At 40.8% G+C, this 271495-nt stretch overlaps 12 protein-coding genes and 3 long non-coding RNA genes across 29 annotated transcripts in view; 4 read left to right on the top strand and 11 right to left on the bottom strand.

The window, feature by feature from the left end:
• Positions 1–4024: 4024 nt before the first annotated feature.
• On the bottom strand, positions 4025–12782 carry LOC311034992 (P2Y purinoceptor 3-like). Of its 3 annotated transcripts, none has more exons than XM_084043042.1 (4): positions 12547–12782; positions 8245–8686; positions 7309–7700; positions 4025–6796 (listed from the first exon to the last, which is right to left on the bottom strand). In XM_084043042.1, the coding sequence occupies exons 2-4, from the start codon at positions 8506–8508 to the stop codon at positions 5977–5979; spliced, it is 1476 nt and encodes a 491-aa protein (XP_083899168.1). In that variant the 5' UTR covers positions 8509–8686; positions 12547–12782; the 3' UTR covers positions 4025–5976. The 3 variants fall into 3 exon arrangements, with proteins under 3 accessions (XP_083899168.1, XP_083899167.1, XP_083899169.1); XM_084043041.1 differs by lacking the exon at positions 12547–12782 and adding an exon at positions 12087–12186; XM_084043043.1 differs by lacking the exon at positions 12547–12782 and adding an exon at positions 10670–10745.
• A 1429-nt stretch (positions 12783–14211) lies between these two features.
• On the bottom strand, positions 14212–21675 carry LOC311035252 (uncharacterized protein). 4 transcript variants are annotated; one of them, XM_084043348.1, is made up of 13 exons: positions 21590–21675; positions 19807–19963; positions 19566–19701; positions 18836–18949; positions 18647–18729; positions 18068–18148; positions 17666–17740; positions 17426–17473; positions 17190–17286; positions 16923–17051; positions 16525–16616; positions 16098–16298; positions 14212–14931 (listed from the first exon to the last, which is right to left on the bottom strand). In XM_084043348.1, exons 9-11 carry the CDS (start codon positions 17266–17268, stop codon positions 16567–16569), a joined length of 258 nt encoding a protein of 85 aa, XP_083899474.1. In that variant the 5' UTR covers positions 17269–17286; positions 17426–17473; positions 17666–17740; positions 18068–18148; positions 18647–18729; positions 18836–18949; positions 19566–19701; positions 19807–19963; positions 21590–21675; the 3' UTR covers positions 14212–14931; positions 16098–16298; positions 16525–16566. The 4 variants fall into 4 exon arrangements, with proteins under 4 accessions (XP_083899474.1, XP_083899473.1, XP_083899471.1 ...); XM_084043347.1 differs by lacking the exons at positions 18068–18148; positions 18647–18729; XM_084043345.1 differs by lacking the exons at positions 18647–18729; positions 18836–18949; positions 19566–19701; positions 19807–19963; positions 21590–21675 and having other exon boundaries at positions 18068–18397.
• A 6667-nt stretch (positions 21676–28342) lies between these two features.
• Positions 28343–43308, bottom strand: LOC311035522 (schwannomin-interacting protein 1-like). Of its 3 annotated transcripts, none has more exons than XM_084043792.1 (7): positions 42952–43308; positions 39633–39906; positions 35465–35613; positions 33424–33511; positions 32239–32382; positions 30842–30962; positions 28343–30637 (listed from the first exon to the last, which is right to left on the bottom strand). In XM_084043792.1, the coding sequence occupies exons 2-7, from the start codon at positions 39870–39872 to the stop codon at positions 30537–30539; spliced, it is 843 nt and encodes a 280-aa protein (XP_083899918.1). In that variant the 5' UTR covers positions 39873–39906; positions 42952–43308; the 3' UTR covers positions 28343–30536. The 3 variants fall into 3 exon arrangements, with proteins under 3 accessions (XP_083899918.1, XP_083899920.1, XP_083899919.1); XM_084043794.1 differs by having other exon boundaries at positions 32239–32379; XM_084043793.1 differs by having other exon boundaries at positions 39633–39903.
• Positions 43309–46650: 3342 nt separating this feature from the next.
• On the top strand, positions 46651–51473 carry LOC311035525 (ribonuclease kappa-B-like). Its single transcript, XM_084043798.1, has 4 exons — positions 46651–46897; positions 48376–48458; positions 49398–49524; positions 50386–51473. Exons 1-4 carry the CDS (start codon positions 46826–46828, stop codon positions 50401–50403), a joined length of 300 nt encoding a protein of 99 aa, XP_083899924.1. The 5' UTR covers positions 46651–46825; the 3' UTR covers positions 50404–51473.
• A 1533-nt stretch (positions 51474–53006) lies between these two features.
• On the bottom strand, positions 53007–55917 carry LOC311035530. The gene is made up of 5 exons (XR_014599733.1): positions 55817–55917; positions 55365–55415; positions 55200–55253; positions 55036–55100; positions 53007–53782 (listed from the first exon to the last, which is right to left on the bottom strand). It is a non-coding gene; the product is annotated as an uncharacterized lncRNA (long non-coding RNA).
• Positions 55918–66892: 10975 nt separating this feature from the next.
• LOC311035527 (ribonuclease kappa-B-like) lies at positions 66893–73736 on the top strand. The gene is made up of 4 exons (XM_084043800.1): positions 66893–67088; positions 71074–71153; positions 72890–73007; positions 73543–73736. The coding sequence occupies exons 1-4, from the start codon at positions 67017–67019 to the stop codon at positions 73558–73560; spliced, it is 288 nt and encodes a 95-aa protein (XP_083899926.1). The 5' UTR covers positions 66893–67016; the 3' UTR covers positions 73561–73736.
• Positions 73737–76005: 2269 nt separating this feature from the next.
• Positions 76006–77517, bottom strand: LOC311035529. The gene is made up of 5 exons (XR_014599732.1): positions 77417–77517; positions 76983–77033; positions 76800–76853; positions 76637–76701; positions 76006–76192 (listed from the first exon to the last, which is right to left on the bottom strand). It is a non-coding gene; the product is annotated as an uncharacterized lncRNA (long non-coding RNA).
• A 166-nt stretch (positions 77518–77683) lies between these two features.
• Positions 77684–82171, bottom strand: LOC311034352 (uncharacterized protein; the record flags this gene model as incomplete). The annotated part of the gene is made up of 9 exons (XM_084042232.1): positions 77684–77817; positions 78104–78157; positions 78395–78445; positions 78827–78918; positions 79020–79035; positions 79169–79306; positions 79681–79923; positions 80172–80441; positions 81850–82171. The coding sequence occupies 9 exons, from the start codon at positions 82169–82171 to the stop codon at positions 77684–77686; spliced, it is 1320 nt and encodes a 439-aa protein (XP_083898358.1).
• Positions 82172–87967: 5796 nt separating this feature from the next.
• On the bottom strand, positions 87968–90011 carry LOC311035524 (cell division control protein 42 homolog). 2 transcript variants are annotated; one of them, XM_084043796.1, is made up of 3 exons: positions 89875–90011; positions 88664–89344; positions 87968–88268 (listed from the first exon to the last, which is right to left on the bottom strand). In XM_084043796.1, the coding sequence occupies exon 2, from the start codon at positions 89251–89253 to the stop codon at positions 88684–88686; it is 570 nt and encodes a 189-aa protein (XP_083899922.1). In that variant the 5' UTR covers positions 89254–89344; positions 89875–90011; the 3' UTR covers positions 87968–88268; positions 88664–88683. The 2 variants fall into 2 exon arrangements, with proteins under 2 accessions (XP_083899922.1, XP_083899923.1); XM_084043797.1 differs by having other exon boundaries at positions 89956–90002.
• Positions 90012–91229: 1218 nt separating this feature from the next.
• LOC311034351 (cell division control protein 42 homolog) lies at positions 91230–91823 on the bottom strand (the record flags this gene model as incomplete). Its single annotated transcript, XM_084042231.1, has 1 exon — positions 91230–91823. One exon carries the CDS (start codon positions 91821–91823, stop codon positions 91230–91232), a length of 594 nt encoding a protein of 197 aa, XP_083898357.1.
• A 12701-nt stretch (positions 91824–104524) lies between these two features.
• Positions 104525–123262, top strand: LOC311035520 (phosphatidylcholine:ceramide cholinephosphotransferase 2-like). 3 transcript variants are annotated; one of them, XM_084043788.1, is made up of 8 exons: positions 104525–104620; positions 116166–117215; positions 117780–117897; positions 118591–118648; positions 118819–118914; positions 119643–119809; positions 121036–122551; positions 122652–123262. In XM_084043788.1, exons 2-7 carry the CDS (start codon positions 116647–116649, stop codon positions 121207–121209), a joined length of 1182 nt encoding a protein of 393 aa, XP_083899914.1. In that variant the 5' UTR covers positions 104525–104620; positions 116166–116646; the 3' UTR covers positions 121210–122551; positions 122652–123262. The 3 variants fall into 3 exon arrangements, with proteins under 3 accessions (XP_083899914.1, XP_083899916.1, XP_083899915.1); XM_084043790.1 differs by having other exon boundaries at positions 121036–122576; XM_084043789.1 differs by having other exon boundaries at positions 121036–122614.
• A 9298-nt stretch (positions 123263–132560) lies between these two features.
• Positions 132561–134776, bottom strand: LOC311035519 (nucleoporin 88-like; the record flags this gene model as incomplete). The annotated part of the gene is made up of 1 exon (XM_084043787.1): positions 132561–134776. The coding sequence occupies one exon, from the start codon at positions 134774–134776 to the stop codon at positions 132599–132601; it is 2178 nt and encodes a 725-aa protein (XP_083899913.1). The 3' UTR covers positions 132561–132598.
• Positions 134777–142672: 7896 nt separating this feature from the next.
• Positions 142673–208120, bottom strand: LOC311035517 (uncharacterized protein). Its single transcript, XM_084043785.1, has 20 exons — positions 207988–208120; positions 203317–203661; positions 198491–198601; positions 197488–197514; positions 197180–197221; positions 196342–196383; positions 194548–194589; positions 191334–191396; positions 190953–190994; positions 187728–187790; positions 187346–187387; positions 185880–185909; positions 175854–175903; positions 175545–175650; positions 173985–174492; positions 171922–172067; positions 156010–156041; positions 155816–155930; positions 152325–152832; positions 142673–146791 (listed from the first exon to the last, which is right to left on the bottom strand). Exons 1-20 carry the CDS (start codon positions 208046–208048, stop codon positions 146596–146598), a joined length of 2571 nt encoding a protein of 856 aa, XP_083899911.1. The 5' UTR covers positions 208049–208120; the 3' UTR covers positions 142673–146595.
• A 16230-nt stretch (positions 208121–224350) lies between these two features.
• LOC311035528 lies at positions 224351–229316 on the bottom strand. The gene is made up of 6 exons (XR_014599731.1): positions 229160–229316; positions 228522–228647; positions 227239–227367; positions 226872–226981; positions 226680–226763; positions 224351–224636 (listed from the first exon to the last, which is right to left on the bottom strand). It is a non-coding gene; the product is annotated as an uncharacterized lncRNA (long non-coding RNA).
• Positions 229317–259884: 30568 nt separating this feature from the next.
• The window catches only part of phka1a (phosphorylase kinase, alpha 1a (muscle)), a 42325-nt gene continuing 30714 nt past the window's right edge, over positions 259885–271495 (top strand). For 3 of the 5 annotated variants that reach the window (XM_084043783.1, XM_084043782.1, XM_084043780.1), the window contains exons 1-6: positions 259886–260168; positions 264767–264925; positions 265815–265862; positions 266168–266336; positions 266854–266936; positions 267579–267659. In XM_084043783.1, the coding sequence (XP_083899909.1) occupies positions 260091–260168; positions 264767–264925; positions 265815–265862; positions 266168–266336; positions 266854–266936; positions 267579–267659 (618 nt within the window). In that variant the 5' untranslated portion in view covers positions 259886–260090. Of the gene's footprint in view, positions 260169–263849; positions 263947–264766; positions 264926–265814; positions 265863–266167; positions 266337–266853; positions 266937–267578; positions 267660–271495 lie in introns of all 5 variants that reach the window. The other 2 variants (XM_084043781.1, XM_084043784.1) reach the window with 2 other exon arrangements.

The raw sequence follows: 271495 nt of genomic DNA, 5'->3' as shown, positions 1-271495 counted from the left end.
AAAATAGCTGATCTACAAGCTCTACAAGCTTGTAGGTCGTATATATTTCGATGATTGACAACATTGCTAAAAAAGATAAAATAGGGAAAACTCTAACCCAAACCCCTAAACCTGAAATTTAAATGCCTTGTCATCCCTAACCCTAACTCCAATTTAGCAAAATGTCTCAATCATTTAATAATTTATTTCTATAATAGCCAAAATAGCAATATAACAAGCAGCGCTTATAGATCTGCTGTTTTCAGTCTTTGTCATAAGATGAAGTATATAGGGCTTAATTAATACTTCCAAGTCGGCCATCATCCCACCCACGACCCAAAATTGCATTATAAAACAAAATGCCAGACACCAGAGGATGCGGTCAAGAATATGCCCCACAAATCAAACCCTGATAAAATACTAACCCTACACACTATATCCTGGATCATTTGAATATAAACAGATAAAACCCATAAAAGTCACATGAAAAGTAATTATTTTATTTTATTTGTTTATTTTCCATTTTTCATCAAGTGTTGCAGTTGCAGGGCGGAAGTCAGTTTGCTACTCCAGTGGTTTTGGTGATTTGTCTAGAGTAGCGGTCTACATCATTACACAACTGACATGAATCATTTACAATATGAAGATGAAACACTCAGAGCACAACAACAACATGCCAGAGGTCTCTACGGTTCACTGAGTACATGCTCATCATCACAACTAACTAACGGAAGGACAAAGTATGTCTCTCTCTCTCACTCTCTCACTCTACATCAGGGGTTTGTGGTCCATCCATGGACCATGTGGTCCATGACCATGTATTCAGTAAGGTAGTCTTTTTGTTTTCCTTATTTTTTTATTATGATTAGGCCTATCTTTAATTTAAAAAAACAGTGTGGCACAAAGTATTATAAAGTGGTTAAAATGATTGTGATGTATTAACTACTTTTGCTGGGGACAGCCTGGAACCCCCCCCCAAGGACCCCTGGGGGTCCCCAGACCTCACTTTGAGAACCACTGCCTTTGACCACAACTGTTATTTGTGTGATATGAGGACGGTGGAATTAAAGACATTATCATTGTCTGTCATGATCACGGCCTCTGTCTGTGTACAGTGTCCCTGACATGACTGTTTGCGACACTGGGTGTGCCTCTGCCCCTCTAGTCTGGTTTAAACCCTAGCCTGGCAGATTAATATTACTAGGGCTATTTTTTCTTTTTTTGGCACTGGCATATTTGTCTGGTTTCCATCTTCTTTTTTACAGTCTATGGTTTCCATGCTACCTCTCCTTTCCTCCCCCCTCTCCCTGAGGCCAAGAGTCTGATTGGCCCTAAGTGCAGTCACCTGTGAGGACCAGCTGAGCCTGGTTGTGTGATGAGCTCCTCAGACTATAAAGACTGTGTTCTTATGTTGGGTGTCCAGACAGTGCTGACTAGAGACGGGGGAAAAGCCGTTATAGATCAGAAGGAGACAGCTTATGGCAATGGCAATGTCTTGGGCACATATAAGGGGGCATGACAATATACAACCGGTGATGCGGCCATGTGGGGAACATGGAAGGGCCTGGAAGTTTAACTTTGCCTGGGTGGGGGAATGAAATAGCAGAAACGATGGGAGTGAATTAAGCAGAGTTTAGTCCAACAATAATGATCCCTGAAGTGGCTCCATGATGGCTCCATGGCTACATGCGGCATAAAAATTAGATTGTTATATTATAGATGTCAAAAGGAGGGAAAGGGGTGAAGTCGATTTAGGGAATGCTTTTAATAACTATGTTGAACGAGAACACAGTGATTGTATACAGGTCTCCACAGATGGATCATTAAGTCCCCAGATACAGGAAGGACAGGGACAGCCTTTGTAGTTCTTGGGAACAACTGTGCAGTATATAAACGTGCATCAGAGTAGTTTAGTCTGGGGGTGTATACAATGGAAATGTATGCAGTGTTAATGGTATTACAGTGGGTGGAGGAGGCACTCCAAAGCTTTCCTTTTGCTCAAAATGTAGGGATGCTTTACTGTATAATGTGCTTCAGCCAGGTGCATAAAAACATAATCCAAAGGGGAACTGAAATACAGTTTGTGTGGGTTCCAGCTCATGTGGGGATTGAGGGAAATGAAGCAGTGGATGTGTTAGCCACGGAGGTGCCAGCAAGTGAGGAGCTGCAGGTCCATATGAGCAAAGCAGAGGCGAAATCTATAATATGGAAGAATGTGTTGGCAGAATGGGTGTTCACTCTCCATTCCGACATCTCACCACTCCGACTAGTGGCTTCCGCGTGCGGTTAGGGTTAGGGTTAGGTATAGGGTTCGTCAACGTCGGAAAGGCGACATGTCGGAAAGGAGAAATGCACCCGGCAGAATGGCAGCAAAGTTGGGATGGAGAAGGAAAAGCAAGGCATCTTTATCAAATTCAAAGTAAAGTCTGTGAAAACATAGTACAGTAAGGGAAGTAGGAGAGAGGAAGTCATAGCAAGATTAAGACTGGGACAAATTGCATTAAAAAAAGCATTGCATTTAATGGGTAAACTTCACCCTATAGGTTTAAGTGATCACTGCCAGGAGGAGGATTCTGGAGCATGCTATATGAACTGTAGTCGCTATCAAAGGGAAAGAGAGAGCGCATGGTGGAAGAGCTGTGGGAGTTGAAGAGATTACTTTTAAAAGATAATTAGAGCTGCAGAGGATAACACAGGGAGAGGCACAGTTTTTAGATTTATCAAAGAAACCCTTTTGCGGGATAGATTGTTAGTAAGATCACTGAGATAAACAGATGGGGTCTGTAATGCAACTAATAAGGAAGCCAACCGCCATAAAACTGTGTGTTGTTCAGTGCTGGTGTACAATGATGCAAAAAGGATGACACAAAAATACCTGAGGGCTTGTTTCCATTGTGGTCCAAAGCCAAACAAAACTAAGTTTTACTCTTATGTACCTGTACACAAGATGTAACGATAAAGTAGAACCTTGAACCTTGAACCTTGGTCCTATGTATTCAATTAATCAAGACGTTTAAAGACATACAAGGCCCTTATTGTAGATTGCTTCCATGCATTTTCAGGTTGTCTTGCAGCCTGTTGAGATCCGTAATTGAGGATCACTGGCTGGCCCAAATTAGTACTGGGAAATGCAGTAAATACTGAAACTTGAGCACACGGATCCATGCTGTGAGTGAGCACTACTGCACTACGTCCCAGCTAAAGCCACCTGTTCTGTTGTCACTACAGTCATGGATGGTTGTATTCTACTATGTGTGCTTGTGCTGCTATGTTGTGAATGTAAACTGTGGGTGTTTGTGTTAGTTAAGTGTATTGCAGTTACTAGTAAAGCCTGTCAACTGCATCATTGTTGTATCCTGGGTTTATTGGTTTGAGTTCTTGAGTCATGGCGCATTATGGGCTTGTAGATCAGTTATTTTTGAAAAGCTTTAAATGGGGCTCAAGTGTTTAATGTTCTTGTGACATGATGGATTGCTCTGTAAAATATATGTAAATTAATTTCACAGAAAAATATTTTCTCATGTTTTATATTCAGCACAGTCTGGCCATAATTTTATTACACAGTCAAATGAAGAGTTAATTTGTCTTTGAAAAGGTACAAACAGATGTTCAGGTGTATAAATATGCAGATAAACAGGACAACATTGCAGAGATTCCAGGACATACAGTATTCCAGTTTACATTCATTATGTTCTTTTGCAAATCTGGTAACAAATTCCTTTGCAAGAAATGTCTTCACCAATGTCTTTGTATAGTAAGTAACACAATTACTAAAAGGTGAAATTCAAGTCCTCTAGAGGAACCTGTGAAAGCTGCTGAAAGTAGTAAAAATGAAAATGTGTAATTCTGCCCTAAATAGCTTGAGCGGTTAAACTAGGGTTTTTTGTGATTCTGAATGCATTGCCAGCATTTGTTTTGCCATGTCCACTTTACCAGCTTGTTGGAAACCCATTGTTCATGTGAAAATAAATATTGCGTCAGACCATAGAGTATATCATTTTTGTCAAGAACTCAGACACTGTCAGAGAGATACAGACAGACAGAAATTCTCCACTTAGATCAGTTTATTGAAAACATTTCCAGAAACCTTGTATTTTTTGCCAGAAAAGGCAGATGCTGACAGAAAAAAAGGCCATACAAATAAATATAGCTTTGTAGGATTTGACATTTTTTACACAAACTAAAATCCTTGCTGCCAAAAGAAGCAGCTATGGTTAGTTAAAATGCACCAGTCATTTTACCTATTTCCTTCCTATTAAAATACTTAGTGTAAATATCTACTGTATAGCACTTTAGTAAATAAAGTAGCTCCCACCGCAATGTTTGCATTAACAGTTTCAAGAGTACTACTTTACCAAAATCAGAAATGACATTACATTTAGATGTCTATAACAAGTGTGAAACGTACCGTGCATCAAAGTGGGGTCCGGGGACCCCCAGGGGGGGTTCCAGGGGGTCTCCAGCAAAGGTAGTTAATATAGCATCACAATCATTTTAACCAATTTAACCATATTTTATACTTTGGCTATTCAAAAATATGAAATCCTTTTTTATACAAATATATTTCATGTTGATTTTTAAAATAAAACAAAGAATAGTTGACAGTATTTAATCAAAGGGCCTATACATTCTACACACGCACGCACGCACAAACGCACGCACGCACGCACACACACACACACACACACACACACACACACACACACACACACACACACACACACGCTGTCTTGGAGCAGAATTGCTGATTTATTTTTAGACCCATCGGATCATAATCACATTCAACTTTGGGAACAATTCTACTTTGTTTTATTTTTTCGTATTTTATCTATTTGCCTTCCCTTTATTCACCCTTAGCTTAGTATAGATACTCCAGGTCAAATATTACTACAAGTGAGAGTTGGTCTGTCAAATCTTTACTCAAGATAAAGTACTGGAGTGCTTGCTTTAAAAATACTCAAAGTACATTTTATTTCAGAATCGTGAAAATAACAGATCTGCAAGTGCAGAAAGTGTCACACTGTGACTTAGTTACTGTCCATCACTGCTTTATAATGAATGAAAGTGTTGTTTAGTGACATTTGATAAATACAGACCGTGGCATGACACGGCATATAAAACACATTTCCATCTTGGTAATGTGGTTTCAGTTTGTCCTTCCTGAATAACAGTCCAACGTCAATGTCCTGACAAACCACATATTCACTGTGATTCTTCACCTGATCACAGCTGTTTGCAGGAAATAAACAAGGGCCTAGCAGAGGAGCACTTCAGTTCAGGTTTTAGAACTGTCCACAACCCACCAATGAGAAACAGAGTGAGTACACAGAAATGGTGCCATCTTATAATGAGCATTAGTGAGGACCAATTATGAAGATAAGTTTGAAAATGGGTGAAGTGTTATCTTCGTCTGGAAACTCCTTCCACGCAGTCTGACATCACTCGTTCCTTTGCTCAGTCTTTCAGTCATTGACTCGCTCTACTACACCAAAGCTCTTCCCTGCTAATAGCAGATGTACAAGCTCATAGCGCAGCTTGTACATCTGCTGTTTTCGGCAAATGTTCGCCTTAGAATAGGGACGCTAGAGTTCAAGTGGTTCCGCTTCTTTCTTTTCTTCTGGAAACTCATTCGACCCTATGGAGCCCCAGAGGTGAAATAGTGTTTTGTTTTGTCGTAGGAACGTCATATTTATGTCATGGAGACAATTTAACGTGTGTGCATGTTGTGCCCACTGCCCATAACTTAACAACATGGGAACGTTATCTGTATGTTGAGGCCACGACTTAATGAAGGTGTGCTCACAAGATCCGTATGTACCCCCAAGATAGATCCGTATGTACATTCATTAAGTCCTGGCCACAACATACAGATCTCGTTACCTCAGGTTATTAACTCATGGCTAATGTTCCCATGACTTAAAAAATAACAAAAAAATGATTTAACTTACGGGGCTCATTCATTCATTTGTTCATTCAGTCATTCAGTCATTGACTCGTTCAATCCGCTGCATATCGTACTTTGGTCATTCCTCTGTGAATGTACACCAGAGTCCTGTTCACTTCCTTATCCTCCTTGTCGTTCACTCCTTCCCCCATCCCTCCTTCCTCCTCGTCCGCAGCCTTTCCCATCATCCTCAGCGGCCACAGCAGCGTGCCTCCACCGCCGTGTTGCGGGTGTCGGACGTCGTCGTGGCAACATGGAGCCCCAGCCTTCTCCTTGGTGAGGAAGTAAAGCAGAGCGTTGAGCCAGGCGTTGAACGACGCGAGCGGCCGGGTGATCTTATAACACATGGACACCATGGTCATGGTGTGGCACGGCACGCCACGCGTCACCTTGAGCACCAGGAAGATGGTCCGGGTGACGTGGAAGGGGAAGAAGCAGAGGGCGAAGAGCAGCGTGATGGTGATGATGGTCCTGATGGATTTGCGACGCCGGTGTGCGTACGGCGAGTGGGCGCCCAGGTAGATGGCGGTCCCCGCGTTTCTCCCGGGCAACCTCGCTCCTCCTCCCGCGTTAGGTGTACCCCTTCCTCCTCCTCCTCTTCGCACTCCCCTTCCACCGACTACGGACCTCCCGCCTCCGTTCTCTCCTTGGTTTCGTGAGTGCAGCGTGCGGAATATGGTGAGAACCACGTGAGAGTAGCACCAGGCGATGATGGTGAAAGGCACGAAGAAGCCCAGCAGGTGGAGTATGATCCCGTACGGCACGTAATCGGAGAACTCCTTATCGATGGCGTCGTCCCAACAGTTCTGGTATAGTTCCACGCCCTCGTCCAGGGTGTCGTTACTGCCATTCATCCACGTTGGCCCGCCGACACTGTTGGATCAGAAGCAGAATCAGAATCAACCTTAATGTGACATAACAGGTGTACTGGTTCACAGGAAAAAGGAGCAGTTATGTACATGAGGTTAGACATACTGTAAGGTGCAGGTTAAAAAAAGATAGCAGCAGGATTGTCTCGCGTAGCCAGACAACTATTCCACAATCTCCGAATGCTATATAGAGTCTGGAACTACACCTCCCGAAATCCAAGAGAGGAAACTGGCACTTCCGTTCACGAAAATATATTTTAAAATATCTTTACATTTTACATCTCTGCTAAGCAGCAAGCTAAATATGTTTATATGATTTTAATTGATATTAGGATAAATTTGTGCGAAACGGAAGTGGGGAGGAGGCTTCACGTCCGGTTTGTATTTTAATCATGATCAGAGCTTCCGAGTCCCAGACTGTATGACCGGAAGCATTTGAAAATTGTGGGAGGCAACAGTCTGGCTACGCGAGACTAGCAGCAGGATCCTTAGAACGGTATAGACTTAAAGTCTTACCTGCTGGTGACATAGCTGCTGTTGTTCGACATTCGCCCGAGACCCGGTCCGCCGGTCGCATCGTTTCCGCCCCGCGTTACGTGGCCGGTCTGCGCGAAGCGGAAGATGGGGCAGGTCAAGGCGAACACCACCCCCCACACCAGCACGCACGTCCACTTGACCGCCCGCTTGCTCTCCAAGGTGATGGTCCTCATGGGGTGGCAGATGCCCAGGTAACGGTGGACGGAGATGCAGGTGAGGAAGAAGATGGAGCAGTAGAGGTTGAAGTAGAACAGGAAGCGAACCAGGCGGCACATGAAGTCTCCGAACACCCAGCGGTCACGCATGATGTAGCTGGCCACCAGGAAGGGCAGCGACAGGCCGTACATGAAGTCTGTGGACGCCAGGTTCACCTGTTATGGAAGTTATGAATAAGAACGTATAAATGTTATTAGGACTGTAACTATCGATTATTTTGATTGCGATTATTCGAGAAGCATATTTTTTAAAATCATTTCTATGTTAATCGATAATTGATGTTTGTTTTGATCGTTTTTTTTGTTTGAAAATTTGAATAGATTTTCTTATCTGAACTGAGCAGTCTGAATAACCACTTGCCCTGTTTAATACTTCATCATACAGCAGTGTTGTACAAAAAAAACGAAAATAGCAGATCCAATTTCATCCCATCGCAACACGTGAGCTTGTAGTCGATCTGCTATTTTCACTATTCAATTGTTTCAAGTGATATTCAAATTTTCACCAAAGTCAATTATTTTAGAATAGAGTAGGCATCACCAATTAAAAGCACCCAAAATGGATTAAACACAAGAAAGCAGATGCTTGTTTCCATTATCCATTACAAAAGACACACAACAGAGACTATACAGTACAAGCAACCATACAAAAACACAATTGGTTAAGATCAATTAACTGTTGCTCCACTAATTCACAGACCATGTAGATGAGGGAGGCGTTCCAGCGTTTGGTGCGTCTGAAGGATCGGTACAGAACCACTGAGTTGAGACTGATGCTGAAGACGAAGGTGAAGGAGTAGCAGATGGGGAGGAAGATGTACTTGTAGGACTCATCTATGCTGCAGGAGGAGGCTGGAGGAGGAACGGAGGAGGGAGGAGATGAAGATGAAGATGAGGAGTTGAGGAGAACGTGTAGGATGGTGTCCAGGTGGTTTGGAGGAGCCGGTGCGTCTATGGGAGCCATGGCGAGAGGGATTCAGAGGTTCTCACAGGCTTGGGATTTTCCACGGATGGTGTCGTGGTGAACTTCCTGTTTCATCTTGCCCTCACATGGCGTCTCGTTGATCTGCGATCTGTTCTGAATGACCTGGAATCCTCGATTGGTGGATTTATGATGGACACCTCTGCTAGAGTATATTCATCTGGAGAGAGAGAGAGAGAGAGAGAGAGAGAGAGAGAGAGATTTATAATCATTATTTTACTTTGTGTTTTTTTATGTGAGTGAAGATTTGATCTTGATAAATTGTCCTGCAAAAGCAGATTGTTTTGGAAATGTCAGGCCACATCAAAACTCAATCATTGGGTCCGATGCCGATCGCGATTTTGGAGAGTTCTTAACCACCAGGTTAACCATGTCACGGGGGTAACAGTTCAACAGTTTAAGAGATGAAGTGGGGCCTGGCAGACAGATGCGAGTGCACCACCTGTGCCCTGTACAGTATAGACCACCATCGGATGCTGGTCTCTTTGGTGTGGGACCTGTGACAACGGCGTGGCTGCACGACATTGAGCTGGACATCTGATGATGATACACGAAACATAGCCACTTCATCCTCCTGGGAGATCCAGAGGCGTTCCAAAGGCCAGAGTGGAGATATAATCCCCCGATCTGGCTCTTGGTCTGCCCTGCATGGGGTCTCCTTCCAGTGGGACCTCCCTAGGGAGACGCTCATGAAGATGCCCGAACCACCTAAACTGGTTCCTTTCCATGTAAAGGAGAAGAAGTACTCCAAGTCTATCCCGGGTGATTGAACTTCTCACCCTATCTCTAAGGGAGATGCCAGCCACACATCTGAGAAACCTAATTTTGGCCGCTTGTATCCACGATCTTATTCTTTCAGTCATTACCCACATGTCCTGACCATGGTCATTTTTGTACACTCGTAGAGTTAAATCAAGGTTCAGGATTGTTCAGGGTAAAAGGGCCCTGACCCGCCCTCTTCCTGTCTCTCTGACCATTAACTGCCACCTTGCACAACCTCCCAGTGTGTGTGTGTGTGTGTGTGTGTGTGTGTGTGTGTGTGTGTGTGTGTGTGTGTGTCTGTGCATGCGTCTATCTGTGTGTGTGTGGATGTATGTGCGACTGTGTGTGCGCATGTGTATGTGCGTTCATGTGTGCGTTCATGTGTGCGTGCGTTCGTGCGCGTGTGTCCCAGGTTGTGTACAGGTGTATAGTGCTGAATCAGGTTGTTCTCACATCATTAACCCAGCAATAAGTAACCACACTTCCCCTGATGACTCTTCATCATCTGTTCCTGTGTCTACAACATCATTGCTTAGGCCACGCCTCCGACCCCCACGCCATGGGAATTCTGGGAACTCAGCACACTTCACCAAACAAGCCCATCTATCACCTCATTGAGAAACATTCGAGAGCAACTGCACATTTTGTAGCTAGTAGATAGGACCCCAGCCGCAGTCCAAAGGTACAGCCTTTAAAGCTGTCCTACCTACTATTGTGTTTATGAGCTTCAGACAGTACTACTTGTCATCCAGTAGGTGTCGTACCAGGGTCTGAATGTTTCAATAGATGAGTAGGGAGACTACCTCCAACCACAGTAGTTATATCACATTTAGAGCTTGGGCCGATACGCGGCCCTCACACCTACACCGCTATAAACACCTATCATCTCTGTCGGGTGGAAACCTCATATGTCCAAAACTGTTACTTTTCAGGATTCAAGCTTGCAGATCTGCTACTGTTGATGCGTTTGTGTGACGCTGTAGTATTATCAAGTAGGGCATTAAAAAAACACATAAAGTTATAATATGGAGGTTTCTGCCTGACAGTAACGATATGACAAACACTCAAGTGTTTGTTCAGTAACAGGGGTCAATATGTGATCAATATGTACTGTATGATCCAGCTAAAATGTTTTCCTCTCATTTATTTTGTCATAACTTCCAATTTAGTTTATTATGAGTTCTCTCTCTTGATAAGATGACATTGGTATCTTGACCCAAAATTGTATTCTCTGTTTGCAAAAGAGCTGGAGAGACGGGGAGACCCTATTGAAGGGTTAGACTCTGATTACTATTGGAATATAAGAGCTATTTGACACTAATTCTAACAAAATTAAGTAAGTAAGTAAGTAAATACATAAATAAATAATCACCTACTGCACCTTTAATTGAGCATTTATAAATGTGAACATGCTTCTCTCATGTTAATCATGTGTGATGTCATTCAGGCTGGTTGTTGACACAGTGACAGCAGGTGGCTTTTCCAGGGACATGGGTATGTATGTCATCTGCCTGGAAGGAGCAGGCTACTCACAGCTACACATGCATCAATGTGGAAATAGCTACTCTGTTCTACAAGTACAACTCATTGCATTCAGAATGTGAGTGTAAGCACAAAAGTATTTGGATCTAAATAAAGCAGAAAAAGTAAAAGTACTCAGTGTGCAGAGGGCCCTATACTTCAGAATAATACATATTATCTTATTGTGTTGCATGCATGAATGTTGCAGCCGGTACAGTGGGCTGATTTTAATGACTTTATATACACTTACTGTAACTATTATAATACATCCTAGTGTTTGCAGATGGCACAACAACAAGTCCTTTATTCCATACATTTATCATTGCCTTATTGTACAAGACGTTGTTTTACTGTTATGTTGGCCCGTGTTTGATAGTGTCTGACTGTGTGTTTACAGTACACAGTCTACAGCTAAATATGGTAACACTTTCTACGAATTCCATGTCTATAATGCAAACATACTTACACTGCCTTATAATTACACTGCAATCATCATGTATTGTAAAATTGTAAATTATTATAATGCACTACAACTATGATAATTATTATACACTATGATCCCATGGCCAAAAGAATAAGTCTGTGAGTGATCAGTAATTATGAAGTATTACACATATGGGACATTACAAGTTATTATTGTTTTAAAGCATTGGGAATATTTATATTATTGTGCTTATAGTTATTATTATACATTATAATGCATTATATGTTTACAATGCATTATATACATGGGATGCATACCCAAAAAGGTTCACATTTGTAGATATAGACTGCTTTTCCTCACACATTTATAGTCAATAAACCTTCCATTTTACAAATTACTGACAACTATTTTGGTTCTCTAGAGTCTATGTCTCTATGGGATCAAAAATAAATACATGTATATATCTATAAATACCTAGATCTTCCAAATGTTCATAAAACATTGAAAATATTTATTTTCGTCATTGGAGGTATTAGTTTTCAACATAAGTTCATCATAGAACACTTTACCTAAAAACCTCGATCTAACACAGTAAAATCCTCAGTCCTCATTTATCCATTTGTAACTTATTGGTCTGTAACTCCCAGAGTGTACAATGTAACCTTAAGGGTCCATTTGGTTACATTTGCACACTCTGGAAGTTAAGGATCACATTATGAACCACTACAATAACAGGGTAATGTTGATAGAAAAAGCTTTTAATCAAAACAGCATGCAGAGGCTGTCAGACGTGTGCTGTAAATGTATCCAGGCAGTAAATGCACCTGTATCTATAAATAAAACTCATAAATACCTCAATCACTGTAGTCTGCTGGTGCTGCTGATACACTGGACTGTACCTGGACATGTAAACAGCCTCCTGTCTCTCTCTGTTTCTGTCTCTCTGTGTGTGTGTGTGTGTGTGTGTGTGTGTGTGTGTGTGTGTGTGTGTGTGTGTGTGTCTCTCTCTCTCTCTGTGTCTGTCTCTCTCTATCTGTCTCTCTCCATCTCTTCCTCGGTCTATGTCTCTCTGTCTCTCTCTTTCTCTCTCTCTGTCTCCGTCTGTCTGTCTGTCTGTCTGTCTGTCTGTCTGTCTGTCTGTCTGTCTGTCTCTGTCTCTCTCTCAGACAAACCTAGACAAACATCTTTAAGAAGAGGAAACTCTTCTTAACTTGACTCTGATGAAGATGTATTGACCTGGAAAACACCAGTCTTGAGTTTTTGTACTTAGCACCTTTAATTAAAAACAATACTTTCAAACTATTCATTCTTACCTGTAGAAGACAGCAGAAGTCAACTTTTTCCAGCTTGAAGAAGAGTTGATGTTGAAGTTGAAGACAAATCAATCAGATGATATGGGTGATCGATGAGGTTTGTTCGACCTTGGGAAACGGCGTGCCCATGAGTTGGGGATTGATCATGGATGACCTTGAGCGTACGCGTGATCAGAAGATCTGTAGCGGTGTGGAGGCGACCGCCGCGTCCTCAACCATCCAACCGAAGCCTGTGGTTTCCATGGTGATGACACCCCCACCCCCCTGTCTCTCCATGTGGGTCATCTGCTTTCTCTCTGTCACCTCCCTCATCTGTGTGAGTCACCTCCCAACTCCCAGCGCTGTTATATGTTTTACTTTAAGTAAAAGTAGCCAGAGCATAATATAATACATTTTCTGTTACAAGTAAAAGTCCTATATTCAACATTTTACTTGAGTAACAGTATAAAAGTATGGCATCAACCTAAAGTACCAAAAGTACAAAAAAAAGAACATATATAACGAAACAAAAAAAGCAGATCAACAAACTCACAATGTAACTCATTGTGAGCTTATAGATCTGCTATTTTTGAATAGACTGTTCGTCCTGATGAAGGTTCAGACAGTGTGTGAGGCCTTTTTCTTTGATTTGATATCATAGACCCCTTTCTGAACAAATAGACTAAGTTTAAAGTAGGGCTAAATTGGTTCATGCATGTTTTAATAATATTCTAAATCTACAAAGCAACTTGTAACAAAAGTATTTTTTTCTTCATGTACTGTAGCCATGCATGATGTGCAAAAAAGTGTCCTTGTGCATGTCCAAGCACCCCCATCTGAAGATTTGTTATACCAGGGACCCCCAGAAGAGAAGATTTATGTCAAATAAATTCAAAATTATTCAAAACAAAGTGACTACTTTAACCTATACTAATGCATCATAGTTTGTCACTTAATTATCTAAATCTGCTACTTACTAGTTTACTTTGCAATTTAAGACTGTCAAGATAAAAAGTAAAATATTTGCCTTTGTGTGATGTAGTGGAATAGAAGTATAAAGTATGACAAAAAATAGGAATACTCAAGTGAAGTAAACAAACCTCAAATTTGAGTAAATGCACTTCATTTTCCACAAAGACGAATGCATCACAGGAAAACGACAGCTGTCGTAGTATGCAGGAATACACATGCAAAACAGAATATACACACACCCAGAGGAAAAATCTGCTTCTCATTTTAATCTCAGATGCTTCTCTTGAGCAACCAGCTTTTATTTCTCATTTGAAGATCACTTAAAGATCACCTATGGATTTTATGGCTCCTAACTTGAATACTAGGATCCGTAAGCGAGACATAGGGGGAGACAGCGGTATATACATTAGAGCTGTATTTGAGAGATAGATGAGGAATAGACAAGATACAATAAGAGCTGTATTTGGGAGATAAATGAGACATGGGCGAGATACATTAAAAGCTGTATTTGAGAGATACATGAGACATAGGCGAGATACATTAAGAGCTGTATTTGAGTGATAAATGAGGCATAGGTGAGATCTCCCTATTGGCTTTGTTAAGTCTCTTTAGCTTCTCATTGAGACATACATTAGCAATAATTGAGATTTAATTTCCCATTTCTCATTGAGGTATAAATGAGTGAACATGCTAATAAATATTTAAAAAACAGCATTAATTGTGGCAAAAACACATTTATTGAAGTATCCACAAACAGCAGGCAGCTTTAACATATATTTATATGTACAAAAACAAAAATGTATTGGCATCAATTTACATAAAAGTTGAAACTTAGGTATACTGGGAGTGGGGAGACTAAAACTAAGACGAAAAATGTTCTACCTTTTTCCACTGACAAACTAAATGGAAACTAAATAAAAGCTATGATGACTAAATATACTGACAATTTCGTCAACAAATAACTAGACTAAAATGTTAGGAAGGGACTAGTGGACAAGCGATCTAGTATATGTCATCTTACAATTAGTTGCATGCTGAAAATTGCAGATCTACAAGCTCACGTGTCGCGGTGCAACGTGTTGTGAGCTTGTAGAGCTATTTTCAGCAAGTGTAAAAACAGTCATTACGACGGCATCAAGGCCCGACAAAATACATTTTTAGTCGACTAAATCAACTGTAGATTTAGTCGACTAAAATCTTATGACATTTAGTTGACTAAAACTAGACTAACACTAAAACATTCCAGGTGACTAAACTAAGTGAAAACTATTCAAGAGACTAATGACTAAAACTAAAATCTGCTGCCAAAAACACTGGGGAGTACATAGTCCTTTGCAGCACGGCTTCGGCACTTGTTGGTCATGGCTTTCTTCAAGCCCTCTTCACTGAAACCATTGGTCCATGATGCCAGAGAGGAACACCGCAAGACGTAGTCTGCAGACAGAGAAGATGACATGACACAAGTCAGTCAACATGGGTTTCCCCCGGTTAAATATATACATTTTAAAGACTATATGACTCTACAGACTGAGCACAGCATAGCCACAGACGAGGCCAACCTGGTTCAGAGTGTACTGTACGTCCCACCAGCGCAACATGTTGGAACATGCATTTTTTTTTACTGCACAAAGGCAGCCAAATTGCCCAATGATAATGTATTGGTGACATCATAAATTGAGAATATAATTTACAAAACCAAGATTTGTCAAGGATCAAGTATATTTATATGTCCCAAGCTGGGCCTTTCACAGCAGATAATAAACGCCCTAAAACACAATACAGTAAGACAGACATGTGTATATTGTCACAAGATACCCCCAACAATCTTTTTAGCCCTCTTAAAAGGAGAATTCCATGCTAGAATGCTTTCTTACCTTTCTTTGTAGTTGTTACGTCCCCACCAAAGAGGTCCAGGTGTTTATTTTGTGCAAAAACTCCTTATTGCCTATTTCCCCTACCGTAGGCCCTCAATGAATTGCATTGAATGGAATGGGAATTGAATGGGGCTATGGGGTGTTGTGCTAATTCGCTTATTTCCATCGAAATAAGTAGTAAAGTGTGCCGCTTGGGATATTATTTACATTATGGAAAGAGGATATATACAAAAATAATAATAATTTTGAGCAAAAGAAATAAGCGAATTAGCACAACACCCCATAGCCCCATTCAATGCAATTCATTTAGGGCTCATGGTAGGGGAAATAAGGCCAATAAGGAGCTTTTGCACAAAATAACACCTGGACCTCTTTGGTGTGTACTTAACAACTACAAAGAAAGGTAAGAAAGCCTTTTAGTATGGAATTCTCCTTTAAGGGCATTTTTCTGTCTAATACCTAGATTATCATACCAGCAAATAGCAGCAAAGTATATGACAGATTCAATGAAGGCTCTATATCATTGATTTGTTTACCTGAAACCTGGCTAACTTCCTTAAACAGAAAAGGCACTGCTGGCCTTTCTTGCAAACAATTTCAGTATTGGAATCGAATTTCAGACGATTGTCGATTATGGTCCCAAGATATCTATAAGTGGTTACCAACTCCACTGACTGGCCATCTATAACACTACTCTGAGGAACTAGTGGTGTGACAAATACTTACTGAACAGTGCATCCCTCTTCGCCTCATCCAGTTTGTTCTTCCCCTCTGGGATGACACCATGCTTTCCGCATATGACGGCATTGCGGCACTCCTCATGGGTGAAGAACACCTCGAACAACGCGTGGAATAGCCTCTTGCAGTCCTTCCTGGCACGCTGGTGTATGGCTGCCAGCTGCACAGAGGAAATCAACTGTCCACAGCCTGTGAATAGAGAGCGAGCAATTAACCAACTGCATTTTAAGACATCAGTTTTGCACTTGTAAGGCTCAGCTACATTGACCCCTTTCTGCGCTCAGTGCACCATGAAAACAGACAACTGTGACCTTCTGAAAACTTCACTATCTAGTTGCAGCTCACAACACGGATCACTCGCTACCAAGAACGTCAGGTTCAGTGTGAAATGTATGGCAAACGTAAACATCCATACCTGGATATAGCTCCTGCTGCCCGAGACTGGACACTCCAGACTCTAGGTCACCAGGGTGATAAAGCCCTTCAGTGCGTCTAGTTGCTCAGAGCCTAGAACAAAGACAAAAAAATCTGAGTCTACTGAGTGTATTTGTAAAACAATAAGATTGAGTACTGTTCTATATAGCTCTACAGTATATTCTGATAGCAGTCATTGATGAGTATTTGTTCAGTAGCAGGGGTCGATCTCCCCTGCTCTTCAGTAAACAGAAAATGTAGGGATATTTTGGGATACCAAAGTTTTCCAGTCATGTCAGAGAACTCACAAAAGAGGTACAGGATAAAGTAAAGTTTAAAGTGAGACAAAGACATTAGCAGACAACTGAAAACTGCAACATTACAGGCAATAAAACTTACTGATACTGGAGAGCACAGTGGTTATCCTCCTCAACTGGAGCTGGAGCTTCTCCACCTCAAACCGACAAGAGTCGCAAGGCTGCCACCCTTGACCCTCTGGTATGTTCTGGTCCGATGGATTTGGTTGACCTGGAAAGATTGAAAGCACGTCAAAAACTGTAAAGAAAAGTAAAAAAAAAAAAAAGTAGAATGCAAAACTCATCTATGAATCCTGAATTTGAAGGACAACAGTGCCAAGTCTGCTGACACTTAGCTGAGGAACCACACCTTCTACTGGAGCATCACTGGACGGAGATGGAGGTTGCAGTACACTGGGTGTTTCTTGGTTCCACTGATCCAAGTCCATATATGTAGCTGCATACGGCTGTGCAGAAAAGAGAAAAGGCCCTTAATTGTACTTGGTCAAAAATCATCAAAACTATAGGCTACTATACAAGCTCATAGCGCAGCACCGAGTGCTGTGCTCCGAGCTTGTAGGTCTAAATGGGTTAAGAAAGACATACCTCATCAACAGGTCGGCAGGCCTGTGTAGAAGAGGCTGGAGGGTATGGCTGTAGATCGGGGTAAAAGGTATCACAAGGTTGCAGAGACATAGAAAAGTAACCTTAGTTTGTAGTCTGTCAAAGATCTTTAAAAAATAGCTATGCCTTTATGCAATGCATTGTGGATTTTAGATAGACCAATCAAAAGCAATGTGGAATGTAATACAAGTCACAAATAAATTCAATCTAAAGAAAACATACCTCTTCAACAGGTCGACAGGCCTGTGTAGAGGCCGGAGGGCATGGCTGTAGACCATAGTTAAATGGGTCATAAGGCTGAGAGACCGAAAAATGACATTAGTTTGTAGTCTGTCAAAGATCAGTACAAATACATTTACTAAATGAAGTTGTGTTCAATGGAGTGTTGTGTTCATCACATAACATTCACCACAGTATAAATACACCCGAGATCAGTTGACTCAAATGAATTCCCCCCTCCTCCCCAACAAACCTTCTCATCCACAGCTTTGCCCTGCGATACTGTTAAATTTGAGCAGAAGGTGTGGTCTCTTACTACTAGTGAACCCAACACTTACAGTATATCTGAAATGTTACAAAGTCACAACTTAAATGTAGACATTAAATGTATTGAAAACATTTTACCGTGTCAAGAGCTGGGCAGAGGGCCTGGGGAAAGACCGGTGTGGCCCAAGGGCTAGCCCCACTTGAAAACGGATCATAAAGCTGGAGACATAGCAAAATAACATTAGCGGTAGTTTGTAGTCTGTCAAATTGAAAATCTACAGCCAATTGTAGATTAACTAACCAACACTTACGACATTTTTATCTTTAACCCATTTTGTACGGGACGCCTTTTGGTGTTTTAAGCATTATGTTATACTTTAGCTATTGAAAAATAGCAGATCTACAATTTCATAGCCCGGCACTTTTTGAAAAAACGTGAAAATGTAGTGCAAATCTTTGGATATTTTTTTTCAGAGCGTTTTTAACTGAAATCTTTGCTTCAGGGGGGTCCCTGGAACAACATATTTTCAGATGGTGGTCGGCGGCCAATTACATATAATCTTGGGGGTCCTTGACATAAAATTTTTTGAGAATGACTGACATAGAAACAGGTTTTTTTCAGAAAACTGTCAGGATTTAGAAGACATTTGTAGAATCGATCCCAGGTCTAAATGGGTTAAGTAAAGACGTTACATAGTATTGAAAAGAACATTGTACCGTGTCAGGAATCTGTGGACAGAAGCCCTGGGTGTGATGGCCTTAGGGCTTGCTAGCTGTGGTGCAGACCATTGAGCAGAAGGCTGGAGAGACATGAAATCTAACATTAGAAAAAAATATCTGAAAATAAACCAAAACAAAAAAGAGAAAAAGGGCGTGGAACCAAAACTCTTGAGGCATAAAACTCACACGGCAAACAAGTCCGTTAAGGAGATGTCAAAAGTCCATTCAGGCAGGATGTCTAAACCAGCAGGCATCCACCGGGGTGAGGAACTCATGGTTGGAAATCAGTGACATGACAATCTGGAAGGGCACAAAAAAGAACAATATAAGTATTGAAAGCTGATTATGAGGTGTAGGTGGGAAGACAAGCAGAGAAGGTCAGGTATCTACAGGGCTGAGAATTGGGGACAGTTGTCATGTGATACAGGTGATGAGGAAAGGTGTGTGGACAGTTAGAAGATGGCAGGTCTGGGGAGGTGAGGGGCAATCCAGAAACTGCCCTGTGATCCTTTCTTCTTACATTAGTTGACTTTCCCTTTTCTGAACAACACCTAATAGGTAAAGTCCTTTTGCACACCTACTTACAAAGGACATGCAGTTACACAGGAGATGACAGCCAACGTAGAGAAGAAAATAAGTGGTCCTGCACACCATATTCAATTACTTAAGATTTATTTGCTTAACTACCTAATGAAGGTCAGCTAATCGAAACGTTCTTACAAATAGATAAATAAAATGTAACTTAAGACAGTGTTCTGACCACTTCTTTACTTCTGAACAACTCCTAAAATCAGAGCCTGAGATAGAGATCTAAAAAAAACTAATTAAGTAATAAAACTCTACTAAAATATGACCATGACAATGTCATTCATATAGTGGGGAAGAGAATGGTCCAAATGTTTTGCACATAACTTACACTCAAAGCCAATCGAAGTCCATCAATTGCTTCAGGAGGGAGGAGACAGGAGGACAAACCCACTTTTCTGGCTGAGCAGCTTTGTTGTTTGGTGCCACCGCCAAATTGCGCCAATGGGTTGATCCCAACGAAACATCTGAAATCACAAAACACATATGGAAAAGGTGCACTCACAGCTGTTCTACAAGAGAGCACATCTTTTGAGTTACACATGATGGTTCTACTTCAAGCAGAAAGTTACCTTTGAATGAATTCCAGTGTGTAACAGGCGTGCTCCTCCTGGTACACCAAAGTTGTAATAACTGGAAAACTGCCATTCCAGCCAGGAAGTTGATCTGTGGAGCCACAACGACCGACCTCAATGCTCAGCATCCATTGTGTAGCTGTGAGAACTTCACCTAAAGATAATTTGACATATATGGTTTGCATGTTAACAGTGTTTGTCTGTTGCTTTCCACATAACAATAGACTGTTAAACTAAAACATGACCTCCATATAGTCTCCGTATTTGCAATGCTTTAAAACAGATTAGAAAAAAACAGTAAAAAGTGTGCAGACTAAACTCAGTGTTAATTTAACTGTCTTAAGCAGGGGTCTTCAACAGGGGGTCCGGGACCCCTAGGGGGTCCTCAGAATAACTACAAGGGGTCAGAATTACTACAGGGGGTCCACCAAATCTTTGTGTGATATGATTATGTTAATTTAACTGTCTTAAGCAGGGGTCTTCAACAGGGGGTCCGGGACCCCTAGGGGGTCCTCAGAATTACTACAGGGGGTCCGCCAAATCTTTGTGTGATATGATTATTTATTTTACCTTAACCAATTGAACCTTAGCATCCCTTTTGTGAGGAGAACTTTAGCCAAAAATAGCAGATCTACAAGCTCACAACGCCTCACGCTGCAAGCTTGTAGATCAGCTATTTTTGGCAAAGAGGGAAAAAGAGCAGACCAAGTAAACAAAAAAAGTTGAATCTGAAACACAATTTTATACAATATAGAGGGGGTCCCTGCCTCATCTCTCTCTCAGCTAGGGGGTCCATGGCCTGAAAACGTTGAAGACCCCTGGTCTTAAGGATCCATTCATTCCATTGGTACATTTGTACTCTCTTTCCCTAAATTAAATGATTTTACTTTGTACTGTAGGTTCAAAACAAAATTCATAGATGTAATAATAATAATAATAATAATAATAATAATGAATTACAGTCAAAACAAATGAGGCCAACATTAGCTCTCACTGATGTGGTCTGATTTATACCTGAAATAAACAATGACATCATGCACCACATGGAAATTAATATGCTAATGCCATGTCTAAGACTGTGTTGCACGCCCCAAAAAAACTGATTTGAAAGCTCACAATGCGTCGCTGTGAGCTTGTAGATCAGTGATGTTTGGGCATGCGTGAGTCTGTATAACCCCCTGTATTATGACAGTCATGACGAAACTTCAACCTGGTGTTTGCACGTTCTCCATGTAATGCCCTACATCTACATTAACGTTCAGATTTCAAATATAAAGTGCTTACCCCATGGCCACGGATGTTACAATCCACTTCGGGTCGGTGTAAGTACCCGTATATTCCGGATTGTTAAAAAAAAAGCATTTTAATCCGATCGGTGGCCATTTTGTCATAGAGTTATAATGTAACAGAGTGCAGTACTCCTCCCAACCGATAGGGTCAAGTAGTTGAAAGCGTACAGAAATACGGAGAAAATGGCCATCGATCGAATTAAAATGCTTTTTATTGAACAATACAGACGATACGGGTACTGCCGAGTGCCCGAGTAGACTTGTAACATCCGTGACCATAGATTGAGCACTTTATATTTAAAATCTGAACGTTTATGCAGATGTACAGGTTGTAAATGTAGAAAGTGCAAAAAACTGGTTGAAGTTCGGCCGTGACGCTCGTGATGGACGAGCGTCGTGTGATCCATAGCTAATACACGACAAATGCACGACGTTTACGATACTAACAAGTTGGATAACACACTTTAATTCCATAAAGTAATTAATCTTACCTGTTATCTAGTAGAGTAGAAGCACGGAAGCAACTGGTTTGTAAATAAATGTTCTCTTAGCCGACGGTTAGTTTCTCTGGCTGAACCCGCACCGGTTCAAAACTGATAAGCTCCGCCTTGAACAGCTGCGTGACGTAATGACGTAATGTCGCACTGTAGGTCTGGTCAGGTTCTCAACCTGTGGGTCGGGACCCCCAGGGGATCCCCACCTGATTGGGGGGGATCTGTAGGTGGCAGTGACAGTGAAGTGACAATTTAAGTAACCCTTTTAATACCTTAAAAAAAAAAAAAAAAATACTGCATCAAAAGTAATCAACAAACTATATTTAAAAAAATGGTCGAAGAAAAAAAAGAAAATAGCTGATCTGCAATAAGAAGTTATAGATTTTTGAAATAGTTCAAAGTTAAGCTTTTCTCACATTTTTCAAAAATATTTTTTTTAAATTAAAAAACATGTTTTCAGACTCAAAAGAGGACGCTGAATCAAATAGGCTAGGTCTCGATTTTGTATGACCCTTATAAAGTGGTTTAAACAAGCGTTAAAATTTCATAAACTTGGAAGCTTTTTTCACAAACATATTTTTATTATTATTATTTTATTTTGACCCTTCCACCCTCTTATTTAGATCATTTTGAGTCGAATGGTAGGTTACACAATAGTCTAGTATTGTTTAATAGGGAAGTTATAGATTTTTGAAATAGTTCAAAGTTTATCTTTTCTCACATTTTTTAAAAATATTTTATTTTTAAATTTAAAAACACTTTTTCTGACTCAGAAAAGGACGCTGAATTGAATGGAATAGGTCTCGATTTTCTAGGACCTTGGGAAATACAAAAGCTCACCAAAAAGATTGGACGTTGACTTTTGTCACAAAAGTTATCACAAAATCTGGAACTAATCGCTCCAGATATTTTTTAAAAATCTAAAACTTCTCTCCATCCATATTGAGAGTAAGCCGGATATTTTGGCACCAGCCCTGATTTTTTTTGACACTGATAAAGCTCAAAGTTCAGCGAAAAGACTGCAAAGGTCAACTCTTGCTAAAAGAAGAAAGAAATTATATTTTTCTTCGAGACTCTGGTTTTAGACAAATATGATGACACTGATTCCAAATATTTACGTTTTATTTTTCTCGGAAAACAGGAAGTGCCTCAAAAGGCCACTTCCTGGTTGGTTTTAGGGTGTTCCAGGCCCGTGATTTCCCCGATATATTTTTTTCCTAAATCTACACGTAAAATAATGCCAAAAGTCGAGATGATCAAACACTGATATCAAATCATGATTTAATTATCCTTTAATTGGCTATGGTTACGGCTTCGCTATCTTGCTCAATATCTCGAATACGATAAGGACTTAGGGTCCACTTTTTGGATATGTTGTAGAACTGGCTAAGACGCACGCATGGATGTCTTGTTTGTCCCGTTACGGCACTTTTTTTTTTGACTTTGTCCTTTGGTATGGTCTTAAGGTTTAAGACTCTATGAGCCTTCCAAAAGTATAGAAGGTCAACTTAGGAGTGTCGTACCGTGACAAACAAGACGTGTGCGCCTTAGCGAGTTGTACAACATATCCAAAAGGCAGATTCTAAAGATGTATGGTTATTGAGATATATCACTTTATTGCACGTATTAACTTGACATTGGACCCTAGCCAATTCTCTCGTAGAAGCGCTGCTGCGCTGAAAATAGCAGATCTACAAGCTCACAACGCGTTGCGATGCGACCTGTTGTGAGCTTGTAGATCTGCTATTTTCAAATAGCCAATGCAGCCATACAGATCTGCAAGCTTAACCGAATGACTGTTAAAGAAGTTTGTTTAAATTAGTTTATAAAATGATATATTTTCACAGCGATTATTTATTAGTGTAGATATACATTTATGAGTGGATTATGTGTCCAGATGCCTCTCAGTCAAACAATGCTTGCTCCGCAGGTCTAGGATGGAATAAACGGGTGCAGCCAACGTCAACAACTGGTCTCGACCAGACGTGAGATTTCAGCCTACCGTAGGATAAAGCCCACGTCAGGATATATTGATAAATGCCGAAAGGTGCGGTGATCTCGCCGTACGCCCATTATTTGGGCTGCACCGCGTTGATAAATGAGGGCCAAGGTGTGGGCCAACATGCATGCTGTTCAGTTTGTCTTTCAGAAGGGGGGGGGCTGTATGGTGTTAAAGGCGCTTCGAAAATCAAAAAATAATATCCTCACAGCACCACTTTCCTTGTCCAGGTATGTAATGTAGTCGAAGCTATTGAGGTCAGAATTAAAATCCCTGTATAAGGTTGCAGGTACCCCAACTTTAAGCTGGTTCCCTAGGCCTAGTAGAGCCTAGGGAAGTTGAATCGCATTCATTTTAATTGTTTATGATACTAGTCACCTATTTCTTGGATTATGAACGTTGTCCCAAACGTTCATAATCTATCACGTGGTTTCCCAGTTTTTGTTGCCAGACCCAGGGGGTCGGCCTACATGAGGCTTTGTCCGTCCCCCTTTCGTCCATACATGGGCATAACTCGGTCCCTTTCGTCCTTACATAGGCATAACACGGTCTGTCCCCCTTTCGTCCATACATGGGCGTAAAAGTCTGTCCCCCTTTCGTCCATACATGGGCATAAAAGGGAATTTATTCTGGGTCTGGCAGAACCAGGTCTCCTGGTCTTGTTGTATTTGTATTTCATAGTAAGTCCCAGAAATAATGAATTAATTCCTTATTGGTGTCAAATGAGATATCCTGAAGGCTTTAACAAATTGTTAATAATAACTGAAATTAAATCACTGATACTGGACATTTTGTCTTGTGGAAAAAGGAGAAATGTCCAATTACATTGGACTTTTTTAGATTTGAACATAAATGGTAAATGGTGCATTTATATAGCGCCTTTATCAAAGGCACTTTACATAGATTGTGCATCAATTCACCCATTCACACACCGATGGCGGCGGAAACCATGCAATGCACCAACCAGCACATCAGGAGCAATATACTGTAGAGGTTCAGTGAAACCGGGTTTGAACTGGCAACCTTGTGGTTACCATCCAGCCACAGTGAGCCACTCTACCCCTGAGCCACTGCCACCCATAAACATGAATAAATATGCTTATAATGACTTAACTATTATATAATTGATATGTGCTAATTGGATCACCAAAATGATTTGTCTATGATGAATAATAAATTAAGGAGTCTTTTGAGTCATTTCTAGTGGTCAGACTTTGGTAGACTTTTGATATGTTATGAATAATTAAGGTCTGGTGCCTATCTGAGTCTTATGGGATTTGATCGATCTCAGTATTAAAGAGCTCTAAATGAGATTATGTTGAGCTCTCACTCTGAGCTATATTTGAGAAGCAACAATTCTGCTATACTGAGCAACATTTAAGCCATTTTTGATATCTCCTGTATAGCTCAACAGAGCTCCATCTGAGACATACTGAGTCTATTTCTCAGGAGAAAACAATGAGAAACATACATTTGAGATGCAACAATGCTGCTACATTGAGCAACATTTAAGCCATTTTTTGAGATATCCTGTATGGCTCATCAGAGGTTCCATCTGAGACATACTGAGTTTATTTCTCAGGAGAAAACGATGAGAAACAGGAGCCATAAACTGAAATCTCCTTTTTGCCTCACATTTATCTCATTTATGGCTTAAGAAACAAATGAGCCAGAGATGAGAGCTCAAACTTGGATTATGCTTTCCTCTGGGCATGCACGCACACATACACGCACGCACGCACGTCATAGTAACAGTAACAACAGGTTAGCTGCATGCATACATAATACAGCATAGAGACAGATATTGTTGACAAGTTGTGTATTCATGGATGCGTTCATAGTGGACTATATGACGTCAATCTGTTGCTCAATCAATACTGATGACGCATGGACACACCCCCTGTTTCTGTTACTTCAAACTCACTGGTGGAAGAAGTCACCTGTTGACCAGAGTCCCTCAGTTCTTTTCTTTTACAGTCTTTGTACAAGTGTAGACTCGGAGAATGTACACATTTGTACACTCTCTCAGAGTTAAATTGTGTGTTTATGAGACTGTATTGAAAGAGAATATGTTTACTGTGTGTAAAGTTAGGTGTAGAAAAACTTGTATGGATCCACCTTTAGTCAATGCTACACCATGCCTGATGCTTCATCACCAGAAAGCACTTGTTGACACATTATTGCCGTATGCAATCCATAACTTATTTTAATGAATAAAACATAATTAGATCCAATCTGCATCACAGAGTAATATAACTCGTAGGCCTACATCTGCAGTGGTTGGAGGTGGTCTCCCAACTCTTCCATTGAGACATTTTAAAAGACCCTGGTGCCTGGTAGGACACCTACTGGTTGACAGGCAGCACTGCATGAAACTCATGAGCCCATTACCTCCTGGGGAATATACCTCTTGCCTGAGCGGTTGAAATAATAAGGTCACCTTCAAATCCTGGAAGGACAAATTACGGGTTGCAGTTTTAAATGTGAACTAAAATGGAGGGTCTTAAAAAAAAACATTCTGGAATGTTACAAAGAGAAATGTGTCGACTCAAACTATTCAAAAATGGAAGGAAGTCATTGTAACAAATAAAATAAAACACAGAACAAAACTCCTAATGCTTGAAGCTTTAAAAATGTAATCTTTTGCAGACACAACTTGCCAAAACGTAAACCTACTGTAGCTCACCTCTGTTTCTCTTAAATACTGTATATGGAAGACATTTGAGAACTCTACACTCGTAAGATCATGGACATACATGGAGGTGGACAGTGACAAAGTACATTAACTTGAGTAAATTATTTGATCTATACTTTACTCAAGTATTTGCTTTGGCAATGTAAACATATGTTTTCTCATGCCAATAAAGCTCCTTTGAATTGAATTGAGTATTTGTATTTTTTGTATTATAATGACTTTCACTCAATTTCTCATTTCAAAGCCAGATACTGTACTTTTGACTCCACTACATTTCTAAGAAGGGAAAAGGGAAATTATGATAATAGCAGATCTACAAGCTCACAGCACTTCACGATGCAACAAGTTGTGAGCTTGTAGATGTTATAAAAAAAAAAATCAATACAGCAATAGATTGATATTAAAAGATAAGAAATTACTTTGTAATTGAACTCTTGTACTTTAACTCAAGTACACATGTGACAGAGCAACTTTCACTTGTAGTTGAGTAATACTTTGACTCAAGTACTGGTGTTGAGTACTTTGTCCACCACTGGTCTCATGGGTGAAAACGTGTAGTTTGTAACTTGAAGGTGTCAGTGCTGTGAAAACAGTGTCCCACCCCGCATCGCCACGCATGTGTTCACTAGAAACACCCCCATCAGCTCCTCTCGCTAACCTTCTGAGCTCTGAAATTATACAATAAGTTTTGTCTTACCCTTATTTATTTATTTATTCTGTCTGCTATTGTCTGCTATGGGATCAATTTAATGTCTATGTGAAAGTTTTTTCAATATTTAGATATTTGATTGATATTCATTTAATGTCAGACACACACCCCTCCTATATAACATTAAACCATGTTAAAATGAAAACACAAATGAAAATAAAACATTGCTGCTTCTGGTGACTGATACTGTGTCGAGACATGTCTGTATCCCTGTTGCGTTTTCTTGTGTTCCTTGTTTCTTACTTTTTAGTCAGGGTTTTACTTTACACATGTCTACCTTTACTTTGATGTTTAGTCCTACTCTTTGCCGTCTTCCCTAGTAGCTGTTGCCTGTCTTGTCTCACCAGTCCCATCGTTAGCAAATGTTGTTCATCCGTGTTGTTAGTCTTTAGCCTATCCCAGTGTTGATTACCTATTGTGTTCACCTGTGACCAGTAATCTTGGGTGTATTTATACCCCGTTCCTCTCTGTGTTCTGTTTGTCTCCTGTTTTCCCTGCGAGTGCTTCCCATCTGTTTCTCAGTGTATTCCTAGGATCTCCTCATGTTCCCCGTTTCTGAACCTGCCCTTTACCCTCCAGGCTCCATTTGGGTTCTACCCTCTCCTGACTCACATGTGTCCAAATGAAAGTTAGACTCTGCTTCTGGTTAGGCCCTGCTTCTGGTGGCTGATATCGTCCTTGCAACGATTTTTAAGACTAATTGAAAACACACGTCCCTGCTTCTGGTAACTGATATTGTCCTTCTAATGTGTGAGGGGACCGCCATTTATCAATGCATGGACTTACAGGACTCATTAATGAAATAGCACATTACAGAACATATTAACATATTGAAATAACTACCATTCATTAGAAGGACAATATCGGTCACCAGAACCAGGGATGTGTTTCTAATGAGTATATTAGGAGCTGATCCAATTTCAAAGTATTGAGTGATCTAAATGAATATCACATATGTACATGTTGAACTAAGGAACTTATAAATTGTCTGGGGTGAACACAAAAGCCTGCTTAGACATGAAAATGACCCCAGAAGTGAAAACAGTAGCGTCTACGTGAACTCTAGCGGGCCTGGGGTCAAGGCTAGCGCTGATTGGCTGGCAAGGATGTGTGAACCCAGCCTGTATCTCTTTTGATTTGTTCACGGATGACTTTGTTTTGCAAACACAGAGATGTAAATAAACGTTGGGACCGATTTCTTTCTAAGAAAAACGTTACGAATACCAGCTCTGAGGGCAGGTGTTCTTGTTTGTCCACACACCGGTCCCAGGACCCCACTTTTAGAACCACTGATATACGGTAGTAATTGTACCCAGAAGAGTGAGACTGTTATCTCTGACAAAAAAAAGAAAACAAGACACAAGTCCTCCAGATTTCTGTTATTACATGTGGCTGAACAGAAACAGTTCAAACTTATATTCCATAAAGAGTTTAACCACTTTCATACTGTTATCATAGTGGGGGCAAAAAATAAATATTCGTAATTGTAAAAATGTTTTCAAATCATTTCAATAAAAAATAAATAGCAAAAATTGCTGATTTACAAGCTCACAACGCGTTTTGATGCAAGCATATAATATATTCATATCAACATATTTATGATACGCAAGCTTGATCAGCTGTTTTTGCTACATTTCTAAAAGATTATCGGACTTATCGTGGTTTTAAGATCGTTTGTGGGGGTTGAAAAAAGATTGGTATCCTAGAGTAGACTGACCTCAGGAGAGCTCAGAAAACACTTAATTGTTAACACGACCACATATTTATCATAATTGATCATATTCAGGGAATTAATATCATCACATCATGTACCGAGACTGTACGGAACAGGACACTATCGTCCTTTATATAAAAAAAACTAGAATCTAACTTACAAGCTTACATCCTACACACAGAGACATGTAGTGTATGTACAAACAACACAACAGGAAATACTTTCATTACATTTGAAATCAAAATGGACACTAACATTATAGAGTTAAGATTGTCCAAATGGCGGCTGTTAGCAGCATGGTTACAATCCCTTTATGTCGCTGCCGTTGGGTCCAAAACCCTTCCTTTTTTATTATTTTAAAAACATTTTAAAATAGTGAAAATAGCCGATTTACAAGCTCACAATTGGATGCGTTGTGACTTTGTAGATCTGCTTATTTCACTACTTTTGCACGACACTTGTATGATGAAGTAGGGCATTAATTTAAGAAAATATGTACACAGTTGAAATGTAAAGATGCAAGGTTTCTGCCCTACAGCGACAACATCATAATAATAAGCCAGTTTTACCCCAGTCACAATTTAAGTCACACACCGAGGGCGTGGTGAATAAACGATTCCAAAATGGCCGGTATTTCACATCAAAACTATACATGTAGTTGATGCCTCATTTATACAGGTTGATGCTTTTATTTGTGGAAAAAAAAGACCTTGTTCCGGATAAAAGTGTCATCGCTTTACCACCACGAGAAATGTGAGTTCTGTGTGTGTGTATTCATGACACAAACGACAGTTCCGAAAAATATATTTCCGGGTGAATTAATTGGACGAAAGAAATGAATAAAAAGGACCTTAAAAAGGTAGTGTAAGTTATATTTTTGTGGTTAAAACAATATGTTTTTGATAAAACGTATTGCTATCTCTAGAGTGTTTTTTAAGTAACAGGGATCTCCCTGTCTCTCCATCTCTGAACAGAAAATACATTTTCAAGCGGGATACCAATCAGGAGAACCCATTCATCAGTGTCCTATTTTCAATTTTGTCTGCTCATTAATTTGAGTCATCACTCCCAATTTCACTTGTTTATCCTGTATGAGTTCTCTCTCCTGATTTGATGAAATTGGTATCCCGACCTGAAAATGTATTTTGTGTTCATTCAAGAGCTGGAGAAACAGGGAGTTAGATCCCTGTTACTGAATAAACACTCTATAGCAATGGTTACCATCACCACTTATTTTAACAAAACAATATCACTTAACACTGCCTTTAACAGATGCCGCTAATACATTAGAAAAAAGGTACATTTGAAAAAGGACAATGACGAGGACTAAAATCAAACATGTGCAATAGGATCATTGTCTTATGGAGGAGTGAGGAGTGTTGATGGAGTGTCTATATACCGCTTTGTCACGTGATTCCATGTCCCCGACCGTTCCCGTCTTCTTCGCCGGGGTGGGACTGCGATGTCATCAGTGTACGCGATTGTGTCGTTGACGCGGCACAAAGCCAAATGCGCCGCCGCGGCACAGACAGGGGACCTTGTTACGATGGCGTCACATTGTAACCCAAAAGGCGTCCTGCTTTTTTTGGGATGACAATCACAGTTCAAGAGTGACGTCTCACTGCGACTTAAAGGCATCCTGCTTGTTTGAATGACATCACTGAACAAGGATGATGAATCCCTCAGACGTGCGTCGGTGGCACAGGGTTCTCGTTGGTGCGGTGACGTCATCAGTCAAAGAGTGATGTCACATCACATGTCCCAGACGTGTCATCATCGTTGGTGGGGGCGGGGTTGGTGTTGTTGTCGTTTCCGTGGTGACGTTGGTCAAAGTGATGTCAGGTCCTGGACCTCCACCAGCATGGCGTCCTGTTCTGTTCTCAACTGATCCCTGGTCTGTAGACGCCCCACCAACTCTGTACTGAGCTCTGTAAGGAACACACACACACACACACACACACACTCATGTCACTTTTCTATTCCATAGTACACAAAGGTATGTGTGTGTGTGTGTGTGTGTGTGTGTGTGTGTGTGTGTGTGTGTGTGTGTGTGTGTGTGTGTGTGTGTGTGTGTGTGTGTGTGTGTGTGTGTGTGTGTGTGTGTGTGTGTGTGTGTGTGTGTGTGTGTGTACCTTGTATAGCCTGGCTGAGAGAGCCACACAGAGCATTTAGCTCCTTTATACTGAATGTCACCAAGTCACCACGCTCCAATGTCCTCCTGGTCACCGCACTGTCACCACCAACTACCGGCACCTGAGTGGAACAAGGACAGGATATTTACATTTACAATTTACCATTTACCATTTAGGCATTTAGCAGACGCCCTTTTCAATAATAGACAGTGTAGTGCCTCAAGGTGGGTTCTCAATGTCGGGTCTGGGGACAAATGGTCTAACTCAGAGTGTACAAATGGAACCAAAAGGACCCTTATGGGTCTGTAACATTGTTTCCGAGAGGGCCCTACTGACTTCAATAAAGTGAGCGAAGGGCCACACATTGGAAAATTGAACTGAAACTTGAAACACAGTGCTGAATGCTGTTAACCACTGCTGTTAACGCGTTTTGAGCATGTAGATCGGAAAAACGATTCATCGTCAAGTAAAGTTTCATGATCATAAGAACTCTAGTGAGGTGGGGCACCACACTGGGTTCATTGGGTCCAGCTGAAGTGGCTAACAGAGAGAGGTATGAGTAGCAACAGGGGACAGATCAGATTAGACACACACACACACACACACACACACACACACACACACACACACACACACACACACACACACACACACACACACACACACACACACACACACACACACACACACACACACACACACACAGCAGCAGCAGCAGACAGAACATGGTTCTAACCAAGACAAAATGTGTGTGAACCTGCTGTCCCCAAACAGGAAGTACCGATGACTCACTGCTCGGTGTAGCGTGGCACCAGCCTGTCCCAGTCAACTCTAACTGTATTAGTCTGAAACAACCTGTGTTCTTATCCATCCAATTTAATGAAGTCACATCAACACAGATCCATCACGCTCTGTGTGCCAACACGGGACCAGTGGTGGAAGAAGTAGTCTGATGTTTTACTTAATTAAAAGTAGCAACACCACAATGTAGAAATACTCTGTTTTACTCAAGTAAAGGGCCTACATTTAAAGTTTTACTTGATGACTATTATAAGTACAGAAGGTATTGCGGGCCTACAATACCAAATGTAAGAGTACTCTCCAAAAATATATTAGGCTTTTTGGTCATCAGGCAGAGGTTCTGAGCCATTCTGCCACACCACACACACACACACACACACACACACACACACACACACACACACACACACACACACACACACACACACACACACACACACACACACACACACACACACACAGCTCTCCATTTGTTGTCAGTTACAGCATTGATAAATGTTGATGTTCTGTCTGTCTGTCTGAGCTAGTAGTTAAGCTGAGACAATTAGACTTTCATCCTGGCAGATATGTCACCCCTGCCTGTCCGTCCGTCTCACCTGCTGCTTGTGGTCAGTCCTCAGTTTGTCTCGTAGGGACCTCAGAGCGTTCTTGAAGCTCCTGGATGGTTTGGTTCTCTCTGCTACAGCGGGAGCAGTCTGGGGTGGATGAGGAACCTGCACTGTACCTCTCTTCACTGCCTTCTGTGGATAAACACATGGAACGATGATGCTTCAAGTCATTTCAGATCAACGGGGTTGTTGCCTCATTACTGTTAATTCCCATTAGGCTGTCACTTATTATTATTACTTTATTCTTGTACACATTGTATATGACGGACCGACAGATAGACTGCTATTGATCCCTGTGGTAGGCTGGACAACAAAACTATTAAGTCAGTAGTATAAGGGTAAGGCACACACATAACGGTGTGTGAATATGAATGCTGATAACCTGGGCCCAAGTAAAAACTTTAAATCCCTATCCCAGTCAATCAGATTTAGATTTTGGGTGTTAAACACTATATGATTTGATTAATCAAACATATTTCTTATTTACAATGTTTGCTGAGATATTTCTCTGATCACAGATCAGATATAAAAATATGGTAGCGTTCTTAATTTTATTTTTTTTGCCACATTTCTTGTACAACTTGAATGAATGAATAGTTTATTTTCGGTCTCAAAACATCAAAACACACTTGTATGGGCTTACAACAAGAAAATCATCACAAATGCACATATCCAACCAACTCACACACAAAATGTAATTAAATGACCGAAAAAAGGAATAGGCTGAAGCACAATGCTGCTGGCTTATTATTTGCCTACCCTTTACAATCCTTAAAATACTTTAAATATTGAAAACACTTAAAATATGCTGCATAATAACAACGAAGCACAGCGGTAATTTATGAAAAGAAGAAAAACATAAAAAGTTGAAATGTGTAGATACAAGTTTTCTGACCGACAGTGATGATATGTAATCAAAACAATAATTATGTTTTTTTATAGTGATAACAAGTGACCTCATGCTGTTGATCATACTCATCTGATCCCTGTTCATATTACATCACCATCACACCTATCATTAGTGGTAGAACAAGTACTCAGACGTTTGTTTTTTTACTTCAGTAAGACGTAGAAATACTGTTACAATTAAAAGTGTGTGTGTGTGTGTGTGTGTGTGTGTGTGTGTGTGTGTGTGTGTGTGTGTGTGTGTGTGTGTGTGCACGAGAGTGTAACCTTTTTGTTGTTGTCTTCGTCTTCCTCGTCCTCCTCACTCTCACTGTTGTTGATGAAGCACAGCTGCAGGTTCATGTGAGTCTGCAGACTGAACACAACAAACACACGCAGGTTACACACACATGAACATAACAAACACATGCAGGTTACACACACAAGAACATAACAAACATGTGCAGGTTACACACACGAGCACATCTGAGCACACACACCCTGGTTTTGAACCAACATACAGGCTTGTCCCAGTTATTGGCTCATGTCTCTTCCAAACTAACGCTGCTTTTCACTCTGCTGACAGAATGAACCCGTTGAGACCTGAGGCCTACAATGCCTTCTAAATCAGTAATTCTCAAACTTTTTCTTAATTCAAAATTATTCAACATTTTTTAAAACACTTTCAAGATTTTTCGAAAATGTTCAAAAATAGCAGACTTTTGAATAGCCAACGCTCAAATCTAAAATGTCACAGGTGCTTTCCCGGTTTAACCCATTAAGACCTGAGGCCGATTCAAAAAAAAATATCTAAATCCTAAGAGTTTTTTGAAAATAATGTAAAAAAAAAAAATTCACGATTTTTCAAAAATAGCAGATCTACAAGCTCATAGCGCGGCACTCGGTGCCGCGCTATGAGCTTGTATATCTGCTATTTTTGAATAGCCAAAGAAATCTAAAGTGACACAGATGCGTTCCAGGTCTCAATGGGTTGTTAATGGATTAACTTGAAGCTGTGCTGAATGCGGAAACAATGCACAACGTCTGACCAATCACTGTGGCCGAACCAGTCCGGGTTGTCACAGCATCTCGGAGGCGCCCAACAACCCCAAATTAGTTCTGACCCCGCCCACCCGAACCCCTGTATGACATCATATTGTAGTCTGTAGCCAGCCGAACCCAACACATTTAGTCTGTTCTGGTGTAGTTATGCATTAGGCTTTAACAAGCAGCCTGTTTTGAAGGCGGTGTCAACCAACGGGCAACGTTGGTAACCGTAACTACACCAAACCCGCTATTAACTATAATCTTAGTAAAAGGTTTCAACCCTTACCCACACCAAACCCATGTCTAAATTTAACCGTACTAATGTCGCATTTCCACTGCATAGTTCTAGGTCGGCACGCCTAGAACTACCCTGTTGCCTTTCCATTACTTAGAGGTACTTTTCTTTTGTGCTCAAGTTCCAGCAGGGGCCAAGCAACGGAGCTGAGGTTTTGCTTTCGATTCTTGTAAATAATGTCACTGTGTAGCAAAAAATCTAACATTTTCTTGCACTTATTTCATTCTATCTCTGTTTGTGTTGCTCTTCAACAATTAATCCTGTAACCCCCCAATCCCTTCCGTTTTGTCTTTGTGGCCTCCAAGTTAGCCGAACTCTAAATCAAATTGGTCAAAGCATATCTATCTTTGCTGCTTAAGCAGACATGGTGAATTCAATTAAGTCCTTACATATCGCCGTTGTTGGGCAGACACGTCTCATCTCCATATTCTAACCGTTTGTGTTTTTTTTTTGTAAATTAGCGCCCTACTTGATCATACTACTACAGCGTCACACAAAAGCATCAAACGTAGCAGATCTGCAAGCTTGAAACGCGGCGTGAAACGCGGCACGAAGCGACGCTTTTCGAGCTTGTAGGGCCGCTACCAGTGTTGCCAGATTATGTGAGAGAAACAAGCAACCAGGTCTAGGAAAACCAGCCCAAAAGCAGCAACTATGGGCCACATGAGCACTTTAACATATACGTCAGCTATTTGAAAATAGCAGATCTACAAGCTCACAACGCGTCGCGATGCGACGCGTTGTGAGCTTGTAGATCGGCTATTTTCAAATAAAATCTTGCGGGGAAATTATAATAAGCAGATCTGGCAACCCTGGCCGCTACTATTTTATTTGAATCCTGAAAAGTAACAGTTTTGGACATAATGTGAGGTTTCCACCCCGTCAAGAGACGATATAATCTTTGACAGTGTAGAGAGGTGAACAACATGCAGTGTGTGTGTGTGTGTGTGTGTGTGTGTGTGTGTGTGTGTGTGTGTGTGTGTGTACCGTGAGGTGAGTGCCGTCACTCTGCTGTTGCAGTCGTCTTCAGAGTCCTCCCAGCGGGCCTCCCTCAGGCTGTGACTGCGTCCTCTGTCTCTGTCCTCCGTCCAGCTGACCGGCGTCCTGCCTCGCTCCAGACAGCTGCTGCTGTGCTGCTATACGATCAAAACACACACAACAACATAGATTTATGTTTTATTATTATTTCAAAAGATTTTCAAAAAATAAAAAACACAGTGGTCTATTTTTTTTTTATGACAAAAAAAAAAAGAGTAGTGAAAGCTGATCTTCAAGCTCAAAACATGTCACACAATTAGCGGTAATATGTTGTGTCTCAAGGTGAAAAAGTCTGTAGGAGCCCCTACAGCAGGGGTCTTCAACGTTTTCAGGCCAAAGACCCCTAGCTGAGAGAGAGATGAAGCAGGGACCCCCTACTCTATATTGTATAAAATTGTGTTTCAGATGATTTTTTACTTAGTCTGCTATTTTTTCCCTCTACACCTATAGCCTCTTTGCCAAAAATAGCAGATCTACAAGCTCTCAACGCCTCGCAGCTTGTAGATCGGCTATTTTCGGCTAATGTTCCCCTCAGAGAATGAATTCTAGGGTTCAAGTGGTTAATATAAAAAAAACGAAATCCTATCACACAAAGATTTGGCGGACCCCCTATAGTAGCTCTGAGGACCCCCTAGGGGTCCCGGACCCCCTGTTGAAGACCCCTGACCTACAGTAAATGACCCGATAGAGGAGCCCACACAAACCCTACCGTAAAATGATCTGCTAGCCGATTACAACCAGGAAAGCATCCATGTCATTTTAGATTTTTGCGTTCAAAAACAGCTTGTACATCTGCTATTTTGTTAGAAAGTGTGAGAACTACTGATTTAGAAGGCATTCGTAGAATCGGCCTCAGGTCTTAATGGGCTAGAGGAGACCTCACAAACCCTACCGTATACAGTAAATGATCTGATATAGGAGACCATGCCATAAACCCTACCATAAATGACCTGTAATTCTCTGAAACCACCAAATACAATACATTGACTTGCTTGTCGAACCAGTATGCCCTCAAACACAAAGCCTATAGAAACTAATGCAAATCATCGGCATTGAAATGCAATCAAATCAACAAAAAAAGGACAGCCATTGTCCTTTTAATGTAACCCCACCCACCCAGTTACATAATGACAAAGTAACTACACAACCCAAACCTCTACCTAAAAAGTGTCATTGCACTTTAAATTCAGAAGTTGTATCCCCCCTCCCCCCTCCCCCTGGTAGATCAATCCAGCTGTTCGAAAAAGCCTTTCACAGTTAACAGTAAAGGCTGTGTTTAACTTGAGTGACAGGATGATTACAGCTACAGTGTAGGTAGATGAATGTCCTACATACCTCTAGCTGTACATATGCCATTCAGCTATGCATCTGTCACCGTTACCATCAAATGCTGTGTGAGCTTTATACAGATAGTTGAGGAGTGGGTAGTGCAGTCATTCTCATTTTAACCTGATTTTAAGACCTGAAGCCGATTCTACAAATGTCTTCTAAATCCCAACAGTTTTCTGAAAAACGTATGTTTCTATATTAGTGGTTCTCAAACTTTCATGTCAAGGACCCCCAAAATGATATGTATTTGGCCGCCGACCCCCATCTCAAAATATGTTGTTCCAGGGACCCCCAGAAGCAAAGATTTGAGTTAAAAATGTTTGCTTTAAAATAATATATATTCAAAGATTTGCACACATTTTCACGATTTTTCAAAAATAGCAGATCTACAAGCTCATAGCGCGGCACTCGGTGCCGCGCTATGAGCTTGTATATCTGCTATTTTTGAATAGCCAAAGTGTAAAATAATGCTTTTTAGCTCAAATCAAGAAATGACACAGATGCGTTCCAGGGTTAAAAGGACCCCAGTTTGATACGCATTAAGCCACTCTGAAAGTGCACCTTATGGGTTCATTTGGCTCCATTTGCACACTCTCAAGAGTTACAGACATTGAGTCCATTGACTCATTCATCCATCACTCTATTTAGATGGGGACCCCCTGGAACCTCCTCGAGGACCCCTTTGGGAGTTCCTGAACCCCACGTTGAGAACCAGTGGGGTACTGTGTGAATGGTTTCCTCCTGTGAGGAACACAGCAAGTGGCCACTCGCATTTTAGAAAAGAAAAGCAAATTCCACAGCTGACTTCAAAGCTATGTTTACACGTAACAAAAACATTACTAGAAATGCAGTGGAGTCAGTGCTACAATATTATACTTTGAAATGTAGTGGAGTGAAAGTCTTCAGCAAAAGCACAGATACTCCAAAATGGACTCAAGTAAATGTACTTTGTTACTGTCCACCACTGGTACTGTTATTATCATGTGTACTAGACCAGGGGTCTTCAACGTTTTCAGGCTAGGACCCCCTAGCTGAGAGAGAGATGAAGCAGGGACTCCCTACTCTATATTGTATAAAATGGTGTTTCAGATTAAAGTTGTTTTTACTTAGTCTGCTCTTTTTTCCCTCTACACCTATAGCCTCTTTGCCAAAAATAGCAGATCTACAAGCTCACAACGCCTCGCGCTGCGAGGCGTTGTGAGCTTGTAGATCTGCTATTTTCGGCTAATGTTCCCCTCAGAAAAGGAATTCTAGGGTTCAAGTGGTTAATGTAAAAAAAAAAATCCTATCACACAAAGATTTGGCGGACCCCCTGTAGTAGTTCTGAGGACCCCCTAGGGGTCCCGGACCCCCTGTTGAAGACCCCTGTACTAGACTTTATCTAATGACAGACAGTGTGTCATTCAGCCTTGGTCTCATGATGATCTCAGATATTGACCTGCTGCCTATACTGTGTATAAGATATGTATTGTTATAAGAACTGCTTGTGACTGAGACATAACATTCCTCTCATAATTCATATCTATGTTTTACCATGGTTACACAAATCTTCAAAATAAACAAACGTTAATATAAAATACCATAAATAGCAGATCTACAAGCTCAGTGTTGTAGTGTTGTGGCGTGAAATGTTGTGAGCAGCTTGAAGGTTTCTGTAAAAACCTTTGCATTCTTTGGGGAAATGTCTACATTTTAATACAGCAATTCATTGACATCAAAGTAGGTAGCAATTTATTTTGTACTTTTGAATATTCAAGTATTTGTAAACGCCAAGCACTCCAGTACTTTAACTCAAGTACAAATGACAGAGCTGCTTTCACTGCAAGTGAAAGCAGCTCTGTCATTTGTACTCGAGTTAAAATACTGGAGTGCTTGGCTCAATATTTGACCAGGAGTATCAACTTACTCAACCTTCAGTACTTTGAATCAAGTACTGTGGGTTGAGTACTTTGTCCACCACGGTGTCCTGCCGAACCCCAGCCTGTCCCCGAGTTGAGTCATTGAGTTCACCTGTGTCTAGTTTGTCCTTGTCTCTATTTATACCCTCAGTGCTCCCTTTGCCTGCTGTCACCTATAATAACAACACACCCAAAATAATACAGACACAGCAGGTTGAAAGTGGTTCATCTGTAAGTCAGCCCTTCCAACAAAAAGTGTAACTCCTATTACCCTCCTTCAAAACCGCCATAAAAGAGCACCTGTCTGCAATTTGTAACCGACCCTAGAAAAGTCCTCTGAGCTTAACAACAGACAGCCACACACACACACACACACACACACACACACACACACACACACACACACACACACACACACACACACACACACACACACACACACACACACACACACACACACACACACACACACACACACACACAATATTGACGTTGATGAAGAGACACACATGAAGAGACACACTCTGGCAGAATTCTATACATATTTAGTAATGTAATGTAAGTATTACATGACTCAGGACTGGGTCAGTTTCATCCTACAGTGTCACACACTGAGCAGTCACCAGTGACCTCACTGCTTATGTGACCCAGTCACCCTGTGGTCCCCACGCTGTCAAACAGCTCAGTACAACGAGTGCCGCGCTATGAGCTTGTAGATCTGCTATTTTTGGAAAAAAAAAACGTTTTAGAAAACATTTTTAAGATTCGCCTCAGGTCTTAATGGGTTAATTAAATCAAACTAATCTTTCACGTCTCCTATCCAAACCATGTCAGAGGTTGAACGTTCTCTACTTTCAGACACACATAACGACGCCACCGTGACCCCTGACCTTGGCGTTCTTCTTCTTCTCCTCCTCCTGTTTCTCCAGCTCGGCGATGCGCAGGCTGAGCGCCTCCCAGTGCATGATGGGAAGGCCCAGCTCGTCCGTGTCCTGCTGGCCCTCCTGCCACACCAGAGCGGCCCCCTCCGGGTCCTCCTCCTCATCTTGATCCTCCTCGTACTCCTCCTCTGCCTCGTCGCTCTCCTTCTCCTCTCTCTGCTCCCTCTCCCTCTCTTTCTCTCCCTCCATCCTGTGTCTGCTTCAGAGGAGACAGCGCGCCCTGCTGGACGATGGGGATAACATTGATTATCAACCTTTTTATTTTATTCTATGGACCCCCACTTGGATATGCATTAGATTACACCAAGGACACCCATTTGATTTATATAACTCTTAGTGTACAAATGGTACGCTCTCAGAGTTACAGACCTGTAAGGGTCCATTTCTCAGAATTACAGACCTGTAATGGTCCATTTCTCAGAGTTACAGACCTGTAAGGGTCCATTTGTACACTCTCAGAGTTACAGACCTGCTGTAAGGGTCCATTTCTCAGAGTTACAGACCTGTAAGGGTCCATTTGGACACAGTTACAGACCCATAAGGGTCCATTTGGTTCCTAACAATCAGTTATTTTGCTGGGGAACCCATGTGATTCCCTCAAGCCAAGGAGCCCTGGATATCCCCTGACCACATGTTGAGAAGCACTGTGGTACAATTCACATTTAGACCAGTTTAACAGTAAAAGCTCTGCAATTTTATAGTTTCTAACATGATTCATAATTTTTTTTTTAAGCCTGTCTGGTGTAAATTGACTCGATTATCAAGTATACGTATTTTTACTTTAATTTACTTGAGTATTTACAACTTGCTGCAAAAAAGCACAGTCATGACTCAAGGCTTTTCTCCGTGACATGGCTGTCCTTGTGTTTGTTTTGTTTTTTCACTCTACTCATATCATATCAGGAACATATAAATATTTGACCTGTTTCCATCCTTGTTTTCCTTGCTCTTATTATTTCTATCTCTGTTCTTCTTCCCTTTCCTGAAGACTAATTGCTCTGAAAACAACAGTTCCGTACTATGGACACTATCTGACATGCTTACTGTGCCTTCTCTTTTCAATTCATTTCATTGGTCCTGCAGTGCACTATGCAAACACTGTTGAGGGTGTATAGTGTTGTAAATGTGTCAATTATTGATGGTGTTGCGTTGAATGTGAATGTCGCTTTGCCCTTCTTTAGCCTTGGATCAAGACTATCATAGATGTATTTTATCAAGTGACTGACTTTTACTTTTGTATCTATGATATTTGCAAATGTCAAAATCGATAAAATACATCTATGATAATCTTGATCCAAGGCTAACCCTGCTGTATCTACAGTACTTTTTTCTTCTCCTGTAATCTGTATCTTAACTGTGCTGCCTATGGCGTCTGAATTTCCCTTGCAGGATCAATAAAGGTCTTATCTTATGATAAAACTATAAATGATGGAACTTGCAGGAAAATGTATTTGACTTCTTAACACCTGTAAAAATGTGACAATAAAGCTGATTCTGGGCCCTGAATGAGGACATGGTTGAAAAAAGAAAAACAACGCCTTGCGTTGTGAGGCATTGTGAGCTTGTAGATCGGCTATTTTCAAAATGTTGAGAACCACTGGAATAGACCACTGGTGGTTCTCAAACTGTGTCATGTCAAGCACACCAAATTAATATGTATTTGGTCACAGACATTAGTTTTTTTTTGGGGGGGGGGGGGGGGGGGGGGAATAGCAGTTCTCTGCTATTTTCAAATAGCCAATGTATAGGGTTTAAGTGGTTAAACTTAACTAATTTAGTTGGGGACCCGCTGAAACCCCCTTAAGGACCCCTGGACCCCACTTTATGAGAACCAGTGGCATAGAATAGTGAGTGTGGTAGCCTTTTGAATGGCTTCTATTTATTACAACATTAAAGCGACTAACACATTAATGCATTATTAATTACAATCCAAGGATTGTAAAATGTATAGTACCTTTGCTATACTGTAAGTAGGCTATATTTTGATGGCAATACCTTTGTACCTTTAGTCAATTGATTAGTTCTAGTTTGATTTGATGATGAAAGTTCCTGCAATGGCTGCCAGGCACTGTTTAGCCTTGAATTGTGTCTGTAAAGGCATGCTATGCTTAGCATAACAATCAGTGGTGGAAAGAAACTAAGTACATTTACTCAAGTACTGTACTTAAGTACAATTTTGAGGTATTTTTTTGCTTTACTGGAGTATTCCAATTTTCAATACTTTTACTTCTTCTCCACTACATTTCAAAGGCAAATATTATAATTTTTACTCCACTCCAATTATTTGAAAACTGTAGTTACTAGTTAGTTACTTGTAGATTTTGATTATTTCAAAACATTAACCACTTCAGCCCTTCAGCCCTATTTTCGACCATTTGAAAATAGCAGATCTTCAAGCTCACAAAGATTGTGAACTTGTAGATCTGCTATTTTCAAAAGATTTGTATACATTTAAAAACGTGTGAAACAGGATATTCTGCATAATGAGTACTTTCTACTTTTGGTACTTTAAGTACATTTTGATGCCAATACTTTTGTACTTTTACTCAAGTACATTTTGAATTCCGGACCTTTACTCGTAACTAGTATTCCTACATTGCAGTATCGATACTTTTACTTTACTTTTTCCACCACTGTTGAAACGTGCCTTAAGGACGCTTCAAGGCAAAGCTCATCGTGCAACGTAGACACCAACAAGTAGCCCGTTATTTCACTAAATAAACAAATATACACATGAAAGTTTCAGTGTTTTAAACAAAAGGTACATTGTTTCCTTGCAGTCTTTATTTTATATGATTCTGCTTTGAAAATAAGTTACTTTGTTTCCTTGACAGTGTTGCCATATCGTGTGAGAGAAATAAGCAGCCAAAGTCTAGGAAAACAAGCAACTTTAAACATGTATGCGTCGGTTATTTGAAAATAGCAGATCTACAAGCTCACACCGCGATGCGACGCGTTGTGAGCTTGTAGATCTGAGATCAAAAAACTCTTGCAACAAAATGTGGATTTAGGAATATTTTTTTTGAAACATTCTAACACAAATGCTCTTTATTTATACATATTTCAGAACCACTGGTTTAAATAATTATTAAAACATGTGGAAGCAAGGCCTAAATAAGCAAAGAAACAAGCTTCCAAAAAACGCTACACGTCTGTGCATTCGTCTATACGCAATTTACAGAAAAAGAAGCCCAAAGTCGCTTATAATAAGCGGACGTGGCAACGCTGATCATGACGCAAAGACGAAGGATTAAACAGTTATTCTTACCAGATCTCCCAGTTTACAAAGCTCCTTGAAAAGGAGTATTTCTCCACATTACTTTCACTCTTATTGCGTCCTTATAAATTCGTCCTTGAATAATCCTCCTTCCTCCTCTTCTTGTAGTGTTTGTCCTGCTATAGGAATGTATGCACACACCCCGCTGCTTTTCACACTAACTTTTCAATTTATAAACTTCTCAGCAAACACAGTTTTAGATGTTTTTTAACCGCGCTGGTGATCTGGGCCGTTGTTAAAGTAGCCTGGTGTTGGTGTGGTTGATTTGGTTTGTTTGCTGTTGATCATGTATAAAATCCATTCGTTCCAGGTCTAGAGGAGAAGACTGGGTGAACAAAAGAGTGAAGCTCTTGAGGAATGTAACACTCACTGAGAGACGAGGAGACAAGGGGAGGAGACGAGTGGAGGAGACGAGGGACCAGAGGGGAGGAGATAAAAGAAGGAACTAGAAAAAAGTGCTCCTCGGAGCACAGGTCTCCGCCAGGTCAGGTAGGTCATTGTGGGCCAGCCAGCAATGTTCGGAATTCGCCAATGAATCATGATGTAATATGAAAAGGCAAACAGAGACGTCTTGATCAGATGAGATCACATACCGATTTGCGTGAAGGAGTAATATTAAATCAATTGTTTTACATAAGTCGGCCTCCTGGTGGCGCTGTAAAAGGACGATGTGAAAAAAGGTTTTTCCTTGGCCTCGGAGTGCGCATACAAAGTTTTGCACAGATCGGTGGCGGTGCAGTTATAGGTAAAAACAAGAATCAGCCTGTTATAGCGCCACCATGAGGCTGATTTGAAAATTTCCAAGTGGCATTTCTTCCTCGGCCTAGTGGGAATGTACGTGCAAAATTTCATGGAAATCGCACGCTGTGTTCATGATTTGAGGCATTTTGTTCAAAACGGAGCACTCCTGCAAACTTTGGAAGCAATTCTTAGCCAATCAGGATGGAATATGAAACATCTGAAAGACACGTTTAGTTCAATGACTATAGAGATACTGTGTACCGATTTGCGTGATGTTTGGACAAAATCTGTAGGAGTACTGCCTCCTGGTGGCGCTGTAACAGGCCCATGTGGGGCAGAGGTTCTGCTCGGGCATCCAGGGAGTGTGTGCACAGTTTCGCTGCGATGGGGTCAACGGTGCCGGAGATTTGCTGAGCACAGACAGAACTACGGACAGATGGACAGGGTGCAAAACATAGTCTCGGCCATGCCTTTCGGCCTGATGGAGACAATGAGCGAGAGAAGTAGGGGGTTGTCCTATTTGACTGTGTGTGTGTGTGTGTGTGTGTGTGTGTGTGTGTGTGTGTGTGTGTGTGTGTGTGTGTGTGTGTGTGTGTGTGTGTGTGTGTGTGTGTGTGTGTGTGTGTGTGTGTCATATCATATAAGTGTCTACTCTGCAGTGATGGCTTGCAGTTATGATGGAAAGTATGAGACAATAATAATCAGTGGTGGAAAGTATTAAGTACATTTACTCAAGTACTATACTAACATTTTGAGGTAGGCATACTTGAGTGTTTCCATTATTCAATACTTTGTATTTCTGCTCTACATCTCAGAGGTATCTTAAATATTGTACTTTTTACTCCACTACAATGATTTGACTTGTTTCTAAAGCTGTAATCATAGTAGTTGTAGGCATGTCCAAAGTCCGGCCCAATAGTAGCTTGGCTTCCTTCCTAAAATGTATTATTTATGGCCCACCAGTATAGTCATGTGAAATCCATACGCTGTTTATTTTCTTTGTACCTGTGCTATTTCTTAGTAGACTCTGTAAGGATTCCTAACTGCTTGTTTTTTGTGTGGTCTCATTCTCAAGATGTGAAAGAAAGGCTATTTATATAATAACATTTTTTGGAGAGACCTTTTCACACCTGGTTACATTTGGCTGCACTGCCAGCAAAAAATCTATTGTTATTGCACTGTAGTTAAATACAATTGTGATGGGATATATTTGTTTGTGACTTTGTGATGGTCCAACGGTACAGTATGACAGGAGATGCAGTCGGTCCTAAGGTAGCCTATTTTAATATTTTCAAATATGGCCCCCTTTGAAAACGTTTGGACACCCATGTCCTAGACTTTAATCCCTCCTGGCTCGCAAACTGTGGAATAACCCCCCCCCCCCCCCTTGCAGTCAGAACTGCAGACTCACTCCCAGTGGTGTAAAGTAACTAAGTATTGTGAGCTTGTAGATATGCTATTTTCAAAGCATTTTTATACATTTGGAAACTTGTGAAATGGGACATTCTGCAAAATGAGTAGCCTACTTACTTTCAGTACTTAAGTATACTTTAATGCGAATACCTTTGTACTTTTACTTAAGTACAAAATGTGTGTACTTCTTCCACCACATGCTCACTCCGTTTTCCCCTGCAGTCTATTCTGAAAAGAAAAGTCACCTCTTCAGACTCCACCTCACCCCCTAGCACTTCTTCCTTGTATCCCCTCTTGTCACCCTTTTGACACATAGAGCACATAGATGCTAATTGTACTTGTTCTGTTTTGTTATAACTTATTACTAGCAGTAGTAGTAGTACCATATACATATACCATTTATATCAACAGAGAGCTCTTTACTAGACTGATGTCATATTCAACTGGGATTTGTTATGACTGTTTAATAATAATCCCAAGGCAGTTGACAAAACACATGTGAAAACATGAGCATAGCAATACATTATATAATTAAATATGGCAAACCATCCATCCATCAATTACCTACCTACCTACTACCTATCTAGTACTTTTATGGAACTACCCAAAGTAAATAAAGTATAATTATTTTAGATACAACCGTGACCTTTTCTTTGACTATAGCCCCTTTAATATTAGGCTACTTTAATAGCCTATGACTTTAAAACAAGACATTTAGAAACTAAACAAACAATAATTAATAAATTACTAAATACAAAATAACTGAATAAAAAAATAAGAAATTAGAAATAACTAAACAAACAACATTAATAAATAAATACAAAATAAGAAATAAGAAATAACTAAACACACAACCAAACAAACAAACAAACAAACAAACAAACACAACACGTTGCTTCCTTGAACACACCGTGATCTGTGGAGTTTGCAACCTGACATGACCCTTATGGCGTTCCGTAGTCACTCGTCCAAAAAGATCTGATATTTTTGTTACAGCGACACCTCTGGTCCAACATCCCAACTGCACTTTCAATAGTTGCCATGTCCGCTTATTATAAGTGACTCTGGGCTTGTTTTTCTGCTTGTAAATTGCTTGGTAGTTACTAGGGGGTTGCGGTTTTTTGGGCTTGTTTCTAAAAGTGTAGTTGATTATTTGGCCTTGTTTCCTAATGTTGTTTAAATCAGTGGTTCTCAAATATTTTTCATATGTCAGGGACCCCCATCTGAAAATGTTTTGTGCCAGGGGTAGCGTCATATCAGATTTGTGTTTCAAAAATCTCCCAAATATTCAAAATTTTAACTGGAAATAGCAGATCTACAAGCTCACAACGCGTTGCATCACGCCCTGTTGTGAGCTTGTAGATCGGCTATTTCCAAATAGCCGACGTATACACAATATATATAGGTTTAAGTTTAACAGTATTTTTAACAGTATTTTAACACTTCTCTTGGGCTTGTTTTCCTAGACCTGGTTGTTTGTTTCTCTCGCAAACCCTGGCAACACTGGCACTTCCCCGTTGCAGTTAATGAGCAGAAGTCAGCTGACTCTTTAAAGTGTGACACAAAGTTTGATCGAGAAAAAACTCAACTCCGACCAGTTTTTCTTACTTAATACTTAATGTAATACTTTATCTAACACTTCAACAACCTGAAAACCACGGGCGATCATTAATCTAGTCGTTTACAACGTCGTCACGGTGTTTAAACAGCCATGGTGTTGGTTTGTGGACCCAAAATAGCTACTTGTGGCATTGTGATCAGTATCTGGGCAGTAGTTATGTTGGTAAGTACTTTACTGTATGTTGTAATAGTTATTACTGTATGGACTTTAGTTAGTAGCTTTGCTTCTGTCTGTTTGTGAAATTTACAAATAAATATATATAGCACTTTACTTAGATCATTATTCTTAAAATCCTTCATACTTTAAGCACTGCAGTGGTTCTCAAACTTTTTCATGTCAAGGACCCCCAAATTGACACTTATTAGCCCGCGGACCCCCATTTCAAAAGATATGCCAGGGACCCCCATAAGAGAAGATTTTTTACGGCTCTAGCAGTGATTCTCAATCATTTTAATTTCAAGGATCCCCCAGTTTGACATGCATTAGGCTACGGACCCCATTCAATGGAATTTCTATCTCTGGGACGCAAATTTATATTGTAAAATCAATGTCCATTTAACTCCGAGAGTGTACAAGCTTCCATTTGTACACTCTCAGAGTTACAGACCCATCCATTTGGTGCCTAATCTATCATTTAGCTGTGCACCCCCTGGAACTCCCTCAAGGACCCCTGGGCGTCCCCGGACCCCACTTTGAGAACCAATGCTTTAGTAGGTCTGTGTATATTAAACCCAGTGGTGATAATTACTGTAGCCTACATTTACTCAAGCACTGTATTTAAGTACAGTTTTTAGAGGGACTTGTACTTTACTTGAGTATTTCCATTTGTACTGTGAATTTTTAGTATTGTGAATTTGTACTTCCATGTACTGTTGTTCTCATGTCTTACTAAATAAAGTACATCAATCAATCAATCAATCAATCAATCCAGTTTTTGATACTTCTACTCCATATCACTCAGAGGTAGCCTTGGATCAAGTCTATCATACAGATGTATTTTGTCGAGTCTGCAAATGTCAAAATCGATAAAATACATATAAATTATGATAGTCCTGATCCAAGGCTAACTCAGAGGCAAATATAAAATAACCTGTATGACTATTAGTTTAAAAAAGTAACTAATTGTATTTACTCAGGTACTGTAGTTAAGTCAAATTAAAAGTTATTTGTACTTAAATACTTAAATTCCATATGCTACATTATATGTATTTATTCCACTACATCTCAGAGGTAAATATTGTACTTTTTAATCCACTATTACCATTATTTTACAGCTTTAGTTACCAGCTAATTTGCAGATTTAGACTATTATTATGAAATCTACATTAAGTGATACAGTATGATGTGTTATTATTAAAGTGATACAGTGACACATTAATGCGTTACTAATTACAATACAATTGTGGTATTGCTACTTTTAAATAAAACTGATTAGGCTACATTATATATTGTTGCTGTTGGGTGGAAACCTTGTCCAAAAGCATTACCTTTCAGGAAAAAAAACCTGTGATCCAATGTAGTTATCATTTAGTCGCAAGCTCTTAATACATTTATAAAAACATGTGAATAGTTACGAACTTGTAGATCAGTTTTTTTCGCTGTTTTATTAAAATATATTATTTCCATCTCTCCACCTGCAGGCCATGCTTGGAATCTTCTTTAAGACTCATTCTGCGGTGCTGATCGAAGACGTTCCTCTGACAGAAGCAGACATCAGTGGAGAGTGAGTTGCAATGCTCATTTGAGCCTGTCCAGAGACCTGTTGAAATTGAAAGGGATGGTTCACCCCAAAAATGACTAACCCATAAAGCCTTGAAGACAAGGAGAATTATTGTTTTTCTCGCATAATCCAAAAACTAGGAGAATTCTTGATGAATTAAAGTTAATAGGCTTAGCGTCCAACATTAACAGCAGCAAAACTATATATCAAAAATCTGTTTATATGCTCCAAAACAATGCTCAGAGTTTAATCCAAAGTGTCTTGTATTTAGTCGTATGTCAGTGCTTCCAAAACATCGCTTTAAGCACACAAAAAAAACCTACTTTTTCATTCACTTTCAGACTAAATCGTATCAAAAACATAAGTACATTACTCAAATAAATGTACTTGGTATACTGTTCCTTCCTATACTGTTGTTATACACTCTCTGGGTTAGATTAAGACTGAGGATTTTACAGAGGGGTCGGGTTTGTGTCCTGTTATTTCAGGGTGTTGGAGAAATGTAATAATGTAAGTTCCCTGCTAAAGAAAAACCCACATTGTCACAGTGTGTGTCTGTGTGAGTCACAGTTCAAGAATAGCTTCAGTGATGCCACGTGTATGGCGGACACACACACACACACACACACACACACACACACACACACACACACACACACACACACACACACACACACACACACACACACACACACACACACACACACACACACACACACACACACACACACACACACACACACACACACACACACACACACACGTTTTATTATTATACTCTAATATTGATATCCTAATATGAGGCAGGACTGGTCTGGTATTTTGTTTATTGTAATATTATGATATGTGTTTTGTTTTCCTGGTTTTAATCACTTAAGCCCTATTTTAATAATGATGTAGTTGCAGCCCTACTCATTGACATATCCCCACCCCCGTCCACAGTAAAAACCCTCCCACCACGGTGTATGGTCTATTTGACCAGGTGAGCTACAACTGTTTCATAGCAGCGGGGGTCTACGTAGTGGTGGGAGCCTTCTCCTTCTGCCAGATCAAACTCAACAAGCGCAAGGTGAGCACTAGCATATAATTATTCATATTGTTAATTTATATTCATTTATATTTTATGTATTTATAATGCACATTTCACACACTAGAATAGGGCAGCCACTATTATTTTCACTATTATTTTCTTGGTTATTATTCTATTTATAATTGACGCAGAAAAAGTTTAATCGTTTTTTAAAAATAATTGACTACAACGATTAGTCTTTCAAACACTTCTGGGATCATTTTAACGTCTACTCTGGCTTTTGTGTGCACCGCAGACAGTTTTGATTCAATATTTAGATATTTGATATGCATTTGACCCTCCTACTGTATAAACCTATTCAACTTCAAGTTCAAACTCCATGTTAGACTCATTGAAAAGTGAAAACATATGTCCCTCTTTCTGGTGATTGTCCTTCTAATGCATGATCGGGACTTGTGACTTAACACGGGTATGGGTTTGTGATAAATAAATTCTACGTGGGGATAATAATCAATATTTATCTACCTACCGCCCCTGTTGGGGCGGCAGTGGCTCAGGGGTAGAGTGGCCGGGTAGAGTGAACTGGAAACCGCAAGGTTCCCAGTTCGATCCCGGGCTGGGGCGCTCCCCTTGAGTTAGTGTCGAAGTGTCCTTGAGCAAGACTCTGAACCCCTAATTGCTCCCGATGAGCAGGTTGGTGCCTTGCATGGTTTCCTCCGCCATCGGTGTATGAATGTGTGTGTGAATGGGTTAATGGCACAATCAATGTAAAGCGCTTCGGATAGAAGCGCTATATAAATGCACCATTTACCATTTACCTAGAAAATAATTAAGTAAATGCTGAATTATTCCTGTGATTTTTTACAAATCATTCTCCATATTTTGTCTTAATGTCTACAGGAGTATTTGGTGCACTAGTGATGAAGACCACCACTCAACACCTCACAGCGAAGACGAAGGCTGTGTCTTAAAGATACAGACACACATTCCTTCAGTCTTTTCAACGTTTCCATTAGAACATTATGCCCGATTTATACTTCATTGTATGACGGTGTTGCGTGCCTAACATAGCAGATCTACAAGCCCACAGCGTGTCGCAGATGCGGCACGTTTTGGTCTTGTAGATCGGCTATGTTCAACGCACCGTCGTATAAAGAAGTATAAATTGGGCTTCACGTTGTCACAGCATTGTGTGATAAGCGATGGTTGCTCTGAAGAGCAAAATGCCAATACTGGTCCTCCACTGATTTCACACAGGGGCTATTATGATGTCTGAATGTTTGCGTATTTAACTAGGAAATCATTTTCTTAAAGGATAAGTTTATCCAAAAAATTACTTATCTTCTGTCAATTACACACTCCATGAAGCCTTGAATTCATGGAAACTACCGGAGACTCCCCCGGTCATCAAATTATTGGCATCTCCAAAACATCTCCATGAATTCAAGGCTTCATGGTGTGTGTAGTATATAGAAAATAAGTAATGTGTTGGGTGAACTACTCCTTAAAAGCACTAATGCCTTTACTCTTAACTCTAGTGCCAAACTAATTTCACTCCAACTTGTATTGTCTGAACTAAACAAATTATCGTTCTGTTGTTATCTGTGTTGTGTAAAAAAGAGTAAATATGGTTGCTGTTGGGTGGAAAACCTTGTATGTCCAACACCCTTACTTGTCAGGAAATCTTCAATGTAGTTATGAGATTTATATAGATTATAAATATGTAGATTGTTTTTAATTGGTTAAATATTTGTAAAACCTACAGACAGACACATGTAAAAGGTGACCAATAGCATTGATTTATATTTAAAAAAAAGAATAATACAAAATTTATATTATGGAGATGCAAGGTTTCGAGCCAACAGCAACAATGGTCTGCCAATGAACCACAGACTGCTATGCCAACTGTCTCCAGCAGAGGGCAGCGTGTCAATGCTTTAACAGTTTAGTGTTGCTTTGCTTCAATAAAAACAGCACTGCTTCCTGTACATGTGTTTGTATCTGACATTGGTTAAAATAATGTTTTATTAATTAAAGGTCCAGTAAGTGTTCTTAAAATAAGTGTTGAGTAGCTCTATATTGTGATAGTAGTCATTACTGTATAGACTATGTCGATTACACTCTAGTACAGTGGTTCCCAAACATTTCAGGCCGCGACCCCCCAAAAGAATCTTTTGAACTGGGAGAACCCCCCACCCTGACAAGCACTATTGTAGGCATTACATTTAGTTTGACTCGGTTATTATTATTAAATATTGTGAAAACGCAGAACTACAAGTTCACAACGCCTGGCAGTAGATCGGCTATTTTCACAACATTTGCCTCTTTCTTACGTAATATTTGGTATCAAAAAAGGTCTTAAAAGTCATTAAATTGCAACTTTAGAAATGTGCAAATACCCTGTATATACTTAATGTTGGTTTGTTTTCTGTTGAGTGAGAAAACAATGTTGCACATTAAGCTAATCATCTGGGAGGGGACACCCCTGGGGTCTGCTATTTTCAAATAGCCTAAGTATATACCGTATAGGGCTGAAGTAGTTAATTTATGTTTTGTAATAGTAATGAAAATACAATACAAACTACAAAGTAACTAGTTGCTAAAGTTTTCAAAGTGTTATAGTGGAGTAAATAATATAGTAAATAATTCACCCACAAAAGAACAATGTTATGTTTATATCTTTAAAAAAATATGTTTTCTTTATTTTCCACGTTTATGATACAAAAAAAACAATATCATATGATATAAAACAAAGAGACAATGGTAATGCTGTAGTTGTGTGGAACAGCTACAACAGGTCAGGTGACCAGAGCTTCCCTCCTTGGGGACCAGCCTCCTTGCAGAGAGTGAACAATACATTTCTTTAAACTATTTGAAAGCATATTTTACAATGAAACAAAAAACATTTTAATTTTCAGGACAAAAGATGAAAAACTGAAATAAAAACATAAAACAAACACATTGCGGATGGCCGTGTCACTCAAATAATTACATATATACAATAATAAAAGCAATCACATATATACAATAATAAAAGCAATCACATCTCAAGCAAACTAACCGGTGTTAAACCCAGGGTCCCCACACATTTTTAGCAATGAATTTCCAAAACTTTTCCAAAACTTTTCCAGAATATTTAGCCCAATTTCCAGGCCTATATAACAATCATTCGGCGCAATAATGTGTCTCTTACTCCTATGTAGAATGCCCAAAGATAGGCAGTGTAGCAAAAATAAAGTTTGAGACATACATTAGGCTGCCGTCACACAGCCCGTTCGGCGAAAAACTACTTATGTTACATTATTTCGTGTAATATTATTCATGTTTATGAAAATGTTTTGTTTTAACAAAATCAATAGCCAAAAACAATGCATAGCCAAATATTTTTCCAGGACCCTTGATAAATTCCAGGACCTTTGATGATGTTTGATCAATTTCAAACCTTTTCCAGTACTGGATTTTTTAAAATTTTATTTCAAAATATTTCCAGGAATTTCATGACCGTGGGGACCCTGTAAACCCATTGTGTCTTGATTATTATTACCTCATCAGAACACAGATATCAAATAGGCTATATTCACATGCATACATGGTCATATACTATACATGCAACATAACTATTCAGGGTGTTATACACCAACATACTGTATATACAGTCATTACAATCATGGTCTTGTGGACCAACAACCTGCATTATGTATGATCATTTAAAAGTATCACATACACATGTATACATACACTGTGTACATGAAGTAAAAATAAAACAAAGCAAAAGATAGGAACTCGGTTAAAACAAAACAGGCACTCCTATTCTCCTCTGGCTATCATTATTAATGTGCATCTTAATTTATTACAATTTCCACAACGTTTTGTTCAAAACTGACATGATTAGACAATGTGCTCGGTGATCTTGAAGAACCAATGCTGCTTGGTTACCAAATAAAAAATCATCTTTAGCCATTTGTCTATATTGAAAGTTTGATTTCCTGTTTCACTGAGAGAATTGTTCATCCAATCAATTGTTGTAAATATTTTGAGGTTATTATCTTACTTAGTTCTAACAGTGGGCTGTTAGACATAATGGGACATTTATGTCCAATATCTTTCTCAAAAAGCTTTCATATTCACCCAAAATCCTTTACTTCTGGGCAGTGCTGCAGTTGATGTATAAAAGTGCCAGTTATCCCACAGCCATGCCAGCACATATAAACATACTCTATACATTTATTTCTCTGTCGGGTTGACATTTTCAACAATCTGTCATGTTGGGTTGTCCTACACGTCTCCATCCAAGCACCTGAAACAAAGTTACAGTATGAATGTACAGGCCAGCTAGACTATCATTGAACACGCAGTACATTGTTGTCTACCATTTTATCTACTGCAGTAACACTTCTAATTAACTGTTTATGTCTTAAAGCAATGGTTCTCAACCTGTGGGCCCAAATTATTCAGTAATGTTTTCCCACACAAACCAACATACAGTACAAGTGTATATGGTGTATCTGTACATTTCTAAAGTGGCGATTTAAGGAGTTTTAAGACCTTTTTAATAGCATGAAACAGAGAGGTCCTCTGTTACTTATCATTTGCACATGTACTGTACATTGTAACCTTTATAGATTGATTGATTAATTGCATAGCATATGGTCACTTTGGTATTTGCACAGCGTAATTTGCACAGAAAGGAATGCAGTCATGATTTTATTGTTGATTACATTTAACTGAACAGTTGAGTTGTGTCCTGTCCAGCTGAGCTGGTCACTCAGCTATCTAGTCCACCGGTGGAGACAGCATGTTTGGTGATAATGTGGCAAGTGCAATATGTGTTTATGAGTGCAATAGAGACTAAGTGAAATGTGTGAGAGGTGTAATATGGGTAATGCTAAGCAATGATTGAAAGCTTAGCATGTACGAAGTTGGGCTGTTCTGTTTGGCAGTGCAATTGGGCTGGACTAAGTCAGAGGGGCAGTGGGGGGGTATGTATTTGGAATTGCTAGGGATATTGTGTAATATGGTAGTATGAGAATCATTATTGGTGTAGTTCATGGAGTTTTAAGATATTTTATGAGAGTTCATGTTATAAGTATTTATGTATTTGTTGATCTACCCTTAACATGGTGGAGTTCAAGTCCAGACTAATTGCTCTAGCTGAGTATAAAATACTGCCAGTAACAAGGCTATTCAGCTAGTGGTAGGATGAGAGCCAGGCACCACCATGTCACCTGTGTTAGAGCTCCTGTGTTGTCTTTTGTATTTTTCACGGTGAATAAATACACCTTTTGGGTGCACTTTACACATATAGCACTAAAACAAACATTGCCCAAATTGTCAAATATCAGAGGCAAACATTTAGAAAATACAAGCTCACAACGCCTTGCAACGCCAGTTCAAATATGATTATGTTGGCGGATCCTCAGTTCAAATATGAATACTTTGGGGGGTCCCCAGTTCAAATATGATTATGTTGGGAGGTCGTGACCTGAAAACTTTGAGGATCACTGTCTTAAAGAACAGGATAAACATAATTATGTTGATGCACAGCATTACCTCCACATGCATGATCAGAGATCAAAGGGTTTCGTCTTACGTAGACTCATTCCTTCCTTGTGATTCTGTGAGTGAAATATGAGTTGAAAGGCAGTTAGAAGCTTTGCAGAATGTGCATGAGTAATATTTTAATATTTTACTAATGAATATGTTGGTGCATTCACCTCTCAGTTGGTTGCCAGAGTTTTGTCGTTCACCCAGTTCAATTCCCATTCGATCTTAATAAAATCACATAGATAACTCTGCTTAATGGACATTTAGTCAGTTGCCTCAAAATATGAATAACTCTGGGCAACAGTATATGACATGAGAAGACTTAAACAGTATACCATTTTCATAGTCATTAGATTGCGTGATTACTTCATAGATACTTGTGTTGCCTAAAAGGAAAAAGAAAAAATAAGATTGATGGAAAACGGTTTATTTTCTTTCTTCTGCTGCTTTAATTGTGTTAATCATTTTGCTAATTAATTTAGCAGGAAAAACAAATGCATCTAAACTGATGGGCTTAATGCACTTATGTTAAGCTACAGTATAACATTAAAAATGGATAGTTGTCCTTGTCAGAAGTGTCCTTAACCACTGTGATTTGGTTCAGGTTTTATAGAGAATATTATGCTAATTCAGTCAGACCTAGTGCATGGCTAGGGTCAGACGTCTAATCTCTACCTAATCTGAGTTTAAAACTGTCTGTCTGTCTGTCTGTCTGTCTGTTTGTACAGTATGTATGTATGTATGTCTGTCTGTCTGTCTTTGATCAATCAGTCAATCAAATACTGACGGTGCAGCAGTGGGCAGTACACATGATCAGGAGCCCCACTTTGATTGGCCTCCTCCTCAGCAGCTGAGTCCTGATTGATTCCATGAGACTGAACAGGTCTGTAATTAAAAGATACATATTTATCATGAATGTTAGAGTAGAAAACAAGATGGAATCTACTGCTGTCAGAGATCAATACTGTACTCACCTGACACCCCATACATCTGTAAATTAAAAACAATAAGTTACCATAAATATTTGAACCTTTAAATTGTTATGCCATGGTACTCAGTGTGATTTATGAAGGAGTTGCTCAGTGATTATAATCTGACTACAGACATAAGATAAGATAAGATAATAACCTTCATTCATTCCAGATGGGGAATTGGTTGACACAACAGCAGCAGCCGTTCCAGGTATACCAACTAGATAAAATAGCATATGGCAAAAAAGATAAACGACAATTATAAAATACAAGTGAAAGCCTGTGAACAAGGTGGTGACACTGCCATGCAGTGAACAAAACTGTCTGGTGACAGAGCAGTTGACAGTGGGTGAACCCCCCCTACCACTGAGAACAAGTGATACTTCTGAACCTGAACAAATTATACTCCTAACCTTAAGATTCTACAATAAAACCAAATGTAATTTGATTGAGTATACTACACCATCTTCATAGTCATCATCAGCGTGCTGGATTACTTCATTGGCGCTTGTGTCGCCTGAAGGTAAACAAATAAGCATGAATTATTATAAGTATGATGCTAATTAGGAAAAACCCAGAAAAAAACAATGTACTTCCAAAAAGGATAGTCATTGTTTGACGAATGACATTTATTTTGTACAAAAGTTATACACTAATTTAGATTCAAAAATAGAATCAGAAACATTAATGTTCCACAATAAAACCAAATCTATTTAAATAATTGGATTTGATCTTTAAACATTATATACTGTACCGTTTTCATAGTCATCAGAGTGTTGGATTACTCCATAGATACTGCTGTCGCCTAAAAGTAAACATAATAAGCATGACCACTTAAAGGGTCCCCCAGGGGTCTGTACATGGCCCGCTCTTTGCCGAAAATAGCAGATCAGAGATTTTTCATCTCCATGAATTCAATGCTCCATGGGGTGTGTAATTGATAGAAAATAAGACATTTTTTCGGTGAACTACTCCTTTAATCAACACGATTGGTTCAAAGACTGACCATGCTGCAGTGAGTAGTACACATCATCAGCTGCACTTTGATTGGTTCTCTGGTCTGTAGCTGAGTCCTGATGATTGGTCTGAACGCCGGGACTGTATTTAAAGCATAAAAAAATGATTGAAATCATGAAATCATAAATTATGTAGAAAACATAATGTAATCTACTGCTGTCATGTTGATCAATAGACAGAAATCTATATTGTACTTACCTGGCACAACATCGATCTGTAAAGAAAAAAAAGCCATACATCTTTGAACCTTAAAATTACTACAGTATGCCATAGTAGTCAGTATGTTTTAAGTAGAGTTGCTTAGTGATTATAATTTAAATGTAATCCATCTAAAGTTGTAGTTCTGACCTTTGGAACTTCTGTATCGACACAGCAGGACCAGAACGATGGTCAGTAGAATCACAACAAGAAGTCCTACAATCAGTGCCACTGTAAGTGGAGAAATGGGTTCCATGGGCCCAGGCACTGAAGGTTGAGTCTCCATGACTATAATGGAAACAGCATTTGAAATACATATGTTTTAACAGATTAAACATTTTAGCATTCAGGCTGTAGTGCCCCAAAACATGTTTCTAGTACTGTTATAAGTTATAACGTGGGAGACATCTCTGTCTGTCATGTATGTTATTCTGTAATCATTTACAAACAAAGCTGTAAAATGTATTCATTCTTTCATATAATTGAGAAACCAATGAGTGACTCTTAACTCTTATTCTGCCTAGATTTGCTTGAAGTTAGTACTAAGCACAATTCTTTGTTTTCCAAATAATTACCATACATACAGAATTATGACAAAGTAAAGCAATACCGCTTACATTTACATAATATTGTTACCTGTCACTGCCATCCAGCTCTGTGGTGACTCTCCTCCAGAATATTTACACTTGTAGAAGCCCTCATCAGACTTAGATACAGCAGGAATGATCATCTCTCCATTGGATTTAGTTTGGACCAGTCTTTCGTTTCTATAAAAGTCCACGTTTGAGAGCGACGGGTCTGTTCTGTGTTTGCAGTGAAGAGTGACAGAACGTCCCTCAGTCACAGGGTGAACAGGACTCACCAGGATGACAGAACCATCTGTAAAACAGTTAAAGAGGTGGTGCCATGGTTTTGCACTTTTTCTGTTTTTCATGTGTCTATGAGGTTGATAAAACTTCATTAAGGCCCCCGCTGGTGGTTTTATGGTGTTTCATGTCTTCTCTGACTATGTGGAGTTTTTTCCTGGAGGCTGAAACCTTGAGAGTCAAACGTGCCAATCCAAAAACAGGGGCATAGTGACATCACAGAGCCCCCAAAAAACATACCCTCCCCCTCATTATCATAACACAACAGGTGTGGGCATGAGGAGGAGGAGGGACTAGGACAGGTGGGTGGTGCTAAGGTGGTGGAGGAGGTGCTAAGGTGAGAACTAGGTATACTTAATGAACTGGAGGCGTGTCCACATAAAAACATTTTTTTAAACAATTTCTGTACACTTTTTTTTTTTGAAAAAAATCCTTACATAATAATAATACCTTATGATCAGGTTTTAGGGTTGAAAAATATCATGGCACTCCATCTTTAAAAACAGTCCACATGGTAGCATTCACACTGAACAAATACAAAAACCTTTAATGATAGTTAATGGCATGCTGTATTTTAGGTAGTGAATTAAGTAACTGGACTCACTGTGTACTGTGATGTTGACAGCATTGCTGTACTCTCCCAATCCAGACTCACACCAGAACACACCACTTTTAGGTTTATAGTCGCTGACATTGCATGTATATCTGGTAACTGACACGCTGCTAGATAGACACTGTGGCCAGGATCCTCGCTTAAAAATGAACCTCTTCATTTTCCATTCAGTAGAGTCTCCCTCACAGCTCAGCGAGACAGACTCATAGGTGAAGAGCTGAGTTCTGTTAGAACTCACTGTGAGAGAAGCTGAAGAATGAAGATCTAAAACACAGGATCAGAGGTCAAACAAAGAGCGCTGTTACAATGACAGAGTGAAATAATGTCAAGAAGTGAGAACAAGATCAGATAATATGAAAGAAATAGAAAATGGGGGAAGTGAGATAGAGTGAGAGAGTGAGTCAGTCAGTCAGTCAGTCAGTCACTGGGTCTGTCCTGAAGGTGGTTAACAAACCAATTATTAATAATGATGAATTATGAGTCACACTCACCACCAGACCACACAAACTGAGGTTCACTGTATCTAGTGTAATAAAGTGGGTCTCCTCTCCCAGCTCTACACACATATCGTCCTGTGCCTTTACTAGGACCATGAATGATGTAGGAACCCTCTACAGTCCCATTGTGGCTACCAGGTAAGAGCTCATAAGTGTAGGGGGTGTGTGATGGTTTAGGAACAGGCTCAGCCTTGTACCAATAGAACCTCCAGCCTTCAGATGATTCTTTAACGTCACAGCTCAGAGTCACTGAGTCTCCAGGACTCAACCACTGGGGAGACAAACTCAGAACAGACTGGGGTTTTGCTGTTGGAAAGCACATTTATCTTTTAAATGTATTCATCATTTATGATTAAAACATGTTATTATATTTCATGCAGTTGTATTAAAGTTCCCTCTCCAATTAACAATAATTTCCCCTTCACATTTTCTAAATATGCCTAAATGAGATATTCTGACTTACATGACACAGTCAATGTAACAGCATCACTCCACCCTGTTGAAGCCTGCGGGTCATTTTTGGGACGAGCCTTACACATGTAGTTTCCACTGTGATACACGTTGATTCTGAATTCAGCCTGATTCGTTTTGTCCAAAGATAAGCTGCTTGTGAACCATTCATAACTCCAGTCCGTGTCACTTCTATCCTGTATCTCACACCTGAGAGTGATCGCCTCTCCGCTGAATATGTGAGACCAACTGGACTGCAGGATCACAACAGACCTGCCGACTGTTTAAGAATGAGGAATTAGCACACAAAATGACTGCATAGTGCATATAGAACTGTCTGTTTGTCTAGAAGTTTGATTCTGAACAGAACAAAACAACACATGACACAATCTTAAACACAATCTTTAGGTAACAATAGCACGTTATTAGGTGTGCAGTTCTTGCACTGTTGCACAAAGTGTTAAGTGGCAATTTCTGGCAACCCCATTCTCTACATGAAAAATCCAGATGACATCGTCCTAACATTAATGAACTGGCCGCTTGTGAACAAGCCAGCTGGTGTGGTGACTGTCTAGTCTCCTACGGCCACATGGGAATCTTTATGAATAGATACCTATAAATGCACCTTGAACTAGAACAATGTAACATTACATAATCTGGATGGATCTAACATAAGAAAATTGCCAATATAGAATAGATTAATAGATAATGGATTATCAACTAAAATACAACTTCCACTCTCCTCATGAGTTTTATGTTGTCATTTCCTATACCTCCTGAGTTCAGTTAATAATTGTTCTATTGTATGTTATACCACAAAGTGGTGCTGTGTGCATGAAAATAGGCAGGAAGTGGCTAAGGTCTTGGCTGTAAATCCGTGCCTGTACTTGCTACTGTTATTAAAATCAGTAATTATCCTACCTGATCCTGACTTATTCTACTTATAAACAATACAAAATACTTCTCAGTCGGTTGCTTAGGCTTCAGCCATGCTGTAAAAATGAAACATTTTAACCCACTGTAAAAAAAAAAATAGTTTTAGTCTTTAATAACATCAAATGACTCACCAGTTCTGTCTATGGTGACTGCATCACTGTATTCTGTGTAGTAAATTGGTTCTCCTCTCCCTGCTCTGCACTCGTAGATTCCAGCTTCAGACACACTGATTGGTCCAGTGTCCAATACTCCAGTGGAGTATTGGACACCATTTTGGTACCAGTAGTATTTCCATCCAGAAGAGCCCTCCACAGAGCAGCTCAGTGTAACACTGCTCCCTACAGGTATGTTTGTTTGGTCAGCTTTCAGTATGGCCTTTGGTTTATCTGTTGATCACATTAGGAAAGAAACAACAACAATAAAAAAATAATAATTGAGAAACTAATGAAAGCTACACTGAGTAGCTTCTGGATACACATACAGCAATGGTTACTTTCAAGACCACCGCCTAATGTGAGACTGTCAAGAACAAGATCAGAAGAGCTTTTCACCTAATTGAATTTGGACTATGACAGACTAATTAAGTTCAGCACGATTATTAGCAAAGATTAGCCCATGCAGTGTTGCGCTTCATTTTGTAGGCGCAATTTAGAAATGTGAATGAATTTGTTCTTTTTTTGCTTCTTTGTAATAAACAAACAAAAACATAATGTTCAGTGATGATAAAGTATGATGATATGACTTACCTGATACCATCAAAGACACTTTATTGCTTTGCTTTCGAACCCGTTCATCCTTTCTAAGAACACCAGTACACTGGTATTCACCACTGAAGTCTGGCGATGCTTGAAATGTATGTTTATTCTCATTCAATTCACCACCATCTTTGCCAAATGTGTAATACCAGTCAGTCTCCCCGCCTTCTCCCATGTCACATATGAGTGTAACAGACTCTCCAGTAAATATCGGGGACAGGCTGGGCTCCAGGGTCAGAACAGCTTGTTGTCTCTCACTCACTACACAAACACATTGAGCACAAACACACAAGTAGAATAAAACCAAATTCTAGAAACAGCCTTGTCTTTCAATAAATCTGCACTAACAAGCAAGTTGAGTCGATGCACAAAACATGACATAACACATAATGGTAAACTGATAGAAATGCATGTTATAATTGAGAGGATGGTGGAAATATGAGTGAATAAAGATAGATAGTATAGATAGAAAATAAATCTTCACCTTGACTCTGTCCACGGGGGAGGAAGATACTCAGCACTGAAACATATTTGATGAAACAATATCAAGCTAAACATAATTATCTGCATTTTATTTATTCCTAATTAACACAACACCAGCATAGACAGCTACCTTTGACTCAAGTTTAATATGAACAAATAAAAACAATAATATGTTTTGTTAATATCAATGGCTAATGATGCTTGACCAACATACTGTAGACAGGAATGCTGAGCAATATTATGTTATTCAGAAAGTGTGTGGACAGTGGCTTTGTAAATGTTGAAAACGTATCAAAACAATTAACATTAGATTCAGGCATGATATTAGTAACATTCTTATATCCAACAAATATGTTATGGCTTGTAGGTAGCTATACTTGTAATTTGTTTGTTTGGTGTGTAAACAAATTAATAAATGAATAAACGGTGATATAACACAGGATAGGAGCAGATACTACATGCTGTCTCTGTACTGTATACAGTCATCATTGTTGTACTTTGGTCTGTTATTATGGTTGTTATATCTAACTGTAAATTAAATATTGTTGAAATGATAAATCAACAGCAAGGTGAAAAAATGTATATTACCATTGCCTTTACTGTAGTCAAACTCAGCAGCTTCACTGAGGCCAATTCTAAAAACACCCTCTAAACCTCTAAAAAGTTTTTTGAAAAAAAATTCACTCAAAAAACTAAAAGAGAACAACTAATATGACACAGATGCTGTCTTGGATTGAAAGGTATAACAACGTATAGGTGTAACAGGTCTAACAAAATTAACAAAACGGGTTAACAAAATGTTGTTGAAGTACAACCATGTATTCCTTCATTGACATAGTTCAAATACTAGATTCAATAGACCTACTGGTATTATTAGTGATATACTCACAGAGGAGTGCGCAGGCCAAGATGTGCCCCATCCTTTCCAATGATGGACACCTCCGACCTCTCTAGTTGCCAGTGAACAAATATCTACTGCTGTGAGGGCAGGTGGAGGTGGAGGAGGATGTGAGAACGGTGAAATGAGCTCATATGTATTTTTGACTAAAGTCAGGTCTGCTCTTCCTTCCTATTGTTTACAAGCGAGGCTGAGATAAAGATGTGATCTCATTCACTGCAGATCTAAATAGATTTTGTCCTATAATGCATGGTTTAGAAGAATAAATATCTTGCATCAAAATTGTTTCTATGTACTCTATGGTCATTCTGATTCGCAAATTAAACTAAGAAATACCTGAAACTCCTTAGATAGACTGACATTTTGACTGAACTGTACTCTGACTTTGACCTTTGACCCTTCTAACCCCCATATATTCGGGGCAGCATAGTGATCATTCCCACAAAGTGTCATGATAATCCGTCCTTCCATTCTTGATTTTGACCGTGACCGCGATTATCACTTTGGCCTTTGAGGCCCAAACGGTAACACTGGGGCAGCCCGCTGACCAGTCATCACTTATTCTGTTCAAAGACAAATTAACACCAGTCCTAATGGAAACTGGGTGAAGAGGTGAAAATACATACTCACCTGCTTCGGCAGAACTCAGGATTTTCCGTGAGATTTAAGTTGATGAGACCGGCGAGGCGGTACACTTGGCCCATCGAGGCAGAACACTTGGCCAGCTTGGTGTGAACAGACTACAGACCTAAATATTAAGTTAGGAACTATAGTCAGACGGAGGCGCGCCATCTGAAGCGGACTTGAGCCATGAGAGGCACAGGCGAGCGAGCCGTTAGGCAAAAGTGTCACCGTGCCGAACGTTGTAAAGTACGCTTCAGCCGACTCAGCGCCGTTCGAGTTAAGTCCCGATAGGTACAGAATCGTAAATCATCGCCCCCCCACCCCATCAAAACATTCGCCGTCTTGGGAGTGAGAATATGTTGTATACCCGGGGCCGAGTAGGTTCTAATACCCAGAAATACCTGGTGCAGAGTAGATTTTGGTACTGACTGATGGTGCGGAGCCCCCTCAGCCAAAAGTACACCCTGCGTATGTCACTGATCACATGACCTCAATCAATTATCCAGTTCTAGGCAACATAGAGGGGGGGGGGGGGTTCTTATTTCCACACAACAGCTCTAAGGCGTATTAAAGACATAGTTCAATGTTGAAAATGAGTGGTCTTTCCCTCAACGTCTGTTACAGTATTGTGTGGGTGTGTGTTTGAGTGGAAACTATGATCTGTTGTGTGTGTGGGACTTGCTGGGGTTGTTGGTGACCCCCGGGTCGGTTGACGTTTCCATCTGATAGCTATTTTGAGTTTGTGTGTTTGTGTGTGTTTATGCAGGTATGTGTATCTTTCAAAGAAAGGTTATTCAAGTTTGCCCTTTTTTAAGGCTTAGTTTCAGTTTACTTTTAATCAGGGGTGAGATTCAACAAAGCCAAAGACTAAAACTAAGGACATTTGTTCTATGATGTTAGTTAGTGTTGTTAGTTTATTTCGTATAGACACACAACAGCTTCAGTTAGATTTTGATTTTGATTTCAGATAACTGAAACATTTTTCCAATACAGTTTTAGTTATTTCAATAGTTTTAGTTAACTATAATAGCCTTGCCTCAGAGTGGGACAATGCAGTGAAAAGACTAACTTGTAAACGTAGTTGAGTGCAGGTATTACTCACCAAAAATAGGGGATTTACAATCTCACAACAATGTGTTGCCATGCATCGTGTGCGTAATAACCACAGACCACAAAGGTCACAACATTGAATGACAGGAAGACAGACATCTCTGTGCAACAAAACTTTTTAACACATTTATATTTCAATCATAAATCCCCTATAAAGTTCACAGAAATATTGCCAAATTGTCTAAACGTTAGTTTTGAATGATTGATTGAATACTTTATTAACAAGATTGTTAACAGTGCAGGAAACTTCTTAAAGAGTATTTCTCCTAAGCACTGTAATGTCAGTTAACTGATATTTCATTTATTAGTCTTCTCAGATGGCAGCAATATCCAGGTAGTGAGTTGATATCTATGTGTAGCAGTATGGGCGTTGTCTCCCACTCTGCCCAGGGCCCATCCTCCTCCCACTAATCAGTGGGCTGATTACCTGCATAAGCAGCACACACACCTGCCCTGGTTAGTTGCTGTCTCTCATTTGTGTGCGTGTCCTCACTGACCGGGTTCTAATGCTGGCCTGTTGGGTTTCAGTACCGTTGCCACGCTTGTCACCGGTGTGTGTGTGTGTCCTCACTGACCGTGTATCTTCCACAAACAAAGCTGGCCTGTTGGGCTTCGGTATTGTTTGTTTGTCCACTATGCATCAGCACAGGTATGTTTCTTGTTTAGCGAGTGCCAGTGTGTTTTGATTTAGTTATGTTATGGTCATGAACTTGACCGGTTGTTTTATGTCATTTTAGTCTGTGTGCAACTGTCTTGAGTGTCTGTCTCTTTGTCTACCCCTGGCTGTGTAGGTGCGACTACACCACGCAAAATGTGTCCACAGGCACTAACTGTGCAGTACGTTTAAATCTCCCCCTCTACTATTGCGTCACTGATTTTAAGCACTATTTATGGTAGGCTAACACACTGCTGCTTGTGTTTCCAGTGCTCGGTGAGGAGGAAACACAGTGCTGCTGCTTTGCCAAGTGTATTTCACCCTGCCCTTCAACCCTGTTGTTGGGCTTAATTTTATTGATTAAGTTGCGTGAAACCCCCGGTCATACACTGTATATGGTGAAATGTATTTTAACTAACAATGTATTATACTGGTCCTCACTATTGTTCCCTCTTTGCCTAGGGTTCTGGTGCTGAGGCCCCAAGTCCGGCCCCAAGTCCAGAGGTGGTGGTATCCCCATTCCTTTGTGTGTGCTTTTAGATTATTTTACCCTTTTCATTTTTGTGTGCTGTGGCTTGGGGTGCCACTGCCCTGGGCTGGTTAGCCAGTCCCCCCTGTCCCTTGGTAAGCCTCGGCACTGAGCCCTGTAGAAGTACATTGATCTTCCTGAACTACAGTGATACCTAATTACGCATAATTACGCATTAGGAGAATATGCCAGAATTTGCATAACTTTCCAGAATCAACATTGGAACATTGGACAAAGCCAGAGTCAACATTCTTATTTCATTTTGTTAAGATGTTGGAGTCAAAGGTTTTTAATGAGGGAATATTCAATATCTGGCTCAATTTTTGGGGCTCTGGCTCATGGACTAAATGCCAAATTTGCATATTTAAATATACAATTTCAGAAAACTTGTAATACGCTAAATCATTGTCTTCATGTAAGTATTCAACTGGGGAAGTTTCATTGTGATAACTATTTTTTTAATTGTCATTTTTTCACCTGTCATGTACGAATGGGGAAAATAACAATAATGTGTGATAAATATTAAAAAGCTGCTCCTGTGGAAAGGTTATCATAAATGTATTTACTCATATTGACCCTATAAACAATTTAATATAGGTATGTTTTTGCCCACTCTTTCGATAATCATTGCTCAATTTTGGGGCTCTGGCTCATGGACTAACTGGGTTCTGGGGGCTTGGTATCAGCATATCAAATTGACAGGAAGTGATGCCCACAACGCCCTAGGAAACTTGTGGATAGGTTTAACAGTATTTTTTTTAACACTTAAGACTTTAACACAGTGGTTTTCAACCCTTTTCATATCAAGGTCCATTTATTTGGCATTTGAACCACGGACCACCGTTTGATGAGATTTAGACTCTCAGACCCAAAACTTAGAATATTTTGTTATCGTTGGATAAGATTGTGTCCACAATTCCATGGCCATGCTGTATTGATGTGGTACCATAGGAGAGATAACAGGCAGACGTTGATCAATATAACAATTATTATTTAAGTAATGCAGATGTTTAACAATAATTTAACTCTTGAGCATAAAATGAAACCATTTGGTTTCCAACTGTCCATTTAGCTGGGGACCACCAGGAACCCCCTCAAGGACCACTGGTGGTCCCCGGACCACTGGTGGGGAACCACTGCTTTAACAGGTTGAAGTCGCTTCTTTTGGGCTTGTTTTCCTTGTGGTTGCTTGTTTCTCTCGCAAACCCTGGCAACACTGGCACTTTCATTTCCCGTTGCAGTTAATGAGCAGACAATACACCGAGCAGTTTTTCTTATTTAATACTTAATGTATGTAGTACTTTATCTAACACTTCAACAACCTGAAAACCACGGGCAATCTTTAATCTAGTCGTTTACAACGTCTTCACGGTGTTTAAACAGCCATGGTGTTGGTTTGTGGACCCAAAGTAGCTACTTGTGGCATTGTGATCAGTATCTGGGCAGTAGTTATGTTGGTAAGTAGGCTACTTTACTGTGTATATATATATTTTAATAGTTATTACCAGGGCCGGCCATAGAGGTATAATATAACGGGTCTTCGTGGTGCCTTATGGCAGCGGTGGCCTAGTGGTTAAAGGGGCGGCCTTGATACCGGATGGTCCTTAGTTCGATTCCCCAATTCATCACATCAATCATGAATCACCGCTGAATAGCCCTTGAGCAAGGCTTCCATGTAGGGTCCGGCTGGAAACAAGTTTCGTACTTAGTCCGACACCCTGGGTAAACAATAAACTTTGCTTTGCTTTGCTTCCTTCGGGGGGGGGGAGGGGGGGCAGCGCAGAAGAAAAAAAAGCTTCACCGGCGCGTTTCAGTGTTTTAGCGCTCCTTCAGCAGCATCTTAATTTGTACTTCCATGTACTGTTCTCATGTCTTACTAAATAAAGTACATCAATCAATCAATCAATCAACTGCTTCTAAATTTCTGCGCTTTTTGGCGATAGTTCTGTCTTAAACTTTCTCCACGCCGTTGATGCCCCCCTAAGGTTGGTGCCCTGTGCTTCAGCACCTGAAGCCCTTCCGTTGTGCCCTTTCCTTACATGTACATAAACGTTCAAATATAAAGTGCTGACTCCCATGCCACGGACGTAGCAAGTTGAGCCGGCAAAGGTCTAAGTACCTGTATTTTCCGTATTGTTCAATAAAAAACGTTTTAATCCGATTGCCAGCCATTTCTCTGAATTTTCTCCTATGCTTTCAACTATGTGACACTACTGGTTGGGAGGTGTATTGCACTCTGATGCACAACAAAAAAATAAATAATAAAATGGAAAATGGCTGCTGATCGGATTAAAATGCTTTTTATTGAACACTACGGGAAATACGGGTGCTTATCGCGTGGGCCGGCTCAACTTGTAACATCCGTGGCTCGGGGGTAAGCACTTTATATTTGAAATCTGAACGTCTTTGTACATGTGAGGGTTGTAAATGTCAAAAAATCAAAAACCAGGAACAAGTGGGTCCATGACTGTCATGGTCTGACAGTCCATGTTTCAGGGCTATTACTGTATGGACTTTTGTTAGTAGTTTTGCTACTGTCTGTTTGTGAACTTTACAAATAAACAGTGGTTTATTTTTTTTAATTTTTCACTTAAGTAAAAGTATCAATAATACTGCAATAAAAGTCTGAATTCGGAATTATAAATTTAATTGAGTAAAAGTACAAAATTACGGATATCAAAATGTACCAAAAGTAGAAAGTACTCATTATGCAGAATGCCCTCATTTCACAAGTTTTAAAATGTATAAAAAAAAACTTTTGAAAATAGCAGATCTACAAGCTCACCGTGACACATTGTGAGCTTGTAGATCTGCTATTTTCAAATGGCCGAAATGTATATAGGGCTGAAGTGGTTCATGTATGTTTTGTAATAATAATTAAAAGTAACTAGTAACTAAAGTTTTCAAATAATTGTCAATATTAAATATTTTAGGCTACTTTTTACTCCACTACAATTATTTTACAGCTTTAGCTACATTGCAGATTTAGACTATTATTATGAAATCTACATTAAGTGTAGATACATTATGATGTATTATTATAGGTTAAAAACATGAAGTCATTCAAATCAGCACCTTAGCCAGCTGCAACATTAAAGTGATGAACACATTAATGCAGGGGTTTTCAACTGATTATGAACCAGGGACCACCTGACTGAGAATCAACCTGGGGACCACTGTTGTGTTGGGAGGGGTGATATGGGGGGAAAAGCTTAACATTAAATAATGACTTTTAAGGACTTAATTTAATTTGTTAATTCGAGGTGAATTAAATCAAGCTCTTAGCAGTTATTATTTAACTGAGATATGCTAGTGGTCCAGAGCTCAAAAACTCATGTTAACCTATTCATTGCAACTTATGTATGAGCGAGCTGACAAATGCGATTGATTGTGGCCACATTTCCTAATAATGGTGACTCAACCAGGCAATCCGGTACAGTTTCCCTCCCAATCCCTTCAGATTCTAACTCCCATTTCTGTGGAAGTTCTTGACATCCGACTTCCCAGTAACTGACAACATTGATGCGTCATCATACTGTTTCTCAACTAGTAGTGGTCGATAAAATAGAATAAAATACAAATCTTCACTTTCCTACATAACTAAATGCATGGTCAGGGACCACATGAATACCTTCACGGACCATCAGTGGTCCATGGACCACCAGTTGAAAACCCACGCATTAATGCATTACTAATTACAATACAATTATGATTGTGAAATGGACACTTCTGCATAAGCATTACTTTTACCTACTTCAATCAAGTATATTTGTATCACAATGCTTTTATAGTTGTATTCAAATACAATGTTGAATGCAGGACCCTTTCCTTGTAAAAGAGTATTTCTACAGGGTTAGATTTTTTTAATAAAACTGATTTGGCTACACAATATAATTGTTGCTGTTGGGTGGAAACCTTGTCCAAAAGCATGACTTTTCAGGACATTTCAGGAAAAAACTGTGATCCAATAGACCAATTATTTGTTTACTAACGTTGAGACTGGAAGCACAGGTGATTGTTTCACGCAATCAATTCCCAACCTGTTGTTTTGGGGGCGCTGGTTTCAGCACACCCCAACCCCCTCTTGTGTGTTGGCTAGTGAGGCGCGTCCTAGCGAGACCTGACAGAATGGGTTTCATTGAGTTTTCATTGATCGATGAGCTCACAAATGCCGCTATGTGACACGTTTTGAGCTTGTAGGTCGGCTATTCTTGCTACTTTTGCGCAACACTGCTGTATGGCAATGTCAATGTAGAGCATTCATTTACAAAAGAAAATAGTTTAAATATGGAGATGCAAGGTTTCTGCCCGACCCCAACGATATAATCTGCAAAATAATGTCAAATGTACAGCATAGAACTATTTAACACATTAGTTGTCATTACGTATGTGGCTACAGGGATGAGACCTGTATTTGTGCCTAAACAAGAACTAAACGTATAGTTACATTTTTGTATATCAATAAATAGATGTAAATTATTTAGATTTTTTTCCATACTCGCCTAAATTGATTAGTCTGATCACTGGACGACTGGGAGCCCTATTTCATACTTTGTCATACAACAGTGTCATTTTTTTTCTCTAAGTTTTATCCCACGATTTTGTAACCCATATTTTTTCACCCAGTGCCAATTGCCTATGTAATCCTGGGCGCTACTCTCCCTCTGCCAGCCTAGGGAGAGCCCAAGCTGTCCTACAACAGTGTCATGCAAAAATATTGAAAATAGCAGATCTACAAGATCACAATCATGTGTCACACGTGAAGAGTTATGAAATGAAGCATAGCGTTAGTTCATGGAGGACACGGAAGTCTTGCACGGCAAAGCTATAATCAGCTGTCAGTCAGCTCAGTCTTGATGTCAAGTTCAGTCCTGTGTATTGTTTTCATTTGTTTTGGGCCAGAATGAATGTCTTGTCTTGTATTTATTGGAAAAAGAAAAGATAAAAAAATACATTTTAAAGAAACTACACTCTTGTCCTGGTGTCTCTCTTGCCGACCAACTCTGGTCCCTTACAATTACACATTCATACTCCAATCACAACTGACGCATTAGCAAGGGGTTCCTTTAAATACAGCTTTGTATTCACTAGGTCTTTCTTGGTTGCTGACCAATGCATTCCGCTAGCTCCTCCTCCACCTTTTGATTAGAGTCTGGCATAGGCTCAAATACTTGTGATTATCATTTATTTCTGCTTTGTTTAGAGTCTGGCATAGGCTGAAATACTTGTGCTTATCATGTATATCTGCTAATTCAAACTAATGGGGGATTTTCTTAGCATTCGCAGAATATATGCTTAGCAGGCTGCTTCGACAAAATTCAGGGAATATCTCCAAGAGTGGAGCCTTTAACGCCAAGCTTAACTGTATTCCATTTGTTGCAATAAATGGCTATTTTTGCTGTTTTATTAAACTATGTTATATCCATCTCTGTCCACCTGCAGGCCATGCTTGGAATCTTCTTTCAGACTCGTTCTGCGATGCTGATCGAAGACGTTCCTCTGAAAGGAGCAGACGTCGAAGAGTAAGTGTTACAATGCTCCTTTGAGCCTGTCCAAAGACCTGTTGAAAGGAACGGTTCACCTAAAAAATGATTAACCCTATTGTTTTTGTTGCATTCCTTTATGGTGAATGGAGAATCCAAAAACGAAGAGAAGTCTTGATGTCTTAAAGGGACTCTGTAGGTAACTTTAAGCTAAAAAAAAAAAAAAAAATATATATATATATATATATATATATATATATATATATATATATATATATATATATATATATATATATATATATATATAAACCGCTCACAAAATGTAAGGAAACTTGAATGCTCCAAGCAGCAACACTGCCCCCATGGAAAGATGCCACGTTGTCCCTTCAGGATAAGGCCCGTGCAATAGGGCAAGTGAAGCTGGTGTTCCGTTACGCAGATTACGCATTATTTGATGTCAGCCCTGGTAGCATTTGCAGGCCGGTGTTGCCAGTCAAAGGTGTGTGTCTGGCACCTGAGCATGGGCCCTGCAACTTTGACATCTGTCTTTGGTACCGTTGTGCAAATCTTGCCTGTAAATCTATGGTTTCTCAGTGAAGCAAGGGGTCTGGGTTGTTGTCTTCCTTGTTGACTTCACCAGTCTCACAGAACTTAGTCCTAAGTTTGGAAATGGTACCAGGGCTAACACCAAATAATGCTGTCACTCTGCATAACGGAACACCAGCTTCACTTGCCCTGTTACATGGGCCTTATCCTGACAAAAGTGGCATCTTTCCATGGGGGCAGTGTTGCTGCTTGGTGCATACACAAACTCAACAAAGTTGCAGAACCCATGTTCAGGTGCCAGTCACTCACCTGTGAGACAGTCACACACCTGTGACTGGCACACACCTGAATGAATGTGTGTGCCACACCTGAATGAATGTGTATGTCAGCAGAAAAGTCTAACAGGCCATTTTGGCACATTTTTGCTCGGCGCTACCCACACGTTTGCCTGTGTTGCTCATTCCATGAATGCCCGTTGCTTACAAGCTGTACCTCGTTGTAAAGGAGACTAATCAACGATAAAAATGATATATAACACTTTACTGATTGGTATTAGTAAAGGGGAGAAATATTGGCCCAAATTCAAGTTTCCTTACATTTTGTGAGCGGTTTATATATATATATATATATATATATATATATATATATATATATATATATATATATATATATATATATATACATACACGTAAATGAAACGCACGCATGTGCGCGTCCGGCGAGTTCGAGTGAAACCGAATGGAACCTAGTGCAGCCGACAAAAATGGAACGGCAGCCATTGTTTTCTCTGCTTTGTTTTTACTTTCGGTTTTAAAACTTTAAAACGATCTCAAACTTCTTTTTTGAGGCACAGAATTTACTTTTAAGACAGCGTTTGGATAGAATTTAGTTGTTTAACCTCATATATGTGGTCAATTAATCATGACAGAGCCTATTTAAAAATGGACGGAGAGACACTTCCTGGTTCAGAGATGTTTTTACTGAACAGCGACTCTAGCGTTGCAGAGCCGAATAACACCCAATGAGACGTTATCTCAAGGTGTAATGCGGTCCTCTGACCTGTGATATGAGGCAGATATGGTCTGAGATATGGTCTGGTATTTTTGATTCTTGTAATATTATGATATGACGTAAGTGTTGTGTTTTCCTGGTTTTAATCACTTAAGCCCTATTTTAATAATAATGTAGTTGCAGCCCTACTCATTAACATATCTCCTCACCCTCCACAGTCTCGCCAAGGTGTATGATCGATTTGACCATGTGAGCTACAACTGTTTCATAGCAGCGGGGGTCTACGTGGTGGTGGGAGCCTTCTCCTTCTGCCAGTTCAAACTCAACAAGCGCAATGTGAGCACTAGCATTTCATTATTCATATTGTTCATTTATATTTTATGTATTTAATGCTAATTTCGCACACGAGAATAAGGCCGCCACTATTATTTTCTCTTATTATTCTATTAATAATCTTTTCGATTAATTGAATAAATGTATTTAATATACATTTTAGACATCAATGAATCGACGCAGAAAATGGGGTCATTTTAACGTCTACTCTGGCTTTTGTGTGCACCCCAGACAGTTTTTAAGTTGTTAGATTCAATATTTTGATATTTCATATGCATTTGACCCTCCTACTATAAACCTATTCAAGTTCAAACTCCATGTTAGACTCATTGAAAAGTGAAAACATATGCCCCTGCTTCTGGTTTGTCCTTCTAATGCATGATCGGGACTTAACACGTCTATGGGTTTGTGATAAACAAATTATACGTGGGGATAATAATCAATATTTATCTACCTAGAAAATAATTAAGTAAATGCTGAATTATTCCTGTGATTTTTGCAAATCATTCTCCATATCTTTTTGTCTTAATGTCTACAGGAGTATTTGGTGCACTAGTGATGAAGACCTCCCACCAGTCAACACCTCACAGCAAAGACGAAGGTTGTGCCTTACAGATACAGACACACATTCCTTCAGTCTTTTCAACGTCTCCTTTGGAGCATTATGCCCGATTTATACTTCATTGTACGACGTGTTGCGTGCCTAACATAGCCGATCTACAAGCCCACAGCGCGTCGAATTTGCCTTGAATTCATGGAAACTACCGGAGACTCCGCCGGTCATCAAATTATTGTCTCTAATGCGACAAAAACAAAATAAATCTCCATGAATTCAAGGCTTCATGGCGTGTGTAATTGATGGAAAATTATTCCTTAAAGCACTAATGCCTTTACTCTTAACTCTAGTGCCAAACTAATTTCACTCCAACTTGTGTTGTCTGATCTAAACAAATTATCGTTCTGTTGTTATCTGTGTTGTGTAAAAAGAGTAAATATCGTTGCTGTTGGGTGGAAAACATTTCCAACACCCTTACTTCAGGAAATTACAAATAAAAACAATTATCAATTATTTTGATTGCTTTTAATTGATTAAATATTTGTAAAATCTACAGACAGACACATGTAAAGGGTGACCACTAGCATTGATTTATATTTAAAAAAAAAGAAGAAACAAAAAAAAAATATATATATATATATATATATATGGAGATTCAAGGTTTCCAGCCAACAGCAACAATGGTCTGCCAATGAACCACAGGCTGCTATGCCAACTGCCTCCAGCAGAGGGCAGCGTGTCAATGCTTTAACAGCTTAGTGTTGCTTTGCTTCAATAAAAACAGCACTGCTTCCTGTACATGTGTTTGTATCTGAGATTGGTTAAAATAACGGTTTTATTAATTAAAGGTCCAGTAAGTGTTGTTAAAATAAGTGTTGAGTATCTCTATATCGTGATAGTAATCATTGCTGTATAGACTATAGCGATTACACTCTAGTACAGTGGTTCCCAAACATTTCAGTTTGTGACCCCCAAAATAATCTTCTGAACTGGGGCACCCTCACAAGCACTTGGAATTGTAGGCATTACATTTTGTTTGACTCAGTTCCACAGATAAATATTGTGAAAATAGCAGAACTACAAGCTCACAACGTTTGCCTCTTTCTTGTGTAATATTTGGTATTAAAAAGGTCTTAAAAGTCATTAAATTCTAACTTCAGAAATGTGCAGATACCCTATATATATATATATATATATATATATATATATATATATATATATATATATATATATATATATATATATATATATATATATATATATATATATATATATACTTAATGTTGGTTTGTTTACTGTTGAGTGAGAAAACAATTGTTGCACATCTGGGCACCCCCCTGAGGTCTGCTATTTTCCAATAGCCTATGTATATACCGTATAGGGCTGAAGTAATGTATGTTTTGATCAAAATCTACAAAGTAACTAGTAGCTTAAGTTTTCAAATAATCATAGTGAAGTAAAAGGGTAAAAAATATAGTAAACAATTCACCCATAAAAGAACAATGTTATGTTTATATCTTCTTTATTTTCCACGTTTATGATACAAAAAAAACACAAAACAATATGATATAAAAAAAGACAATATGTTGGCTATGTTGCAATTGTGTGAAACAGCTACAACAACAGGTCAGGTGACCAGAGCTTCTCCTCTTAGGGACCAGCCTCCTTTCAGAGAGTGAACAATACACTTAAACTTAAAACTATTTAAAAGCATATTTTACTGTAAAACAAAAAACTTTTTTATTTTCAGGACAAGAAAAGAAATACAAATAAAACAAACACACAGCGGATGGCAGTGTCACCCTCAAATAGTTACATGAACAATAATAAAAGCAATCATATCTCAAGCAAACTAACATTTATTACCTCATCAGAACACGATAGGCTATATATATACACACACATGCATACATGGTCATATACTATACATGCGACATAACTCTATGGGGTGTTATACACCAACATACTGTATATATACAGTCATTACAATCATGGTCTTGTGGACCAGCAACCTGCATTACGTATGATCATTTAAAAGTATCACATACACATGTATACATACACTGTGTACATGAAGTAAAAACAAAACAAAGCAAAAGATTGGAACACGGTGAAAACAAAACAGGGACTCCTATTCTCCTCTGGCTAACATTATTAATGTGCATCCTAATTTATTACAATTTCCTCTGCACTTTTGGTAAAAATTGTCATAAGATGATGTGCTCGGTGTTCAGAATAGATCTTGAAGAACCATTGCTGCTTGGTTAACAAAAAATAAAATCATCTTTAGCCACTTGTCTATATTGAAAGTTTGATTTCCTCAGCTTCCACAATTAATTACGTTTTTTCTGTTTCACTGAGAGAAATGTTCATCCAATCAAGTGCCATAATTATTTTTTAGGTTATTATCTTTACTTAGTACACCCCCTATTCATTTTTTTTTTATCAAAAAGCTTTCATATTCACCCCAAATACTTCTAGGCAGTGCTACAGTTTATGTATAAAAGTGCCAGTCATCTCACAGCCATGCCAGCACATATAAACATAGGTCTACTCTATACATTTATTTCTCTGTTGAGTTGACATTTTTAACAATCTGTCATGTTGGGTTGTCCTGTCTCCATCCAAGGACCTGAAACAAAGTTACAGTATGAATGTACAGGCTAGACTGTCATTGAACACGCAGTACAATGTAGTCTGCCATTTTATCTACTGCGGTAACATTTCTAATTAACTGTTTGTATGTCTTAAAGCAATGGTTCTCAACCTGTGGGTCGGGTCCCCAAAATATTTTGGGGTATCCTCAGATAGTCCCCCCCCCGCAGTTCAAATATGATTATGTTGCCGGATCCTCAGTTCAAATATGATTATTTTGGGGGGTCCCCAGTTCAAATATGATTATCTTTGGGGGTCCCCAGTTCAAATATGATTGTTTTGGGGGTCCCCAGTTCAAATATGATTGTTTTGGGGGTCCCCAGTTCAAGTGTGATTATTTTGGGGGTCGCGACCTGAAAACTTTGAGGATCACTGTCTTAAAGAACAGGATAATCACAATTATGTTGATGCACAGCATTACCTCCACATGCATGATCAGAGATCAAAGGGTTTCACCTTACGTAGACTCATTCCTTCCTTGTGATTCTGTGAGTGAAATATGAGTTGAAAGGCAGTTAGAATTTTGCAGAATGTGCATGTGTAATATTTTAATAGTTTAATAATGAATATGTTGGTGCATTCACCTCTCAGTTGGTTGCCAGAGTTTTGTCGTTCACCCAGTTCAATTCCCATTCCATCTTAATAAAATCAATATAGATAACTCTGCTTAATGGATATTTAGTCAACAACCAGTTGGCCTCAAAACATGAATAACTCTGGACAACAGACAGTCAATGACATGAGAAGATTTAAACAGTATACTCTACCATTTTCATAGTCATTATATTGTGTGATTACTTCATAGATACTTGTGTTGCCTAAAAGTAAAAAGAAAAAATAAGATTTCTTTTTTTTCTTCTGTTGCTTGAATTGTGTTAAGTATTCTGCTAATTAATTCAGCAGGAAAAAACAAATGCATCTAAACTGATGGACTTAATGCACTTATGTTAAGCTACAGTATAACGTTATAAATGAATAGTTGACCTTGTCAGAAGTGTCCTTAACCACTGTGATTTGGTTCAGGTTTTATAGAATAGACCAAGAATAGACTAGTCAGACCTAGTGCACATGGCTAGGGTCAGACATCTAATCTCTACCTAATCTGAGTTTAATACTGTCTGTCTGTCTGTCTGTCTGTCTGTACAGTATGTCTGTCTGTCTGTCTGTCTGTCTTTGATCAATCAGTCAATCAAATACTGACGGTGCAGCAGTGGGCAGTACACATGATCAGGAGCCCCACTTTGATTGGCCTCCTCCTCTGCAGCTGAGTCCTGATTGATTCCATGAGACTGAACAGGTCTGTAATTAAAATATAAATATTTATCATGAATGTTAGAGTAGAAAACAAGATGGAATCTACTGCTGTCAGAGATCAATACTGTACTCACCTGACACCCCATACATCTGTAAATTAAAAACAATAAGTTACCATAAATATTTGAACCTTTAAATTGTTATGCCATAGTACTCAGTGGGATTTATGAAGGAGTTGCTCAGGGATTATAATCTGACTACAGACATAAAATAAGATAAGATAAGATTCATTAATTCCAGATGGGGAATTGGTTGACACAACAGCAGCAGCCGTTCCAGGTATACCAACTAGATAAAATAGCATATGGCAAAAAAGATAAACGACAATGATAAAATACAAGTGAAAGCCTGTGAACAAGGTGGTGACACTGCCATGCAGTGAACAAAACTGTCTGGTGACAGAGCAGTTGACAGTGGACCCCCCTACCCACTGAGAACTTACTGTACTCAGCAGGGTGCGTTAAAACACCTTGAAGAAATCAAGTGATACTTTTGAACCTGAACAAATTATACTCCTAGCCTTAAGATTCTACAATAAAACCATATGTAATTTGATTGAAAAAGTATACTGCACCATCTTCATAGTCATCATCAGCGTGCTGGATTACTTCATTGACGCTTGTGTCGCCTGAAGGTAAACAAATAAGCATGAATTATTATAATTCTGATGTTGATTAGGAAAAATACAGGAAAAAAAACAATGTACTTCCAAAAAGCATAGTCATTGTTTGACGAATGACATTTATTTTGTGCAAAAGTTATACACTAATTTAGATTCAAAAATAGAATCCGAAACATTAATGTTCCACAACAAAACCAAATATATTTAAATAATTGGATTTGATCTTTAAACATTATACTGTACCGTTTTCGTAGTCATCAGAGTGTTGGATTACTCCATAGATACTGCTGTCACCTAAAAGTAAACATAATATAAGCATGAACCACTTAAAGAGTCCCCCAGGGGTCTTTACATGGCCCGCTCTTTGCCGAAAATAGCAGATCACACACGCATTGAATTCATGGAGATTTTTTTGTTTTTGATGCATTCCTAAGCCAATAATTTGATGACTGGTGATCTCTACGGTAGGAGACTCAAAGAGCCTTTGAGTCTCCTACTGGAGACATTAGCAATTTAGCATCTTTCCGCCAGTCATCAAATTATTGGCTTAGGAATGCGTCAAAAACAAAAAATCTCTACGAATTCAATGCTCCATGGGGTGTGTAATTGATAGAAAATAAGACATTTTTTGGGTGAACTACTCCTTTAATCAACACGATTGGTTCAAAGACTGACCGTGCTGCAGTGAGTAGTACACATCATCAGGAGCCGCACTTTGATTGGTTCTCTGGTCTGTAGCTGAGTCCTGATGATTGGTCTGAACGGGACTGTATTTAAAGCATAAGAAATGTATCATAAATTAAGTAGAAAACGATGCAATCTACCGCTGTCAGGTTGATCAATAGACAGAAATCAATACTGTACTTACCTGGCACAACATCGATCTGTAAAGAAAAAAAAAAGCCATACATCTTTGAACCTTAAAATTACTATGTCATAGTAGTGTAGGCATGTTTTAAGTAGAGTTGCTTAGTGATTATAATTTAAATGTAATCCATCTTAAGTAGTAGTTCTGACCTTTGGAACTTCTGTATCGACACAGCAGGACCAGAACAATGGTCAGTAGAATCACAACAAGAAGTCCTACAATCAGTGCCACTGTAAGTGGAGAAATCGGTTCTATGGGCCCAGGCACTGAAGGTTGAGTCTCCATGACTATAATGGAAACAGCATTTGAAATACATATGTTTTAACAGATTAAACGGCAGTTTAAACAACTCATTTTAGCATTCAGGCTGTATGGTGCCCCAAAACATGTTTAAGTACTGTTATAAGTTATAACCTGGGAGACATCTCTGTCTGTCATGTATGTTATTCTGTAATCATTTACAAACAAAGCTGTAAAATGTATTCATTCTTTCATATAATTGAGAAACTTTTAATGGGTGACTCTTAACTCTTATTCTGCCTAGATTTGCTTGAAGTTAGTACTAAGCACAATTCTGTTTTCCAAATAATTACCATACATACAGAATTATGACAGTAAGTAAAGTAAAGCAATACCGCTTACATTTACATAATATTGTTACCTGTCACTGCCATCCAGCTCTGTGGTGACTCTCCCCCAGAATATTTACACTTGTAGAAGCCCTCATCAGACTTAGATACAGCAGGTATGATCATCTCTCCATTGGATTTAGTTTGGACCAGTTCTTCATTTCTATAAAAGTCCACGTTTGAGAGCGACGGATCTGTTCTGTGTTTGCACTCAAGAATGACAGAACGTCCCTCAGTCACAGGGTGAACAGGACTCACCAGGATGACAGAACCATCTGTAAAACAGTTAAAAACAGTCCACATGGTAGCATTCACACTGAACAAATACAAAAACATAGGAGCAGGATTTTAGCTGCGGCGGACCCGGGATGGAGTTATGACATTTTTCTACTGTGCCACTCGTTCTAGGATAACATAACATCATAAAAAAGCTAAGAAAAACGTCAGGTGGAATTCTCCTTTAACTTTTAATGAGTTAATGGAGTGATGTATTTTAGGTTGTGAATTAAGTAACTGGACTCACTGTGTACTGTGATGTTGACAGCATTGCTGTACTCTCCCAATCCAGACTCACACCAAAACACACCACTTTTCGGTTTAAGGCTGCCAACATTGCATGTATATCTAGTAATTGACAAGCTGCTAGATGGACACTGTGACCAGGAGGATCCTCGCTTAGAAGTGAACCTCTTCATTTCCCATTTAGTAGTAGAGTTTCCCTCACAGCTCAGCCTCAGTGGGGCAGATTCAGAGATGAAGTGCTGAGTTCTGTTAGAACTCACTGTGAGAGAAGCTGAAGAATGAAGATCTAAAACACAACACAGGATCAGATGTCAAACAAATAGCAGTGTTACAATGACAGAGTGAAATAATGTCAAGAAGTGAGAACAAGATCAGACTAGAAAAAGTGCTCCTCGGAGCACAGGTCTCCGCCAGGTCAGGTAGGCTGTTGTGGCCTCCTGGTGGCGCTATAATAGGCCAACGTGAAAAGGGTGTCATTTCTTCTTAGGCCTTGCACGACAATCGGACACTGCATTCATAATTTGAGGCATTTTGTTAAAAACATGTGTTTCGCTAAATTAGACCTGTTGGTGGCGCTATAACAGGCCAATGTTAAAAGGGTGGCATTTGTTCCTCAACATAATGTGAATATGCGTGCAAAGTTTGAGCGCAATTGGACGGTGCGTTCATGATTTGCGGAATTTTGTTCAAAACAAGCCAATAATGCAAACTTTAGATGTCAATCTTAGCCAATCAGTATGGAATATGAAAAATCAAACACATCCGTCGTGATCACATGACTATAGAGATCATGTGTACCGATTTGTGTGAAATTTGGATAAAATTGGAAGGTATAAAAAAAAATGTTTTACATAAGTTGGCCTCCTGGTGGCGCTATAAAAGGCAGATGTGAAAAATGCAGGGAAAAGGTTTTTCCTTGACCTCTAGGGAGTGTGCATACAAAGTTTTACACAGATCGGTGCAGTTATCGGCCTGTTATATCGCCACCATGAGGCGGATTTGAAAGTTTTCAAATGGTAGTTCTTCCTCGGCCTAATGGGAATGTGCGTGCAAAATTTCACGGAAATTGCATGCTGTCTTCATGATTTGAGGCATTTTGTTCAAAACGGAGCACTCCTGCAAACTTTGGAAGACATTTTTAGCCAATCAGGATGGAATATGAGAAATCTGAAAGACCCGTTTCGTTTAATGACTATAGAGATGCTGTGTACCGATTAGCAGGATTTTTGGACAAAATCTGTAGGAGTACTGTCAAAAAATGGGTTTTGCACAAATCGGCCTCCTGGTGGCGCTATAAAAGGCCCATGAGAAAAAATTGGGGCAAAGGGTCTGAATTGGCATCCAGGGAGTGTGTGTGCACAGTGGCGCTGTGATCAAGCCAACGGTGGCAGAGATGAGCTGACGGACGGACGGACGGACGGACGGGGTGGAAAACATACTCTCTCGCCATGCCTTTCGGCCTGGCGGAGACAATAATATGAAAGAAATAGAACATGGGGGAAGACTGACTGACTGACTGACTCATTCTAACTCACTTGAAGTGAGTTAGAATGAGTCAGTCAGTCAGTCAGTCTTTGAGTAAATGAGTTAGTCGGTGAGTCAGTCAGTCAGTCAGTCAGTCAGTCAGTTAGTTACTGGGTCTGTCCTGAAGGTTATGAAGAATTATGAGTCACACTCACCACCAGACCACATAAACTGAGGTTCACTGTATCTAGTGTAATAAAGTGGGTCTCCTCTCCCAGCTCTACACACATATCCTCCTGTGCCTTTACTAGGACCATGAATGATGTAGGAACCCTCTACAGTCCCATGCTGGCTACCAGGTAAGAGCTCATAAGTGTAGGGTGTGTGTGATGGTTTAGGAACAGCCCTGTACCAGTAGAACCTCCAGCCTTCAGATGATTCTTTAACGTCACAGCTCAGAGTCACTGAGCCTACAGGACTCAACCACGGAGAAGACAAACTCAGAACAGACTGGGGTTTGGCTGTTGGAAAGCACATTGCTCTTGATTAAAAACATCGTTTTCTATGCGACATGATATTTGTCTGAAGATATTGATATGTCATTCAATGCACTAATCAAGGCACACGGTGATTGAGCAGAGCAGTCAACAAGTTGCATCGCACATTAATGAACACACAGATGTTGCACACTCACAGACATTAACATAAACTAGAACCACTAAGAACATGTTTGATTTTCTCTGCACAAAATGTGAGAGTGATGAGAATGTATGATGAATGATATGTCTTACCTGATACAATCAAAGGCACTTTATTAGTTTGTTTTTTAACCTTGTTATCTGTTTTAAGAAGTCCAGTACACTGGTATTCACAACTGTACTGGACCACCAGTTGAAGTCTATTATAAGTATTGAAATTGACAAGTTGGCGGTTTTTGTTTAATCTGTACAACCAGTCAGCCTGCTGTCCTTCTCTCATGTCACATATGAGTGTAACAGACTCTCCAGTAAACATCTGGGACAAGTTGGGCTCCAGGGTCAGAACAGCTTCTGGTCTCTCTACAACACACACACACACACACACACACACACACACACACACACACACACACACACACACACACACACACACACACACACACACACACACACACACACACACACACACACACACACACACACACACACACACACACACACACACACACACACACACACACACACACACACACACACACACACACACACACACACACACACACACACACACACACACACACACACACACACACACGCACACCGAACACAAACACACACACACACACACCGAACACAAACACACAAGTAAAATAAAACCAAATTCTCTGTCACTAAATCCCAGTAGCAAGCAAAGTAATTAAACTGACATAAATATGTATCATACAACTGAGACGATTGAGAAATTGAGAAATAAAGAAGATCACAAAGAGAATAGATAGAAAATCTGTCTTCACCTTGACTGTGTCCATAGAAGAGCAAGCTACTCAGCACTGAAACATATTTAATGTGACAATATCAAACTAAGCATATATCATATATGTGCATGTTAATTATTCATAATCAACATGACACCAACATAGACAGTTATAGTTAACTCAAGTTCAATAAGAACAAATAACAAGCCACAATATCTTGTCCATTCTGTTGATGTTTTATGAATATCAAAGGCTAAAGATAATTTGCCAAAATAGACAGGATTCCTGGAATATTGTGTTAATCAGAAAATGTATTAGCACGTTGGTTCTCAAAGTGGGGTCTGGGAACCCCCAGGTCCTTGAGGAGGTTCCAGGGGGTCCCCAGCAAAAGTAGTTAATACAGCAGCACAATCATTCTAACCACTGTATATACAAACGCGTCACTTTGCTTGTACATCTGCTATTTCTGACATTTTTTAAAAAGAAAATTGAATAATTTTGATTTTTTTAACACAAACATCTTCTCTTCTGGGGGTCCCTGGCACAAAACATTTTCAGATGTGGGTCCGCGGCCAAATATATATCAATTTGGGGGTCCTTACTGAAACCACTGAATTAGCACCCTCTCGCATTCTGCTTTTATTTGTGTGTGGACAGTGGTTTGAAGAAAATGCTAAAAAGGGTTATGGTTTCATAAAGTAGGACACAAGCTCACAATCTGAGGCTACACACACCAACGCTAGTTTCAGGCCTGACGTGGTATAGAATGGATGTACAAATTATTTGCAATAATATTCTGATATCCAACAAATGTGCAGCTTGTAGGTAGCTATAATCAAACCATAATATTTGTCAATGCGTAAATGAATAAATAAATGAACTGTATACTATAGGAGGTGACATTAGAGACTGTCTCTATATTCTGTATAGTTGCATCATCACTGTTGTATTTTTCACAACTACAGCACTGATTCCATTGACATGGTTTTAATGTATTCAAACTCAGCCCTTTAACAATAATAAAACAAACCCTAAAAGTTGTGTGAACTTGACCAGAGTCAGCTCTGTACTTGGTCTGCACTCCCCCCCCCCTCTATGCCAAATCTCGTCGTCAAAAATAGTCAATATTAGTTCAATTGACCCACTAGTAATAATAGTAATACAGTATACTCACAGAGGAGCACGCAGGGCAAGATGTGCCCCATCCTGTCCTGTGATGAACGCCTCTGAAAACCCTTTCTATTTCTTGTTCACAGTGAACTAATATCTACTGCTGTGAGAGAAGATGGAGGTGGAGGAGGATGTTTGAACGATGCAATGAGCTCATATGTATTTTTGACTAAAGTCAGGTCTGCTCTTCCTTCCTATTGTTTGCAAGAGAGGCTGAGATAAAGATGTGATCTCATTCACTGCAGGTCTAAATAGATTTTGTGTTATTATGCATTGTTTTGAAGTGAAATTAATATCTTGCATAAAAGTTGTATCTTCCATGATGAGACACATGGTCACTCCGTGGTCATTCACAAATTAAAACAAAAAAACATGTACCAACTTGTTTTATTCTACATTCTCCATTCCTGAGATATGAGCCATTATGCAATTTTGACCGTGACCTGCATTCTGACCTTGACCGTTGACCCTTCTAACCCCCATATATTCAGGGCAGCATAGTGTTCATTCCCACAACGTTTCATGAGAATTTGCACTTTGTTAGTCGCTCTGGATAGGCTGTTAACTGCTTAAATTGTAATTGTAATCATTCCACTCCTGATATTATATACGATGCAAGGGACTGATTGCCACCCTCCACTCCATCCTATCCAGCATCAGGTTCTGGAGATCTGCAGTGCTGCTTGTGCCGCTGTCACACAGCAGTATGGATGGATGGACACAATTCCACTGCCTGGCACAGTACAAGGCTGGTCAGTATGCGTATCGTACTAGAATGCAACAGTGGTTTCCAAGTGTTACACTAAAGGCTGTAATTGTCACAGTCAGACCTAGGAGTGGGTCTGGGTGTGTCTGGATCTGGTGCCTGCCAGTGTGACCACCTGCATTCACTCACCTGCAATCATGCACACAGTATTTAAAGCTCAGCCTCTCTCTAGTCCCTTACCAGATTGTCTTGTTTGTAAGCTCTCAAGCATTGTTCTAAAGCCAAGTTTCTAAGCCAAGTTTTGCCGTTACTGATCTCTGTTTTGTTCCCTAGACTTTGTTTTTGCCCAGCCCCTGCCGGTACCTCTGGAAAAAAACAACAACAGAAAACAGCTGACAAATGTAGAATATTGGGTAGTCTTCCTACATCCTACATCTGCCTATCTGTTTGGCATGTTGAACAGTAGTAATCAACATGCACTCAACACACACTGTGTGGGTGTGTGTTTGAGTGGAAACTATGATCTGTTGTGTGTGGGACTTGCTGGGTTTGTTGGTGACCCCCTGAATATGTGTCCCATGAGCTGGAGAAATGGATTTGATTCATCATTCATCTACAGACTGCAGAGTAGACATGACTTTAAACAAGCAAGATACAGTAAGGAATGTTGTAAGACTTCAGTTCACTGAAGCATGCACCTGTGCTACTGGGTTCTCTCTACCGACGCCATGGAGGAAAGGTTTTTATTCACACTCTGAGAGAGCATTTATCTGTTCACTCATTAATGTCTAATCTGTTTTAAGATACATTGAACAGCAATGTGAGTGAAAACAGGCTATAACCTAAACCTACATTAATCACTGAAGACTAGGTTGGTATTGTCCTCACCATCCACAAAGGAAACAGCCTGTTTGTGAAAGTTGAAACCACGGTCACACATACAACCTCCATCACAGTGGCGGTTCAGCGTTTGATGTTTCCATCTGCTATTTTGAGTTTGTGTGTGTGTTTATGCGGGCATGTGTTTCTGTGCGCTTGCATTGGTATGCATGTGTGTTCATGCATGCTCTTTCAGAACAAGGTTATTAATGTTTGCTCGTTTCCTTTTTTAAGGCTTAGATATATATTTTTTTTTATTCGTTTTTGTGTTAGTTTTAGTTTTTTTGTAATATGGATTAATCAGGGGTGAGATTCAACAAAGCCAAAGACTAAAACTAAGGACATTTGTTCTATGATGTTAGTGTTGTTAGTTAATTTCGTACAGCCACACAAAACAGCTGCAGTTAGATTTTTATTTTTATTTCAGTTAACTGAAATGTTTTTCCAATTCTAGTTTTAGTTATTTCAATAGTTTTAGTTAACTATACTAGCCTTGCCTCAAGTGGGACAATGCAGTGGAAAGACTAACGCCTGAAGTAAACGTAGTTGACTGCAGGTATTACTCACCAAAAATAGTGAGTAATACCATTGTTGTGAGATTTACAATCTCACAACAATGTGTTGCCATGCATCGTGTGCGTAATAACCACAGACCACAAAGGTCACAACATTGAATGACAGGAAGACCGACATCTCTGTGCAACAACACTTTTAAACACATTTATATTTCAATTATAAATCCCCTATAAAGTTCACAGAAATATTGCCAAACTGTTTAAATGTTAGTTTTGATTGATTGATTGATTGATTGATTGATTGAATACTTTATTAACAAGATTGTTAACAGTGCAGGAAACGTCTTAAAGAGTATTTCTCCTAAGCGCTGCAATGTCAGTTAACTGATATTTCATTTATTAGTCTTCTCAGATGGTAGCAATATCCAGGTAGAAAGTTGATATCTATGGTATGGTACAGTGTATGTGCTCTTTCACAGCAAGGACCCATTCTACAGCGGCGGTGAATCAGCACCTGTATTGTTGTACAAAGAAAGTCGTTTGTGTGGCAAACACAAAAACCGAACATATTTGTTAATATGGGGAAGTTGCACACACTATGGACAGATGATAAATATCGATGTACGGTAAGCCTATTGAAAGGGTTTAATCTTCCTTAAAGGGATAGTTCACCCAAAAAAGAAAATCTTCTATTGATTAGTCACCCCATGAAGACTTGAATTCATGGATATTTTTTAGTTTTTGTGGCATTCCTAAGCCAATAACTTGATGACCAGCGGACCGGTAGGCAGCGGTTCTGGTAGGAGACACAAAGGAGACTCTTTGTGTCTCCTAACAGAACCGCTGCCGGTCATCAAATGATTGGCTTAGGAACAAAAAAATATCTATGAATTCAAGTGAATTAAAAAAAAGTAATTTTGGGGGTGAACTATCCCTGTAATAGCAGTGGTCTGTCTCTGTTGGTTCCTCCTTGCTGTGTGGTTGATAGTATGTGATGATATAATGTACAACACCAAGCTGGCACACACACACACACACACACACACACACACACACACACACACACACGCAGGAAACAGTGCGCACCAGTGGCGGTAGTAGTCCTCCTCACCATTGGTTGTGCATTGGCATTGGCGTGTTGTCAGATTATTAAAGAGTAACCACACTTATGTAAGGATGTCACAGGTTCCATTTAAAGTGTACATGATCATACATAGTACATCGGTTCTCAAAGTGGGGTTCGGGGACCCGCAGGGGTCGTTGGCGGGGTACCAGGGGGTCCTCAGCTAAATAAGTTAATATAGTGTCACAATAATTTTAACCACTTTAACTATTATTGTAACTTTGGCTATTCAAAAATAGCAAATATACAAGCTCATAGTGCGGCACTCTGTGCCATGCTATGAAATTGTAGATCTGCTATTTTTGATAAATAGTGAGTTTTTGCAAATATCTGAATATATATATATTTGTAAAGTGAACATGTTTAACTCAAATCTTTGCTTCTGGGGGTCATTTTAGGGGGCCTTCACATGAAAAAGTTTGAGAACCACTGACATAGTAGGTAATAGGTACACAGGATAAGCTCAGATCAGTGAAGATTTATTTTATGATAGCTTCGGGGAGTGGCATAGAGCTAGACTCTAGAGTATGACATACAACCTTAACTTAAAGTCATGTTTATAAAATAGAATAAATAAGGCAGGTTACAATTACAATCTCACATTACAATCTTCATACTGTTTGGATTAAAAACAAAACAAAAAGAGCACAATGCATGAACTTTGAGGTCAAACACCAACACTTCTACAACACAGAGTCTATACTTCTTTTTGTTGATTCCTTTCGTTTTACAGGGTTACTGTCTCATGCTGAAATGAGTTTAAACAACGTACAGTATTGAATGCTTTTCATTAAGACCTGGAACTGTGTCATTTTTAGATTTGAGCTAAAAAAGCATTATTTTACACTTTGGGCTATTTAAAAATAGCAGATATACAAGCTCATAGCGCGGCACCGAGTGCCACGCTACAAGCTTGTAGATCTGCTATTTTTGAATAATCGTGAAAATGTGTGCAAATCTTTGAATATATATATTTTTAAAGCGAACATTTTTAACTCAAATCTTTGCTTCTGGGGGGTCCCTGGAACAAAATATTTTGATGGAGGTCCGCGGCCAAATACATATCATTTTGGGGGTCCTTGACATGAAAAAGATTGAGCACCACTGATATAGAAACATACGTTTTTCAGAATACTGTTGGGATTCAGGAGACATGTAGAATCGGCTTCAGGTCTCAATGGGTTAAAGCAAAAGCGTAAGGGCTCATAACAGCTTACATTTGTGCATTTCTTTGGAGTGACCCAGAGCTGCCAAAACCAGCTGGTCAAATACATGCTGGACACCTTCCTTTGTGAGAGCAGAACACTCAACGTATGCGACAGCGTTCAGGTGGCGGGCCAGTTCCTCTGCTCTCTCTGGAGGGATGGGCTTCTGGTTCTGCTCGGCGAGCTTCTCCACGGTGGAGGGGTCGTCCCTCAGATCGGTCTGCAGGCCCACCAGCAGGCAGGGACGCCCTGGACAGTGCTGGGTGATCTCAGGGATCCACCTTTCTTCGATGTTTTCAAATGAAGTGGGCTGAACGACAGAGAAACAGAGCAGCGCCACATCTGTACCAGGGTACATCAGTAGTCGTAGCCTCTCGTATTCATCCATCCTTGAACTTTCAAATAGCTGAAGGTTGTAAGCTTCGCCGTCAATCAGTGCCGTCGCTGAATAGGTGTCCATGGTCGTTATTATCCATTCAGTGGGATATTCGTCAGTCGTGTAGGTGACCAAAAGCTTTGATATACCCACTTGGCAATCGCCAACGAAGACACACTTAATGGCCTGCATGTTTGTCCCTGTTCAAAATCCCCTGTTCTCGTGTGAAGATCGTTTCATGTGTTTGTTCCTTCGGTGCTGGCCATATGCTTCTGTTGTAACCCTGAAAAAGATAACGACCGTGACACGTTTCCTCATTAGGCAAATGTTACCAAATATTTTTATGTTATTTCAAAACATTCTTCAATAAAAACTTTTCCATGAATCATGTGAATCCTGTTTCATCAAAGTACTTCTATTTTAACAGTGGTTTACTTTAAAGGAGGGGTTCACCCAAAAAATGACTTATTTTCTATCAATTACACACCCCATGAAGCCTTGATTTCATGGATTTATTTTAGTTTTTGTGGCATTCCTAAGACAATAATTTGATTAGCCGGTAGGAGACGGGAATCAAATTATTAGCTTAGGAATGTGACAAAAACTAAAAAGAATCCATGGATTCAAGGCTTCATAGGGTGTGCAATTGATAGAAAATAAGTCATTTTTGGGTGAACTCCTCCTTTAATCCCTTTCACATTGGCATCAGTTCAGTAACAGCATTTATCCATTTTACCATTCCTAGCCACAAAACAAATCACAAACAAATGTGTTAACAACAACATTACAAAGTATATTATGTAAACTACTCACAGTGAGTGAACTTCAACGCTATTATTTCGACCGTTGTGTTTATATTAGGCTAATGGTTAGAGATAAAAAATCACACAGTACCTGAAAAAGGGGGAAGAAAGATCACGCTTGTGACAGAAATTTGTGTCGCACGCTTGTGACATTCAGATTGTCAGTATTTCACAAGCAGGCTCTTTTGCTCAACTGGTGAACTTCCTGACTTTCCCTACACTCACATCCAGGCCAACCCACAGTACTGTCCCCATCCCAGCACATTTTGATTTTGTTTTAGTCATAGTCTTTTGAATAAAATTTCATTTAGTTTTAGTCATATTTTAGTCTATCTGAAATGTTTTAGTTTTTGTCTCGTTTTAGTCGACTAAATATCCTAAGATTATAGACTAAATCTACAGTTGATTTAGTCGACTAAAATGGATTTTGGCGGTGCCTTGATAGCAACTTGATGCAACCTGGTTGCATGCTGAAAATAGCGGATCTACAAGCTCACAATGATTTGCGCTGCGACACGTTGTGAGACATTGCATAATTTCCACTGTCAATTTGAGATATCTGGTATACTGTACTGTATACTGGGAACTGGGAAGTTAGTGCTTTATTTCTATCAAGACATTGCTGCAGAGAATGTATGGTTATTTAAACTTAACCAGTAAACTGCCCACCAACACTTCTATGACACTGTGCATACTTGTTTTTCTTAATTCTTTTAATTTAGCAGGGTTACAGTTGTGTACTGAAATTATTTAAAACACCATAAAGTATTAAATACTGTTCTAAAGCAAAAGTGAAAGCGTTCATAAAAACATCTCAGGTTTGTTTATCTCTTTCACCACCAATCATTGACGCTGATGAATGATTGTCCAAGATTGTTGGTAGTCTTCACTTTATTTGGGAAGGAAAGCATATAATAATGAACAATTAAGGCTTTAAGGCTGGCTTTTTGTCGAATACCTTCTCTTTTATAGCTGTTCTTAAGTGCCATCACACATGTGAATGACAAGTTTGGAAAACAATAATCAATGTGAGATCAAATCATACAGGTATGTCCTAGCAGCACCAACTGTCCGGAAGGGCTTGATTCGTTTAACTTGTTGTACATCAAATTAATATTATTATTGGAGACACATCCTTGATTTGAAAATGTAGCCTATAGCATCTAGATAAACAACAAAATAAAAAGGATATTATGCAAGTGAGCTGGAAATCCAACCTTGATCCACTTGTCAAACAGCAACACTTCTGGAACGTATAAATACTTGTTTTTGTTCTTATAGTTTTGCAGGGTTACAGTTTCTGAATGATGTTTAAACAAACACAATGCAGTATTAAATACTGTTCCAAAGCAAAGGTGTAAGGAGTCACATCAGCTCACAGTGACATTCGCAGGGCCTCTTTTTGGGCTTAGACTTAGAGTGACCCTGCAGAGCTGCTGAAACCAGCTGGTCAAATACATGCTGTACACCTTCCTTAGTGAGAGCAGAACACTCAACGTATGCGACAGCGTTCAGGTGGCGGGCCAGTTCCTCTGCTCTCTCTGTAGGGATGGGCTTCTCTCTTGTCCTGGCTAGTGTCTCCACGGTGGAGGGGTCGTCCCTCAGATCGGTCTGCAGGCCCACCAGCAGGTAGGGGCACCCTGGACAGAAGTGCTTGATCTCATGTATCCAGTTGTCTTTGATGTTTTCAAATGAAGTGGGATAAACGACAGAGAAACACACCAGAACCACATCTGCTGCAGAGTATATAAGCGGGCGAACCCTGTCATAGTCTTCAATCCCTGAAGCTTCGTACAATTGGAGGTTGTATTGTTCACCGCCAATCGTTGCCAGTTTTGAATGCATATCATAAACTGTTGGGCAAGTCTTATGGGGAAACTTGTCCGTCATGTAGGTGACTAAAAGACTAGATTTACCCACTGAGCCATCTCCAACTAAAGCACACTTGATGCTCTGCATTGTTGTCCTCGTTCAAAATCCACTGTTCTCCTTGAAGATTATTTCAAAGTGTTTAATCCTCTGCGTTGTTCAGTTCAGTTCAGTTCAGTTCGGTTTTATTTTCAGTTTCTTTGGACAAGATACAAGATACAAAATAGATAAATATATATATATATATAAAAATATGCATATGTACATACAATTAATTCATTTGGTTAATATATTTACACTAGTATTCATAATAATCATAGTGTCAATCATATCAATTGTCCAAGTCCCTGAAAAAGGGTTTGGGAGAAGCTTTAAGCTTGTCGAGCCCAACCCTTAATACTTTTCAACAAAAGAAAAAACAAAACAAAAAAACAAACAAAAAAACAAAGAAAGCAAATCCGAATAACAATAGTAATGAAAATAAATAATAATAACAACGGAATACCAAAGAATATTATTCTTTTTTTTTTTTTTTTTTCTCATATCTTTCTTCCCTTTTTTTTTCTTTTTCTTTTTTCCTTTCTCTCTTCTTTTTGTATTTATTTTTCTATTTATTTCTCTCTTTCTTATATATCATGAATTCACGCGCCTCAAAGCGCATAGTCTCAATTACAGAAAGTAATTTATAGATATACATAAACATATATACATACATATATGCACATATATATACATACACATATACATATACAAATACACACACATACACCTACATATGTACATACATATAAGCATGTACACACATACGTACATACAGATACACAGTATGCAGCGTATAATGATACCCATGAACATACACTGTACACATTTATGCACTAATGCAATACACCAATGTCCACGTTAAGTAATTTATTGGGGCTAAGATGGCAAAGAGCATCCTATGGTATGTTATAATAATCTATACAATATACACCTACCCAACATAATATATATATATACATATACATACATGCACACATACATACACACATACATACACACACATGTATAAACATTCATACACACATACATATCATACATTCTGTAGAGCCTCTTCCTCCCGTCTGTACCTTTCGTAGATAGATTGTTTTAGTCTATATTTGAATTGATTAATATTTATACTATACTGTAGTTCCTCGTCTAATTCATTCCATAATGTTACACCATATGAGGATATACACATTATTTTCAGATTAGTTCGCATCACATGTTTCTTAAAGTTCAGTGGTCTCCTGAGGTTGTATCCCCCCTCCTTATCCAGAAACTTGTTTTGTACATTTACAGGAAGTTGTTTATATCTAGCTCTATACATAACCTGCAGAATTTTAAAATTGACTATGTCTGTGAACTTCATGACATGTGATGCCAGAAACAATCTGTGTGTGTGGTCCCGATAACCTACGTTGTTTATTAGTCTTATTGCTCTTTTTTTGTAGTGTAACTAGTGAATTTATTGTCGTCTTATATGTATTACCCCATACTTCCGAACAGTAGTGCATATATGGTAAGATCATAGCACAGTAGAGGGTGTGCAATGACTTGGGATTAAGTATGTCTCTCGCTCTACTTATAACAGAAATGCTCTTTGCCATCTTAGCCCTCACATATTCTATATGGGGTTTCCAGCATAATTTATGGTCTATAATTACCCCTAAGAATTTGTTTTCATATACTCTTTCTATTGTAATATTGTCTATAATCAACCGGATGTCTATATCTATCTGCCGGTTTCCAAACACCATGCATTTTGTTTTATTTAGATTTAGGGATAACTTATTTTTATTGAACCAGCATTTTAATTTAATCATTTCTATTGTTACGACCTCCATAAGCTGCTCAATGTCTTCCCCTGTACAGAATATGTTTGTGTCATCAGCAAATAGAACACATTTTAGTACATTTGATACCCGGCACAAGTCATTGATGTATAAAATGAAAAGTTTTGGTCCCAAGACCGACCCTTGAGGGACGCCACATGTAATTGTTCTACAGCTTGATTTGCAGTTTCCAATTTGGACAAATTGTTCTCTGTCTTTTATGTAGGTTTTAAGCCAATTTGACACCACCCCTCTGAAACCATATTTTTCCATTTTCTTCAGGAGGATATTGTGATCTATCGTGTCAAAGGCTTTTTTCAAATCAACGAAAACTCCTACTGTATACATCTTATTATCAGTATTACTAGTTATTTCTTCTGTTAATTCAATTAGTGCCATTGCGGGCGATCTGTTGGCTCGGAAACCGTATTGATTCTCTGTTAAGAGGTTATTTCTTTCCACAAAGTGATCCAATCTGTCCACAAATAATTTTTCTAGGATTTTTGAGAACTGTGATAGCAATGAGATTGGTCTATAATTGTTGTAGCCCCTGAAAAAGATCACGACCGAGACACGTTTCCTCATTACAAATCTACAAAGGACCACAATGGAAACAAATCTCCAGGACTTTTTTATGTTATCCTTTTAGCCTTAATGTCTTATACTGAACCATGGGCTGTTTTACATTTCTGACTAATAAAGTATTTTTTCTTTAACATTTTCAATAAAACATTTTCATGAAACTGTAAATACTGTTTCATCAAAGTACTTATATTTCTATTTTATTTAACACTTATTTGTATTTTATTTTACTTATATTTAACACTTTCAACAGTGTGAAGTTACATTTGTTTCTCAGTTACAGCATTCATACATTTTTACCATCCCTAGAGACAAAACAAATCACATTTTAAATATATATTTTTGGTTAGAGAGACGTATCATACCTGGAAATGGGGGTTGAAGATCAGTTCAGTCAGGAACACTCACGTCAAAGTAGATTTAACCATTTATTGCAACAAATGGAATAATGCCAAGCTTTGGCAGCAGAGTGTGGCAGCAATTGAAGCAGTGATCTAGTGTAGTGTAGGAGAGAGACGTATTTAAACGGACCGCCTTGTTGAGGGAATGATGGTGTGATTGATTAGTGTGTAGGAAAGTGTGGCTGATTGAAAGCAATCAGCAGACTGTTTCCTTTTGAAGAACAATCAACCCAACATTAACATGATCAGATCAGCCGATCACCAGATCAGAAATAGATTAGATCTATTTTTAATCAGCCACTAGAAATAGATAAACCACTCAGACTGATACTCAACAGGTGAACCTCCTTATTGGCTGTCTTTTCCTCTACCCACCTCCAATGTCACAGGCATGTGATGTCATCTATGTTGCTGTCAGAGTGGCTTAAAAAGCCTGTTATGTCATAAAATATAAACAGGTCATATAACATGTTAAATTGCACATCACAACAATATTGACATCAGAGCTTATAGTCAATTAATGAAGCACACTAGGGTGGATTTGGTGATTGGGTCGGAGGTGAACATGTGCTTAGCACTTGCAGGGTGTAGTTGGGAAGATTTTAAAGTCAATATATACATACATACATATACACACATGTATTTATTGTTTACCTACAAGATTATTCAGATGCCTGCCAGTGACAGTTTGTATTCATGTCTTGGATAATTCTACTTGAAGATGTTTAAATGATGATGCAGTTTGTCATCATGTGACATTGTTGTACCTTAGCTAATAGCCAAGGTCAGAATTGACTGTTTCCTGACCATTGATATTGTTGCCATCAGGTGAACTTGTCTCACTTTAACTTTCGCTGAATTGATTCCACTGAGTTTTCACACCAATTGGCTAAAGGGGGCGTGGCAGTGGGCATGGCTGGCTTCTCATGAAAAAGGTCTGTAAGTTAATGAAACTTTGTGGAAAGTTTGACATGAGGGACATTTCAAAAACAGCTGCATGACGTCAAATGGCTATAAACTGAAAATTGGATTGTTATGGCATTTATCTTAAATGCTTATTGTCATCAACATTTATGTAATGCAATAGGAATGGAATTTCCACATTTATACAACTACAAAGACCTCAGTCCTGACTCCTGCACTAACGCTATGCAGTAGACAAGATATTCCAGTTGAATCTACAGTACTTCTCACACAACCTCCTTCAATCACAATCCACATTTCAACTGTACCTACAAGTGAAGTTCTAACTCTGTTTTATTCTTTATAGACCAATTATTTGTGTACTAACATTGAGACTGGACACACAGGTGATTGTTTCATGCAATCAATTCCCAACATATTGTTTCGGGGAGCGCTGGTTTCAGTTCATTCAACCTCCTCTTGTGTGTTGGCTATAGTGAGGCACGTCCTAGCGAGACATGACAGAATGGATTTCCTTTGCAACCAGTATGACGCTTGCAACCAGTGTGACGTTGTCTGTTAAGGGGTCTATTAGTAGCCACTAGCCAGCAAGAAGGCAATTACCAGGAAGTGGCCGGACAAAACCCCGCCAATCGAAGTGGGAGTGGATAGCCACTGTACAAAACATATACAGAATGGAGAAACTCACATTCTCTGTAAGACTGTATGGATAAAATTTATAAATACTGCTTGAAATGGATATTATCCCATTTTGGGGCAGGAACCCCTATTTGTAACTAACACCTTTCAGGACAGTAACCCCTTTTGGGGTTCTTGTTGCTATGTACAGTATATAGCAACATACATTTGTTGTAATTTTTTAATATATATTTGTTTTAACCTAATTTTTTCAGAAAACTTAGGTCAGGATTTAGAAGGCGTTTTTAGAATCGGCCTCAGGTCCGTCTAAATGGGTTATGAAAATGGATATTCTGTGAAGGATCTTTATATGTATGTGGGGGATTGAGTATGTATATGTATGTTTGTATGTAGGTATAAGTAGGTGAAACTGAGCTATGGGTGGAGGTCACTTGTATTATACTATATAAAACGTTCATTTCTTGTATTTTATTTCTCTATGTTTTATTATTTTATTCTTTCTGCTATTTGGAGGCCTGCTCACCGTGCCTGGTCTACAATATACACCACAACATTGGGATACCCATGTACCTGTCAAAACACTTCAAAAATGTAAATTAAGTCCACCATCACAACACCAGAGGCAGCTCCACTGATCATGTCCAACCCAGATTTGGCACAAACAAAGGAATGAACTTGTTCTCATGCTATGCAACAAAAATGTGTAATGCCCTACCAAAAGGAGTAAAACCCTATACTCACTTTCAAGACTGCCCTAAAAAAAACACCTTCAGGAGGCTGCAATTCCAAACTGGCCCCTGTTAAACCTAGTCTTAACCTAACCACCATTAATGAATGATTGTCCAAAATTGTTAGTAGACTTTACTTTATTTGTTTATTTGGGAGGGACAGTGTATAATAAGAACAATAGATACATGATGCAGACAGCGTAGTTATTCTGGATTTAGCAAGGATGCTAATTTTCATCCATTGTCCCTGACGTATAACAATAAAACCAGATAGCAGCAACATAATACAATAAAAAAAAGAAAAAAATCACAGATTAGGTAAAGAATACGTGTGTTATAAAATGAAATACAACAAATACATTAACAAAGATAAGTTTGCCTGACTATAAAATTGTCACAGGCATTCTTTGATATTAGTCTGAATGGTGGACATTCTCTTGTATTTGTTTATTAGGTTGTTCCAGCCTATCCTTCCCTGAACTGTACATTATGAGCAAAGGAAGTGTGTCTAAACTGTACCTCACAGTCCCCTCTGGTGGCAGCCCTAGTGCCAATGCCACTACCAGTCTTTCTTTTTATGAGTTCCCCAGAGGAGGCAGTCATAGTCCATGTAATGTTTTGTACATGACACGTTAAAGATCTTAAAATTGACAAACACATACAAAATAAATATATCTATGTTTTTACCCCCATGATGTTGCATTGCATTGATGTTAATACTGTTCTATACTTTTAAGTGTCATCACATGCACATACATGTAAATGACACAGTTAAACAATAATCAAAGTGAGATAAAAAAACATACAATGTAGGTATGTCCTAGCAGCACCAACTGTCAGGAAGTGCTTGATTTGTTTAAAATGTTGTAGATTAAATGTGATAGTATTGGAGACACATCCTTGATTTGAAAATACATAGCATCTAGATTAACAACAAAATTAAAAGGCTGTTATGGAAGTGAGATGGAAATCTAACCTTGATCCACTAAACAGCAACACTTCTGGAATGTACAATACTTATTTTTTTATTCATTTTATTTTGCAGTCACAGGCTCTGACGGCTGTTTAAACAAACACCAAACAGGTTCTAAAGCAAAAGCGTAAGGGGTCATAACAGCACACAGCTGTGCATCTCTTTGTGCTCAGAGTGACCCTGCAGAGCTGCTAAAAACAGGTGGTCAAATATATGCTGCACACCTTCCTTAGTGAGAGCAGAACACTCAACGTATGCGACAGCGTTCAGGTGGCGGGCCAGTTCCTCTGCTCTCTCTGGAGGGATGGGCTTCTCTCTCGTCCTGGCTAGTGTCTCCACGGTGGAGGGGTCGTCCCTCAGATCGGTCTGCAGGCCCACCAGCAGGTAGGGGCACCCTGGGCAGTAGTGGGTGATCTCGGGTATCCACCTTTCTTTGATGTTTTCAAATGAAGAGGGATCGACGACAGAGAAGCACACCAGAACCACATCTGTTCCAGGGTACATGATCGGGCGTAGCCTGTCATAGTCTTCACTCCCTGAAGCTTCGTATAATTGGAGGTTGTATTCTTCACTGCCAATCGTTGCCAGTTTCGAATGATTTTCCATAACTGTCGCTACAGTGTTTGGTAGTTCAGTGGGAAATGTGTCCGTCATGTAGGTGACTAAAAGACTAGATATACCCACTAAGCCATCTCCAACTAAAACACACTTGATGATCTGCATTGTTGTACTCGTTCAAAATCCACTGTTCTCATTGAAGATCACTTCATTTGTTCTCATTGAAGATCATGTCATTTGTTCCTCTGTACTGGCCATACACTTGTGTTGTTGTAGCCCTGAAAAATATCACATTCCCTCATTACTTATCTACAAATCTTAACATGTTTTTTCTTTTACATTTTTCAATAAAACATTTTTATGAAACTGTAAATCCTGTTTCATCAAAGTACTTGTGTTTTACACCAAATTTATTTCAAGTAACAACATTGTCAAGGTAACTTTCTTATCTACAATAGTTTTACTCTTGTGCATTTGTTTCAGAATTACAGTGTATTAATTTGATCATTCCTAGCAACAAAACATTTTGAATCTGTATCATACCTGGAAAATGAGGATAAAGATAAGTTTCCTTTTGAAGAGCAATCAACCCAAGAGTATCATGATGGAGCAGGTCACCGGCGATACCAGAAAATGAAATCCACCACTGAAAGTAGATAAACTATTCAGACTGTCAGTATTTCACAAGCAGGCTCTGTCTCCCCAAGCACAAGCTGATACTCAACAGGTGAACCTCCCAATGACCTCATTGGCTGTCTTTTCCTCTATACCTACCTCCAAAGTCACAGGTATGTGATGTCATCTATGTTGCTGTCAGAGTGGCTTAAAGAGTCTGCTATGTCCTAAAATATAAATAAGTCATAGAACATGTAAATTTGCACATCCCATATCGTCGCTGTCGGGGAGAAACCTATGGTATCTCAATTTTCTAACTTTTTGTGTTTTTTTTCCATAAATGAACAGCCTATTAGAGCATAACAAAAGCATCAAAAGCATCAAAAGTTGCAGTTCTGCAAGTGTTTTAAGCTTGTAGATCTGCTACTTTTGATGTTTCATGCTATCTATCTATAAACATTTTAATCCGATCGGCAGAAATTTTCTCATAGAGCTATAATGTATCAGAGTGCAAGAAAAAAAATCCAAGAAAATGGCCACCACGATCCGATTAAAATGCTTTTTATTGAACAATACGGAAAATACGGGTACTTAGACCCGCCCGTTTCAACTTGTTACATCCATGGCCGTGGGGTAAGCACTTTATATTTGAAATATGAACGTTTATGTAGATGTACGGGTTGTAAATGGAGAAAGTTCCAAAACCAGGTTGAAGTTCCGCCATGACTGTCATGATATGACAATGACAGTCATGGTTCAGGGCTAGAGGCATAGCCTGCATCCATGCAGGGAATGCCAAGACTGGCGGTGCAGAGACTGGACCTGATTACCTCTGCACTAACTGGTGTTTCTGGACTGTCTTGTATTCTAAAAGGGAGAAAAGAATGATGCAGGACAGTCAACAATGGAAACACAACAACATGAAAAACACAATCTACTATTATGGAACATAATGTGTTATTATTACCTAGTCTGTCTCTCTCTCTCCACCCTCACACCTTTGATACATCATCAAACTGTTGTGACACTGCATTCCGTTAAATCCTCATCATGTACGTGTCTGTTTCGACTCTCAGGTTTGATTGGCACACCTTACACATGGAATCACAATAATGTTCCAACTAGACGTTATCATCAACACCTATTCGCCTCAATGGACAACAGAACGACTGAAGCTACTTGCCCAAACAAAAACTAGTTTCGTTGGTACAACTCGATCTCGTCCTGTGCTAAAGTAACGCTGTCCTCTGCAAAGCCAGCAATAAATGACAATGTGACATATAAGCACTCACCTATGCTTTGCAACTTGCATTGCAAGATTCATATTCTTCACGAGGCAGCACCCTACCTTATTTCATGTAGCTTCTGCTTTTATTTTCATTACAGGTGGAAGGAAACCTGAGAGGGAAATTAGGTGGCTATTTTTGTATATTGAAACATGAATGTGATTTTTTTTTGTCTTTGGTATGGAACATCTGTATAGTGCAGTGGTGGAAAGTAACTAAGTACATTGACTTAAGTACTGTACTTAAGTACAATTTTGAGGTGTTTGTACTTTACTTGAGTATTTCCAATTTTCAATACTTCTACTTCTACTCCACTACATCTCAGAGGCAAATATTGTACTTTTACTCCACTACAATTATTTGAAAACTTTAGTTACTAGTTACTTTTCAGATATACATTTTTATATTATAAAACACACATTAACCACTTTAGCCCTATTTTATATCTAGGCTATTTGAAAATAGCAGATCTACAAGCGCACAACGCGTCGCGATGCGACGCGTTGTGCGCTTGTAGATCGGCTATTTTCAAATATTTTAGTACTTTTACTTTTGGTACTTTAAGTACATTTTGATGCCAATACTTTTGCACTTTTACTCAAGTAAATTTTGAATTCCAGACTTTTACTTGTAATGGAGTACTTCTACATTGCAGTATTGGTACTTTTACTCAAGTAAAGGAATTGATTACTTTTTCCACCACTGGTATAGTGTAAATGTTTAAGTGAGAGGGGTAGCATACAGATCATTGAGGCAGTGGTGGAATAAGTACTCACATGTTTTACTTAAGTAAAAGTATCAATGCTGCAATGTAAAAGTAGTCTGTTACAAGTAAAAGTCTGGAATTAAAAATGTACTTGAGTCTCCAGGGGAGTCGAGGAGAAGGCAAAGAGCACCTTATTCTACACTTGCCAGCAGGTCTGTCTTGACCAGCAGGTTAATAGAAACCTTCTGGAGACCACAGGGAGATAAGATATACATGGGTTTACCCTCCAATGAATAATGTGGTATTGGTTGTTTCTTTATTGTTATGTTATTTCATCTCCAACTAATACACACTTGATGTTCTCCATCGTTGCCCTTGTTTAAAAGCCACTGTTCTCTTTGAAGATCATGTAATGTGTTTGTTCCTCAGTGCTGGCCTGCTTGTGTTAACTGCTTGTGTTGACAGTGGCATGCTTCTTGGTAACTTAATCTCCAAATGTTTTTCAATGAAACATTCCGAAGAAACATGCAAATCCTGCTTCATCAAAGTGATTCTATTTCTTTTTTTTTAAAGATATTTTTCTGCCTTTATTGATAGGAAAGTAGGCTGACAGGAAATGGGCAGAGTGACACACAGCAAAGGTCGTCGGGATCAGGGAGTCGAACGCGCGACATGCTGTCAGGCTGGATTACCAGCATATGTGGTATGCGCCTGGATCGCTAGGCCAGCGGGCGGCCCAGTAATTCTATTTTTACAGTGTTTTGCTTTTAGATAAGTAATAACATGGTCACATTATTTGACCATTTCCAGCAACAAAACAAATCACACAAACAGACATATTTAAATCGCATCAAATGTGTTGCAAAATGTGTTACAAAGTAGGCCTATATCATGTAAACTAGCCTATACTCATTATGCAGTGAGTCTGTTGTGTTTTGGTATGGTTAGGGATCAGTATCATGCCTGGAAAAGGGAAATAAATACCACACTCATGACACAAATAGCATTCAGATTGTCTATATTTCACAAACAGGCTCTTCCTCATTTTCAGCATTTATTTTAGACTGTCTATCTGATGTGGCTGCTCTACCTACCAAGCCAACCCTCCGCCAGTGGTGTAAAGTTACTAAATAAATTTACTCAAGTACTGTACAACATATACTTTAAGGACAAAAGTAAAGTACTCATTTGGCAGAATGTTCCCATTTCACAAGTTTTCAAATGTATCAAAAATTCCTGAAAATAGCAGATCTACAAGCTCACAATGCAAAGCACTACCTTCCCAGTAGGCTCTAGAATTCCACTACCTTTGGCATCACTTTGTTTTATATTGTCTCAGTTGTGCGAAGTGGTTAAAATACTTTGTCACATACAAGCCTTTATTCTAACATTCCCAAGCTTCAAGCTTACGTGCCACTTCTCGAGTCGTGATGCGACACGTTGTGAGCTTTAAGCTGGAAATATGAATATTCTTGAAATGTTTTTGAAACATGTTGCCCAAAATAAAGGAGGGACGCCAGGTTTAAAGTGGTTGATTTGGAAGAGAGTGCAATGCCTTCTTCAACCAGCCAGAGGAGCTGGCACCATACGCAACATCTTCCAATAATAGCAGCCAATGTGAAGTAGAGTCAGACAGTGTGAATGTGTAGTGAAGTGTAAAAGTATCAATACTGCAATGTAGAAATAATCTGTTACAAGTAGAAGTACTGAAAACTGGAAATACTCCAGTAAAGTAAAACAAATACCTCAACATTATACTTAAGTACAGTAGAGTAAATGTACTGAGTTACTTTCCACCACTGGTGTGAACATTATCAGACAGACAGACAGACAGACAGACAGACAGACAGACAGACAGACTCCAAAACTGTTGAGTTTGAAGTACAGTCACTTGAAAGGTTTAACGTAACTAACAGAATAATTGAATAAGAATAGCAGCTATCGTACAACATGTCAAATTTGTCAAAGATGTCAAAGCCTGGGTACAATCACAATATAATTCCCTATCTTATCTGCACCAAAATAAACATAAATGGCTGTGACAGTGGGTCTCAAAGTGGTGTCCGGGGGTCCTTGAGGGGGGTCCCCAGCAAAATTAGTTAATATAGAATCAACATTTGTTTAACCACTTTAACCCTATACATTGGCTATTTGAAAATAGCCAATTCTCAAACTCACAATGCCTCGCATCACAAAAATGTGAACCAAATTTTTGAAGCATTTTAACAATGCTATAATCTTGTATGTGGGTCCCTGGGAAAAAAAACATTTTCAGATGGGGGTGGGGGTCCGTGGCCAAATAGGTTATGAATTTGGGGATCCTTGACATGAAACAGTTTGAGAACCACTGACGTGTGTGTGTGTGTGTGTGTGTGTGTGTGTGTGTGTGTGTGTGTGTGTGTGTGTGTGTGTGTGTGTGTGTGTGTGTGTGTGTGTGTGTGTGTGTGTGTGTGTGTGTGTGTGTGTGTGTGTGTGCCTCAGCCTCAGCCTCAGCCTCACCCAACCTCACCTCACCGGTGGAGTCAGCTGCCTCTGATTGGCGGGAGTAGAGACACCAAATATGGTCAAGGTGTGGGAGTGTCCGTCGGAATTGAGGCGTGTCGTGAATACCTGAGTCAACGTCCCATAGCCCGGAGAGACCGTCGTGACACGACACGACACACACACACACACACTGACACACACACACGACACGACACACACGCACGCACGCACGCACGCACGCACGCACACACACACACACACACACACACACACACACACACACACACACACACACACACACACACACACACTTATAACTGAACTATGATAATTAATAATAATTATGAGAAAAAATGTTACAACTATTTTCCAAAGCTTAAAGCTTATATGCGTAAATAGACCACGTTATATGGCCCAGTTAGTAAGTGGTTCTCTATCTGGGGGCCGGGACCCCCCGACATTTTTTGGGGGGGGACCCCATATGACAGTAAAGTGACAATTTAAGGACTTGACCTTTTTTACTCCTGCATCAAAAGTAATCAACAAACTATACTATAAATACTGGTCAAATATTGGCCAAATTGTCAAATAATATAAGACAGGCAAACATTTTGAAAATAGCCGACCTAGCTCACAATGCCTCGTGTTGCGAGGTGTTGTGAGCTTGTAGATCGGCTATTTTCACAATATTTATCTGTGGAAACTAAACATGTAATGCCTAAACTCCCACAATTCCAAGTGCTTGACAGGGTGGGGGTTCCCCAGTTCAGGATTATTTTGGGGGTCCCCAGTTCAAATATGATTATTTTGGGGGGTCCCCAGTCCAAATATAGTTATTTTGGGGGGGGTCCCTAGTTCAAATATGATTATTTTGGGGGGTCGCGGCTTGAAAATGTTGAGAACCACTGGATCTAGCCTACTTCTTTGAGCAGTCGTCCGTCCGGGACATGGGACGGTTGCCCGTGGCTACTGCGTGTGTTGACGTTTGCCTTCAGGGAGCGTGAAGGGGTTCCACCGTCACACCGAAACTCACACGCATTAAACCTAATGAGACCGAGAGAGAAGGAGGAAGCTGTGCCTGTGTCTGTGTGAGTGAGGTGTGTGTTGGGACGAATACTACCGTCATTTCAAACAGGTAAGAGTTATATTTTACTTTACTTTACTTCATGTGTGCGCCGACACTAACAACTGTTGTGTTTGTAAACGCGTCACAACACCGTCTGACACACAGGTGTGTGTATCCTGCTGCTTTGACCGTCTTTAGTGTAGTTGTGTAGTGTAGAAGGAAATATCTGTATTTCACTGTGTTGAAGCATGTTACACACACACACACACACACACACACACACACACACACACACACACACACACACACACACACACACACACACACACACACACACACACACACACACACACACTTGAGTGTTCCCCGTCATCTAGGTGTTGTCAAGTGACACGTGTTATTGCATTTGTGTGTCTGTGTTTATATAAGCAAAAATGTTGTTCATTTTTGACTGTCTTCAAGATCACATCTATATATCTATCGGTTCTGTCTGTCGTCTGTCTGTCTGTCTGTCTGTCTGTCTGTCTGTCTACTGTCTACTGTCTGTCTGTCTGTCCACAGTGTCTGTGTGTCGGTCTACAGTGTCTGTCTGTCTCTGTCTGCCTGTCATTCTCTCTGCCTGTCATTCTCTCTGTCTGTCTGTCTGTCTGTCTGTCTGTTTACAGGGTCTGTCTGCCTGTCATTCTCTCTCTCTCTCAGTCTGTCTCTGCTGTTCTCGTGTTGGTGAATCAGGCAGACACAAGCCTGGAGGAAATTGGATTCTCGGGGTCTTAATTACCGTGTTTGGTGGATCCATACTTTCACATGAGGCCGAGGGTCAAGTCAGGGCTGACCGTCAGACTCAGTCAGAACAGGATGTGAGTCACAGCGGAGCAGCCTGTCAAGTGATATCATGCATAGACTGATGTGTATTGATATAAATAGTGATAGCCATAGTGATATGAGTAGTCGACAACAGGCAGGGTGACACTATGTTAACACACTCTCTCCTGATGACAGGGAGGACTGTTTGTATATTCTAAGCTGTAGTGCGCACTGTAGCCTACATAGTATCTATATACTCTTCATAAACATACCCTGTTTGCCTACATAAGTATATATGTTTACATTTTCATTTCATATATGTTTATGATTTTAATAATAATGATTTCTTTCTCCATGTTGATTTGTATGAAAAGTGTAAGAAAAAAACAACAACACACACTCCATTATTTGATTAATCAACAGAATAATTGCTAAGTAAATAATTGGTAGTTGCAGCTCTACTAATGCTCCTACTCCTATTATAGAACACACAACATGTACTGTACTGTTCATGTAGATAGGGCTCTCTCATACTACAGTCGTGCGTGGTTGGTTGGTTTGGTATTCCTCATTTTTTTTATTGTTTATTTTTCTTTGAATTAGTAACACGTCTCTTGTAAGCTCTAGCTTAAAGGAAGTAGTTCACCCCAAAAAATACTTATTTTCTATGAAGCCTTGAATTAATGGATTTTGTTTTGTTTTTGTCGCATTCCTAAGCCAATCATTTGATGACCGGGTGTATTTCCGGTAGGAGACACAAATAATCTACTTTGTGTCTCCTACCGGATACATTAGCCGATAGGAGACTGGAATCAAATTATTGGCTTTAGTAATGCAACAAAAACAAATCCATGAATTCAAGGCTTCATGGGGTGTGCAATTGATAGAAAATAAGTCATTTTGTGGGTGAACTACTCAACCAGGAGCCATTATGAAATCAACATTGGAAGGAATGGTCAGTTCTCGATACGCTAATCTCTTGACAGATCATACACACTACAGTTGGATTTAATGGATCAAATCAACCAATCGATTAGTTGACAAATTTGTAATTGGCACATTTGGATAGTGGTCAGTAGGCACCTTGCACAGGAGCTGATTTCACCCAAGCACTGCAATGGGAATCCTGTGTAATTGTATGAGTTTGAAAAACAACATTTATTTTCAAGGGTTTTCAGTGAAATGCTGGTCTATATTTCAGGGCTATACAAGACTGCAGAACTGATACAGTACCTGATAGGGAACTGATACAGTTCCTGATAGGGAAACCTTACATGGTTCATGGAATGTCACTGGGTGACTTCTGTAGTTAACTGATCTATTTTTGCATTGTTTTCAGTCCGTACTGTAGTGTATACTGTAGGCCTACATAGTGGGATGGCAGTGGCTCAGGAGATAGAACTAAGGCCTTAGTTCCCCAGCTCCTCCTGTCTTTTGCCTAATTTATGCTGCATCATAATATGATGGCGTCACAGAGCGGAAATGAGCAGATCTATCTGAGATGCGTTTGTGAGCTTGTAGATCGGCTATATTCTGCATACGACACCATCATACGATAAAGTATTTAAATTCGGCTTAGTGTCCTTGAGCAAGACACTGAACCACAACTTCTCCCTGAATGATGTTCTTAGGTGCAGACAAATTGCACAGGTATATGCAAATCTACTCGGCCAATACACCAACTAAAGGGTGTGTCATCTATTAGTATTGTCTACTATTGTACTGTGTAGGCTAGTTGATGTACTTCAACTATTTCTTTTTTTACCATTCTTTTGACAGGCAGGCCTTAAATAGTCATTGTTGACTCCTGACTGACTCCTCATTGTGGAAACATGGTTGCTTTCTCCATCATCCTACAGAGCTGGTGAATTTCACATTTTACTGGCTTAGTTTATCCCTTTCAGGACGGGAACCCCTTTTGGGGTTCTTGTATGTACAGTATATAGCAACATACATTTGCTGTAATTTTTTAATAAATATTTGAAGTTATTCAGAAAACTTAGGTCAGGATTTAGAAGGCGTTTTTAGAATCGGCCTCAGGTCTAAATGGGTTAAACAAATCAAATGACTCATCAAGTAACAGGACAGAAAGTTGTTGCTTTTATAACAGACAAAACCAGAGACAGGACTCTGAGTCTGGACTGATATGGGGATTTGATTTCTCAATTTTTTCCCCTTGCCTTTTTATTTAGAGTAGCCATTTATTTTTCACCCTTTTTTCCATCCCAATTTAGTCGTTATGCCAATTCATTCCTCCCTACACATTTCTGTGTTGTTGTTGATGTTGTACCCTACTGGCTCTCCTGCCAGTGAGGAGCCCCCACTGGGAGGACGTAGAGTGCCTCCGTCCTACTCCTCCCGCTCAACACCCCCCGTTGACGGGCACAGCCCCAGCCCGTAGGAGTGGCTAGTGCAAAGAGCGACAAAGAGCACCCTCCTGAACACGGCCAATTATGTTTGTATAGAATAGATAGTTCTGCCAAACTGGATGCATTGTGTTGGATTTGAACCCCCAGAGTCCGGTAGTAGGGGGCAGGAACTTTGCCCCTGTACTACCTGAGAACTCCCTAATCTTTATTATTCACTCGCACTCTCTCTTGCTCTGAGTTTTAAGGTCCTTACACACCGGCGAAAATAGCAAATATACGCAAAATTCGGACTCGTTCCGAATAATTAAAAGACGCTTTTTCGCTTCGCTTTTTCGCTTTTTCGCTCCATGTACGGAGCCATTGGCTTTATAAGGTTTTTAAAAAAAACGCATTATTCGCACGAAAAAATCGCCCCGGTGTGTAACAACCTTTAGAGTGAGCATAAATTCAGCTCTTGTCAAGTTGAGCAGGGAAGTCCTTCATTAGTTCCTAAATGACATTGGAAAAATAAGTGTAAAATAAGAGTAATAAATATAGTGATTGATTTTCTTAAAAAAGTTCTATTATTTGCTATTTGCTATTATTTTAATGTGTTTTATGCTTCTGCTTTTCATATTTGCTTTATTGTTAAATTATTTGTAACTGTAATTGTATTCTTGCTCTGTAAAGCACTTTGAGCTGCATGTCATGTCATGAAAGGTGCTATACAAAATTACAAATAAAGTTTATTATTATTATTATTAAAAGTTGATCAGACCTGCCTCCAACTGAATTGGTCAGCACTCAGCACCAAGACTAAATGTCAGACCAAACTTTTAAAATAAGAGTGTAATTGACCTGTAATATGCTGCTTTTGAAGAATGTTTATCTTCACTATTTCTTCACTGTTGCTACACTTAATATAGTATAATTGTGAACCCATAATAATAATAATAATAATGATAGTACAACATGCAATTTATGTAGCGCTTTTCTAAGCACTCAATGTCGCTTTTCAGATACAAAATAAAATGTAAACTTTATTAAGGAAAAACTAGTTAAAAGGACCAAGGTTAAAAACTATAGAAATTGAGGTCGAAAAGGGGGATTAGAATTAAGTAGGTAATGCAAGTCTGAAAAGGTGGGATTTGAGTGTGGTTTTAAACGTGGCTTGGATGTGAGCTGGGAGTGAGTTCCAGAGGGAGGGGGCGGTAACTGAGAAAGCCCTGTCACCCCAAGTTTGTTTCTTTGTCTTGGGGATGTCCAGGAGGTTGGCATCACCAGACCTGCGGGAGGGGCCGTGGCGTTCAGAGAGGTAGCGGGGAGCCTGGTTGTTGAGGGCCTTGTAGGTGGTGATCAGTATCTTGAAATCTATTCTGTGTTTGACTGGGAGCCAGTGGAGGTTACGGAGAACCGGTGTGATGTGATCCCTATCGGGTTCTGGTAAGCAGGCGGGCGGCAGAGTTTTCGGGCGGCTATAGTTTCTTGAGAACGTTGGTGGTGACACCGTATAGGAGGCTATTGCAGTAGTGGAGTCTAGAGGTGTTGAAGGCATGAATGAATGTCTCAGCAGCAGTGTGATAGGCTGGGACGAAAGCGGCAATGTTACGCAGGTGGAAAAAGGCAGTTTTAGGACAATAGGACCACAATGGAATCAAGTCCCAAGGACTTTTTTTGTGTTTTCCTTTTAGCCTAAATGACTGTACCTCGTTGTGTTTACATTTCTGACTAATAAAGTATTCAATCAATGAAATTAGTGATCTGGTTGACATGGGACTGGAAGGAGAGGGGTGGGGTCCAAGATGACACCAAGTTTGCAGACTTGGGTGGAGGCTGGGGGTAACAATGGAGCCATAGTCATATTGTATCGCTATTTAGATATGTGGCATAACTATTGAGGTTATGACATTTTGTCCATATCGTGTAGCTCCAGTGCACCCCCCTCCAGTGCACTACCTAGACTACGTTTCTTTCCTTCAGCACGAAACCCTACGACCAACTGTACAGGGTCCAGCTGATACTTGTTACTGTATGTGAGGTGTGTTTATGGTGTCATCTGTGTCGGTATGTATTGTGTTACTGTATTAGTTCACTGTAGGTGAGGTATGTTGTCTCCGTACCAATTTTGTGTCAGTATGTGATAAAAAGTCAATAAGACACATTCCTCACCGTTTATCGGGATTGTGGAATGAATAGAATCTTTGCACACACACACACACACACACACACACACACACACACACACACACACACACACACACACACACACACACACACACACACACACACACACACACACACACACACACACACACACACTTATCTGTTGGCATCCACACGGGTTTGACCTTCTTGTGACCGGAAAAAGAAAAAAAGACTAATTGGTGAACATTTTGTAAAAATAACATCCATGTTAGTAAGACTAAAAATAATGTAATATTGTTCTTTGCCCCGCAGCTGCCCAACTCTGGGGATTGGATGTGTGCATTATTCATTCATTCATGTTGACATGTTAGCGCCACCACACAGTTCTGACAGTGGGTGCTGCCCAGTACAAATTCAACCTCAGTCTTCTACTGTTGGCCACTAACAGCTGCCTAGTGTACACACACACACACACACACACACACACACACACACACACACACACACACACACACACACACACACACACACACACACACACACTTCTTGGTGGCAAATACCTTTGCTTAATACCGCACTTCTGCTATATCACACCTGGGTGAGAGAGACTGTGTGTGTGTGTGTGTGTGTGTGTGTGTGTGTGTGTGTGCTTGTTGATATTATGCCTATGCCTCCCATTGACCTAAGTTCTCTCTCTCTCTCTCACACACACACACACACACACACACACACACACACACACACACACACACACACACACACACACACACACACACACACACACAATGGGACCACATGTGTTTGACAATAAAGGAATATGGTGCTGTAGCTTACTGTGCTTGTGTGTCAGGACTATGTGTACTATGTTATGTTGTAATGTTGTGGATGTGTTGTAGTGCATGAGATGGTGTGCGTTTGTGGTTGTGTGTTGTAATAGGTATTGTGAGTCTGGACTCCCTGTCTCTGTCGGTTTAAAGGCTAAGCTACTGTAGATCAAAATGCAAGAATTTGAGGATTCATTTCCAAACGAGAACAAAGTTTATTGTGCAACAGCAAGAAAAACAAACACATTTCTCTTCTCTGTCCTGTCCCCATGAACCCTGAGCTCCTCTTCCTTCCAGACTCTCCCAAACCACTCTCAAACTCCTCCTTTTCAGGAATATTTCACCTTTCAAAACCACACCCGCAGAGACGGTTGATTTGGGACCCACCCTTTATCTCCCTAACACACAATCCTAGTAACACCTTCCTTACCCTCAGGCTACTTGGATCAAAGACAGGCTTTTTCAGGACAATGTGTTACAGTAGAATGGAGCTTGGAGTGAATGGAAGGATGAAATACTATATTAACCCATTCAATCCGGAAACGAATCCCGCACTATGAGCTTGTAGATCTGCTATTTATTGTTTTTAATCGTTAAAAGTTGTGCAAATCTTTGAATACATATTTTTTTAAAGCGAACATTTGTAACTCAAATCTTTGCTTTTGGGGGTCCCTGGAACAAAATATTTTACAAATGTTATACATTCATAGATTTGCGCAAAGTTTCAAGATTCTTCAAAAATGGCAGATCTACAAGCTCATAACGCAGCTTGTATATCTGCTATTTTTTAATAGCCAAAGAAATCTTAAAATGACAGAGATGCATTCCCGGATCGAATGGGTTAATACATGTTAGTAGTTTCATATTTGGCTATTACAGTTCTCTCAGGTTAGACAGACTACTGTAGTGTTCTTCTCTCAGGTTTCATTTGGAATGCAGGCAGCATGATGACACCAATTCTCAGATCTCTGCACTGGCTGCCTCCCAGTGAGTCATAGAACTGATTTTAAAACGTTGACGATTGTCATTGATAAATCACTCAACCGTTTAGGACCAAAACACATCTCTGATTTTCTCTCTGTGCATTATCAAGAAGTCTCAGGTGCTGCTCCGGGGTGGTGGGATGGGTCTGCTAACTGTTCCCTGAGTAAAAACAAAACATGGGCGCACCTAGGCTCCAGCCTGACAGCGCATCGAGGGTTCGAGTCCCGTTCCAGACGATCTTTGCTGCATGTTGTCTCTCCCCATCTCTCTTCCCGTTTCCTGTCTGTCTCTACTGTATAGTCTATAAATAAAACCCCCCCAAAATATCTTTAAAACAAAAAAAGAAAAACATGGCAAGGTAGCATTTAGTTATTATGCAATACATAGTTGGAACAAACGCTTATTAATAATAATTAAGATATATCCAAGTTTCCTAGGGCATTATGGGCATCACTTCCTGTTGATTTGATCAGGTATCAGGGATCAAATCGACAGGAAGTGATGCCCATAATAATGCTCTTGGAAACTAGTGGATATATATTTTTCAGCTAGAGAGGGAGACAGGAAACAGGGAGAGTCAGGGAGTGACTTGACTTGTATCAAAGATCCGCCCAGCCCAGGAATTGAACCAGGTAATCGTGGTGGTTATGCCTACGTGCCTGACAGTACGTTTTAACAGCGGGCGACTCTCGGGCGATCGCCGGGCGACATCGTCCAAAAGAAAATCCATCTTTCATCGCCCCCCCCGCCCACTTCGCCCTATCGCCAGTAGTTGCCGGCTCTCATAGACATATAATGCACTTCCGGAAAATACTATCCTGAATCGCCCGCTGTTAAAACGCACCGTTAACCACCCAGCTATCGGCGCCCCTGAATACTTTTAACTGACTTTTCAGCCTTTCAGTTAGTCAACAAAGACTTGTTTCTTCTGATACAAAATGTTGAGTTTTATGTCGTGAATTGTTGCTTCTAGACAGTATACTCTATATATAGTATCATGCTGTACTAGGTATAGAAAGGATGCAGAGAATGATTAAGGGTGCTTTCACATATCCTCGTTCAGCCCTCAAAACGAACTCGGACCGTTTAGGGAGATTTCTTTTTTAACACTCCAAAGGAACTCTGTTCTGAGTTCTGTTCGCTTCTCGTCCCTGGTGCGGTTCGCTTTAACATGTGCAGTGGGAACACAAAGCACTCGGGGTTCACTTTGCCTTTTGACAGTTTTAACCCTCTAGAGGGTCTTCAACAGGGGGTCAGGGACCTCACACAAAATATTGTGATTAGCGCTTTAATTGTGTTTTTGTCTTTTAACACTGCACATAATATGAAAAAGAATTATATCCCTGTTTTGCCTTTTAGGCTTTGAAGTTGAACAGGGCAGATACCCAAAATGTACAAAGAAATGACATATTTAATAACTTGATACTTAAAAAAACAAAACAAACATTAATCGTGGAAATAGCCGATCTACAAGCTCACAACGCGGAATGGAAACGATTATGACGATTATGCAAAATAATTATGCAAAATAATTGTGATTATCTCAAATAATTGCGATTAGACGATTACGTAACAATCGTGACAGGCCTACTTGTAGTTTGGCTATTTTAGAAAAGACAGTTTGTTTCTGTTCAAAGCACTTAGACTTGCTCTGCTCTGATACAAATGTGCATTTCCTTGGAGTGGATGCAGAGGCAGCCAGCTTGTGTCGTTGCATTCCTTCCCGAGTCGCTATAGCTCACATGACCAAGTTAACCAATCACATGTTGGAGTTTATCACTTAATTGCTCCTGTCAATGAGACCTTAAGTGTGTGTGTGTGTGTGTGTGTGTGTGTGTGTGTGTGTGTGTGTGTGTGTGTGTGTGTGTGTGTGTGTGTGTGTGTGTGTGTGTGTGTGTGTGTGTGTGTGTGTGTGTGTGTGTGTGTGTGTGTGTGTGTGTGTGTGTGTGTGTGTGAGAGATCTGTACCTTTTTATAACAGGGAGGAATGAGGTTAGGAGGAGCAGACATTGAATAGGGAAAAGGTTGTAAGAGGTTGCAATAAGGTAGCACGCACACACCACCCATTTCGGATGGTGTCAATGCACTGAATGGGACATTATTACGTTTAATCAGACGATTTGTCTATTTGTCTAAGTAGGCGAGATACTGACCTACCCACGTTTAATCAGACTATTGATTGGTCTAAGAAGTAGACGAGATACTGTGGTAGGTGTGGGCGCCCTTCTAGCGGCCCGAACTTCTAGTCTCAAATAATTGCAATCTGGGGATTATGTAATAATTGTGACAGGCCTACCGTCCTGGTTCTGCCTGAGGTTTCGTCCAGTTTAAGGGAAGGTTTTCCTCGCCAGCATTGCCAAATGCGACTCTGGCCAAAATTGGACAACTTGTTGTGATTCGGCTCTGTAATAAAGTTGAATTGAAAACATTTATGTGTGCCTAGCTAAACTGTTGCTGTCCTCGCAAGCATAGGTGTGTGTGTGTGTGTGTGTGTGTGTGTGTGTGTGTGTGTGTGTGTGTGTGTGTGTGTGTGTGTGTGTGTGTGTGTGTGTGTGTGTGTGTGTGTGTGTGTGTGTGTGTGTGTGTGTGAATCAGAGTTGTTGACCTGATGCCATGATGAGTCAAACTGAACAAAGAATGTGGCAAACAGAGCTGAAGGTATTGAAAATAATGTCTGCTAAAATAAAGTGATGTAAACAAGTTTCAGAAGGAAGAGCTTGTTATATTAACACATCACTATCATTCCATCAACTTTACAACATGACTGATCTCTTTGTCTCTTTCTCTCTCTACGTGCCGTGCGTGGTCATTCTGGCTAATGTTGTATGACTAGATAGCAGGTTGTGTGTGTGTGTGTGTGTGTGTGTGTGTGTGTGTGTGTGTGTGTGTGTGTGTGTGCGTGTGCGCACATGTGTGCAAGTGCTTGTGCGTATGCTAGTGCATGTGCGTGTGCTAGTGCATGTGGGACAGAGAGAGAGAGACAGAGAGACTATGCACTTTGCAAATGTTTACATCATGTTTACATATTTCCATGAGAGAGAGAGGGAGAGATGAGGGTTAAAAGTTGGAAGATGGCGTGTATGTAGAGTATGTCTTAGTGTGTATCGTTTGTTGTGGGGACTGAAAATCCAATGGATAGGTTAGCAAAACCTGTCAAAATGTCATAGCCAAGAAGCTAAAGTTACAATTGATAAAACTCATTCTGGACTGGTTGGGGTCAGAGTTTGGATTAGGCATGTAGGGGTTATGTTTAAAGGTTTAGCGATAGCAAATGAATGGGCAAAATGTTTTAACAAAAGACATGCTGTTTACATCCCTACGAGGATCACCACAAGGAAGTACAAACCTGTGTGTGTGTGTGTGTGTGTGTGTGTGTGTGTGTGTGTCTCAGGTTACTGTGAGTCAAACTTTCTTTCTTCCTCCTCGCTTCAGTGTATCCTGTTCTGTGCTGTTTACACAAAGTGTGTGTGTGTGTGTGTGTGTGTGTGTGTGTGTGTGTGTGTGTGTGTGTGTGTGTGTGTGTGTGTGTGTGTGTGTGTGTGTGTGTGTGTGTGTGTGTGTGTGTGTGTGTGTGTGTGCACGCGTGCGTATGCGTGCGTGCGCGTGCGTGCATGCAGAACAGGTTGGTGTAACTCCGCTGAACCTGACGTCTCCTCCTGTGTAAAATAATCTTATCTGATCTAGATGATGACATTAGAATCTCACACAATACAATAGAAACAGGGTTTTGTCTGCAGGGGGAAATGGCCGTCCTCATTCCGTGTTCACAGAAGAAGACACACAGTCATGAATAATCAATCAATCAATACTGATCACTTTCTGTTACCATTGATCTATATTTTGTGTCAGTCAGCCCACTGTTTGATGAGCCGATGGCAGGTGAACTGACTTTGTGGGAGTTCAGTTTTCTCACAGTCCAGGGATTTAAACCAGGTCACCAGGCTGCTTGTCTGTCAGTGTCTTTACACCGTAAAACCCTGTGTTAAATGGGGCGTAAGTGATATGTCATTGTGTAAAGAAAAGGGGGGGGGGGAGGTTTTTGTTGAACAGTTATATATTGAGTATTTGTTCTGTAACAGGTCTCCCCTCTCAGCAGCTCTTTAGTAAACACAAAATATATTGTTACGTCAGGATAACAATTTCATCCAGTCACGAGAGAGAACCCCACAAAGATGATTTATCAGTAATCAGCTTCAATTAGTGTTCCAATTTAATTTTTGTGTTATACACTTATACTTTGACTTTTCTTTGTTTCATCAGTTCCAATTTCACTTTTTTATTGTCGCCTGTAAGAGTTCTCTCTCTTAACCTGAAAATGTATTTAACACTTATTTTAACAACATGTTACACCCCTTTCAATGTGACCAAGAGTACAAATGGAACGGGGTCCATTTGGATATATTTGTACACTCTCAGAGTTACGTTAACATGCTGTGTGCATCAAAACACTAATATATATTTAATTTGAGCACAGATTGATAAATCATTTGTTTGTTTCTCTTGTTTTCAGCTTTTTCCCCCCTCAGACCTGCTAGGTCAAACTCCACCACCTCCTGCCAGGCCTGATATTGGACTATCAGTAGGTAACTCATCCAGGTCAGGATCAATGGACCAGTGATCGCTGCCTGACCAGAACATTGCGATCGAACGCTAAAACCTGGAATATTGGATTCATCTTGAAATAAGGCTAGAGCGATCAATTACTTATACAGGACAAGTGTGTGTGTGTAACCAGATAACCTCACATATTGATCGCTGATACCGGAGCATTGGTTACAGCTGGATCGAATCATATCCAAACGATACCCGACTGAAACACGGTACACTGTTCCTCGGACCTTTATCTTACTGAGGCTGTGATCTGTTTAAGCGTCAACACTTCATAACATTTAACAGACAACTTAGTAATTGGTTAAGCAATTACCAACAATTATCTAACTGGTTGAACAATTAGTGAGTCTTCCGGACTTCTTGACCAATCACCTTCCTCCATGGCCGCGTCGCAACTGATCCGCGACAACGACGACGAGGACGACGTCCCCACCCACCTGGAAATCACCGTGACGACGGCCGAGCCCCCTTCGCCTCGTCAGGTCGCCAACGGCACCCCGGCTCGCCCATCCTCCTCCTCCTCCTCCCCCGCCACCCCCAGCGCCGTCCCGTCTCCGGGCGGCGATGGCGACAAGGACGGCAGCGGGAAAAAGGGTAGCCGCGGCGACCGCCTCAAGCAGAACCGCCTGATTCGCTCGCTGCACCACCAGCTCAGCCGCCACCGTGACTACGTCAAGATCATTGTGCCCGAGGGCCGCGCCGACCGCCTGCCCAACGAGTGGTGGAAGACGGGCGTGGCCTTCCTGTACGCGCTGTTCAACCTGTTCTTCACCACGGTCATCATCACCGTGGTGCACGAGAGGGTGCCCGACAAGTCGGTCAGCCCGCCGCTGCCCGACAAGTTCTTTGACTACGTGGACAGGGTCCCCTGGGCCTTCACCGTCACAGAGGTCAACGGGCTGATCCTGGTGGGGCTGTGGACCATCCAGTGGCTGTTCCTCAAACACAAGTAAGAGACATGGGATTGATGTCATTCAGTGGTGTAAAGTTACTAAGTACATTTACTCAAGTGTGTGTGTGTGTGTGTGTGTGTGTGCGTGTGCGTGTGCGTGCGTGCGTGCGTGCGTGCATACAGATACACACATATTTTATACTTTTGAAAAAATGGGACATTCTGCATAATGAGTACATTTTGATACCAATACTTTTGTACTGTTACTTAAGTACATTTTGAATTCTTTGCTTTTACTTGTTACAGAGTATTTCTACATTGCAGTATTGATACTTTTACTTGAGTAAAACATTTGAGTCCTTTTTCCACCTCTGATGTTTTTATGGTAGGATGAGGAGTAGCTCAGTATTAGAAGTGATAGTTGCAGTCGTAACAGTAGTGGTATGTCTTCAATAATGCTGCAACTATTCGTTATTTTCTTAGTGTTCTTCTTATAATAAAAAAATATTTATATAGGCCTATCAAAAAATCCACGTGAAAAATTTGCACTGATTATTATTTTTAATCCACTAAATTGATTAGTCTGATTAACAAGCCCTATTTTCTCTCTCTCTCTTTCAGGTCTATAGTAGGTCGTAGATGCTTCTTCCTGATTGGTTCTCTGTACATGTATCGTATTGTGACCATGTACGTCACAACTCTGCCTGTACCTGGAAAACACATGGTCTGCGCTCCCAAGGTACACACAAGCACGTACGCACACACACACACGCACGCACGCACGCGCACGCGCGCGCGCGCGCACATACACGCACGTACACACACTTTTAGGTTGTTTAATCAATACACAAAGCTGCAGAACAAGCCCAGTCTTGTGTAAATAATATCAATGAAGATCTGTGTTCTCTGGTGTCTTTCTCACACCTGATTTATACTTCGTTGCGCGCAGGTGTCTCGCACCGAAAACGGCCAATCTACAAGCTCGCTGTACGTCGCTCTGCATCGCGCTGCGACACCCTGTGAGCTTGTAGATCAGCTATTTTTGGTGGGAGACATGATGCCGAACCAAGTATAACCTGATGTAATTGCTTTGTTATGTACAATAATTGCATTGTTATCGTTTAGAAACATATTGTTTAAGCCATATTTAAGCTTCTTTTGTTTTTTTCATAAATTAATGCCCTATTTTATTCTTAATCATATGACGGTGACACTCAGAAGTAGTGAAAAAAGCTGTTATACAAGCTCCGCTTTGTAGATGATGCGACACGTTGTGAGCTTGCAGATCGTCTTTTTTGTTGTTTCTATTTTTGATTTCTGCCAATAACAAGGTGCCAAAAATATGGGTAACCGGTTAGTGATGAAGTCAGTGGGTTTTTATAAAAATGTAACACATTTTTCTTTGTCTGTCTTTGTCTCCGTGTGTGTGTAGTTGTACAATGATTCTACAGGCAAGATCTGGAGGATATTGAAGCTGATCTCAGGAGGAGGTAAGGTCAACATTACCATCAATACCCAAATTACCCAAATATGTTCAGTTTGTGCAGCCATGAGCTGCAATGTACCCTCAACAACCAACACAATCTAACCCACCTCTGTCTGTCTGTCTGTCTGTCTGTCTGTCTGTCTGTCTGTCTGTCTGTCTGTCTGTGTGTCTCAGGTTTGTCTCTGACAGGGACTCATCTGATGTGTGGGGATTTTCTCTACAGTGGACACACTGTCATGTTGACCCTGTCCTACCTATTCATCAAAGAGTGTGAGTACACGCACACACACATTCGCTGGACCGATCAGCACCAAATCTCTTGTTCACACAGTAGGCCACAGAGGTACCTCCACATTTTCACATGAGGAATTAAGACCAGGACACGCATCTGTATTTTTTATTTTTATTTGGCTATTGCCACGCTATGAGCTTGTAGATCTGCTATTTTCGAACAATCGTGAACATTTGTGCAAATCTTTGAATATTTATAAAATGTGTTACTCAAATCTTTGCTTCTGGGGCTTCTACAAATCTCTTCTAAATCCTAACAGTTTTTTTAAAAACTCATGCTTATGTATCAGTGAATCTCAAACCTTTTCATGTCAAGGACCCCGCAAAATGATATGTATTTGTCCGCGGACCCCCATCTCAAAACTTTTTGTTCCAGGGACTCCCCAGAAGCAAATATTTGAGTTAAAAATGTATATTTATGTATTCAAAGATTTGCTAAATTTTCCACGATTTAAAAAAAAATAGCAGAGCTACAAGCTCGACTTGTATATCTGCTATTCTTGAATAGCCAAAGAAATCTTAAAATGACATAGATGCGTTCCCGGTCGTAAAAGTACCCCAAAATTGTACTTAAGTACAGTACTTGAGTAAATGTACTTAGTTACTTTACACCACTGAACAATATACTAGACCGTGATCTGGTCTAGTGTAGGACTGTTATGAATGTATACTTATAGTTTTTATTAATTATTGTGTTTATCCTGCAGACTCCCCACCATGGATGCGTTGGTACCACTGGCTGTGTTGGTTGCTAAGCGCCACGGGAGTCGTCTGTATCCTGATTGGTCACGAGCACTACAGCATCGACGTCATCATTGGCTACTTTGTCACCACCAGGATATTCTGGTGGTACCACACAATGGCAAACTCACATGTGAGTACACACACGCACACACACGCAAATAGCAGATATACAAGCTCGCAGCGCGTCGCATCACGGCACACTGTGAGCTAGACCTGCTCTGTTGCTATTTCTAAATAAAACAATTTATAATTTGAAAAAAGTTGACACATTTTGAACATTTTCCCAAAGTAGGGACGCAAGGGTTAAACCATGCATTTCTAAATTGTAATATCAAACATATTAGACAGTCCACATTTCGCAAAAGGAAATAAATGCATGTACGTATTTAAATAAATTATATCCCCACCGGCAAAGCAGAGGCATGGATTTACCCTCCCACCACACGCACACGCACACACACCTCTATGTCTGTCACACAATCTCTTTCTCTGTCAAACCATCCTACATACAGTAGTATTATCATATGTACGTATGCTGCTCTCTAGTGGATGAAACGTGTCATTGAACATAAACCATCAGCCTGTGTTGTGTGTGATGATATTAAACTCTGGGACCTATACTTTCTGGTGCCCTACCCATTATCCTTAAACCTCTTTGCCATTTTTTACTATTTTTAAAAACATTTTCAAATAGTTGAAAATGGCAGAGAAATAATAACAAACGGGAATACACAATGAGGGTAAACTGGCCGAAACTAATGGCTGCAGCATGGAAGATATTTTATACCCTAAACATAATGTTATGATGAAGATGATTATGATTGTAGTTGTTGTTTTAGTCATATACATATCGTATATATATATCATATACATTTTGTAAATTACCGGTAATGCCTTACTTCATCATACAAGAGTGAAAATAGCAGATCTACAAGCTCACATCACTTTGCATTGGGTATTTTCACTATTTCATTAAAAAGAAGTTAAGTGTGTCTGTGGGTTTTATAAAAATATAACCAATGAAAAGTATTAACAAGAGTGTGTGACTAAATATTAACTACATTGGATCCATTGGAATTCTTTTTATCATTATGGTTTTGGACATACAAGGTTTCCACCCGCCAGCGACAATATATTATCTGTACCGTACATTTACTACAGCGTAGATATGCAGGAGGCTAACCATCCTCCTGCATATCTGCATACAGAGGGTCTGTTTGTTTGTCTGTCTGTGTGTGTCCGGAGCAAATCTCACAAACTGCTTTTCACATAATAATGTTTTATACTTTATGAAACGCATAACCTTTTATCTTGTAGCTGATTCCTTTTTTTCTCGTTTTGTTTTGTTTTGTTCAGGCACTGCGACAGGCACCTAACAACTACCTGTCGAGGACCTGGTGGAACCCTGTGTTCAACTTCCTGGAGAGGAACGTCCAGACGAGCGTTCCCGTGGTGTTCTCCTGGCCCGTGTCACTGCCTCACTGCTGTACGCAGAGATACAGCATGGTGGAGGGAGGCAGAGACGAATGACGGCACGTTAAGCATGGAGGAAGGGGCGTGGACAAATTATGCTCCGTCGCATGAGGAGGGGGGATGTCGCTAGCCGAAGATCGTAGAAATCGCAGATCTACAAGCTCAGAAGGCGTTGCTGTCCACAACGTGTTGTGAGCTTGCAGACCTGCTGTTTTCCATGCTGTTGCACAATAAACGCTGTTGCACAATAAATAACGCTGTAGTGTCGCGCAGCTGGATGATCGGAGATCTCCACCCAACCCTTTAGTGACGTCCAAATTCATTGGGTGGAAGCAATTAAGTGTTAAAAAATCACTTAATTGCTGAACCATTGGGAAGACCATATGGCGGGCTCCTTCACACTGGGATAGTTATATGATGGTTTTCAAAGCAGTTGGCGTAGGTTTCAAGATTACATTTATTTGCCCTTTACACGAGTGCGTTGGAATTCTTGAGCATAGCTCCCTGACTCTTAAAAACTTAAAAAGGTACAGAAAAAAAGAGGCAAGACAGACAATACATCCTAGTAAAGTATCTAAAAAAAAAAATACTGTACATAATTCATCTATTTAAAATTCAATTCAGTTTCAGTGTGTCTCTGTTGTTCTAGAGACCATACATTGAGTTTAGATTTCCGCTGTTGTTTCGGTAGGCGGAAATCTCCAATCCTCTTGCTACGCAATATAAGCAAGGGAGGGAGGGATTGGAGGGAGAGGGTGGGCGAGAGAGACCGAAACAGTGCCTGTCCTCGATCCAGCCACTAACCTAGCTACCTCCTGTAAAAAAAAACTCCTGTACACTGTAAGCTAGGAGAGTGGAGAGAGGGAGGAGAACAAAGACATTATTTGGGTACTTTTTGTTTCCGTCCAAACCCAGCCTCCTTGAGCCTGATTTTGTACTTGGTCGTACGACGGCTTCACGCTGCGAAAACAAACGATCTATAAGCTCACAAAGCATGGCAGCGTTGTACGACAGAGCATAAATTAGGCATTTGAGACGGAGGTCTGGGACAGACGACTGATGGATGTATGAAGGGAGGAGAGAAGGATGTAGACGAGATACAACAGAGGAGGAGACAAGAGGTGATGTTATTTCCTCTGTGGAGTGAGGGATGAGTATGAATGAACGGGATGAAAAGATGTGGACGGAAGAGAAAATACGAGAATAGTCAACTGTTAAAGCGGCCATATGTCAGCCAATGAGAGTGTCTTACTTCTGCTTTTGACCAATAGGAAACCAAGGAATGCCTTATTCCGCAATGCCGTATTTACTCTGTCCCCCCCAAAACCATGACAAACATTCTTATGTCCGTGTTTGTTATCAGCCAATAGAAATCTTCAACAACTTCCTCCTGTATTGTGTCGTCCAATGAGAGACTGTAGTGTGTGTGTGTGTGTGTGTGTGTGTGTGTGTGTGTGTGTGTGTGTGTGTGTGTGTGTGTGTGTGTGTGTGTGTGTGAGAGAGAGCTAAGGGACGAGCGCCCTCACATCCCTGTTCACATCTAAACGTTTACAAACACTGTCCTGCAGAGGCAAAACACTGTCTGTCTTTTCAGAGACAAAAACACTGCCTGCCCATCCTACTGAGACAACAATGCTAACTGTCTGTCCTGCAGAGACAAACAACACTATCCTGTCCTACAGGGACAAACAACGCTAATCCAATTATTAGGACCAATACACTGTTCTGCTGTTAAATTGTATATAGTTGACGTGTCCAGTTATCTGTGTTGAAAACATGCAAGGTTCTGTCTTCATATGTCTGACATCCTGGGTCTCGTGTGAGAATTAATGTTGGCCTGGACTTTGTTTTGTTTTGTTTGTTTTGCTTCTTTCCATGACAACATATTTGGCATCCACCTTTAAATGTACCAGAGGTGGATCGTTCTGTAGAAGCTGCATTGGTAATATTTACCTGTGGTTGAACCACAATGACTTCCTGTCGTTAAGTTACTGACTACCCATCCATTGTTTATATGTTGTTGATGTTAAAATGTCATGTTGGACTTGAATAACAAATTTGCCATAATCTCATGTTGTTTTTTATAATAAAAAAAAAGACTTATTTTGAATTAAGAACAACTGGTCGTTACGTGTGATTCATCGTTTTCAGGTTGGGTTAGAATCTGTTGAAGTTAAATTGTGTCACTTGTGTAACTTGCTCAAAGTAGGGACTTTAAAAATGACATGGTTTTAAGAGATTTCAATCTAATCAATTATAGGCTGTTCGATGTTATAATGTACCTGTCCTATATCTATAAACAACAGAGCCTGACTGACAATGAGCTCATAAATACATTCAAGTCAAACTTCCTACCAAAAGTACTATTTCCAAACAGAAAATAGCACTTGATTGGCTAATGCACAGTATGTTTTGTAATCATAATCTATATCTACAAAGTACAACATTTTAGTGGAGTAAAACGTGCAACATTTCCCTCTGAAATGTAATGATAATAGCAGTGGTTAATGTCAAGGACCCCCAAATTGATATGTATTTGGCCGCGGACCACCATCTGAAAATGTTTTTTTGCCGGGGAGCCCCAGAAAAGATTTGTAAAATATCGAAATTTGTGACTCGCTAAATGAGCTTGTACATCTGCTATTTTTGAATAGACAAAGTATAAAATATGGTTAAAGTGGTTTAGATGATAGTGTAGCCTATATATAATGGCTATATTATTAACACATTTTGCTGGGGACCCCCTGGTACCCCCCCAAGATCCCCACTTTTAGAACCAATGACCTAGAGTAGACTAGCAGCAGCTTCAGGCTGCCTCTTTAAATCCTCAGGTTTTCCCGCCGCCCTCCCCTCCCCCCACACCTGCAGGAGAGGAAACGGGTGTTGATACAAACTCCTTTATGTTTGTCATTGAAATGGTGAAATAAACAACGTATAATGTAACCTTACACAACATGGAAGTACAGTAGAGTTGTCAGTGCTGTCAAGGAGTTAAAACTACTAAACAAACATCTTTGACAGCTGAAAGAGAAGTTCATTATCTTCACAAGGAACTGCTGGTCGTTTTCATTCCAAATGGGTGGATATTATTCAGGTGAGTTAGCTGCTTAGCAATAGCATTGCCATGCAATAGAGCTGATTTGTGTCACTTTTTGTTATTTTACTTTGAGAAATGATGGTAAAGCAAAAACTAGACGGGATACAATATTTAGCTTTATGTTATGTGAATTCAATTGAATATGTTATGCAACATGCAGGGCTAAAGCACTTGTCTTCTGTCGTCCAATGAGACACTGTAGTGTGTGTGTGTGTGTGTGTGTGTGTGTGTGTGTGTGTGTGTGTGTGTGTGTGTGTGTGTGTGTGTGTAAAAGGTCAGATAAGTGTAGGCTATTATTTTGAAATTAACAGGCCAGTAAGGTGCTCTGGTCCTCCGTCCTACATAGGCCATACTTCAACATATTGATGTATTTGCCCGTGGGCCCTCTCTATTCCAATTCTTTGGAATAGAGAGATTTTTCTTTTTCCAAAAATAGCTGCTCTACAAGCTTTTGTAATTTGTGAATATACATTTCCAATTTTTTCAAAAATAGCCGATCAACAAGCTCACAATGTGTCACATTGCAACGTGCTGTCTATTTTAGAATATCTGAAGTAATATTAAAGTGTTTCAAAACTGGAACCTGTCATGGTTTCCCCTGAAAACCACTTGAGCTGAAAGTAGAGTATCTCATCAGCTGACTGAGTGCTGCCATCTAGTGGAAACTGAAGTACAGTAGCTCAACAGATCAATTTCTCATTATCCACTTAAACCATACATAGTTGACCGGGGTCCCCCAGGGCTCTACTTGGTTCACACCTTTATTTCGCACCAAATCTTTTTTTGCCAAAAATAGCTGGTCTACAAGCTCATATAATGCATCAGGTTGGGAGCTTGTAGATTCTTAAAACCTTATTAACACAAGTTGATTTGTATTTAATGTCAATGTACATAGGTATACCATTGTCAGATGTCAGTAGTATCATTGTTTAAATTCAGTAGTATCACTTTCTTTAGTAAGTGCAATTCTACCGTTATGACAGTAATTATGACATCATTTACAGTAATAAAAATGTAAAATACAATATTCTTATAAAATATTTTTGAGAAATCTAAAGGATGTGCACACATATCCCATGCAAAATGTCATTTTTTCCCTCAGGGTCATATCACTTGGTTTAGAAGCTATTGAAAATAGTAATGACTAAATACCAATTGCTATATGAACACATATTGCGGAGTACATTGTTGACGGTCCCTAAGTGGCTCTGTGGTTGAATATCTATCCAATATAAACCAACTTTACTGTGGCTCTTGGTCACTTAAAAATGTATTTTTTTTTGTCTTTCTTTCTTTCTTTCTTTCTTTCTTTCTTTCTTATACTCAAGGCTTATGGTGTCTCTCCCAACCTACCACGGACCATAGGAGTCATGTACACGGGTACCAGAGCCAAGGTGATGACCCCAGACGGCAACAGTGAGGAGTTTAACATCCTAGCAGTGGGGTTGTAGGGGGACACCCCCTAAGGTTCCTCTTGATTAAAGTCTAGGACTATGCACTTAGGAAGACCATCAGTGGAGGGGAGAATGAAGCTGTTCTCCTGTGAATGCTGGACCCTAAAGCCTTTATAGAAGTCCACCAGAATTCTATGTGCAGCAATGAACAACCAGGATGAATATGTTACCAACAAGCATCTGTATGGAGGGCTACCAAGGCTGATTGATAAGATGGCACATGGAGCTCCCATGCCAGCTCCCAGCCAGGAAACCTGTGCTGTGGGACCCAACACGTGAGCATTGATCACAAGGGCATCCCACACCTATACCTACATGGACCTACTAAAGAAAGTTGCAGGGGAGGAAAGTACTGGCGAGTTAGCCAGATGTATGGAGGCTGGAGATGACTGGAGACAACACTACAGGAGGGCTTGTCAGAGGATGACCTGGGGTCTACATTGAGTTCAGTCCATGAGATCCAAAGTTTGACCCTGGACATCACTTACACAACTGATGAAGCCATGAAGACATCTCAGGGTAGGAACCTGTGTTTTTTCTTTGTTGCTGCTGATGATTGTGTTGTATGTGATTCAAGCTGTTGCTGTGTTGTCGTCATATTGTGTTCTGTCGTTGTGTAGGGCAGGCTACTAATGTGATTCAAGCTGGTGTTCTTTAGTTGTCATATTCTATATTAAGTTGTATTGGGTGGCAATGAAACATTTTCAGTGACTGTTTCTGGCTTCAGAATTGAAGGCTGATGTGAACCTACACTACGGTTTGTCTGGTGTATTGTGTCTGTTGTTGAAGGTTGTGACACGATACAGTATGTATATACTAGGCTGTGTAGGTTGTGTTGTTGATTAAGTTGTGAGTTCTGACAGGGTGTACTGGAGTATATGTATACTAGGTGGTGAGTTGTGACAGGGTGCAGTATACATATACTAGGTTGAGAATTGTGACAGGGTGGATGTATTGGTTAATATGATTGGCTTGGTGGCAACACCTCTGTCTATTTAGGGCTCTTCCTCAAGGCCATTTTCTTTCTTTCTTAGGTAGGAACCTTGTTTTCTTTGCTGCTACTAGTTGTATGCTGTGTACTAATGTGATCCATGCTGTTCTATTGGTGTCATATTGTGCTGTATGCTGTGTAGCCTACTAATGTGACTCAATGACTGGGTGGCAATGAGAAAAGGTTCTGGAATTGAAGGCTGGTGTGAATTATGATTGGTTCTGTTTTTTTTTAAAGGATCCTCATTAGCTGATGCCATTGCAATGAGCTAGCCTTACAGGGGTCCAGACCAGAACACTTTGCGAAACACATGGCATAAAAACAGCAACATTCATTTACATGAATATACATTACAATTATGCAAATATACATTCATATAAAAACAGTTCAATAAAATAAACACTAGTATGAAAAAAACACAATATAGACATTTTTTTATTTAACCCTCAAAATACCTATAACTCATACAATTGTCTTCTGCATTTCCGTAAATACCTCTGCAAGGTTTTCTTAAAGGATCATCTATTTTTGACTAATTTAAAGTGGCAAATCATTCCAACCAGCCATAAATAACAGTTGTTTTCAATGAGTTAGTCCTTGAGCTAGATGCAAGTATATGACATAATTTACCAGCAAATCTTGTATTGTGATCGTGTGTGTCACTGCAATAAACTACCTGTTCAAACTAAAATAAAGGCATCTTTGAGTTAATAATGCAACTGAAAAAAAGCTTGTGGAAATCCTTTGCTCCATGGTGAGCCATATGACATACTGGAATGCATCTTTTCAGTGGTAGTTCTAATAGAGCAGCCTGGAACAGTCTAGCAGCCCTGTTTTGTGCGACCTGTAATTTTGCTAGATTGCTTTTGGATGCAGATGACCAAACTGCTGAACACCATTTCGTCCCAAGTTACACAAGATTCATGATCTACACACTTGACCCAGGATGTCAGCATGATGAACACTTTCTTGTGACTGCAATGCCTCGACCCATTTTACCAACAATTCTTGTGTTGTGGTTATTGTTGGGTAAAGAGTTGAGACAGGGTACAGAATACTCGGCTGTTTATGTTGTGTTGTTGAAGGTAGTGAGTTGTGACATATATATGTTTATACAGTATGTATATATGTTTGTGGCTCTTGGTCATTTCAAGCCTATGTGACTGTGAGTGGTAGAGGTTTTGGCCTCAGACCAGTGCATTTTTCTTCGATACCATAAATAAAAATCAAGCAAACATGTACTAAGGTATGGCAAATATGCATAAAAAGTAGAGTGCCAAAAATATGTCAAAGTCGGTGATGGGAGAAGTACTCACATCTTTTACTTAAGTAAAAGTATCAATATATAATAATATATATACTTAAAGTACCAAAAGGAAAAGTACTCATTGTGCAGAATGTCTCATTTCACGAGTTAAAAATATATACATTTTTAAAAAAAATAGCCAATCTACAAGCTCACAATACATTGTGAGCTTGTAGATCTCAATTTTCAAATGGTCAAAATATATATGTAGGTCTGAAGTGGTTAAAAAGTACAATATTTGCCTCTGAGATGTAGTGGAGTAGAAGTAAAGTTATTGAAAATTGGAAATACTCCAGTAATGTAAAAATACCAAAAGATTGTACTTATATACAGTTCTTGAGTACATGTATTTAGTTAGTACTGTATCTACCAGTGTACTATGGCATGGCAAATAATATTTACCCTGCCATAGTATAGTGTTGGATAGAGTCTAGACATATTATGTCTAAAACTTAAGTGGCAAAACAATGTAAAATATAGACAACATTCAGCCACTAGATGTTGCTCTACACCTGCCCTCTCCACACTACTCTGTGATCCTGAGCTCTGATCTTCTCTTGAGCAGACAATAGCTTTTCACAAGTCAACACCAGTGAGCTGTCCTCATACTTGTTTGGAAATGCATGCAATTAAGACGAATATTCAAAATCTGCATTTTAAATAATTTAGAGTGCATTGCATCCTGTGTATATAGTATGTCTTAAAAAAGTCTAAATTAATGTTTTACATGCATGTATACAAGCTCTAAAACAAAATCACAAAGGATTATAATTACTGTAATATTCCAGTTATATTTGAATTATAATAATAGCTATTCATAGAGCACTTATCAAACACAATAACATGTATAAAATACAAAGTGCAGTGAGATATAAAACAGGCCTTTGAATAAAAGTGCATTTTAAGAAGTGATTTAAAAGAAAACAGCGATTTTTCAAACCTGAGCTCCTCAGGCAGGTTGTTCCAGCGTCGAGGAGCCCTGACAGCAAAGGCACACAAAAACACTTGTAGGCCTATAGCTGAAAATAAAATAAAACAAACTCGACTCAGGAGATTGTTTCCTGAGGACCAGGCAGGGATGGATTGCAGTGTGGGGGTATTCAGATTTCTTTTAATTTTTTACTTCAGTAAAAGTAGCAATACCACAATATGGAAATACTCTGTTACAAGTAAAATGCCTGTATTCAAACTTTTACTTGAGTAAAAGTACCCCAAGTATTGGCATCAAAATATGTGATATGTTTCAAAATGTGTCAAATGTTTAAAAAAATATCTACACGCTCACAACCTGTCCCGATGTGACGTGTTGTGAGCTCGTAGATGTGCTATTTTTGAATGGGTATAAAATAGGGGTTTAATCAACATAAACTACTATATTGTATAATAATAGTAATTATGCACTTACGGGTGAACAACAAGCACAGAACCCTGTCAATGACATTCACAAGGAAGAGGAAAATAAAAAACATCGAGTCACGGGACATAGAGGAAATGCCCATATCAAGCTATTTACTAACAGCATGGGTAGACCAAAGATTCTGGACTGACTAGCATTTCTGTCCTGAAAGGATGATCTGAACTGACTGGAAGTTTAATCCTTTAAGTTTCCCGTAAGTGTCATTACCCCTGTTCCTCTTTGCACTCTCACACTGCAGCCTTTTTGCCTTTGTTCAGTCAGCTTCCCTTTTTCTACGTCCTTAATTTCCTTCCACTTCTCTTTTTCTACGTAACTGCTGACTCCTCTCTGTTCAAGTGGTCTGAAGAACACGGTTGAGTAATCCTTTCCGGGTAGACTACTTATTTTTAGTGAAGATATTTAATGTAGGGCGAAAACAGAAAATACACTAGTAGAGCCCTGAGGGACCCCTCTCAACAACGTATGGGGTTTAAGTGGTTAACAAGCTACACCAACAAGACAAGATGCTGTGTCTGAAATCAACATACTACAAGTGGTTCCATACCATTTCTGGATCAGGGCCCACTTGATTCGTGGCCCATCCGTCTGGCCAGTGTTAAGTGGTCAGACGGGTGGGTTGCACGCATTCTAAGAGCATGCTCATTTAATAATCAATCAATAATTTGTGTTACGGCTTGGATTAATGGAACCAACGTAGTATAGCCTACTTTAAGTTCTTATTTATTGGTAACACTATGAAAACAAGTTTTTTTAAATGGTTTTAAAGAAGGAACTGCAGATACCACATTGCAGTGTGGGACATTTATACCAGTATAGTGTCCACTGTTGCATATTGTAATATCTCCCGAATTTATTACATGCAATTTCACATACAAGTAGCTGCAAAGCTTTCAAACGTACTAAAAAGGCTCACTAATTTGGCATATTACATGATAGGCTATGTTAGTAGGCTATGGCATTTCGGATGAAGCCAGTAAAAAAAGTGTGGCATCCCTGTACAATTAAAAAGACATTGAGACCTCCGTCTATCGCTGTTCTTCACACTTTGCCCCTACTGGGTTGTGCATCCAATAATTGGTAAATGGTGAAACATGCATGTAAAAACATCTCATCTTTATTACCAAAACACTTCACCAGATGGCACAACATTGACACATCTAGTTTAGAGCAGTAGTTCTCAAAAAATGTCATATCAAGGACCCCAGAATTGATATGAATTTGGCTGCAAGGCCCCCATTTGAAAATATTTTGTGCCAGCATGGACCAAGATTTGTCAATGTTTTCGAATGGCCGAAAAGTAAAATAGGGCTTAAGTGTTTAAACTGTGTTTAAACACTTCCTCATTTTCCTGGGGACGCCCTGGACTCTCCGCAAGTACCCCTGGGGGTCCCCGGACCCCACGTTGAGATCCAGTGATTTAGAGAGCCTGACACAAGCCATCAGGTTTGACTCAAAAAGCAAGCTGTGTATGGGTTATGTGAAGAATGCACCCAGAATACCTTATCCACTCACAAAGCCACTAGAGAGCCTGATTGAATACTTTATTAACAGTTTGCAAATAGTACAGTGGTACGATTATACAAAAAGGATAACACAAAAAGCCCTAAGGGCTTCCATTGTGGTCCTGTGGTAATTCATTTAATTGATTAAGAATCATAATGGATTAGTCGAGTTGCATAAATGGACTGTTGAAGTCCAATATGGCTTAACCACTTCCAACCTGGCATCCCTATATTGGACGTCACTGAAGGTGACAAAATTTGCTAGAATAGTGTCACAATGTGAAATGTTGTGATCTTTGTAGATTGGCTAATTTGATGTGACACCAAATTATAAAATAGCGCAAAAAGTGGTTAATCGGACTAATTATTTTTTTTGATTATAAATAATGAATTACAATTGTTTGGTGTTGATTTGTTGATGTTTTTAATGAAAAGAAAGGAAAAAAAACATCTCTGTAACATCAGGCAGCAATTATGCTTTGTCATGGGGCCCTGAAGCTGAACCTCCCTGCAAACAAACGTGTAGTCCACACCAACTTCTCAGAGAACTACAGTTGCAAGTCAGTACTGCGATAATCTCTCAAGAACAGATTCCGACCTGCGGTGGAATCTGTCGGAGCGGTTCGTCCTAACCAGTGCGCATTGGATACAAGTGGGCGTGCCTTCAGATCAGGAAGTGGGCCGCGCTTTACCCAATCAAATGTAGTGGGCGGGATTCACGTGTCCATCCACCATGATCCACCCTCCCCCCCTCGAAACTAGCCGAAACTAATTTAACAATAGCGTCCTCGGAGCGGACAAAACCACGGAAAGATATTCACATTTTAAATTACTCTTTCATCATAGAAACAAGTGGGCTTATAACCAAAACCATCCATGTTCTCTGGGAGAAGTGGTGTTAGTGTTCCGTGTAGAAATATTGTTAGTGGGAATGAAAACATGGTCGCACCAACCGGAAGTGATGCGCTATAGGCAGACATGAAACCGGTGTTTCCCTGCGCTCTAGTCTAACATTATACTCCTGCCAGACTCCACAGAATATCAGAAAAGCAGAGGTCGCTGTTTTTCATTTTCTGTGGGGTCTGGCTACGCGAGACTAGTACTGCGATGAAGCATTTTGGTACATCAGCACTTTGCATTATGGGGTTTTAACGTAAATCTGAATCCTCATCTTCTTATGCACTGCATTGGCCTCTAGTTTGAATGGAAAACCTGCCATATGGGACATCAGAGATGCCCGGATGTGACAATCATACATTTTAAGAGGTGTTTACAACAGTAACCTGGAACCACTTTGAAGCCAGCCATGTCAGAGGGGGCCCCAGATATGGTGTGGGCGGCACAACCACTTATTATGTGCATTATGTATTCCAGCAAATATTTGAAAATACTGAAATTAGTTTAAAACAAGGAACGCTCAGTACTTAGCGGAGCACATACTGTATCTCCATCAGGCTGGGCCTTACGTACCTAAATCTTGCCCAAATATGGGCTTCCACACAGCTCCAGACTGACTATATCAATTGTATAAAACTGTGTTCTTTCTTTACTCCAAAGACATTTGTTGTAGACTGAAGCTCTTATAGTTTCAAGGAATTATTCTATTAGACATCACATGAAGAAATGAAGCGCTGTGATAGTAAAAAATGTACCCATAATTTAAACATTTAACACTCTATTCAGAAACTGATATGTTTCTTGACATCCTTTATATGCTTCATCATGTCGGCGATCTGCTCCCCCTGCTCTTTGAGGAAGCCCTGGACGCACTTCCACTGCTGCACGTCGAGGGAGACGGTGGTCTTGGCCGCAGTGGCGTCGCCCTTGTCCGCCTGTTTCTTCCGGTACTCTATCTTGGTGTGCACCTGTTTGATGCAGCTGTCCAGGAGCCTCAGTTGGTCGCTGATGGACTGCAGCTCCTTCCGCATCTCCTTCTCGGCGTCTGACAGCACGGGCAGCTGTCGGTGCAGGCTGCCCAGCACCCTCCTCACGCGGCCCATGATGGCCTCCTGGCGGCGCTTGCCGTCCTTGTATTTGTCTGCCAGCCTCTCAGGCGCTTCTCTCAGGCTCTTCCTCTCCTCGCGGGACAGAGTCAACTCCTCCTGCTGCTTGTTCTTTTGGGCCGTCAACAGTTTCACCCGCCTCTGCAGTGCCTCGCGGGCCATGTCCTGCTTGAGGATGTACTCCTCCCTATAGACTTGCGTGGCACGGCTGAGGAGCTGCAGGCACTCGGCGGGCTGGGGCGATGTGTCCTTGTCACCCGCCTTCAGAATCAGGGGGTTGGTGGAGCTGCGTGCCAGGATGTTGCGGACGTGCTGCTCTGTCGAGTCGTGGGTCAGCCCGTGTAGGGGGGAGCTGCCCGGGCCGGTGCCCGAACGGGAGCACAGCAAGGGCGGAGAGGGTGGACGAATGGAGTTCAGCAGGGGCAACAGCAGACACTCGTATGAGCTGGTGATGCAGATCATGGTGGCGCCCAGGGACAGGTCCGACACGATCAAGAAGCCACGCACCGGCGCTGACGGACTGGTACTGAGAGGCCTGGTGCAGAGGATGTGCTCCACAATGCAACGCTGCTCTGCTGCTGCCAGCTCTTGGAGACTGTCTTTATCCTCCTCGTCCGACAAGAGGAACTTGTGGAGCTTGTTAAACCAGGTGAGACCCACGCTGTGGATGCCGACTTCATGGGTGCAGTGGTACCTGTGCTGGGACAGGGGGTCTCTGTGAAGTCTGATGGGGCAGGTGAAGTCGGACACTTGGGGGTCCTCGTCCCCCCCGGTGGCCAGCTTGAGGGTAAGCTCCAGCTCCAGGCACTCAAACACGTAGAGAGACGGCAGCGCCTGGGAGAACCGGGTAGTCCACCACACCACCGCCCTCGTCTCTTTCTCCTCTTCCTCCACCTCCAGGACGACACAGTGATAGAGTGTCCCTGTTTCTGTGGCAATGACCAGGATGTTGGGCACACAGGGCAGGCAGAGGATGGCACAGGCATCGTAGCCATAGTTATCTTCAGCTGCGGGGTACATGGACAGAGGCCCTGAGGGCTTAATGAGGTTCATACCACTTGCCAGGTTGGCGTAGCTCAAGTACGTCTCTCCATTCTCGTAGAGGATGTACAGGGGATGGACAAGCAGATTTTTAGAACGCTGGCCCGCGTGCTGTCGAGGAACACTCGACACCGGCCCGAAGTCGAACGCCACTGCTATCTCGCCAAGAGAAGCGGCGTAGGAACTCTTTGTCTGCACGTGGCTGTCCTCATCTGACTGGGAGAGGGACAGCACCTTAGCCGGTATCTGGGGTGACTTCAGGCTGTAGAACCTGATGGTGTTGTCCGAGGTGAGCAGTGCCAGATGCGGCTCCTCCGTCTCGCTGGGGTACCAGGCCGCCTGCCGCAGGCTCATAGATGCCGAGCTGGTTAAGGACTCCATGGGGATGGTCTTGCAGTTGATCTCGGCCCGTCCACCTTCGAACTCTGATCTCTTGCCCCATCGCTGTGGGAGTTCGAGCACAGTGGCTCCCCGCTGGCCGACGAGAGCAACATAGTGCTGCGTTGGACTCAGCAGAACCTGGCAAACCTCGAAGCGGGGTGGGTTGATGCACAGCAGGGTTTGGTGGTGGTGAGTCCTGCCTCCCTTGCTCTCCTCCTCCTCGGAGTTGAGTTGTCTCAGGTTGGTGGTGTAAATCACACATCTTGTGTCGTCCCACACAAACAAGTCCCCATTCAGACTGAACATGAGGTTCCTTGTGCTGGCCCCTTTGTCACTCGCACAGGGCTCGGAGGCGAGGTTCTCTCGCAGTTTGTTGAAGATAGAGTGCCTCGGCAGCTCGCGCTGCCATCGTTCCGCTGCGAACTGCGCCATTTCCCCCACGTTTTGTTTCCGTCTGTCTGGTCTGGCTGACGCACTATAAAGTAGAAGTTGTGACGTCACAGTCCTGATGACACAGTACTGCCATCATAGATGGCTGAGGGCATACACATTGGTACGCACATCAGACAATGTGTGTTAGATGGGGTAACTGTGTTACTGCTCATTTCACAGTAAACAAGGGAACCAGGAGACCTGGTACTGCCAGACCCCTAGTGGTTGACATCTGAATGGCCGGACTTCGCATGACGTGTGTGCAGAGGAAAATAGGGACAGGACCGACCGACCGACCGACAAAGCCTCATGTAGGCCGACCCCTTGGGCCTGGCAAATAATGGAGTTAGACAGGTAAGTATTGTATCCTTTTCTTTTTAATTTGTATATCGATGACCTATCTAAGCATACAGGGTGTCGGGTCGGTAACAAAATCATCAACCACCTGATGTACGCGGATGATTTGGTGATCCTCTGTCCATATGGTGCTGGCCTTCAACAGTTACTGAGGGTCTGCTCTCAATATGGCTCAGACTGTGACATCTTACAATAGCAAGGAATCTCTGTACCACACAGGCTCACTACTGGGGTTCCCCAAGGCTCGGTTCTGGGTCCTCTTCTTTTCTCTCTCTACATCTCTTTGTGCTGTCATCCACTCCCATGGCTTTTCCTACCACTGCTATGCCGATGACACCCAGCTGATCCTCTCATTCCCCCCCCTCTGACACACAAGTGGAGGCACGCATTGCTGCTTGTCTGGCTGACATCTCGGAGTGGATGTCGACGAACCACCTGAAGCTCAACCTGGACAAGACAGAGCTGATGTTCTTCCCGGTGAAGGGCTGTCCGCACCGATACATGGCCATCACCATTGATAATGCTGTGGTGACGTCAACTCGGACTGCGAATAATCTGTCTGGGTGTGACCTTGGACGATCAACTGTCGTTCTCGGCAAACATTGCATCAGTGACACGGTCCTGCAGATTCCTCCGCTACAACATCAGGAGGATTCGCTCTGTTTTAGCTCGTGCTCATTTGATTTTGCTATTTTGTCTCATGTGTTTAAGAAAGTAGGTAGCTGATATATTGCACTTTTACCTTAGCGCTAGGTTTAGCAGGAAATGCACTTAAGACTTCTGGAGATTAGTAGTTTCGTTCCCTACCTATGTTGAATGCACTTATTGTAAGTCGCTTTGGATAAAAGCGTCTGCTAAATGACTGTAATGTAAATGTAATGTACGTATGTACGTCTGTAATCCACGTATCTCGAGAACCGTTCCACTGACAGACTGTTGCAGATGACCCGAGAGTGTGCCGTGGCCGACGTTGAATCGGTCGGATAGGCGGTAGTCCAGATGAGCCAATTGATTGCCATGGCAAAGCCAGCCTAAGTGTTGGCCTGGCGGGCGGACCTCTGACTTTAAACTCATGTCACCATGACTCAGCCATAACCATATAAGGAGTTCCCAATGCAGCTACGCCCAAATATGGAGTGTTGTTGTCTAACCTAAATCAAAGCCTCAACTTGTCATCATGGCATCAGCAAACAAATCAGTAAGCTCCATATATGGTCACAAAGGGGGGCATGCCCATATTTGGGCATATACTGATGACATTATGGGTAATATGCATAAATAAAACTTTGCATAACTAGGAGGGGCATGCATTTCCAACTTGCATCGTTCACGAGTAGGCCAGTCTAGTCATTTACAATGCGAAGAGTAACATCATGATTATAAGAAAATTTGAAATCTTTCAAATCAGCGGTGGCACTATTACAAGCCGATTTGCGTTTTTACCTATAACTGGACGATCGGTGTGAAACTTTGCACGCACACTCCCTAGAGGTCAAGGAAAAACCTCTGTCCTGCATTTTTCACATCAGCCTTTTATAGCGCCACCAGGAGGCCGACCTTTGCAAAACATTTTTTTGGAGCGGTGTAACCGCCCCCTATAAGTGAGTTTTGGACACTGACCAATCCTGCACCGTGATTGGCCAATAGTCGGTGCCAACCGCTCTATACATGACTTTGTCTGCGTGTCCGTTTGAGCCCGGGATGAGCACGGCAAAGACGAAACGCATACAAACACACGCGCCCACACACACACACACACACACACACACACACACACACACACACACACACACACACACACACACACACACACACACACACACACGGACTTGCTCAGTGCTTTTATGAGTCTTCCAGTTTAGTAGACCTTGTATTGTGAATTTGTACTTCCATGTACTGTTGTTCTCATGTCTTACTAAATAAAGTACATCAATCAATCAAGCCTATGCCATCTCTCTCTCTCATTGGCCACACGTGGCACTGGTTATCAAAGAGGGGTCCAGGGACCCCCAGCGTATGTTATGTCCGTCCGCCCGTATGAGCACGGGATGAGCTCGGGATTTTAAACAGCTATAACTCCAGTTTCCAGCATGCCACCAAGTCCAAATTTAATATGTGGACTTAGACCACCAATAGGGACGAGCATGCATTGCTGAAGCCCCGCCCCCTCTGTCCAGGGACCCCCAGCATATGTTATGTCCGTCCGCCCGTATGAGCACGGGATGAGCACGGGATTTTAAACAGCTATAACTCCAGTTTCCAGCATGCCACCAAGTCCAAATTTAATATGTGGACTTAGACCACCAATAGGGACGAGCATGCATTGCTGAAGCCCCGCCCCCTCTGTCCAGGGACCCCCAGCATATGTTATGTCCGTCGGCCCGTATGAGCACGGGATGAGCACGGGATTTTAAACAGCTATAACTCCAGTTTGCAGCATGCCACCAAGTCCAAATTTGGTATGTGGACTTAGACCACCAATAGGGACGAGCATGAATTGCTGAAGCCCCGCCCCCTCTGTCTTCCCATTGGCTGGCCTTAAAACAGCCATAACTCAAGTTCGCAGCATGCTACGGAGTACAAATTTTGCACATGGACTAAAACCACCAATAGGGACGAACTGTAATTACTTAAGCCCCGCCCCCTCTGTCTGCCCATTGGCTGGCTTTTAAACAGCCATTATGCCAGTTTGCAGCATGCTACCAAGTACACATTTGGTAAGTGGACTCAGACCACCAATAGGGACGAACTGAAATGAGTTAAGCCCCGCCCCAAAGGCACCGCTTCCTTCACACAGGGTGTGATTTTATATTACTCCTACAGATTTTATCCAAACATAATGCAAATCGGTTCACATTATCTCTATATTCATATGATCAAAACGGATCTGTACAATTTTTTCATATTCCATCCTGATTGGCTAAGATTGCCATCTAAAGTTAGCATAAGTGGCTCATTTTGGACATTTCTCAAATCATGAATGAGATGAAGCAATGCACCCTTTTCACATTGGCCTATTATAGTACCACCAGGAGGCAGATATTTTTGGGGCGGTGTAACCGCCCCCTATAATAGTAGGGTCCAAAAGTGAGGTTCTGTGACCATCCTTTGGCAAGTATGTTTTGATGATTGATTTGACCTCTATGGACCCTTTAGAAAAGATTTAGCCCCCAGGTCCCTCCCAAAAATCCCGGCATTTTTTGCTAGACAGCCAAATTCAAAATGGCGCCCGGCGCCATCTCTAAAAATTAACTTTTGATGATCTGGATGACCTAGAATCATGTATGAAGGCACTTTTCCATACAAGTCAACCATGAGGATTCCAAATCTGACACAATTTTAATTGTAAGACCTCGTTTTGACTCCGAAATTCAAGATGGCCGACATCCAGTAGAGTAAAAACTTATACCCAGGGGGCAAAGGGGGGTATGCTGCATTTGCCCTGCCATAAAAGGTTGGCCACCAGAAATAATATCTATGACCCAGTAGGATCACAACCTATATGGACAACCCGGTCACCTTGCTGCTGGAAATCCAATATGGCCGCCTCAATATTATCAGAAAATAGCTTTGGCAATAACTTTTGAACCAGATGGGCTATAAATAAAAACTTGGTGTCTATTTCATGGTTTCAGAGCATGAGAAACTCAATGTAATACTTATCTTTATGATTGGGTGTGTCTGGACCTTTCATTTTCAGATTTCCAAGATGGACGCCACGTGAAAATTAGTTTTACTTTGACTTTTACAGTGACAGCTGACTGTTATGGCAAAAAGTCTGCTTTTTAAGTAATATGAACACATTTGGTCAGTTTGAGCTTTAATTTATATGTTGTCAATATGGCAGACCCACACCATGAGTCTGGTCAGAGGCGTGTAATCCGGGATGCAGAGATGGTAGTCAAGGCAGCAGTGGAGACTAACCCATTTACAGTGAGCACATCATCCATGATCAACATATCTACAGGACAGTGTGCTGATTCCAGTCAAGGACGACTTGATGAGTGTGAAAGAACTGGGTCAATGGAATACTTATCTTTATGATTGGGTGTGTCTGGACCTTTCATTTTCAGATGGACGCCACGCGAAAATGGGTTTTACTATGACTTTTACAGTGACAGCTGACTGTTATGGCAAAAAGTCTGCTTTTTAAGCAATATGAACACATTTGGTCAGTTTGAGCTTTAATTTATATGTTGTCAATATGGCTGCAGTCATAAATAATGTATGGTATTACATTTTCCCTCAGATTTATTAATTTATAGATCTATAGTTGTGGGGATGATTGCAGAGAAAAATTGGAGAAAAAGCCCACAGTGTATCTTATGTATCATTTTAATAAACTAAATACAATATAAACAGACACATGCACACTCCAAGACTTGCCAAAAACTTCAACTTTAGGACTATACAAATTAACATAGTGGTATGCATTCAAGTAACATAACAAAAGATAGACTGCTTAGTGACAAATAGAGTAAAGGCGGAGTTGAGGTTGCCTACAAAAGGTTCATTTTGACCTCTATGGTGCTGTCTTGCCTGCTTCTAAAGCCAATGATACTATGGTACAATGCTATTCACTGTCACTGTTGTCATGTGTTGCACTGATCCTGCTGCATCGTGTCTCCAGTCCCTGGCAACGGCCTCCTAAGTAGCATGGAATTGCCTTCTTTGCACGGGAACAGTTTTTCTGGCAGCCTTTGATACAGCTGCATGATATTGCCTTGTTCATTGACACAGGCCAGGCTGGCTCGGTAGATGCAAGGGGGACTGCATTGCTAGCACTGAGAGACCATCCATACTCTGTGAAAGAAGGAATATCCGGCTTGGCGATATGTGCACATTTATCTATTATGGTTGCAAGAACAGCTCTTCTCAGGTGCAGGTCAAAGGCATTCTCTGTCGGGGGCAGCAGCTTTAAGAGGGTTGATCTATTATTGAGGAACTTGTGCACTCTAAGCTTACTCGGGTCAAAATCCTCCTGGTGGTCCGCTTTGGATGTATATACAGCAATTGTGAGGTCTCGTGCCTGATTGATGGACGTCATCTGAGAGGGAATCATAAGAGTTTTCACCAAACTCCTCAACTGCAGAGATCCAGACGCATGATGGCCTTGAACCATGCCTTCTTCCCAGTGAAGAAGGGATAGCTGGTGGTACAGTATCTCTGCCACTTAAACTATGGATAAAGGGCAGGGCCCGTCACTGTGCGAGCCCCAGTGCTGATACCATTTGATCGATAGGAAGGTATGAATTTTGCTCTGTTCTCACCCACAGCTCTGGAAGGCATCTGAGATGGGTTGCTGCATAGTAAAGGCACATGATGATGATGTCTGTGTCATTGGCATGATGACAACTCTGTCAACTTTGTCATTCTGGACACTGTACAGGGTGTGGAGTATTATTCTTGTATCAGCCTCCTGTTGTGTGGATTCTAGTGCAGGGACATCTTCAATAGACCCCTCCTTGATCACCACACTCCTTGTCTCTTCTTTAAACCCCCACCCAGGTAAAGATGTGTTGAACCAAGGGCCGACTTAAGTTTCTCATTTTCACACCATTCGTCACAGAGGAAACTCAATAGGTTTGCCTTGTTAGCTGACACAGCAAAAAACTCCGGAGGATCTGGAGCTGTGTAATGCATACTGACTTCATATTCTTCGGTAGGTTTTGGTCAAGCATATCTGTGTTCTTGCTCAGCTGTCTTAAGACTAGGTCACAGTACCGGTCAAAACAGAAGTGAATGATCTCTGTGCCAGCAGGCACATCATTCAACAGCAGACGTTGGTATCGTTCAGCGATTGTTCCACATGCTTCACCTTTCAGGAACGAACAATGGCGCATGGCATACATGGCATCAATAACTACTGCTGTTTTTATGTCTTCTGTAGGCAGGTCAGGGATGCATGCAACTTTGGTCTCCTTTCAGGACCTTACTACCATCTCTGCATCCCGGATTACACGCCTCTGACCAGACTCATGGTGTGGGTCTGCCATATTGACAACATATAAATTAAAGCTCAAACTGACCAAATGTGTTCATATTACTTAAAAAGCAGACTTTTTGCCATAACAGTCAGCTGTCACTGTAAAAGTCAAAGTAAAACTAATTTTCACGTGGCGTCCATCTTGGAAATCTGAAAATGAAAGGTCCAGACACACCCAATCATAAAGATAAGTATTACATTGAGTTTCTCATGCTCTGAAACCATGAAATAGACACCAAGTTTTTATTTCTAGCCCATCTGGTTCAAAAGTTATTGCCAAAGCTATTTTCTGATAATATTGAGGCGGCCATATTGGATTTCCAGCAGCAAGGTGACCGGGTTGTCCATATAGGTTGTGATCCTACTGGGTCATAGATATTATTTCTGGTGGCCAACCTTTTATGGCAGGGCAAATGCAGCATACCCCCCTTTGCCCCCTGGGTATGCGTTTTTACTCTACTGGATGTCGGCCATCTTGAATTTCGGAGTCAGAACGAGCTCTTACAATTAAAATTGTGTCAGATTTGGAATCCTCATGGTTGACTTGTATGGAAAAGTGCCTTCATACATGATTCTAGGTCATTCAGATCAAAAGTTAATTTTTAGAGATGGCGCCGGGCGCCATTTTGAATTTGGCTGTCTAGCAAAAAATGCCGGGATTTTTGGGAGGGACCTGGGGGCTAAATCTTTTCTAAAGGGTCCATAGAGGTCAAATCAATCGTCAAAACATACTTGCCAAAGGATGGTCACAGAACCTCACTTTTGGACCCTACTATAAGTGAGGTTTGGACACTGACCAATCATGCACCGTGATTGGCCAATAGTCTACAACGCAGTCTACAACGCTAACCCTTCCACAGTCAATGCAAATCTATACTTTTGCAAAGTCAGCCAATCACATTACAGCTAGTGTCATCACCAGTAGCTGTAATGTGATTGGCTGACTTTGCAAATTCAGGACTGTGATTGGCTAGCGAAACACATGACACATGTGAAGCCCTATGAATAGCAGTATGGACACTTTGTTTTTTTTTAAGTGTGTCATGTTGTGATGACCACACACCGCCCACTTCACACTGGGACATTTTGTCCAACATCACGCAAATCGGTACACATTGGCCTATTAGTCATGTGATCAAGACGAACCGTCAGATTTTATCCTGATTGGCAAAAACTTCATCAACATTAATCCCTCAACTTCTACAGATTCCACTCACCTCATGACTGAATTCCAAACATTGCTGGCCCACAATAACCTACCAGACCTGGCTCAGAGGAGCACTCTTTCTAGTTTTAAGTGTTTATGTATACTACTAGAAGTTCGGGCCGCTACGCGTCCCTCACGTCTAGAGTTCGACACCTATGTGCCATCACCGATGTAACTGATATGCCCATATATGGAGATCTTTGTGTCTGTCAGTCCTTGTCCCTTTTATTCCCATATAAGGAGATCCCTGATGTTGTCAGTATATGCCCAATTGCCCATATATGGCCATTGTAAAATAGTTTGTTCTGATGAGGGCCAGAGGTGGACAGAATGGACAAACCAAATGTTTCAATAATACAGATTTATTTTCAAAAAGGTTTAAAAAAAATAAGGTTAAGATAGAATAATAAAACAAAAACAAAAAAAACAAACTTACATGCTTTCTAGCAAGCAAACAGTCTAACAGACTGTTTAGGGCAGAGCTCCTCCTGCAGCATTGTGCCCATGTTCACTGACTCGTGCCTGACGCCAGACTGACTCAAATAATCAAACCTGGGCCTCTGCTTAGTGGCATCAAGCATCTGTCTTAAGGACAAGTTCACTTAATACATTCACCTTCATCACTATTGAAAATCAACAAAGAAAACATTTCCCAAACCTTACAGAAATCATTATAATCCACAAGATAAGTATTACTCATGTCTTTAGCAACACAACTCTTCATCCATAATATATATTACACAGAAAAATGCACACTCCCCTGGCAAGTGGTATGTCCTAATTACCATAGCCCTCTATATAAGGAGCACTCTTTACAGATCCTCAGACCAGGGAGAGGAAATGGCAAGTGTGTGTGTTTGTTTAGTAAGTGCAGGCAGGCAAACATCATATGCAAATCACATCAAATTCATTCAAACGGATAACTCTGACTGGGGAGGGAGTGTGGGAGATAGGTGGGTTTGTTGCTAATGATCATTACATCCTGATGTGAAAGAAAATATTTCTAAAGAAGAAAAAAATAAAGGTTGTTAATTATATCTTATCAAAATCAGTTGGACCTAAAAAAAAATATATATATATATATATATATATACTTTTTTTTCTATTTTATGTTATTATTTTTTTCTTCTCTTTATCTAAAAAGTAAAATATAATTACTAGTAACTTTCATAAATTAGTAACTAGTAAAGTAACTACAGTAGTTACATTTTTGGAGCAGTAACTAGTAACTATACTAACTAGTTACTTTTTTAAAGTAACTTGCCCAACACTGATATAACCAATCATCACTCCTCTTTTCCACTTTCACTTTCTGATGTTAGTGTGAAAGCACATCGCCTGTAGGTTAGAGATGACAGATCTCCGCGGGGGGAATCAATTCAGTTGGACCACATAACGTGACGGAAGTAACGGAACCATTTAAATCACAATAACTAACAGCGTTACTGAATGGGGAAGAGTAACTAGTTACAGTGGCGCGGGAAGGGGGGGGCTACGGGGGCTGCAGCCCCCCTGGTGATGGGAAGGGATTTTTTTTTATTTCTTTTTATTACATTTAAATTTTACTAAAATAATGAAATGACGTAACCCTAACCTAACCCTAACCCTAACCCTAAAACCGAAATAAAGTAAAGGAAAAAAAGTGCCAAAACCCACCCAAACCCGCACATTTTTTGACCCGAACCCGCAAAAAAAACGCATGCGCGCGCGCACGGACGGGACACACGCATGCATGCGTCAAGCGGATTCCCCCGACGCTCAGCCCCCCTGGCTATTAAGTACTTCCCGCGCGCCTGACTAGTTATGTTACTAGTTACCGCAAGTAACTACCACTTGTTAGTTGCGTTACAGTAACGCGTTAGTCCCACACTGGCAGTTTACAAAAAAAAACACAGGAATGTTGAGTTCAATACAAGGTCTGCCAAGAGGATTATACCCAAGAAAGAGCTATGGCTTGTTCCCATTGGGGTCCTGTGTACTCAATTCATCGAAACATTTAATGACAGAAAGATATACAATAATATTGTATATCTATATTGTAATACACATTTAAAAAAAAAATATGACTGGGCATTATACATTTTGGTGGCATAGCAGTAGAACAAATGGAAAACTAAGCTTTTTCAATATAATATGCAATTTATTTTAGAATGCTTAGTTTTCTCTGTCTACTATTCAAATATCAAATAACAAGTGTGAACATACAGTAGGTAGTAGTAACATGCTGTGTTTTTTTTTTTGGGGGGGGGGCATCAATATCGAGATATAAAATTTTGTCCATATCTTCAGCACTAACTTTCACTTTTTACGAAACTCTGCAATATGGTAGCGGGCTATGCCAAACGGCTAAGACACGAAACTCACAACTATTGGCCAAAGGGTGGCGCTATAACAATGAATCAACTTTGAACAGGTATAACTCATGCCCTGTTTGACCTACAGCCATGAAACTTTAACACACATATGCATCTCATGATGAATGTTATGACCCAGCCTAGGGGTCACCAGGTGTAACACAATTTCCTCAGGGTGGCACTGAATATAAAATCCTACTCAAAACAAAACCCTATTCTTACCTTTACCAAACAAAGCACAGGTATCTTACCTCACATAAACTAAAGAAACATAAGAACACAAAAGAAAGGACACCCACCCCTACATTACCAAGACTAACCATGTTGACATTGAAACTTCTAAAATACTGGCCAGGCTAAAAACACTTAAAACACCAGACTGGTGTGGTTGGGAGACTAGCATGGAGGAAGACTTCAAGGAGACTGAGACAGGCAGCTTTATAGACGAATCCACAGGCGCGCTGCCTGTAGGCGGCCATTGCTGCGGTGTCGCGGAGCGTTGACACCGCAGCTATGGCTGCCTACAGGCAGTGCGTCTGTGGATTCGTCTATAGACGAATCCACAGACGCGCTGCCTGGAGCTGCCTGTAGGCGGCCAGTGCTGCGGTCTTACGTCCGCGTAGCGTTCAGACCGCAGCAATGGCGGCCCGCAGGGCAGCGCGCCGTGGATTCGTGTATAGGTGAGCCTGGTCACAGGAGCCAATCATCAGTAGGGGTCCACCTGGCCAACCACTCACATTCATCAGTCACTCATTCACACACACTATTGAGGGAAGAAATACATACACAGGGCAACACACAAGAAGCAATGAACAACTTTCACACTGACTTTTGACCTTTGACCTTTAAATCTCCCACCATTTTGAATTATATGAAAAACAGTAAAAAATCTATAGACTCCTGGGATTTTTGAGAAATCTGAACGAAACATACACACACAACACAACTTACACATGAACTCTGGACCAATAACTAAATCTCAGTGGAAGAGAAGTTTGTAAATGAAAAAAATGAAGCTTTTATCAGCAGAATATTGCAGTTTTATGACAATTATTCATCTGTCCCTAACACATACAATGCAGACTCACATTTCTTTGAAATGTTGCAGTAATAGAGGGTCAATAGAGGTGATTCCAAATCACTGAAATGAATCTTACTTCAATTGGCCAAAGAGGGCGCTATAGCAATTTTTTGAAAATGCAAATGGGCATAAGTCATTCCTCGTTTGGCGTTAAACTGACAGTGCCGTATCAAGTGTATTCAACCTAATGTGTCTGAGGTTAATTTCAAAAGGGAGAAATATTTATAAAAGGCTCGCTCTGGAGTGGAGCCCACAAAAACACGCACTCGCATGGTAATGTTCGCAGCACAAAAAAACAAGTCCTTGATGTCCCCCTTAAGTTACATTACATTACATTACATTACAGTCATTTAGCAGACGCTTTTATCCAAAGCGACTTACAATAAGTGTATTCAACATAGGTAGGGAACGAAAACTACTAATCACCAGAAGTTTTAAGTACATTTCCTGCAAAAACAAGCAACCAAGAGTATACCTAGCGCTAAGGTAAAAGTGCAATATATCAGCTACCTACTTTCTTAAACAGATGAGACAAAAATGGCAAAATCAAATGAGCACGAGCTAAAACAAATAAGTGTATTGACTAAACAAGATCCAATAAAACAATACGAAAATAAAACAAGAGTTCGTACAACTAGTTAACAACAAGTAGGCCAGGCAAAGAGGAAGGATAGTGTTTCCTGAAGAGGTGGGTTTTCAGCCTGCGGCGAAAGATGGGCAGTGACTCTGCTGTCCTGACATCAGTGGGGAGTTCATTCCACCACTGTGGGGCCAGAACAGAAAAAAGTCGTGACCGTGTCGATCGACCAGAAGGACCGTTGAGTGGCGAGGGAGTCAGTCGCCCCGAGGTGGCAGACCGGAGTGGTCGGGCAGGGGTGTAACAACATTTGCGCCCTTGGGTGAAAACACCAGCTTTTTTGTCAGCGTTTTCGTTCTAATCACAGGGGTCTGCTTTCTGTAATGACCTTGAGGTATAGTCTGTGACACCTCTTTTTTGATCTTACTGAAAATGGTAAGGAGGCCGTCACCCCTGTAAAACACAAAAATCAGGTGGTCAGGTTTAAAAGAAGGGGGGAAAAGTACACATACACATATATATAGACATATATTTATGTATGGTACATTATTTCTCTGTTATAACAATGCTTCTTGGCAATAACTTTTATACCATTGGAAAGCCTGTTTATTTCCCTTTTAAGTGTTTGGGAACATGCATTTGTGGGTTGCGGCCATAAAAATGTCTCTTGTTACCCCTGGTGCCCCCGGTGTGCTCACGTACCCATGGTGGGGTACCTCTAACAGAGCTCCAGGCCATTAATGGTGGATTTCCACACTACACGACACGACACCGCCTACTTGTGCTACCATTTCCAGAATTGGGCTGGTGTCAAAGCAGTGACGTATAACGCTGCTGCTACTGATTGGTCGGAGAATCCTCACAGTTGTGTATTTTTGTATCTGTGAGGATGTGTTTAGTTGCTGATGTTAGAAATGCAGTTGAGATTCCACGAAGCACCAAGAACATAAAATACTAACACAAATGCGAGTCGTCATAAACTACGGCCACCCCTTATTGTTTGTACATTGGATTTGTCAGTGAGATGTCTCCTGTGTGTAACTGCTGGTGTAGAATGGGTGAAAGACTCACTCCACCGTGTTTGTGTTCGCTCTGGCAGTGTACAGACATACACTACATACACCAAATGGACCCCGCAATTCCTTAAACACGCAGGTGCGTAAATGCAGCCTAACACTTACAGTTTGACCATAATTAGTAATATACACCTTTTATAGCAGGGTCATCTTGCACAAATACATTAATTACCTACATTACCATTTGCGCGCTCAATGCAACTTCCCAGTAACAACAACTCTCCTGTTCCTGGTCTCACCTTCACAATAAAGTGTCTCCCGTTTACCTCCCAATGCAGTGCATTTTACACAGGTTATTATTAACAGAAAATAGGTGTAACTTAACCATGAAGTTAGAACGGCAGATAGTTTGATGCAGTGTGGTGTGCTGTCGTGTGGTGTTAAAGCTGCAGTCGAAATCCAGAATTAGCCGTTCCAATAGTCCTATCTGAGCAGGCCCGGATCTAGCCCAATTTGCGCAAAATACAGGGGCACCAAAATATAGGGCACCATTTAAAAGGGAAATAAACAGGCTTTCCAACGGTATGAAAGTTATTCCCAAGAAGTATTGTTACACAACAGATTAATAATCTACCAAATACAAATTTCCAAACTTGTGTTGTTTATAAATGCATATAAATGTATTTCCAGCCAGGACGCTGGATCTGCCGTTGAGCCCCTCCGAGGTGTCATGGGCTTAAATCAACGAAACATCAGTGAAGGGGGGTGCCCATTTGACAACCTGCTGAAGCCACCCAACTCCTGTCCAGTTGTGGTATGCGGTCAAGCCTAGTCTTGGCTCAGGGAGGAGGACGCCCCTGGCATTCAGAGTCCCGTCGGTGCCTTGAGGGAAGGAGAGACGGAGAGAGCGATGCCACTGGCTCACAGATGGCGCAGGGGCGAGTACCTGTAAAGGTGAGCCAGTTGCGATACCCTATCGTATTTTGCATATTATTCTCTGGTAGACCCAGTGACCACTTGGAAAGACAAGTTGGCAACCGAGGAAGAACGGTGACAGCGAGGAAAGACTGCTGACATCTGGGAAAGACCAGAGCCGGGGTGTGGCGGCTTGGCAGGCCAAAGCACACCCTCCGTGAGGAGGAACCCAAACCAATCGCTATGGAAAGGTATATTAAAAGATACCCCCGGGGTCGGGCGAGAGCGGGGGAGGATGATCGACCCACAGGACGGACCAATGTTATGACCACCACTGACGGACAATCGACTATGGAACAGCTAAGCGATTCATCCCGGGTCTGCAGATGTGGGAAGAAATGCAAAAATGAGAGAGGTCTGAAGATACACCAGACAAAGATGAAGTGCTTGCAACCTGAAAGTAATGTGCAACGCACAGGGAAACCTGGTGAGACGGAGGAGAGGCCGGGGCAGGAGACAAACCACAGTCCCCAGAATCTCCAGGCACATGAGGAAGAGGGGGGCAGGAGCAGCATCGCTGGTGCGACTGAAGCGGCACCACAGTGAGAGGGAAGTCACTCAGGATATCGGACGTCATGGCCAGAACACTCGTGCCGGAGACGCTCGGAAAGAACGAGTGAACTGGCCAAATGCAGCTGCAAGAAAAGAATGGGAGATGTTTGATCGTGACGCAGACCAGGTGCTTGAAGCAGTGATCGCAGGAGATGTGGGGAAGAAGCTCAAGGCCATGTCCTCGATAATATGGAGTATGGGTGCTGATCGCTTTGGAAAGAAAGAACAGAAAGGCAGAGTAAACATCCAGCCCAAGGACAACAGACGTCTGAAGGAGATAGCTGACCTTAGAGGGGATCTGAGGAGGCTTAAGAAGGCCTTTCGCAAAGCAACAGCAGATGAGAAACCAGCTCTCTCAGAAATTCGAGACAGCCTGAGGGAACGCATTAAGATCTTGCGTCGAGCTGAGTGTCACCGCAGGGACAGGAAGCGTCGGATGAAGGAAAGGATAGACTTCATGAAGAACCCATTCAAATACCTGTCCAAACTATTGGGCGACAAAAGATCAGGGGAGTTGAAAGCAACAAAGGAAGAGGTGGAGGAGCACCTTCGTCAGGTCCACAGTGATCCCAGAAGGGAGGACAGTTTAGATGAGATGGAGAAGCTCATAAAACCGGCTGAACCAACTATTCCCTTCAAGGCAGAAGAACCGAGCTGGCAGGAAGTCAACAACTTTCTCAAGAAGACCAGAGGAAAATCAGCCCCAGGGCCGAACGGCATCTCGTACAATGTTTATAAGCATTGCGAAAGGCTTAGGAAACGACTCTGGAAGCTACTGACAGTGGCATGGCGAAAGAACTTCCTTGCTGACGAATGGTTGGTTGCTGAGGGGTGCTTCATCCCTAAGGAAGAAAACTCTAAAGGGATTAAGCAATTTCGTACCATCTCACTGCTCAATGTGGAAGCTAAGATCTTCCTGGGGATTCTGGCGAAGAGGTTGACCACCTTCATGTTGGACAACGGGTACATCGACACTTCAGTTCAAAAAGGTGGCATGCCAGGGGTATCTGGCTGTCTTGAACATACCAGCGTAATCTCCAAGATCATCGAGGATGCAAAGAGGAACCACGGTGACCTAACAGTTCTGTGGCTTGATCTAACGAATGCCTATGGAACGATACCCCACAAGCTAGTGGAGCTGACTTTGAAGACCTACTACATCCCAGAGCGATTCCAAAAGCTCTTGCAAAACTACTTCGACAGATTCAACATGCGCTTCACCTGCGGAGAATTCACCACTAATTGGCAGAGGCTAGAGGTGGGCATTGTCACTGGCTGTACAATTTCAGTGATTCTGTTTTCCGCAGCGATGAACCTTCTCGTCAAGTCAGCAGAGAAGTTGCGTCGAGGTGCAGTACTTGCAAGTGGCACCCAGATGCTGCCCATAAGAGCGTTCATGGACGATCTCACCATCACGGCAAGATCAGTGCCAGAAGGAAGATGGATTTTGGAGGACTTGATTGAGCTCACAAACTGGGCGAGGATGGAGTTCAAACCGGCAAAATCCAGAAGCCTAGTACTGAAAAAGGGGCGTGTCCAGGAACGGTTTCGCTTCAAGATAGGAGCGGACATCATTCCAACTGTCCAAGAGAAACCTGTGAAGTGCTTGGGGAAGTGGTACAGGGCAGACCTCAATGACAGGCAGAGTGTGAAGGAGATGCTTAGCCAGGCAGAAACCTGGATGACATCTCTGGAGAAGAGCGGTCTGCCTGGCAAGTATAAGGCCTGGGGCTACCAACATGGGGTTCTCCCCAGACTGCTCTGGCCACTCCTGGTTTATGAGGTACCTGTCTCTACAGTTGAGGGGCTGGAGAGGAAGCTGAACACCTACTTGAGGAGATGGTTGGGCGTCCCAAGAAGCTTCTGCTCCATTGGCCTGTACAGCACAGGTAGCAAGCTACAGCTGCCCATAACATCAGTAGTGGAGGAGTACAAGGCCACAAAGACACGCCAGGCCATGATGCTACGAGACAGCAACGATGAGAGAGTGCGCCAGGCGGGCATTGTTGTCAGAACAGGGCGAAAGTGGTCAGCCAGCAGAGCACTGAAGGAGGCGGAGGATCGACTGCATCATGCTGACATCGTTGGGTCAGTAAACCAGGGAAGGCTGGGTCTGGGCTGCTCCACCAGAACAAGCTGGAACAAAGCTGACCCAAAGGAGCGGCGAGGCTTGGTGCAGAGAGAGGTGCGGAAGGCAGAGGAGGAAAGCCGGCATGTCAAGGCTGTGGCCATGAACAAACAAGGCAGCTGGACTAGATGGGAGGGTGTGAGGGAGAGAGCTCTAACCTGGCAGGACATCTGGAGCATGGAAGGCCACCGGATCAAGTTTCTGTTGTGCTCTACATATGATGTCCTGCCGACCCCATCAAACCTCCATACTTGGGGATTGGTGGAGAGCCCAAGCTGCACGCTCTGCGGAAAGATATCTAACCTCGAGCATGTCCTCTCCTCATGTCACTCGAGCCTAGCAGACGGCAAGTTCCGGTGGCGACACGATCAGATCCTCGCACAATTGGCAGATGGTGTTGAACAGGCGAGGAAAAAGGCAAGACAGCTTTCTAAGGGGCCTCGCTTCATCCAGTTTGTCAGGGCAGGAGAAAGCTCTGCAGCAGGAGGGAGGAGCAAAGGGGTCCTGGCCACAGCAAGTGACTGGGAGATGCGGGCCGACCTGAAAAAGCAGCTCAAATTCCCAGAGGAGATAGCCCACACTAACCTGAGACCTGATATTGTATTGTGGTCTAAAGGTACCAAACAGGTGGTGCTCATGGAGCTGACGGTACCATGGGAAGAGAGGATAGAGGAGGCGTATGAGCGCAAGCTTAAGAAATATCAAGCCCTCATCCTCGAGAGCCAGCAAAATGGATGGAAGGCCTGGAACTTGCCGGTGGAGGTGGGCTGCAGGGGGTTCGCTGGGCGGTCACTCTGGCGAGCCCTCGGACTGCTGGGGATCGAAGGGCTGGCTAGGAAGCGGCTGGTAGCAAACACTACTAAACGGGCAGAGGAAGCTTCACGCTGGATCTGGATACAAAGAGAGGTGCGGTGGCAGAGACGACCTACTGAAGGACCAAAGACATAGAGTTGGGTGGTGTTCAAGCGGGGGTAGAGCCAGGACGCTGGATCTGCCGTTGAGCCCCTCCGAGGTGTCATGGGCTTAAATCAACGAAACATCAGTGAAGGGGGGTGCCCATTTGACAACCTGCTGAAGCCACCCAACTCCTGTCCAGTTGTGGTATGCGGTCAAGCCTAGTCTTGGCTCAGGGAGGAGGACGCCCCTGCCATGCAGAGTCCCGTCGGTGCCTTGAGGGAAGGAGAGACGGAGAGAGCGATGCCACTGGCTCACAGATGGCGCAGGGGCGAGTACCTGTAAAGGTGAGCCAGTTGCGATACCCTATCGTATTTTGCATATTTCATATTTTGAATTATCATTTTGAGAGTTACAGTACCTGCAAGAGCCTTCTTTCAGCTGTTTGCACACAGACTGCGTGAACTGGCATCCCATCAATCGGTTTCTATATAGGTTTGCATCACTGCTTGCCATGACGACCAGGAAATCTTCCATGTGATTGGGAATCGTGTCTCTTTCCTTCCTTCCCAGACAGGCCTCGATGAAGAACAGTTTGGGCTTTTTCTCAAGGCATTTGACTTTACTGAAAGGCTTAGTTATCTGAGTAATGTTAAGGGGCTCCCCATCGATCCCTAGAACATGATTTAACTTTCCAGGAGCAGTAATACAGCAAACGAAGGCATCTCCGTGCTGTAGAGGATCCCCAATATTAATGTTATTGAAGCACTCCTCCTCACTGGACCATTGCTTTACGGAAGACTCCTGTAATTCAGTGGGGTTGTTCAAAGAAGAGAAGTATTTGAGTGTCTTCAGCATTTGGTCTCCGGTTAGATCTTTACACATCAACACCGTGAAGCCCAGGCTGCTGAATGTACGTGCCAAATCATCTGCAGGAGAGGAAAACAACACACCCTTGGCTCATTATTTTTAACTTTTCATGTTTACATTTTAGATGTCAATTTGACACGTTTGTTGAACAATTCAACAATCCACTTTATTTATAGAGCACATTTAAAACAACAGCATTGAACCAAAGTGCTGTACACTCAATAAAACATATTCAAACTAGAAAAAGTGCTCCTCGGAGCACAGGTCTCCGCCAGGTCAGGTACGTTATTCTGGTTGTGTGTTATTCATAGTTATTCAGCTGTGTGCATAGTTTGAGGCTTTTTGTTCAAAACGGACCAATCCTGCAAACTTTGGAAGCCAACCATAGGCAATGAGGATGGAATATGGGAAATCGGACAGATCCGTGTTGATCACATGACTATAGAGATACTGTGTACCGATTTGCATGACGTTTGGATAAAATCTGTAGGAGTAATGTAAAAATGCACAAATCGGCCTCCTGGTGGCGCTATAACAGGCCCATGTGAAAACATTGGGGCAGAGGTTCTGAATTGGCATCCAGGGAGTGTGTGTGCACAGTTTCGGAGCGAACGGGCCAACGGTGCCGGAGATTAGCTGGTAACACACAGACAGGAGGGACACACACACGGACGGACGGACACACGGACGGACGGACGGACGGAGGGTAAAACATACTCTCTCGCCATGCCTTCGGCCTGGCGGAGACAATAATACTAAAAGTAAAACAATAAAAAGGGGGGAAAACATGAAGGATAAAACACATTAATAGAATGTAAAAAGAGATACAGCAACTGCAAGAAAACACCACACACAGCATAGACACATTGCCTGTCGGAAACATTGACTCTCAACCGACTCTAGATTAAAAGCTAGGGAGTACAAGTGAGTTTTCAAACGTGATTTAAACACAGACAAAGTTTTGAGAAGCTCTAACATGGGGTGGAAGATCATTCCACAGTTTGGGCTCCGATATGTTTTTTTTACAACAAGGGTTATTTTAGTTGATAATAGTTAAATGATAATTTAAAAAAATGTTTTTATTGCTTTCGATTGTTATAGGCAGGTGCGGAAATCCCAGGGGGGACGGGGGGTTTTGTCCCCCCCCTAGCTTCAGATTGGACCCCCCTAAGTCATATAGAATAATACAAATAAATGTCAAAATATATATTTTTTTAATAATGAATCAGTAAAATCAGGCAAAAATAAGAATTAAATAACATAACCCTAACCTAACCCTAACCCTAAAACCGAAATAAAGTAACCAAAAACGAAAAGAAACTAACAAAATCCACCCAACAAAACACAAATTGCAAAGCGCATGCACACTTCCGGCGCCCGCGTGCGGCCGCGATCCCCCAGCCTCAAGTCAGATTTTCACCCCTGGTTATAGGGATTTTTAACTGGGGGGCGGGGGCATTCAGGTAATTGGTAAAAAAAAATTATATATATGCAGGTTATTTTTATATCTGCAAGGTCGAAGGCACGGAGGTCAGGGCAGAACCTCTGACTCATTTTTTTTGCATCGGTCTGTTATAGCGCCACAAGGAGACCGATTTTTGCAAAAAAATATATATATATATATATATATATATATATATATATATTAGTCATGTGATCAAGAAAGATTTGTCGGATTTTTCATATTCCATCCTTATTGGCTAAGGTTGGCTTCCAAAGTTTGCAGGAGTGGCCCGTTTTGTACAAAATGCCTCAGATCAGGTCCGATGTCCGTGAAACTTTGTACACACATCCCCACTAGTGGGGTTCCGTGTCAATATCATTTTTTTGTTTTCATTTACAATTCATGTGAAAATGTTGTTTTCACTACTAATTTGAAGGTAAATTGGCCTCTAGGGGGCGTCGGCAGTTGCCAACCCCCCACCAGCCCTAGAAAAATATGTTAACTGTTGTAACTTTTGATTGGATTATCCGATCTGAAAATATGAGATATGCATGGATTCAGGATCAAGAGTAGCATTTGGTACTTCAAGTATATTGCCCATAGAATCAATTTCATTTTCCAGTACTGGCGCATATCAATAAAAATAGATATAGCAGGGGACTGGGTATGGGTAATTTGTTGTTTTAATTTCAAATTGATGTGAAAGTTTCGCTTTCACTACTAAATTGAAGGTAATGGTCTATAGAACATTTCTGGTTCGAGTGTCAAGCACTCGGATAAAGAAAATGCACATTTCCACAAGAATAGTCAGAAGAGGTCTATGCGCTAGCGTATGTGTCGGAATAGCATTCATTTCCATTTTTGTCTCCACTACGCCATCTACTTGAATAACTAAAATTAGTGTCTTGCTACTGTATGTAAATTATTATTATTAGTAGTAGTGTTACTTTCCATTTAAGATGAATCATTTCAGAACAGCATGTTAAATGTCTTTCAATTTAGGCAGGATTTCTATTAATTTATGTCATACATGTATTTTGGGGTATTAAGTGGTGCTGAATCCAAATCTGCTGTATGCCCAGCTCAAAATCGACCATTTAAAGATGGTGGCCACCACTATGCTGAAATATATTAAAACATATATTTTTGACCAAACAAGGTAGAAACTTGATTGAATTTAGCTTTTTAGGTTTTCATATATGGGAAATCCAATCCCAAATTAGGCCTAAGCTTAGGGAACCCGTGAATTGAGACATTTTTCAAAAAAACATAATTCCGATTTTGGCCATTTTGGAAATGGACCAAAAACATTTTTTTCTTTTCAGTCTGGTTTATTTATCGTCGAGCCAAATTGTTCTATAGACCATTATCTACAAATTAGAAGTGAAACATTTACTTTCACATGAATTTGAAAGGACTGAGTGTCCTGGCACCCCACTACACTAGGCCAAGGAAGAATTGCCACCCTACATTTTTCAAATCAGCCACATGGTGGTGCTATAACAGTCAGATTCATGTTTTGGCCTATAACTCTCGAACCGTAGGTCATACAATCAACATATTTTTTTCAAGTGCCATAATCCAGACAATATACATACCACAATCCTTTCTTATTCCACCTCTAGGTTTTGGGTCCAATGTGATCTCAAACCTCTCATTGTGCATGATCACACAGAGACCTGTTGGTTTGCTGATCAGCTCGTACTGCTCATCCTAAAAACAGACAGATTTTTTGTTTGGTGAGAGGAGTAATACTGTTGATATTTGTGAATGTTTAACTACTTTTACTTACATGTTCTTCCTCCTTGCTTTTGTTAGCACCATCTGAGTGACAAAGGCAATAAACACATTATATTTCAAAAGATAAAATGTTTCCATGGGATTTTTATAAAAGGTGTACACGTAAACTTTGTTTAAACTCTAGAATCTTATTGACTAGTCTTTTTGTAGGCTAACACAGTAGTTACCTATGCCATTGGGTCCTATTTCTTTTGATTTCCAATGTAAATGTTGGATTGAGTTTTGGATAAATTAAGAAAACTAGTCCATACCCGGGGATGTGTGCAGTCAAAGTATTAACAGACTTTGGGTTATGTGCTGTATACAGCAATAGTGCCAAGCCTTTTTGGGCCCAAGGAGCCCTTTCAATATAATAGCATATTCATTACCAACCACCCGCAATGTATGTGAAATTGTGTGTTAAATGTTGAAGTAACAAAGAAATGTCAATCCATTACTATAACCAACAATGTATATAACATTGTACTTTGCAGTTGCATAATGGAGATATTTGATATTGATATGAGTAATGTGACTGCATGTCGTAGTCTTTGATGAGACACATAGGGATGTCCCGATCACGTTTTTTTGCTCCCGATCATTTGATCTTGAGTATCTGCCGATCCCGATTTTTCCCGATCCGATCTTTTCTCTGCGCGCCTCAGATGCGCGCAGAGACGCGGTGCCAATGATGACAGTGACAGCACTCAGTGCATACGGTGGATTAGGGTTCACCACAGGCTGCCAGGCGCTTAGGCCTAACAAAAACATATGTTGGTTTCCGGTTGGCGACCGACCCTATTAAATACGTGCGACCCAGATGATTTTATTGGCATTTGGAGTGAAAATAAAAAAATAAATAAAATTAAGTCAAAATCCGACCGAGTCGATCAAAAACGTCTTACAAAAAATATATTTGGTGCGACCACATTAGTTTAATCAAAGTTTTCTTTCGTCTAAAATATCATGTGCGCAAATGTTTTGTTTTACTATTCATGCGTCATTGCGTCATCGCGAGGAGACGGCGGCGCACAACAACAGCACATGCACGTCCTCCTCCAGCCATGGATTATGGACCTGTGTACAGTGTCTGCCGTCTGCCCGTGCAAACCACCTCCTAAAATAATTCGATTGACTACTAAAACGTTTGCAGACATAATTAAGGAGGTGAAACAGTGCCGATGTCAGTTTTCATCTGCAGCAGGGAGACATGACCGAGCGGATACATGGACCCACATCTCAGTTGCAAAGAAAAATCACCCCTTGACTCTCGTTGCATATGCTGTTGAAAAGACAACTTTGGCATGGACGTGTGTGTGTGTGTGTGTGTGTGTGTGTGTGTGTGTGTGTGTGTGTGTGTGTGTGTGTGTGTGTGTGTGTGTGTGTGTGTGTGTGTGTGTGTGTGTGTGTGTGTGTGATGCGATACGTGTGCGCGCACTTCTCTTCGCTTGTTAAGACTCGTCCGAAAGTTTAACAAAGAGTAGTGTAACATTTTTAGTCGGAGGTTAAAACAAGCCAAAACAGTGACATAAGGCAGGGGTTCCCAAACTGTGGTGCGCGCACCCCTTGTGGTGCGCGAGCGCCCACCAGGGGGTGCGTGACCTGAAAAGCCTAATGGCGGTTCTATGGTGTTATTTTGCTAATAAATATAAGTTTTTTTTTTTTTTTTTAAATGGGAATTTTCACTGTGTGTAAATCATGAAATTGAAGAAACTTTTATATTAAAAACGTACGTTTTACTATATATAAAAAAAAAAAGATGTATCATGTACCCAAAATGCACTTGACTTCCTGCCAAATGTCCACAGACGCGCAACGACCTATGCGCGCGACCGGGAAACGGCAGGGCAGCGTAACATAATGTAAACATGCAGAACTGGCTAAAAACAGGGAAACTGTCAGGTGGACGTGGTCAATCAAAAGTTCATGAAAGTAATGAAAGTAATCAAAGCGGACAGGAGGAAGAGGCGAGAGAAGTGGAGAGCAGCGTTGTAGTGGAGAGTGAGACAGAGAGTGATGATGACAACAATGACACGGGGGAAACTGAAAAGGGGGGGTGTGGGGCAAAGACACAACAGCCAGGCCCTCCATCAAGAAAACGGGGTAAAAAAAGAGACAACGAGACTGGGCGAAAGACTGGAATAAGAAAAAGGAAATACGATGAAAACTATCTGTGTCTGGGCTTCACTTGGATTGGTGAAGTGGATCACCCAGACCCCCAGTGTGTGATGTGCGGTGAAGTCCTATCCAACAGCAGCATGAAGCCTTCATATCTACGTCGCCACTTCACCAGTAAGCATGCCGATGTAACAAAAAAAAAACTTGCATTTTTCAAATCAAAATTGGCGGAGTTGAAAGACAGACAAAAACAACTGCAGGTTCATTCATGTGGTGGCTCTACCAAAAAGGCACTGAAGGCTTCTTATCTGGCAAGTTACAGAATTGCTAAAAAAGGGTTACCTCACACACTTGTGGAAGACGTGTGCCTGCCAGTTGCCAAAGATATGGTTGAATGTATGATAGGAAAAAAAGAAGCAAAAAGATTGGACATGATCCCCGTGTCCAACAACACTGTGTCAAGACGCATCGATACGATGTCCGAAAACATCCTGGCAACGTTAGTCAGTCGCGTGAAAAACAGTGAGTTTTATTCTCTCCAAGTAGATGAGTCCACAGATGTGGCAAATCTGGCTAATCTGTTGGTGTACGTTCGTTACCTATTTGAAGGAAAGGTGAAGGAGGATTTTTTGTTCTGTCGGCCACTTGTTACCCGAACAACAGGAGAAGAAACCTTTAATTTGATGAATGCCTTTATGAGGTCCAATGGAATCGACTGGACGTGCTGCGTTGGATTGTGCACTGATGGGGCAAAGTCGATGACAGGGAAGCATACAGGGCTTATAGCTCACATCAGGAAAGTCTGTCCATCCGTTGTGTGGTCACACTGCAGTGTTCACAGGGAGGCCCTCGCTGCAAAAAACATGCCAGCTGATCTACTTTCAGTCCTCCATGATTCTGTGAAAATAGTTAATTTCATCAAAGCTCGTCCGCTAAATTCAAGGGTGTTTACTGTGTTGTGCAATGAAATGGGAAGCGAACATAAAGCACTGCTTTTGCACACGGAGGTGCGCTGGTTGTCGCGAGGCAAAGTATTGACAAGGCTCTTTGAACTGCGACACGAACTTCAACAATTCTTTGAAGACAACCCATTCCATTTAGCCTCCAAACTGCATGATGAGGATTTTCTGCAGAAGCTTGCTTATCTGGCTGACATATTTTCACATCTGAATGAATTGAATTTAGGTTTGCAGGGACTCAGTGTTACACTGTTCAACACACACGACAAGATCGAGGCCATGATAAAGAAGGTACGGTTCTGGGCTCGCTGTGTGAGTGGGAATATGCTCCTGTGTTTCCCTTCACTTCATGCGTTCTTGGAGGATAACGAAGTTGCCATGAGTGAACCTGTAAAAGGGCTAATAACAGAACATCTCAACCAGCTCGCTGAGCAGTTACGGAAATATTTCCCACCTATGGATGCATCTCAAACGTGGATTCGCAACCCATTTGACGTTTCCCCTCCTGTCCCACAACTGTCACTACAACAGCAGGAACAGCTGATTGACTTGTCATCTGATGGAGCGCTGCTGCTGTGTTTCAAACGAAAGCCACTTGTGGATTTTTGGACAGAGGCAATGACAGCACACCCCGACCTGGCAAAGCAAGCCTTGAGGGTTTTAATGCCCTTTGCCACAACCTATCTATGCGAGGCTGGATTCTCTGGTCTCACAGTAGTGAAGACAAAATATCGGCAAAGACTGAATGATGTTGAGAAGGACTTGCGCATTAAACTGTCTTCAATTGCACCAAACTTCGCAGAGCTTTGTGCACAGATGCAGGCCCACCCGTCGCATTAACGTGGGTAAGTAATTAACCATCGATATCATTATTGCAGTGCTGGTTTTAATATATTAATTTTAAATAGAATCGCAGGTAGAACATGATTCCACATAACAGAGAAAACAACACAAATCCAAGCAAAAGCAATTGAAATTATGATTAATCTCAGCTACTGGGAATAATCACTCACGCCTTTCTTTTTCTCTCTCTCTCTCTCTCTCTCTCTCTCTCTCTCCCCCTTCCCTCTCCCTCCCTCCCTCTCTTTCCCTCTCTCTCGCCCCCCTCGCTCTCTCTTTCTGCAGGCTGAAGTTAACGCTGAACCTCCTGCACTGCACTTGAAAATCCTTAAAAATCCTTTTTGTTTTAGTTTTTTGGCCAATCTGTTTCAGAGCATATACATGTCTTTTTTATTTGTTGCAATTTGAGTAAAATGACTGGTGTTGCATTTTCGCTAATAACTGCTGCTGATTGATAGCTGCATGGTTGATCGTTAATTGTGGGCTCCAAGGCGAGCATAATGTTTATTTTTTGGCCAATCTGTTTCAGAGCCTACATGTCATTTGTATTTGTTACAATTTGGTTAAAATGACTGGTGTTACATTTTCGCTATAACTGCTGCTGGTTGATAGATAGCTGGTTAATCGTTAGTTGTGGGCTCGATAAGGCGAGCATAATGTTTACTTGGTTTCTTATTATTTTGAATTCTCCAAATGTTTGTGAATGTGAGAGCTCATAGGCCTACTGCACTTTTGTATGTGTTCTTATTGGATTAAAACTGATGCCTTTTAGTGCGGATATAAATAGACTGTGTTGCCTTTTTTATGTTGGGCATTATGTGTGTGTGTGCGCGCATATGATCAGAGAGAGAGAGAGAGAGAGAGAGAGAGAGAGAGAGAGAGAGAGTACATTTTTATACCAATACTTTTGTACCTTTACTGAAATACATTTTTAATTTACTTTTACTTGTAAGGGAGTATTTCTACATTGCAGTATTGATACTTTTACTTAAGTAGAAAAACGTGTGAATACTTTTTCCACCACTGGTTATGAACAGAACTGACTATATTGGCTTGAGGTGGCTAAAGTGGCCAACGTGAAATCGCGCAAAGACACCCGACTTAATGAGGGCAAAAATAATAATACATTTATAATACAAAACCGAGAAAAACCCGAAAAAAATGATAAGAAATTAATAAATAACCAAATTAAAACCGCAAATTTTTTTTCGCGCGCGCGAACGGGGGACTCATGCACGCGCGCTTCGCGCGCGTGCATGAGCCCCGGGGGGTGCGTCATCTTGGTCTGGAGGTAATAGGGGGTGCACAGCTAAATAAGTTTGGGAACCGCTGACATAAGGTGAGCTGAGAGATGAAACAGGGACCCCCTTCTATATTGTATGAAATTTTTACTTGGTCTGCTCTTTTTTCCCCTCTACACCTATATACCTCTTTGCCAAAAATAGCAGATCTACAAGCTTGTGAGCTTGTAGATCTGCTATTTTTGGCTTTAGTCCACCTCAGAAATGGGATGCTAGTGGTTAATGTAAAAAATATCATATCACACAAAGATTTGGTGGCCCCCCCTGTAGTAACTCTGAGGACCCCCTAGGGGTCCCGGACCCCCTGTTGAAGACCCCTGGACTAAAGTGACATAAGGTAAATTTCTCACCTTCTCAACAATTAAATGCAGACATGTCCTGCTATGTGTCTGAATGCGAAAACCTTATTTATTAGTTTTTGCTTTTAGTTCAAATAAGAAAATCATTTTGCATTAAGATAAGATTTTGTTAGTTAAAAAAGATTACAATTTTTAATAAATAATAATTTCAATAACTGATCTCAATATGGACCCATAATAAGTTTTGCCAAAATCATGCAGCTCTAACGGCTAACAGCAACAGCCATAACAGCAATGGTATTATGGTACAAATAAATAAATATAAATATAAATAAATGGTAAGTGGTGCATTTATATAGCGTTTTAAGCAGTAAAGCTGTATACTGTATATCAGTAATAGAATGGGCTTCAATGTTAAAGCTCTTAGTTCTGAATTGAGCTCATCTCATACCCTGGGGTAAAATGTTTTGTTTTCAAATCCTGGTTTAATTCATTCACCAGTCAGTATTCTTGATTTTCCAGCTCCTCATGCCATTGGTTAGCCAGTTTGATCCAGGGATAGCCAGTAGCTAAAATATCTGCTTCAAAACACTTTATTACTTGAAGATGTTTGTTTTGTATTAATATTTTTGGTATGTGAGTGATACAGCACTTTACTTTGGTACTTTACTTAGAGTTGAATTAAAACTCAAAAGTATTCAACCAGTGTGTGGACATTCTATTCAAAGTTTTCAATTGTTTATTGTTTGTTGTTTTCAGACACTATTTTGTAAGTGCAGTGTACATGAACCATTTAATGATTTAGAAATTGGTAACTCAGGAAAACATAGAATGTATTAAAAAAGAAGCATTATCGATCATTGCCATAGGAAAAAAAAAAAAAAAAAAAAACTACCTACCCATCCTTCCCATGAGGAAATAAAATAAAATTCCTTGCTACCCATCATTCCCACAAAAAAAAAAAAAAATAAAAAATAAAATAAATTCCCTACCTACTCAGGGCGCGCTCTCACCAAAAGTTGGCTGGCCGCTGTTAAACGCAGGTTGTGCGCGGCGCCAGTTTTTTGCAGCCAGCGGATTCTAAAAAAACGCTGTGACGCACCTGTCACTCACATTCAAGACCGTCCTCGTAGCCCGCACCGGACGTCTGGGCACACGAGTTTCTAGACAACTGGGCACACCGGATAAGTGGGCATACGGAAATCTGGGCACACAAGATGAATGGGCACATGGACATATGGGCACACGAGATGACTGGGCACACGGACATCTGGGCACACGAGATGACTGGGCACAAGGACATCTGGGCACACCGAATGACTACCAAGGATTTTTGTGTTCCTTTGATATTTAAGTACCCCCCACCCCCCCACTGTGAGAGAGAGACGGTGGGAGACATTGTGTAATGTCTGTTACTGAGATAGTGTATTTGTTGTGAGCTGTGTATTGCCTCTCCCGTGTGTGTGTGTGTGTGTGTGTGTGTGTGTGTGTGTGTGTGTGTGTGTGTGTGTGTGTGTGTGTGTGTGTGTGTGTGTGTGTGTGTGTGTGTGTGTGTGTGTGTGTGTGTGTGTGTGTGTGTGTGTGTGTGTGTGTGTAGGTTGAATCGGTGGAGACTCTTACATTCTAACCCTAACCCCTAACCCTAACCTGGGTGGAGGGTGATTATGCGGGTGAACTCAGTGGAGGAGGGCCATTAGGTGTAAGCAGTGGGGAGGGACCACTAGGTTGAATCAGTGGAAACTGTCACATCCTAGGCCTATACCTAACTCTCATCCTGAGGGGGGGAACTCAGGAGCATCTGCTCAGGAACTCAGGAGCAGACAATTCACAGCAGGGGTTCACTAATCTCTGGATTTCATAGAAAGGGGGGGCACATCAAAGCAGAGTGCCCAGCTGTCTTGTGTGCCCACTTGACTGTGTGCCCAGTTGTCTTGTGTGCCCAGTTGACAGTGTGCCCAGTTGACTGTGTGCCCAGCTGTCTTGTGTGCCCAGTTGACTGTATGCCCAGTTGACCTGTGTGCCCAGACGGCTGTGTGCCCAGTTGGTTTTTGTGCCCACCTGACCGGTTACCCCCGCGAATACCGCCTTCTGCCTTGACGTTGCCAGGCAACCACTGACGCACATCAGCATCTGTCTTTGCACTTTCACACTTGGGGTTTGTACATCTACATACACATTCAGATTTAAAATATAAAGTACTTACCCCATGGCCACGGATGTTACAATCATGTACGGGCCCTCATAAGTATCCGTATCTTCCGTATTGTTCAATAAAAAGCATTTGAATCCAATCAGTGGTCATTTTCTCCGTATGCTTTCAACTGCGCGACCCTAGCGGTTGAGAGGTGTATTGCACTGTTGGTACATTATAACTCTATGGGAAAATGGCCACCAATCGGATTAAAAAGCTTTTTATTGAACAATACGGAAGATACGGGTACTTCTGAGGGCCCGTACATGATTGTAAAATCCGTGGCCATGGGGTAAGCACTTTATATTTTAAATCTGAATGTGTATGTAGATGTACGAACCCCAAGTGCAAAAGTGAAGACTTTACTGACAAGGCTATTAAATATATAGTTAGAGTAATATTATTACACTAAATATATTATTACACTAACTTGAAGCCTTTGCGACCGCACTGACTTGTAACCAGGCCAGTTCTTTAATGTCATATGGAACTCTTTCATGGTCAAATCATAAAGTACTGGGTGAGATGCAACAGCTACAACCAGTTGGTCCACTGAGAGCACCTTGTTGCTTCCTGAGTCTTGGGACGGTCCGCCTTCGACTCACCCGATTGGACAGAGGAGGAAAATCAGCTCCTGCCTCCAGCAGTTTAATGCTTCTTCGTGTAGAGCGGATAAACGCAAGGTCTGCGCGACAAGCGGAAAAATCTGCTCTTGCGTGAATCCACGCATTTGCATTGACAAAGCATTGGCAGATTCTGCCCCAGAGGTAAAATAAAAGTGCGGTGGGAGCGCGCCCTCAGCCCTAAAATGACAGCCAACCGGAAACCAAAGTTTTTTTTGTTAGGCCTTATCAAGGACCTGGGCGACATGTCTTCTCTACCATACCCTACTTTATCATTAATTAGAAAATTAATGGCACCATCATTTACTGAACGCATGATAATATTTAAAATACTTTAAACTAGCGATTGAAAACAAAGTATTTATGAAAATGTTTACTAAGGTAATAAAATCAAGTGTAAAGTCTTGTTCACTTGAATGGGGTGTATTTGCTTCTGCAGCCACTAATGGGAACAGCAGGCAATTTCGTTCTTCCGTATGAGCTTCGATTTCAAGAGCTCTCCCTTGCCGCCTGCAATTGAATCATGATGGCCTGAGTTGATTACCTGAGAAAGGTAGTTGGGACTGCCTGCCCCACCCGGTAATGCAATAGCTGTTGTATCCATTGTCAGAGTACCTGATGTACCCGTCTGTCTGGCCGTGTCCCTTTTATGCCCATATATGGATCGGTGTATTTATAAAATAAAACCTTATGCTAAGTTTCCGCATTACAGTATTGTACTGTTTGTTTGTATGATTATCTCTGTATAATAAAGCTCTTATTGAATGACAGGGCTGTTGTGTATTTATTTTATGCACGGATAAGTGTATTGAAGTTATGTTTTGTATGTACTCTGTAACAGTGATGCTAATTACGCTAACTATGGTTTATAGAAGGCATGCCTTGCAAAACTAGCAACTTGTTGTAATTGCATCATTAAGACATCCTAACATACAATATCAAGGTTAAAATATCGCCTCCTTCAATTTCTACCACCTTTTTCTTTGCCTTCACTGTCTTCCCCTGCTTGCACTCCAGGGTCATCCTACAGAGCACCAGCCGGTGCTACCTTGCTACGCTTTCCCCTGCTATCACCTTGCAATCTCCCTCCTACATAGGATATAGTCCACCTGTGTGCTTCAACCTGCACTGTTATATTACCCTGTGTTCCTCCCTCTTCTTGAATTAGGTGTTTACCACGGCCAGTCAAGTCTCCTTTAAAAGGTTCAAATCAGAAACACATTTTCAACAGTAACCACCTAAACTAAACTCATTATGAAAAGTATTTCATAAATTAGCAGCTGTGTCTTCCTTTGAAGTTAATAGCAAAACACAAATGAACTAGACGCGTCGCAATTCAGGGCAATTGCAAAGTGTGGTTGCGCCGCCGCCGGTCGCGGGTCGCCGCCGGGACTCGCCGGGCCTCGAGTGATACGCTGGGAGGAATACCCTCGGAGGCCGCGCAACGTGCGATTCCAATTCTGTGCCGATCGGATCCCGCGTTCGTGATACGTGCCATTTTGATTTTAAGAAATAGGCCCTTCCCACTAAAGAAACAGGCCCCTCCCACAAATGTAACGGGCCTATTGTATTGTCACGTCACTCCTGAGATGACTCGCGTTTCATTTTGAGAGGATTGATCCCTCCAAAAATCATGTTTTTGTGTCAAACGGTTACATTTTGTGCATTTGCGGTGATGGGGCAAAGTGGAAATGCTTTTGGGGATTTGTTGAGTAAACCACCCTCGACATGTGATTTAAATTTGGGATTGACCGAACGTTTCGTTCGTGATTTCTGGCATTTTTGGTAAAACAGGCCCCTCCCGCAAACTTTGGAAGCCATTTACAGACGAACGGTAAGGACTATGAAAATGCCTTTTGGATATTTTTACCGCATGCGCCCAGAGATCATGTGTACCGATTTTTGTGAAATTTGGACAAAATATGTGGGAGGAGGAGCTAAAAGTGTGTTTTGAAGAAAATTCAAAATAGCGGAAAATCTATCCAGATGGAAATGGGCGTGCCTATATGGGGAGTTGCGTCGTAACCCAAGGAATCCAGGGGAAAATAAATTTTGATTTTACGACCTACGGTTCAAGAGTTATAGGCCAAACCGTAAAGTGGGCTGTTATAGCGCCACCATGTGGCCGACTGGTGTGATTCTTTTTAAAATAATTTTGCAATAAACTATTAACCTCCCCTCCAAGTCTTGTAACTGTAGCCCTTACGGTTTCCAAGAAAAAAATACTTGAATGGGAGTTTTTGCAATTCCCATTAAAGTGGATGGGGAAATTTAATGCACTAATAAATCAATATCAAAAAATCTATCCAGACGCAAATGGGCGTGGCCTATATGGGGAGTTGCGTAATGACCCAAGGAATCCAGGGAAAAATACATTTTGATTTTACGACCTACGGTTCAAGAGTTATAGGCCAAAAGGTAAAGTGGGCTGTTATAGCGCCACCATGAGGCCGAATGGTGTAAGATTTGTTTAAATAATTTGGCAATAAACTATGAACCTTCCCTCAAAGTCTTGTAACTCTAGCCCTTACCGTTTCCGAGAAAAAAAATTTTTGAATGGGAGTTTTTTCATTTTCCCATTAAAGTGGATGGGGAAATTTAATGCACTAATAAATCAATATCAATTAAACTATGCAACCAATCTCTTAGCAAAATACACGCGCATGATTCCCGGTGAAGCCGGTCATTTTGACATATGCCACTAAATTAGGAAAAATAAACTGTGGGAGGAGTAGCAGCCCGAAATAAAGTTTATCTAGAAATAAATAAAGTCGGTGGAGATTGGAGAACAATAGTCTGGTTGCCCTGTTAGGGCAACCACACTAATAAAAAAGAAAAGTACGGTATATAATAGTCAGGAATAAAATAAATAATAAAATACTGTGGTCGTAGGGCATGTCATTTTTTGAGGGTCCACACGGCCAAAGAGGGCTATGGCCGTGGCCGGTGTGAAATTCTTGCCCTGCTGAAAGCCATTTTATTTCCTCGTTAACATCCTGTTTACATCGAGTGTAATACCGGCTTTCACCTGATGCGCCCCGCCACTACCACCCATTGAGGAATACAGGGAACTTCCAACAGAATCCGACAGACGGGATTAAAACGGATATCTATTGAAAAATACGGACTAATACAGTGCACACACATTCCGAATGTTGAGTTAACATCCGTGGCTACAGGGTCAGCACTTTATATGTAGAAGTACAGGATTTGCGCGCGGATGTCCAGTGACTATTAGGGGGGTAGAGACCAAGACTATCATAGATACGAAAGCAAAAGTCAGTCTCGATAAAATACATCTATGATAGTCTTGATTGAAGACTAACAGTGGATATACTTGGCAACAGGAATGAGTGACTGCTACTGTACCACACGGCATGTGTCTCCAATCTATTACAGTAATAAACTCACCAATAGTAAGTAAAGTAAAGTATTTACACACTGTTGTCAGCATTGAGCATAGAGCCATGTTCTTTCTGCTTTCTTAGCTGCTGTTTTAGCAACCCGACGTCACCTACAGTAACAACGTCACCTACAGTAGGCCTATGAAATTATTTGACAAATTAACCATGAATGGATTACGAGAACTACCGACACCAGAGCTAACAGCTGCATGTCTGCTGTAGATATATTGCTACTGGTTAATTAAACAAAAAATAAAATATACACCACTGATCAGTGGTTTTGATATTTGAATATTCGACTATTCTGTGAAACCCCTAGACTGTACTGTATGTGTATTTCTCCCATTTGAATGGGTGCACAATGTCTACACTGTCAAAATAAACTTTATACGTTCGCTACTCACAGAAAGCTGATTATTTTGAGGAATCTGATCCGGGCAAACTGACAGCAAGTTCTTGAACAGATCAACGCGCTTAAACTACCCCCAACAGAGAAAGCATTTCTCCTGCACCTGAAAAGGGCTGATCTGGCACCCATCATTGACAAAAATGCACAAACCACAAATTCCTTCATGCACAGAATGTGGATGGTCTGTGGATAATGGAAATGCAGTTCCAGTTCCATCTACACAGCCAGCCTAGCCTGTGTCGATGAACAAGACAATCTCATGTCGATGTGCCAAAGGCTGCCAGAAGAACTGCTCCTGTTCAAAGAAGGCAGTTCCATGCTACATAGGGTGTCGTTATCAGGGACTGGCAACTAAATGCAACAGGATACATACACACTGTAACAGTTGAGAGCAGTGACAGTGGCAGTGAGAGCAGTGACTAGAAAGCAAAACACGTACTCAAAATAGCTGCTATGACAATTACATTGATACCTAAATGTGTTGTAACATTGGACATTATATTCACTATAAGTTGTGTTTAAAATCTAAATTTTGGTTCTAGCCAAGTGGAGGATTATATTGTGTTCAACTTCTTTTAATTAGTGTGGTTGCCCTAACAGGGCAACCAGACTATTGTTTTAGTGAAAAAGTTTAATTAGTGTGGTTGCCCGAATGGTTTATTAGTGCATTAAATTTCCCCATTCACTTTAATGGAAAAGTGAAAAAACTCAAATTCAAGTATTTTTTTCTCGGTAACCGTAAGGGTTACAGTTACAAGACTTGGAGGGGAGGTTAATAGTCTATTTCAAAATTATTAAAAAAAGAATCACACCAGTCAACCACATGGTGGCGCTATAACAGCCCACTTTACCTTTTGGCCTATAACCCTTGAACCGTAGGTCGTAAAATCAAAATTTCTTCTCCCCTGGATTCCTTGGGACATGACGCATCTCCCCATATAGGCCCCGCCCATTTGCGTCAGGATAGATTTTCCGCCATTTTGAATTTTCTCCAAAACACACTTTTAGCTCCTCCTCCCACATATTTTGTCCAAATTTCACAAAAATCGGTACAGATGATCTATGGGCCTATGCGATAAACATCTCCAAGCGGAATTTTGATAGTCATTACCGTTCGTCCGTAAATGACATCACAAACGAAACCTCCAGTCAATCCCAAATTTGAATCACATGTCAAGGGTGGTTTACTCAACGGATCCCCAAAAGCATGTCTACTTAGATCCATAGGGGGTGCCACAAATGCGCAAAATGTAACCGTTTGATGTAAAAACCTTATTTCGGGGTGGATCGATCCTCTCAAAATGAAACGCAAGCGATCTCATGAGAGACGTGACAATGTAATTGGCGCAGCCTCCGACGGTATTCCTCCCAGCGTATTCCTCGAGTCCCGGCGGCCGCAGCCCGCGACCGGCGTCGGCGCAACCACACTTTGCAATTGCCCTGAATTGCGACGCGTCTAGTATTCTTCTTTCTAGATAAACTTTATTTCGAGCTGCTACTCCTCCCACAGTTTTTATCCCCCAATGTCGTGCCATATGTCAAAATGACCGTCTTGATCGGGAATCGTGCGCTTGCATTTTGCTAAGAGATTGGTTAAATAGTTTAATTGATATTGATTTATTAGTGTATTAAATTTCCCTATCCACTTTAATGGAAAAGTGAAAAAACTCAAATTCAAGTATTTTTTTCTCAGAAACTGTAAAAGCTAGAGTTACCAGATTTGGAGGGGAGGTTTATAATTTAGTCCGAAATTATTAAACAAATAAATACACCATTCGGCCTCATGGTGGCGCTATAACAGCCCCCTTTACGTTTTGGCCTATAACTCTTGAACCATAGGTCGTAAAATCAAAATTTCTTTTTCCCTGGATTCCTTGGGTCATAACGCAACTCCCGATATAGGCCACGCCCATTTGCGTCAGGATAGATTTTCCGCCATTTTGAATTTTCTTCAAAACACACTTTTTGCACCTTTTCCTACAGATTTTTTCCAAATCTCACAAAAATCGGTACACATGATCTCTGGACCCATGCGATAAAAAAATCCAAACGGCATTTTGATAGTCTTTACCGTTCGTCCGTAAATGGCTTCAAAAGTTAGCGGGAGGGGCCTGTTTTACAAAATAGGCCAAAAATCACGAACAATACGTCCGGTCAATCCCAAATTTGAATCACATGTCAAGGGTGGCTTACTCAACAAATCCCCAAAAGCATTTCCACTTTGATCCATAGGGGGCGCCACAAATGCTCAAAATGTAACCGTTTGATGCAAAAACCTTATTTTGGAGGGATCAATCCTCTCAAAATGAAACACAAGTGATCTCAGGAGTTGCGTGACAATGTAATTGGCGCAGCCTCAGACGGTATTCCTCCCATCGTATTCCTCGGGTCCCGGCGGCAGCGACCTGCGACCCGCGTCGGCGCAACCACACTTTGCAATTGCTCTGAATTGCGACGCGTCTAGTTCTGGTTTATATCAATGTTCATCTGTTGTTGATAACCAATAAGTTAAATGTTTTGCAGTCAGGACTTTTGTGTATTTTATTATCAAAATATGATCAAAACAGAGACACTAATTTGCACAAATAATAGCAGAGCATTAATTTGACAATCACAGCTTAACATTTAGTCTCCCAGATAAGTTTAAACTTGGAGAAATAGCGTTGGAGGCCATGCAACATGCAGTTCAAATATACAGCCTTTCTCTTCCAGGAAATGCTGAAATAATATTGCATTCAAGTTAGAATGCTGAAATAAAATGTCAGAGTGACAGCATTATTTGGTGTCAGCCCTGTTACCATTTCCAAACTTAGGACAAAGTTCTGTGAGACTGGTGAAGGAAGACAACAACCCAAGACCCCTTGCTTCACTGAGGAACCATAGATTTACAGGCACGATTTGCACAACGGTACCAAAGACAGATGTCTTTGGTACCGTTGCAGGGCCCATGCTCAGGTGCCAGTCGCACACCTGTGACTGGCACACACCTGCCTGCAAATGGTACCAGGGCTGATATCAAATAATGCGTAATCTGCCTAACGGAACACCAGCTTCACTTGCCCTATTGCACAGGCCATATCCTGAAGGGACAAACGTGGCAGCTTTCCATGGCGGCAGTGTTGCTGCTTGGAGCATACACAAACTCAACCAAGCTACAGAACCCATGTTCAGGTGCCAGTCACTCACCTGTGAGGCAGTCACACACCTGTGACTAGTGGCACACACCTCAGCAGGTGTGTGCTGGCAGGTTGCTCAAAACAAGAGCGATTACCAACAGAAGCATATTGAGTGATTTTGGCAATTCTTTTGGAGGCGCTACCCACACATTTAGCTGTGTTGCTCATTCCACGAATGCCCAACCCTTACAAGCTGTACCTCGTTGTAAAGGTGACTAATCAACAATACAAATGATATAAAACACAATAATAATTGGTATTATTAAAGGGGGGATATAATTGACCGAAGTTAAGTTTCCAAACTTTTTTTGAGCAGTTATTAGGAACAGTAAAGGTCCCAGTATGCTTCCTTGCGGAACACCACAGCTCACTAGGAGGGGGGGGGGGCAGGGTTCCGTTCACCTCCACCACCTATTCCCTCCCCTCCAGATTTTTAGCTTACCAATCAAAATAGTTATTAACGGTGTCAAAAGCCTTTTGGAGGTCCAGCATGACCATGCCGCAGTATTTGCCCTGGTCCACCTCTTGTTTGATGTGGTCGTTCAAATAGAGAAGGCATGTGTCAGTGGAGTGGGATTTTCTGAAGTCAGATTGGAGTGGCCTACCTTCAAGTGACATCGGTGAGAACACCAGTTTTTTCTTCAGGGTGTCCATCGCAACATCAGGGATCTGCTGCCCTTTGGTATCATGTTCTTTCCTCTCGCTCACTTCCTTGATGACCCGATTGAAAATGTTCTGGAAGTCATCACCCCTGTAACACAACATTCACAACACATTAAGTTACCACTACTAAAAATTACACTTGATTGAATTGCAGTCAATTAAACAATGTAGTAGCCGGCCTAATCCATTTAATCGATTATAAACAATCAATTTTAATATTGCGATTATCAATTTTCAGATCTACAAGCTCACAATGCATTGCACTGTGGTGCGTTGTGAGCTTGTACATTTGCTATTGTGACTATTTTTGCACAACATTGCAATACGACGGAGTACAAAATAGGGCTGAAGCAGTTAACTCCCTGAGTGCCAGGATTGACAGAATTATTTCTGAATTGATTCTGAAAAGTGCCAGAGTTTTTTTCACAGAAAACAAAAAGTGCTTAGGAAGCGAAATACAGCCTTTTTCATTTCTAAGTTAAACAAGGAGTGGATGGAGCTGCACATCTTCAGATGATGATATCTTGGGTTCTGAACATGTTTTTTTTTTTGTTTTTTTTACTATTTTCAAAAACACGCCAAACACGTTAATGGCACCCAGCGCCATAGCGGTAAAAACACGTGAAACACGTTAATGGCACTCAGTGAGTTAATAAACTAATCGATTTACATTGATAAAAAAAATGTCATTTTTTGTTTGTTGATATACTGTATACAATACAAGTAAAATTATATTTTTTAAAAAGTGTTAAATAGCTATATATTCTGATCGTAATCATTTCGAGTGTTTGTTCAGTAACAGGGGTCTCCCCATTTCTGGAACTTTTTAGTAAGCAGAAAATGCATTTTCAGGTCAGTACAGGATACCAATTTTATCCAATCAATAGAAGGACCTCATATAGGATACAGGAGAAATTGGAAGTGACGGCACAAAGAAATGAGCCGATTAAAATTGGAACTGGTACACTGAAGCTGATAAATGGGTACTCTTTCCTGATTGCCTGAAATGGGCAGCCCACCTGAAGATGTATTTTCTGTTTACTAAAGAGCTGGAGAAACAGGGGGAGCCCTTGTACTGAACAAACACTTTATAGCAATGCAATGTAATGTCTACCAGAAAATGAATTATTAAAAACGTTTTGCTGGCCAGGGCCGTAGCGTGACGGTCCAGGCCCCCTAGGCTGCAATGCCAGCCTGACAGTGTGTCGCGGGTTCGACTCCCGTTCCCGACGACCTTTGCTGCGTGTCACCCCCCCCCATCTCTCTCCCCATTTCCTGTCAGCCTACCTTCCCTATCCCTCTCTAAAATAAAGGCATAAAAAGCCCCCAAAAAACGTTTGCATAAACCAAACATATCACTTACTCCGAAAGAGTAATCTATAGTTGTAGCCCTAACATGCAGAAATGGTGGCAATTTGGTGGTCAGGTCTAACAAATATTGTGGACCAAGTTTGTCTTAATTTACCTTAATATATTTTTGTTTCATCCTATAATACATTTCTAAACCCAAAACCCCCCAAAAAAACCTGCCAATGTGTGGGACTAAACACAAAAACAACATATCAATGTCACTAACAAGACACGCCACAACGTGCAGAATTACTACGCGCAGTCTGTAGGCCACTTCATACTGCTCAGCACACATCTGCCCCCTCGCAGCATAATTAATTGCGGCCAACACAAACTCACAACATTACAGTCGGCCATGTTGTTCCTTAGCGTCATCGCCGACCACCGCCCAACGAGACCCAAGTGAGGTCAGACAACACACTCCATATTTGGGCATAGCTCCATTGGGAACATCTCCTATTATGGCAACGAGACCCAAGTGAGGTCAGACAACACACTCCATATTTGGGCATAGCTCCATTGGGAACATCTCCTATTATGGCTTTATATATTATAGAGACCAACAAACACAAAGCACCGCGCAGCGGATAGGGGGGAGGGGCGCGCAGCGCCCCGACCCTCTAGTATCTTACATAATTATTATTTTGAGAGTTACCTGGAAGAGCCTTCTGCAACCTGTTTGCACACAGACCTCATGAACCAGCTACCATCCCCATTGTTTGTATAGCAAGGTAAACCCTTCCTGGTTGCCGTGGTAACAAGGAAATCCTCTTCATTCCCATTAGGCCCATCTACCAGCCTCGACGGGTGGTCGCTGTCGGTAAAGAACACTTTGGGCTTGTTTTCAAGGGCGGGACAGTTCTCTCGATTGAAAAACGTAATTATGTCATTGATGAGGAAGGGATCCCCATCGGCCCCTTGAATAAGACCCTCTCCTCTACCAATGATACAGCAAACAAAGGCATCTCCGTGCTGTAGAGGATTCTCCTCAACATGAAGGTCAGTGAACTCTGAGTCCTTCCTGGACCATTCCTGTACTGTCTCCTGTAGAGCGAGGACCTTCAAAGAGACATATTCCAGTATGTTCTTCATTTGTCTCTTGGTTTGGTTTCTACACATCAACACCCTGAAGCCCAGCGAGCTGAATGTACTTGTCACTTGATCTGCAGGGGAGGAAACACATACTTTATTCATTAACTAGGCCTACTTTCAACCAACCTGGCATCCCGATTTTGGGCAAGCGACATTTTTTAAAAAAAATCCAAAAAGTGAATAAAACATGAATAAAAAAATAACACCCTGTGTGAAGGAAGCGGTGCCTTTGATGAGTTTATTTAATTGGGCTATAGGCTGTTTAAAGCCCAGCCAATAGGAAGACAGAGGGGGTGGGGCTTAATTAATTTCAGTTCGTCCCTATTGGTGGTCTGAGTCCACTTGCCAAATTTGTACTTGGTAGCATGCTGCAAACTGGAATAATGGCTGTTTAAAGCCCAGCCAATGGGAATACAGAGGGGGCGGGGCTTAAGTAATTACAGTGCGTCCCTATTGGTGGTCTAAGTCCACATACCAAATTTGGACTTGGTGGCATGCTGCAAACTGGCGTTATAGCTGTTTAAAGCCCCGTGCTCATACGGACGGACGGAAGCCCAGCCAATGGGAAGACAGAGGGGGCGGGGCTTCAGCAATTAATGCTCGTCCCTATTGGTGGTCTAAGTCCACATACCAAATGTGGACTTGGTGGCATGCTGCGAACTGGAGTTATAGCTGTTTAAATGCCGTGCTCATACGCCGTGCTCATACGGGCGTCAAGTGTGTGTGTGTGTGTGTGTTTTGCGTGTGTTCGTGTGTGCGCATGTGTGCAGTATTGGCGTGTGTGTGGGTTGAAGTGGCGCATGTGTTTTGCCGTGTTCACGCATACGGACGGACGGACGGACGGAGTCAAATGTAGAGCGGTTGGCACCGCTAAAAATAAGAAAATAACTGAACTACTATAGCTCACAACGCGTTGATATGCAACATGCTGTGAGCTTGTAGATCGTCAATTTTCACAATGCGTAGTATAAAATAGTGTTTGTGTTTACATTTTATTTGTCAAGTTGACAAACGTGAGGTATTCATTAAAACTGCAGACATACAGTGATATTCAATGTGTAGATAACCAACATTACAAACAACTAGCAGTCAGTATGTCATAGTATCGAGACAACATTCATACCAATTTCCACGTCGGCTGCGGCTAGAACCCGTCGTGAGCGAACTTCATCATTGCACATGATCAAACAGAGACCTGTAGGTTTACTCTTCAACTCATACTGTTCCGCCTAAAAACATCAGAGACAGATTTGGAGTTTTAACAAACACCCAGTTATACACTGCAATGTCTGCTCCAGTACTAATAAACACATTGCAGTATTACTATGCGCAGTGATGGAAATGTTATAACTACTTTGTATGCCAGGGGAGTTTCTTTTATAGTACTGTTATTTTTTTTAAATTCTGCGAATGTTTCACTACTTTTACTTACATGTTCTTTTACGTCCTTCAGTATGCTGATGTTGATTTGGTCAGGACCAACTGGGTGAAAAGATAAATAAACAAAATTACGGATCAACACTTGATGATTTTCAACCCGCACATGCACATGTATACACACACACACACACACACACACACACACACACACACACACACACACACACACACACACACGCTTCAAAATGCACATAGCAGATTAAAGCAGCTTGCACACTGATCTGTATTTTTCATCCACAATTTGTCACACATAAAAAAATTAGGGCCGGGACTTTATCGCGTTCATTTCGATCAATTCATTACAGAAAAATTATCGCGTTAAAAAAATTAACGCATTTTAATCGCACTTATTTTTGCCCCGCGGAACGTTTCTCACGGGACGAGTTTCAGGCGGACCGGTTATCCCGGTGCACCAAGCAACATGCATGGGTCTCGTCTCGTCTCAGACCATACCTTTATGGTCTCAGACAACAACAAACCGCAGTCAACACAGTGCATGAAAGCATGAGGGGGGGCGGGGGGGCGATGCGGTGCGGGTCACATGCGCGGATTCTTTGTATTAATTAATTAATTAAACGACGATAAAACAACAGTGACAACACACTCTACCTGCAATGTAGAAATACTATGTTACAATTAAAAGTCCGGAATTCAAAATGTACTTGAGTAAAAGTATAAAAGTATCAAAATGTATTTAAAGTACCAACAGTTAAAGTTCTCAAATCTTTTCTGAAGTGGTTACTGTATGTTTTGTAATAATAATCAAAATCTACAAAGTAACTAAAGTTTTCAAATAATTGTAGCGGAGTATAAGTGTAATATTTGACTCTGAGATGTAGTGGAGTAGAAGTAAAAGTATTAGAAATTGGAAATACTTGAGTAAAGTAAAAAAATACCTCAAAATTGTACTTAAGTACAGTACTTGAGTACATGTACTTAAAGACGTTTACCAAAATCAATTTGATTTTTTTTTTCTCACTGTTCTCAGGTCAAATATTGATGTGCGATTAAAATGCGATTAATTTAGATGAATTAATTACAAAGCCTCTAATTAATTAGATTATTTTTTTAATCGAGTCCCAGCCCTAAAAAAAATATAATATATACGACAGTCAGTCACGTTTGCACACGTTATATTTTTCAGACCAAGTTACATTTTCTGTGTCTTTTACAGCATCTTTTCTGTTTGATTGAATACTTTATTTAGTAGGGCATTCCACATTTTTGTTGCATAGCAGGAGAACGAATTCAACTCATTGTTTGTGCCAAATCGGGGTTGGACGTGATCAGTGGAGCTAACTCTAATGTTGTGATTGTGGACTTCATTTATGTTTTTGAAGTACTTTGACAGGTACATGGGTATCTTAATGTTGACCAGGCCCATTGCAAGTTGCTGTACTCTGTCCTCTAACCTGAGCCATCCTACCCTAGCAAAGTGAGCAGGGGCTAGATGAGATGTAGATGAAAGGCCAAGGATTAGCCTTGCCAGTTTGTTCTGGGATGTCTGGAGCCTTGTTTTTAAGGCCTTTGTGGTGTTGTGGCATCATGAGGTGCATGCATAATCGAAGTGACCATGGATGAGGGCCCCTGTTAGAATCCTCAGAGTTTTCTTACTGACTAGAGAGGAAATCCTATTCAAAAAACGTGTTCTTTGGTTGATTTTTTTTGATGACTCTTGTTGCCATTTTGTCACTGGAGAGGTTTGCCTCTAAGATGGAACCTAGGTAGGTAATTTCCTCTTTTCTTGTGATAACATCATCACCTACTTTGATCGGCTTTGCCGAGGTTAAAACTAGTCCCAAAGAGAATGGATTCAGATTCGAGTTCAGAGCTGAGAGCTTTTTCAACCTGCAGCCTGTTCCTGTCCGAGACCAACAGAGCTGAGTCATCCGCGAACAGGAACAGGTTGTAGTCACAAGCTCATGTGTCGACATGTCGTTTACATAAACTGCTAAAAAAAGTTCGGAAACTTAACTTCGGTCAATTATATCTCCCCTTTAATAATACCAATTGGTATTGTGTTTTTTATATCATTTTTATCGTTGATTAGTCACCTTTACAACGGTACAGCTTATAAGGATCGGGAATTTGTGAAATGAGCAACACAGCTAAACGTGTGGGTAGGGCCTCCAAAAAAATTGCCAAAATCACCCAATATGCTTCTGTTGGTAATCGCCCTTGTTTTGAGCAACCTGCCTGCACACACCTGCTGAGAGGTGTGTGTCAGTAGTCACACTGGCACCTGAACATGGGTTCTGCAACTTTGTTGAGTTTGTGTATGCTCCAAGAAGCAACTATGCCCCCCATGGACTGCCACGTTTGTCACTTCAAGATAAGGCCCGGGCAATAGGGCAAGTGAAGCTGGTGTTCCGTTATGCAGAGTGACAGCATTTGGTGTCAGCCCTGGTACCATTTCCAAACTTAGGACCAAGTTCTGTGAGACTGGTGAAGTCAACAAGGAAGACAACAACCCAAGACCCCTTGCTTCACTGAGGAACCATAGATTTAAAGGCAAGATTTGCACAACGGTACCAAAGAAAGTTGCAGGGCCCATGCTCAGGTGCCAGTCGCACACCTGTGACTGGCACACACCTGCCTGCAAATGGTACCAGGGCTGACATCAAATAATGCGTAATCTGCGTAACGGAACACCAGCTTCACTTGCCCTATTGCACAGGCCATATCCTGAAGGGACAAACGTGGCAGCTTTCCATGGGGGCAGTGTTGCTGCTTGGAGCATACACAAACTCAACCAAGCTGCAGAACCCATGTTCAGGTGCCAGTCACTCACCTGTGAGGCAGTCACACACCTGTGACTACTGGCACATACCTCAGCAGGTGTGTGCTGGCAGGTTGCTCAAAACAAGAGCTATTACCAAACAGAAGCATAGTGGGTGATTTTGGCAATTATTTTGGAGGCGCTACCCACACATTTAGCTGTGTTGCTCATTCCACGAATGCCCGATCCTCGTTGTAAAGGTGACTAATCAACAATACAAATGATATAAAACACAATACTAATTGGTATTATTAAAGGGGGATATAATTGACCGAAGTTAAGTTTCCAAACTTTTTTTGAGCAGTTATTAGGAACAGTAAAGGTCCCAGTATGCTTCCTTGCGGAACACCACAGCTCACTAGGAGGTGGGGGCAGGGTTCCGTTCACCTCCACCACCTATTCCCTCCCCTCCAGATAGGATCGCATCCAGCTCACCGATGTACAATCAAAACCAATTGTTTTTAGCTTAACAATCAAAATAGTTATTAACGGTGTCAAAAGGCCCGTGGCCTTGTGTGGTTGAAGTGCGCTCAATCTTTTAAACACCTCATCAGTTTTCACCGCGGCAAGTTTAAAATCATCTTTGCGTACACCTAGGTTCACCGATTCACCGAGTCGGGGACAGCCCTAGTCTGGACAGACAACAAACTACAAACAGCATACAGCTGTCGCATAGCAACCTCAATTCACTTCCCGGTCACACCAGTTCTGTGCCAGATGGAAATTCTTAATTCAGAGCACAATGTTTTCATTTGTTTTTGGAAACGTAATATTGAAAAAACATGTACATTTTCAATTTCCTATTTTGTTTATTGTTCAGATCGGAAATAGAATGAACGGAAGGTACACAGATCATGCATTTATATCAGAGTTGAACATTTGTTTTATAATATAATATAATATCATTAGATTTTCCATTGTGGAATTAAATTTTCCATTTGCTGTCACAAAAGCACAGAGCATTGTGAAGGTATAGTTAAATTTACCACGCAAGCATCCACACATGCACGCACACACTGCTGCGTTGACATTTCCTTGATCAGCTGGTGAGGGAATAAAAGAGAGGATGAACATGAACAAAACTCTTGCACATTACTCTACAGTGTAGACTCTACACTGGCCACAGTTACATGGACCATCATGTATTCATTCAGAATGAACTCATTCCGAATAGAGGAATCTGATCCACTCACATGTTTACATGGGACCTGAATAAAAGTATTCCTCGTTTACATGACCCAAAGCATTCATTCGGAATATAACTTTGGACATGCGCAAAGTGGTTCCCGCCTACGCCCGGGCATGGACCAGGGGCCACTACCCAGAGCAGAGCTTCCCCTGGTGGGCATGGGAGGAGGCAATAGCCCCCTTGTGCCTCCGCGGCGGAGGTCTGTCGGTCGTAGGCAGGCCGGGAAGCAACGCACCGTCCAGGCAGCGTTGTATGGTGCAAGCCTGCGTTCTTTTGTTATCGCCGTTTTAATGCAAAAGTAGAAGATCTACAAGTTCAGACCAGTTTCTTTTTTTGTATTGGTACCAGACACAGTAAAACTTAGTCTAGCCTATAGGCTACTAGTTGTCACATTTCTCATGTAGGTACGATGACGTCATCGCGCATTCGCACATGGTCATTATAATAATAAATAATAATACATAAACACCGGACCGCTCATGGTCATCCTACTATCCTACTATCCTACTATCCTACTATAATTCTAGTAACCTCTGTGCGTTTGTAGTGGTGGTGGTGGTGGTGAAGACACCCGGTTCTCCCCACTGGCTGGACCAATTGCTCTGATTTTGCACACAGCCATTGACCATTACCATCTGAACTCAACTGTGAAGCCCGTTTTTCAATTTCATCAAATCTCAGCTTCTTATTAGCGTTTATGTGTCAAACACTGTCGCCATGGTTACGGGTCTGCCCAGCTATGGGACGAACTGCCTCCCGGGTTGCCAGATCATGTGCGCATATCCCCCCACGCATGCGTCGACCGGGTATGGTCTAGTTATAATAATAAATGGAGAGAGAGAGAGAGCAACACTTACAGTCTATGAAACAAGGCACGCTCATTTATGGCAAAAGTACAAAAGTATTGGCATCAAATACACTTAAAGTAGAAACTATAGGCTACTCATTATGCCGAATGTCACGTTTTTCTTGTATTATTATGAAAAGGCTTTGAAACATGCTGTAACTCATTCACTGTGACGAAACCCCTCTTTCTGCGCCGAGTAGCGCACATGGGTTGAATTCGGGGTCTGTCGTCCTAAAACACAATCGCCCCGGGTGAAAATCCAGCGACCATGGAGCGGCCGCGGATGGCCCGCTCAAAAGGTGCGTGGGGCGGGGTGTTTTGGGACGACCGTTCCGGCTGCCCATGGAATTAATTGATGATCTGTTTTCGCTGCAGCTGCGCCCTAATAATGTTGTTTTCATTTATTTTTGTTCACGTATGCTATTAAAATAATGCAGCTATTGCAGTATTGGGCCTTAACATGTGATTAAAAATGTATATGTATTTGGCCCCTCATATATAAAATAAATGTAAAATCTGATTTAAAATTGAAACTTGCAGCTGATCAATGCGTTTCTGCGTTTATGTGTTTTAAAAAAAAAATCTTTGTCATGTGGCCAGGGATTCTTTTTAAAAACTGAGGACTAAAATACCCGTTTAGATAAAGATCCATATAAGTAGCCTAGGCCAGCAATCCTTGGAGCGTCCGTTCTCCTGGACAAGTCTGGGCTTAACCATGACAGGCTTATTAAATGACGCTATATAATAGAATCATTCATTTTATCCCGCAGGAGCGAGCGCTTCTCAGCACCAACCATGGCCGAATTAGAGATTTGATAGGATTTTTTTGGACAATTCTGACAGCACTAGGCTACTAAGCACGGACATGCGCAAAGGAATGCATGTATTCCAAACAGAGAGGAGCGTTCGGAATAAGGTGTTTACATGGTCAATTCCGATTGGTATATACCGATTCAAACGGTATATACCACCCCTCCTAACCCGAATGAAAATTCATTCGGGTCAGACTGGAATGGAATATTCTATTCCAATTGAGGTGTCTACATGAGCATTTCTATTCTGAATGAATTCATCCATTCATTCATTCCGAATAGAAGTGTATTCATTCCGAATAAAACTGTCCATGTAACAGCAGCCACTGTGATGTGAATCCATTTTGTTAATCTAATCTCCATCCTCTTGCTGACTCGCACACACACACACACACACACACACACACACACACACACACACACACACACACACACACACACACACACACACACACACACACACACACACACACACACACACACACACACACACACACCCAGCCAGCCAGCCAGCCAGCCAGCCAAACAGACTCGACAGCTATAGTCGCTAGTCACGTCACCTCTGTAATTTCATTCATGAATCCATTCTCTTTTGGACTGCTTCAGGACATCTGACAGTAGCCTATGCCTAGCTACAGACTACAGTACTTAACAGGTCACACAATGGACCATTGATATGCACGAGTCGGCAGCTTGTAGCTTGGTAAAAGGTGCGAATGGGGCAGCCAATGTATCTATTGTTGTCGGAGGAGCAGATTATTATTTCTCGCCTCCGTCTTTCAGCAGCTAGCCTGGGCAAGAGCTCCATTAACTGGGCCAAGGCCCGAGCACAAATTTCACTGTTTTTCTGGGAGGCGAGATCGCACTTAGGGTGGCGACGGCCACCCTTGCCTCTACGGCACATACGCCTCTGGTCTGGAGACCAACTGCCTTCCCATTTTTCATCCTCTTCATAGCTCACTTCCTCCTTCCCAATCTCCCTCACTTTCTGGTTCACTACCCCCCCATCATCCCCCCTTACTCCTTCCTACTTTCTTCGTCTCTCTGACTATCCCAATTCTTCTTCGCCACCCTCTTCCTCTGTATGCTTCACTGAACTCCCTAATTCCACCACCAGGTCTCCTTGTCTTCCTTATTTGTCCCGAAGACACTTCAAGTACTTTCTTAGCTGTCTCCCTTACCATTTTGCCGTAGTTTCCCTGTCATTCGGCAGCTCTTCACTGCCACCCAGTGCCTGTCTTAACTCCTCCCTGAACTCCACCCAGTATTCTTCCTCCTTCAATTTCTACCACCTTTTTCTTTGCCTTCACTGTCTTCACCTGCTTGCACTCCAGGGTCATCCTACAGAGCACCAACCGGTGCTACCTTGCTACGCTTTCCCCTGCTATCTCCCTCCTTCATGGATATAGTCCACCTGTGTGCTTCTACCTCCACTGTTATATTACCCTGTGTTCCTCCCTCTTCTTGAATTAGGTGTTTACCAGGGCCAGTCAAGTCTCATTTAAAAGGTTAAAATAAGGTACACTGTCCATTTTCAACAGTAACCACCACCTAAAAAGCTGTTACTGCCGTTGAAGTTAATAACAAAACACAAATGAAAATGTGCAAATTAAAGTACAGTATATTATAGTCAGGAATAACATAAATAATAAAATACTGTGGCCGTACGGCATGTCATCTTTCGAGGGGCACACGGCCAAAGAGGGCTATGGTCATGGCCGCCGTGGTCGCCATGAAATTCCTGCCCTGCTGAACGCCATTTTATTTCCTCGTTAAAATCCTGTTTACATCAAGTGTAATACCGGATGTCCAGTGATTAGGGGGGATAGAGACCAAGACTATCATAGATACGAAAGCAAAAGTCACACTCCATAAAATACATCTACAGTATGATAGTCTTGATCCAAGACTAACGGATATATATATAGTGGATATACTTGGCAACAGGAATGAGCAGTGGTGTGTTCTACCGTCAGATGCTGTGTACGGCGTATACCTTGAGATTTTTTTCAGTCGCCACCATATACCTTCAAAAACTGTTCAAAACAGCGTATCTGATACGTCTGTACAAAGCATATTGTAAGTGTAGGCTACTCAGTGTTGGCCTGAGTGGGCCTGGCCGAGTTTGTTGCATTGAAAATGCATCTAAGCTTGGAAGTGGTTGAGCTCAGGTGATCAGACATCAGTAAGAAAAATCAGTACAAAAGAAAAATCAGTACAAAACATATATGGAACATTTTCACATTAAATATTTTTGTGGGCCACACGCGCGTGCACATTTTTTACATTTAATTAATTATAGACGCGCGCATGCCGTGCGTGTGGGAGGCAGGGAATAATCATAGTATACCTTCAAAAAAAAAACTAGAACACAACACTGGGAATGAGTGACTGCTACTGTACCACTTGGCTACCCTGGACGTCACGGCATTTGTCTCCGACACAGTAATAAACTCACCAATAGTAAGTAAAGTAAAGTATTTACACACTGTTGTCAGCATTGAGCATAGAGCCATGTTCTTTCTGCTTCTTTAGCTGCTGTTTTAGCAACCCAACTACATTGAGTGACGGCCCAACGTCACGTACAGTTTGAAATTATTTGACAAATTAACCATGAATGGATTACGAGAACTACCAACACCAGAGCTAACAGCTGCATGTCTGCTGTAGATATATTGCTACTAGTTAATTAAACAAAAAATAAAATATACACCATCGATTAGTGGTTTTGATATTTGAATATTCGACTATTCTGTGAAACCCCTAGACTGTACTGTATGTGTATTTCTCCCATTTGAATGGGTGCACAATGTCTACACTGCCAAAATAAACTTTATACGTTCGCTACTCACAGAAAGCTGATCATTTTGAGGAATCTGATCCGGGCAAACTGACAGCAAGTTCTTGAACGGATCAACGCTCTAAAGCTACCCCCAACAGAGAAAGTATTTCTCCAGCACCTGAAAAGGGCTGATCTGGCATCCATCATTGACAAAAATGCACAAGCCTGTGTCGATGAACAAGACAATCTCATGTCGATGTGCCAAAGGCTGCCAGAAGAACTGCTCCTGTTCAAAGAAGGCAGTTCCATGCTACATAGGGTGTCGTTATCAGGGACTGGCAACTAAATGCAACAGGATACACACTGCAACAGTTGAGAGCAGTGACAGCGGCAGTGTTTCCGTTAGCTGGTATTTACCGGCCATTGAAAATGTTTAATTGGCCGTTAATTAAAAACATCACTGGCTGTGGCCGGCTGGGAAAATGCTGTTAATAGGCTATTTTATAATTTAAACCTATTATTAATATTATTATTTGGATAAAGTAGTACAACTATTAAAACCCATCATAATCAAAGTTTTTATCATGATCTGACAATGTCAGTGTGGGTTCCCGACAGCCTGCTGTACCTCAGACAGTGTGCTCTGCGCTGCAGTTATCTGATAGATCAGCCTATTCTTAGTAAGTTGGTGTTGCGCGTTGAAAATATCAGACCTACAAGCTCACAATACGGCGAAGCACAAATGAAGCTTTACACAGCTGTGTCTCCTCTTAATCAGCGCTGCGTACGGGTGGTTTGCTCGGGTGTTATGATAAACAGAACCGGGGTCTCCGGTCTCGTAGTGATAGAATCTGAACCAAGCCGGACCCAATTGACGATAATAAAACCGTCAAAACCCGAACTCGTATGGGTCGTGGATATTATACAAGCAAGCACAGTGACTGTCTGTCTGCAATGGATAAAGTGGTGAAAGTTGGTGAGACACATTGCAGGCAACTAAGGAAACTGTGCCGTACGGTGTCGCACAGAAGTTCACTCACGGCCACTTTACTCAGTTATTTTTTGGTAAGCGACATCTCTGCATGATGGAGTAGATTAGATATTATTTAGTTAACTATCAGTTAACTAAACAGGAACAGATCGTATCTGTGACAAAGTGGAAAGAAGCACAGCGCTAACGTAACGAGGTGTAATGATCAGTTGGGTGCAAAAATAAAGCATAGAATATAGAATGGTACTGTATAATTCCATTCCAAATTTCGTGCCAAATGAACTAACTACGTATCATCGGGCTGCATTCATGCAGCCCATTCTGTGAAAAACGACTTATGTTACATATTTCGTGTAATGTTATACGTGTCCATGAAACATGTGTGTTCGCTTATTGTTTTTTGAGTTTCCTAACCCAGGTCCCCATTTTACATGGGGTACAAGGCGTATTGGAGGGTACAGGGGGTACATGGGGGTACAAGGCGTACATGGGGGTAAATGGGGGTAAAAGGGGTGGCGGTACACTGGTTACAGTAACCAAAGTCTGTTAGAGTGGAATGCTACACATTTATGAACTTTTTGTTTTATGTTTATTTAAGTTTATGTGAGATGAATTCACCTGAGTTCTCGTCGTCCAGGTCCTGCCATTCTGTAATCACATGAATTAAAATTTTAATAGTCAGTTAAATAATCTTAAATATAAACAGAGTGAGGCCACACATTAAGAGAAATGAAAAAGACTGGATACACAGAATAAAATGCAGAATCATTATATTAAAGGAGTATTTCAACCCCAAAATGACTTTTCCCCCTATCAGATAGGCCTACTCACCCCACAAAGCATTGAATTGATAGAGAATGTTTTTTAATTTTGTCACATTTTGCTAATCGTACTCTGCCACGTTTTGGCAGAGACAAAAAGACTGGATACACATGATGTTATTCTCAGCAGAATCATCTATTAACGTTTATGTGAGATGAATTCACATGAGTTCTCTTTCTTCAGGGCAGTAATAATAATAAAACGAAAGGTTTGGGAGATAATATGTATGGTGTGACACAATGCTTCTTGGAAGTAACTTACATACTGTTGGCTTGCTTACTGTAAGTCACTCTGGATTAACTCTTACTGCCAAGGTCGATTTAAGATGAGACATCGCGCAAAACGCCCTCACTGCCAAGCACGACTTATGACGACTTACTGTTTTTTTATCGTTTTATAAAAGATTGCGCTGTTCTCTGTCACCCGAGTGATCAGTTTCACTTTCCACTCACCCGGATCTGGAAATAACGCCATCCGAAGATTTCTGCCTCCGACAATTCCTGTTTAACTTTTTCATTCAAATGTCTCTATCATGAGTTGACTTTTTTCCCCCTGTATTTCGTGAGACATCCTATTCTCAACATGCTGCTGCAGGAGAAGGGAATGTTCCGTATGGAATATTTTTCTCTGGGGCGACGCACACACATACCGTGTGATTACAAACAGTCGGCCAAGCGATCACAAGGGATATACATTTTCTGTGACCAGTTGAAAGGATACAAAAAACGAAAATTGCTGGCAGTGGGCAAACGCAGCCAGAAATAAGTCTGGCAGTGAAAGAGTTTGCGTCTGCTAAATGTCTATATTGTAAATAGTTTTTCTCTTTTAAATGGAGCCTCATTTGTAATGGCCCCGTTTGTGGAATGAGCAGCACAGCCGAGTGTGTGGGTTGTGTCCATGAAACATGTGTGTTCGCTTATTGTTGTTGACTTTTGTTTTGAGTTTCCTAACCCAGGTCCCCATTGTACATGGGGTACAAGGCATACTGGAGGGTACAGGCAGGGGGTACATGGGGGTACAAGGCGTACTGGAGGGTACAGGCAGGGGGTACATGGGGGTACAAGGCGTACTGGAGGGTACATGGGGGTACATGAGGGTAAATGGGGGTACATTGGGGGTACATGGTGGTAAATGGGGGTAAAAGGGGTGACGGTACATGGCGGTACACTGGTTACAGTAACCGCGGTCTGTTAGAGTGGAATGCTACACATTTATGAACTTTTTGTTTTATGTTCATTTAAGTTTATGTGAGATGAATTCACCTTTGTTCTCTTCCTTCAGGAACAACATCTCCTTCTCCAAGTCTGTAATCACATGAATTAAAACTTTAATAGTCAGTTAAATAATCTGAAATATAAACAGAGTGAGGCCACTCACTGAGGGGGAAGGTGAAAAAGACTGAATACATAGAATAAAATGCAGAATCATTATATTAAAGGAGTATTTCAACCCCAAAATGACCTTTTCCCCCTATCAGTTAGGCCTATTCACCCCACAAAGCATTGAATTGATAGAGAATCTTTTTCTTTTGTCACATTTTGCTAATCGTACTCTGCCACGTTTTGGCAGAGACAAAAAGACTGGATACACATGATGTTATTCTCAGCAGAATCATCTATTAAAGTTTATGTGAGATGAACTCACCTGAGTTCTCTTTCTCCAGGGCTGACACATTACTCTGTAATGCTGCAATGGTACTCTGTGAGGCTGTAATCACATGAATTAAAACTTTTATAATCATTTAAATCAAACAAACAGAGCACGGCCACACATTAATAAGATGATGATATATACTGGATCGGGGGGGGGGGGGGGGGGTATGTTTGAACGATGATATAAAATGTTCATAACAATGTATAAAATATAGCCTACTGTAAAATGAGAAATAAAAACGTAAATAAATAAAGTTGCATCCCAAAAATCAGGGGGTCATGGCCACCTTCACCCTCAGTGTCAAATGGCATGATGCCACTGGACTGGATACACATGTTATTCTCAACAGAACCATCTACAGATTCTACACATAAAACAAAAAGTTTGGGAGATAATATGTATGGTGTAACACAATGCTTCTTGGAAGTAACTTTCATACTGTTGGCTTGCTTACTGGAAATCACTCTGGATTAAGAGCGTTTGCTAAATGTCTATATTGTAAATTGTAAATAGTTTTTCTCTTTTAAATGGAGCCTCATTTGTAATGGCCCCGTTTGTTTGATTGATTGATTGAAATTTTTATTAGGCAAAAGAATGTAAAACAACACAGTTACATTTATAATGCTTTTGTCTAAAAGGTCCGGCCAAAAAAGTCCTTGCGGGCTTGTTTCCATTGGGGTCCTTGAATTAATTTCATAGACATATATAGTAGCAACCAAACAGTTCAAAAATCAACATAAGAATACAGAGGGGAAAAAAAATACCATTATGTACAAAAAAGGCATGAGAAAATAATGAAATATATACAAAAAAAAAACATTAGCAAAATAAAATAAAAAGTATGTACAAAAAAGGGGGAGGGGGGGTGGTCGTCTGTCTACAGGGAAACTGGTAATAGCTCCTCTTTAGGCCTCCAGAAAGATGAGTTTTTAGGGCTGTTTTGAATGAGCCCAGCGAACTGCATTTTTTGAGGGATGGGGTTAGACTATTCCATTCCTTGGTGGCAGTGCTATAGAAGGAGAATTTGCCCATGTTTGTTTTATGGGTGGGTGTTACCAGATTGTTGTTTACGCTCCCTCTAGTTTTGTGACTGTGGGTGTCACTAACTTTTTCGAGGTACTTATACAGATATGCAGGTATAGGGGGCATTTCGGGCAAATCTGCATTTACAATTTTGAAGACCAGTCCCATTTTTAATTGTATAACCCTGTCTTCCACCCTGAGCCAGCCTAGGCTGGCAAAGTGAGTGGGAGAGAGGTGGGTCATGGGCCCCAGTCCGAGAAGTAGTCGAATCAGTTTGTTTTGGGAGGTTTGAAGCTTAGTCTTCAGTGACACTGAGGTGTTGGAGTACCAAGAGGAGCTAGCATAGTCAAAAAGGGGCTGAATCAGGGCCCCAGAGAGGGTCCTGAGTGCCTGAGGGTTGACAAAAGAGGAAACTCTGCCCATAAATCTGGTTCTCTGGTTTACTCCTTTGAACACCTTTGTTGCCATGCTTTCACCTGTCAGGTGTTTGTCAAGAATACATCCCAAATAGGTAATCTCTTCTTTGCTAGTGATGATTGTGTCATCGACTTTGACCTTGAAGTCATTTACCTTCATTTTACTGAGGGAATGTTTGGTCCCAAATAGGATGGATTCGGTTTTCCCAAGGTGTAGTGACAGTTTGTTATCGGTAAGCCAGGTACGGATTTTTGAGAGTTCAGAGCTGAGAGCTTCCTCGACTTGCAACTTGTCCTCACCCGAAATCAGGAGTGCCAAGTCATCAGCGAACAGGAACAGTTTGCAGTTACAGGCAGCATTCATGTCGTTAATGTATAGAAGAAACAGTAACGGCCCTAGAATGCTGCCTTGAGGAACCCCACAGCTCACCGGGAGGGATGAGGACATGGTTCCGTTGATGTCAACCACTTGTTCTCTACCCTCCAAGTAAGATCTTATCCAATTTAGTGATGTGCAATCAAAACCAATCGCCCTCAGCTTATCAAGTAGAATTTTGTGGTTTACAGTGTCAAATGCCTTTTGGAGGTCCAGCATGACCATGCCGCAGTATTTGCCCGAGTCTACCTCACGTTTGATGTGATCGGTCAAGTACAGTAGGCATGTGTCAGTGGAGTGGGATGTTCTGAAGCCCGATTGGAATTCAAACAACAGCTTACGCTCGCTGAGGTAGCTGTTGATTTGTTCTTGGATTGATCGCTCTATAACCTTTGAGATGGAACAAAGGATGGAAACAGGCCTATAGTTGCCAGGATCTAGTTTGCTTCCTTTTTTAAATAGAGGGATTACTCTTGCCAACTTGAATTCTTGTGGGACATGACACTGACGTATGGATAAGTTTGTAATATGGGCTACTAAGGGAGCAATGGAGACCGCTGCGTCTCTGAGGAATCTGGTGGGGATGTTGTCAAGGCCGGTGGCCTTGTTTAGCTGTAGGGCGAGGAGTTTTTTTTGCACATCAACAGTCAAAACAGGTTTGAAAGAGAAAGAATCTTTTTTAGCCCCTAGTTTCTCATAGTGAGCTTGAATGTGGTCGGGGCCATACAGACCTGAATGCTGAGGGAGTTTGCTTACCAACTGGGTTGCAACTGTGGTGAAGAAACTGTTAAAACAGTCCGCTACCAATTGCTTGTCGGTAGTGAGCAAGCCACTTGAAATAATGCAAATGTTTGTAGATTTTGTCTGAATTTTTCCGTTGCAGCCTAATTGTTTTAGTGCCTCCCACAGTTTTTGTGGGTGGCTTTTGTTAGCCTCTATGTTCTCATTTAAGAAATTATTTTTGGCATTTCTGATCAAATTAGTAACTACGTTTCGTAGTTTTCTGCACTTTTCAAGTAGCTCCTCACTTTTGTTTTTTCTGAACTCGGAGAAGCTTTTGTTCCTGAGTTTGATGGTATTCAAATGGTATTATTTGTGGAATGAGCAGCACAGCTGAGTGTGTGGGTTGTGTCCATGAAACATGTGTGTTCGCTTATTATGCTGTTGACTTTTGTTTTGAGTTTCCTAACCCAGGTCCCCATTGTACATGGGGTACAAGGCGTACTGGAGGGTACATGGGGGTACATGGGGGGTAAATGGAGATACATGGGGATACATGGGGATACATGACGGTACATGGCGGTACACTGGTTAAAGTAACCAAAGTCTGTTAGAGTGGAATCCTAGACATTTATGAACTTTTTGTTTATGTTTATTAAAGTTTATGTGAGATGAATTCACCTGAAATCGTTGTCTTCAGGTCCGACACCTCCTTCTGCAAGGCTGTAATCACATGAATTAAAACTTTAATAGTCAGTTAAATAATCTTAAATATAAACAGAGTGTTGCCACACATTAAGAGAAAATGAAAAAGACTGGAAACAGAGAATAAAATACAGAATCATTATATTAAAGGAGTATTTCAATCCCAAAATGACTTTTTTCCCCCTATCAGTTAGGCCTATTCACCCCACAAAGCATTGAATTGATAGAGAATCTTTTTCTTTTGTCACATTTTGCTAATCGTACTCTGCCACGTTTTGGCAGAGACAAAAAGACTGGATACACATGATGTTATTCTCAGCAGAATCATCTATTAAAGTTTATGTGAGATGAACTCACCTGAGTTCTCTTTCTCCAGGGCTGACACATTACTCTGTAATGCTGCAATGGTACTCTGTGAGGCTGTAATCACATGAATTAAAACTTTTATAATCATTTAAATCAAACAAACAGAGCACGGCCACACATTAATAAGATGATGATATATACTGGATCGGGGGGGTATGTTTGAACGATGATATAAAATGTTCATAACAATGTATAAAATATAGCCTACTGTAAAATGAGAAATAAAAACGTAAATAAATAAAGTTGCATCCCAAAAATCAGGGGGTCATGGCCACCTTCACCCTCAGTGTCAAATGGCATGATGCCACTGGACTGGATACACATGTTATTCTCAACAGAACCATCTACAGATTCTACACATAAAACAAAAAGTTTGGGAGATAATATGTATGGTGTAACACAATGCTTCTTGGAAGTAACTTTCATACTGTTGGCTTGCTTACTGGAAATCACTCTGGATTAAGAGCGTCTGCTAAATGTCTATATTGTAAATTGTAAATAGTTTTTCTCTTTTAAATGGAGCCTCATTTGTAATGGCCCCGTTTGTTTGATTGATTGATTGAAATTTTTATTAGGCAAAAGAATGTAAAACAACACAGTTACATTTATAATGCTTTTGTCTAAAAGGTCCGGCCAAAAAAGTCCTTGCGGGCTTGTTTCCATTGGGGTCCTTGAATTAATTTCATAGACATATATAGTAGCAACCAAACAGTTCAAAAATCAACATAAGAATACAGAGGGGAAAAAAAATACCATTATGTACAAAAAAGGCATGAGAAAATAATGAAATATATACAAAAAAAAAACATTAGCAAAATAAAATAAAAAGTATGTACAAAAAAGGGGGAGGGGGGGTGGTCGTCTGTCTACAGGGAAACTGGTAATAGCTCCTCTTTAGGCCTCCAGAAAGATGAGTTTTTAGGGCTGTTTTGAATGAGCCCAGCGAACTGCATTTTTTGAGGGATGGGGTTAGACTATTCCATTCCTTGGTGGCAGTGCTATAGAAGGAGAATTTGCCCATGTTTGTTTTATGGGTGGGTGTTACCAGATTGTTGTTTACGCTCCCTCTAGTTTTGTGACTGTGGGTGTCACTAACTTTTTCGAGGTACTTATACAGATATGCAGGTATAGGGGGCATTTCGGGCAAATCTGCATTTACAATTTTGAAGACCAGTCCCATTTTTAATTGTATAACCCTGTCTTCCACCCTGAGCCAGCCTAGGCTGGCAAAGTGAGTGGGAGAGAGGTGGGTCATGGGCCCCAGTCCGAGAAGTAGTCGAATCAGTTTGTTTTGGGAGGTTTGAAGCTTAGTCTTCAGTGACACTGAGGTGTTGGAGTACCAAGAGGAGCTAGCATAGTCAAAAAGGGGCTGAATCAGGGCCCCAGAGAGGGTCCTGAGTGCCTGAGGGTTGACAAAAGAGGAAACTCTGCCCATAAATCTGGTTCTCTGGTTTACTCCTTTGAACACCTTTGTTGCCATGCTTTCACCTGTCAGGTGTTTGTCAAGAATACATCCCAAATAGGTAATCTCTTCTTTGCTAGTGATGATTGTGTCATCGACTTTGACCTTGAAGTCATTTACCTTCATTTTACTGAGGGAATGTTTGGTCCCGAATAGGATGGATTCGGTTTTCCCAAGGTGTAGTGACAGTTTGTTATCGGTAAGCCAGGTACGGATTTTTGAGAGTTCAGAGCTGAGAGCTTCCTCGACTTGCAACTTGTCCTCACCCGAAATCAGGAGTGCCAAGTCATCAGCGAACAGGAACAGTTTGCAGTTACAGGCAGCATTCATGTCGTTAATGTATAGAAGAAACAGTAACGGCCCTAGAATGCTGCCTTGAGGAACCCCACAGCTCACCGGGAGGGATGAGGACATGGTTCCGTTGATGTCAACCACTTGTTCTCTACCCTCCAAGTAAGATCTTATCCAATTTAGTGATGTGCAATCAAAACCAATCGCCCTCAGCTTATCAAGTAGAATTTTGTGGTTTACAGTGTCAAATGCCTTTTGGAGGTCCAGCATGACCATGCCGCAGTATTTGCCCGAGTCTACCTCACGTTTGATGTGATCGGTCAAGTACAGTAGGCATGTGTCAGTGGAGTGGGATGTTCTGAAGCCCGATTGGAATTCAAACAACAGCTTACGCTCGCTGAGGTAGCTGTTGATTTGTTCTTGGATTGATCGCTCTATAACCTTTGAGATGGAACAAAGGATGGAAACAGGCCTATAGTTGCCAGGATCTAGTTTGCTTCCTTTTTTAAATAGAGGGATTACTCTTGCCAACTTGAATTCTTGTGGGACATGACACTGACTTATGGATAAGTTTGTAATATGGGCTACTAAGGGAGCAATGGAGACCGCTGCGTCTCTGAGGAATCTGGTGGGGATGTTGTCAAGGCCGGTGGCCTTGTTTAGCTGTAGGGCGAGGAGTTTTTTTTGCACATCAACAGTCAAAACAGGTTTGAAAGAGAAAGAATCTTTTTTAGCCCCTAGTTTCTCATAGTGAGCTTGAATGTGGTCGGGGCCATACAGACCTGAATGCTGAGGGAGTTTGCTTACCAACTGGGTTGCAACTGTGGTGAAGAAACTGTTAAAACAGTCCGCTACCAATTGCTTGTCGGTAGTGAGCAAGCCACTTGAAATAATGCAAATGTTTGTAGATTTTGTCTGAATTTTTCCGTTGCAGCCTAATTGTTTTAGTGCCTCCCACAGTTTTTGTGGGTGGCTTTTGTTAGCCTCTATGTTCTCATTTAAGAAATTATTTTTGGCATTTCTGATCAAATTAGTAACTACGTTTCGTAGTTTTCTGCACTTTTCAAGTAGCTCCTCACTTTTGTTTTTTCTGAACTCGGAGAAGCTTTTGTTCCTGAGTTTGATGGTATTCAAATGGTATTATTTGTGGAATGAGCAGCACAGCTGAGTGTGTGGGTTGTGTCCATGAAACATGTGTGTTCGCTTATTATGCTGTTGACTTTTGTTTTGAGTTTCCTAACCCAGGTCCCCATTGTACATGGGGTACAAGGCGTACTGGAGGGTACATGGGGGTACATGGGGGGTAAATGGAGATACATGGGGATACATGGGGATACATGACGGTACATGGCGGTACACTGGTTAAAGTAACCAAAGTCTGTTAGAGTGGAATCCTAGACATTTATGAACTTTTTGTTTATGTTTATTAAAGTTTATGTGAGATGAATTCACCTGAAATCGTTGTCTTCAGGTCCGACACCTCCTTCTGCAAGGCTGTAATCACATGAATTAAAACTTTAATAGTCAGTTAAATAATCTTAAATATAAACAGAGTGTTGCCACACATTAAGAGAAAATGAAAAAGACTGGAAACAGAGAATAAAATACAGAATCATTATATTAAAGGAGTATTTCAATCCCAAAATGACTTTTTTCCCCCATCAGTTAGGCCTACTACTCACCCCACGAAGCATTGAATTGATAGAGAATCTTTTTTTTTGTTTTGTCACATTTTGCTAATCGTACTCTGCCACCAGGCATGTGCACACATAGACATGAAAGGGGGCTTGAGCACCTGCCCTTTTACCCGTTGCCCTCTCCAGACAGAAAAAAAAGTAAAATAAAAAATACATTGTCAACTGCCCCTAGCGGCCTAACGGTAAGGCAGACGGAAATGGCAGTGGATGTGTTGGATGCAGCTCAAAGTGAACTTTCCTCAGGTTGCCGTACGACCTTCCTAGCCAGAGGATTTATGAGACGTTGAAATGTCATTTTGATAGTATGTTATCAACTGGAAATGATGAATTTAGGTGATGTTTGGACGTTGGAGGGACATCTATGGTGAGTAGGCTACAGAATGTATCAATATGCAGAATTGTCCGCCGTGCCGTAAGTACAAGAGTAAGAGTACAAAAGTATAAAACGTACTTAAAGTATAAAAAGTAAAAGTACTCATTATGCAGAATGTCCCATTTCAAGTTTTCAAATGTATAAAAATCTTTTGAAAATCTTTTGAAGCTCTGTGAGCTTGTAGATCTTCAGCCCTATATACATTTCGGCCATTTGAAAATGGCCGATCTACAATGCGTCAAGATGTAAATTGTGAGTAAAAGTACTCACAATGCAGAACTTTTACTTTTGGTACTTTAAGTACATTTTTGTACCAACACTTTCGTACTTTCACTCAAATTACATTTTAATTCCGGACTTTTATTTGTAACAGAGTATTTATACATTGCAGTATTGATACTTTTACTTAAGTAAAACATGTGAGTACTTTTTCCACCACTGGTTATGAACAGAACTGACTGACATTAGCTGGAGGTGGATAACGTGGCCAACGTGTTATATTTTGAGGGCTAAAATAAGAATGAATAAAAAAAGTATTTTATTTTTTATAAAAAAGGTGCGCGTGCGTGACTCTCTTTGTGCACCCCCATGCAAAGACAAACTCAGGCGCCCATAGGTCTTTGTGCAAGAAGGAAAGGTGAATCCACATAGGGTAAATCCACAGTTCTCATAGGTAAATCCACACAATCCAGAATAAGGAGACTAGTCCAACATAAGGGAAAGTATTCCAGTGCAGCAGGACAGCCTGGAAATCAGGTGTTCTGGCACTTGATAGTACATGAGAGAGAGAAGAACATTTAAGAGCCCTATTTATGTATCTTATTTATGGTGCATGATCTAAATGCAGGACATACTTGCGCTGGGGCTGTGTCTGTCTCCAATTTTGCTAGTTAACTAATTTTAGACAGAAAATCTGCTCAAAAGTGGGTGTGGGTGCCAAAACCCAAGACTGTATTGCGGGTTGAACACAGAACATTTTCTTTCTTTCTTTCTTTCTCTGCTGTTGACTTTTGTTTTGAGTTTCCTAACCCAGGTCCCCCTTGTACGACAAATAGTGGAAATAACCGATCAAAAGCTCACAACGTGTTGCATCATGACTTGTTGTGAACTTGTAGATGGCTATTTTCACTATTGTCCTAGTTTAATATCTGTTCATCCATAAAACAAAAGACCCACCTGAAGTCTGGGTAGATGAAACGGCCACCAATGGAGTATTCTCTGAAACACCAGAAGCAGAATCATACAACTATATTGTCACATCACAGGATTACAGGTGTAAAGGAGATTAAATCAAGGATAGAGATAGATTAATTAAGTCAGAATCAGATCACAATATTAGAAATGAGAAGACGAGTCATTACCATAAAAAAAGTATTTTATTTTTTATAAAAAAGGTGCGCGTGCGTGACTCTCTTTGTGCACCCCCATGCAAAGACAAACTCAGGCGCCCATAGGTCTTTGTGCAAGAAGGAAAGGTGAATCCACATAGGGTAAATCTACAGTTCTCATAGGTAAATCCACACAATCCAGAATAAGGAGACTACTCCAACATAAGGGAAAGTATTCCAGTGCAGCAGGACAGCCTGGAAATCAGGTGTTCTGGCACTTGATAGTACATGAGAGAGAGAAGAACATTTAAGAGCCCTATTTATGTATATTATTTATGGTGCATGATCTAAATGCAGGACATACTTGCGCTGGGGCTGTGTCTGTCTCCAATTTTGCTAGTTAACTAATTTTAGACAGAAAATCTGCTCAAAAGTGGGTGTGGGTGCCAAAACCCAAGACTGTATTGCGGGTTGAACACAGAACATTTTCTTTCTTTCTTTCTTTCTCTGCTGTTGACTTTTGTTTTGAGTTTCCTAACCCAGGTCCCCCTTGTACGACAAATAGTGGAAATAACCGATCAAAAGCTCACAACGTGTTGCATCATGACTTGTTGTGAACTTGTAGATGGCTATTTTCACTATTGTCCTAGTTTAATATCTGTTCATCCATAAAACAAAAGACCCACCTGAAGTCTGGGTAGATGAAACGGCCACCAATGGAGTATTCTCTGAAACACCAGAAGCAGAATCAGACAACTATATTGTCACATCACAGGATTACAAGTGTAAAGAAGATTAAATCGAGGATAGAGATAGATTAATTAAGTCAGAATCAGATCACAATATTAGAAATGAGAAGACGAGTCATTATCCATGTTTTCATTTGTTTTTGGAAATGTAATATTGAAAAAACATGTACATTTTCAATTTCCTATTTTGTTTATTGTTCAGATCGGAAATAGAATCCACCCATGCACGCACCCACACCACTTACCTGCTGTATTGACATTTCCTTGATCATCTGGTGAGGGAATAAAAGAGAGGATGAACATGAACAAAACTCTACACATTGGCTCAGGCTCATCCTATTTCAGATGCAACATGATTGGTCCACAGTGGCTTGGACACCATGCACCAATCAGGGGCCACTGGTAGATGGGAGGCTCTCTGGATGATTGGTCCACAGTGATTGAAATCCATGAACTATCCCTTTTAACTATGGGAATGCATTGGCGGATTATGTGGTGGGCCTGTATGTGATGGCCATGGTGTTGTGTCATGGTGTTCATTTGGTGATTTATGTTGATATTGTATTTTGGTGTAAAACCAGTGTGATGTCTACATGTTCTGATCACTCCCTTTCTTTAGTAAAATGATGCAGTTGTGTGTGCATTTGTTACAAAAAAACATGAGACATTTATGCTTTGTCAGTTTCATGTGGGGACGAATGCTTATTTTTGATCTACCCCCAGTGATGCGTTCCAGTATCCTATAGGGCCAGTGCTACATGTTATGTCCTTCAGTGTTATTATCAAATTCACATTATTCCCAATAATCCCCTAACCAATGGGAGAAGAATTAGGTGGGACTTCTTATCATAAATGGCATTCATCCTGTGTGTATAACCTTGTTTTTTGTTATATGTAGATACGTGTTGGATACTCTTGTCCAATGTCCAATAGTCTACCAGAGAAGGCACCATTGCATTGCAATGACTTGATCTGACAGAAACCACATTCTTCTCAGTTTAGTGTGTGTTATAGTTCTGTGCATACTATTTTGCTCTATGGTGCATAGCAAACTCTCGCCTCACCCTTCTGGGCGGTACTATGATTATTATTACCAGAATACCCTTTACGGCAGGAATGAGAGATAGCCACGCCCCTGAACGACCCCCTCACATGACCCTGTATAAGTGACGTGATTGGAACTATAGGAACGTCTCCGCCGTGGACCTCTGGTCTACTAGGGGGGGCAAGACAAAGTTCAAGACTTACTAGTTTGCTTCTTCTTTTTCCAGTAGAAATATCCCACCAGTACTGCTGCTACCAAGAATAAATTTGCAATCACAATCGCTGCAATCGCTCCTGCACCCAGTTTGTCAGCCTCTGAAAGACAGTGAGCAATGACACAACTGTTATGTCAATATAGTAAAATAAATTCAAGCAAATCAACAGTGGTGTTAAAATGTTTAGAGCTATGTCCCGTGGCCCAAAGCTCATAGGTTTGATTCCTTCCTGATCTCCATTAACAGTCATGTGTCCTAGAGTAAGTCACTCTGGATAAATGTGAATTTCCTTTGCTTATCAAGGAGCCCTGAGAAAGACATCCTTCTCCTTTGTTCTGAGTCCAGAGTAGAGGCAGTTTCACATTTGGAGAAATGACAACCTGATGTAGTTGTTGACATTGTAAGTTGTATGTTGTTGCTTGTTGACAACATGTTGGTTTAGATTAGGACCAAGGTCCAATCCTCCTATAATTCTACAAACCTCTGTGCGGTGAGACCAAAATCTTCTGCCCGGTTCTCCTCACTGCCTGAAGCAATTGATCTGCATTTGCACACAGCGAAGCCCGTTTTTCGATTTCCCCAACTGTCAGCTGTTTATTAGCGGTTTTATGTAAAAAGAATGTTGCCATGGTTACGGCTGCCCAGCTGTGGGATGGCCCCGCGAGCTATGGGATGAATGGCTCCCGGGTTGCCAGATCATGTGCGCATATCCCCCCACGGGTATGGACTAGTGTACATAGTTTTGGTAAACTAGAGGTTCGGGCTCCGACCGACTTCCCTCACCCGAACACGAGCCAATTGTGTTCGCGTAGACGCTCGACAAAGCCGGATGTACCACGGGTGTGGTTTGGGCGTTACATTAATCAAACCAGTATCGGCTGCCATTCCCTGTCACGATTTGCACAACACGCAGAGCTATCTTCTGTGAGCATGCTTTCCAATTGAAGTAAAGCACGCGGGAGCTTAGCTTTAATAATGTGATATAGGCTAATAATGTCCTTTTATTAGAGATGTCCAAATGCAAGTGCATGGCCGTTACTCCAATCACTGTTGCCTAAATGGCTCATGTCCAACAGACAAATCTGTGATATCTATACTGAAATCTCTTTCTCTCTCTCTGAATCAGTTCAGAATTGCGTGCGGTATGGATTCATTTAACTGAGGTGTGGTTTGGACCCAACGTGACCGCAGCACAAATCATTGTCTTTGATTAGCCTAACTGGTGATAAAAACACAATTGACACAAGGAATTGACAGTCCTACTTCTGCTGATTACAGGATTTTTTTTATCACAGAAATTCGTTAAGAGGTAGGTGTGAGGAAGACTTCTCAATGTTGTGTGACAGTACTGGCCAAATTTCTGGTATGTTTAAAGGACGACTTCACCCAATTTCAACTTATTTTCATATAATTGGTCATCACTAATGCACATTATATTATGGTACCATTTTTGTCTACTCACTCTGTGTCTCTACAGCTGAATTCCATTCCCCAAAACTCGGTCACTCGCTCACTCTCCTCGCTTCCTCCACTCGCGCCTAAGCCCCGCCCCTGCGAGGAGCCGAGGATTATTTGAGAGTACGAGTGGTCGAGCGGTTGCCCTCAAAGGATCGGACTACACTCAGCGCGTCATTTCAAAGTGACGGCAAATTCCGCGATCACTTATGACGTCTCACACAGTTGACAGTTGGACCAGAGCAGCAGAGGCGTGGATGAAAATATACTATGCATAGAATAATATGCAGGTATAGAATAATACAGAATATAAGAATAGACAATTCATCAATGTGGATGGATGGCCACATCGTTATCTTTATAGTTACATTATTGTGCAAAGCCATTTATTCCTGAAATAGTGAGCGCCAGGATGAGCAAACTTACATTTATTGATTTAATCCTGACCTGTCCTTCTTATTGCTCGTACAGTCCCCAGAACCCCAGTACAAAAATGTACTCCATGAAGTGTAGATGTGTGGCAAAAAGGAAACGTCGCAGCCAAGGGGCGCGCAGAACGGTGGATGCATATTTATAGCAGAAACCGGTTCACATTTAACTATAGTCGTACTCATTCAATTCTGAACCGATTCTTAAAATGTAAAATTCTCTATTTAGCTGTGAAGGGTCTTCTTTCATGTGTATCAGTCATGATTGTTTCACCAACAAACAATATTAAATATCGGCGGGTCCTTCTTCTCCATCGCGCTGTTCGCGCACCTCCCGTTTTCTTTTCTTTTTCTTCGTCCCAGAAGTTAAAAATGTTAACATAATCTTTGTCTCAGTCATTTATAGTAGTCCGTGTACTGCATTGAGGCATGCACGAATAGAAACAGCTTTTGAGACAGAAAGTGTGCACAATATATTACAATGTATAATTGTATTATGCTTTATATCATTCAACAACGCAATAAAGCCAGTGGCTTGTTGCGGTCTTTTCAGTTACTTTACACTGTGTGTGTGTGTGTGTGTGTGTGTGTGTGTGTGTGTGTGTGTGTGTGTGTGTGTGTGTGTGTGTGTGTGTGTGTGTGTGTGTGTGTGTGTGAGTGTGTGTGAGATGCGCAACGAGTGAGCGGCGGCGGCGAGGGGGGGGGGGGGTGCGGCCGGTCTTTTCGGCACATGTGGAGGAGGAGGACCATGTAAACGTCACGGGAGAAGGGGAAAAAAACAAAAAAAAGTGTACACGTGATGCGGAAGTCTGCCGCGGAGGAGCTGTTGAGAGTGGTCGAGGATACACTTGATGTACACTCGCTCAATGCGGAAGTGGAGAGCCTCCTCGGCGACTCCACTCGACTCCACTCGCCTCCTCCAAGAAGCACATGAACAATTGGACCGCGACTACTTCCGGTTCGAAGTCGGAGTGACCGAGTGGGAGTGAGCGAGTGGCCGAGATTTTCGGTATTGGAATTTGGCTTACTAGAGATGCACCGGTTGCAATATTGTTGTCTAATTATGATTCCCGATTATTTGTTAGTATGACTTGCCGGTACCGTTTTTTCTGATACCGGCTTTCTATCTATAAGAACTAGATAGCAGGATAATTTCTTTCAGGCCGAGTACTCGCCAATACAATCTCTGATATCAATCACGATAATACTTAATTCACATGTTTCTGCGTGGGGGAAAATATAATTTGTGGACTGTGCGGCCGTCGCAGTCCGCCAAGTAGAGGGTTGTGCTGACAGAAAATAGGGCCAATGGATTGTAAAACAAATATGGACTAAGGGATCGAGACGTCACCCTTTGGTTCCTACAATCCTTTTTTTTAAGCCACTAGTTCAGTAAAAAACAGTGCCGGACATTTTAGGTTTCTTTGATTGCCTGAGCACAAGTCCCACACCACAAGCTCCCAGCACTCCCCATAGTCTAAAAAGATCCTGTGCGAAACACTAGATTTGCTGTAGATCCTATAGACTGAACACAGTCTTACAGTAGAACGGAGGTGTTTACAGAAGTTCCTCAAGGCATTAAAGAGTGATGGAACATTAATTACCATAGAATAAAAACCAGTGGTGGAAAGTGACTAAGTACATTTACTTAAGTACTGTACTTAAGTACAATTTTGAGGTATTTGTACTTTACTTGAGTAGGCCTATTTCCAATTTCCGATTAACTTCTACTCCACTACATCTCGGATCCAAATATTGTACTTTTACTCCAGTACATTTATTTGAAAACGTTACAAGTTACTTTGTAGATTTTGATTATTATTACAAAACATACGTTAACCACTTCAGCCCAGTAACTAAAGTACATGTACTCAAGTACTGTACTTAAGTACAATTTTGAGGTACTTTTACTCTACTGGAGTATTCCCAATTTTCAGTACTTTTACTTTACTCCATTACATCTCAGAGGCAAGTATTATACTTTTACTCCACTAGTTACTTTACAGATATAAATTAGTATATTATAAAACATACACTAACCACTTTAGACTTACAGTATGTTACACCTAGGCTATTTGAAAATAGCCGATCTACAAGTTCACAACGCGTCGCATCGCGACTCGTTGTGAGCTTGTAGATCTGCTATTTTCAAACATGTTAGTACTTTTACTTTTGGTACTTTAAGTACATTTTGATACCAATACTTTTGTACTTTTGCTCAAGTAAATTTTGAATTCCAGACTTTTACTTGTAACAGAGTATTTCTACATTGCAATATTGATACTTTTACTTAAGTAAAAAATGTGAGTACTTTTTCCACCACTGCTTCAGCCCTGTATATATTTCGTCCATTTGAAAATAGCCGATCTACAAGCTCACAATGTGTCACATCGCAACACATTGTGAGCTTGTAGATCTGCTATTTTCAAAAGATTTTTATACATTTGAAAACTTGAAATGGCACATTCTGCATAATGAGCACTTTCTTTACTTTAAGTACATTTTGATGCCAATACTTTTGTACTTTTACTCAAGTACATTTTGAATTCCAGACTTTTACTTGTAACAGAGTATTTTTATAGTGCAGTATTGATACTTTTACTTAAGTAAACTAAAAGCCATCCTCACAAATTCTGTGGATGGATGAAAAAGTGGTTCAGGAAGTGGAGATTGTATGAACTTTTCAAATTAAAAAAGGTCATTTAAATAGCCAGAGTGTAGGCCTATGATGGCTTAATAAAGGAAAATGTGCTAATGAAGCCATCCAAGATGGGATAAGGATCTGCCTTGTCATACAGATGACCATGAGGTGTACGGGATTTTTCCATTAACATTTTTAGAAGTCTTGCAAAAACAAAACCAGTGTAATTATTTTGTCCTGCTCTTTTCTTCCTTGTTGTTTCCCATCCATACTTTAACAACTACAACTTACCAACAATGATGAGATGGACCAAAATGCTGCTCTTCAGGGTCGGAAGAAAACACGTGAAGGTCCCCTCGTCTTCGAGCTGCACCCTGGACAACTTCAGTGAGATGTTACCATGAGGCAGCTCATCAACAAACAGGGACGTCCTCTGTTTGTACAAGGGGTTCAGAACATCACGCTTCTCACGTCCATCTTGGAGGAGGTGTACGAACCTTGGTGTCAAGTCAAGTCTCGACCACTCCACCGTCCCCTTGGTCACATCGACAGGTGGCTCAATGTGACAAGGAAGGGTCACATCATCCCCAACTTTGGCCACCACGACCTGAGAGGACCCGATCACCTTAGATTTTCCTTAAAAGAAAGAAAAATGGTTTTAGTGTAATAATGTTAATCTTTAATTATATAGATGTATGTTATTTAGCTGGCATTTTATTTAGACAGCACAGCAGCAGTGGAATGTCCAGACATTTCTGACCGGAGTCGCCTGATAGAGCACAAGTAGGGCACGCACACTTACGTACACGCATGGGTGCACATGCAGTTGTGACTGCCGGAACAACATTAAATGAATTACCATCTTTGTATTCTCTACCCATACATACTTTAATTAGTAACATTAGGCCTACAATGGCTTACATTCCTGTGTTTAATGTTTAATTTAAAAGATGAATAAACCTATCAATGGCAACACAACAGAGTGGTACAAAACAAATGTAATATTTGGGTGCATTAAATATGCTGTGAGAATCTGCTCATCTGCTCTGATTTCAGAGCGCTCTGGTGATGGGGTCAGATGGCTTTGATATCAGTCAATGTATGGAAGTCGTTCTCCATTTTCTTCTTTTGAAATGCATTAAAATGAACGTTAATTCATCCCAACGATCTGTGTCATGTAAATACAGTGGCGCGGGAAGGGGGGGGGGGGGGGGGCTACAGCCCCCCTGGTGATGGGAAGGGATTTTTTTTTAATTTTTTTTTTATTTATGAGAACGAGAATTAAATAACGTAACCCTAACCTAACCCTAAGCCTAAAACCGAAATAAAGTAAAGGAAAAAAAGTGCCAAAACCCACCCAAACCCACACATTTTTCGACCCGCGTGCGCATGCGTCAAGCGGATTCCCCCCGACGCTCAGCCCCCCTGGCTATTAAGTACTTCCCGCGCGCCTGTGTAAATATGATTAAAACCCTGTTTTGTTACAATTGTTGTCAGAAAACCATGCAGGCTTTTCATTTTTCACTCGGGAGTAGTAGGTGTGCGCTCTCAACGTGCAATTCCAATTCTAAGTGTGTAATATAGGGTGGCATGTCGCCACACCCGGGCCACGCCCTGGACATGACACTGTTAGTCAGATGCTATAGGTGTTGTTTTCCACATTATTTTATACATTGTTTTATCATCCGCTACCAATTAACCTATTATCCCTCCTCCATCAACTGCACTCCTCTGACTCCACCTCTATCTACCCTCTCCTGGCTCATAAAAGGCCTATTAGGCTGCACCATTCCCTCTCATCTGCTTCTCCTGCTGTTTATTGTACAGTGTGTGTAAAGCAACAACACATTGTCAGAAACTGCATTTATTAACTGTAAAATATATAAATAAAAACTGTTACTGCTGGCATCAGGTCTTTGTTTTATTTTTGTGTATTTGTTGTTTAGTGACTGACTTATGTCTCTTGGGGGCGCTCCAAGTGTGTTCTATGTGTTGGAGGTTTCCAACTAGGTGTCACTTGTTACAGCTGTGTTTTTTGTAATCAAGTATGTTTGTGACACCTGTTGTGCTGGAGAAGAGAGCAGCATTCTCATTCCACTGTGGGAGAGCAGGAGGAGAGAAGGAGAGTTTAACAGAAAGAAAGACATTCAAGTAAAATAGAAGAAAGTAAAGTGAAATAAAAGAATAAAGAAGAGAAAAGCAAAGGTTTTGCAGAAAGACTGAAGTATCCAAGTCGATCCCCACCCCCATTCGGGTGCATTTCGCCTTTCCGACATGTCGCCTTTCCGACGTTAATGAACCCTATACCTAACCCTAACCCTAACCGCACGCGGAAGCCACTAGTCGGAGTGGCGAGATGTCGGAATGGAAGGAGCACCCCCCCCCCATTCGTGTGCAAGCAGGCAAAGTGGTCAGTAATTGTTGTGAGTCTTAATGTGAAAGTCATGTATATTATTGTGAATGTCAGAATGCCCAAGTTGATGTTTTGTTTTTGTCTTTTCTGTATGTATTGTCAGTTCTACGTTGTTTTGAAGTGAATAAACACCAGTACAAGGAACCCGAGTCTTACATGCGTCGGATGGGAGTTACAAGAACATTTCCTGTACATTTCTGGTGCCTTCATCATTTTGGCAAAACATTGTTTAATGGTGTTTAGAGAAGTTGTCAAAAACACATTTATGTGGGATGGTTATTGTGAAAAATATACCAGTGAAAGATTATCAATAATAACTTTTAATTGAACATTTTACTCATTATGACTTTAAAGAGTCAATAACACTATGTTTGATGTTTATCTGGTATACTTTGTTGCACTAAATTCACTCAGTAAAGTAAATTGTTTTCTTAGCACTCAACTTACTTGACCGACATTGTTGTTTGACTAGATTTCATGTAATTTACTCAGATTTTGTATCTATCTCTGGATAAGAGCATCTGCTATAATGCCCAAATTGTATATTGTTTATTTGTACAAAACCTTTAACTTCATATCACTAATTACACATAAGTATGTATGTGTATATGGGATACGTTTCAAACAAGTCCAGGACACTGTCATTTGATCAATAGTTAAAGGTGCAGTAAGAAATGTAATCATTTATTTTTAAGTAAATAGCTCTATATTGTGATAGTAACCATTGCTATAATAGTGCTTGTTCAGTAATGGGTCTCCCCTGTCTCTCCAGCTCTTAAACAGAAAATACATTTTCACGTCAGGATACCAATTTTAATGGAAAATGGCCGGCGATCGGATTAAAAAACGTTTTATTGAACAATAGAACTTAACGGAAGATACGGGTACTTACAACCAGTACATCTACATAAACGTTCAGATTTCAAATATAAAGCACTGACCCACCGGCCACAGTCAGATGTTACGAGTTAAGGCGCACGGGTCTAACTGTATTTTTTTCAAAAACCAGGAACACGAGTCACGAGCGCCTTGTGAACCATGGCTACATGCTAGCCATGGTTCACATGAGGTGCCGAGTCCCCCTGGTTTATAGCAGTGTACGATTTTTGTTACATTGCTAGCTGTAGTATACAACCCTCGTATGTATTTATGATTCTGACGTTTTCAATCTACGACAGTTGTAGGGTTCACGCCCATGGAGACATGGACTTTCTGCACTATACCCCGCAGATACTCCAAACGTGTACAATTGAAAATAAAGGTGCTTACCCCCAAGCGCCCAATGTTAACTGTCTCTACGCGGTAGTAGTTTAATGTAATAATCCATATATTTCAATAAAGAAGTGTTTCAATGCCGTCTGTGGCCGATTCTGTCGGAAGTTCCTAATGGGCGGTAGTGACGGGTAGTGACGGTGCGCATCCGGTGAAACCCAGAATTACACTAAATGTAAACAGGAAGTAAACGAGGGTGGGAAAATGGTGTTCGGCCACAGACGGCATTAAAACACTTCTTTATTGAAAGATATGGATTATTACATTAAACTACTACCACGTAGAGACAGTTAACATTTGGGGCTTGGGGGTAAGCACCTTTATTTTCAATTTGAACACGTTTGGAGTATCTGCGGGGCATAGTGCAGAAAGTCCATGTCACCATGGGGTGTGAACCCTACAACTCTCGTAGATTGAAAACGTCAGAATCATAAATACATCTACGAGGGTTGTATTGTATCCTACTATTACATTGCCACCTCTCACATGTACATAAACGTTCAGATTTCAAATGTAAAGTGCTTACCCCCGAGCCACGGATCTGTTACAAGGCGACCCGCACCGCGATAAGTACCCGTATCTCCCGTATTGTTCAATAAAAAGCATTTTAATCCGATCGCCGGCCATTTTCTCCAAATTGTCTCCGATACTTTCTACCATGCGACACTAAAGGTTGGGAGGTGTATTGCACTCCGATACATTAAACAAAAAAAAAAGAAGAAGAAGAATGGCCGGCGATGGGATTAAAATGCTTTTTATTGAACAATACGGGAGATACGGGTACTTATCGTGGTCCGGATCGCCTTGTAACATCCGTGGCTCGGGGGTAAGCACTTTATATTTGAAATCTGAATCTGTACATGTGAGAGTTGGCAAGCTAGGCTACATGCATGCTGAGTCAGCTTCGTGACTTTGGGTCATGCTTTGGGTGCGTTCGGAAAGCACTGAGCGCTAGTTAACCTCGCATCACCAGTCTTTCAGCCCATAGTAAACTAATAGGCGAGTGCGCTCCCGGTGCGCATTTCCGTACGCACCCTTACGTTTCAGCGCACTTTTGTCAGCAGCTGACAAAAGTGAAAAGATATGCAGGCCTACACTTTCAATTTAAAAATAAAACATAAAAACGACTAGCTAGAGAAAACAACGTTAAAACATATTCAATTATTTATTCACATACCCTACACAACATGTTGTGTTCTAGTTTTTTTCGGGGGGTAGCCCATCCCTGGCCCCTGTCGATAACTTAAAACTTAAAATATGTTTAGCCAACGTTTTACCTGTCATAGATGTGCAGCAGCTGGTCACCAGGAAGATGTGGATGTAATACGTGATCCACATTTATTTCACGGTACAGACATCAGACACTGAATTCGGATAAAGTCAGCGACAAAGTTTCTGCTCCTTCGTCGTTAATGGAAGCACAAACGGCATATTTTACTTTCGATTTCATTTTTATATGACGTGTTACGTCAAACGTAATGACATCAAATTGTTTGCCTGTAGAGGTCACTGTGACCCGAATTCGGTCAGTTGATTTTCAAAATAAAATTCAAAAGTGGAAAAAGGGAAAAGGACTTGTTTTTTACACGGCTTACTGTGGCTCCGCTGTTTTGTTGCATCAAGTGTGACAGCGTTTGAGTGTTAGAGTAAGAGAGATGACTCGTAGTGTTGTCTGAAGTGCTTTGTGTGAGCAACCCACTCTAATTAATCCTATTTACAAACGTTGCATTACCAGTAAATTGATTGAACAGCTTATTTTTACAATTTAAAGGTAGGGTAAGTGTAAGTGATATTTTTTTCGTTTTTTAGTTTTTTGTTAAAAGGTTAAAGTAGGCCTACTATATTCTGATAGTAATGAGCGTTTGTTCGGTCACAGGGGTCTCTCCAGCTCTTTAGTAAAGAGAATATATTTCAGGTAGGTGACAATATTTAAGCCAATCAGGAGAGAGCACTGAAAAGGCATTTTCTGTTTAATTAAGAGCTGGACTCTGGAGAGACATGGGAGACTCCTTTTACTGAACACACACTCTATAGCAATGAGTACTATCAGAATATAGAGCTATTTAACACTTATTTTAACAAAATTAAATCACTGACCCTACCTTTAATGGCTGGTTGTAATTATCATGATCTTTGTTCTTTGATACTTGGTCATGTTGGGGAAAGGCTGAGGGAGGAGGAATAATTCCACAATAAATAAATGTAACCCCTTGGTCAAAATGTCTGCATCTAATATTTCTGTATGTTTTACGATTTTACCACTAGAGGTCACTGTTGAATCATTTTTAGGTGTCAGCCACAAGCCAATTCACAGTAATGGAAAGTTCTCTGTATCTGCACTATATTTATAAAATATTCGAATAGGTCAGCTTTGATGTGTCGTAGCCAGTTTATATATTGATTAATAGCGGGATGATAGTAAAAGCAATCCACAACATAAAATACATGATTCCTAGTAATTAAGGTAGTCTAAATAATTTGACTTAATTGATATAGATACTGTAGATAGATTGAGATGTAGACAGACACTTTATCAAACTGTTGAACGTTTTTCTTCTCTGACATACAGGGATGTGGAGTGAATGAGACAGTGTCATCATTGAGCAGACATCAGCCATCAAAATTAGGTAATGGCAACATGTGTTACAATGGAAACCATCAGATCCATCCAGCTGATATGATCACAGATGATTTCAGCTACATAGTTGATCACTCTCTCACATGAAGAAGGCAGCTAAATGGGTAGAGAGCCTGCCTGGAAAGCATGAAGGTCCCAGGTTTGATTCCTAGCCCTGAGTACTGTATCCACACGTTTCCTAGGGCATGGACGCATGGGGCATCACTTCCTGTCGATTTGATCGGGTATCAGGGATCAAATCGACAGGAAGTGATGCCCACAATGCACTAGGAAACTCCAAACTGGCCGATGTGATCCGGTTTAATAAAAAGAAAAAAAAAAAAAAATTGTGTTCCGGTAGTGGGTTCTGGTTGGCAGCTTGGCGCTGCATTGTTTTTGTTCCCCACATAAGGCAAATGAATTAGTCATGCTAGTCGCGCTTCAAGTTAGAATAAAAGATGAACATACCAAACGATTATTATACCAAAAGAAACAAAACAATTATACCAAACTAAGCAAGAGCACTTACAGGTGGCTGCAATTCGAAACTGGCCCCTGTAAAAAGTCTAAGCTTATCACCAGAAATGACCCCCGCACAGGTCTCCGCCAGGGCAGGTAGGTTATTGTGGGCCAGCAATCAGTCATTATAGAGGTGAGTGGAATCGCTGTGTTCATGATTTGAGGGATTTAGTTCAAACCACTCCTGCAAACTCTAGATGCTAATCTTGGACAATCAGGATGGAATGAGAAAAATCGGACAGATCCGTATTGATCACATGAGAGATAATCTGTACCGCTTTGCATGATGTTCGGACAAAATCTGTAGGAGTAATATAATAAATGTGTTTTACAAAAGTCGGCCTCCTGGTGGCGCTAAAAAGGCTGATGTGAAAGATGCAGGGCAGATGGTTTTCCTTGGCCTCCATCCACTTAAACCCTATAACTTTTCTGTTATTGTGGGGAAAGTTTTTGCTGAAATTTAGCCGATCGACAAGCACAGAATGTGAGCTTGTCGATCGGCTATTTTCAGCGAAAGCTTTTCCGCACGCTGCGTTCATGATTTGAGGCATTTTGTTCAAAATGGACCACTCCTGCAAACTGGAAGCCAATCCTAGCCAATCGGGATGGAATATGAAAAATCAAACAGATCCGTCTTGATCACATGACTATAGAGATAATGTGTACCGTATAATGTGATGTTTGGACAAAATCTGTAGGAGTACTGTCAGAAAATGGGTTTTGCAAAAAAACGCCTCCTGGTGGCGCTATTCTTTCTTTCTTTATTCTTTATTCGGATCCCCATTAGCTTCCGCTGCCGTGGTCGCTAGTCTTCCTGGGGTCCACATAAAACATCACAACATGAAACAACATACAATATACATACAAACAACAACTGACACTCGTCAGTCCAAAACTAAGCTACATTAAAATGCCAATGAACATTGGTTAAACATCATGTACAAAAACATATTGATCATTCTAATTGTGTGATCTCTCTCATTAATATCTGTTTAATAGCTTTTTTGAATACATATTTGCTCTTAATTTGTCTAATATTTGCGGATAATGAGTTCCATTGTTGGGTGGCTCTATAAATAACTGTTTTTTTAAGTACTTCTGACTTTGTTTTTGGAAGTTCCAAATCACCTGAGCTTACCTGTCTTGTTTGATATCTATGTTTTAGACCTGCATTAAATAATTGATCTCTGAAGAAATCAGGCTTCCCCTCAATAATTGCATTTCTGGAAAATGTTATAAGACTTGATGTTAACTTAGCCTCAACAGTTAACCATGCCAAGCTGTGGTGCATCCTTGTAACATTAGTTTTAAAGGGGCTACACCATGAATTTTAACTTTTTCTTCATTTTTGTGTGTTTTTGGTCTCCCCCACCTCTCTTCTGTTCCAACAAATACCCGACTTCGAGCATGCAGGCTTTCATAGGCTATCTGTGTTTTTTATGTAAATTGGTCTGAAAACAGTCCGTCAGATTTGTTCCCCCTGCCTACGTCACGTCTGGGAACAATTCCTCCCGTTTTTCAGTTCTAACCCAAAAAAAAAAAAAAAACCTCCTGTTACCTCCTTTCTAATTATTGGTGTAATATAGGGAGAACATCTGCGTGTAACTGCAATACCCTGCCCCATTTTCACAACAATACTATCAATATGATCGGACCATGTCAAGCGCTCATCAATTGTGACACCAAGTAACTTTATTTTATTAACTTGCTGTATTGGGGTCCCCGCCATAGATAAACTCAGTTGGGAGTCCCTAGCCAGCATATTTCTAGTGCCCAAGACAATGCACTTTGTCTTGGACACATTCAAGATCAATTTGTTTTTTTTTACCCAATTTGACACCAATTTTAATTCATTTAACAATACTTCATTTAGTATATTGCTCGTTGTTGCAGCGCTAAACATGGTCGAATCATCTGCATACATCACCATATTTGCTTGATCCAAAACATAAGGCATTATCATTAGTAAAAATTGAAAATAAAAGTGGGCCTAAACAACTACCCTGAGGGTATATGACATCCTTACTCTCAGATAGACTTCCATTAAAAAATACTCTTTGCTTCCTCCCGGACAGATAACTATCCATCCAAGAGAGAGCTGATGATAAAAAACCATATGCTTTCAGTTTTGATCTTAGCAGTTCATGATCAATGACATCAAACGCTACGCTGAAATCTAGCATCACTGTTCCAACCATTTTCTTATTGTCCAATTCATTCAACCATTTGTCAGTCATATGCACAATAGCAGAGTTAGTTGAGTGACCAGCTCTGTATGCATGTTGAAATTTAGTAATTAACTCATTATTTAGAAAATAATTTTGTACTTGATCAAAAACTATCCTCTCCAACATTTTACTGAGCACCGGTAGTAGACTTATAGGCCTACTATTAGCCCCAGAAAATGCAGCTTTTTTATTTTTTGGCAGTGGTATTATGTTAGCTTCTTTCCATAGTGTAGGACACACAGAACTGGCCAAACATCTGTTAAAAAATATTACATATAGGAATAGATAATTCTCTAGCTGCCACCTTGAAAAATATACCATCCATATTGCCAATACCAGGAGATGTATCATCAGAAAGTTGCAACAACATTTTCTCAACCATAGAGACATCAACAAGCCTAAACTCAAAAGTACAGTGTTTCTCCTTCATAATGATGTTTTTAATTAAATTATCTGACATAGAACTAGTTGTTGGAGCCATGTTATCTCTTAATTTTATTATTTTATTGGTGAAAAAAGTATTAAAATAATTTGCAATGTCAAGAGGTTTTGTGATATAAATACCTTCACATTCTACATAATTGGAGACTAAGTTTGATTTCCTTCCCATAATTTCATTTAATGTTTTCCATATTTTCTTACTGTCATTTTTAGCATTACTTATTTTCTGTTGATAATATTCTCTTTTTGTATTTTTATTCAATTTAGTGACCTTATTTCGTAATTTACAGTATTGTTCCCTGTCTTGTAAACATCCAGACTGATTAAGAGCCTTCTTAGCATTATCACGCTGCATTATCAAGCCTTCAACTCATCATTTAACCATGGAGCACTGTTATGCTTTACAGAATGTTTCCTCAAGGGGGCATGCTTGTCAACCATCCTACTATAATTCTAGTAACCTCTGTAGTGGTGGTGAGTACGTGAGTGAAGATACCCGGTTCTCCTCACTGGCTGAACCAATTGCTCTGATTTTGCACACAGCCATTGACCATTACCATCTGAACGCAACTGTGAAGCCCGTTTTTCAATTTCATCAAATCTCAGCTTCTTATTAGTGTTTTTGTGTCAAACACTGTCGCCATGGTTACGGGGCTGCCCAGCTATGGGACGAACTGCCTCCCGGGTTGCCAGATCATGTGCGCATATCCCCCCACGGATGCGCTGCGCCGACCGGGTATGGTCTAGTTCTATTTAATTTAAACATGAACCTATTTAGAGCAATTTCTGGATCTTTTTCTAAGCATACATCTGACCACTGCTCATTACCAACGTCCATCATGAATAGATCTTGATTAAACCTCTTAATTGACCTACGGAATATAACCTTATTTCCAGCTTTGGGTATGTTAATTTGCCTTGTTATAGAAACCAAATTGTGATCACTACAACCCATAGGTAAAGATTTTGATTTTGAACAGTGCTCAGGAACATTTGTAAGTGGTCTATGCAGGTTGATGACCTGCCACCAGCTTTACTAATGAACACTCTGGTTGGTAGGTTCACCAGTTGTGATGATAGGTTACACGCATTAGTAACTGAGAGAAGCTTTTTCTTTAAATGGCAGTTTGAAGAGAAGTAATCAATATTCCAATCACCCAAAATAAACAATTCATTATTTGTATCAGACATTTTATCTATCGTATTACACATTCCGTAAATAAATATTTCATATCATGGTGGCCTGTAACAGCAAGCAATTAATATTGGCTTAGAGTATGGCAGATGTATCTGCACACAGAGAGCCTCTATGTCACTCACCAACACATCTTTACATTCTTTAGCTGGTATCTGGTTCTGTACATATATAGCCACACCACCACTGTGTTTAGTTCTATCCCTCCTAAATATAGTGTAATTATTTATTTTCACCACTTCATCCTCAAATGAAGAATCCAGATGAGTCTCACATAGAGCAAGTACGTTAATATTATTTGACTGTACAATTTTATCAACCTCCTGAATTTTGTTTCTAAGGCTGCATATATTCAAAAGGGCTATGGTTAAACCTTTCATGAGTATTCAAAAATCACGTACAAAAAGTAAAAGCTAAAAAAATAAATAATAATAAAAGTACACCAAAATAATTAGACTACTTCTCCATTGGATATAACAAGCCGATGAGAAAAAATTGGGGTTTCACGTCGATCGCCCCAACGGTGCCGGAGATTATAGCTGTTCATAGACGGATTGGCGGACCCACACACACGGACGCATAGACAGACGGACAGGGTGCAAAACATAGTCTCGGCCACGCCTTCGGCCCGGTGGAGACAAAAAGCCTTTCTTTTCCCAGGTAATTTAAAAACAGAAACTTGCACTGTATGAATTTCACATGACTGCAGGCCATACATTTTACATTTTAGGAATGAAGCCGCATAAAATCTTGTGTCTCATATTGTATCAAAATAACATAACAATGGTGTATTCATTTATTTACTTATTTACTTCACTTACTTTGACAAACAGGCAGACATTAATATAAAAGAAACACTAGAATTAGGGGGAAAACATATTGGTTGGTGATAGCTAAATACCGGTCCATATCTATCGGTCTGATAAGAATTAATTACATCAATAAACGGAGGAAGGAAACGTGTTATAATAGTATTTGGGTTTATTCCAGAGAAGAGATCTTATAAGCGTTGGACATGCATGGTTCCAGATATATTCTTCTGATGTTAAAACAGAGATACAGAGTAATTATACACATAACGTAGTGTTACGCCTTTCGTCATCACGTCAGCCGTAAGTTATGACTTGAATGGTTTAGTTTCCTGGGCAACCAAGGATGGGGTATCGAGGCACTGACACTTTTAACCATATTAACACATACAAATGGAAAATGGTACACTTTAGAACCATAAGAAAATGGTACAAAATCATACCTATCAGTCCCCGGTGTTTTTAATATTTGTATGGATATAGGTTCAGAGTACTAGAATTTCTTTTCTGTCAGATGGTTGTAGATCGGGGGCTTGTGTGAGGGTGTAGAGTAAGGGGCAGCGTGTGTGAGGGTGTAGAGTAAGGGGCAGAGTGTGTGAGGGTGTAGAGTAAGGGGCAGCGTGTGTGTGTGTGTGTGTGTGTGTGTGTGTGTGTGTGTGTGTGTGTGTGTGGGGGGGGGGGCTCTTGGAAGTGAGCAAGTCCATGATAGAACAGTTCTCCTTTTTGAGTTTGTGGCTTTTGGGGGGATGGCTTGTGTGTGTGTGTGTGTGTGTGTGTGTGTGTGTGTGTGTGTGTGTGTGTGTGTGTGTGTGTGTGTGTGTGTGTGTGTGTGTGTGTGTGTGTGTGTGTGTGTGTGTGTGGAAAAGGAGGAGGGGAGAGGTTACTAGTACAAATCACCCTCACTCCGAGCAAGATTCGCGAATAGAATACAGAGGCACTCATAGATTGTATACATTGGATTCCCACACACAACAGTATCAAGATTAAAAGAAATGGCATTGCACCTTTAAAACCTTGAGTCTATCCAAGAAAATAAAAAATAAAAAACATATGATTAGTTGTGGGATCTTGCTGGCCACATTTTTGAGTTTTCAGTAGGAGGGGGAAAAAGTTAGAGACACACTATTTCTAAATACTGGAGATGCAGCACCATGGGTACACAAATTACACTATACCATAATGTTCATATATGCAAAAGCAGCACGAATCTTGCTTCAGCACATGGCAAACAATACAATGTCAATGTCCAATGTCAAGGACCATCCTGTTGTCAGGATGGCTTCAGAATCGGAAACTACTCAAGCCGGCTAGGGTTGTTATATTGAGAAAGACAGTATATATCTTTCATACCTTCATGCTGAAAGGCTACCCATCACATACACCATCTTCAATTTACCAGGGGTCTGCTACATTGGCAGCCCTCACACTGACCAGGGGTCTGCTATTAGTACCCCTCATACTGACGTTTGAAGCAGTGGGTGGTTGGGTCTCGGTGGGATCTCAGATCCATCAGGACGTGCACTCATGATTCACCGTGGGGAGAACCACGGCAAATATTAACAACCTTAAGTTACCAGCGGTCTTCTGGAAGTAGTAGGCCTACCTCAGTCTAGTGGAGGGACATTTGAACACAGTGTGGCTTTGCCATGTGACAAAACTACAATTTGGTGCGGTCTAAATTTGGTAACTACATACTAAAATTACATAAAATAACATCCCACATGGTGTGTGCCTTCCAGGTTGGGAAAGACAAAACAAAACAAACATAATAACAGAGTTGTTAACACACACACAGTCACACCGACACATAAAGACACACATAGTCACACATTCAAAGACACTGTAAACGCACATACATACAGTAACTTTGGGAAGAAGGGATAAGAGATGGAACTATTACAGTAGCATGAGCAATATAATTATGTTGTTTGTATTTACTGAATTTATGAAATGGATGTAATTATGAACTTCAACTGTGGCTTATGTCAATAAACTGAAGCCCAAGGGAAATGGCTATGATAAATTAAAACAAACGACATTTGGACCAATATGAGTCAAATATTAATAATCAAATATTGATAACAAATAAAAATGAGGATAAACAAAGACATTATGATAAATCTAATATTAACCCTGCAAGGCCCAGATTCTTTTCAAGTTGTGATGATTCCTGGCTCTGTGGGGGGTATTTATATGCAAATATCCTGGCCAAAGGCATTGTAAGACTAAACAATAGGACCCAATGAGGATTTAGAGGTGAAAAAAATAAAAAATAACAGAAAAGAAAAATGATTTAAACTCATTTCTTTATAAAACATACATGTGATCGTGCGATCACACTGGGCCTTGCAGGGTTAATAACAAATAAAAAATGAGGATAAACAAAGAAATTATGATAAACAAAGATTGTACTTCCCCCCCTTTTTTTTCTTTTTTTTTTAAACTGATGTGTATTAAGAGGGAATGGGACACACACACACAATGGGAGAAAGAGAGGATTATCAGTACCACAAAATGGCAAATCAAAAACACAAAAAAAAATAAAAATAATACTACGTGTTAAAAGTTGTCATAAAATATGGGTGTCACATCATTGTGCCAGAATGAAATGAAATATACATATAAATTAACTGATAACAATAGAAAGAGGGCCTTATCTTACATCAAAACAAAAAGGTTGGAATAACCTTAAAACAAACAAATAAACAGGTAAACCATGATGTGTTATAAACAAACAAATGAGCAGGTAAACCATGATGTGTTTTGACCAAAAGTTGGAATAAAATGAAATTTAAATAATAGGACAGTATGGTCTCTAATTAGGGTAATATCTAACCTCTATCCTTTTTGATATATGATCTGCAGCTCATGAGTCAGAAACGGAGTTTGGCTAGTATTGGTGACTTTGGATTGGTGTCAAAAAAATAAAATAAAAACATTATTCTTAAAAACCTTTTTTTTTTTTTTTTTTTTTTTAAGTCTTAAGATGACAGTTGATGAAGTCACCTAGAAAAGTGTACAGCACATGTTTCTCTAATCATCTTTGTTAGGACTTTGTCATCTAGACTGCGCTGACATTCTGGCAAAAATATAATTAATAATACTAGGATAGACTGACAGTAATAAAAACTATACGTAGATATATAAAGACAGGGGTGGTGTTGGTTACAGACATATCTGAGACAGAAAACTGATCAAATAAAATAAACAAATAAAAATAAATGAAATTAAAAAAATTGACAATGGAATGACCTTGTAAATTATAATAATAATTTCCCGTGTTCGAATACAGTACTTTGTATAAAACCGTATGTTAGGGTTAGGGTTAGGGTTAGTGTTAGGATTAGTACCGTATAGCTTAAATTCCATATCTGTTGGGTCACGTTACTTGTCTGAAAGAGGGTCATAAAATATGGAAGTTGAGTATTCAAAAGCTATTCTGAAGGGAAAATTACACTGATGATTTCAATACATCGTTTAGGGCTTCAAAGCAAAATATATCAAATGAAAATTTGTATTGAGACATAAGTTAAAACCCAGTAATTTAAATTAAATGTTAAAAATTATCCTAAATTATGTGAGGAAAATTCTGGTGAGGATAGAAAGTAAAATAAATGTTCTCTACAATAATGGAAACAAGGAGAACAAAATAATGATAATGATGATAATAATACTGTATTGTTTCAAATATGATTTGGTTAATATAAAGGTAACCGATGTCCGATAATTTCAAGATGGGCATTCGTAAATACCCATAGACCTATATTTTAAATGGCAGGAAGTGAGTGGTCTATGTAATAGATATTGAAAGATCTGTATCTATACCTACATCTACATACATACATCCACACACACATTTGTACCCACCTACAAGCATACCCACATACACCATACATACGTGTCAGTCGTTCAGAAGTCGTCGGTCCACTTAAGTCCTTTGTCATGAAAAAGCTAAATGAGGTGTTTTTCTGAGGTCCAAGCTGGAATGAAATTAGTTTAAAAATATCTCGGTCGTAGTTTTAGACCGTCTACAAGTACATTTTGGTTTCATCTGGGCGTCCCCAGAGTTGAAGGATTGTTAGCTTTTAAAGTTTTCTCTTTAGTGACACTAATTTAATCCAGAAAGCCCTTTAAATTTTGTCAGGGCGAGGTGTTAATGATTCGAACATCCAAATATATAGTTGCAACTAGAAGATTACAAATCACAGCAGCAAGAGCTGTGACTTGAGACGTCAGAACTGCCCCACGGGCAGAACACAGTCGACTTAGTCTGACTAGCAGACAAATTGAGATCTCTTGAGGCTCTTGAGATTGATCCGGGTCAATAGCCTACGAAAAACATAGCACGAAGGTTACCATTGAGAATGAGAGTCAACTATTTATTATATCAATCCCTACACCGCAAGATATATACAGAATAAATATATATACTAGTTCACGCTACAGACATTAACTAAAGTAACAATTGAGGTCAGCACACCTCCTGCTTACAGTAGATATAAACTGTAGTACATGTTAAATAGTCCAAAATATATTCGTGCCCACCACACAGACAAAAACCCTCCCTCCTGGTGTAAAACTAATATTAGATCAATCTAATCGCACCAAACACTAATGAGTGGAAACCTGGTAATTCGAGATGCCATAGATAAATCCATGTATTTATATATATATCCACGCATGTGCCGAATACCCTAGTTCTTAAGGGGGTAATTCAAGACGCATATCATAACCATATATACAAACAAAGCATAAACCTGAGGAGGCCCACACGCAGTGCATGAGAGCGGGCTCAGGTCTAATTAAGACAAATAACTGAAAGTATCAGCTGATAGTCACACACCAGTGTAAAAAACAGTTGGGGATGTGTTCGGTGGCGTAACGAACATATACAGAACGGACCAACAGTCTGTGTGCAGTTACCTCGTCATTAGCCTATGTCTATCATAGCACAAGAGAGCTGCCCTAGAACAGCATAAATGTATAAATATATTCAATACTAATAACAAGACAAGACATACAATACAAACAACAACAAAAAACACAAAAACAATAAATAGGAAAAGAGGGAGAGAGGTTCACTGAAAAACAGTGAATTATGGTACCAAAAGAAAGCATTGTAGAATTGAGTAGAATGAAAGATAAGTACAGACCATGTACGAGTCAGACATGGAGGTCTTGACAAAACACGCTTTGAATACGGCAAAGTAATTACTAATTAAATCTTGTGTGCGAGTAGAGAACCTGGTTTGGGTTGCGAGATGACATGAAGGTGGTAGGATTCTCAGAGGAAGAGGCAGAACAGACCCAGATGGAAACTGATGATCCCCTGTGGCAACCCTGAAGGGAATTAGCCGAAAGGAGATGAAGAAGAAGAAGTCTCCACTTTGGACGCCAGACGCAAGACGGGAAGACCAGGCACTGGCCATTATAGATCTGGAGTCCGGCTTTAAAAGAAACCTGAATAAATGCATACACTAATGAAAGCTACAAAAACACAAATAATACTTAAGCAAATAGATGGTGAATTGTGGTTGCAATGTTGTTTATCTAACCAAGGGGGGTCACAAAGACACACAGAAAGGGAGAGAGAAATTTATGGAATGTTATAGTGAAGAAAAGTGGAATAGGCAAACAACTTTAGTCAAAGGATTGCAAGGAGAGCACAGATACGAGTATTCCTTAGAGGACAAGGGACTCTGCAGGCCCTGTGGTTGGTACAGGGCGGCTGATAAGAAGGAGGATCTGGTGAAGATACTGATTACTCTGAGTAATTGTAACGTGTTGCACCCAGAGGTCAGAGGCCCATATACAGGGAGAGAAAGACAAGAGGGCGTTAGGATACAAACTACTTCGAGTACTTGTGAAGTACTTTACTAAATGTTCTAAAACCGCAAAACAAGCAAAAGGACTGTATTATATAAGACTGAGAAAAACGTTTTAACTTTAATCGTTGTCATGATTATAGTAATATTAATATTTTGTAATAGTGTTGTACAATATTGTAGTTCACTGGTAATTTCCACAGAGTTTTGTGATTAGAATTGAAAATTAAATGGATTGGTTTCCCACTGTACTGCAGCAGGCTATTTGACGACAAGGGGGAGAGGGGAACATTTCATAGCAACGCAGAGTAACGTCATCGGATGTTTCACTCGCAGTTTTGTGGGTAATGTAGTCTGCTCCGTGAGCACTTTGTTTTGAGAGTGTGTTCTACTAAGGAATGTAAACAAGAAAGATAATCGCCTGCATGGGTTTCAGTGGTGGCAAGTTACTATAAGTACATTTACTCAAGTATGGTACTTAAGTAAAATTTCGAGGTATTCCTTTTTGTTTTACTTTACTGGGGTATTTCCAATTTCAATACTTTTACCTCTACTCCACTACATTTCAGAGGCCAATATTGTACTTTTACTCCACTATGATTATTGGAAAACGTTATAGTCACTAGTTACTTTGTAGATTTTGATGATTATTACAACACATGCATTAAACACTTCAGCCCTATGGATATTTAGGCTATTTGAAAAGTGACGCATTGTGAGCTTGTAGATCTGCTATTTTCAAAGCTTTTTTGGGGCGGTGTAGCCGCCCCCTATAAGTGAGTTTTGGACACCGACCAAAAAATTTGTGTACCCCCTAACCCTTCCATTGTTAATGCAAATCGATACTTTTTTCATATCAGCCAATCACATTACAGCTAGTGTCATCACCACTAACTGTAATGTGATTGGCTGACTTTGCAAATTCAGGACTGTGATTGGCTAGCGAAACACATGACACATGTGCAGCCCTATGAATGAGAAGCTAACGGCTGCAGCCTGGGGGAAGGGGCGGGGCGGTCTGCAGACAGCAAGCTCTGCAGACAGGCCTGCAGAGCCAGCAGGACCGACATTACTGCCCCCTAGTGTTTCGGTGACTCATGTATACTCGTATTGGGGCAAACGCAGTCCCCACCAAAAATATTTACGATTCTGTCCCTATCGGTACATAACTCGGACGGCGCTGAGTCGACTAGCAGCCCTTCGGCCGGTCGTTGCGGGCACTCGCGCCTGGAGGCGCTCGGGCGCAACTCCTCGGCCTCAAGGTCTGCTGAGTCGGCGCGCCTCCGTCATGGTCCAAGGAATACGAAATGCCCCCTTACAATAGGAAACGCCCCCGCACGCGGAAGCCACTAGTCGGAGTGGCGAGATGTCGGCATGGAAGACGGTTGTTGCCACTAGGAGGAGTAGGGAGGTGGCTTGTGTCTGCAGACCTGTCTGCAGACACAGGATCTGCAGACCTGTCATCCAAGGTTGCAGCCGTTACTACTTGCTATGAATAGCAGTATGGACTTTAAAAAAAGTCATATCCTTTTTTTTAAAGTGAGTCATGTTGTGATGACCACACACCGCCCACTTCACACTGGGTGTGATTTTTTTATTTATACCTTTGGAGACAAAATGAGTACTTTTACTTTAAGTAAATTTGGAATACTGGACTTGTACTTATAACAGAGTATTTTTTTGTTTTGTTTTTACATTGTGTGGCATTGGTACCTTTACTTAATTTACAACATGTGAGTACTTCTTCCATCACTGATGGGTTTGCTAGACCGTTGGTTCTCAAAGTGGGGTCCGGGGACCCCCAGGGGTACTTGAGGGGGTTCCAGGGGGTACCCAGCTAAATGATGGACAGGAACCAAATGGACCCTTATGGGTCTGTAACTCTGAGAGTGTACAAATGGGTTCCATTTGTACACTCTCAGAGCAAGATTAACATTGATTTTACAATATTAATTGGGGTACCAGAGATAGAAATGCCATTAAATGGGGGTCCGTAGCCTAATGCATGTCAAACTGGGGGTCCTTGAAATTAAAATGGTTGAGAATCACTGCTATAGAGCCGTAAAAATCTTCTCTTATGGGTCCATGGCATATCTTTTCAAATGGGGGTCCGCGGGCTAATAAGTGTCAATTTGGGGGTCCTTGACATGAAAAAGTTTGAGAACCACTGTGCTAGACAACAGGAGAGCGGCTTAACCCTATACTAACCACAATTGGCACACATTAGGTTGGATAGGAGGATGACGTGTACATTACTTAAAAGGCTTCCGCTTGCTTCGGCATGCGTCACCTTATCATCCTTGAAAGATTTTCTCTAGTTCGACATCTAGGGTTCATTTGGTTATTTAATATACTGAGTTAATAATGGACAAATAATGGATACATGACACTTAGAAGTTAGTGTTGTCTACACTCTCAGGAGTTAAACATGAGGATTTTAGTGCACCGATAAAGAGCGAGTCGAAACAAACAGACAGGCAGACGGGTGGACAGTTCAGAAGCTAACTAACAACATAGACTAAGATAAACAAGGATAGTATGCTTACAATAAGGAATAAAAGAAACAACGCAAAGTCAGGCTAAAGGAATAATGAGCTGATTTACTCTCACTGTTTAGAAATAACACGGACGGGCGGGCGGACGGGAGATAGAGAGTTCCACAGTTCAAAACACTTCGAGTGCATTGGTCTCATAACATCTATTAATTGCAATACTTGGACATGTAATTCAAAGCAAGTGGATAGTTTCATGAATAGAAATAGACATATTTTTAAAACCTTTGACAGGTTATGCTTAAGTTATTTTAATCACTTTGGAATTTGGTAAATACATTTCAGAGGGATATCAAGACTCAGACAAACAGTGTCTAGAATAGAGTATTATGTTTAACATTTACCAATTGTCCAGATGTACCTATTTAATGGAATAAACCCCTAGTATACTGACCGGAAATGGAGGACTGGTTCAGAGCTGGCGCAAAACCGAAAAGTGGCCTGAGATAAGTTATTTTGAAGTAGTTTGAGATATCACTTTAAAAAGATATCCATTATGCCCACGAGGCTTTGACCGCTGGCACCCAGAGGTCTGAAGTCCGGCTCGAAGATGACCAATTGATAGCTAAATACCGGTCCATATCTATCGGTCAGATAAGAATTAATTACATCAATAAACGGAGGAAGGAAACGTGTTATAATAGTATTTGGGTTTATTCGAGAGAAGAGATCTTACAAGCGTTGGACATGCATGGTTCCAGATATATTCTTCTGACGTTAAAACAGAGATACAGAGTAATTATACACATAACGTAGTGTTGCGCCTTTCGTCATCACGTCAGCCGTAAGTTATGACTTGAATGGCTCAGTTTCCTGGGCAACCAAGGTTGGGGTATCGAGGTTAACCTGCTATCTAATATTGTTGACATACCAGAAGACCAAAACACTGTTGCAGGCTGCCAGAGAGGCACTGACACTTTTAACCATATTAACACATACAAATGGAAAATGGTACACTTTAGAACCATAAGAAAATGGTACAAAATCATACCTATCAGTTGGGATGAATGAAAGTAGCTTTCAGACAGCAGGTCAAAGTCTGTATAAACATTAAGAGTTTAACGACATGAACCCTAGCATCATACACACAGAAAAATAACGGTTCGATCTGGAACCAAAAATGGTTCTTCAGAGTGATTCCATAGAAGAACCATATTTGGTTCCAGAAAGAACCTTTTACACTAAGGTTCTTTAAAGAACCATTTATTCGAATGGTTCAATAAGGAACCATTAAAGGTGCATTAAAGAACCATCAAAAAATGGTTCTTTGAGGAACCGTTTCTGGTTCCTCAAAGAACCATGTAAAAAAATGGTTCTCTGAAGAACCTTTTCTAAAGTGGTTCTTTGAGGATCCAATTGGTTCAATAAAGAACCGTTTTATAATGGTTCTTCAGAAAAAAAAGGTTCTTTGGATAATAAATGTTTCATTACACATTAAAATATATTAGATTTACTGGAAAAGATGGACACAAGATTTTATCATTTGAATTTATTAGTAAATAAGCCCACATATCTCCATATTTGAACATTAAACATGAACTTAACACATTTAGATTTAAATCTTTAGAAACTTTTGGGGGGCTAGTGGGGGCATTCTTTGTCTGTAAGGCTCATGGTCTTCAGGGTTCTTGTCCCCCAAATGGCAACAGCAAGCTCATTCATGAACAGGGAGTCCTTGGTGTTTGCTGCCACCATCTTCCAGATCTCCTTTTGGAGCCACACACCAGAGCCAATGTGGACCTGAAACAGAAGAAAACAAGACATGTTTTAGAAATGAAAACACATTTTACCATGAAATTTCCCAGACTTTCATTTTGGACAAAAGCAGGCACACTTCAAACAGTCTACTGTAAAGAAATTACATTTTCATGTCAAGGACCCCCAAATGTGGACCCTATTTGGAAAAGAGTTGGTGCCATGGACCTCCAATAGAGAAGATGTTAATTGTTGGATTAAATTTAGTACAGAATTCTACAACTGTCTATACTGTAGGTGGGGAGAGTTAAAGTAATTATTATACAGTACAATGTCATTGGATTACATACTAGCTGGTAAAACAGTAGTGAAATAACCCTTTGTGCCTGGCATCCCTATTTTGTGCATGCCATACATCCACACGGCGTAGTGTCATCATCAGTGGGCCGTACCTACGGAGGCGGAGGCGCGCTCGGGGGAAAACACAAATTTCCCCCCATCTGGTATAGACAGAGGGATGTGGGGTTTTCAAACTCACATGCTGTAAAAGTATACCAATTTAAAAAGCAGGCGTCATGGCTTGCCAGATCACAGGCACAGAACCTTGTTGCCACTCGACAAGGAACGTTACATTAGCAAATTAAACAAGAGTCCGATTGGAATGTTGATCTGACTGGACAGAGGATCCAACACAACACAATGGCCCGAGGTTATCTGATTTAATCGCCTGGTAAGAGACACTATTACATTTTCTATAGATATGATCAATTAAACGTATCATAATATCAAAAAGCAAAAGTCATTCATTCATCAATGATGTTTATAGAACACGTTTTAGTGAATTCCTAGTACAGGAGACATCGACGCCATTACAGTTTGGAAACGCAACATGCAGCGATTTACACACAAAACAAGCCAAACCCTAACCTATCCTCGTTTAAAAACCTACAGAAAACACAATTGTTAATCTGGCAATGAACACGGAGCTAAAGCAGTGTGTAAATCCTGCATGATATCAAATGATGCATGTCGCCAAATGATAATGGTGTCGGTACGTGCCGTTCACAAAACAGTCTCTAAATTGTACTTCAAATTCACTATAAACATTATTGATGACTTAATGGCTGTTGGGTTTCGATATAATGGTAAGTTTAATTGATCATATCTTGTAATAGTGTCTCTACCAGGCGATTAAACACTGTGCATATGTAAACATGTTTGGCAACACGGAGGGAGACGGGTGGTAACCAGAAAACTCGCCCCAAAACACGCTCGCCCCCATTTCCACCGACCAGCGGTTCTTGTATTCTTGCATCTGTATTACGGTTTGAAATAAGTTCAGGGTTAGACATAGTTTTACTGAGGTTATGTTTAGGAATACCAGGTGAATACCGGCGGGTTTGCCCCGGGGCGACTGTGTTTTGGGGCGAGTGTTTTAGTATTCAGACGGAGATGTAAAGAGGGAAACATCTCCGGTCTCGGTGGTGCTTGTGCTGAAACTTGACTAATGCAATAAAATATAAGGATAATCTGATCAGTGATAAACCACATGAACCCCAGTTTACGTATTCTGGGGGGAACATAAACCAAACATTGCCAATCTAGCTCACAGTTACAACGCGTCGCGTTCCGACGCGCTGTGAGCTCATAGATTGTCAATGTTTGGTCTTTTTAGTCACATATATCTTAAAAATAAGTCAGTCAAGTTGTGTTCCAGCTGTCCTTCTGATGGATTTTTTCTTGGCTGACAATGTTTCTATCGTCCATAAAATAGCTCTGAAAGTTATCCAAACGATCGTGTATGATGTAACTCTATGAGGCAGATCGTTGTGTTTTCCCCCGAGCCAAAATCGAATGGGCGTTCCCGTCTATCTCCGTGTGTATCTATAGGCAAAACTGTTCAAAAATAGTTCAGAAATAGCAAAACCTAGCTGATCTACAAGCTCACGATGCATCATGACCCGTTGCCTATTTTTGAAATAGTGCTTTTGTGCTTAACTGTTTCTTATTTAGCTGGGGACACTGTGGAACCCCCTGGGGACCCCACTTTTATGAACCACTGTCCTACACAGTATGTTTCTTCAATACCTTGTCACCGTTGGTGTCAAACATCCCAGGTGTCGATGCCAAATCGTCTGACTCGGGGGGAAGAGGAAATGGAGGAAGTTGCAACTGAAAATGTAGAGAATCACATTTAAGCTCCTTTTGGCAGTATCACAGTACTTATATTGTACACATTGTCACCATTTTCCGTAGAACAGTATGACTGTCTAAACACACCTATGCTGTCACTGGTTTGCTTATCTGCAGCAGGGATGTCAGGCTTTGCTGCAGAGCTATATTGGGGCCCTTCCTCCAGTTTCTGTTTTGCAATCTCTAATTTGTTGCATCTTAAAGCATGAACAGGGTACGGAGAAAAAAAAGAAAAAACAAATGAATTGATGTATGCGTTAGTAGGATAACAGTTTAATAATGAACCTAGCATCTGTCCACTCCATATAACATGCTTTCTATATAATGTTTTTTTTAACATTTGTGGTCAAGATCTAAGTAAAAAAGAACGTGAGAACAATTAACCAACATATAGATATATACTTGAGAAGAGCAACCTCATGCAACTGTTTCGTTAAAATTAGTCATTGCTTACTTAGTTTTAAGGTGCTGTAGGTCCAGCTCCAACTCTTTGGCCTTCTTCTGGGTACGACTGTACTTGACATTTCGTCGTGGATAGCTTGGGGTACAACAGCATCTCCACCATATTCAGACGAGTCAGAGTCTAAAGGTAGTGCAAGTGATATATTTTGGATAAAACAAGATATTTTTTGTTATAAAGTTAAAGTGGAATAAAATGTAATTTTATGCAATCTGTATCGTAGAGTATATTAATACAATAACTTATACAATCTGTATGTTAGAGTATGTTAATACAAATAATACTATATAACTTATACAATTGGGGTGGTTGCATTTCGTCTCGCCTGCTCTTCTATTGAGACATTTAGTGTCAAAGGTCATGTCTCACCTAGACACAGGATCTGACATGAATTTTGATCTGATGGTCAAGGTTCAATGTATCACCTGAGCAAGCAGGCAGGCTCTATAGAGCGTGCCAAAAATCCTGAAGGGGGCGTCAACAAGTGTCATTTGGTAGCGGCGGACATCTTTGAGGGGTATAAAACAGGTTGACTTAACATTGCCCCCCTCAAGTATGTCTGCAGCTACTATGCCACGCGCCCCATGGTGACGAGTCGTTGGCACGCTCTATTAGCTCAATGGTAAAAGCACTTGCTCAGGAAACCGGGTTCAAATCCGGGGGAGAAGAGGAAAGTCACATAGTGCAGCTTTAACCCATTAAGACCTGAGGCCGATTCTAAAAATGTTCTCTAAATCCTAAAAGTTTTTTGAAAATAAAAGGAAAAAGATTTGAGGTACAAATGTTCGCTTTAAAAAATATATATTCAAAGATTTTCAAAAATAGCAATCTACAAGCTCATAGCGTGACACCGAGTGCCGCGCTATGAGCTTGTAGATCTGCTGTTTTTGAATGGCCAAAGAAATGGCCAAGTTTTTGAATGGCCAAAGAAAAAAAAGAATGACACAGATGCGTTCCCGGTCTTAATAAGCAGGGGTCTCTCAATCTCTTTAATAAGTAGACAATTCAGTTTCAGATGGGTTGCCAATTTCAGGAGAGAGTACCTATTCATTAGCTTCAATGTTAAGTGTTCCTGTTCCAATGTTGCATGCCCACTTCTTTGTGTCATCACTTCCAATTGCACTTATTTATCCTGTATCCAGAGTTCTGATTAAATTTGGTATTCCTGGAAATGCATTTTCGGCTTACTAAAGAGGTGAAGAGTCTGGGAGACCCCTGTTACTGAACAGTTTGAAGCAATGATTACTTTAATATTACACAAAACAATATCACTTTACCTTCAAACTGTTTTCTTTTCTTTGTGGGAGGGGAGGGGGGGGGGGGCATAACACATAATGGTTCTCTCTTCTTGGGTTCCTTTTTCTGTTTTAGTAGGGCTGCCTGCAAACCATTCGTTTTGGCCACTGCAGCCAAAGAAATGTGTAATAATAACACACACACACACACACACACACACACACACACACACACACACACACACACACACACACACACACACAGACACAGACACAGACACAGAGACAGACAGACAGACAAGCGAATCATTAATGTTCAGAGTTCACAGGATATTAAAACACTCTGTAGCTTCATCACTGAAAGCCACACACACACACACACACACACACACACACACACACACACACACACACACGCCAGATTTTGAATTTAGTTTTGAGCAGCACACAGGCAAGCAGTACAGATAGTGGCCTATATTAAAAATTATATTGTATATTCCCACTGTAATTTCTTGTAATTATTGTCATAATCCCTTTATCAAGACACATTATATAACTAAACAATGTTGGGTCATGACTTGTGATTGACTTAGAACACAGCAGCCTACGCACTTATAAATACAGTCAGTAAGTAGGCTAAAAAGCCTACATAAACAGTATTTCTGTGTGTCAACACTCACCTAAAATGTCCGCCGCTTCTTCTTCTTTCTTTTATCTTCTCTGAAGCCGGTTTATAATTATTTTTTATGAATCTAAAGCAATGCAATTGATTTAACTTTCTATGAAGTGAGAGCAGGCAGCTTGACTCGAGACAGCATTCATTCTCCCCGCGCGTCGCGAGCGGTCGGGAGAATAGAGTTCAAGGGTCGCGAGCCAGCTGAGACATTGTTGCCAGATTTTGTGAGAGAAATAAGCAGCCAGGTCTGTGAAAACAATTAAGCCCAAAAGAAGCGACACCTACATAGGTTTATAGAGCTTTATCTACAAGCTCACAGTGCGTCGCATTTGCAACGCATTGTGAGCTTGTAGATCTGCTATTTTCAAAAAGAATAAGTGAAATATTTCACTAATATTTACGAGCAACTTTACAGAAAAACAAGCCCAAAGTCGCTTATAATAAGCAGATATGGCAACACTACTCAGGGCCCATAAAGGGCCCACTTCTCTGTAAAAACAGATCACAAAGCTCACAACGCGTCGAATGCAACAAGATGTAATGTAAAATATACTGTATATACTGGGGGGGGGGGGGCAATTAGACCCGGGGAGACATCTTACCTGCCATTAGACTGTGAAGATTTTCACAGTCTAATGGCAGGTAAGATGTCTCCCCGGGATCCAAACTAGTTAAAATAGCAGATCTGCAAGCTCACAACTCTTGTAGATCTGCTGTTTTTTTTTAATTAATTGATGGAATATTTTTTTTTAAATATTATATATAATATTATATTATATTATATATTTTAGATTTTTATATAATCATATTTGAGCTGGGGACCCCCCACCCTGATAAGCACTTGGAATGTAGGAGTTGATGCATTTACGTTTAGTTTGACTCTATCTAAAATAGCAGCTCTTCAAGCTCACAACGCCTCGCAAGGAAGGTGTTGTGAGCTTGTAGATCTGCTATTTTCAATGTTTTTATAGTATAGTTTGTTGATATAGCTTTTGATGCAGTAATGGTGTTTTTTTTTTGGTACTAAACAGGTCTTAAAGGTCCTTAAATTGTCACTTCACTGTCATCTGGGGACCACCCCCAAATCACGTGGGGACCCCCCTGGGAGTCCCGATCCACATGTTGAGAACCACTGATCTAACCAAACTTTACCAGCTGCTAAGCTGGTCTTTGCTGGTCTGTCCACCCATTTGACCAGCAAAGACCAGCTACCAGCTTGGCTTTGCTGGTCAGTCCAGCCAGCCAGCTGGCTGACCAGCAAAGACCAGCAGAATCCAGCTTAGTGACCAGCTAACCAACTACACTGGCAAACCAGCCTGACCAGCCTGACCAGCTTGTCCAGCCTGGTATGCCATCTAAACCAGCTTAAGACCAGCCAAGACCAGCTCATACCAGCTAAAACCAGCAACCTTCATAAGCTGGTTTGTGCTGTTTTTTTCAGCAGGGTGGTTAAGGCTGAATTTGACATCAGAGATAAGGCTTGTTTCCCCCCATATTATATAATAAGATTAGACTGACAATAGACTCTCGGGTTACCTATCCTAAAACTACAATCTCCATGTAATGCATTTGATGTATTACCCTTGCTTTTTGTGAATAACTCTGAAATAAGAGCGTCTACTAAAATAATAATTTGTAATTGTTTTATACAGGTTATAATTTACAGTTGCAAAATCCCCTACCAATAAGAACCTTTCAAATCCCATAGAACCATATGAGGAATATGAAGAACTATTTGTAATATAAAATGGTTTGGAAAATAATTCCCCCTTCCTTGAACCTTTTAAATCTTGAGAACCATATGAGGAATCTGGAGAACCATTTGCTCTATAAAATGGTTCTCTATTAGGTGATGGTTCTTCAAAGAACCATATAGCGTTTTAAAGAACCATTTAAGAATCTAAAGAACCATTTGCTATATAAAATGGTTCTTTAGCAGGTGATGGTTCTTCAAAGAACCATATAGGGTTTTAAAGAACCATTTTAAAGAACCAAAGAACCTTTTTTTTTCTGTGTGTAGGGAATAGGGATCGTAGGCAAACATTTTGCGAAAAGAGGTGAACATTCGGTGGAAACGGCAGATCTACAAGCTCACAACACATTGCAACACGCAGAGATGGGCGAAAAGACATTGAAAAGTATTTTGATACAAAATACAAATACTGGGTCAAAAAATTTATCAAAATACAAAATATAAATACTTGTCTGAGAAATGTATTTGAGATACAAATACATATTTTGTAATTTGAAAATACATTTTATAAAAAATAGTAAATGATTAGTAAATTCATAGATTTCTAAGAATAAATTGACCATACAAGCAGACTGTTTTTCATGGCATTTGGCTTTGGAGCTGGCAGCCTAATATGAGTGCATGCCAAGACAACTGGATATCCGAACGACTCGGCGGCGGGCACCGCACTCCTTCGAGTCCTTGGTCAGTCCCATATATGCACCTGACCATATGGGCAATTGGGCATATCGGTCGGATCCGTGGCTCTGGACAATCGGATGTCTGTATATGTCAGTCCTTGTCCCTTTTATACCCATATATGGATATCGCTGATGTCATCAGTACATGCCCATATATGGGCATGCCCTCTTTTGTGCTCATATGGGGCTGACTGATTTGTTTGCGGCTGATGCCATGACGACACATAAAGGTTAGACAACACACTCCACAATTGGGTGTAGCTGCATTTGGAACTCCTTATATGGTTATGGCTGAGTCAGATTGACGTCAGAGGTCCGCCCTCCGGCCGGTCGGCCCGGCCTCCCATTAGCAAATTTTAATATTGAATAGGATGCAGTATGTAACTTTATCACAAAAATAAACTATCTTTAATGCATAAGGAAACCAGACCTTATGGCTGTGTTTGTTGTTGTTTCCATGGACATGTTGAATAAACAAGGCTGCACAGATGCCACAACTTGAACTTTATTTAGTAAATTACTGTCTCCAGGCCGAAGGTGTGGCCGAAACTATGTTTTTGCCCCTGTCCGTCCGTCCTGTGTCTGTCTGTCTGTGAGCAGCTAATCTCCGGCACCGTTGGACCGATCGGCGTGAAACTGTGCACGCACACTCCCTGGACGCCAGAGCGCAACCTTTGCCCCAAATTTTCACATCGGCCTGTTATAGCGCCACCAGGAGGCCGATTTTTGCAGAACACATATTTTTTTCTCACACAGATTTTGTCCAAACATCACGCAAATCTTGATCTATACTCTAGTCATGTGATCAAGACAGATCTGTCCGATTTTTCATATTTCATCCTGATTGGCTTAGATTGGCTTCCAAAGTTTGCAGGAGTGGTCCGTTTTGAACAAAATGCCTCAAATCATGAACACAGCATCCAATTGCCGTGACACTTTGCAGACACATTCCCATTAGGCCAAGGAAGAAATGCCACCCTACATTTTCAAATCGGCCTCATGGTGATGCTATAACAGGCAGATTCACGTTTTGACCTATAACTTGAACCATAGGTCATACAATCAAAATAAGCCACACCCATTTAAACGTGACACGTTTTTGTAAAACATACTTTTTGCTACTACCCCTACCAATTTTGTCCTCCAAAATTGGTACCTCTGTAGTCATGTGATGAAGATTTATCTGTCAGATTTTTTGGATTCCATTCCGATTGACTACGATTGGCTTTCAAAATTTGCAGGAGGGGCCCATTTTGCACAAAAATGCCACAAACCATGAACGCAGCTCCTGATTGCTGTGACATTTGGACACACTCATAGTAGGCCAAGGAAGAACCTCCACTCCAAATCTTTCACATTGGTATGGTGGCGCTACAACAGCCCACTTAACGTTTTGACCAATAACTCTTGAACTGTAGCTTGTACAATAAAAATATTTTCCCCTAGATTCCTTGAATTCTCATTCTCCATATAGGCCCCGCCCACCTGTGCCAGATTACATTTTCTGCCATTTAGCCTTTTCTTCAAAACACACTTTTTGCTACTACTCCTACAGATTTTGTTTAAAACTTACACAAACCACTACACATTATCTCTGGGGTCATGTGATCAAGATGTATTAAGTTAGATTTTTCAGATCCCATCCCAAGTGGGTATGACCAAAGTGTCCAAAGTGTTCCCCTGGGTAGGCGACCCGGCCTGGCAGAGACCTGTGCTCCGAAGGGCAAACTTTTGTATTTATTTATTCCACAGTGTAAACCTGTGTAGATGTTTAAAATGTGTCAATTTGAGAATAAAATGACATAAAAACAAATGTATTGTATGTATTTGAAATACAGAAAATACTAGATCTGAAAGTATCTTGATACAAAATACATCTAATTTTTTCCGTTCCAACCAAATACAAAAAAGTATTTCAAATACGTATTTCAAATACATGTATTTCAAATACTGCCCATCTCTGGCAACACGGTGCATTTAGGCTTGTGCTATTTTTGGTGAATACATTTGGTTATAGAGGGAAAAAAGGAGGGCACCAAGTATAGACCCCTGACGGACCCTGGTCAACAAAATAGGGTTTAAGTGGTTACTGTAAGTGATATTGTGGTTAAAATAAAAAATGTTTTGTGAAGAAGTTAAAGCTCTACCTGATAGGCTACTAATCGTTGCTAGTATAGAGTGTTTGTTCAGTAACAGTGGTCTCCACAGGAGGTGGGGCACCAATTTCATCCATTCAGGATAGAGACCCCATTTATCAGCTTCAAACTTGTGTGTTCCAGTTCCAATCTTGTCTGCTTGTTAGGGGGCCAAGCACGTAGTGCGTAGGCACTCTACTGTATTCGTTTTTTTTTTTTTTATTCTCCCACTGTTTTTTGCAGTTCTGGCCTAACCATTAACCCTGTTACTGACTCACTTACAGCACGTTTAATATCTAACAGAACATACTTTAACAGAACATCATTAAGTATTAAAATAGGTTAATAAAATGAATCTGTATACAATCAGTAAACATTTAAAGTTTAAAATCTATTTAAAAACAACTACAAAAAATTGTTAAAAAAAAATGTAATATAATTTATTCAAAACTTCATCAAATCTTTTCATGCTAGAATGGGGCAACTGTAAAATAAAGTGTTAACATTTGCTGTGTGTATTTGCCCATGCATGTGTGCATGTGCACATGTGCATGTATACAGCACATGTGTGAATATGCATTTGCACCACATATAATCTATGTAACGTGGCTCTTACATTTGTGTGGGTATATAAATGTTACCCTGTATATACAGTAGGTGAAGATCCATTTGTATGGTTACATACAGTATAAATGTTCCCATGTATATATTGGTGAGGATCCCTTTGACTTTATCCACATGAGTGTTGTTGGGTTGTCCTACATGTCTCTATCTAAGGAGGTGAAACAAAGTTACAGTGTACATTTAAAACAAGATATTCTGTCATTAAACATGCATTATGATATGATATGTCTGACATTTTATCTACTGCTTTTCCTTGACTGTGGAATATGAAGTGTATTCACCTGTCATTCAGTTGTCAGAATTTTGTCATTCATCATATCATTAATTCTGGACTCTGATGCTAATTCAATTCTATTATTATTATTATTATTATTATTATTATTTTTTTTTTACTCTCCGCAGGAGAGTTTTGTTTTCACTTTCTAAATATGACACACCGATTGGTCAAGCCTCACGTGACACGTGACAATACGGTGAAATACTGTATAAATACATGGCGTCACTTTGACCGTGTCTTTGCCACCGTCAAAGTGAGGTAAGACAGGAACCATCACGAAATGGCTGCATGGCTGATACATAATTGGCAGATAGGACAGATAGGACACTTATATAGACAGGAGGGATATGACACTTACACAGACGGATAGGACACTTACAGTACACAGACAGGACGGATAGGACACTTATACAGACAGGACGGATAGGACACTTATACAGACAGGACGGATAGGACACTTATACAGACAGGACGGATAGGACACTTATACAGACAGGACGGATAGAACACTTACACAGACAGGACGGATAGGACACTTATACAGACAGGAGGGATAGGACACTTACATAGACAGGACGGATAGGACACTTATACAGACAAGACGGATAGGACACTTATACAGACGGATAGGACACTTATACAGACAGGACGGATCGGACACTTATACAGACAGGATGGATAGGACAGTTAGAACATAAGAATTAGAACATTCCCAACATTCCCAACACAAGTCTGGTAAGAGTGAGGTAAGACAGGAACAATCACGAAATGGTTGAGAAATGGCGGATACTGTAACAATTGGATAGGACACTTACACAGACAGGACGGATAGGACACTTACACAGACAGGACGGATAGGACACTTACATAGACAGGACGGATAGGACACTTATACAGACAGGAGGGATAGGACACTTATACAGACAGGACGGATAGGACACTTATACAGATAGAACATTCCCAACATTCCCAACAGCGGAGAGTTGTGCTCCGAGGAGCACTTTTTCTAGTTATTATTATTATTATATTGTAAGTTTTGCTATGACAGTTGAAAACTGAATATGACAATTAATTCTGGACTCTGATGCTATTTCAATTCAATTCTATTATTATTATTATTATTATTATTATTATTATTATTATTATTATTATTACCCTTATTATTACCCTTATTATTATTATTATTACACTTATTATTATTATTATTATTATTATTATTATTATTATTATTATTATTATTATTATTATTATATTGTAGGTTTTGCTATGACAGTTGAAAACTGAATATGACAAATTTCCCAGAAAAATATTCATTTGTTTCAGATAATCAATTTGCCTCTATACTATAGCAATAAATGATGGAGGCCTAATTTAACACCAGACTGTGATACATTTTAAGTTGATTTGATGATTCAATTAATGAATTCTGTCTGATGGTGTGTTGATTCTCTTCTCTTACATCTCTTACATTTGACATTTGACACAAGCTGAGACCCCCACACACACACACACACACACACACACACACACACACACACACACACACACACACACACACACACACACACACACACACACACACACTTCCTAAGGCTCCATCTCTCCTTTTCTCTACCCCCTTCTCTTTCCCCTCGTCTCCTTTCCCGTCTGCCTGTCTCCTGCCCGCTACTGTGCTCAGCAGGGTGGCTGAAACATTTCTAGCAAATCAAGTGATACAGTACATCTGAACGTGAACCAAATGACACTAATTAACATTAATAATCCACAATAAAACCAATTACAAATGAAATGTGATTCTTATCGTTGTATTGGATTGTTAAAAAGTATATACTGTACCATTTTCATCAGAGTGCTGGATTATTCCACATGCTTGTGTTGCCTAAAGGTAAATAAACAAGAATTAATATGTTGTAACAATTTTGTTATTTAAAAAAAAAATCAATTTAGTTAATGATTCTGCTGATTAGGAAAGAATAAACAGAATGATATACATTATTGTACTTCCAAAAATGACATTCATTGTTTAATGAATGAAGATTTATTAGAGCATGGCTCTGAAAGAGACTAGCCCAGAGGGTCTCTGTCTGTCTGTCTGTCTGTCTGTCTGTCTGTCTGTCTGTCTGTCTGTCTGTTTGTCTGTACTGTACTGTATGTCAAAAGAGCTGATGAGCTGATAGCAAACTGCTGGATTAATCAGCACCAAATTTCTTTGGTGCTGATTAATCTAGCCTACTGGCACATTGGCAGTAGGCTAGTACGTACAGTACATAAACATATATATTTTTTTGTCTGTGGATTTTGGCATACGTACACTGAAACTCACGTCTGCTCGGGGGCAGACTTTCGGTATATGCCTCAAACAATGCATGTTAATGCCTTATTCTTCATGCAAAATCGATAACAATAGTGCCAAACCTCGAATAGAATATTTAAGTGCCCAACTAGCCTTGGATCAAGACTATCATATATGTATTTTATCAATTTTGAAATTCTAATGTATTTTGAAAAATAATAAATTAAAGATGGAGTGCCATGATATTTTTCAACCCTTGGCAAAACTAAATAGAATGGAGGGGGGACCAGGCCACCCCCTATAGACAGGTTTCCTGTTAGTAAACATTGAGAGGAATATGACCGCGCAGCTGCGGGGGGAAGCCTATGGGTGCGTTTGGAAATTACGCACCGGAGCACACTCGCCTATTAGTTTGTATTGGCCAGTGCGCTCACTGCCGCTCAGGGCTGTATTTTCGAACGCGCCTTCCACCCCCAGGCATGCGCAGATTGCGCATTCTGCTCTGTGATGACGTCGCTCGGAAACCCGTCCATAGACCATATTCACACGGCGGCCATATTGGAATTTAACATTGAAAGTGCCGCCACCCGGGGTGGCTACTTTCATTGACTTCATAGAAACATGGCCGCCGTGTGAATATGGTCTATAGGGACGCCGAAGCTGCTCCCCCCTCCCTACCTAACAAAATAGTACTACTAAACTCAAAACTAAACGAAAACAGGGAACTGCCGGCCATCTCCAGGCCAAACTAAAACAAACTAAATACTTAAAGAAAAAGGCTTTCTAGCCAAAATCAACAAGGTGTGGGAACTGAGGTCTTGCTGGGTCTGTGTCTCCAGAAGGGCTCCCCTTGATTGGGGCGGCAGCAATCACCGATCAGCTACAGGTGTTTTAGTGAATGAGTCAATGAATAACAGTGTCATGGCCACACGCAACACCCTTTACAAAAATAACCATATTCTATGTGGGTAGCCATCTGCCTTGACCACATAGAGGGGGAGAGAGAGAGAGAGAGAGAGAGAGAGAGAGAGAGAGAGAGAGAGAGAGAGAGAGAGAGAGAGAGAGAGAGAGAGACGGACGGACGGACGATGAAAGAAATAAAAATGATAGCAGGTATAACAATAGTATAATATGATAATAGCATGTATAACAATCGTGAGATATACTGAGGGGAAAGTAAAGATATATCCTAAACAAAAACCTGAATCATTAATTAATAATAAATAGCTTACGAGATGCCTGTTTCCCGTACGCTGTTGAATGACACCAATCAGTCATGATTGGAATAAGTTTGGGTTTAAATTTAACCCCTGAGCAGAGTGCACTGATAGTGCTTGTGTCAGATTGGGGGTTTTGTCGGCGAGCGCCAAAATAGATCAGCGACAGCATAAACGTGGCAAAACTATCAAAACTCTTGCAGTGTTTACGGGCCCTAACTTATACATGTACAAGCACCGAAATGTTGTTGCGTGTTCTTCCGCAAATTGTGCTAACATTCTAATGTAATACAATATATTAAAGCAAAAAAGAAAGAAAGAAAATAAAAAGTTATAAAATAAAAAATATACGTAAAATGAAAAATTACAATAATGGCAAATACTGGATGGAGGAAGAGTTTAGGTTTAGGGCCTTGTTACACCAAATTAAATCACATGCTTACAACGTATTTCTTAATTTACAGATCCATGTTGTGTCAAGTAAGTATACAGTATTGATCTCTGTCTATTCATCAACATGACAACAGTATCTTGTTTTCTGCTTCATATATGAAAAATATTGAACTTTTAATTACAGACCAGTTCAGGGGATCTTTCAAAGTGGAGGCCCTGATGATGTGTACTACCCACTGCAACATGGTCAGTCTTTGAACCAATCATGTTAAGGACACTTCAGTTCTTCTGACAAGGATAACTGGTTCTAATTTAAGTCTAAATGAATGTATAACTTAAAATTAAAATTACATTTTCATTAATTCATTAGAGAACACACACACACACACACACACACACACACACACACACACACACACACACACACACACACACACACACACACACACACACACACACACACATACACACTGGTAAAAACTATAATCTCTGTCTCCCGGCGAGCCAGCCTGACGAAGATCATAACAAAATAAGCAAAAATAATAACACCACGTTAATGCTTATATGTTTATCCTTAGGCGACACAAGTGTGAAGAAATCCAGCCAAGGGTTTCAAAGAGGCTTCGAGCCCGATAGGCCTCGAAACCTCAAAAAGTTGATTCTTGATCCAGCTATGATCCCCAACAGAGTGATTGATTGATTTATTGATTGATTGATTCTTTTATTTTGTGTCCACACACACACAAATAACACACTCGTGCGCACGCACACACACACACATGCACACTGCATGTTCACAAACTACATAATATAAAAGGACATAAACAGTAACTTTCTTGTCAGATAATGTGGCAGTCATTATGAACCACATTGTCGCATCCACACAACATGCTAACAATTACATAAAAATAGTATGTATACTTAGTTAATGGGTATTAAAAAAGTTAAACAAATGGCTGTTGAAAAGATGAAAAAATTACATAAATGTCATTCACAGATTTGAAAAATATTCAACAATTGAGAATTGAGAAAACACATTTTGACAGCCCTAGTTTTTAATTGTTTCCTATATACTATGCACTTGCAAACATCTATCTGTTAAAACATGGTGAATGTTCACGCTGAAGACTGGAGCCAAAGGACAGTGTTAGTAGTCTTTCAAGCCTGAGAAACACATTTCCACTGATGCAGAATGCAACACCTCGACACGCAAGGTTAATGGTTCCAGACTTTGTTTTAATATAACTTTTTAACCAATGCAGCTAACAAATAGATATGTTGCTATAACTCTTAAATTGGTGGTGGTGGTGTGGGGTGTGTGTGTGTGTGTGTGTGTGTGTGTGTGTGTGTGTGTGTGTGTGTGTGTGTGTGTGCGTGCGTGCGTGCGTGCGTGCGTGCGTGCGTGCGTGCGTGCGTGCGTGCGTGCGTGCGTGCGTGCGTGCGTGCGTGCGTGCGTGCGTGCATGCGTGTGTGGGTGGGGGGGGGGGGTGTTATACAGGAAGCGGTTGGGTGCGTGTGTGAGGGGTGCATTTGTGAGAAAGCGGATGGGTGCATATGTGTTTGCAAGTCAAGGCAGCAAGCAGTGACCTTGCACTTGGCAATTTGAGCTCTTCCACTCTTCTTCACTTCACTGAAACATCTCCATCTGCAACACAATAAAAATATACGACACAAACTGTAATAGAAGGATTGGACAACATACAAATATGTAGTGAATGAAATGCCTTCTTTGACATATAGCAGCTCAGTGGCCTTGTGGTTAGAGTGTCCGTACTGAGATTGGGAGGTAGGGTTCAATTCCCAAAGGAAACATTTACCTAATGCCTCTCTGATTGGCATTCAGTGGCTGGATAGGGGGTAAGTCCCTGTGACATATTAACCTCATGTCCAGAGGGTGTATTTGTAAATCAAGCTGCATCACACAAAGGAGATATAGGCTCCCAACCTATGGGGCCACATGGCTCGAGGACCGTTAGTTCCCAAGGCTACTTACTTCCAGGCAAATCTTAGAGTACATCATTATTATGTATTCAAGTTATAAAAATCAGAACAAGCAGAACAAGAGATGAATGTTTTAACCTGGGCAAATAAGACACTGTAGCACTAAGTCTGCACGTTTATTGCAGGGGTGAATAACTGTTTTTTTCTAGCCTCCTGCAGAGCTATGCTGTAAATAAGATTACTTTATAATTAAGAACTTAAGTGAACACCAACCCACCACTGCTCTAAGGAAGGCTCATAGCCGAAACACGTAAGCGTTCATTTATTGGTGTATGCAATAAAGAAAGTGGAAATGCGAGTACTTTATTCTCCATTTAATTGAAATTGTGGATATGCTACCTTTTGGGGATTTTTTTAATTCCTTATTTTGATGTGTATACTGGACTTTGGGTCTAGCACTCCACTGAGAAAACCCATTGTTGATGCAACCTCTTTTTCTTTTAAATGTTTCTCTGGATGAGGGCTTCCAGAATATGAGTTTAATAAGAAGAAGTATACTGGATCATCTTAGAAAGTTTCATTTAAGGTACAACGGGAAGACACATCAGTCGACTTGAAATAAAGACAACTCACTTTACTTATTTTATTTTTTATTTTTTTCAGAGAGTAGGACCATAGTTCCACTCTTCAGTGATTACCTGTTAAATACAAAACTTGAGGTTTTATTATTGGTTTTGTAAGGCCTTATCTAACTGTTCTCCCTGTATGTAAGCCATGCTATTACTTAAACCCTGAGTAGAACTATTCTACCTTTATGTAAATCAGGCTGATGAGTGAACCCTGATTCTTTGGTTAAAACCCATCGGCATATATTGCTATGTACAGTGTGAGTGCCTGACCTGTGTTTATCTTCACCATAGAGTAGATGTCTTGTCCTGCAGAGGTCTGGTCTGAAAAAAAGTCAGTAAAAAAGTCTGTAGAGTGGACGAATTTCACCCACTTTTTTACCTAAATAAACCTGTGATGTGACAATAAATCTGATTCTGATTCTGATTCTAGAGTTTAGTAATTTGTGTCAATAACAGAGACCCAAACATCCTACTAAAAAACTGAAGGAACACAAGAAAGAAACCATCATGATACCTTTTAAGTGAGTGTTTATGCCACCAGTTTATCTATAGGACTTTAGAGGGGCTGAATACTCCATGCAATGGGCCGCTCAACTCCGTAGGGAGACATACAAAAGGAAAGAGCAAAACAGAATTGGAAGATCTAAGCCCTTCCCCGAGTCCCCCACACCTGAACAATTGTGGTTCATGAAGACCCCACTGTGTTGTTATCTACCCCTGATCTGTCTGACTGGGGCCCCTCAATCATAGCAATAACATCCTATAACACTTCACTGTGTGCTTCTTTGAATATGCTTTCATGTAAGATTCCTTACATGAACTTAAATATTATGTTATAGGGGGCCACCTCTGCCCTATGTATTGCAGATGTGGTATTGTAAAGGCTATTATAATTTTCCAAGGGTATAGAAATTGGTCGGTAGAGGGCACTATTAAAGTTTGTGACCTGAAGACAGGTACTGTACTGTACCTGCCGGTGGGGGGCCCTTTTACAATGCCAAGGGCACCCATATGGTCTCATAATTGCCAGACCCAAAGAGTATGGCTTACATGAGGCTCTGTACCTGTTTCGTCCATACATGGGCATGCCCCCTTTGTCCTTAGGTCCCAGCCAGAAAAGTCTGTCCCCCTTTCGTCCATATATATAAAAGTTTCGTCCATATATATACTTACAAAGTCAGAGCACTACTCTATAAGATCTTTCGTCCATATACAGTATGGCCTTCTATGGGGATGTCGGAATTGAATTCCTCTTTTCCTCTGCACACACTCTGCACACACATCAAGCGAAGTCCAGCCATTCAGATTAAGCTCAGGCACTGGCATAAGTAAATAGGCATAGGGGACTATTCAGGTGAATGTAATCAGACTGGAAGGTTTGCTGGTCTAGCCTACAGTATACACAAACAACTCCACACCAAATGCCTAAAATGATTTATGCTTTTCAGTTATAAGGGGTTTGTAGGTGTGTTACATACTAGGACTTCATTCTGGGTCTGGCAGAACCAGGTCTCCTGGTCTTGTTCACCTATACTGTATGATCAGGAGCAGGTAGGGGTTCAGTGTCTTGCTCAAGGACACTTAGACAGTAACCCAGGGAGAGCCCGGTTTTGAACCAGGAACCTTCCGATTCTCAAGCGGCCACTCTACGTCCTGAGCCACTTTCAGAGTGAGCAAAGCAAACAAGGAATGAGCAATGAGCAATGAGCAATGCAAGCTTCCCTGTTTAAATGTGGTGCTCTATAAGTGAAGTGTGTATGTGATTGGCTGAGAATAGAAGCATGGAGCTGATGCCAACCTATAGGACAGGGCAAACCCTACAACAATTTGATAAAACTGTGTACCATACCTTTCTCAGCTGATCCTCATGTGATTATTCCTGTAGAATCCATTTCCGCAATGTACATTTTTGTATCGTGCATATTTAATTAAACAATTTGCATATTTTAATAAATGAGCAAAAATACAGGTCATACAACTTGCATTTTGGTGTTTTTTTGTGGTAAGTGAATGAATATTTTAACTCACTCAGGTGTAAGGACATTTGCTGTGTATCCATTTGGCATGTTTATTATGGTTAATTAGCATCAATTATGAATATGTAATGACTCAAAGCAAACACATGGTTCTTTTCTGTTCAATATTATTCCAAGTACTTCTTTTTACAAATAGTACAGTCATACACAGAGCCTAAGATGCCAGGCCCAGGGGGCTGCAACTGTCTGATGATCTGTGGGCTGACCAGTCTTTTACGGCAGCGACCTTTCATTGTACCAATCATGGCACCTTGGTAGTGCACTACTGGTAGGATCCAGCAGTAGGCAGTGATGGATATCGCGGACCTAACAGCACCTTGTCAATGAGGTGTGGGGAAGGCCCATAACTGCCAGTGTTGAGGAATTCTCTTAGTGTTTCCCAAGCACCAAGACTTAGAACTCAGGGGTCTGCGATGTGATTCTCTGCGGTGTGATTCTCATTGCTGCGTGTAAATAAGTATGCTTTGAAGAACTCAAGCCTTACTTTAAAGCCAATTTGCATAATCTATATGCAATATCTGATCTAAAATCCTCATGTTATCTAATTATCTAATTAAATATGCACGATACAAAAATGTACATTGCAGAAATGGATTCTACAGGAAAAATCACAATAGGATCAACTGAGAAAAGTTTGGTACACCCTTTTATCAAATTGCTAGGGTTTGCCCTGTCTAGCCACCAGCAACATGACTGAACTTGCTCTGTGCATGTCATGTGCAACACAAAACAGTTGACACTCTGGTAAGATAATGTAAAAACACACAAATATGGAAACACCAAGCAAACAAAAGAATAAGATCAGAGTATGTTCATGTGAGTGAGCTCAGTCAGTGTGGTGTTGAGATACACTACCTCTCCTCTTCCTGTGTTGAGCTGCTTCCTGCTTCACAGTCACAGCAGCATACGTCACATCTTCACTCTGTCCAGCTGGCCTTGTGGTGTGGTTAGCTCTCTGCTTCACAGTCACAGCAGCATACGTCACGTCTTCCCTCTGTCCAGCTGGCCTTGTGGTGTGGTTAGCTCTCTGCTTCACAGTCACAGTAGCATACGTCACATCTTCACTCTGTACATCTGGCTCACTGACTGTCCTACAGCCTGCAAGCAGAGAAACAATCAACTACTAATTGTAAGTGATAATAATTCTCAAATGAGACATTTTGACCAACATTTGATACATTTGATTATATACTTATTTTTTAAATTTTATCATTCATTCATTCATTGATTGGGTGTAATATGTATTCTCAGACTGTCACACCACACATGTGTTACACATTAGTGCCTTACGGGGTCTTTACATTCTAAGCGGATTGCCATGAAACTTAACTTAACTTGCTGATCACGTTCTTGCTCCATGGAGTTAGGCTTAGGCTATACCCTGACAATTTGAGTGACCTTGTGACCTTTCCTCTATCACCACCCTCAGGCCACAGTGTCAACTTTTCACATAGAATATCTCAAAATCTAATAGGCAGATTGCAGGATGAAATCTACTGGTTTTGTTGTAGCCATCTTCTTTCCTTTAGCATCACCCTTCAGCCTTTCCAGTTGGGTGTAAGGAGCAGCACTGCCTCTAGGGCTGCTAGCAGGGCTCATTCTTGTTTTTATCTATGCACTACTTGTTATTAAATAGTATCTTCACCTAAAAGCAGAATGCATGTCCACAACACAATATCTACCAGGAGAACCAAAGAATGAAGCCTCAATGCATCACAAGGAACATCACAATCTTACAGCTTTTCTTAATGACTGTTTGTCTGAACATCATTGACGTACCTCTGCACTTCTTCCACAGACACAGACCCAGAATCAGCAGAATGATGGAGACACCAGAACACGTCAGAGGGTAGAAATATGGAGGAAGGGAGGAAGGGGGAGGGAGAGGAGGATGGGGGGAGGAATGGGGAGGGAGAGAGATAGAGGGAGGGTCTAATTGGTCGTTGTTTTCAGAGGCCAGAGAATCTGAAGCAGAATGTGACACAATTCCTCATAAAAACACATTTTAAGAGCTGTGAATCCTTTTTAAGTATCAATCATTTCAATTTTATCTCAAGGTAGGGCAGAAGTGCCAATTCAAATCAGATTTTTTTTTATTTTAGCCCTGCTAGTGAGAGTGTGGGCTAAGGATGGACAATGTTGATTGGACGGTTGGTCGGTCAATACAAACCACTTTGATACCGGGTTAGCAGAGCAGAATGGCCTCTCTGGTCTGTCAGCAGGTATTTATTCAACATTATTGCATGATGACTATCTCACCTCTTACATCCATCCTGCTCTCTGGTGACTCTCCATGTTCAGAGATCATACACTTATAGACTCCTTGATTAGACTTGTGAACATTGTGGATGGTCATCTGCCCTGTAGACTCGGTCTTGATGAGGGATCCGTCTTTATAGAAATCAGCTGGGAGGTCAGAGGATGGCATACCAGTTTTCTTGTACAGACAGCGGAGTGTGACATCACTTTTCTCCTTCACAGGAAGTATAGGGCTCTCCAGGATCACATTTCCACCTAGAACCAACAGAAGGTTGAGTTTTGAACATCTAGAACTGTTGTATTTGCAGGCTACAGTATGTTTGCTGGTTATTTGGCTAGCACTCAGACATCATAATACTGGTAAAGGTATTGGGACCAGGACCAGAATCAGCCTCCTGGTGGCACTATAACAGGCAGATCTAAAGAAATTGGGGGCACACTCCCTGCTCTGGCATCCAGGGAGTGTGTGTAGGCCTACACAGTTTCACTGCGATCGCGCCAACGGTGCCAGAGGTTAGCTGCTCGCAGACGGACACACACACACACACACACGCGCGCGCGTGCGTGCGTGCGTGCGTGCGTGCGTGCGTGCGTGCGTGCGTGCGTGTGTGTGTGTATGTCTCTGGGTGCAAAGACAGGGTGCAAAACATAGTCAAAAGTGCAAAACATGAGACAATTACCCTAAATGTATATGTACATTTTTGTCTACCCACTATTGATTATATTGACTTAATTATTTGTATCATACCAGGGATCGTAATGCTGATGGACTGGCTGAGTTCTCCTGACTTTGACTCACACCAATAAACTCCACCATCCCAATCAAGCAGGACCATGGTACAGGACTTTCCTACACAGAATCACAATGAAAAGAGTGATTTAATTTACAGTTAAAAAAAAAATCTATCTATCTATGTATCTATCTATCTATCTCATACCTTCGATTCTTCCAAATTCTTTGTTGCAGGTTCCACTCTTACTGCTGGTTCTTTTCACAGTCCACTCCAGCCTAGAGTTTCCTTCTTCCTCACAGCTCAGAGAGATGGACTCATATAGAAAGAACTGAGATCTTCCAGGAGTGATCCCCAGAGACACTGGAAGGAGAGGGGGGGGGGGGGGGGGTGGAAAGAGAGCGATTGATGACAGCTTCCGCTCTCGGCTTTTAGGAGGTGTAGTTCCAGATATTTAATGATTGATTGATTGTGAATCCATAGCTTAAGGTTTATAGTGTATTAACAGGATGGTAGGAACACATGACCCTATTTTCACCGGTGCCTTACCCATTATCCCTAAACTAGCAATTTTTTACTATTTTTAAAAACATTTTCAAATAGTTGAAACTATAGCCGAACTACATCGACACGTTGTGAGCTTGTAGATTGGCTATTTGAACTATTTGAAAATGTTTTTTAAAAATAGTTTAAAAAAGTTTGGGGATAAGGGTAAGGCACTGGCGAAAATAGGTTTTTAGATTCATACAACCTGTCCTGCAATGCATTGCATTGATGTTGTCTCACCATCTGGTTGAGCAGGTCCACAGCAGACGAGCAGATACAGCACTGTGTGGAGAGTGAGAGACAGAGAGAGAGAGAGAGAAAGAGGGAGAGAGTGTGTGTGGGGCGGAGGGGGGGGGGGGGGGGGGCAGACAAAAAGTTTAGATTTGTATGTGGTAAGAATTTGTGCACAGTCATATCTGATCCATCAAGTTTTGACTGTTTGACCTATGGTCAAGAGTTATAGGCCAAATATATAAAGTGGCGTGTTATAGCACCACCATGAGGCCAATTTGAAATATTTGGGGTAGAGCCGTGGAGGTTGGCCTTGGCTTACTGGGAGTGTGTGTGCGTGCGTGCGTGCGTGTGTGTTGGTGGTAATCTTTTGTTTCCTGCTTGAATGTTTCACGCCCCTTGTTTTTCTCTCTTTTCTTTCTCTGTCTCATTGCCACGGTCTCTTCCTCTTTTTTTCACCCATTCTCCCTTACATGTTCTCTCTCTTTTCTTCTCTCTACCTCTCTTGGTCTAATTTGGCCTTTTCTACAGTTAATTAACAATTCACATTTCATTTAGGCATAAAAACAGGTGTTTTTATTCAGAGCGACTTTAAGTACTGTATGAAATAGTGTAGTGATATCACCATCGGCAAAGTAGAAGACATGGGCTTTTCACAATCTATTGGAAGACCAAAACTGACACGCAGTTCATCCACAACACCAAACCAGTAACTATGTACCATGTAGACACTTTCAGAATCAGTTCTTTTTTGATATTTTGGGGATTTCTGCCTTTATTTGGATAGTCTGGTGAAGAGTGACAGGAAACAGGGAGAGAGAGATGGGGAGTGACACGCAGTAAAGGTCGCCGGGCTCAGAAATCGAAGCAGCGACTCGCTGTCAGGCAGTAGAGGCCATATTATGTGGTATTCACTTTAACCACTAGGGCTAGGCTATTGGCACCCCCTCTGCCCTCAGTAGCAGTTATTGTCCAGCCTACTGTACATATAGGTACCAATTTAGCACAGGACTTTTTCACTTTGATAAAGTGAGTGAGCGAAGGGCCACATATTGGACAGTAGAATTGAAACTTGAAACACAGTGCAGAATGATGTTAAAACGTTATGAATATGGTAGACATGACAGACTACTTTACAATTATAGGATCCTTGCTTGCACAACACAATGATTTTCTGTTACAAAATGTTGACTTTTTAAATATTTTTTGAAGGAGCCATTCTGCCTTTGTGCCTTTAAGCCTGGTGTGGGCGGGTTCACCTTGAGGCTGGTTGCCGTGGCAACCAGCAGGTTCATATAGGCACAGGTGCAACAAGCCACTTAATTATGGCATGGTTTGGGTAGACAGGAGGAGATCACACGGTTAGTTTTGTTTGGTAAAAACAAACAAAACTTGCTGTAATGCCTTGTTCTAGAATCTAATGAATACATGGGAACCTCACCCAACAGCAGTCTTTGGTTTGGACATTGTATTGATTGGAAACGCGTCAAAAACTGATATTCCTGGCTGTACCCAGCCGAGTGGCGAGATGTTTGTTTATGATCGTCACTACAGTTTTATTGTATCACTCTAGTCTAGTGTAATCTGAGGTTACAATGAAAATATTACTTACATAAAACAATCAATTTCAGTGCCATATCAACTTTTAAATGTGCCTATGCAATGCATTTATATCTTATTTAGTTGTCTGATATGCACCACTCCGTACAGTAGGTCACTGATGAAACACATTGCATTATTTTATAAATATGGACTTAAGGCAGACTGTTTCTCTGTTATTATAAACACTTAACATTAATTGTAGTAGGCCTACATACGGATGGAATATGGAATGCAGATACAGTATGTACTCAAATGATAAATATTAGTTACTATTCATTGGAGTCGAGTTAAATGAATCTCCCTCAAAACCATTAACATAATGCTGCCCTCTAGAATTTAGATTTTTTTTTGGGAGGTCATTTTGTTTTTGTTTGATGGCTCTGTGGGCCGTATGTTGCCCATGTGTGATATAGGTTCTAGTTTCACACATGACCAGAAACAAGGTCTTAGATTAGCTCTGTAATAGTCTTAGATTAGCTCTGTTATAGTCTTAGATTAGCTCTCTAAACCTTACAGGGTTCCATTTGTACACATTCTCAGAGTTACAGACATGTAAGGGTCCATTTTGACCCCATTTTGAAAACCACTGGTGCAAACAATCAGCCTGGTGTATAACAGACCTTGGAAACCATGCTGCACCCTCTCATTTTGTCCCTAGATGCTATAATTCAAATGAAATGGCAAATTCGAAAATTCTATTGAAATTAGAGGAATGCTTTTTAATCTTCAGGAAATGAATTTTAAAAAGAATGCTCAGCTAAATAATGGACAATATTGAAAGAAAATTCTATTTTGAAAATGTAAATTCAATAATGCTAATGCTTTTTAATCTTAAACTAAAAAAATGAACATTTTATATTTACATTTCATCTCCAGGTGTGCTCATTCTATGACCGAATGAAAAAGCTAAAGAAAATTACATTGCTTTATCATTTTCAAATCCTACCCTGCGCAATAATAGTAGTGATAAAGCAATGTAATTTTCTTTAGCTTTTTCATTCTGCACTATTCTATTCTCATAGAATGAGCACAACTGAAGATTAAATGTAGATGCTATCGCATTATATATTCATTTGTGTCTCAAAACATTCGTTCATTATGTGAAGATTAAAAATAATTTCTCTTATTTCATTTACATTTTTTAATCAGCATTTTGATTTTAATATTGTTCACTATTCAGCGGGCTTTGAAAATGTAAAATTAAATGATCTTTTATTTATCAATTGAAATCTATCATAGAATGATCATACTTGGGAGATTAATTAAAAATTCTATTGCATTTTCATTTCAATAACGTCACAAATTTCAATTGAATCTTCAAATTTCCATTGAATCTTCAAATTTCCCATTTAATTTGAATTATGGCATCTATTCGCTTCCATACACCTGGCAGCCAGGCAAAGTGTGATTGCAGTTTGCTTACAGCCTACCTCACAAATAACAACCTCTATGACAGTTTTCAGTCTGGCTTCAGATCCCAACACTCCACAGAAACAGCACTGGTCAAAATCACGAATGACCTATTAATGGAGATGGATGAAGATAGAACCTCCCTCCTGCTGCTCTTAGACCTCAGTGCCTCATTTGATACGGTCGATCACTCCATTCTCCTTCATCGGCTAGAGCATCTGGTTGGTATCAAAGGCCGGTACTGCACTTGACTGGTTCCGCTCCTAACTCTCACATAGAACACAGCGTGTTTATTTCAATTACTCAATGTCAGATCACTCTACCGTCGAATATGGTGTCCCACAAGGCTCAGTCCTTGGACCAATCCTATTCTGTCTATATATGCTTCCACTAGGGGACATCTTTAGAAAGTCTGGCATAAACCACCACTGCTATGCCGACGACACTCAAATTTACATCCCCATCACCACAAATGACCCATCCAGCCTTCAAACCCTCGAAACCTGGCTAACTGAGGTTAAGACGTGGATGACCAGAAGCTTCCTGCTCCTGAACTCAGGTAAATCAGAAATGCTGCTAGTAGGCCCAGCTAAACACACCCATCTGTTCACTAACATAACTTTAAACCTGGATGGCTGCTCAATAACCCACAAACCAACATTCAGAAGTTTAGGTGTAGTTTTGGACCCATCACTATCTTTCACACACCATATAAAAAGCATCACAAAATCTGCCTTTTTCCATCTGCGCAACATAGCCAAAATTCGCCCAATACTCTCACTTCCCGATGCCGAAACCCTGGTTCATGCTTTCATCACTTCAAGAATAGACTACTGTAATGCCTTCTTCTCCGGTTTACCATCAACAGCAACACATGGCCTTAGATTAGTTCAAAATGCAGCAGCTAAGGAACCAACCAGGAAAAGGAAATAATGATCACATCACACCAACACTCATAGCACTACACTGACTGCCGATACAGGCCAGAGCCGATTTCAAGGTACTACTCCTGACCTATAAAGCCTTAAATGGACTTGCCCCATCCTACATGTCCAGTTTAATAGAACCGTACATCCCTGGACGTCCACTACGCTCCCAGGATGCTGGTCTCCTCACAGTCACAACAAATAATAAAGTAACATTTGGGGGCAGAGCATTCACACATCGCGCCCCCTATCTCTGGAATGCTCTCCCTCAAGTTGTTAGAGATGCTGACTCTCTGGGCATTTTCAAATCCAGGCTAAAAAACATATTTTTCCCTGCATTATGGTTCCCCCTAGTTTTATTGAACTTATTGCTACATGGTTTATTGCCTCGTTCCTGCCCTGTGGTTTTAAATATCGTTCCAAATGTATTATCTTACTTTTTTCTCTTTTTTGTCGCTCTGTACTTTTTCTGAACCGTGTAGGCTACTGCATGGTAACTTGTTTGACCATGCGGGCACATTTTACGGTGTTTTTTGACTACTATGTATTCTTTGTATCTATGTATTTTTTGTATGACCTGTTGTGAAGTGCACAGAGACCCCTTGGGGTGATGTTGCACTATAAATAAAAATAAACTGAAACTAAAAAAATAAACTGAAACTGGAGTGTCATCATGTAACTGGAGTTCTACTGAGAGAACCTCAGGTTGACTAATGTTACATCTAAACCTCAGAACCAGTCATTTGCTCTAGATAAAAACACTAAACCATCCCTCCTGCACCTTAATAACCTTCTTTGGTAATAAAACAGGGAACCCTGTGTCATTGAATACATTGAAAATGCGTGCAAAGCAGAGGGTTAGTGAAAAGAGCTAAAGTTCTATGACACTCTAGCCTCAACTAAATAAAGTAAATAAAGTTTAATGGTTAAAGCTGCACTATGTACAGTAACTTTCCTCTCCTACCCCGGATTTGAACCCGGTTTCCTGCGCAAGTGCTGAATTGTTTACCATTGAGCTAATAGAGCCTGCCTGCTTGCTCAGGGGATAAATTGAATCTTGACCATCAGGTCAAAATTCGAGTCAGATCCTGTGTCTAGGTGAGACATGACCTTTGACATGATCTACTGTAAATATCTCAATAGAAGAGCAGGGAGACAAACCACCACCAAATTATAAAAGTTGTATTAACATACTCTACCATACAGATTGGACCTTTTATTGATTTAAAAAAGTTACATAGTGCAGCTTTAAAGTAGACTAAATATAAAATTGACATAAAGTACTCACATGATATTATATAGGTTGATGCAAATCTCATTCTGACAAACTAAGTGAAACTCACTGACTAAATGACAGCTATGTTGTTGATAGTCATATTTATAGACCTCACTGCTAGGCTGAGGTGTCCAAGGCATTTCCTGTCGGTGGTAAGACACACACAGTCACACACACACACACACACACACACACACACACACACACACACACACACACACACACACACACACACACACACACACACACACACACACACACACACACACACACACACACACACACACACACACACCCGGCCACTCTACCCCTGATTCACTGCCGCCCCTCTTATCCACTTAAACCCTCAATACTTAATCAACTTACATGACCGTCGGCCCTGTACTTGGTCTGCTCTCTTTTCCCTGCTACACCAAACATGTTTGCCAAAAATAGCCGATCTACAAGCTCACCACGCAATACGTTGTGAGCTTGTAGATTGGCTATTTTCAGCAAATGGTCCCCTCAGGATAGGGACGCTAGCGTTCAAGTGGTTAATAATAAAATATATAGCAATAGAAATTCTTAGGACCGCCTGTTGGAGACAGGGGGTCTTCAACAGACACATGCAACTACACACACATTATTTTTTTCAAACAGTTGTTCTGTGACAGTATCCTATATTGTGTATTTAAAAAATAAAAGTGTGGAGGTCACGTGCACAACCCTGGCTGAAGAGGTGTGTGTGTGTGTGTGTGTGTGTGTGTGTGTGTGTGTGTGTGTGTGTGTGTGTGTGTGTTAGTGTGTGTTTGTGTTTGTGCGTGTGCGTGTGTTTGTGTGTGTTGGGGTGAACTTTTGTTTCCTGCTTGAATGTTTCACGCCCATTGTAAGAGCCATTTGAGCCATGTTTTCTATTTGATGACCAATGGTCAAAGCCAAGGTTGCCAAGGTATTTAACCAGGGGCCTATTTCACGAAAGCAGAATTAGGGGTTTAGCCTGGATTTAACAGCTATCCTGGCTTAATGTATCCAGGATTAGCCATGAATCGGTTTCATGAAAGCTGAATTATCTTGCCAGATTAGTTTAGCCAGTCCACCCTGGATACGTTTACTCGGTTTCACAAAAGAAAATTGAAGCAATCCTACCTTAGTTACCATGGAAATTTAGCTGTGAAGTTAGCCTGGTCCGGACCAGGCTAACTGCCAGGTTTAACTAATCGTATTGCCTTTGCTGTTCATTAAGCAGTCAATCTGATCACAAACCAATGAGTTTTTCCACGCTTATTCAATTCTTATGCGAAAATCGACCCCCGTGGACCACCGGCCCCCCGTGGACCACCGGCCCCCTGTGTACCCCGGACCCCCGTGGACCGAACTGCAGATATATAAATAGATGGATTCCATGTAATGTCAACATTGCATGGCTCATATAATAAAGCATTGTAGATTAGTAGGTGATAATTCCAATATTCCCTTAAACTCCTCATGTTTAAGCCTAACTGAATTATATATTTATGGGCTTGTATATAAATTGTATATATTTTTAGACGACTTGTGCATTTAATTCGTCGGCAATACTTTGCCACGCTTTCTCCTTGGATCTATATCTATTGCGGCTGCGTTTTCTTTCTTGCTTATTGTACATTTTACTTCCTCGTATGATTCCATGAGCTGCTGCAATGCTGCTGTTCAGCCACAGAGAAGAACGCCGCTCTGGTTTTGGGCTCCATGATTGGTCAAGTTCAAGGATTCTGCTATCGACTTTCATGGTCTTTTACAGGAATACGTGAAGCCTGGCTTTACCATCCTGGCTCGACACAGTCTGGTTTGACAAAGTCTAGCTCGTGGAACAGAATAAACCAGGCTGTACGGATCAGACTCTGTCAAACCTGGATTTGGCTTAAATCCAGGCTTATTTAATTCTGCTTTCGTGAAATAGGCCCCTGGTCTGAAATCAAGGACAGGTGTTGCTGATGGGAGGCAAACCGTTTTTTGACTGTGTTAACAGGGCTGTTGGTTTTGTGGTATCTGAAACCACAGACTTCACTATGTTATGGTAAAGGTTCTATTGCACTTTTAGTTGCCAACAACGCCATATTGTAGTTAATAGGATGTTCCAGAGGTGTGTATGAATGGTTGAAGAATGGATTGAGGCATCACTCCAGTCAGTGAGGTTACTTGCTTCCGATTTATTTCATAGTACAAACAGAGTACAAACAGCTTTCCTATGGAGCCTCAGCTCCCCCCATCGGCCCCTCGGCCTCTGAGTGACACACACACTAAGCTTACATTTTAGTCAATATTTATATCAGTGGTCACATTTAGAATAAGAGGAGGTACATGTGTGGGTGTGTCAGCCTTGAAAGGTGAGACCCCACCTAGACAAACAATAGATCACACTTGGAGTCCCTGATTCGATTTGCAACTGTATGAGCCAGGAAGGGGGGATGGAGACACAGGCCTAGACCTTCTGTCTCCCAGGTAAAACAAAGAGAATGCTAATGTACCCCCCACCCAGGTCAGGGCCAACAGTGGGAACCTCTCTGTCTCAGCAATCAACTCTCCTGTCTGTACTTGTGAAGTAAACATATGGCTTAAATGTGTATGTTATATTATGAAATATACAACAGTTTAGCCACCGTGCGTTTAAGTGTTTATGTTTAATCTTATTTATGTATTTGTATGCTAAAGTGATTGGCACGACTAAGCTACTAAGAAATAAAGTGTTTATGTATGAACTTTACGGACGGTTTGGACATCAGTCTTTTGAGCACACGTTGAAACAAACCCTAGCCGCTGGCAACCAGTAGTGCCCAAAAGTATTGGACTTTTGACACTACACCCATTCTTTTTCTCTCTCACCACTATCTCTTCCTCTCTTTTTCACACATTCTCCATTACACGTTCTCTCTCTTTTCTTCTCTCTACCTCTTCACACATTAACAATTCACATTTAATTTATGCATTTAAAAAATGTTTCTATCCAGAGCGACTTTAAGTATGAAATAGTGTAGTGATAAAGTAGAAGACATGGGCTTTGCACAATCGATTGGAACACCAAAACTGCAGTTCATCCACAACACCAAACCAGGCAGTAACTATGTACCTGTAGACACTTTCAGTAGTAGTTCTTTTAAAAAAAAAATGTCTGCCTTTATTTGGATAGTCTGGTGAAGAGTGACAGGAAACAGGGAGAGAGAGATGGGGAGTGACACGCAGTAAAGGTCGCCGGGTCTCAGCAATCGAAGCAGCGACTCGCTGTCAGGCATTCAAGGCTATATTATGTGGTATTCCCCTTAACCGCGGATAGGGCTAGGCTACTGGCACCCCCTCAGTAGCAGTTATTGTCCAGCCTAGATATAGGTACCAATTTACCAATTTAGCACAGGACCAGAAACAATGGATGGCATAATTTTTTCACTTTGATAAAGTGAGTGAGCGAAGGGCCACATATTGGACAGTTCAATTGAAACTTGAAACACAGTGCAGACTTATGTTAAAGTTTTGTCGTCTACTCAGACTTTTGTGAGCCCCCCAGAAAGTTTTTAAGTTGCTTGATTCAGTATTTAGATATTTGATATTCATTTTATTTTAAAGCTGTTGTTAATACCTAGGCTACACTTGGTTGGTAAAGTCCAGATGACAAGAATATGACTATGACATTAGTGGCATTCATCTTATGGGTCAATATTTATATTATATTTGTTATTGGTGTCTATATGTCAAAACCCACCTCTTTAAACTCGCCTTCCCTGCCCAGACCTAACCAAACCTCACTTTCGTCCTCTAAGACAAGTCTTAGCCTTTTGTTTTAGCCTTTTAATGTTTTCTTTTCTTTCGTTTTCTTTTTTTCTCCTAATAAAATTGTTTTTAAGCTGTTTTGTAAAGCGACTTTGGGTACTAGAAAAGCGCTATATAAGTCTGATGTATTATTATTATTATTATTATATGTCCTCTGAAACAACGTGGTTTATAGTGAGAACTTACTCTACTTGTTTACGTACTTTTAAACTGAAGATGATGGTCAATGTTGATGATAATTTGGGAAAAATCATTATAATAATAATAGTATCGTATTGTTATCGACTATCAATTAATTTCCCAGTCCTGACATGCGCTGGAGGAGTGACACATGCTTAATTGATTTGACCTACTTTTGTGCAATGTCGCCTAATTAATTATTGGAAGCAGCTGTATTCCAGAATATTTGGGGACGATCCTCCACTCTGTCTGGTAGGAAATGTATTCCTACTACCAGATCTGCCATGCTGCATTATCATGCCATATACATAATTGCCTCAGTTATCAAACCGCAAAAAATTTGATTGAAGAAACAATTTGAATTCAGATCATAGTTTTACTGCAAAACATGGTGTTATTCTGTGAAACAGCATTTTGAAACGGAAATCTCACAGCCTTCAGGTCTATATCAGCTTGTCAACTTCTTGAAGTGCACTTTATTTCCCTGCGTTTAACTGTGCATCTGCCTCCAGGCACCACTTTAGGTTGGGGAGGGAAAGTGCACTTGCACTAACAATTAAATGAAACATAAATATGAACCATTTAACCGTTGGGATTATTAACTGGTTACAAATGTCTTAGTTACCGGTTACACGGTTAACCATGAACATTTGTTTTTGTTTCTGTTTACATAGGCCTGTGGCCCCCGACCTCAATTCTTTAAAACATTTTGGCCCCCTTTCTAATTTGTTTTTTTCGAATTAGTTGAATACCCCAGCTCTAGCTAATCACAGAGCGTCCATCCCTCCCAATGGGATGTTGTGTGAGACACGCCGCACACGGACGCACGCACGCACGCACGCGCGCACACACACACACACACGGACAGACAAGCATTACTTTCTGTATTCACCTGTGCTCAGACATTGTGTTTTTGTTCTGGAGTTGTTCAACTATGGAGAGGGGAGAAGGGAACAGCCCATGCCACTAATGATAAGTCACTGATGATGACCCCTGGTAATATTGCTTAGAAACAACCAGACTCTCCTGTGAGCCAGTCTGACATGGATATCCCTGTCTGCCTGACACCACTGGAGACCGGCCTGCATCGCTATACCTCTGCCCACGACCACCTATCTTGGGCATAGGAGGAGCCAGCAGATCCGCATGGAGGTCCACTTGGGATGAGCGGGACTATCCAGTGATCCAGAGCGACATATGGACACCCCTGACGGCCTTACACATAACCATGCACCACATGGAGTTCTTAGAACCACCATCACCAGCAACCGACTCACATATCAACACTCTCTCTAACCAGAGCACTCCTCCTGGGCTCACAAGTGCCCCACTTTACAGCATTATTTTTTGGCAGCTGTTATGAGATGGGAAAGGGAATCAGCCGATGCAGTGCTTTCTTGGTCCCCATAACTTTGATCTTCCATGGTCAGGTGCCCAGGGATGTATCCAGTGACCCCCATACTCCCCTTTACCTACCTGAGGGGCATCCTAGGCTCACTAAACTCACAGACCAGACCCCCTAATACCTCCAAACCCACCCACCCACCCACCACCCATCCCATACCCCCTCTATCCACCTGAGGGGCTCCATAGCCCTGTATATCTTCCCTATACACCTGATGGCCCAGCTCAGTCCCCAGGTCGGGAGCTTTTCAAATCAATATATTGTGAGTACTTATTGTACAGCAGATATGTCATAAAGTCATTGGATAAAGTTGGTTGGAAAACCTATAAGCACTTTCCTCACATTTGATCTCTAATCAGAACATGCTATTGTATTCCCCATAAAAACCCAATAAAGCAAAATGCAATCCAGTTTATACCTGGTTTAGTCAAAAGGTTATCTTTAAATGGTGCATTTTGAGGCATTATCAGACATTTCTGAGCTGGGCATATATGGCAGATTTGGATCCAGCACCTGCCATAAATTAACACAATTTGCCTTTCAGGGTTAAGATTTTTGGAAATCTGACCTACATGTAGACTAATTTCGATTGTTGCCATTTTGGAAAATGGGTAAAATAAAACAAAAAACATTTCAATCTGGTTTCTTGACACTCAAACTAAAATTGTTCTATAGACCCTTCACTTCAAATTAGAAATGAAAACTAAACTTTCACAACAACTTGAAATGACTGACTGTCCAGACTGTCTAAGTGAAGTGTGATTTGAAGTAATTCGATGTTAATTGGCAGCATCAAGACCATTACCTACAAATTAGAAGTGAAAAATTAACTTTCACATGAATTTGAAATGACTGACTATCAATGCATCCACCGTAATGCCCCACATCAAGGAACTGCTCAAGCCACAAACCTCCACTCGCAACCTACGCTCTGGAAACAATAACTGGCCCCCGACCACCAAAAACTAAGCTCCGCACCATGGGCGACTGGGCCTTCGACTGTGGATCTCTCACCCGGACCACCTGAGAGCTCCACAGTCTGTTGATGTTTTCAAGAGAGGAATAAAGACGTACCTTTTTAATAAAGTATTCGGTTAGCTTTTCTGTTTTTTATCCCCCGGGTTTTCTGCCCCATGTTTAGACATTTTTGAATGTGTTGTTTTTATGCGAATGTATTTATTCTGTACTGTAGCACTTTGAGATTTGTTTCAAATGTAAAATGCAATGAAAATAAAATGTATTATTATTATTATTATTATTATTATTATTACTATTATTATTATTATTATTATTATTATTATTATCATCAGCCTGGGCCTGCATTTGCTCCATCTCTCCAGCACCTTAATAACCTGTGCCATTTAATATAATACTGTGTTCTAAAACGCTCTATAGCCTCAACTTAATAAAGTTCAATGGTTAGTCAACTAAATATCAAATGGACATAAAGTACTCACATGATATTATATAGGTTGATGCAAATTCCATTCTGACAAACTAACTGGAACTCACTAACAGAGTGACAGCTACGATGTTTGACATAGACTCTCTGCTGCTTCTTGTTGTCTGAAGTGTCCTTTTCCTCAGATGAGACCATAGAGTTATGGGTAAATAAGGGTAAGACGCTCAGCCACACACACCTTGGTGCAGAGCAGAAGTTAATGGATCTATTTATAGCCTAACACATGCATATTATAATGTATGTATTTATGTGTATAAATGTGTAACAAATGTGTGGAAGTCATGTGCACAACCAGGCTGAGTGCGTGTGTCACACCACTGCCCACAACCTGAGTTTATCAGTGGGCAGCCACAGTTTGGTGTGGCCGTGGCGTGCCCTATGTATTCCTACATGGTATTGGTACTTTTACTTAAAGTAAAAACAGTGAGTACTTTTTCCACCACTGGGCAGAGTGTGGAAAGCCTGATGACGGTGAGGTTAGTAACCGCCCATAAGTGTTGCCAGATCTGCTTATTATAAGCGACTTTGGGCTTGTTTTTCTGTAAAGTTGCTTGTAAATATTGATAGTTGCTGGTAGCCCTTGAATGTCTGTGATCTTACATACATACATTTCATGTATTCCAAATACATGAAATGTATGTAAGATGACAGACATTCTAGGGCTAACGGCTAAGTTGCTGGTTGTGTTTTTTTGGGGCTTGTTTCCTAATGTTGTTTAATATTTTCATGTCAAGGACCCCCAAATTAATTTGTATTAGTCTGCGGACCAATGGAAATATTTTATGCAGCGACCCCCATACAAGATGTGTGATGTTAAACACAAGACTTTATTTGAAAATAGCCGACCTACAAGCTCGAGCTTGTAAATCGGCTATTTTCAAATAGCCGCTTGGTTTGATAGACCTGTTTGCTTGTTTCTCTCGCGCAAACCTGGCAACGCTGCCAGACACAGCTCTTTCGGTTCGCTTGTCATAATAATTCATTTCTATTGACAGACACGCTTCAGAAACCTCGCCGTCCGCCGTGTTACTGCTAAATGCTAATAGAGTTTGGGACTCTTTACGGTCTATGTTCTGGACGTGGAAAGTCATGGCTGTACTTTAATGAATGTAAAGTTTAAAGTTTATTTGGTTTTCGTGAGGATCAAACATGAGAAGCAGAAGTAACTCAGGAGTGAAACTCGACAATTATGCTCGCATTGTTCATCAAACCATCCTGAAATACCAAGTGAGTGTTGCTGCTTTAGTGTGAGAGAGAGAGAGAGGGAGAGTGTTCAACCGTTTCAACTCTGCACTGACACACACACACACACACACACACACACACACACACACACACACACACACACACACACACACACACACACACACACACACACACACACCCTCATTAAAGGGAATGAACTCGTTCTCATGCTATTCATCAAAAATGTGGAATGCCCTACCAAAAGGAGTAAAGGAGGGTAAACCCTACTCACTTTCAAAACTGCCCTAAAGATACACCTTCAGGAGGCTGCAATTCGAAAATGGCCCCTGTCTAAGTCTTAACCTACCCCCCACCTATCCCCCCCCTACCCCCCCCTCTTTTATTTTCTTCTTTTGTATATATATTTTTTCTCTCTTCATACCAGTAACCTGAAAGCTGATTGTATGACATTCTGTATAGTAGTGTGTATATATCTGTCTGTCTCTTATATGTCATCATGATTTGTGTGCATGGGGTTCTCATCTTAAACAAGCTCAGTGCTTAATGAGTCTTCCAGTTTAGTAGACCTTGTATTGTGAATTTGTACTTCCATGTACTGTGATTCTCATGTCTTACTAAATAAAAGTACATCAATCAATCAAACACACACGCACGCACGCACACACACACACACACACACACACACACACACACACACACACACACACACACACACACACACACACACACACACACACACACACACACACACACACACACACACACGTGCACTCAAATGCCATGTCATTCATAATTCTGCAGCTGAATGAGACACACACACACACACACACACACACACACACACACACACACACACACACACACACACGTGCACTCAAATGCCATGTCATTCATAATTCTGCAGCTGAATGAGACACACACACACACACACACACACACACACACACACACACACACACACACACACACACACACACACACACACACACACACCAAATGTTTTCCTTACAGCAGTTACTTGAACCCATAGACTAGAATAGCTTCCTCTCCAGTCATTTCCTAGAACAGCACTGATCTGACAGTAACTGGATAGGAGAAGACTGGAGTGTAAATATCTCCCATCTGTCTGACATGCAGTTGTAATGAGATGTGGTTAAATGCATAGGGTGCAAGTTAACAGTTAATGAAACTAATTGATTTAATGGATTTTAATAAAATGATACATTTTCTAAAATAGCACATCTACAAGCTCACAACATGTGATGTGCTGTGAGCTGGTAGATCTGCTATATTATTGTACGAAGAAGTATAAAATAGGTCTTAAGTGGTTTATCAGACAAATTGATTTAGTCGATTATGAAAAATCAATCTCAGATTTGTTTGTCGATGCATTGATGAATAAATACACAAATGTAAAAAAAAAGTACAAAACAATTAACAAACACACTTCTGCTTCTCTGTCAATCAAACAAGTCATCAATAGAATAATCGCAAAGAAGATAATCAAGTCTTCTTATAATCTAGTCTTATACTTCACACTGCAAAATGTAAACAGGACAACCATTGATTCAGATCATGCATTCTGGTCTAGCATTGGACTTGACTCAATTCTCTGGAATGTTGCTCATGTTTTTAGGTTATTTGGACCACTAGTAGAAACATCTTGCAAAAGGACGGCACTTATGAGTGGATGTTTGAGTCAAGATCCAGACACACCACAGCCCTAAACTGTACTGTCTGGTACACAGTAACATCCTGAGTTTAACTCTTGAAAGTGTACAAATTGACACATATCAGGATTATTTTTACATTATTCTTCCAACAAAATGTGTGACACTAGAGATGATGTGAGGGACAGCGGTTATTGCAATGTCTGTGGTTCGATTCTGTATGTAAACCTGTGTTGAAACTTGCATATTTTTCCCCTGTCTGTCCTTAGCTTCCTGTCTCTACACTGTCCTGTGTGAAATAAAGCCACAACTGCCCTAAAATGATCTTTAAAAGATGATAGTGCAATGTAGATTAGTGAAGGGTCTACCTGTTCAGGAATCACCAGCTGCTTAGTTCAAATGTCAGCTTTGTGCAAAAAAAAATGCAAATCATGTATTTACATATTTCAATGAAAATAGTCATAAGTCAGGGCAGTCAGCACAGCAGCACACATGAAGCACCATGGCATTATTTGCAACTGTTTGTAGGTGAATTCAATTGTAAACCCCCATGCTTAGACTCAATCAATTGGTGTGCTACTTGCTTATGTAACCTCACTAGCTTGTTTGATCACATGTGGCCTACATCTGTCAGTGAGGAAAGCTAGTTTGATGTTGAAACGCAAAGTCATGAACTTCTGCTGTGTCCTTTGTCGCCCAGTTGTAATCTGCCAATTTTTAAGACCAATATTCGAATAACATTTCTGAGGAAAGTTGACTGCACACAGTCTCTCTCTCTCCATACACTGACACATAACTACGGAACATCCCATCCCATCTATACCTTTCAAAGATTGATTCTTTTAGTCCATATTTATATTGCCAAATATGCAGGCAGCATGCTTTGTTTTTGATTGGGAAGTATTTTGGTGTTTGGCAGTACATCAAATGCAGTGGTGCAGCTGAGAGTTTTCAAGCTAAAACTATAGTCTTTCACTACCAGGAATGTATGTTAGCATGCTAAATAGTATCCATAGTAGCCCCTGTGGTTGCATCAGTAAAAGATTAAATAGACAAATCCCTGCCAATGATGTCACCGGCATGTACTGTAAACTTTGGCGCTATCCACAGCCTATCCCCCTGAGAGACAGAGAGTAGACTGAAAAAGTACCATCTGATAGTGAGAGCTTTGGTGGATCATATGGAGATGAGGTTGAAGAAATTAGTGGAGGCACTTCTGTGGCCTGCTGGCAGTGTGCTGCGCACACACACACACAATACATTTGGCGCTGATGATAATTCTAGCGGCTTGCAAGATTAGCTCCAGACACACAGACACTCTTATAGACGGCTAGACTCCTGCAGTGCTAGGAGAACACTGGGGATTGGGAAATTCACTTTTGACTAGTCGTCACTATCTCAAAGTTTCTGAAAGGGAATGCAGCCTAACGTTTTTTTTGCGGTTTGTCCGTGAGGTAAAACGCCCCACAAACAAAACATATTCTCGCCTGGCTCCTACTGTTAATTGTACATGATGATTCCTGTGCTGCTTTCTGTGCTGCCTGCAAACTTACGTTCAAACCAACCTCTCCATCTGTCCTGCTGTGAGGAGATTAAACCACTGCACTGTACCGTGTCTCCAATCCAGATTAACCGATTCCGAAACTCATGCAGGCCTGTTATGTCATAACAGCAGGCAGCAAGGGATGATGATGATGATGATGATGGTAATAGCATCATCACTCCGTTTAGGTTCACACACACACACACACACACACACACACACACACACACACACACACACACACACACACACACACACACACACACACACCACATTATCCTGTTCAGAACACGCATTTCAAGAAAATTGAGCAGGGGGATACTATATCTAAGCGTTAGATGAACCCATTAACAGGGTTATTGTGACTGTGTGTTTTGTCCTCTCTAGGAGCCAGTAACAAAGTTACTGTATGTTTTGTCTTGTCTAGTTTTATTGTGTCTAGGACCCAGTAACAGGGTTACTTTGTGTTTTATCTCCCATTTCACACAGTGGTGCACAGACAACTACTTAGAGTTGAATGTGGACAAAACAAAAGAACTGGTCATTAACACAACTCAAACTGGACTCAACCCACTCCTCATTCATGGTAAAACAGTTGAACAGGTTGACAGCTTCACATATCTTGGACTCACACTGGACAATAAACTTAGATTTGATCAACACATTACATCTATCCATAAACGTTTTCAGCAAAGGCTTTATGTGATCCGCAAGTTAAGATCACTATCTGTTGCCCCCCATCTTCTGCTATTACTGTACAAAAGCATCATTCAACCCATTTTACTGTATTGTTCCGCATGTTTTTTCACCATACTGTCCATGCCTAACAGGAACAAACTTTACAGTATCACCCGGATTGCCTCCAAAATCATCGGACTTCCCATACCCACACTTGCTGATATGAACAATAAGGCCATCACACGCTTAGCACTCTCAATAACAAATGACACTGATCATCCCCTGTATCGCTACTTTGACCTCATGCCATCTGGTCGGAGATACAGAACCTTAAAGTGGAAAAAGGTTCGTTTTAGCAGGAGTTTTGTCCCCTCAGCCATTGTGGCATTAAACCAACTGCCCCGTCCATAGGAGGGTTTTCCGTGTACAGTGGGGACCTCATGTCTTTGTCTTGTGATATGTTGTTTTTGTTGTCATGTTGTTATGTTGTTTTTGTTGTGAACAGACCTTGTGAAGACAATTTTCCCCTTCGGGACAATAAACATTATTATTATTATTGTGTCTAGGACCCAGTAACAGGGTTACTTTGTGTTTTATTGTGTCTAGGACCCAGTAATAGGGTTACTTTGTGTTTTATTGTGTCTAGGACCCAGTAACAGGGTTACTTTGTGTTTTATTGTGTCTAGGACCCAGTAACGGTGTAACTTTGTGTTTTATTGTGTCTATAGGACCCAGTAACAGGGTTACTACCAGCCAGCACAGAGCAGCCTGATGCCTGGGTCAGAGACAACGTGTACAGCATCCTGTCAGTCTGGGCTCTCAGTCTGGCTTACAGGAAGAACGCTGATCGAGATGAGGACAAGGCCAAGGCCTACGAACTGGAGCAGGTGTGTGTGTGTGTGTGTGTGTGTGTGTGTGTGTGTGTGTGTGTGTGTGTGTGTGTGTGTGTGTGTGTGTGTGTGTGTGTGTGTGTGTGTGTGTGTGTGTGTGTGTGTGTGTGTGTGTGTGTGTGTGTGTGTGTGTGTGTGTGTGTGTGTGTGTGTGTGTGTGTGTGTGTGTGTGTGTGTGTGTGTGTGTGGAGTTCGCTTGGGACTAGGATAAATTGAAAATAGTTTAGGACCGGGGTGGGCAACCACCTCTTATTGATCTACCAGGTGATCAGAGTTGGCTACTGATGTGATCATTTGAGTTGATAAAAAAACTACCGTTATTGTATGATTTCCATAAAACCTTTCTCTCTAGATAGAGAATTTATACAGAATGTATCTTTATTACTCATATTACATTATTGACTCATTCTTTGTTAGGTTTAATTATTTGATGAATACCTCATTCTATAATGGTGTTTTTCTAATTAGCACTTAGCTGCCTATAATAAGTAAGATGTGTTTTTCACTGTCTGGCATTGGGTGATCATGTAAGCCTCAGAAAACGGCTGTGATCAGGTGCCCAAAAAGGTTGCCCACCACTGGTTTTGGATAGGTCCAGGCTCAACGATTGTGTCTCGCCTATCCTGCAGGGAAAGCACAGTCAGGGGTTATATGTGTCTGTGTGTGGGGGGATGTTTGGGTGTGTGTGTGTGTGTGTGGGGGGGGGGGTGTTTGGGTGAGTGTTTGGGTGTGTGGGTGTGTGCATGCTTGCGTCCGTGTCCTTCCCCTGTGCTGAGAGAGCGTTCCAGTTGGCATGGAGTACAGTAGTGTCATATTTCTGTGCCTGAGTGCCTACAGAGGATGCTGTGTTGGAAATGTCACCGTCTGTGTCTGTGTTCCTCTCTAGAGTGTGGTGAAACTAATGAGAGGGATCCTTCAGTGCATTATGAGACAGGTATGTCAACAGTGCTAAACACAATCTTTCCAACGCACAACTAAACATGCCTTTTCTCTGACACACACATGCACAGATTAAAGACAATGGTTAATCTCCCTTAGGGAGAAATAAAAATAGAGCCCCGCCCCCTAGTGTCTGAGTTTGACCAGTTATTTTGTAGACAAACATTGAGACACAGGTTGCAGAAAGAAACAATTCACAAACCAGCCAATTGGCATCTATCTATCCATATATATCAGTCCATCAATCCCTCAATCCACCTACCTGCCCATCTATTTCTCTAACTCTCTTCGGCCCCACAGCTGGATAAGGTGGAGAAGTTTAAGTACAGTAAGAGTACGTCAGACTCCCTGCATGCCAAGTACAACATCAGGACGTGTGGGACGGTGGTGTCTGATGACCAGTGGGGACATCTGCAGGTGGACGCCACTTCTCTGTTCCTCCTCTTCCTCGCTCAGATGACTGCCTCAGGTGAGACTGTGTGTGTGTGTGTGTGTGTGTGTGTGTGTGTGTGTGTGTGTGTGTGTGTGTGTGTGTGTGTGTGTGTGTGTGTGTGTGTGTGTGTGTGTGTGTGTGTGAGGCAGATGCTCCCTTTCATTGGCGTAGTTCCTCTGAAACATTAGTTAAACCATGTGAGGCAAATTAAATGATTTTAGCTTTGGATTGAATGCTCAGGGTATTGATCTGAGTATTGATCGTGTTGTCTCATGTGACTGGGATATAACACAGATGATGCCTGGGTTACAATGCAGAATGCTCCATAGTCCTTATCCTCATCATTTTAATAATATATCCTAATAGGTTCTTTGCTGTATTATCTGTATGGTGACTACTAATTTAAACAACAAACTGATTAATATGTATATAATATAATATATATGTACAGTTACTGTCACATAGCAGAAGAGAGTACCGGTCCATTTGCCTTTTAACAGATTATGTGTGTGTGTGTGTGTGTGTGTGTGTGTGTTGTGCATATTCGTTCCAGGTCTCCATATTGTCTACACGCTAGACGAAGTGGATGTGGTTCAGAACCTAATGTTCTACATAGAGGCTGCCTACAAAGTGGCTGTAAGTATTCTTTGTATAATGTGTATACCCCAAACATGTTGCACGTCCATTCAGACAGTTGGGAGAGATACGGGGACCGAAAAATCAGGTGGTGGTGACTGTTTTTGTTTTTATTCTTAAAAAGAAAGCAGGGGGATCCTAGATCGCACAGGGTAAAGGTGCTGCCAACCACCGTAGAGATTAGAGGTTTGAATCCTCTGGTGCCTCCAGCTTGGCTTGGCGCTCCAACAAATGGTGGGAAGGTGGAAAGTTGGCAGGGAACGGTGATCTCTGTTACTGCGCTAGTGACTGCTGCAGGTTGTTCTGTGGGGAGAGGAACTGGGAGGAATAGCGTGTTCGTCCTCCCGGTGAAACTCCTCATTTTTAGGTGAAAAGAAGCGGCTGGTGACTCCATATGTATCAGAGGAGACGTGTGGTTGTCTGCACCCTCCCACATGACCAACTGGATTAGTAGTGGCATAGGGACTACACAAGTGTGGGGGGGATTTGCATGATGACTAAATTGGGGGTGAAAAAAAGAAAACAGAAAGCAGGACAAGGGTACTTGTCACAAAGCTGCCACAAACATACGTATTCACCCCAAAATGTTAACGGTAGGTTGTGTTGTCATGACAATACTTTGCATCTTCTGGTGTCCCACAGGATTATGGGATGTGGGAAAGGGGTGACAAGACGAACCAGGGCATCACCGAGCTGAATGCCAGCTCCATAGGCATGGCCAAGGTTGGTATGAATGCACATAATGACATTACATACACCAATGGCGGAGATTCATAAAGACAGTTTAACATCATCTAGTTCACTCTGAGTCTCCCGGACCCGTCCCACAGAGTTGTTTACGCTCTTCATCATACACTCTTGTCAATTAAAAAAGAAAAGAAGACATTTGTCAATCCAGATGATATCAAACTGTCTGTGTGAATCTCCACTATATTCATTTTCATGAAGAAATGTTGATTATGCAAACCAGCATGCATAATGCCTTACAATTTACGCATTTAGCAGACGCTCTTACCCAGAGCAAGATCAGAATGAGCAGAGTAAGCATAAACCCTAGTCAATAGAGGATATGCGCATGCTTAAAGTGAATGGCACATCGAGTGGCAAATCGAGTGGCAAAGCAACATGCAAAATGAGTTTAACATTGTTGTCTCCGCCAGGCCGAAAGGCATGGCGAGAGAGTATGTTTTACCCCCTGTCCGTCCGTCCGTCCGTCCGTCCGTGTGTCATTCTGTCTTGTCTGTGTACAGCTAATCTCTGGCACCGTTGGCTTGATCGCAGCGAAACTGTGCACACACAGTCCCTGGATGCCAAAGCCGAACCTCTGCTCCAAATTTTTCACATGGGCCTTTTATAGCGCCACCAGGAGGCCAATTTGTGCAAAACACATTTTTGAACAGTACTCCTACAAATTTTGGCCAAAAATCCACCAAATCGGTACACAGTATCTCTATAGTCATTAAAAGAAACGGCTCATTTCAGATTTTTCATATTCCATCCTGATTGGCAAAAATTGTCTTTCAAAGTTTGCAGGAGTACTCTGTTTCGAACAAAATCCCTCAAATCATGAACACAACATGCAATTTCCGTGAAATTTTGCACACACATTCCCATTAGGCCGAGGAAGAAATGCCATTTGAAAATGTTCAAATCAGCCTCATGGTGGCGCTGTAACAGGCCGATCCGTGTTTTTACCTATAACTGCACCGATCAGTGTAAAACTTTGTATGCACACTCTCTAGAGGCCAAGGACAAACCTTTGCCCTGCATTTTTCACATTTGCCTTTTATAGCGCCACCAGGAGGCAGACTTATGTAAAACACATTTTTTGATATTAAGCCTTCATATTTGATCCAAATTTCACGCAATTCGGTACACATGATCTCTATAGTCATGTGATCAAGACGGATCTGTTTGATTTTTCATATGCCATCCTGATTGGCTAACATTGACATGTAATGTTTGCAGGAGTGGCCCGTTTTGAACAAAATTCCGCAAATCATGAATGCAGCGTCCGATTACGGTGAAACTTTGAACGCACATTCACACTATGTTGAGGAACAAATGCCACCCTTTTAACATTGGCCTGTTATAGCGCCACCAGCAGGTCAAATTTAGCAAAACACATTTTTAGAACAAAATGCCTCAAATCATGCATGCAGTGTCCGATTGCCGTGCAAGGCCTAGGAATAAATGGCATCCTTTTCACATTGGCCTATTATATAAATAGCGCTACCAGGAGGCCATAATAACCTACCTGACCTGGCGGAGGGTATCATCAACAATGAACCTAGCATCTGCCTAAACAACATGCTATCTAAATGACGTTCTTCACATTTGTGGTCAAGAAAAAAATAATCTGAATACAAAAAGGTCTGAACAAATAACCTAACACATATCTGTTGTATGACCATAAACAATATAGCTGCAAGCAGCGATAATACGGGGCCAGGAGAGAAAGAGAAATGATAGAAAGTCCTTGCGGTCTTGTTTCCAATGAGGGCCTGTGAGCAATTAGGGGTTAAGAGTCTTGCTTGTGTCGATGACAAATTTCATCGACACATTTGTTGACCTGGCCTGGAATCGTACCTGGGGCAACCAGAGCCTCTGAGAGAGAGAGAGAGAGAGAGAGAGAGAGAGAGAGAGAGAGAGAGAGAGAGAGAGAGAGAGAGAGAGAGAGAGAGAGAGAGAGAGAGAGAGAGAGAGAGAGAGAGAGAGAGAGAGAGAGAGAGAGAGAGAGAGAGAGAGAGAGAGAGAGAGAGAGAGAGAGAGAGAGAGAGAGAGAGAGAGAGAGAGAGAGAGAGAGAGAGAGAGAGAGAGAGAGAGAGAGAGAGATATGGAAACGGAATAGATTGAACGCCATGGAAACGGAATAGATTGAAGAGACAGAGAGAGAGAGAGCCATGGAAACGGAATAGATTGAAGAGAGAGAGAGAGCCATGGAAACGGAATAGATTGAGTCATGTTTTTTGCAATTCAACTTAAATGAGTGTGCATCAAGTGAGGCTTGAACCAGCAACCTTGCGGTCGTGAGGCACTCTTAGGTAGCTGCAACACTACCTATAGTGCTATAGCTTTGTCCAGGCTGATGTTGTCTGTTGAGGATCACAAACTCTTGCCTTCTGTCATGACCCAAGCCCCTGTTTCACTAACACTAAGATCACTCGTTCACAAACCATTTACCAATTAAGAAATTGTACATCTCCTCAGAAGCAAAACTAGTGAAAGTAGCCGATCTACAAGCTCACAAACCATTAAAAGTTGTCAGATTGTACATCGGCTATTTTCACAATGAAGTATGTTATACATTGAAAAAACATACTCTCATTGCTATCTGAAAAGTTGTGAGATTGTAGATCAGCTGTATGTAAAAAACACTCAATTAAGTATTTCATGTTATCTTTAACAATTGCAGATGTATTCATTGATAGTCATGTTGTGTGAAATGCAACTTAGATGAAGTCTGCACCAAGTGAGGCTTGAACTGGTGACCTTCAGGTTGTGGGGCACACATTTAAGCGAGAAGCCACCAACAGACAAGAACCTGTGAAAAAGGAGATCACACAGATGATACAGTTTCACGCAAATAGCTGAAAAATCCTGGGTTTAAGTGTTTTTCAAACTGCTCAAGATTGCGGACAACCTAAGGGCGGTGCTTACTGGTCAACGTGATAGATGTGTTCCTCATTAGTCAAGGCACATGTGTAAGCAGGTCTAATGGCTGTCGGCCAAACGAGGCATGACTTTTGCCTGTTTAAAGTTTCAATTTTCAAAAAATTGCTATAGCGCCCCCGTTTGACCAATTGGAGTAAGATTGGTTTCAGTGATATTTGGAATGGCCCTTTACATTTCTGCAAAGTTTCAAAGAATGGTTAGTCTGCATGTATGTGTTAGGGGCAGATGAATAATTGTCATAAAACTGCAATATTCATTGGCTCATTATAGCTTCATTTTTTCACTTATGGAAAATATTTTGCAAACGTTTTTTGGCATAGGTCCAAAGTTCATGTGTAAAAAGTTTCGTGCAGATTACTCAAAAATCCCAGGAGGAGATAGGTTTTAACTGTTTTTCATATAATTCAAAATGGTGGGAGATCTAAAGGTCAGAGGTCAAAAGTCAGAGTGTGAAAGTTGTTCAGCATGAGGAGACGCATGTGTGCATCTAAGTTTCATGGCTGTAGGTGAAACAGGGCATGAGTTGTACCTGTTCAAAGTTGGCATTTTTCAATTGAGTGCTATAGCGCCACCTTTTGACGAAAGATTGTGAGAATTATTTCTTGATCGTTTTTCATGACCATCTATCATATGGCCGAGTTTCATAAAAAGCGACTGCACGGTTCAGCCAGAACTGCCAAAAGTGGCAGAAAAATAAACCAATAACAAAACGTGTCCATGCTGGAAGCCTGGCCCCGTAATTACTGTTAGCATGGAAACCTCTGTGCAGTCACCACATGTGACCTTTGCACAGACCCCGGGGTCGCACTGATAGAACAGAGAGAGAGAGAGCACTGTTGGGCAGCTGAGAATGTAATGGTTCATGGATGACTGAGGAGATAATG

The sequence above is a fragment of the Gymnoscopelus microlampas genome (genome assembly GCF_963454915.1).
Source record: "Gymnoscopelus microlampas genome assembly, chromosome: 19".
NCBI lineage: Eukaryota > Metazoa > Chordata > Actinopteri > Myctophiformes > Myctophidae > Gymnoscopelus > Gymnoscopelus microlampas.
The sequence above is the reverse complement of the archived record's forward strand: the minus strand, read 5'-3'. Positions and strand labels throughout refer to the sequence as shown.

Coding starts and splice junctions, on each gene's coding strand:
- LOC311035252 (XM_084043345.1), bottom strand. CDS start 18,171: ATGTTATTTTGCTATGTCTCCAGCTTTATGATCCGTTTTCAAGTGGGG. Junction 17,741..18,067: donor TCTGCCCAGCTCTTGACACG/GTAAAATGTTTT, acceptor TCGGTCTCTCAG/CCTTATGACCCATTTAACTA. Junction 17,474..17,665: donor CCTGTCGACCTGTTGAAGAG/GTATGTTTTCTT, acceptor CCCGATCTACAG/CCATACCCTCCAGCCTCTTC.
- LOC311035527 (XM_084043800.1), top strand. CDS start 67,017: ATGGTGTTGGTTTGTGGACCCAAAGTAGCTACTTGTGGCATTGTGATC. Junction 67,089..71,073: donor TCTGGGCAGTAGTTATGTTG/GTAAGTAGGCTA, acceptor GTCCACCTGCAG/GCCATGCTTGGAATCTTCTT. Junction 71,154..72,889: donor AAAGGAGCAGACGTCGAAGA/GTAAGTGTTACA, acceptor CACCCTCCACAG/TCTCGCCAAGGTGTATGATC.
- LOC311035524 (XM_084043796.1), bottom strand. CDS start 89,253: ATGCAGGCCATTAAGTGTGTCTTCGTTGGCGATTGCCAAGTGGGTATA.
- LOC311035522 (XM_084043792.1), bottom strand. CDS start 39,872: ATGGAGGGAGAGAAAGAGAGGGAGAGGGAGCAGAGAGAGGAGAAGGAG. Junction 32,383..33,423: donor ACGAAGACAACAACAAAAAG/GTTACACTCTCG, acceptor GTTTATCCACAG/AAGGCAGTGAAGAGAGGTAC. Junction 30,963..32,238: donor GGACTGACCACAAGCAGCAG/GTGAGACGGACG, acceptor TGTTCCACTCAG/GTGCCGGTAGTTGGTGGTGA.
- LOC311035520 (XM_084043788.1), top strand. CDS start 116,647: ATGGCCGCGTCGCAACTGATCCGCGACAACGACGACGAGGACGACGTC. Junction 117,216..117,779: donor TGGCTGTTCCTCAAACACAA/GTAAGAGACATG, acceptor TCTCTCTTTCAG/GTCTATAGTAGGTCGTAGAT. Junction 118,915..119,642: donor CTACCTATTCATCAAAGAGT/GTGAGTACACGC, acceptor TTTATCCTGCAG/ACTCCCCACCATGGATGCGT.
- LOC311034992 (XM_084043042.1), bottom strand. CDS start 8,508: ATGGCTCCCATAGACGCACCGGCTCCTCCAAACCACCTGGACACCATC. Junction 7,701..8,244: donor ACGCCTCCCTCATCTACATG/GTCTGTGAATTA, acceptor CTTCCATAACAG/GTGAACCTGGCGTCCACAGA. Junction 6,797..7,308: donor AGCAGCTATGTCACCAGCAG/GTAAGACTTTAA, acceptor CTGATCCAACAG/TGTCGGCGGGCCAACGTGGA.
- LOC311035525 (XM_084043798.1), top strand. CDS start 46,826: ATGGTGTTGGTTTGTGGACCCAAAATAGCTACTTGTGGCATTGTGATC. Junction 46,898..48,375: donor TCTGGGCAGTAGTTATGTTG/GTAAGTACTTTA, acceptor CTCCACCTGCAG/GCCATGCTTGGAATCTTCTT. Junction 48,459..49,397: donor GAAGCAGACATCAGTGGAGA/GTGAGTTGCAAT, acceptor CCCCGTCCACAG/TAAAAACCCTCCCACCACGG.
- LOC311035517 (XM_084043785.1), bottom strand. CDS start 208,048: ATGTGGATCACGTATTACATCCACATCTTCCTGGTGACCAGCTGCTGC. Junction 194,590..196,341: donor TTCATCTACCCAGACTTCAG/GTGGGTCTTTTG, acceptor ATGTGATTACAG/CCTTGCAGAAGGAGGTGTCG. Junction 156,042..171,921: donor CTCACCGATGTCACTTGAAG/GTAGGCCACTCC, acceptor TTTGTCACTCAG/ATGGTGCTAACAAAAGCAAG.